This window comes from Bos indicus x Bos taurus, chromosome 13 (assembly GCF_003369695.1).
Source record: "Bos indicus x Bos taurus breed Angus x Brahman F1 hybrid chromosome 13, Bos_hybrid_MaternalHap_v2.0, whole genome shotgun sequence".
NCBI classification, from domain to species: domain Eukaryota; kingdom Metazoa; phylum Chordata; class Mammalia; order Artiodactyla; family Bovidae; genus Bos; species Bos indicus x Bos taurus.
The window spans coordinates 4,716,304-5,001,570 of NC_040088.1; the positions used below are offsets into that span (position 1 = coordinate 4,716,304).

The 285,267-nt window shown below is 50.1% G+C and overlaps 3 protein-coding genes and 1 long non-coding RNA gene across 8 annotated transcripts; 1 reads left to right on the forward strand and 3 right to left on the reverse strand.

Moving 5' to 3' along the window:
• Positions 1-19,949: 19,949 nt before the first annotated feature.
• Positions 19,950-36,867, reverse strand: PARD6B (par-6 family cell polarity regulator beta). Its single transcript, XM_027558269.1, has 3 exons — positions 36,578-36,867; positions 31,720-31,942; positions 19,950-23,134 (listed from the first exon to the last, which is right to left on the reverse strand). The coding sequence occupies exons 1-3, from the start codon at positions 36,641-36,643 to the stop codon at positions 22,302-22,304; spliced, it is 1,122 nt and encodes a 373-aa protein (XP_027414070.1). The 5' UTR covers positions 36,644-36,867; the 3' UTR covers positions 19,950-22,301.
• Positions 36,868-69,071: 32,204 nt separating this feature from the next.
• On the forward strand, positions 69,072-157,995 carry RIPOR3 (RIPOR family member 3). 5 transcript variants are annotated; one of them, XM_027558270.1, is made up of 22 exons: positions 69,081-69,692; positions 130,452-130,570; positions 138,372-138,518; positions 140,076-140,154; positions 141,895-141,918; positions 142,224-142,277; positions 142,846-142,995; positions 143,152-143,215; positions 143,563-143,606; positions 143,784-143,909; positions 143,992-144,137; positions 145,645-145,774; positions 147,214-147,786; positions 149,090-149,220; positions 150,015-150,138; positions 150,644-150,779; positions 151,412-151,573; positions 152,269-152,430; positions 152,895-153,097; positions 154,290-154,373; positions 156,150-156,240; positions 156,688-157,995. In XM_027558270.1, exons 2-22 carry the CDS (start codon positions 130,461-130,463, stop codon positions 156,789-156,791), a joined length of 2,844 nt encoding a protein of 947 aa, XP_027414071.1. In that variant the 5' UTR covers positions 69,081-69,692; positions 130,452-130,460; the 3' UTR covers positions 156,792-157,995. The 5 variants fall into 5 exon arrangements, with proteins under 5 accessions (XP_027414075.1, XP_027414071.1, XP_027414072.1 ...); XM_027558271.1 differs by having other exon boundaries at positions 138,387-138,518; XM_027558273.1 differs by lacking the exon at positions 130,452-130,570 and having other exon boundaries at positions 69,082-69,692.
• Positions 157,996-159,023: 1,028 nt separating this feature from the next.
• Positions 159,024-222,586, reverse strand: PTPN1 (protein tyrosine phosphatase, non-receptor type 1). The gene is made up of 9 exons (XM_027558275.1): positions 222,343-222,586; positions 179,348-179,438; positions 176,382-176,482; positions 174,033-174,131; positions 168,432-168,569; positions 165,142-165,351; positions 164,671-164,832; positions 164,073-164,299; positions 159,024-162,400 (listed from the first exon to the last, which is right to left on the reverse strand). The coding sequence occupies exons 1-9, from the start codon at positions 222,403-222,405 to the stop codon at positions 162,214-162,216; spliced, it is 1,278 nt and encodes a 425-aa protein (XP_027414076.1). The 5' UTR covers positions 222,406-222,586; the 3' UTR covers positions 159,024-162,213.
• Positions 222,587-227,112: 4,526 nt separating this feature from the next.
• On the reverse strand, positions 227,113-235,395 carry LOC113902902. Its single transcript, XR_003513937.1, has 4 exons — positions 235,010-235,395; positions 233,959-234,095; positions 229,574-229,739; positions 227,113-227,773 (listed from the first exon to the last, which is right to left on the reverse strand). It is a non-coding gene; the product is annotated as an uncharacterized LOC113902902 (long non-coding RNA).
• Between the last annotated feature and the right edge of the window lie 49,872 nt (positions 235,396-285,267).

Consider the following 285,267-nt stretch of genomic DNA (forward strand, 5'->3'; position numbering starts at 1 on the left):
TGTGTGACCCCATAGACGGCAGCCCACCAGGCTTCCCCGTCCCTGGGATTCTCCAGGCAAGAACACTGGAGTGGGTTGCCATTTCCTTCTCCAATGCATGAAAGTGAAAAGAGAAAGTGAAGTCGCTCAGTCGTGTCCGACTCTTAGCAACCCCATGGACTGCAGCCTACCAGGCTCCTACATCCATGGGATTTTCCAGGCAAGAGTACTGGAGTAGGGTGCCATTGTCTTCTCCGTCCCTGGACTTTAAAAGTATCAAAAAAAAAAAAAAGAATTGTGGACTTGATTTTCTGTTTTGCAGCTGGGAAAACTGAGGCTCAGGAAACTGTGGCCCAGGCCCATGCATATAACTAAGTGGGGTTGGGTTTCAAGCCCATGGCTCTTTCTCTTGTATCACATTGAGATAGATCTGAAGTTAGAAAATGAAGTGCCCTGGTAAAACAATATTCGTCAGACTATTTGGGACATGGGAGTATATTTGTTTTTCTGCTTTAGGAGCCTGTGTCTCTTTTCACTAGGGTTCAGAGGCCCTTTGCTGTCCTTGGCATTACATGGTACAGCATTGTCTACACAGTAGGCTCTCGGTAAATGAGATTCTGCTCTATGTGAAGCCTGCAGGCATACCAGCAGTGGACAATGAGCCAAGAGGGGCCTCTGGCTGTAACAATGAAGTTTAGCAAAGAATGAAGAAGAAGCATTTACTTTTTTGAAGATTATTGAGGACATGAGAAACCTCATCTATAGCGTGACAGAGAGAATTTTTTTTAGACTTCTTAAAAAATAATAATTTTGTTTGTTTACTTTTGGCTCTGCTGGGTCTTCACCGCGAGGGCTTTTCTCTGGTTGCATGAGGAGGCGCCACTCTCGTGGTGCAAGCGGTTCTCATTCGGCGGCTTCTCTTGTAGCGGAGCAGCGGCTCGAGGTGTGTGGGCCCCAGAAGTTGCGGTTCCTGGGCTCTAGAGCACAGGCTGAGCAGTTGTGGCGCACGGGCTTAGCTGCTCCGCAGCATGTGGGATCTTCCCAGACCAGGGATCGAACCGGTGTCCCTTGCATTGCAAGGTGGATTCTTAACCACTGGACCACCAGGGAAGCCCAAAAGATAGGTTTTTAATCTCTCTTGATCAGGGATCAAACCCTTGTCTCCTGTATTGGCAGGCAGATTCTTTACCACTGTGCCACCAGGGAAGCCCGACAGAATTTTTTAATTGATTTTAAATATAACTTAAACACAGTGAAATAACACAGTTGCTGTAAAGGCAATGAGAATGAGGAGGCTTTAATTAAAACATACAGAATGCAGGACAAGGAGTGAGACGTGGACAGTCTTCTGGCTCCTGAAGGGCCCCTGCCAGGTTCAGAGTGAACCTCTGGGACAGTGACTAACAGCACAGCCTCTAGAGTCAGGCTGTCTGCGTGCCAGCCTCCAAAAGCTGTGTGATCTCGGTGGAGTTACGTAACTTCTCTGTGCCTGAATTTCCTCATCAATAAAGTGACATGATACAACTTCATGGTGCTGCTGACATGATTCAATGAGACAATCTACGTCAACTGCTTTAAGCACTGGCTGGCGTAGAGTAATTGCTCAATAAATCCTACATTATAAGTGGAATATTGACAAACTAGAGTGTTTTCCAGGGAGGACAGAGAAAATGGCCAGATAGGTAACATAGCTGATGGTGACAAGGATTTGGTCACCAAGAACGCATTTAATAAATGTCTGTCCAGGCCAGGGCTTCCCGGTAGGTCAGTGGTAACGAACGTACCTGCAGTGCAGGAGACCCAGGTTCGATCCCTGGTCAGGAAGATCCCGCAGAAGGAAATGGCAGCCCACTCCAGTATTCTTGCCTGGAAAATCCCATGGACAGAGGAGCCTGGCGGGCTACAGTCCATGGGGTCGCAAAAGAGTCAGACACAACTTAGCGACTAAACAACAACTGTTGAGACAAACTGAACATAAAGTCAGTTTATGACCGATGTGATGTTCATGGGACTTCTCAGCTGGCACTAGTAGTAAAGAACCCGCCTGCCAATGCAGGAGATGTAAGAGATGTGGGCTCAATCCCTGGGTCGGAAAGATGCCCTGGAGGAGGAAATGGCAACCTACTCCAGTATTCTTGCCCAGAGAATCCCATAGACAGAGGAACCTGTGGCCTACTGTTTATCAGGTCATTTTCAAGACCAGAGTGCTGGAGTGGGTTGCCATTTCCTTCTCCAGGGAATCTTTCCGACCCAGGGATTGAGTCCAGGTCTCTCGCATTGTAGACAGACACTTTACCGTCTGAGCCACCAGGGAAGTCCCATCGGGTCATCACTTCACGGCAAATAGATGGGGAAACAGTGGAAACAGTGACAGACTTTATTTTCTTGGGCTCTAAAATCAGTGCAGATGGTGACTGCAGCCATGAAATTAAAAGACACTTGCTCTTTGGAAGAAAAGCTATGACAAGCCTAGACAGCATATTGAAAAGCAGAGACATTACTTTGCGACAAAGGTCTGTCTAGTCAAAGCTATGGTTTTTCCAGTAGTCATGCATGGATATGAGACTTGCACCGTAAAGAAAGCTGAGCACCAAAAAAATTGATGCTTTTGAACTGTGGTGTTTGAGAAGACTCTTGAGAGTCCCTTGGACTGCAAGGAGATCCAACCAGTCCATCCTAAAGGAAATCAGTCCTGAATATTCATTGGAAGGACTGATGCTGAAGCTCAATACTTTGGCCACCTAATGTGCAGAACTGACTCATTAAAAAAGACCCTGATGTTGGGAAAGATTGAAGGCAGGAAGAGAAGGGGGCAACAGAGGATGAGATGGTTGGATGGCATCACTGACTCGATGGACATGAGTTTGAGCAAGCTCCAGGAGTAGGTAATGGACAGGGAAGCCTAGCGTGCTGCAGTCCATGAGGTCGCAGAGAGTCGGACACGACTGAGCAACTGAACTGAACTGATATCATGTGATGGTCATGTGACTTTATGACATGTGATGACAGTTTGAAGGGGCTGGAGCTGTTTTGCCGGGAGAAAGTTTGGATTATCTAAAGGAATATTGCCAGGAAGGCATCAAGGAGTTCTGTGGGGCTTCTGAGAAAAGAACAACTGGGCCAGGAACACGAAAATTCAGAGCACTCCCACCTGCCTGGCTGTGCAGGCTGGTCATTGCAAAACTCCAGGACGCCACTCACAGACGATAGCGTGCATGGCACGCTCTGGAGTTGTGTGGAATTCCAGCCCACCGGTGGACCGCACCTCATCCCCACGTATGGGTGGAACCAGAGGAGATAGTGGGCTAGCCTTCCCGTGATGAGGTTACTGGTTAGTTGACTTGCTAAAGAAGTAGGTGAAAGTCATTCAGTCATGTCCCACTCTTTGTGACTGCACGGACTGTAGCCTTCCAGGCTCCTCTGTCCATGGGATTTCCCAGACAAGAATACTGGAGTGGGCTGCCCTTTCCTACTCCAGGAGAATGGACCTGGGTCTCTGGCATTGCAGGCAGATTCTTTGCCATCTGAGCCACCAGGGAAGCCCTGTTCTTTAAGGTGTCTTGGTAGTTAATCAAAAAGGAACTTATCTTGGGTGGACCTCACCTAATCAGAGGCGCCCTTAAAGCGGCTTTAGAGGTCAGAGCTGGAACGACTCAGGGAGGCATTCTCCCGCTGGCCTGGAGGAAGGTGAGCGGCCATGTTGTGCTCCATGCCCTGGGGGCCACGGGCAGGAAAGGCTGGTGCCTCCAGAGTCCAGGGCCTCAGTCCTACAGATGCAGAAAATGAATATTCTACCCACAAGTGACCTGGATGTGTAACTGTACCTAGACTTCTGACCCCCCGAAACTCAGGTGACACGTGTGTGTGGACTGAAGGCCTCTGAGCTCGTGGGAATGTTTTACACAGCGGGGGGGGAAGCGCGCACAAAGCTGTTACTAAGGGGGGGAAGCGCGCACAAAGTTGTTACTAAGGGGGGGAAGCGCACACAAAGGTGTTACTAAGGGGGGGGGGAAACGCGCACAAAGGTGTTACTAGGGGGGGGAAGCGCGCACAAAGGTGTTACTAAGGGGGGGAAGCGCGCACAAAGGTGTTACTAGGGGAGGGAAACGCGCACAAAGTTGTTACTAAGGGGGGAAGCGCACACAAAGGTGTTACTAAGGGGGGGAAACGCGCACAAAGGTGTTACTAGGGGGGAAGCGCGCACAAAGGTGTTACTAAGGGGGGGAAGCGCACACAAAGGTGTTACTAAGGGGGGGAAACGCGCACAAAGGTGTTACTAAGGGGGGGAAGCGCGCACAAAGGTGTTACTAAGGGGGGGAAACGCGCACAAAGGTGTTACTAAGGGGGGGAGTTTCATCTCAAAGTGGGGGACGCGTCTCAAGTTGAGCTGCATGTGAATCAGCAGATAGGCTCCAGGAGTGTGGGGGCACTTCAAGCAGAGCTGGGCACCACCTCCCAGACTGTACCCCAGTACTCAGGGACAGTACAGATGGGGTTTCTGCTCTGGCTGAAGCTCACCTCTAGATCACTAGAGGCTGCTGAACCTCTAGATCACTGCTTCCTAAACTTCAGTGTATCAGGTGAATGATGCATCTCCTGGGGATTTTGGTGAAATGCAGATTCTGGTTCAGCCAATCTGTCCAATGACTTGGAACCACTATTCCTCAAGAAATGTGAATTAGAAGCCAGAAGAATCTCTTTCTTTTTTATTTTTTAAAAAATGTTTTTGGCCACACCACGCAGCATGTGGGATCTTAGTTCCCCAAACCAGGGTTCAAAACATGAATGGAGATTAAATGCAGTATGGTATCCTGGACTAGATCCTGGAACAGAAAGGAGATATTATTGGGAAAATGGTGAAATTCAAATAAAGTCTAAAGTTCAGTGAGTAGGAATGTCCTGGTATAGACTGAATAGTTGATCCTCTTCCCCTTTCTCAAGTTCATATATTGAAGCTCTAACCCCTAGTGTGGGTATATCTGGAGACGGGGCCTCTAAGGAAATAACCGCCATGAAATTAAACGATGCTTACTCCTTGGAAGGAAAGTTATGACCAACCTAGATAGCATATTCAAAAGCAGAGACATTACTTTGCCAACAAAGGTCCGTCTAGTCAAGGCGATGGTTTTTCCTGTGGTCATGTATGGATGTGAGAGTTAGACTGTGAAGAAGGCTGAGCGCCGAAGAATTGATGCTTTTGAACTCAGACACATGACTGAGCGGCTGAACTGAACTGAACTGAACTAAGATCGTAAGGGTGTGGCCCTGATCCTATAAGATCTGTGCCTTTAGGTCTTTATGAGAAGACATGCACTCGAGCTCGAGCCCCCTCTCTCTTGCACAGAGGAGAGGCCACGTGAGGGCACAGAGAGAAGCAGCCCTCCTGAAGTAAGCCACGCCAGCACCTTGATCTTGGACTTCCAAACTCCACAACTGTGAGGCAGTACACTTCTATTGTTCAAGCCACCCAGCCTGTGGTATTTTGTTATGGCAACCTCAGCAGATGAAGACACGTACCAATGTTAATTTCTAGTTTTGACAAATGTACCGTGGTGGTGTAACATGTTTGCATCAGAGGGAGCTGGGTGATGCTGTGAAACCTTCCTGTGACTCTAAGATAACGCCACAATTTAAAGTTTGTCTTTAGAAAAAAGAATAGAGATAAAATGAATGGGGAAGATTTTTATCTAGTGATGTGGGAAGATTACCAAAATACATTAAATGAGAGAAGCAAAGGGTGGAAAATGCTATTTTTATATAATAAGAAGAGGAAACATAATGCATTTCCGTACTGTGTGGTTTATCTTAAAAACGTCTATGGAGAGATAAGCAAGAAACAAATCATAAGTGTTACCTGAGGGAATGGACACTGTTGGGTAAACTGGGAACCAAAGGAGGTGCAAGTGTTTTCACCGTGTACTTTTTTTTTTTTTTAAGCAAAAAAGAAATTTACTGGAAGGATTTCTGGGACCTCACAGAACTGAGAAGAAAGCTGAAGCACCAGGCATGAAAGATGTGCAAGAGTGAAGAGGTCAGGCAGCTGAGAGCATAGCCCAGGGTCAGGCTGCAGGAGTGGCATGAATGGGAAACCTCCTGGTTCTGCTGCTGCCGCCATAAACATCTCCAAATGTTGCAGGTTCTTTCGGTCACCTTCAGGTGGCAGGTGGGGGCACCAGTTGGCTAAACTTAAAACATCCCCACAGCCAGGGAGGAGGAGAGAGAAGACATCCTCTATTTAGCTTTCAATTGTTTTTATTGGGCAGTAGTGAACTGTGGTGTTGCAGAAGACTCTTGAGAGTCCCTTGGACTGCAGGGAGATCCAGCCAGTCCCTCCTAAAGGAGATCAGTCCTGAATATTCACTGGAAGGACTGATGCTGAAGCTGAAGCTCCAATAGCTTGACCACCTGATGTGAAGAGCTGACTCATTGGAAAAGACCCTGATGCTGGGAAAGATTGAAGGCAGGAGGAGAAGGGGACAACAGAGGATGAGATGGTTGGATGGCATCCCTGACTCGATGGACATGGGTTTGGGGGGACTCTGGGAGTTGGTGATGGACAGGGAGGCCTGGCGTGCTGCGGTTCATGGGGTCGCAAAGAGTCAGACACGACTGAGCGACTGACTGAACTGGGTGTCCTTCCATTCACTTCATGGGTGACTCATTTCAAGTAGCAGAAGTGTTTCTATGCCAGGTAATCCCCCCCCATTTTGGAATAGTAGACTAGTGTCCACTTGGTAATGAGGATCAACTATGCCAGCTCACACCGCAATTCCTTCCTTTGCCTGTTGTTCCAGAGGCATGAGGAATCTGATTTTTTAAATAATTTAATATTTATTCGTTTATTTTTGGCCGTACTGGGTCCTCCCTGCTGCGAGCCGGCTTTCTCTAGCTGGGTGAGCAGGGCTACTCTCTAGCTGGGGTACACGGGCCTCTCACTGCGGCGGCGTCTCTTACAGCACAGCACAGGCTCTAGAGCGGGCGGGCTCCATGGTTTCGGCTCCCGGGGCCTAGATTGCAGCTGCGGTGGCCGGTACAGGGGTGCAGTTGCTGTGTGGCGTGTGGGATCTTCTCGGATCGGGCTGGAGCTTGTGCCCCCTGCATCGGCAGGTGGATTCTTACTCACTGAGCCACCAGGAAAGCCCCGAATCTGAAGCGCTTGAGTGGCAGCTCTAACTCCCCGTTCAGTGGAATCACGGCTGTATCACCCCCTGATACCGGGGGGTCTCCTGCAGAGGCTGGGTGGGGAGGCGCAGCTGGGGCTCGCCGCGTGGACAGATGCGGGCAGCAGCAGCTCTGGGCAGTTCTCGCTGGTGGGAGCCCTTTGGAGGCTGCCGTTTTCTTTAGACCATATACTTTTAAAAACTTTTTTGGTTGTTTGAGTCATGTGCATTTATTTTTCATCCGAATAACTGATTTTGTAAAAAGTAAATTCTTGAGGAGGAAGAAGAGGATTTGCTCTGTAGACGCTAAAATGTATTTTGAAGCTTCAGTAATCAAAACAGCATGAAACAGCCCCAAAGAAGACAGAGAAACAAGTCAGTGATTTGGCTAAAACAAACCCAAGGACATCTAAGAAATCAGCAAATGATTAAAGTGGAATTACAGTTCAGTGAAAAGCAGCGTCTCATTCAGCACATTATGTGAGAATAATCAATGGAGCATTAAAAAAAAAAAACTCAGATCCTTACTTTTGCCTGATGGCCAGATAATTATCAGATGGATTAAATATTTAAAGGTAAGAACAGTCATAGAAGGATAGAACTTAGGATAAAAGTTGGGTAAACATTTATATAATTTGTGAGGGAAACTACTAGAGAAACGAATAAAGGATTTTACCATGGAAAATAATAAATTCCTACAGGATAAATACAAAAACCAATGATAAACATGCCGCTACTGTTTAGTCCTAAGTCATGTCCATCTCTTTGCGACCCCGTGGACTGCAGCCCACCAGGCTCCTCTGTCCACGGATTTCTCCAGGCAAGATTACTGGAGTGGGCTGTCACGCCTTCCTCCAGGGATTCTTCCTGACCCAGGGACAGAACCTCCATCTCCTGCTTGGCAGGCGATTCTTACTATGATAAACATAGTAAGGAGCAAATGACTAGTTAGGAAAAAATGATGACCAAAAGGTTTACTTCCTTAATCTATAAAACATGTTAAGGAAAGACCAATAACTCATTTTTAACTAAAAAAAATATTTTATTTATTTATTTGGTTGCACTGGGTCTTAGTCATGGCACGCAGGATCTTTAGTGGCAGCTCTTATTTGTGGCATGTGGGTTCTTATTTCCCCAACCAGGGATCAAACCTAGGTCCCCTGCATTGGGAGCATGGAGTCTTATCCTACCTTACCTAGACTACCAAAAAAATTCCCTGATATCTCAGTTTTTAAAATGTTTTGTAAATGACCCAAATAGAGAAGCTAATAAAAGAAGAAATACCAATAAACAATTTTTTAAAAGTCCTTCAGATTAATAGCCAAAGATATTTAAAGTAAAATAAAGACATGCTTTTCCCCCCTACTAAGTTAGGAAAGAAAGGCAATGCCAAAGAATGCTCAAACTACCACACAATTGCATTCATCTCACATGCTAGTAAAGTAATGCTCAAAATTCTCCAAGCCAGGTTTCAGCAATACGTGAACCGTGAACTTCCGGAGGTTCAAGCTGGTTTTAGAAAAGGCAGAGGAACCAGAGATCAAATTGCCAACATCCACTGGATCATGGAAAAAGCAAGAGAGTTCCAGAAAAACATCTATTTCTGCTTTATTGACTATGCCAAAGCCTTTGACTATGTGGATCACAATAAACTGTGGAAAATTCTTCAAAAGATGGAATACCAGACCACTTGACCTGCCTCTTGAGAAATCTGTATGCAGGTCAGGAAGCAACAGTTAGAACTGGACATGGAACAACAAACTGGTTCCAAATAGGAAAAAGAGTACGTCAAGGCTGTATATTGTCACCCTGCTTATTTCACTTCTATGCAGAGTACATCATGAGAAACGCTGGACTGGAAGAAACACAAGCTGGAATCAAGATTGCCGGGAAAAATATCAATAACCTCAGATATGCAGATGACACCACCCTTATGGCAGAAAGTGAAGAGGAACTAAAAAGCCTCTTGATGAAAGTGAAAGTGGAGAGTGAAAAAGTTGGCTTAAAGCTCAACATTCAGAAAATGAAGATCATGGCATCCGGTCCCATCACTTCATGGGAAATAGATGGGGAAACAGTGGAAACAGTGTCAGGCTTTATTTTTGGGGGCTCCAAAATCACTGCAGATGGTGACTGCAGCCATGAAATTAAAAGACGCTTACTCCTTGGAAGGAAAGTTATGACCAACCTAGATAGCATATTCAAAAGCAGAGACACTACTTTGCCAACAAAGGTTCGTCTAGTCAAGGCTATGGTTTTTCCTGTGGTCATGTATGGATGTGAGAGTTGGACTGTGAAGAAGGTTGAGCACCGAAGAATTGATGCTTTTGAACTGTGGTGTTGGAGAAGACTCTTGAGAGTCCCTTGGACTGCAAGGAGATCCAACCAGTCCATTCTGAAGGAGATCAGCCCTGGGATTTCTTTGGAGGGATTGATGCTCAAGCTGAAACTCCAGTACTTTGGCCACCTCATGTGAAGAGTTGACTCATTGGAAAAGTCTCTGATTCTGGGAGGGAATTAGGGGCAGGAGGAGAAGGGGATGACAGAGGATGAGATGGCTGGATGGCATCACTGACTCGATGGACGTGAGTCTGAGTGAACTCCAGGAGTTTGTGATGGACAGGGAGGCCTGGTGTGCTGTGATTCACGGGGTCGCAAAGAGTTGGACACGACTGAGCAACTAAACTGAACTGAAGTGAAGTTAGGAAGAGCATAAAAGTAATAAATCAGGTGTTTTGGAGTGGGAAAACAACTCACGCATATCTCTGGTGAGGATGTAAATTAGAACAACCTTCCCAGAAGGGAATTGGATATATTCAGGAACCAATGGCCCCCACCTCCAAAAACAAAAAATACATACATATTGATCTAATGATTCCTCTTCTAGAAATCTATCCTAAGGAACTAATTGAACGTAGAATAAAAAGATGTATTTACAAAGCTGTTTACCACAACACTGTTTATAATTGTGAAAAAAATAGAAGCAGCAAATGATAGGGAATTGGGTTTTATAAAATGAAAGTTCATCTATATAACAAAGAACGAGGAAGCCATTATAAGTGATGCAGAGCTGTACTGACAGAACAAAGACATTCAAATACATTGTCCTCTGAAGAAAGCAAACTGCAGATAATTTATATGTGTGCAACATCCTATTTCCATCGAAACACACATTAGGTAATAAGCATATATTGATGTGCATACATGCCAAAAAACTTGAGTGGTTATTTCTGAATAGTGCTTTTTTTAGGGAGAGGGGACAGATTTTTTTTTTATATGCCTTTTTCCCTAAAATTTCTTCTGAAGTCATATATTACTTCACTGGACACACAGCTTCCTTAGCCGGTCTTGCGTACATAATTTCATTCCCTGATAGCTCAGACAGTAAAGAATCCATCTGCAATGCAGGAGACCTGGGTTCGATCCCTGGGTTGGGAAGATCCCCTGGAGCAGGGAATGGCTACCCACTCCGGTATTCTTGCCTGGAGAATCCCAGAGTCAGAGGAGCCTGGTGGGCTACAGTCCACTGGGTCTCAGAGTCGGACACAGCTGAGCTGCTAAGCACACAGAAGAGGCAGTTATATATGCAAGTATACTTCTGTCTTTCCCAGATTGTCTCTGAAGCTCTGAGTAAGCTGAGTAAGACCCAGGAATAAATATTAAAAAAAAAAAAAAAAAAAACTTTGCCTCCAGTTTTGATTTTTGTTATTGATAAAAAGAACATCTAGGAATGAGTACTTCAACAACCACAACACAGATTAAAAACAATTAGCTTTAGGAAGAAAAGAGTGAAAATAAGCCTAATGTCAGTTTGTCAAGGAGACACGGCGGTTCTGAGAAGTCCTAATTGAGAGCGAACTATTCAGCTGGAAATAAGCAACAACTCAGGAATAAATTATGCATGGTCACTGTTAAATATTTTATCCATCCTTAACCATTATTTGTCTTTGCAAGGCTAAAAGAGGAGAGGGAAAGAAAACCCCCCAGTCCGATCTTAAGCATCATCAGTCTTGTATCTTGCCTCCCTCCTAAAGTCTTCGACATTCAAGCGTAAATCCTGCAAAAGAGGAAAAACGCTAACCATGATTAAAACAAGAAGTTGGCAGGCTGAACTTGAACTTCACAACTTGATTAAGAGACGTCAAGGTGACCTCACCTTCTGTCTCTAGCTTTTCGTCCTTCAAAATCATGAACATTTTGCTCTGCTAAACGTGCTGTTTTAAAAAGCAACATTTATGAATTCTCGGTGACGACCAGGCAGAGGGGTTTTGTGTTCCCCTGGCATTCAGGCAGCAGCGGGACAGGACATCGGGGATATCTGAGGCGCTGTCAGAAGCTGATGTAGCCCATTCAGCCCTCTGCCATTTGGCCAGCTTCCCGGCCACTCGGCCTCCTCTCCTGGCTCTCTCCCTTCCCTGTTTACTTCCTCTCCCTCCCCTGTCGGCTTGGCTGATGGAGGCACACGCCAGCCCCACTGGGCACGGGCCCTGGGAGCACCAGCCAGGCCCTACGGGGGCAGAGGGAGGCCGTGGAGGCCAGCTCGCTAGAAGAACCTTCATGGGCAGCAATGAAACTGTGACGATTTTATTGCAAAGGTTTTACTCTTGTTTTCCACAGGGGACTGGAAAATTATTACAATGGCCATTTCGGGGTGAGATTTGTTTGAAGTTACTTTTCAAGTATTGCGTAGCATTTTGTGGGCTTCCCTGGTGGCTCAGATGGTAAAGAATTACCCTGCCAATGCAGGAGACCCGGGTTTGATCCCTGGCTTGGGAAGATCCCCCGGAGAAGGGAATGGCAACCCACTCCAGCATGCTTGCCTGCAGAATTCTGTGGACAGAGGAGACTGGGGGCTACAGTCCATGGGGTCACAGAGTCGGACATAACTGAGCAACTAACATTTCTACTTCTGGCATTTTGTATGGCATTTTGTGCCAGAAGTGTACATTATGTTAATGTTATAGACTTTTAAATTTTTTTTATTTAGGGCCACACCAGGTGGGCTGCAAGATCCTAGTTCCCCAACCCAACCAGGGATTGAAACTGTGCCCCTTGCAGTGGAAATGCAGAGTCTTATCTACTGGACTCCCAGGAAGTCCCTTTTAATCTTTTTTTTTCAGTACGTTAATGTTAATTCCACGTGCCAGCAGACTAGATGTGTGTGTGTGTGTAAATGCATGTACTCAGGTTAAAAATCAACTAGTTAAAAGCTGTCTGTGTGTGTCTGACAGACTCGCTCGGTATATCTCAAGTCTGAAGTCAAGGGGAGATTCTGTCAGCAGCCAAGGACTTCTGTTCAGGCCTGAATGGTGGGTTTTCCATTTAATGCCAGGGCTCTTCCCTGTACCTGTGCTCCTAAGTGTATGGTTATGTCACCCCACGATTGTCCAGTTGGTTAATACATGTTGTGCAGTGTTCAACATATCGCACCGTTAAAGCTGTTCGTCCATTTTATCTTCATTTCAAATATCTGAATAATAAGCCTAGCATCCACTTGAATTCCTGGTGAGGGTTTTAAATGCTAATAAAACAGTAGACTTGCCTCCACCCAGCAAAAGTTACCTGTGTGTGTGTTTCTAAACCAGGAATCCTTTCCCACGCTTTCCTGCTTTACCAGATAGAGATTCACACAGATGAAATCTGCTTTCTTGGTAAGATACCTGGTGCGGATTGTTCCTCCTGAGAGTGACTGACTGGAGCTTCTTTCTGATTCCAAATGATTCTGGGGTGAGTCACCGGTCCGCCCAGGAAGCAACACTGACCAGGACTGCTGTTCCCATGCTGTCACCATCACGGCATTATTGGAAGGCCCACATTCTAAAGCCCTCTTTTTCAAGGTCCCTTTACCCAGGCTCGGCAGGTAACATTTCACCAAGTTAATGATTTCGTTTCTGAGTCACTAAGCATACAGAGTTTTACCTGAGTCACCCGGGGCACATACCTGAGACACCAGCTGCAGGCTTCTGGGAATGTTGGGGAAAACCTGATTTGCAACTGACTACCCAGCACAGATTTAAAGCTAGTACAGGACAGAGAGCCTGGGAACAGGACTCTTATGTTCCATAAGAAGAGCTCCTTGTTCTTTCATCGAGTGGAACCTGCTCCAGGTCGGCGTGGAACAATGCCGTGAATGCTATTCAACTGTCGTCTCAGGCATTGCTGGGGGATGGGACGGGAAAGGAATGCTATACTGATACCATCTGTGGGTGGGACTGTTCATCAGATTCTAGCCTTTTTTGTCTTCCCTTTTGCTGGATAGCCCGACACAAAAATCCAGCCCGGAGTTTTCCAAGGCTTGTTTCTGCACGCCTCTAATGATTTCTATGGGGAGTTACTATACTTGATCAACACTGCAATTCTGGAAAGTCAGATTATACTAATTTAAGGAAGTGGGATCCCTTGCACAAGGGGCTGGAGACCGAAGCTTGCTTTTGCCAAGTTAACAGCACGGTATACGCCCAATGAGAAAACGAAGGTTTCTGTACATCTTTATGAATTTTAGAGGCGTTTATAAGCCGTGTTCCTTAATGCAGTTCTGCCAAGACTGACACAGATGGATTTCAGAACTTTTCAGACTGTCGTGTACACAGGAAGCACCTGGGGAGAGCTTGTTAAAATGTAGACTCCGGGCCCCACCAGCAGAGAGTCTGTTCTGCAGAACAGAGGTGGGGCCTGAGCGTGGGCAGCTCTAACTTGCATCCTAGTGAAGCTGGAGCTGCTGTCTGGGGGCCACGCTGGAGTCACATTGCTGGAGGACCGCTCTGGGCTGGTCACCGAATCCCTCTGGGCCTCAGCCATCTCCCTGAGAACGGACGGAACCGCTGACATCCAGTGGCAGCTTATTAATCCCTGGGCACTGTCCTCAACCCTCTGCACACACTACCTCACTCAGTCCTCAGGAGACGGTTTCACGGTGAAGGAATGAGAGCCGTCGATGGTCTACGGTTCCGAGCCTCTGAGACGGCACTGGCCACGGGCAGCCTGCAGGCATCTGGGGCCGGCTGGTCTGTGTGGTCTCTCTCACGAGTTGTTTTAAAAATCAGGATGTCTCATGGGACATTCTGGATTTCTGATATCGTCTTTTTAAAAATATCTATTTTTGTTTATCCAGTTGTGCCGGGTCTTAGTTGCAGCATGCAGGATCTTCAGTTGCTGCATGTGAGATCTAGTTCCCTGACCAGGGATCAAACCTGGGTCCCCTGCACTGGGAGCGTGCAGTCTTGGCCACTGGACCACCAGGGAAGTCCTCTGGTATCTCCTTAAAAGTTTGAAGAGCTGGCAACAGTGGGCGTATATGTGCCCGAGTGGTAACGTGGTAACAACGCCACGGCGTGGCTGTGTGTCTGTGTCTAAAGGGAGACTCTGGTTTACCAGCCCCACCCACCCTACCCCACACCAGCCCCTTGGGCATTCCATTTACCCATTGCTACACTCAATATGCCAGCAAATTTGGAAAACTCAGCAGTGGCCACAGGACTGGAAAAGGTCAGTTTTCATTCCAATCCCAAAGAAAGGCAATGCCGAAGAATGCTCAAACTACCACACAATTGCACCCATCTCACACGCTAGTAAACTAATGCTCAAAATTCTCCAAGCCAGGCTTCAGCAATACGTGAACTGTGAACTTCCTGATGTTCAAGCTGGTTTTAGAAAAGGTAGAGGAACCAGAGATCAAATTGCCAACATCCGCTGGATCATGGAAAAAGCAAGAGAGTTCCAGAAAAACATCTATTTCTGCTTTATTGACTATGCCAAAGCCTTTGACTGTGTGGATCACAATAAACTGTGGAAAATTCTGAAAGAGACGGGAATACCAGACCACCTGATCTGCCTCTTCAGAAATCTGTATGCAGGTCAGGAAGCAACAGTTAGAACTGGACATGGAACAACAGACTGGTTCCAAATAGGAAGAGGAGTTCGTCAAGGCTCTATATTGTCACCCTGCTTATTTCACTTCTATGCAGAGTCCATCATGAGAAACGCTGGACTGGAAGAAACACAAGCTGGAATCAAGATTGCTGGGAGAAATATCAATAACCTCAGATATGCAGATGACACCACCCTTATGGCAGAAAGTGAAGAGGAACTCAAAAGCCTCTCAATGAAAGTAAAAGTGGAGAGTGAAAAAGTTGGCTTAAAGCTCAACATTCAGAAAATGAAGATCATGGCATCTGGTCCCATCACTTCATGGGAAATAGATGGGGAAACAGTGGAAACAGTGTCAGACTTTATTTTTTGGGGCTCCAAAATCACTGCAGATGGTGACTGCAGCCATGAAATTAAAAGACGCTTACTCCTTGGAAGAAAAGTTATGACCAACCTAGATAGCATATTCAAAAGCAGAGACATTACTTTGCCAACAAAGGTCTGTCTGGTCAAGGCTATGGTTTTTCCTGTGGTCATGTATGGATGTGAGAGTTGGACTGTGAAGAAGGCTGAGCACCGAAGAATTGATGCTTTTGAACTGTGGTGTTGGAGAAGACTCCTGAGAGTCCCTTGGACTGCAAGGAGATCCAACCAGTCCATTCTGAAGGAGATCAGCCCTGGGATTTCTTTGGAGGGATTGATGCTCAAGCTGAAACTCCAGTACTTTGGCCACCTCATGCGAAGAGTTGACTCATTGGAAAAGACTCTGATACTAGGAGGGATTGGGGGCAGGAGGAGAAGGGGACGACAGAGGATGAGATGGCTGGATGGCATCAGTGACTCGATGGACGTGAATCTGGGTGAACTCCGGGAGTTGGTAATGGAGGCCTGGCATGCTGCGATTCATGGAGTCGCAAAGAGTTAAGACACGACTGAGTGACTGAACAGAGCTAAGACCACCATTCTGTCCTGGTGTTATATTTCAAAAGTAGTAAACTTTGAACTTTCTGCCGTTTCTTTCTTTTCTCCTGCTGTGCCATGGGCCTTGCATGATCTTAGTTCCCTGAGCAAGGCTGGAAACCCAGGGTCCCAACAGTGAGAGCACTGATTCCTAAACCCTGGACTTCCAGGGGCCCTGAAGTCCCTCTGCCACGTCAGACTGAAGCTTCTATTGGGTTCATGTCCTCTTTATACATTAGATTTGTATCCGATTTCGTTATGGTAAATGCAGGCCAAATAAACAATAATACCTGAAACCCCCCCCCAAATGTTGTCACTATTATGAGATTTAAACCTTCCTTTCAAATTCAGAACACCCCACTGGACCCCCAAACTTCGTTTCTGCTTTTACCATGTTCCTTGGTGAGGGCTGCTGTCTGTCCCCATGCACCTTTTGCACAGCAGCTTATGCTTTTAACTCTCCCCTTTATGAGAAAGGTGCGCCCAAACACTCGTGAACAAAGCTGCAAGTGACGCACCGCGCTCACTGTCCTTTCATAGGCTCCTTCTGTCGAGACTTCCCTGGTGGCTCAGACGGGAAAGAATCCGCCTGCAACGCAGGAGACCCAGCTCGATCCCTGGGTCGTAAGATCCCCTGGAGAAGGGAATGGGCTTCAGTGAATGGGGTTGCAAAAGCCAGACACGACTGCGTGCCTAACAGTATTCTTCCGTGAGCCGGACACGACTGCGTGACCAACAGTATTCTTCCGTGAGGTGACAGAACCCTGACTCCCTGACTACTGGAGGTACCGCCGCTCACCGAGCCCGCCCAGACGTGGGTCTGGAACTGGACGGGACCACGGAGAGTGGGCTTTGAGGCCTCGACTGCCATTCGTGGGAAGGGGAGGCTCCCTTCCGGGTGGGTAGTTAATGGCAGAAGGTATGCTAGAGTTGCTGCAGAACATTTTTGTCACCACAAAGGGGTCATTTGCCTGAGAAAAGTAGCAAACAGGATAGCAAAACCAGAAACAGAGATTCTAATAAGTCATCTATATGCCAATAAAAATTAATTTAAAAAGAAAAAAAATGGAGATTCTAGCCTGAGTTGTAACATATAGCAGCCACTCGCTCCATGTGGCTACTTTAAGTAAATTAATTAAAACTACACAGAGTTAAGGGCTTCCCAGGTTGCACTAGTGGTGAAGACCCGGGCTGCAAAGACCCGGAGACTTTGAGACGTGGGTTCGATCCCTGGGTCAGGAACCCACTCCAGGATTCTTGCCTGGAGAGTCCCGTGGACAGAGGAGCCTGGCGGGCTGCAGTCCTCGAGCAGAGCTGGACACGACTGAGCGGCTAACACACGTGCGCATCATTAAACATTTAGTTTCTCGGTTGCACCAGCCACAGCTCAGACACCTGTGGCTTCGCGGCTCCCGTTTGGATCAAGCAAATACAGGCTGTTCCCCTCACTGTATTAGGTTCTCCCAGCCGCACTGTTAACATATCTGTGCTGAAGTTCTAGCCCTGACTGTTCAGCTCTGTGAACCAATAAATCTTTTTTTTAGTGAAGCAATTGGAGCTGGGTTTACGGTATTCATAATCAGAAGACTCCAAACGTGGGAGTCTCCCGTTAGCTCTCTGGAGAACATGACCACAGGATTTCAGTTTCACTGGGGTGGTTTCTTTCCACTCAGGTCAGTGCCAGAAAAAATAATCACTGGGTCCACAAAAGTGCTTAAACAAATGGCACTGAAGAACATCCATGCCATTTCATCATTTTTCTATTGTTTCCCCAATTAGAAAACAATTAAGAACGTGGATTGAATGGATCTGAAAACAGATGCCTTTCCTAAGTCCCGTGGGTGTTTATCAGCCTAAGAGTAATTAGAATAATGGAAACACACAAGAATAGAAGTTTTTTAAGTGTTTTAACGTCAATAATATTGAAATAAAATGACACGATGTGCCTCCTGGCATGGTAATATGAGGCTATAACATCGCATTCGTAGTGTTCTTGCCAGATACTTGAATCTAATTATGAGGAAACAGACAAACTCGAATTGAGGGACAGTCTACAAAACAATTTGTCTCTACTTTTTGAAAAAGGTCAGAAAGCTGAGCAACTATTTCAGACTAAAGGAGACCAGAGATGTGACATGTGAATGCGACGCCTGGTTCGGGTTAGATGCTGGATGGAGGGAGGAGTTCTCTGTAGAGGACGTTATGGGGGCAACCGTTGAGACTCTAGTACGGCTTTTGTGTAATCCATATGACTGTCTCAGTTAGATCTTTTGAATTTGATAACCAAACTGCAATTGTATAAAGGAATGCGTGGGAGAACATCCTTGTTCTCTCATGCTTGTCTTCAGGGGCTCAGGGGCTCTGATCTCTGCAACCAGTTCTCAGATGTTTCAGGAAAAACAGAGATAAAACAAGTGTGGTATGATCTGGGTGGAGGGTATAGGCTGTACTTTTCATGCAGCTCTGTTCTACGTTTGAAATTATTTCAAAATAGGAAAGCAAGCAAGCCATCAATGCAGTGCTTTTTTCCCCACCTGGAAAAAAATAGCCTAGTATTTTCCATGGCAAATTTCTCAACTGGAAAACAAAGTGCTTCACAAGTGTTTGTCAAAGCCATTATACTACAGTATCTTTAATACAGAGACTCACATTACACTTAACATAGTTTGTGTCTGCTCTTCTGGCATAATTAATAGCAAATCCGTTCACTCTCAAAAATGTCCCAATGTCAATTATAGTCACTCTTACTTTCAGCCACTTTCTTTTTTGTAACGAAGTGTCGTATGAGTCAGTATGCTTCATGGAAAAAAAGAACTTTAGCATTTTTTAAAAAATGAATTTACGTATTATTTGTATAATGGAAAAAATGTTACCTTTACTAATAATATCTTAAATAACGTTGCTATCCATCCCTGGGGATTACAGCAAACTAGATAATTATAATGAACTAGAAAAAAAGATTTCCTATTACACGAACTGAGAGCTTTTTAAAACGGGAAGGCACCTAAATACAGCTTGTAAATAAAATACAAACTCGTAACATGAATTTATAAAATACACATCAAATGTTGTAAAGCAGCTAGATGAAGACATTAGCTTTTAAACGTCAAGACTTTCCACGTCTTCTAAGGTTCTCCCCAAACTGTTGAGACCTCAGCCACCAAAGTCACTGACACACACACGTAACTCTTAAAGTTTGGTCACCCATAATTAAACCTTTCATCAGTCTAAAAGATGGGAAAACCAGAGCAAATGCCATCACTAGCTGCTGCTGACCGTTAATTCAAGCATGTTACGGCACATGACCAGAAATGGGTTGGCTTTTCCTTGCACGTTTTTCTTCCTGGTCCCCACCAATGGATGATGTGTGGGGTCTACGTACATGATGTTGAATTTTTACCTAGCGGATTTGCTGTTTTTAAACTGGGGGAAGGAATTGGTTGTCATCCTGCATGCTGCCTGGCAGAGAAGTTAGTGCAGAGATCAAGCTAGCCAATTACAGGGTGACTAATTCGGAATTAGAAATGGCTCAGGAAGAGGGTGTGTTTTATTTCGGGCCTTTTATGATGTTTAGTATAAGTTGAATCCAATCCATATAGGCAATACCTATACCTAGGGTGGTGATAAAAAGTGTAACTAAGTGAATTTGAATTTGAAAGAGAAACTGTCACTTTAGAAACAACTTTTGTCTAATTTCAAACAATCAAACATCTAAGTGATAATTCTGGGATGGGTATCATGTATAACCTCTTACATTCTCTGAATTTAACCACACTTTAAATGCCCTAACCCTAAGCTGGGCATCGGCAATTACAGTGAGGAGTCCTAACCAGTGAAATTCTAGGTGTTGAGCTTTTAAAAGTTAAGAAAGCTAGGATCTTGTTATAACGTAGCAATTTTCTCCCTTTTCATTTTCTATTTCAGGTGCTTGCTAAATACTCGTTGGGCGACTTTTCATGTATTTTTGCAAACAAGAAAGCAGCCTTTATACAAGTCTATCTTTATTTGTAAAAAATAATATACAACTAAAGCTAATTTGATTTTTAAAATCAAAGTTCATTTAGTGATAATGTACATTTTATAATAAAATTGTAGTAAAATACTGACATTTGATAGTTTAAACAAAGTATCATTCATGTAAAAATCATGTTGCATGTAAAATTTAATTAGAAAATTCATAGTTCACAAAAGTACATATATTTTGTTGATAGCTCATGAGGACATTATCATAAACTTACTTAAGATACAGAACAAAATTCACAGTTAGCTTGACATTTAGTACTATAAAATTTTAAGGTGAATCCACGGATATTTTTGTTAATAAGGTACACTTGAAACAATTCAGACTACCAATGAATTGACGTTTTATTGTATAACCAAGATCTGTTGGTTTTACAATATGTCTAGTAATCAATCACTTCACCAATAATTTCAATGAGACATCCAGTTGAAAAGACCACTGACATATACTTCTGGGGGGACAGTTAAAATAAGAAGCACTAGCAGCTTTGATTTCCATTTTCATGAATACATACAAGACAGATCTATATTTTTACAGTTAAAAGTTGTTCAAAAAGTCAAGCCCTGAAGTATTTCTTCCCCTAAGAGAACAGTTCTGATGTTAAAACTTTGTTAAAAAAAAGAGAGAGAGAGAGAAAGAGAGGTAGTATGTGAAAGTATTTTTACTTAAAATGTTGAACCCCTGCACCGCTCATAATATAAATGAAATGTAACCTTCTACTTACTAACATTTTGCCATTCAAGAGTTAAGTTTGTAAAACTCAACAGAATGTTAAACCTGGAATGCCATTAAAAAATAGTGGTTAAATAAGTGGAAGAATTTCTATGAATTCAACAAAAAGTACACGGTGTTACCTAACATTGTGCAGTTAATGGTTTAGTGATAATGTTTAGTGGTACGATGTGAACAAAATACGTTGAAGTATTCTGAGTCCAGTGATCTTCATTTAATCAACTTTACTTCGTATACTTTTACCATAGAAAACATCCTTCAAAACGGAGTCATTCGATTCTTCATTGTTTTACTAGCACACAATTGTTATAAGGTATCCATTCTAGCCCTACCATAAAATTAATCAATAAATAACTCTGAGCGCAACATCCGTAAGCCAGGGAACTCGCGTAGTTCATACTATTCTCAGTCTTTATATACAAGCTACGTAGTGCCTGTGCACCTCATAGAACGAAACCAGGCAAGGAACGAAAAGTTAGCAGCCTTACTCTTACCTTGTTCTAAGTGGATGCATCACAAAGTAATAAATAGCCTCTTAACATTAATCGAGATACACTCTACCTGTCAAAGGTGAATACTACATGCTTTCCATAAAGTGTAGGCAGTGTTCCTACAAACCCCACTAAGGAAAACCCAAAACTTTCATATAAAAAGTGCACAAGGCTGTCCTGTGTATAAAAATCTCTTAGTTTGGGTGTTTTTTTTTTTTTAATGAAAATCATTCACACTACTCAAACACATTAAAAGGGTATAAAAGCAGACCAACAAAATACACAAACAAGAAAGGAATGATTTCCAATGAGATTCAGAATGAGGACAAGAAGACATGGGAGAGAGTCTCCCACATCAGCAGGGGCGATGGAACTGCCTTTCATGACATCTAAGGGATGCCTGAATGGAATGAGTTTGTAAATGTGGAAGTCACAGGAGGGACAAACGCAGATCTGATCGATTGTTAACAGTTTCTTAATTCAGGAACATTGCTTCAGCGCTTTGTAAGTTGAAGCAGCCCCTAAAAAACAGTTGGTTTGATTTCTTAGAAAATGAGGCGAGGCGGGGAAGCATTTGGAAAAACTGTTACAATTAGCAACAGAGGAACAACATTTAAAAAGTCAAAATAAAATATGGGCATATAGGAGCCAAGGTCCCCAAACTACCGAATTGACAGACTTCTTCACATTAGAAATTAAAAAATATAGTTAAGGGAAAAATTAACCAGGCTCTGCACAGCAGGTTAAATATGCAACCACTTCAAACGGAAATGATCTAGTCCTTAGGGTGTTTAGTTCTGGGAAATGTGCTAACATCCAGTTCTCTATAGACAAAATAGCAAAAGCACATCATTTCAGTAGCAAAGGCCCCTTTGTTTTAGACTTGAATTTACCTCTAACCCACCAAAGTTTATATGAATTATCAAACTACTATTTCAATAACATTTTAAGCTTGCGAGATATATATATTTATTTATTTTTCATGCCTATCCCAGATCACTTGTTCAGAGGTATATAATGCTTGCAACTAGCCAAATTTACAGAGAGTCTCCGTGGCATCCTCGTTCAGAAGACATTCAAGCCGTGATGGTCTCATAGTGTGATGACCGTTCCATCTTCCTCTAAGAGTTTCTGATCTGGAGCACGCGTTTCGAACTCGGTGCCGGCGCCACTCGCTACTGGTGGTAAGCTCACTTCGTTGGCAGGGATGAAACCGTTCTGCCCAGATTCGAAACTGAGCTCTACCTGCGTGAGCGACTGCAGGCTCTCGGCGCTGGGCGCTGCCCTGGGGATCTGCCGCGGCTCCCCGCTGTCCTCGATGACGATGTCCTCGTCGTCGTCGCTGTCATCCTCCCCCGGCTCCAGGCTGGGCTCCGGCGGCGGCGCGCAGCTGGGGAGGCTGGTGTCGGTCGACTGGCCAGAGCTGCCCGAAGTCCGACTGTTCCGGACGACGTTGTTCCTCTGGTTGGCCGGCCGCACGGTGATGATGAGGTTGCGGCTGTTGGCGATCATCATGTCGGTGACCTGGTCGAGGCTCTTCCCGGAGACTTCGATGCCGTTCACCTCCAGGACTTCGTCATTGACAGCCAGCAGCCCCGTGCTCTGAGCCAGGCCCCCCGGCACGAGTCTGGAGATGAAGATGCCCGGGACCTTCTCCAGGCCGTGCGGGGTCACCCGGACGCTGGCCCCGTCCCGGATGTAGAAGCCCAGCGGTTTCTCTGTGCCGTACTTGTAGAGACGCACCCGGCGGTGCGTTTCCGGGAGAATGTCCACGTCGATGATGGAAGACACAGGTCGGAAGTCCTGCGGCAGGCTAATGACGATGTGCGGCTTTTTTCTGTGGTTGTCGGGCCGCAACACGTTGGTTAGAACATTCTTCTTCTTGATTAGTGTGTCTGTACCAAAGGCACTGTAGTCTGCTTCTTCTGTTCAAACAAATAAAATAAAATAATTATAGGAATGCTGTGAAAGTACACGTTTATCTATGGTGGAATCTGTACAGAAAGGGCAACTCAAAACATATTTGGTACAGAAACAAAACTCGTTAAATATTAGCCCGTTGAGTGAACTCCGGAGTTGGTGATGGACGGGAGGCCTGGCGGGCTGCAATTCACGGGGTCGCAGAGAGTCCGACACGACTGAGCGACTGATCTGACCTGATCTGATCAGATAAAAAACGGAGTGCAGTAGGAAGACACGCTGTGCCAGGAAAAACCACTAGGGGGCCCTCTCAAATAGTCCCCGTGAAATTACCAGAAGTTGACGTTAGGTTTTATGAAGCTCAAGGACTGAAACATTAAATACGGCAAATGAATCTCTGATAAGCCTCACACACACATTCTCGACACCATTTATAACAAGTTACTTACACTGTATTTTCCCTACATTTGTTCAAAACCCTCCAATTTGCATGTTTATATTTGACTTAATGACATGAAATTGGACACTTCTGAAGCTCAAGTACCTGTTTTAGAGGTTGGGCAGACTGTACAGGCAGATCTCTTTTATGGTGCCTCACAGATAATTTTTTTTTTAAACAAACAAGGTCTGTGGCAACCCTGCATCAAGCAAGTCTATCAATGCCATTTTTTTTCAACAGCATTTGTTCATTTCGTGTCTCTGGGTCACAGTTTGTTAACTCTCTCGGTATTTCAAACTTGTGATCGTTGATGTCACTACCACAAAAAGATGATGACTCACTGAAGGCTCAGGTTACGTTTTTTTTTTAAGCAAAAAGGTATTTTAAAATGAAGGGTTTTTTTAGACATAATGCACTTATTTGAGCCAACATTCATGTGACTCACTCCATTGAGATAATCGCTTTATTGAACCCACAATATATCCAAGGTCCGCCTGTAATTAAGTGTAATGGATAATACACATAAAATCATAATGAAATTAAATGAACGTGTATCAAACACAGAATTCTGGTCTTCTGCAAGTACACTCTCCCTCAGTTTTCTGGGCAAGTTCTTAATCTTTCATTTTCCCACTTTTCAAAGAGGCTGAGCCGAGACAGACACAACAGGTAGGGGGCTCTGGCAAAGCTGAGCGCGCCTGACCCGATAACGGGTGTGGCTTCTCTTGCTCCAGGCAGCTTCTCTTCAAGGACTGTAGGAATCTGTGTGGCCAGTCCAGCTTGTCAGAGAGTCTTGTATTTTTACGTTTAAAAAAATCTTCCCATTTTAAAATGCTGCACCCAATTAAATAACAACAATAACCTGTTTAAGCTAAGTAACACCTGGGAGTGGGGAGTGACTTACTCTTCAAGTCAGCCATTGATTATTTCTGAGGTCAAACAGGGAGAACGGGGCACTAAAACGCGATCTTCTTAAATCGCGCAGCTGGAGGCAGACAGCCTACAAACCACACGCCTCGTCAGAGGACGAGGAAACAGAACTAACAGCAGGCACAGAAGGGGAAACCATGCTTCAAAAATTACTAGAGTGAGGGTAAACTAAAAAGAATCTCCAAGGATTAAAAAAATTAATACGAATTTAAAAAGACAAAAGTACCCCCAAGATCCCAAGAACTAAAGTCCTAGTCTCCACCAACGCTACAGAATGACAGGAACATCACCAGCCTGTGTCTGCAACACGGCTTCCATCTCCAGTTTCTTGTCCCCTGACTCTCAGCCTCCTTCTTGATGACTATTATTACCTTTACTTCATAGGAAATTAAGGGTACAAATAGGAGTACAAGTTGGAGAAGACTCTTGAGAGTCCCTTGGACTGCAAGGAGATCAAACCAGTCAATCCTAAAGGAAATCAGTCCTGAATATTCATTGGAAGGACTGATGCTGAAGCTGAAGCTCCAATACTCTGGCCACCTGATGCGAAGAGCTGATTCATTTGAAAAGACCCTGATGCTGGGAAAGACTGAAGGCAGGAGGAGAAGGGGATGACAGAGGATGAGATGGCTGGATGGCATCACCAACTCGATGGACATGAGTTTGAGTAAACTCTGGGACTTGATGATGGACAGGGAGGCCTGGCGTGCTGCAGTCCATGGGGTCGCAAAGAGTCGGACACGACTTGAGTGAACTGAACTGAAGGGTACAAAGTACGTTACAGGCAGAAGATGGGCCCAGTTTTCTGACTAGACGGCAGTGTGCACATTCACGTCATACAGTGAATGCTCAGTGCACACTGAGAACTTCAGCGACATTTTCTCGGGGCGCCGGAACACGCCTCAAAAGCTAGTTTCAGAGAAATGTACAAGACCAGGGGAACTTAATTTGGGGGCACTTTTACCACCGGGGATAATTGTGCTTCATTTATGGAGAAAGTACTTACACTGTGTTCTTACAAAGACAGAAATTTACTTATAATTTGGCTTGGGAAATAAATCCACTGACAAAACAATCTTTTGGGCAAAATGTGGCCAAAAATCTATCAACAATCTTCTCCTGACTGTGTTCATTCAGAACTGGATGTGTCATTTTATAATCAGTTAAGAAAGCTCACACAATTTTTATGTGGGAAATTTCAGACGATACAGAGAACAAAACCAAGTTGCCTACATACCTACTCATGGGAAACCTGACCAAAAGCCCCCCCCAATCTGCATAATTTGGCATCGCCTCCAGACTCTGTTTGAATGCTCTCTGCTAAATTCTCAAAAGCAATATGCCCCAGTACAAAGGCACCTTTGTTCCCCCATCTAGCTAATCAGTTTCCAGCCACTGGGAAAAGAAATATTTTGGCGGAAAGCCAGGGTGCAGGGTGTCGGTTTAAAGTGTAAAGGTGAACATGTACAGGGACCAGGGCTGACGCTCCACCTGAGCACGTCTGTCAAAGTACAAAACTGGGAACGGGACCGGGAGTTGGAAACCTGGCTCATGGCAACCTTTCACTTGCATAAACCCAGGCTGACGCAACAGCGCGTGATACAGGCTCGTGCAGCAACACCTCACCTATCCCGAGCCCAACAAGCTCAGCTCACCGAGATGGATGAGGGCCTCCACCTGGAATGCCGCCGAACAGCCGGGCTGGATGTCTCACTTCTTACACACAGAAAGCTCCTGTGCTTCAGTCACCGAGAGGGAGCCCTGTGGGCCCTCCCTCTGAGCCTCTTATTATTTAAACATTAATCCCCAAACCCCTGGCTATGTCATTCCTCAGCTGAGTCATGAGTCAGGACTGAGGGTCCACTAGTGAGTGGCAGGCACAGATAAAAAACAGAAGCCTACAGCGAATATAAAGCAAACCTCAAAACGAACAAAGTATTTCTATAAATCCCAGAAACGTCCCTGCACAGTTAGCAAAACAGCGACCATTCCTGGGAGAGTCATCAAGAAAGTTTAAGACTATGATCCGTTTCAAGTTCTGCTGGAAGACAAGGAAGAATGAAATAGTTTGGGGAACTGTTCTAGTTAAGGGGTGGCCAACCTTTTTCTACAAAGAGTTGTACCATAAATATTTCAGGGTCCTGTAAGTCACATGATCTCTGGTGTAAAAGCAGCTGCAGGCAATACAGAGGGGACTGAGCATGGGTGTTTCCATGAAAACTGTTACAAGACAGCCAGCAAGCCCGAGTTTGCCAGCGTTTGTTCTCATCCAAAATGATTAAAATGAAATACATGTGGCAGCTTTTTAAAAGGATTAAACGTCACTCAAAGCAGTATTCACGTTCTGCAGATCCCTTCAGTTTCTAATACAAGGAAAATCAACCACCAGCTACTTAAGAAGCACCTACTGCCTCGTGGCCAAGCCTTGCGCTCTGTGCCACAGATCCGACACAAGCTGTGCGGAGGCCCTTTGCTTTCCAGGCGTTTACAGACTAACAGAGGAGCCGGCAATTAACCGAGAACCGGAAACCACCATGATTACAGAGATGCCAGGAGCTGTGAAGTACCCTGGGTTGAGGGAGCCTGTCAGTGGGTGTACAAGGGCAACGCCCACCTTGCTCAAGGAAGTGAGGCTTACGCTGAGACTGGAAAAGAAACAGCAGCTCACCGGGTGGGAGGGAGGGAAGAACCTGCAGGCGCAGCCAGCCTCCGGAGAAGGTAGGCTGGGAGGGGAGCGGGGAGGAGCTAGAACCAAGTCAGCAGACAGGGCCCTGCAGACACCGGCCCCCCGGGGAAGAGGGGAGGGTTCCAGACTTCAGCCTAAGGCCAAAGGGAAGAAACCCCAAGGATTTTCTGGCTGCAAGCTGGAGAAGGGACCTGCGGGGCAAGGTAGGAGGTTACTGCGGGTGATTCAGGATGGCACCTGGCCTGGAGCAGAGGCAATGGGGATGGGAGATAAGCCTGAAAAATAATTAGAGCACAGTTTCAATAGGCTTGGTGACAAACTGATTGAAAGAAAAAAAAAGTATGTGTCAAAGGTGACAGCCAGGTTTCTGACATAAGCAACTGGTGTCATACTGTGAGATGTTTCTCTACAGTTTCTTTTTATTTTACTTAATTTTATTTCTTTTATTTTTTTTTACAACTATTAAAATTATTTTCCTTAGGCCATTTCTGAATTAAACCCAACTCATTAAAAGATAACCTTAAAACACATCTCCCAAGTCACATCTACTGCACGGCACAGTTCTAAGAGATGGCTGAAGGGCCACCCGGTTCCAGGTATCTGGGCCATAAGGCCATGTCCTGAGGCAGATGAGGCTTAAAGCAAGACCGGCAGTGTCCCCAGCATGCTCCTCTGATGAAACCTGCAGTACACCCATGTTTGTCTGATGGCATACAAAAACAGTCGGCAGCAGTGCGGCAAGGAGCTGTGATGTAGGTATCCTGATCGGATCTGGCGAGGAGTCCACGCCTGTCAGTGGGGCTCAGACCTGGCTGATCATCATCAGGACGGGATGGGAGGCTTTTGAAAAAATACACATTTCCCTGGCCGTCCTCCAAACCTACAGGGATGACCTGAGTACTTTTACTGTATTTTTTTTTAAATTGGAATACAGTTGTTTTTCTTTTAAAGGTGTAACCTTTAAATATTGTCTAAGATTGTTTTCCATACAACCACCTGTACAAAAGAAGGAAAACTCTTTTTCCCTCAAATAAATGAGGAAATTCTAAACTCCAACAGGGCAAAGGGGGCTGGCAAAAGACCTGGGAATCCTCTCTGAAAATAACTTTTAAGATATCAGGTTTTTCTGTTTTGATTCTTGCTTCCACGATAACAGCCCTAGAAACAGTGCCTAGGGTTTTTCGCCTCTAATGATAAACTACTGTAAAACATAAAACTTTTCAAGATATGCAACAATGTGACCTCCAAAATCATGCTATGAAGTGGTTTATGCCTTCAATTGTGAGCTTTCACTTCAAAGAAACCTTATTTGATAGAGTGTACCAAATTTTAACAGGTCACATGGTTTCAAATTTTAAAATTGTGTTTCTGTCTGTCTTTTTGGTGCCATATCAAGTGCAACCCACTGCCCTGATGATTCCTAAACTGGAGGCCACAGACCAGAAAAACAGAAAACATGTTATCATTAAGCAATAAAATGTAACCATACTTAATATCATGTTTTATATTAGCTTCCTAAATTTAATGTTCATTAAAGATTATGCAGAATCAGCGTTCTACTTAAGCATCTGTCCAGCTTTGTTTAGAAGAAAAAAAGTATCGCCACGAACTATAGGGCACTGCTTAACTCTGTAAGACCACAAATACCTTAACGCTGCCTAAGTAAGGTGATCACAGGTCTCCGGGGGGCAATCTGGTAAACGTGGGCGGTGGGGGCCCTAGTTGGGGTGGCCGGAAGAGGCCCCTCTGAGACAGTCACCCGCACCGAGGCCTGAGGGCAAGGAGGCAGCCTCCGGCGGAGCTGCAGGAAAGCGTTCCTTACAGAAGGAACAGCACGCGCAGAAGCACGGAGGCCGAGGCAAGCTCACCCGGCCGGTGGGGTTGGAAATCAAGGGGGCTGTCGTGGTTCTGGAGAGGAGGAAGGGGGAAGAGGAGGCAGTGGGGCGGGGCTGTCGTGGTTCTGGAGAGGAGGACGGAGGAAGGGGAGGCTGTGGGCCCAGATCAGGAAGGTTCTTGCTCTGCGTGCGATGGGAGCTACTGGAGGGTTTTAAGTGGGAATGAATTGACTGACTGACTTCTCATTTTTTGCTTAAGTCATATCTGTATTAAACGTAACACTTTTAAAAACAAAACTCTTCTGCTGAACACACCGCATTTTTCTAAATCCAACTCTAAGGGCTATGAATCCTACTGACATTTGCCTCTACTGCACAGAAAACTTCTGTTGACTGTGTTTACTTCAAAAGTCCCTTTTTGAAGAAGGGACGAGCAGAAGATAACCACCCTTAAAAGAGGTTAGGATTAATCCTATGAGTGTTACAATGCCAGTAACATAAACATGTGATCGTATAATCCACAGCCTATAATCTTTCTAACAAAGGGGATAATCCAACAAGTTTGTCAGATGGCAGTAGTTTAAAAATAGTCATTCTACATTTAAATACACTTCCAAATAGCAAGTAAATTTTAATGAAAATTACAACCGCTAACAAGGAAGGCCTTTTATTCAACAATAATGATTTAAATCATTCTGTTTAAAATGACGAGTTCCACCCACATGTGCCGTCTTTCCTTCTCCAACATTCTACGCATAGCTGTCTAATAACCAGCCCTGGTCTTCGTCTCTGCTAGCTTTTCTGTCTACTCCCAAAACTTTCAACTATCGCTTTCTGCAGACTTTCAACTCTTTGCCCACCATTTCTGATTTTGCGCGTTGACAAGGCTGAAACTCACTGGCCAGATAAGCTTTTTTTCTGGCCTAAGAGAAAACCAGTTTTCTTTCCAAGTCAATCTCTCTTCCAAACTATGCCTGTTTTATGGCCCTGTCCCAGCGATCAGGCTCCAGTCCAGGAAGCTATCTTCTGCTGGACTCCTCCTCAACTCTCTGACATCTGGTGAGGAGCGTGGTGCCTCTCAAGTCCTCCCCTTTATCTATCTCACCTCGTCTCCCGCTGGGGTGGAAGCAGGCAGCATCTCTCAGCTGCCTGCTCCTCACTCAGATTCATTCAGAGTCTTCCAGAAGTAACATCCTAACTGTACCAGGCTCCTGTCACTTACTGAGGAAACGTATCTCAGGTGTCTCTGGGAAAACGAATTTGTGTGATTCTATTTGGTAAACAGTCAAGTGGTACAGACATAAGTTACCCTACCTACCCTCGGAGGTTTATTCTGTTGGTGGACTTGAGTTCCTCCAAACCCAGAAGCAAAGATACACAATCAGTGGAATTTCAGAGCCCTGGGAGTGGTCCACCGCTTATCAACTGGTTTGCAATAAAGTTTCGCCTTCAAGGGTAATCTCGGCCCACTCTCTCACACTGCTGGCTGGGTCGGTTTCCAAGCACAGCCAGGCCTGAATCACCCACCAGGACTGGGCTGGAGGCTGTCAAGCTGCCTTTCCAAACCTCCTCATTTTCCAAAGACAAAAGCAGCAGCAGCATGCATGGCGCCCAGCTACAGGCAGACACAGATACTCACACATGCAAGAGGCCACAAAGTTAAAAAAAATTTTTAGGACTTTTTAAAGTCAAAATACACTGCAGTGCTTGCCATATACAGTGGTTATTTTTTTTTTTTTTTTTACAGTGGTTATTTAAAACGTTCTTCTGCAAGACCAATTATCAATGTTTACATTCCTCCAAAATAATGACTTACTAATTTTCCAGATAATTAACTGATTTTATTTTCTGTGAGAAACACCTTAGAGGAAAGTGAACATTTAGTGGAGGCCTAGTGCATGCCATGGCACTGCACTGAGCTCTATTAAACCCCCGAGCAATGCTATGAGATGGTATGTTCATTCTACAGATAAAGACATTGCAACCCAGAAGAGTAAACAGCTTTCCTTCAAGTACCTAGTAAGGCCAGTCCTCTTGCCTGGAAAATCCCATGGACAGAGGAGCCTGGTAGGCTGCAGTCCATGGGGTCGTAAAGAGTCGGACACGACTGAGGGACTTCCCTTTCACTTTCATTTTCAAGTACTAAACACAGCATTTCAAAGTCGTGACCGACTCCCTGTGGCCCATGAATTGCAGCCCTCCAGGCTCCTCTGTCCACGGGATTTTCCAGGCAAGAATACTGGAGTGGGTTGCCATTTCCTCCTCCAGGGGATCTTCCCAACCCAGGGATCCAATTCATGTCTGTTGCATCGGCAGGTGGGTTCTTTACCACCAGAGTCACCTTAGTTGCCACCAAAAAGGGAGAATGTTTCTCTGACTCCAAAGCCACACTCTTCCTACCACATCTTTCTGAATGGACAAAATCACATTCAATGTAAAGATTCAATATGCTCCTAATTTCCATTAAGAAAAAGAATCTAAGGGTTTACAAAGTAATCAAAACTTTCTAAAGTGCACTTAATTAAGTGTAAAGATGTTAATAAACCAATAATACCACAGATGTCTTAACTCGTTAATTTGGTAACAAGATTCACACAAAATGTCTAATTCCTTAAATTTGTGGCAAACTCTGTATATCCTATCAATGAGGAATTAACAACTTCTAATTCTCAAACAATGTCTCTGGATGTTGGTACTTACCCTTTTTCTGTATAAAGATCCTAAGCAGTGGGTTGGCCGTTGAAACAGCTTTGTGATAATTGTCGTCATTATTTATAGGTAGTAAATCGCCATGGATGTCTGCATAGCCTACTAAAACGTCAACATTGGGTATTTTATGAACATGTTGCAGTAATCCATAAAACTCCTCAAACTTTCCAGGTTTTGACCTTTCCAGCGAAAACCGACGAAATTCAGCTCCAAACTACAAACAAACATATTAATTTTAAAAAAGGTAACAGGATCCAATCTTATAATGCATGACATAGAAAAATTCACAGATGCAAGTTTCCTTTAATAAAGAAGACAGCCACAGTTCATAGTCAGAAACCTCACTGAAAGTGGAGGTCTCAGTCGTGTCTGACTCTTTGCGACCCCATGGACTATACAGTCCAGAGTATAGTCCAAGGACTATACTCTCCAGGCCAGAATACTGGAGTGGGTAGCCTTTCTCTTTTCCAGGGGATCTTCCCAACCCAGGGATCGAACCAGGTCTCCAGCATTGCAGGCGGATTCGTTACCAGCTGAGCCACCAGGGAAGCCCCTAGAAACCTCATTATCTGGAGATAAAACAGCCTAGGGAAGACACAGAAATGTGCCTCCTCACTGCTGCATCTCTGAAGGGCATTCCCTTCAAGAGACACAGGCTCAACTGAATCCCCGGGGTACCCAGGCCTCACTGGGGACTGTCCTGCAGAGTGAGTCAGCTCAAACAAGTCCTGTCTGGAGTCCAGATGCTGACAACAGTCTTCCCTCCTCACTCAGGCCACAGGGTAACAAGGATGTGCCTAAGTCTCTATTCTGACTGTCAGCAAAAAGCATCTAGGTTTCCTCCTCCATAAAAGGAGTAACAACTTCACAGGAAGTGGCAGGAATTAACTGCAGCATACCCAAGTAGGACTTTGAACTTCTTGGCATTAAGGTACCATATGAATGGAGGCATATTATATAGAAGAAATAAATCTAAAGATAAGAAGTGTCTTCCCTATGTTAATCTTAAAAAAAAGGCAGTTTTATTAATACATTAAATATATGTCATACAACTATCCAATTAGTGCAGAAGTGTTTAGTGCTTGGCACAGTGCTAGGCCCTAGAGAATGAAAGGCTCGGGCCTGCACCCGAGCTCAGCAATTAGTGGGTAAAGAGAATAATTACATGAGCGGTATTAAGGAACCACACAAACAGGGAGGCCGGCACTTCCATCATACCCAGTATTTATCTTCACAATTCTGATACTCACGTCTGCTTCCCTACTCTAGAATCCAGATGCCACGTGATTTCAGTGGTTCTTATCTGACATGAAGGACTGGCTTCATCCAGTCCATAATGAACAGGATCTGTGACTTACTCTGAAACTAGCACGGCATTTCCTCAAATGTGGAAACCTAAGAAAGATTCATCAGCCTTCCTCAAAAAGTGCCCCAGTCACACAAGTTTGGGAAATGCTATATAACTATAATCACGCTCTTGGGAATCACTGGGCAGACCAGTTATTAAAGACGAGGTGAAGCCCTGGGGTTGATGAAAACAGAAAAAAAATTTTAAACTGTTTGCCAAATGTGTTTGACCACTGAATTCCTTTTTCCTCTAAGTATCTATTATTGGATAGTAACACTAGTTGTACTACCAACAGGGCCTTAAACATCATGCAGAGAAAGTCCTACTGGAATCATTTGGTTACAAATGTGTCCATTCCCTTCCCCAAGGATCCCATGGGCTCCCTGGATTCACCACTTCTGTTGCGGCAAAGAAGTTTATCCGCCTTGCTTATACCCATACTATTTGCTCGTTTTCAATTAAAATGAAAACTCAGTAAAACCACCTCTTACTTCTAATACATTAAAAGTTTCCAAAACACATTCCTCAAACGTAAACACTAACATTTGTCAAGAAAATAAGGTGACTCACACCTAAAGCGCTCAAAAAGTTTAGTCACACCTTCACGTTTCAAAGTAAATAAAAACTGGGGAACACCCTTCATATCAGAGTCAGTCTTATGATGTTATCAAAAGTCATAGTTTCTCCTCCGTTTTCTTTATCCTGGTATCGCAACATCCCAGTGCTTCTGACTCATCCCCAGGTTTCCCACTGCCCCTGGTGAACGGGGGTAACAGCTGATAATTGGGTATTTTAGGGCTGCAATGCTTTTGCTAAAGCTTGTGAATAAAAATTCTTTGCTCGACTTTTTCTCTTGCTTAAATGTTATGATAAAAACAATGGGAAATTGTAAGGCTTCACAGTAGATGTGCCCTTTTGCAAAGTTAGCAGAAAAAAAAAAGAGAAATTGTTATGCTTCTTGCAGCAGAACAACAGGATTAAGAGAACTTTTTACTACATGAAGAAAAATACAAAAATAGAGATAAAATTAAGACCCAATCAACAACTATTAAAACTTTTTTTAGCCTGGTCTAGTTTGGCCTGGTCATGGGGATGGACACCAGCCACCCAGCATCTTTTGGTACAACACTCTAGAAATGTAAACTTGATTTTAGGACTGGTTCCCCATGAATAATAACCAGGAAATGTACAGCTCCATGACTATTCCAGGTCTTTGATATCTAAGACTGTTGAAGGACATCACCTTGATTAAGAGCTCTCTCAACTCTACAGATATAGGAAGATAAATGTTACCAAAATGTTACCATAAAGAAAAGTCACATGGTAACTGGTATCACAACTTAACTATACTTATATTTGCACGATCCATTACTTTATTTGTACCATTTTCCCCTTTCCAGGAGCAAAGATATGACATTGACAACTTGCTTTTAATGCAGAAGAAAAAGAAATCCTGAAATGTGGATCTGCATACCACAGAGTTGGGGTCACAACCTTGTCATTATCAACTTTGTAAAAAGCTGTAATATCACCACCAAAGCAGTGAAAATGGATGTATTGTTTCACCCATCTGTCCAAATATTGTTTAAATGGTGAAGGTGTCAAGTGCTTTTCTTTAGCCCCTTAAAAATAAGTGTGCAGTTAAAACACAAGGTGTCAGAGACACACTAGAAACCGCACCTCCCCTGGGCCTGTTGATCAGCGGCTAGAACACGAGTGGGACCCTTGACTCTGTTTAAGAGATACGGTTCACCAGAAGCGCAGCAGAGCAGGCCAAATATATAATGGGCAGTGTGGGAAAGATTCACAAGCCAGTTGACAGAAGAGACGCACGGAAAGCCTGAAATTCTAGTCCCTACACGCTTGAGGTTTCCTAATCTGAAAGATAAATTACCATTTGACTGTATTCATCAGAGCACCTAGAATCCCTACTCATTTTTTTCCTATGATAAAAAGTAAAAGACCTGCTACCAAGATTAGGACCATGAACTGAATTTTAAGATTACGCAATATCGTGTTTTTCTTTTCTTAACCTCAACTCCCACAAACCCAAACTAGATTTATAACAGAAATGCTGTGAGAAGGTTCAACCATTGGGCACGGAACCACTACTGCCACTATATGCTAGAGGAAAAACTCTCTCTATTTTGTTATCTTAACTCTTAGTTCAAGCACGTCACTTCAATTCGCTATGGCAATTCCATGGAGGACACAGCAGACAGTGTATTCCTGAACCTGCTATATTTCTGTTCTTATTAAGCAGAAGGGCTTTTAAGATTAGTACCTACTGTGATATGAGTTAAGTTGAAAATAATGTTTTAAAATGTTAAAAATGAATGCAGATCTCAGTTATGGCAACTTACAGGACTTCGCTTATCAACTTCAGATAATAAAAACCCTTTTACCCCAGAGAGCCTTCCTTACTCTACTTCACTGAAAATCACTCCTTGATTTTGCATTCTCCCTTCTACCCCATCCCCGTAATCTTATACTCGGTAAGATTTATTTTTGAAGTTGATACGCTTTTCCTTTTTTCCTATTCTTCCCTGTGTTTTGATCTTCCCAACTCTTATTTTAAATGTTCACGGGCTCAGCTCCATGTGCTCTCTTTGGTATTCCAGAAGGCCTAAAACTTATCTTGTAAAAAGGGCTTTAAGGTTTTGTCACAAAAAGCAGAGCTTGTTGAAGTCAAAACCTTTCTGAGCCCCTGTCTTCTCCGAGAATCAGACTAGATTATCTAAGTCCCTTCTGGCTCTTCAATTCATGAAATGCTTGCTTGAGAATGTTCTTGGGGCTGCCGATCATCTTCAAATTCCAGCTTAAAACCTCCTTTAGAAAGCATTCCCTCACTAATCCAGATACACTGTCCTGTTCAGGGAGCCTTGCAATTTAGGAATTCAGAGGATACCCACACGTTGTCATCAGCAGATGGGCATACCGTTGGTCAAGAGGGAAAACACTTGACTTGAAAGAGTAGCAGGATGGAATGAGAAGGGTATCCAAACTCAAAACTGTGAAGTGCCACTCACACGAAAGGTGACAGCGTTCATTTTACAAGATTCAATGCATACCAAAGTTCGCGCTAGAAAAATCCCTACAGGAAGCAAAAGCTAACTTTTACATTTGGGTGAGTACGGGTGTTTCACTCTTCCCTCACATGCCAGAAGGCAGAATTCCTCCAAACCTTTCGTACCACGCTGCGCTCGCTCAAATGCCCCCCCATCCTCGGGTATGCCTTGGGCCTGACTCTCATCCTTGAAGGGGAATGATTTCTTACGGAAGGGGATTAATCGCTCGGCGGGGCTCCTGCCTTACCTGGGGGCGGGAGCGGACACAAGGCCCCCCATCCTCGGCAAGTTCATTCCCCACCGTCTCCAGCCCCCAAGTCCCCCCAGAGCGGCCCCGGCGGTCCCAGACACCCGGCCAGCCCCTGGGGGCCCCAGGCGCAGTCACTGCGGCCCCCCGCCCCCGGGCTCCCCCAGCTTGCCCGGGCCCGCGCACCTTGCTCTTCACTTCCATGGTGCCCAGGCAGCCGCTGCCCGCCCCGTGCCGGTGGCCGCGGTTCATCCTGAGGCCGGGCCCGCGGCGGCCTCCTCCAGCCGGGCCGCCCCTCGGGGGCGCGCGGGGCGAGTGCGCGGCCGGCGGGCTCGGGGCGCGGCGGCGGCGGCGGCCCGGGCTCCTCCTCACAGGCACCTGCAGAGGCGCGGCCGCGGCTCGCGTCTCCGCGCCGGGCCCCGCTCGGCTGGCTCCTCACGCAGCGGGACCGAGGGTCGGACTGGCGGCGCGGCGGGCGGGGACGCGGAGCCCGCCCTCCCGGCCTCAGCGGCGGCCGCGACGGCGGAGGCGGCGAAGGGGGCGGAGCGGCGGGGACACGCGCCGCAGCCTCGCTCTCGGCCGCCGGCCCCGCGCGCGCGCGCTCCCTCACCTCGGGCCGGGCCGCCGCCGCGGCGCGTGCGCGCGCTCACCTGCAGCCTCCGCCGAAGCTTCGGCGGCCCGCGCTCCGCCCCCACCCAATGGGAAGCGCGCACCTGCGCCCGCGGAGCCAACCAATCGGTACCCGCCTCGCGCCGCGCGGGGGCGGGGCCTCCTGCTCGAAAAGCCCGCCTGCCGCCGTTCGATTGGTCCCGCGCGGCGAGGGAGGGGTGGGATCACCTGAAGCCGAGAGGGGCCCTCCGGACCCCGCAGGCGAGCTCCAAAGCGCATGCGCAGGCCCTGTAGTTTCCGCCCAGCGAAGGCCGGCCGGAAGCGCGAGCGCACCTGGAGACGCGCTGGGATGGGTGGGCCTTTTGCGCGCGCGCGGGTGCGCGCCTGGTTGCTCTGGACCCGGCCTGAGCTCGCGCTCCGCCGGGGCGTGGAGCACGCTTCCCAGTTGGTTGCCGAGCGCCGCGGAGCTGCCGGCTTTCTGCACCCTCTTCCGCCCCTTCCACTTTGGGATGCTGCAGCCTCCAACAACGCCCCTCCATCACCCATTTGCGTCCTTTAGTCGTCTGGCTTCAACTCGGTTGCAAAATTCCAGTTTTCGCTCCTCTGCAACAGTAACTGGAGAAAAATCTCAGGGCTCTACCGGCTTACTGTCGTTGGTAGAGACTTTCTGCAGTCCAGTCAGGTCCCGTGGGGTCGAGTGGGCGCTGGGAGGGAGGGGAAGTGGGCAAAGGCCAGGAATGGCTCCTCGAAGGTCTGTACTTCTAGATCGGCCCTCCAGGGATTCCCCGCCCCCTTTGTCTTTTAAATTTACTTTTAACCTTTGAGGATCTTTCCCTCCCTCCAGCCATTTCTGTGCTATTCGCTGTGTCTACCAGTGACAGCCGCCAGATTGTGTTTGTCTCTGTCCCTCCAGTCGAATGACCAAGCTATGTTCTTGATAACAAGACTGAATCCTTCTCTTTAAATGCCCAGAGCCGGGTTTCTCCTCTCAAGGGATCCTTTGCAGCACTGCCAGTGCTGGGGTGGTGAGGAGGAGACCCCCCGGACCCCCCACCCACCTGCAGAGGGGCTCATCACAGAGCTGTGGAACTCTCCTGTGAGCTGGACCTGGGCCTGCGGGGGGCAGTTCTAACCTGAAATGGCCAAGAACAGCTGGCTAGGGTGCCGCATTCCGCCGGAGTGCCCTGGGCCTTCCTCACCCTGTCTCTACCTTCATCCGTCCTCACGCGGGCACCCCTCCTTCCCAGCACTTTTGTCTAGATCCAGGTTCCCCATGTATTCCGGAGAAGGACGGCTGTGAAAGGCAGCGACCCCTCTGCTTTGCTCACTATGACTCCGAGTAGTAGCATCTGCCTGAGTGCCCGCAGGTACTCAGATCTGTCTCTGCCGGGTGCTGGACCTGGGGAGGATAGTTTCTCCATATTTACATAGCCTCACCTGAGTTCAAAGGTGGGCTTCTCATCTTCCCCCTCTGAAGGGTTCAGTTCACCAAGTATTCGTGGGGGAATTCAAAGTTGTTCTGGCCATTTTTGGTGGAAGTCCAGAGGGAAGGGGCACCATCCCACGCCGAATCATTGTAAAATCTGCCTTTTCTGCCTCCTGTTCAAAAGCACCTGCTGTGTGACTCAGGCTACACTGGACATGAAGTGTGGTGCTGTGATGGGGCAGCATGGCAGTTTGGTCTCAAGGCCTCTTAATACTCTTAAAAATTATGCAGGGCCTCCAGGTATTGTGTTTATGCGTAGATTTGTCTTTCAACAGTCATTGTATTAAAATGAAAACTGTTGGGACTTCTCTGGCAGTTAAGTGGTTAAGACGCCTGGCTTCCAACACAGGGAATGTGGGTTCAATCCTTGGTTGGGAAACTGTTTAATAAGATCCCATATGCTGCACGAGCGTCCAAAAAAAATACAGTTACATTTAGAAAACAAAGTTAAGTTAAACTGAGAAATGTTTAAAACACAAGGGCGCACAAGCACGGGGACGTCCCTGGTGGTCCAGTGGCTAAGACTCCGGGTTCCCAGTGCGGGGGCTCTGGGTTCAACCTCTGGTCAGGGAACTAGATTCCACGTGCTGCAATTAAGACCCTGGTGCAGCCAAATAAGTAAATAAAAAGAAATACTAAGAAAAATACACAAGCACACATTCCAGTAGTCATCAGGGAGATGACATGGTCACAGGTCCCGTCCCTTCTGGAAAATTCCATCATATACCTGTGTGACAAGGCGAGTGAGAAGAGCAAGTGACATCTTAGTGTTGTGAAAATAGTTTTGGCTTTGAGAATCCCCTGAAAAGTTCTCAGGGACTCGAAGGGACCACTGGGATGTCTGTACTCGGCTGTTACCCCCTCTCCCCAGCTCCCAGGGCCAGGTGCTGGGCCTGTTGCTGTGGGAGGGAGTGCTGGGTGGCTGAGCTTTATCACTGTTATCGGTAGTGATTTATCAAGCCCTTTTAAAAAGGAAGTTCGTGGGTGCCAACACACCTGCGCGGGCCCTGCATTCCTGGAGGTGTCGCACGTCCTCTCTGCCCTCCCCCGGGTGTGGCATCCCTGTTGGACTTTCCTTTCTAGAAGGAAGCATCGGGCCTGAGATTTCTGGATCTCCTAAGCGGAATTTGCTCTGAGGCCTGCGTCACACACACGCCCGGGCTGTGTAAGGAAGGAATGTGGAAAAGAGTTTGATTTTGATAAAGGTGTCATGGAGGAGGGGAGCCCTCTCATTCCGAGAGCGCTGTTCCGGGCACAAGTTTGTTTGCAGGGCCTGAAATTCAGCTTATCTCCAGAAGCATGAAGCCCAGAGAAACAGCAGAAATGGAGAAGGGTTTATATTCCTGTTCCTTTGGTTTGAAGAACTGAACTCTAATCTCATTTCCCGCCATCCCTCCCTCCCCACCCCCAAATCCTCAAGCTAAAGCTGATCAAGACCTACCTGGGGAATGAAAAGCTAGTCCCACACCTGGGAGAATTACTACTCAGTGAGCTGGGGAGATAAGCAAGGTGAGTGGATGGCACGAACTCTTTAAATTACAGGTTCACAAAGGCGTTATTCAGGAATGGCGACCACACCCGTGTGCTGTCATCTCTCCAGCCCACCTCCGCCGCCTGGAAGAAGCTTGTGAGGGCTCCATTTCTGCTTCAGCCCTCTTTCCAACACTGTCTGTCTTTAATTCTACAACTTCACACGACTGCTGTCTGTTTAAATGTACCTTGTGAGGTGGGAAGAGTTTGTAATTTTCCACAATTCATTTTATTGATTTACATCTTGCATAACGGGGCTTTTTTGTTTCCTTCCTCCTCTTAGGAAAAAAAAAATTTTTTTAAAGAGGTGACAAGAAGTCACATATAAGGGTGGTGAGATTTCTTTTCAAGCAGTTTCTCTTGCCAGTTCTTTTTCTCCTTGATTGCTCAAGTGCCAGTTTTGATGGAGCTGGTTAATAATTCTTTGAGAGAGAGGTGAAGTGTACACTTATGAGTCTCAGACGACTCACCAAAGCATTTTAAGCCCTTTAGCAGAGGTGGAATTAAGTCACGTGATCTATTTTCTGGTTAATAGCTTATAACTCTCAGAAACGAATTAATTATTTTCCTGTAATGTAAGAAACATTACTGTCTTAGGTAAAAACCCGTCTTCGTGGGAGGCAGGCTGTGCCAGGCACAGTGCATGGTCCCCGCCCTCGAGGAGCTTGCTTTCTGACCCTTTCCCTCGGTGGGACTCAGTTTCTTTATCTGCAAATGCAGGCATCAGATGAGATCATCTTCACAGTCCCTTCCAGCTCTCAACATTCTGTGGTACCTAGAGGATAATGGAGACTCATCATTATTTCAACATCACCAGGGATGAACTAGGAATGAAAAGAGCAAACTTTCCATCAGGGTCAACAGGCAGGCAGCAGTCATCAGCTAAACTATTCCACTTCCTGGGAGGTGTTGATGAAGATGATGATAACTAACATTTATGAGGGTCCACTCTAGGGGCTTCCCTGGTGGCTTCGACGGTAAAGAATCTGCCTGCAATGCAGGAGGCCTGGGTTTGATCCCTGGGTCAGGAAGATCCCCTGGAGAAGGGACTGGCTACCCACTCCAGTATTCTTGCCTGGAGAATCCCACGGCAGAAGAAGCCTGGTGGGCTACAGTCCATGGGATCCCAAAGAGCTGGACATGACTGAGCAACTAACACTTCCACTCTGGTGCCAGGAACAGTGCTAAGTGCCTTCCCTATGAATTATCTTACTTTTTAAAAAAAACATGCATGTATTCATGTATTTGACTGCGCTTGGTCTTGGCTGTGACACGTGAGACCTTCAGGCTTCACGGTGGCATGCAGATTCGTAGTTGTGTCATGTGGGATCTCGATCCCTGACCAGGGATAGAACCTGGGCCCCCCGCGTTGGGAGGGTGGAGTCTTAGGCACTGAGCCACCAGGCAAGTCCCTATCTCATTTACTCTGAAGGTACAGGAAGAGCTTTATACTTGGAGGCACTGAGATCTTAACTTTCCATAAGTGGTAGCTGTTAACTTGAGCCCTTGCTCTGCCCCTTGCTGGCTGGGTGACCTTGATCCTGTCCATCCAACTTACTCAGAGCCTCAGAGTCTCTCCTCAGATGAGAAACTAAATGGGAAACTGCTCTGCAAACCTCAGGTTTGGTGAGAACTCTAGTGGTTATTATTTAACACATAATATTACCTACCAAAGCCTTTGCTAGAATTTCAAGAAATTCTTAGAAATAAAATATAAATATGTAATAAACCATTCTTCTTGTTTTCACACAAGAAGAAAGAAACAAGAAAACAAGAAGTTTTAGTGGCCATCTCTTAGAGAGGCCAAGAGGCAGCCTGGAGGAGTCATTAAGGATGTGACTCCCGGACGCCTGCGTTCTGTGCTGCCTCAGCCGTTTCCTACTGTGCGACCCCGGTCGAGTTCTTGAGCTCTCTGAACCTCGGTATCCTCACCTGTAAAATGAGGATAGTTCAGTCGCTCAGTCGTGTCCGACTCTTTGCGATCCCATGAATCGCACCACACCAGGCCTCTCTGTTCATCACCAACTCCCGGAGTTCACTCAGACTCATGTCCATCGAGTCAGTGATGCCATCCAGCCATCTCATCCTCTGTCGTCCCCTTCTCCTCCTGCCCCCAGTCCCTCCCAGCATCAGAGTCTTTTCCAATGAGTCAACTCTTCACATGAGGTGGCCAAAGTACTGGAGTTTCAGCTTCAGCATCATTCCTTCCAAAGAAATCCCAGGGCTGATCTCCTTCAGAATGGACTGGTTGGATCTCCTTGCAGTCCAAGGGACTCTCAAGAGTCTTCTCCAACACCACAGTTCAAAAGCATCAATTCTTCGGCACTCAGCCTTCTTCACAGTCCAACTCTCACATCCATACATGACCACAGGAAAAACCATAGCCTTGACCAGACAGACCTTTGTTGGCAAAGTAGTGTCTCTGCTTTTGAATATGCTATCTAGGTTGGTCATAACTTTCCTTCCAAGGAGTAAGCGTCTTTTAATTTCATGGCTGCAGTCACCATCTGCAGTGATTTTGGAGCCCCCAAAAATAAAGTCTGACACTGTTTCCACTGTTTCTCCATCTATCCCCATGAAGTGAGGATAAGAGGAGTGTTATTTGCCTTCACTACAGAGCATTTAGGCTACAACCCAGCACAGAGTAAGGACTCCTGAAGTGTTATTGATTATTGTCTTTATTGCTGTCGAATTATTGTTACCTACTGTCATAATAGAATTCATTGATGTAATTAAGTATTAAGTCTCAACTGTGTATACAATATGGTCCTTGACATGAGATAAAGAAGAAGAATAATAAAAAGGATGAAGATATGATTTCTACCAGGGGCTTCCCTGGTGGCTCAGACAGTAAAGAATCTGCCTGCAATTCAGGGGACCTGGGTTCGATCCCTGGGTCTAGAAGATCCCCTGAAGGAGGGCGTGGCAACCCACTCCAGTATTCTTGCCTGGACAATCCCCATGGACAGAGAGGAGCCTGGTGGGCTACCATCCGTAGGGTCGCAAAGAGTCGGACATGACTGAGCAACTAAGCACGTGATTTCTACCATCTAGAACTTCACAGTTCACATATACATTGGCTCAGCAAATATCCTTGGATGCCTACTGAGGATCAGGCACGAAGACAGTAGTATGAATCGATCGAATTCTTGTCTCCAAGGAACATGTGTCTAGCTGAGATGTCACACCCTCGGAGAGATATCTTCTGGAAGTGATGTGTGGAGTAGTTAAGGCAGGGAGGTTTGTTGGAGTTGACATCCTGGAGCTCACATCTGGCTCCATCACTCACCAGCTGTGGAACAGTCGGCACACACCTCGGTCTCCCTAAAGACCACCTGTCTCTGGAGTGAAATGAAGAGAGTGATAATATCTACCTTCTTTGAACTAGTAAATATTTATTGAGCATCTATGATGTGGCAGGCACTTTTCTAGATGGTTAAGGATACAGGAGTAGAAAAGACAGGACGCAATCCCTGCCCTCCTGGGGCTGACATTCCAAGGGAGGAGAGACGCAGATAGATAGGCAAATTAAATACTTAGAAGATATCATGTTAAGTGATGAAAGCTATGGAGGGAAAAAGCGGGGAAAGAGGATGGGGAGGCCTAGGGAGCTTGGGGGTGGGGTGAGGGCTAGAAGGGAAGAGAAAATTCCAAATAGGGTGGCAAGGGGGCCCGTCTGGGAAACTGCAGAGGAGAAAGCCATCCTGGGAGCTTCTCGGGCTGGTGGGGGCAGGGTGGCAGGTTGAGGATGGGGGAAGCCTTCCAGGCGGGGGCTCAGCGTGGGCTTGATGATCCGAGGAGATAAAGCTCTCGGTGCCTGGCACACAGCTACGGCTCAGAAGACACCAGCTGCTATTTTGAGCCATTACTCAGCGCAAAGGCCAGGGTAGGAAAGAGGAGGTGGGAGTAGAGAAGTGAGAATGACTAAGTCAGCCTCGGGGGTGGGGGGTCTGGAGTGTTTCACGGATGAAGAGGCTTCGCTTGCAGTCAGGGCAGAGGAATGAGTAGGAGTTTGCTAGGGTGGGGGGGGGGGGGCGGTGGGGGCGGGGGGGGGGGGCGGAGTGGGGCCGGCGGGGGAGGAGGCATTCCAGCCCGAGTGAGCTTGGCGACGGGGGCTGGCGGAGTAGGTGGCGAGCAGATGCAATGGGTCTCAAAGGCCGTGGTGGGGAGTGTCTGCTATCTCCAGTTGCTGCCGGGAGACTCCTAACATCTTTAAAACTGGGCACTGGAAGGAACAGATTTGTGTTTTAATAAGCTCTCCGGAGGAGGCAGGCACTGGGGCAGCGAGTTAATGAGTCTTACAGGGACCAGTGTAATTAAATGGCAAAGCGAGTGGCGCAGCCTGTGGGACTTCGGGAGGAGGCAGGCCGTCCAGCCGTCAGTTACTCATTCATTCAGCACATTTTTATTGAGGCCCCGCTACGTGCCAGGCACCGCCCGCCTGGATGTTACGACTGCGGCAGGGGTGGGGGGTGGGGAATAAGACCATCTCTTCCCGAGAGAGACAGATGAGGAGCAATGAACGCGATTTGGGGGTGGGGGCACAAACAGGATTGCTTTATAGCCCAGGCAGGAGGCGGGGAGGGCAGGGCTTGCAGAAGAGGGAGCCGCCCCCAAATCAAGGGCTCACCCAGCCCCTGGGTCTGTATGAAGGTGGGCTGCGTAGGAGCAGGTCTCCTGGTTCTTTAAGAGAGGCTGAACATTTTTTTTTGTTGTTGTTTTAATTTCCCTGGTGGTTCAGTGGTAAAGAACCCACCTGCCAATGCAGGAGATGCGGGTTCAGTCCCGGGGTGGGGAAGATCCCCTGGAGAAGGAAATGGCAGCCCACTCTAGTATTCTTGCCTGGGAAATCTGGTGGACAGAGGAGCCTGGCAGACTTCAGTCCCTGGGGTCGCAAAGAGTTGGATAGGACTTAGTGACTAAAACAGCAGTTAACAGTCCTTCCTTTACGGCGTGGTGTTAGTTTCTGCTGTACAGCCAAGTGAATCAGCCACACATATACATATATCCCCTCGTCCCTGAGTTTCCTTCCCATTTAGGTCCCCACTGGGCACTGAGTAGGTGTCCCTGTGCTGGACAGTGGGTTCTCATCACTTATGTATTTTATACAGAGCGGCGTGTATATCGCAACTCCAGTCTCCAATCCGTCCCGCCCTCCCTTCCCCGCTCGATGTCCATATATTTGTTCTCTGCATCCATGTCTCTGTTTCTACTTTGCAACTAAATTCATCTATACCATTTTTCTAGGTGCCACATAAATGAGTTAATAGTAGTACACAACTGTTTTTCTCTCTCTGACTTACTTCACTCTATAGGACAATCTCTAGGTCTGTCCACATTTGCAAAAGGCTCAGTTCAAGAGAGGCTGGGCATTTTCATGTGAGATTCCTGATTCCAGTAATTATTGGCAACTGATCAGAAAGAATGGAGTGACTGAAGGTAAGAGGAGTGTGTGTGTGTGTGGGTGGGTGGGTGGTGTGCACGAATTCTGCTTAGGATGGGTTGTGAGAAGAGCTCTGAGGAGGTGGCACTTCTGGGGTGAGAGGGGAGAGCCTGTGCCGAGGATGCAGGGGAAAAGCTTGATGTGTTCGAGGAGCTCAAAGGAAGCCGTGCCTGGAGCTTGAGGAGCGAAGGAGAACGGCGGGGAAAGGAGGGCAGGGCAGGTCATGCCGGTCCTGTGATGACTTCAGGTTTTCTTCTGTGTGTGTATGCTAAGTCACTTCAGTCATGTCTGACTCTTTGAGACTCTGCGAACCGAAGCCTGCCAGGCTCCTTTCCCAGGTCCTTTGAAAAGATGTCTCTGAACCTTGAGAATTCCAGAAAACCCCTCAGTCCCCGGCAAGCCCTCATTCATCTTCACAAACATATATGGATTTAGGTACTGTTATCACTTTAATTTTGCAGATGAGGAAACCGAGGAACAGAAAAGTTAAGTAATTCACCCGGTGTCACACAGATAAGCATCAGAGCTGGGGCTCAAATCCCAACTGTTGGATTCCAGAGGCTTCTAGGTTGCCCTTCATAGGGTCGAGTGAGTTTCAGAGATGGGTTTAAACGTCTTTCTTCCTTGATGAAATACATCATTTTATCTGGAAACAGAAAGTCCTGCCTGTGTCCTTTACCCCTTCCCCGAGACAATCCTACGGGTGAAAAGTCAGCTAAGAGTCAGGTTGCGAGACTTGTTGCCTCCTAGGAGCCTTCTAGAAACCCAATAGCCTCCAGGGGATCGGCCCCACGGCCCCAGCATCTGATCAGAATTCCCCATGAGATTTTTTTTCAGGGGGAGGGAGAGTGTGGTTCATTATGGAGAGGAGTTTCCAAAATGAAAATAAACCAGCAAACAACCCAACTTGTTACCGGAGATCCAGTGACTTAGCCTTATTAAGTTCAGTGTTAAGGAAAAGAGAACGAAATCGTTTATAGAAACCCTCTTCTCCCTCAGGAGATATTTAAGAACTGAATGTATTTTAAAAAAAATTTTTAAGGCATGCCAAGTTTATGTAAAATTATACCAATGATGAAAGAGGCTAGAGAACAACAACAACAAGGCCAGCCAGAGTCGTGCCCACGTCTTAGGCTCTTAGGAAACACAGAGGCAAACCAGAACAAGGAAACTGGGAGCGTGAGAACAGAGCGAGCCGGGGGACGGCTGGGGAGCCCAGTGCGACGGGCAGCTGCCGCGCCCGAGCTGGCACCTCACCCCCCGAGCCTCATCTTTTCAAAGGTGATCCAGAGTAGCTGCCTCAGACGGCTAAGAATTCCACCAGATGACAAATATGTCTCTGAACACTCTTTCCGGCATGTGTCAAGTATTGAATCCATAGTACCAGTCACTGTTCCAAGACCCTTTGGGGTTGTCCTTTTGGTTTGTGAGCAAGAACCCCCAAGCTAGGGTTTGAAGGCTCAGGCTGGGTCAAGCCTGAGCTGAGTGCGCTGCACACGTGGTGGCATTTATTTATTTAAATATTTGGTTTTATTTTATGTGTTTGTTTGGCTGTGCCATCTCTTACTTGCAGCACATGAGATCTTTGGTTGTAGCATGTGGGATGTTGGTTCCCCAACCAGGGGTCTGAACGTGGACCTCTAGGTAGTCTCCATCCTGTGATACTTAACCCTCACCTTAACTCAGGTACGGGGCTTCTCAGGCGACACTATTGGTAAAGAATCCGCCTGCCACTGCAGAAGACCTCAGGCAGGAGGGGTTCGATCCCTGGGTTGGGAAGACCCCCTGGAGGAGGAAATGGCAACCCATGGCAGTATCCTTGCCTGGAAAATCCCACGGACCGAGGAGCCTGGCTGGGGTCGCAAGAGTCACACTGAGCGACTAAGCCACCAGCACCTGACTTAGGGACTGTTGTTATTATTCTCTTTGCAGATGGGAGATAGGTGGAGGTGGGGAGGAGAAATGGTTTGCCTGTAAGCTTTACACAGAGAGGCAGGCATTAGGACCCAGGTCTCTTCTGACTCTGCTGTCTGCTATAACTCTACAGGGAAACGTACCAAAAAAAAAAAAAGTAGATACCATTTTTCAAGTTCCAGGTCTTCTTAAGTATAAAGAAGATCTAAGTATTTCAGGAAAGTGCCAGTGGGGCATTTTTAAATGGAACAAGGTATACCCTGCAGCCTTCCAGATTGGGGGTGGGGTTTGCTTATGTTCAGAGGTGAAATTTTCAGGCTCTGGGTGTTTCCCTCACAGTTGAAGAGCTCCAGGCAGACTTAACCCCATGCTCCAGGGCAGATCCCTGCCTACCATGCAATTCATCACCCCGGAGGTGAATGTGCCCTAAAGCGTCTACTCAGATCCTTAAAATAGAATCCTGTGCGCCCGGCCTGCGTTTCCTATTACTGGGTTCAGGATGATGAGGAGGTGGTTATCTGGGTTACTAACCTCTGACTTTTGTAGTTACGAACAGTAAATGTTACTTCTTATTTGTATATGAGCCTCATTGGTGAGTCAGTCCCATGACCTGGGAGGAAAGGTCTCCCAGCTCCATCTTTAAAGTCAAGAGGATGAACGCTTCAGTTCAGTCGCTCAGTCGTGTCCTACTCTTTGCAACCCCATGAATCACAGTACACCAGGCCTCCCTGTCCATCACCAACTCCCAGAGTTCACTCAGACTCACGTCCATCGAGTCAGTGATGCCATCCAGCCATCTCATCCTCTGTCGTCTCCTTCTCCTCCTGCCCCCAATCCCTCCCAGCATCAGAGTCTTTTCCAATGAGTCAACTCTTCGCATGAGGTGGCCAAAGTACTGGAGTTTCAGCTTCAGCATCATTCCTTCCAAAGAACACCCAGGGCTGATCTTCAGAATGGACTGGTTGGATCTCCTTGCAGTCCAAGGGACTCTCAGGAGTCTTCTCCAACACCACAGTTCAAAAGCATCAATTCTTCGGCGCTCAGCCTTCTTCACAGTCCAACTCTCACATCCATACATGACCACAGGAAAAACCATAGCCTTGACTAGACGGACCTTTGCTGGCAAAGTAATGTCTCTGCTTTTGAATATGCTATCTAGGTTGGTCATAACTTTCCTTCCAAGGAGTAAGCGTCTTTGAATTTCATGGCTGTAGTCACCATCTGCAGTGATTTTGGAGCCCAAAAAAATAAAGTCTGACACTGTTTCCCCATCTATTTCCCATGAAGTGATGGGACCAGATGCCATGATCTTCGTTTTCTGAATATTGAGCTTTAAGCCAACTTTTTCACTCTCCACTTTCACTTTCATCAAGAGGCTTTTTAGTTCCTCTTCACTTTCTGCCATAAGGGTGGTGTCATCTGCATATCTGAGGTTATTGATATTTCTCCCGGCAATCTTGATTCCAGCTTGTGTTTCTTCCAGCCCAGCGTTTCTCATGATGGACTCTGCATAGAAGTTAAATAAGCAGGGTGACAATATACAGCCTTGACATACTCCTTTTCCTATTTGGAACCAGTCTGTTGTTCCATGTCCAGTTCTAACTGTTGCTTCCTGACCTGCATACAGATTTCTCAACAGGCAGGTCAGGTGGTCTGGTATTCCCATCTCTTGAAGAATTTTCCACAGTTTATTGTGATCCACACAGTCAAAGGCTTTGGCATAGTCAATAAAGCAGAAATAGATGTTTTTCTGGAACTCTCTTGCTTTTTCCATGATCCAGCGGATGTTGGCAATTTGATCTCTGGTTCCTATGCCTTTTCTAAAACTAGCTTGAACATCAGGAAGTTCACGGTTCACATATTGCTGAAGCCTGGCTTGGAGAATTTTGAGCATTACTTTACTAGCATGTGAGATGAGTGCAATTGTGCAGTAGTTTGAGCATTCTTCGGCATTGCCTTTCTTTGGGATTGGAATGAAAACTGACCTTTTCCAGTCCTGTGGCCACTGCTGAGTTTTCCAAATTTGCTGGCATATTGAGTGCAACAATTTCACAGCATCATCTTTCAGGATTTGGAATAGCTCATCTGGAATTCCATCACCTCCACTAGCTTTGTTCATAGTGATGCTTTCTAAGGCCCACTTGACTTCACATTCCAGGATGTCTGGCTCTAGATGAGTGATCACACCATCATGATTGTCTGGGTCACAAAGATCTTTTTTGTACAGTTCTTCTGTGTATTCTTGCCACCTCTTCTTAATATCTTCTGCTTCTGTTAGGTCCATACCATTTCTGTCCTTTATCGAGCCCATCTTTGCATGAAATGTTCCCTTTGTATCTCTAATTTTCTTGAAGACATCTCTAGTCTTTCCCTTTCTGTTGTTTTCCTCTATTTCTTTGCATTGATTGCTGAGGAAGGCTTTCTTATCTCTTCTTGCTATTCTTTGGAACTCTGCATTCAGATGCTTATACCTTTCCTTTTCTCCTTTGCTTTTCACTTCTCTTCTTTTCACAGCTATTTGTAAGGCCTCCCCAGACAGCCATTTTGCTTTTTTGCATTTCTTTTCCATGGGGATGGTCTTGATCCATCTCCTGTACAATGTCACAAACCTCATTCCATAGTTCATCAGGCACTCTATCAGATCTAGTGGCCAGGAACTTGGAAGTCCTAAGCACCCGCCCTAAATGAGGAACCTGCATCCCGGGCACTTCCTGTGGCTTCCTCTTCGTCCCTCCTACCATCCGTCACTCGATGATGCGCTCATTCATACAGCGAACTGGAAGAGCCTGCTGTCCTTTAGACAACTGCCTTCTCTCCGGGGACCCCGTGCTTTTCAAACAGGAGTGCCGAAGGGTCTGTTTTTCAAAGATTTCCCCATTGTCACGGATGGGCCCTTTTGTAAAAATAGGGTAAGAATGATCTACGTGAAAATAAATGAACTCTAAAAATACCAGCGACATGTGAAGAACAAGCCCCAGTTTTTTAAGCCCTGGTTTTTTTATTTAATTAATTTATTTTTATATTTATTTATCTGGCTGTGCCAGATCTTAGTATGTGGCACATGACTTCTTGAGTTGTAGGATCTAGTTCCCTCACCAGGGATTGAACCCAGGCCCCCGGCATGATGAGCGCAAAGTCTTAGCCACTGAACCACCAGGGAAGTCCCTACAGCCCAGTTTTTTAGGGTAAGATTCAATAGCCCACGTTTTCAGTAGACTTGTGCTTGAGGGCAGACTCACAATCCGGGGTGACAAATGTCTTCATGGGTCTGCGATTCCCCGAAGAGAGGGACATAAATCATTTTGCAGGAACCCAGAGGGTTCAATCATACGACTAACAGAAGCAGTCTTGAGAACCGGGATCTCCAGCTTGAATGTCCCCACGCGTCCCGTTGTCTGCGGCTTCAGATTGTGGGGTGGAGCTGGAGCACAAAGTGCTAGATGCAGCCACATCTTAGGAATAGTGGACGAAAAAAAAAGTGCAACAAACCGGTGGCCATAGCATAACAAGCCGACTCAGGATGTAGACGACAAAGCAGCGGGTGCAGTGGAGCGGGCAGTGTGGGGGAGAGTGGGGGCACCAGCTACGGGTGTCAGGGAGGCTCAAGCACGTGCCGTGCAACACGGGAAATAGAGCCAGTATTTTGTAATCACTGTAAATGGAGAATCACCTTTAAAAATCGTATAAAAATAATTTTTTTGAGATGCGCCACGGCTTCGGTAGCAACCGCCTCTCTACGCGGGTGTGAGCTTCGCCAGCCCCTCCCCCAGGAGACCGTTGCAAAAAAAAAAAATAATAATTTTTTTATAGTCAAGCCTTTTGGAGGGGGAAAATGTCTCCCTTTTACCTTGCCTTTTCGCTCTTTCATTGTTCACACATACATTTAAGAATGGGCCCAGTTGCTGTTGTTTAGTCACTAAGTCGTATCTGATTCTCTGTGACCCCATGGGCTGTAGCCCGCCAGGCTCCTCTGTCCATGGGATTTCCCAGGCAAGAGTGCTGGAGTGAGTTGCCATTTCCTTCTCCAGGGGATCTCCTAACCCAGGTATCAAACCCAGGGCTCCTGCGTTGGCAGGCTGATTCTTTACTCCTGAGCCATCAGGGATTATATATATATATATATATACACACACATTATACATATTTTTACAAGTCTTGCTTGTTTCACTCAACAACATATCTCGTTGTTGATACTTCCACTTACCACTTTCGTGCCTTCCCCATTCTTTTCCCCTGACTGTGCTTTAGCTCCGTGTGGGTACGTCATGCCTTATTTAGGGAGTCTTGTGATGGCCGACCCTTAGGTCATGCTTACTCAGTTGCAGTGAACTTTCTGTGCTTGTGTCCTGTGCACTGAGGCGTGTGCTCTTCTAGGATAGATTCCAGCAGGTCTATCAGTGGGTGTGCACACTTGAAATGTTGTAGGTACTGCCAAGTTCATCCTCCTGAAAGATAGTACGCGTCATCAACAGATTTTAGAGTTGAAAGAAGTGCGGCTGGACTCATCCCTCTTTATGCGGATCAAGGGGCTGAAACGATGGGCAGAGCCTGGTCGAGGTCACATGTGACTGAAGACAGCCTCCTGCTTCTCTTTCCAGGGAGGCTGCAGAGTTTTCATCAACCTTTGACCACCCCCGATGGCCATTTACCTTCACTGGAGGTGTGTCCTGCACAGAACCAGGAATAAAAGCTTTGAATACTTAAGTTCATGTCAAATTTGAACCTCGATCCTTAAGACTGAGTCTTAAGACCCTTAAGAAAGGGATTGTGACTTGAGGTACCTTTGCAGCCTCTCTCGGAGGAATATCTGATTTCTGTGGCACCAAATCACCCTTACTGTGTACAGGGACAGCTGAGTAGAGTGGGCGAGGGACTGAACCTGGCCTCCAAACTCAGCTGTGCTCTGACTTTGTGATTTGGGGCACGGTACCAGCCTCTCCCGGCCTCTCTGTACCCGTTTCCCCACCTTGGAAGAGGTAACCCTCTTGCAGAGTAATGATGATGACAAAGTCAGAATAATGTATGGGAAACGCTTGGGATGCTCCCAGGAAATGTTGGTTTCCTCCTCTTATCCTTCTCTTGAGGAATTTAATAAAAGGATCAGGATTTGCGTCCAACAGAGGGCACTGTCTGAGCTGGAGTGGGAGTCTTCTCAGCACAGAGAGGAGCTTAGTGAGATGCTCCCATGGTGCTAATTTACTCCTGGAGTTTAGATTTCATTAAGGTCAGAGTCATTTTCACTTTCCACCAGCGCAGAGCTGCTCTGAAGAGGTTATTTAAGGACGGGAAGCGGCCACATCCCCAAATTCCACGGACACTCCCTTCCATCTAATCCCTCTCTGAACCTTCAGCCTCCTGAGTATCATCGTCTGTCTTCACTTCCCCATCTTCCGTGTAATCCGTCTCTGTTAATGGCATCACAAGCTCTCGGGCCATCTAGGACCGTAACCTCATTTTAGACCCTCTGTCTCTCTCACTCCCTGCTTCCAGGTAGTTGCCTGATTCAGAATATCTAACACATTGGTCCTTCCCTGTTGCCGCACAGCAGCGCCTGGGGGCAGACCCTCACGACCTCCTGCCAGGACTAGTCTCCGCATCCAGACAGGTCTGGGAAACCCCAATCAGAGCGTCACAGCCAGAGCCATCTGACCTGTGTCTCTGGAGCCCAGTGGGTGGGTGACCCCTCTCCCCTCTGTTAGCAAAGCGCTCAGGGCTCAGCAGGGCCTGGTGGCCCCAGCCCTCCCCTTTGGCTGCCATATCCGGAGACCTGACTGTGTAAAGCTAAGGCCATGGGCCTGGTATCATTTACCCTCAGGAGATAGGAAATATTATTGTCCCCTGGTTTTTTTTTTTTGGCTGCGTCACACGTGGGATCTTAGTTCCTTGACCAGGGATGAAACCCACGTCCCATACATTAGAAGAGCAAAGTGTTAGCCACTGGACTGCCAGAGAAGTCCCACATTATCCTGTTTGGGACAGGGAAAGTTGGAGTCGGCGGAGTATAGAGACTTGCTTAAGGTCACATAGCCGGAAAGTGGTGATGCCAATCTTTCAAGCCCTTTGTGTCTTAACTGTGCTTCCCAACGGTGGTGGTCCTCATACCCCAGGGGTGTGTCAAGAGGGTCCCTTGAAATGTCAAGAACGGCAGTGGTGCCTGGCTAACGTCCAACTTTAAAAAGATGAGTGGAGTCATTATTTTTAAATTTCTCTTAAAACACCAGGCAGTATAGGACTTTGTTCCCCACTCCACCCCCTGCAAAAAAAAAGGAATAAGCCTGAGGCTCAGTCACTTGATCGGTTTTAGTGACACTCCTTGAGGACCGTGCAGTCACTTGGTAGTAAATTGCTTTAATTCTTAGACTACATTTTGTCATTTATACCGTAGTGGAACACTCGCTGCTGTTTTCATCTGATAAATTAACGAAAAGCCCATATTACTGAAAAATTAACATTACAAAGAAAAATACATACAAAATAGCTATTTGGGTATATGTATAAGTATATTGTGTCTGCATTGTGTGTATTTATGAATAAAGTTACATGATTAAGGGGAAAAAAAGAAAAATTACATAGCAATGATTCTATACACACCTGTACTTTCTTAGGGAAGGCAGTGATAATTAAAATCTGAAACGATCTCTCCTCACCTCTTAGAAACAAATACAAAAATTAAAAAACAATAATAAACTTTTCAGAACACAAAAATGCAAGGATTCCAAGAGAAGTAAGATTCAACAACAGGTGGCTGTTATGATCATGCCCTTTGACCAGAAAAGAAGCTTTGTGAAGTCAGGGACTGTGTCTTTTGTTGCTGGGTGACCAATTCCTGGCACATAGGAGACTGTCAGGGACTGTTTGTTGAGTGAATGAACAGCCATGATATGCTTGCGCCAGCCCAGGACGAAATGAGAATTTCTGCACTTGGGCCATTTAGGGAGAACTGAAGAGTGACCGGGGTTTTCTGCACTTTACAGTTTGTGGCGCTCTCGTCATCGTCTCATCTGATCCTTACAGTCGCCTGTGCAGCAGTGTTTCCACGTTTTCAGAAGTGGTTGGGAGAAGTGACGTGCTGAGTTCGAGGTCCACGGTAAGGAAGAGGGGCCAGGTCTTTTGAATCTAAATTCGGTTCTCTTTCCACTGTCCTCCCACCCTAACTGGGCTGAAGGAGACCAGAGATGGGTGACTAAATTAATCAAGGTCTATATTTCTCATTTTTAGAGTGGAAGTTCTTTTTTAAATGTAATTTGCAGCCTGTATTCCTATTAATCCTTGACCATCTTCTTTTTAATATTTGTTTGTTTATTTTTGGCTGCATCAGGTCTTACTTGCGGGCTTCTCTCTAGTTGTGGCTTGCGGGCTTGGCTGCCTATGGTATGCGGGACTAGTTCTCTGACCAGGGATTGAACCCAGTCCTCTGCATTGGAAGGTGGATTCTTCACCACTGGACCACGAGGGAAGTCCCAGAAAGGAAGTTTCGATGGTCATTCGTGTCTGCTCTGTTCTTGGACCTCTCTTTTCTATGACTTTTCCCCAGGTGATCGCTAACATCTCCTGCGTTAACAAGTGAGATCTTTACCACTAGGACCACCTGGAAAGCCCAAGAGCTAATGCAGGAGACATAAGAGACGCAGGTTCAATCTCTGAGTTGAGAAGATTCCGTGGAGGAGGGCAGGGCAACCCACTTCAGTATTCTTGCCTGGAGAATCCCATGGACAGAGGAGCTGGTGGGCTACAGTCCGTGGGGTTGCAAAGAGTTGGACACAACTCAGCAACTAAGCACAGCACAGCACAGGCATCCCAAGGGGCGCAGTGGTAAAGAGTCCACCTGCCGATGCAAGAGACTCAGGTTGGATCCCTGAATGGTTAGAGCCCCTGGGAGGAGGAAATGGCAACCTGCTCCAGTATTCTTCCCTGGAAAATTCCATGGACAGTGAAGCCTGGCGGGTTACAGTCTATGAGGTCTCAAAGAGCCAGAAACAACTGAGCGACCGAGCACACACGCAGGCAGGCATCTCAGATTGACATGGTCCAAACTGATCCCTTGATGTCTCCATCCCCTTCTCATCAAACAGTTTCTTCCATCTCAGCAGATGCAACCCCATCCTTGATCTTGTGTTTTCCAAACGGCCATTGGTATTATCCTTGACTGCTCTGCTTCTCTCATACCCCACATCCAGTCCTACTGGCTTGGTCTCCAAAGTATATCCAGTTACCAACCGCTTCTCATCACCTGCATACCTCCTACCCTGGGCCACGTCACCATCATCTCTCGCTTGGACTATTGCAGTAGCCTCCAGTCTGATTTCTCTGCTTCTGCCCTTGCACCTATGCAATCTGTTTTCCATACCACATCAGAAGGATCTCAGAAGTCCGAGGTACACCGTTGCCCTTCAGACAAGCGCCCTCTGCTTATCACAGGTTGCATACACACTCAGGTGGAAAGCAAGCTGGTGGCTGCACCATCCCCCTTTTATTTTCCGCCTTTTCAGAATTCCTATCTGTCACCAGCTAGGTTTGTTTGCACTGGGTCTTAAATTCTGACAATTGTATCTTACATCCCTCCCTCCTGCCCCACCTCTTTCTCTTTAAAAATATTTTAAGGCTTTTTCCATGGCTGCTAAAAACCATAAGGTAAAGATTCAAGTATATACTTTAAAAATCCATTACATAAAAGAACTGATTATATCTCAACAGTCGGAATCCAAATAGAATTCAACAAAAATTCAGCAAATATGCATTTATTTTTGTTACTTTTTGCTCAGAGCAAAGCCAGGGAGTTTAAGTGGCAGAAAGAACACACGTCTGCTATTTGATATTAGACAGCTGTCATCACTCCCGATACAGCGTTCACAGGTTATGGTTCGTCTGGCACTGAAATATACACACCCTACCTCCCTGCACAGAGGTGTCAGGAGTCTTCAGTCATCTCCTATGCTATGGTGGATTACATTTTCCAAACAACAACCACAATCTCTCCCTTAAGGAAACGTTATCGAAAGATGTGAGGAATTGGAATGTGTAATACAAAGCAGACACACAGAGAAGAGTGAGTTTCATGGCGCAGGAAGAGAAGGACTGACTTTACTGCCTATAAAATAAAGTCCACGTGCTACAAGTTGGCCTGACCCACCTGGTGCATCTTTTTTTTTTTTTTTCTCCAAATCAACCTGAGGTTAGAAAGCCCTTTCTTAGCTGGAGGACTTTAGGGAGAAGCCCCTTCGAGCTCTTTCAATCTCAGTCTCCTATGAAGAGGGGTTAATGCCTCCCAGGGAAGTTCTGAGAAACAGGGGGACACACTCTGCTGGCCCCTATCAGTGTACTCTGGGTTAGAGGCAGGAGAGTTGTATTGTGTTGGACAGAGTTAACCTAGTTGTCGTCTCCATGAGGACATGAAGAATGGTTCTGGGGAGATGCATGTGGGCGATGGGAGATACAGGCTGACAAAGGAGTGGACTCCTGGTGAATCAATGTGATGGACTAATGGATTCCCAGATAACTGGCCAAACATTATCTAGGGGATATTTCTGGAAGAGATTACCATCTGAATCAGTCCTCTGAGTAAAGATAAAGATGATCACCCTCACCAATGCTAATGGGCATCATCCAATCTTTTGAGGCCTGAATAGAATAATATGGCGAAGGAAGGGTGAATTTGTCCCCCTGGTTTGAGCTGGAACACCCATCTTCCTTTGTCCTTGGTCACAGGTGCTCCTGGTCCTCTGGCCTTCAGACTCAGGTTGAGATGAGCCCCGCCAGCTCGCCTGTCCTCAGGCCTTTGGTATGTAAATGTACATGTTAGTCACTCACTCATGTCTGACTCTTTGTGACCCCATGGATTGTAGCCCGCCAGGCTCCTCTGTCCATGGGATTCTCCAGGCAAGAATATGGAGTGGGTTGCCATTTCCTTGTCCAGGGGATCTTTCTAACCCAGGGATTGAACCATTCTTTACCACTGAGCCCCTTGGGAAGCCCCCAGTCTTTGGACTCAGGCAGAATTATATCACCAGCTTTCCTGGTTCTCCAGCTTATAGAGGACAGATCAAGGGACTTCCTGGTCTCCATAGTCACATAAACCAATTTCTGCCATAAATCTCCTCTTGTATATCTATCATCTATCTATCTATCTCCTACTGGTTCTATTTCTCTGGAGACCCCTGACTAATACATTACCATAATTTTTGTTCTTCTGATTGAGCTAAACAGAACTCTGTCAAACCTGGGCACTGCTGGGATCCATACCTTTGCTTATATGAGCCCTTCTTCTTAGAAGACTCTTAGAACCTTCAGTTCAGTTCAGTTCAGTCGCTCAGTCGTGTCTGACTCTTTGCAACCCCATGAATTGCAGCACACCAGGCCTCCCTGTCCATCACCAACTCCCGGAGTTCACTCAGAATCACGTCCATCGAGTCAGTGATGCTATCCAGCCATCTCATCCTCTGTCGTCCCCTTCTCCTCCTCTGTCGTCCCCTTCTCCTCCTGCCCCCAATCCCTCCCAGCATCAGACTCTTTTCCAATGAGTCAACTCTTCGCATGAGGTGGCCAAAGTACTGGAGTTTCAGCTTTAGCATCAGTCCTTCCAAAGAACACCCAGGACTGATCTCCTTCAGAATGGACTGATTGGATCTCCTTGCAGTCCAAGGAACTCTCAAGAGTCTTCTCCAACACCACAGTTCAAAAGCATCAATTCTTCGGCGCTCAGCTTTCTTCACAGTCCAACTCTCACATCCATACATGACCAGAGGAAAAACCATAGCCTTGACTAGACGGACCTTTGTTGGCAAAGTAGTGTCTCTGCTTTTGAATATGCTGTCTAGGTTGGTCATAACTTTCCTTCCAAGGAGTAAGCATCTTTTAATTTCATGGCTTAGCCTGCCCTAAACCAACTGCAATGTTCTGCTCAAAGACCACCTCTTCCAAAACGCCTTCCCAGATGCCACCAGTCAGACGCAATTTCTCCTAGCTCTTGTCTCCTCAAGCATGATTTTGCCTCTGTGACGGCCATTCTAGAAAACGGCTGTCAACAGGGCAGATTCCAGCACCCCCAAGAGGGGTTCCGACTCCTCAGTTTGCTCAGGTCCCAAGCCAGGTGTGACTCCAGATACCCGACTCCTCCTCAGCTCCAAAACCATTCGTCTTTGAACATCCCTGGTGGTCTAGTGGTGAAGAATCTGCCTGCCAATGCAGGGAGCACAGCTCTGATCCCTGGTCCGGGAGGATCCCGTGTGCCTCAGAACAACTAAGCCCCTGCATCGCAACTACCGAGCCCACGCCCCTAGAGCCCATGCGTCCCAACAGGAGAAGCCACCTCGACGAGACGCTCACGAGCTGCAACTAGAGGGTAGCCCCTGTTCTCACAACTAGAGAAAGCCCACACGCGCCACAAAGACCCCACATAGCCAAAAGTAAACCAAATAAATAAATCTTGAAAAAGAAAGGCCATCCACCTTTGCCCATCTCCCGTCCACTCTTCACCAGATATCGTTCTTAAATGCACACCTATACTGTCATTTTTTCGTTGCTCGTTCGCTAAGTCACGTCCAACTCTTTGTGACCCCGTGGACTGTAGCTTGCCAGGCTCCTCTGTCCTCTACTGTCTCCCAGAGTTTGCTCCAATTCCTGTCCATTGAGTTGGTGATGCCGTCTAACCATCTTATCGGACTTGACTTTCACCATCAGACACATCAACTGAGCTGACGTTGTTTCCACTTTGGCCCGGCCACCTCCTTCTTCCTGGAGCTCCTAGTAATTGCCCTTCTCCTCCCCAGGAGCATATTGGACATCCTATGACCTGGGGAGGGGTGCTCATCCTTGGGCATCATATCTTTCTGCTTTTCACACGTCCACGGGGTTCTCCAGGCAAGAATACAGGAAAGTGTTAGTCAGTCCGTCGTGCCCGACTCCTTTGCGACCCCATGAACTGTAGCCCTACCAGGCTCCTCTGTCCATGGGATTTCTCAGGCAGGAATACTGGAGTGGGTTGCCATTTCCTTCTCCAGGGGATCTTCCCGACCCAGGGATTGAACCCGCATCTCTTGCAGGAGATCCTGCATTGGCAGGCAGGTTCTTTACCACTGAGCCACTTGGGAAGCCAAGAGTACAGGAGTGGGTTGCCATTTCCTTCTCCAGGGGACCACGTTTTGTCAGAACTCTTCGCGATGACCCATCTGTCTTGGGTGGCCCTGCATGACATGGCTCATAGCTTCAGCGATTTACACAAGCCCCTTCGCCACAACGAGGCCGTGATCCATGTAGTAGTTAGTGCTGCCTAAAACCCTCAGTGACAGACTGTGGTGCCTTGAATGGGGCAACCCTGTCTATCTCTGAAGCTTGTCCTTTTGTTTTATTTGAGATGTAATTCAAACACCATAAAACTCACCCCTTTAAAGTATACAATTCAGTATATTTTTTTGTTTTTATTATATTAACAGAGTTGTACAATTGTCACCACTATTTAATTCCAGAATATTTGCATCAATATTTCAGGTGTTTGGCTGACCTTATATTTTGTAGAGCATATGCCTGGGAGTAGAATGCTCATTCGGATGACTTTCCAAGTTTCACCTTCGAGGGACTGCTGGACTCTACCATCTCCCATCCTCCCAGCGGTGTCTGAGGATTCTTATCTCCCCACATCCTACCCTAGTCTCATCTGGTACCACTCTGCTCCTGGGTCTCCAGGCTCTAACCTCTGACGCCTGTAGGATTTTCCCGGACCAGGGATCAAACCCATGTCCCCTGCATTGACAGGCAGATTCCTTACCAGTGAGCCACCAAGACCACCAAATGGAAGATCTTAAAGGTGCCTGTGATTCTAACCTTAATCAGACCCAGTGTCTCATTGTCTATCCTGAAATGAAATTCACAAATAGTATAACCTGCTTATAGAGTGAAAACACATAGAGGTAATTCTCAAACTCTAAAACAGAGGAGAATAAGTGAAAAGTAATTTATAAGAAAGTTATATGTATTATAGTGCTGGAAGTCCCAGTGAAGTAGCCAGGGGCTTGAACTGAACAGGTGGACGCTCTGTGAAGGTGACGGCTGCACACGCAGGTAGAGCGAGGTGTGGGGTGTTGACCCCTCGTGTGCCACCAGCACGGTGAGTGGAGATGCTGCCAGTACTGATGCTCCAGAAGAATGACCAATGGGAGCGCCCACGCAGAGTCCAGCTCAGTCTTCTCTCAGTTTACACGGTCGCTGCGTTTCAGGAAAGTACAGTGTGTGTTTAAACCAAGCAAAAACCAGTCTGTGTTTAAATGTAAAATAGAGTTGTTTTCTAGGTTGACCGAACTGTTCCTGGGAAGAACCACCAGGATATACTCTTGCCTCGGGCTGAAACGTTCTTCCTCCACCCTTTGACCACGTGCTTCACCTATTCTTGTTTTAAAAAATATTTATTTATGTATTTGGCTGTGTTAGGTCTTAGCTGAGGCACACAAGATCTTCGCTGCAACCTGCTGGATCTTTTGTTGCGGTGCACGGACTCGCTAGCTGTGGCACGTGGACTTAGCTGCTCTGTAGCACGTGGGATCCTAGTTCCCTGACCAGGGACTGAACCTGAGTCCCCCACATTGCAAAGCAAATTCTTAACCACCAGACCACCAGGGAAGTCCCTCAAGTCCAACTTGGAAGGTGCTTCCTCAAGAGAACCTTTCTAGCTTCTGCTACTTCTTCACTGTATTTAACATATTTAAGACCATTTGCAAGTGTACATTTATCCGTTCTCTTTCTGTTCATGTCCGCCTCTCAGCTGGACTCGAACTCCATGAGGTCTGGACTTGAGACTTTCCTATCATTGTATCCCCAGCCCTTAACTCGTGCCTGGTATGCAAATATTTGCTGCACGAATACAATAGTGCTCCTGTCTGCCTCCTTTGTTGTCCTGGGACTTCTTAGAAGACATTATTGTGCCAAATTTATCTGTGTCCTCAGTGCTAAAGATAGTTCTTCCTTTTATGTGGAAAACAGTGGTCAAATATTTAATGAGCAAATAAAAGCAAAAGCACAATTGGGCTTCCAACGTCCTAATGAATGAGCTGAGGACACAGTACAAGGTGTTTTGGTAAATCCTCCAGAAAGTGCCGTCATCCCGGGTCATGCTGAAGTCCTCTTTATAGCTGTGGTTTCAATAGGGAACCTTCGTTTTAACTGTGTTAATAATTATTTGAGCTCTAGCGGTTGTATAACAAACCACCCCAAACCTTCGTGGCTGCGTGTAACGGAGAGCTGGTTGTGTCTTATGATTCTGTGGGTTGGCAATCTGGTGGCTGTACTGGCCTCTCGTGACCACAGTCATCTGACAGTTTGATGAGGACTTGAGGGTCCAGGTGGCCACACTCAGGCACCCGGTAGTGATCTGGTGTTAGCTTGGGTGCCGTGGTTCTCGTTCACATGGACATCCATCTTCTAGGAGGCTAACCCGGGCCTCTTCACCATTCGAGGGTCCAAGAAGGTGAAGGCAAAGACAGAAGGTGCGAGGCGAAGGCTGCTTCCCAAGCTGCGCAGCCATCACCTCTGCCGTGATCTGTTGGTCAAAGCAGGTCACGGATTCATGTGGCTACAGCAGTTCATCACAGGGGCTCTGGATCCAGGGGGCACGTTCACCGGGATGCATAATGTAGCAATCCACCACGGCAATCTCTCTGGAGGAAAACTCTTCCAGTTCCTTGTTCTGGAATCTACAGGGCAGCTCTGGGTCTTTCTTGTTGATGGAGGGTCCTCAGGGACCCTGAGTCTCCCCTCCAAATGTGGCATCTCCCTGTCTGGTCCTGGAGACAGAGTTGGAAAAGATGGAGGAGATTATGTTGAATCTGTTCTTTTCCAGACTTTTTTTGGTTTCATCTGGGGAGCAGGATCTCAATTTTGCTTTGGTGAAGTCATGATCTCATTTTATTTTCCTGCCATTTGCCTTGTTTCTCTTCCAACTCAACTGCAATAAAAAGTCAAGTTAATGGAGCATTCTGGCTAGTTCTGCAGATTGTACTGCAAAAGGACCTCAGGGTGGAGAGCACTGATTCTGGACCAAGACTCCGTGAGTTAGAATCCTGGCTTTGTCACTTGCCTGCTATGTGACCTCGGGAAGCGACTTCACCTTCCTGTGCCTCAGTTTCCACTTCTTAACACGGGGATCGTGATGCCCGGAAGAGTGTGGTGAGGATGGAGTAAGGAAAGCATTGCAAAGCACTCAGAGTGGGCATGGGACAGTCACCACCCCAGACAGCTGGGGAGGAGCCAGGTCAGGCAGATGTTCTACGGCTCCTACTAAAGATGTGTCTCGGGGTGGGGGAGGGGGAGGGGATGGGGATGGAAAAGGAGAGGTGGCTTCACTAAAAAGCAGCGTGCGATCTCTCTTAATGTATCTGTGAGACAGCAAAGCCTCCTTGTGTGGTTACTTTTGTTCATAACCGCCTCTCACTGCGGCCCTATTACGAGGTATTTGTGCTTTCAGTATAAATTATAAATCTAAACACATGCAGGGTTTGTTTTCCCCCCAAAGCAGATTCCAACCAGCACGAAACCAGCCAATCCAAATAAATTGTGCGCTTAAGCCCATTGTTTCCAGCACCATGTAAACTGCTGGGCTGTAAAGAATTGCTTTGAAGAAGGCACCCCCTTAGTCCCCCAAGCATCAGGGTTCAATTTAGGCTGCGTGTTTCTTGTGAAGAGTTTACTAGAAATCTGTGGCAAAGAAAGACACGCATTGGGGTGGGGGGTGCGGTGGGGAAGGTTTTCTTATCAAATTATACAAGACGCATTTACAGGATGTTGTCATAAAAGTGCAAACTAAAGCTACAACCCTGAACTCCAGGAGAAACGCAGAATTCCGCAGCTGGGGAAGTCATTCGGGGAATGCGAAGGCTGCTTCCAAGGTTGTGTTTGTAAGGAAATGACAGTCACCAAGTGGAGAATGTCAGGTCCTCCGAGAAGCCCCGTGGGCACTCACGTGCGGAGAAGTATTTACTTAACTGGAGTTGGTTCGGAAAATATTTGACTCCGGAGGGTCCCTCAGGGAGTGTGGAGGGTGTCCGGGATTTTCCTTCAGGTCAGGACAAGGCCTTTGCTAATCCCCTCAACTGATAAGGCGCCCGGATTTTTAGGGTGGATTCATTCCTCCGCTGAAGCAAGCTTTATGGCCTGGCCAAGGCCAGAGGGGGAACCTGTCATTTCAGAGCCTTGCCCAGCTCTAGAGAGCCAGCCTCTAGCTGATGAATCCATTGAGCCTGTCACTGTGGTCCGGAGGTGCCAGGACCTGGACTCTGAGTCAAGATGGGAGAGGAGAAGACACTTGCACAATGACAGATCGGAATATTTACCTCCAGGAAGAATCAGCAATTGGATGTTCTCTTTGGTGCCAAAGGCTTGATAAAAGAGGAGAGCTGTGATCCTACGACCTGCAGGAAAATGACGGGTTTTACCAAGTGGGACGAATTTCCTCCCGTCCAGCTCACCCCCATGCCTTTCCGAACGGGAGACCCTTTCACCATCCCAGACTCCGTTCCCTGTGTCTGCAAAGGAAAGGGGTGAGTTCAAAAAAGCTCAGCTAGGAGTGAGGCTCCTGGGTTCCAGGCGGGCTTTTCCATGAAAATTAGACAAAAGAACTTGATCCAGCCATCATTCATAAAGTCCCTTCTCTGCTCTGGCCTCTGAGTGTGCAATGGTGTGCGAGGCAGCCAGGGAAGAAGGAGATGCTATTGACAACGACAACCACGTCTATGCAACAGGAGCCGGCTGCACGCCCGGCAGGGCCTACACACTTTACAGATAATGTTTCAGTGCGTCTCAGTATTAAAGTGCGTGTGAATCACTTTGGGATCCTGTGACTCTGGTTCAGAGGGTTGGGGGTGAGGCCTGGGGCTCTGTACTAACAGGCTCCCAGGTGATGCCCCATCCTCTGGCCCATAAGACTGAGCAACAAGATTTTGTCTCGTCTAATCCTACAACAACCCATGAGGCTCTGTAGAGTTATTCCCATTTTACAGATGAGGAAACAGAGACGTCAGGTGACTTGCCCGAGGTCACTCACGTGCGAAGGAGAGGAGCCAGGACCGGACACCGGGGCCTGTGTGCTCACCCGGCTCTGCCGTGATGAGGCAGCGGGGCTGCCGGGCAGAGGGACTCCCCGACAGACTAGGGCTTCAGAGAACGTTTTGGAGAATGTGGCTCCTTAGGGGGTTCCAGCAGGTTAACGGTTAAGGTATCAACCAGGTAAAATCCAGGAGGGCAGGGGGAGATGGCCCAGGGGTGAGAGTTCTGCTGGGGGAACCACAGGAGAGGGACGGGGCGGGGTTGCTGAGGAGGAGAGGGGTAGAGTCCCAGGCGCTGCAGGGCCTCCAGGGCACAGCTCTGACGTTCCCCCAGGGCTGGAAAACAGGTTCTCTAGAAGGATCGGTAACCTTTCCGTTGACTCATCCTGCCCTGGTGACACTTCCCTGGGCGTCCCCTTCATTCTCAAGGAGGGCGGCGGGCTAGGAAGGGCCCTGCCTCGATGCCCTGCCCACCTGGTACTTGCTACCCGGGCTGAAATTAGCACTTGGCAGTATAGGTTTCCATTTGCATGTCTGTCTCCCACTGGAACGTTTCCTCCTTCTTCATCTCTGTCCCTGAAAGCCTCAGCCTGGCATGTGGGGTGAGAGCACCTGCCCTGCTGACTCAGAGGGGTTGGGACTTTGGAGAAATGGTTTGACACCCTGGAAGGTGGGTGCCTGTGGGGGGATGCAGAGGGGATTCTGGGGCAACGGGGAGGAGTGTGGTCACTCAGTGACTTGGGAGGGTCCTTTAGAGTCATCATAGGTCTCCCTGCCAGACTACCTCTGAGCCCAGGGTCTCCTAAATGCCAGTAACTCAGCACCACCTTGGCAACCTGGTCATATCCATTTGCCACCTGGGCCCTTGTGTACTAAATATTTTCCTTTCCATCGATTTACTTTATCACCTAACACTTTTTTTCTGAGTTCATAGTGTTAGTCACTCAGTCAGGTCCAACTCTTTGCAACCCCATGGACTGTAGCCCATGGACTGTAGCCCACCAGGCTCCTCTGTCCATAGAATGCTCCTGGCAAGAATACTGGAGCGGGTGACCATTTCCTTCTCCAGGGGCTCTTCCTGACCCAACGATCGAACCCGGGTCTCCTGCCTTGCAGGCAGATTCTTTACCAGCTAAGCCACCAGGGAAGCCCTTGGGTTCATAAAACATATTTAAATGAACTTTCAATTTTATTTACTTGTTTGTCTTTCAGTTTTATTGAGATGTAATTTACACATAGCATCGTCTAAGTTTAAGGTACACAGCATAAGATTTGACCTACATACATCATTAAATAATGACGCAATAACTCCAGTGAGCATTCACCACCTCATATAAATACAAAATAAAGAAAAATTTAAAAAAAATACTTTTTTGCTTGTGATGAGAACTCCGAGGATTCACTCTCTTAACAACCTTCCCAGGAACGTACAGCAGTGGTGATTATATTAATTGTGTTCTACGTCACATCCCTAGGACTTATTTATCTTTTTTTTTTAAGGGTCTCTAGTTGAGGAGCACCGGCTCTAGGGCTCGTGGGCGTCTATAGTCGCGTCTCCCGGGCTCCAGAGCCTGTGCTCTGGAGGACACGTGAACTTAGGTGCTGCACAGCATGGGGGATCTTCCGGGATCAGAGATCGAACCTGTGTCTTCTGCCTTGACAGATGGATTCTTTACCACTGAGCCACCAGGGGAGCCCCCTTATTTATCTTACAACTGGAAGCTTGTACCTCTTGACCACCTTCATCCAATTCCTCCCTCCCCCAAACCCCTACCTCTGGTATCCACAAACCGGACCTTTTTTCTATGACTTTGTCCGTTTCTTGAAGTGTAATTGACTTACAACGTCATGTTAGTTCCTGTTATACGACACAATGCTTCGGTATTTCTACACATTACAGTATGATCACCACTCAACTCTCAATCGTAGGCTAGTTTGAAATTCTCAGAAAAGTTGCGAAGATGGTACAGAGACTTACATAGTTTGCACCCAATTTCTAGCTGTCCCCCTTGTTGCTGTCTTACACTGCTGTGTTCATTTGTCATAACTAACGAGCCAGTGTTGATGCAGCATTGTTAACTGACATCTGTGTCTTATTAAGGTTTTGTTAGCTTTTCCCTTATCTGATGGACTCCCTTTTAAACTTAAAAAAGTTAAAAATAGGAAAATGAAAGACAGTGGAAAACCACGCTCAGTTGGCAAACAGGATTCTAGCTGGACGCTGTTGGCTCGTGACTGGCTTACGCTCGAGGCAGCTTTCTCTTGGTCCAAAAGGGGATGTTAGCAGAGGGCAGAGGTGTTAAAGATGGGTGAGCACGAAGCGGAGACTCTCCCAGGCCAAATGGGACGCCAAGAGAATTGCCTCGGAAGTGAAATGACATCGGCACTGTAGAGTCAGTGGGACTGCTCCATGCCCACTCTGGGTGCCGCCCGGAGTCATCTCGGTCACTGCCCCGTGTGAGCCTCCCCTTGGGAACTGCCACCCTCACGTGGTTAGAAACTCCAAGTCTGAGGCTGCAGGCTTCCCAACCTGGGGGCTCCTTTCTACCCTGGAGGACAAGGCGGAGGGGCTGGAGCCTCCACTGGCCCAGGGCTGTGGGGACATCATCTGTCTTCTTCATAGTAATGCCCCAGCTGAATCCCCAAAGCCTGCAGGCCCTGGACAAGGGGGGCATAGAGAGCTTTCTGGAGGATTCCATCGTGTCACAGCCCATGGGAAGGAAACCCCTTGCGTGGCCTCAGGCCTGCTTGCCCGTCGTGTGTGAGACGGCTGGTGTGAGTGGACGGTGAGCTGGAGGGCTGAACCGAAACTGGGCTTCTCAGCAGCCCTTGTCTCGGTGAAACGTCTGAACTCATTCACGCTCATTCCTTTAGAAGGCTTCACACTGGTTTTAGTGTTTCATGACTTAGAGTAGGTGACATTGTTTCCTGAACCCAAGTCATCACTTTCCAATCCAGCACTTTGCTTTCAGATAGAGATCTGCTGGCCTCCTTTCTGGGAGACCAAAGCCCGCTCCGGAGTAATTCGGACAGCTCCCTGGCTCTTAAGGAATTTTACTCGGTGGAAAGTCACTTTCAGCTCTGGGTCCCAACACCTGACTGCGTGAGTGTATGCTAAGTTGCCGCAGTCGTGTCTGACTCTGTGACCACGTGGACTGTGGCCCACCAGGCTCCTCTCCGCGGGATTCTCCAGGCAAGCATACTGGAGTGGGTTGCCATGCCCTCCTCCAGGGGGTCTACCTGACCCAGGGATTGAACCCGCATCTCTTACATCTCCCGCGTTGGCAGGCGGATTCTTTACCACTAGTGCCACCTGGGAGAGGTGATCAAAGCAGACCGTTTGCAGAATCTCTGGGTTCACTCCTCAGGGCTGACATTTAGTTCTTGGCTGACAGATTGCAGAATTCTTTGAGTTAGTCCAAGGAAGCCAATGGATGGATGAAATTTTCTCCGAGTATGGGGTGCCGTGTTGCTGGGCACCCCATATCTCTGGTTGGGACAGAGATAATTGATAAATCCATCTCACTTTTTGAAATGAAGCTACTACAGGTATGAGCACCACCCTTAAAATTTGCCTCTCCCCTTTCCCAGAGGTAATGACTCAGTGAAGTGTATATTCTTCCAGACTATTTTCCTGGCTTTATATGTGTTTCCATAGCGTTTCATTTTATGTGTGTGTAAGGGCGGAGGGTTGCACAACCAAGATTATATTTATTGACTGTACCATTCTGATCCCCTTTTCACTCACTAATACGTCTTGAAGACCTATCTCCATTGTAACATACAGATGCAGCTCACCCTTTAAATCCCTGCCTTGGATTCTTGCACATTCCATTTAATCAGTCTTTTTTTTGGATGGATATTTCTGATGTTTCTTATGATAAACGTTTTTTTTTCTTTTTTAAGCAGACGTCAATGTGCACGCCTCCTTATGGATGTGCATTAAGTGATGTTCTGGCTGGCAGTCTATGCTTATTTCTGGTTTTCGAAGTTATCGCCAAATTACCCGTCAGACTATCTGTGTGTGGAGAGGGGTGTCAGTTTCTCTTCTTTGAGGTTGTTTATTCCCGGTATCTTGTCTGCAGTGGCTGCAGGGTTGCAGGGAGCAAAGGGGTGCAGAGAGAAATTCATCTCTAGGTGTTACAGGCTGGGAGGCACCACAGGGGTGGGGACGGTGTGAGGGGGCGGTCTCCGTGGTAGCGTCAGTGGGGGCTTTGTTCCCAGGTCCATCCCTGAGCAGGATCCCAAACCGAGGCACCCAGGTGACCAAACCAGCCGTGGATCGTGTCTGGACCCCACTCTTGACTGTCAGACACTGCCAAGTTCATAGGAATTCCACATACATGTAACGGTGGGGTGGGGGGCAAACCCTGAAATCATTAGGTTGTAAATAAGGAAAAGAGGAAGGAAAAGAGGCTGACCACTAAGTGCAAAGACGTGAAGGGAAAAGGCCAAGCTAATTCCCACCCCGGGGGAAGTGGGAGGTGTGAAGGGGGATGAGGCTTGAGGCGGGAAGCTGGACCCGGGGATGGGGAGTGCGCAGGGTCGGATCCAGGACAGAGGCGGGGGAGGGGGACTGACGGGAAAGAGGGGAGAAAGGAGAGAGACTGGGTGGGGGGACCGAAAGTGGCAAGGTGAGGGGGACGAGGAGAGAGCGGGAGGGGGAGCCTGCGTCGGGTCTGTTTGCGATTAGCACCGAAGCTGGTGCCGAATGAGTAAGCAGAAACTTCCAGGCATCCCCACACCCCCCTCCGAGGCCAAGCAGAAATCAGATGCTCCGGTGATTAATCGTGGAGAGTTCAGGACACGACCACAAACGCCGTGCAGACTTGAAATTAGCTGCCTTCCCCCGGCCCCCTTGCCAAGATGGGAGTGAGGGCCGGGCCGTGAGGGGTGGGGGCCCCGCCTGCTGGGGGCCAGCATGGGACTCTCCCCGGCGGAGCTCAGAGTGACACCGACGGGCGATCGGCCGCGGCCAGAGCCGCAGGCGGCATCCGGGGGGGACCGGGCCGGCCGGGGGGCCCCAGGCGGGCTTCCTGGAACCCCGCTCCGCGGCCGCCTGCACCCTGACCGGGCCCGATAAGAGCCCGGTCGCTCTATCCGAGCCCGGGGAGCGCCGGCCCCGCGAGGGAGGCCGGGCCGAGGGGTCCTCCAAGGCCATGTTCCGAGCGCACTGCCTCCTCTCCTGAGCCCCGCGCCGGTGGGAGCCGCCGCTCGTCTCAGCGATAAAGAAAGTCGAGCTTCCTCCAGGGGGACGGGGCGACTCTGGCAGAGAATGTTCGGACCTGCCGGGTGGTGAGTGTGGACCAGACTCTGGGGTGGGAGAGCGGCGTGTCCAGTACATCCCACCTGGAGCTCCGCGAGCCCTGAGACTGAGATGGGATCGTAGGAGGACCTCGCTGTGTGGCCTTGGGCAAGTTCTTTCCCCCACTCCGGGCCTCCCTTTGTCCATCCCTAGAATGGGTGGTTGAAGGAAGTCGTCTTTAAGGGGGTCTTACTATGACTACTATTTTTATTATTCTTGTTTTTGACTGTGCGGCAGGCTTGCAGGATCTTAGTTCCCCGTCCAGAGATTGAACCCTGGGCCCTTTCAGTGGAAGTACAGAGTCCTAACCGCTGGATGCCAGGGAATTCCCTATGACTTCTATGTTTTGTGGGTCTGCTGCGCCAGGCGCTGCGCCAAGCATTGATGAAGCTTCAGCTTGGACAATCCCCTCCAGCCCCGGGGCGGGATAGAGATTCTTATTACTATTAGCCTCATCGTACACTGACAAAGGGAGACTCAGAGAAATGAAGTGACTTGCCCGAGGTCACGCAGCTGGTTGGCAGCAGAGATGGGAATCAGATCTCGATCTTTCTAACTTGCCTCTTGCTAAGCTCTGCACTTCCAGGAGTAGTTGGGACTTGTGTCCTCTGTATTCTCTGAGTCTGTGATGATCCCAGAAAGCAGAAGTGAAGGAGGAGAGGAAGTGTTGTGTATAGGAGGCAGGCAGAGGGACTGGACAGGCGAAGCCATAGGCCGAGCAGCCTTTGACTCTTGGGAGGGTCTGTCAGCCCGGGGATGGGCAGGGACTCCTGGCTTGAATGCAGAGGGCCTGATGCCCCTTGCGGTATTTGCTGTCCTATTACAGGAGGCTCCTGGGGCCGTGAGAGAAGAGGGTTAATGTCAGGCAGGGGTGGAGAGAGCTGGGGGTGGGGACGGTGGCACATGTCTGTATGAGGTTGTGTTCCAATTTTGTTTTGCCTTTTCAAAAATCTGTTTCGAATCATTCTGGGCTCCCACTGCTCCTCTGGCCCAAACAGAATTGTGAAACACATACAGTGCTTTCCACATGCCTCCCTTGGGGGAATCACGTATTCACATCATCGAGGCTATTTGCATATGCATCCCTGCAGCTGTGATAGCAGCAGCCAAGAGATAAGATGCAGATAAAGCCAGCGAGTGTCTCTCTGGCACCTACAAGGAGGAAGCATATTACATCAACGAGGGCTGGGAAATCCACGGCCAGGCCGTGGCAGGTGGGAAGTCCCTTGGGTGTCCGGCATCTGGGCAGAGCTGGAAGTCCCAGCACCCAGTTGTGGCCTCCTCTTTATTCTTCTCTTGGAAAATTCCACCCCATCGCAGCTGTGTACTCACTCCTTTCTCTCTGGGTCTGGCCCAAGCCCTCTGTCCTGGGCTTGACTGGAGACCTGACTGGCGGTCCTTGCTCAAGAGTGACCAGCTTGTCCCAGGAGATTCCCCTCAGTCCTGGGCAAACCCAGATGGTTGGCCACCCTATGCAGTTCTGCCCTTGATTTCTTCTTTTTTTTTTCCTTTGCAACTTTGAGCTAGTGACTCGCTTTCTCCCATCTGTAAAACAAAAGGATTATTTTAGGAAATCTTTACAATCTCTTTGCAACTCTAAAATGCTGTGACTCTGGCTGGAGAGAGTCAGAGCACTCAAGTTCTAAATGCGGGTGAGACACAAGCTTACAGAGGAGGAAAACCTCCCTGTGAATCCCCCAGCGCATCAGGGAATGCGCTGGAGGAGGCTGGAATTCGGATGAGCTTGAAGAAGTGAATGCTGTCAGTGAGAACAGCCCTGGGTATCCACAAGCTTCAGAAAGGTGTGCGTTCAGTTGCTCAATCGTGTCTGACTTTTTGCAACCCCATGGAGTGTAGCCCGCCACGCTTCTCTGTCCATGGGACTCTTGAGGCAAGAATACCAGTGGGTTGCAATTTCCTGCCATTCCCAGGAGTATGGGAATCTTTCAGACCCAGAGATTGAACCCTCAACTCTTGCATCTCCTGCAGGCAGAGTCTTTACCAGTAACACCACCTGGGCAACTCTGTTGCCAACACCCATCTGGTGGGGCCAGACTCCACTGCTTAGTGCCTGACCTGCTGTGGGTTCCTGCCCTGCCAGGGACGTTCTCAGCTGTGTGGCCCTTGCACGTGGTGTGCTGGAGCCAGCTTGGACCTACTCGTGAAAACCAGTTGTCAGATTTTTAGGAACTTGGTGAACTCATTGGTAAACAGAACCATTATTAAAAATTAAACTATGTAGATTTATAATTAAATACATGATATTAAAAACAAAGGGCGTAGGTACTCAAAACTCATCACTTTCCATTTTTAAAAAAGCTACCTGGTTACTGATACTGGTGTTCCTGGGGATATTTACATCCTGTGTGTCTGTCTGGTGGAAATATCCAGTGCACTATTGCAGATCTCTTCCTGATTCCAATTTTTTTGCGACTTCAGGTTGGTAGCCTGAAGTCAGCCATGGGTGGGAGGAATGACACCAAGAGAAATCGCAAACAGTACAACTCAGGGCTTGATTTATTGTTTTGTTGATTATCTAGCTCAACAGACAAAGTGACCTAGACAAAGGAAAGGAGAAAAGGTTGATGCAGATTGAACACAGACGTGTGTTGTCTCTCTGCTTGGTGCAGTGGGAATAGCACCCAAAACCGAGGAAGTTGCTCACTTTGTGGACAAGCCAGGAAAGCGCCGACCTGCTCTCTGCTGTATCCTTTTTTCTCACTCCTTAGCGTGAAAGCAGATATCAGCCTGCGTTCTGGAAGGAACTACAGTCGCTCGTCAATTATAACCATAGGTTGACAATAGATACAAGAGTTGAGGGGCAAAAATCGATAACAACATCCTGTGTGAATCACTTGAGGAAATGAAATTTACGGAAAGGGGGTCATCGTACATTTTATGTTTATCTGTAAGTTGTCTGTTACACAGCCTTTGTGTCAATACAATCTACAGCAAACCTGGGTATATATGTGTTCGAGAGTGTGTGTAAATGCATAGATTTTACACACGTGTGCATGTGCTTACACACATACACTTTCCCCCGGAAAACTGGTTGTTAAAACCTTTACCCACACACCGCTGGCCCCACCACAGCTTGTGCCCAGGGTCTTAGAAATCTTATGGACCGTCCTGAGAGACTGTGCTCAGCTCTCACCCAGAGGGATTCAAACTCCAGGCAGCGGGCCTTGGATACAGTTCCTCTGCTTCTTCCTCTGGCCTCAAGCAAACCACCAGCCAAACTCCTCTCTCCTGCCCTAAGCGCTGGAATGGATGCAGAGACTGGGAGGGGCAGAGGGTGTCGCTGGCACCAGCTGCCTCCAGGGGCCCAGCTCCGGCAGCAGGAAGGCCCCGCTCCCCGTGTCCCTTGGTTCCCTCATTCATGCCCTCCCACGTCTGTGGGGTGTTTCCAGGTCGCCTCGGGGGCAGCTCCGTGGAAATCCCACCCATTTCAGGTCTCACTCCTTCCATCCTTGTTGTTAATGCACAATACACGATTCTCTAATCAAAACGGCGTCTTGGATCGCGGAGGAGGAACAGCTAAGCCAAACCTGTAGGGAAGTTCAGACCACCTTCTATTTTTAGAAAGCCTCGGAGCCAGGTGGGCTCTTTCCAGTCTCCCAGGCCAGCAAGCACGAGAGGAAAATATTTCTCATTCCCCTGCTCCGCCTTCTTAGAGTCCCGGCCAAGGAGGAGGCCCAGGTGGGGACACTGGCCGCCTCAGAGAAGCGAGGCTCGGATGGCAGGAAGTGAGCCCTGCCCGCAGCAATTTTAAAAAGAGCTAAAACCAGTTTGTTTGTTTTTTTTTTAATTTTAATTTTGCATGTAGGAACAGCAATCCTGAGTTTAAATCTCAGTGGGTCCCACTCCAGGCAACCTTTTCCAGACCGTTCATTTACTCACATGCGTGTGTGTGTGTGTGTGTGTTAGTTGCTCAGTCGTGTCCGACTCTTTGTGACCCCCATGGATTGTAGCCCCCAGGCTCCTCTGTCCATGGGGATTCTCCAGGCAAGAATACTGGAGTGGGTTTGCCATTTCCTCCTCCCAGGGACCTTCCTGACCCAGGGATTGAACCCGAGTTCCCTGCATTGCAGGTGGATTCTTTACCACTGCACCTCCTGGGAAGCCTATATTCACTCACATATGTAATTTTAATTTTCAAAAATGAGATCATTCTTACATTTTATTCTGCATCGTTCTTTTTTCACTTGATGATACACCTTGGGTGTTTTTCCCTGTGAGCACAGGAAGACCTAAAGCTTTCCACGCCTGCCCCCAGGAGGACTGTGAGAGGGGAGCTATGGTGACAACCATATCTCTGTTTTCACATCAGGTCTCAGATTTTCTATTAAAATTTTTTTTATATATTTTTATTATTTATCTGGTTGTGTGGGTCTCAGCTGCAGCCTACAGCTTGCAGGGTCTTCAGTCTTTGCTGGGGCATGCAGAACTCTTTTTTAAACTAGTTAATTTGGCTGCGTTGGGTCTTGGCTGCTTTTGTTGTGGCTCGTGGGCGCTGCATGTGGGATCTTAGCTCCCCAACCAGGCACTGAACCTGTGTCCCCTGCCCCGCAAGGCACGGTCTTAAGCACCGGACCACCAGAGAAGCCCCTGGAACTTTCTTGACCGCCGAACACACAAATAGAGCCCAGCCGCCTCCATTTCTCAGTTTAAGGACATTCTTGGCCCCACCGTCTGCCTGTCTCTGGAAGCTGACCGTTCCCCTCTGCCCCCGCGGCCATGGTCACCTCCTCCCTGATGTCTCTGCCGCTCCACCTGCCTCTCTGACGGTCTGTTCTGCACCTGCAGCCAGCGGGGTCTTGTTCAAAGGAGATCGGATCCCGCCCCTCCTCTGCTCAGGGCACCTCCTCCCCGCGGCCTGGCAGTCCTAACCACAGCCGCCAGGCCCCACAGAACCTGGACCTCATCTCCCCTGCCCGCCCCGTCACTGAACTCGCTGCCGAGTACAGTCCTGAGCACAGTGTGGCCTCAGGACCTTTGCCCTTTGCCCTTGCTGCCCCCTCTGCCTGGGACACTCATTCTCCAGATCGCCACATGGCTCCCTCCGTACCTCTTGCCATCATCTAACACATGATACATTATTTTTCTTTTTCAAAATATCTTCTGCTGGAGGGGCTTCCCTGGTGGCTCCGCAGTAAAGAATTCACCTGCCAATGCAGGAGACACAGGTTTGCTCCCTGATCCGGGAAGATCCCACGTGCCGCGGAGCAACTAAGCCCGTGCGCCATGACTCCTGAACCTGTGCCCTCGAGCCGGGCAGCCTCGACTACCAAAGCTCAGCAACAAGAGAAGCCGCAGCAACGAGAAGGCCGCACGCCGCAACTAGAGGGTAACCCCTGCTCGCTGCAACTGGAGAAAGCTGGAGCGCAGCAACAAAGACCCAGCACCGCCAAACAGACACGATTATTTTTTAAAATAAAAATGTGAGTTTCCTGAGGGCAGGATTCTCTCTCTCTTTTTGTTCCTGTTTTGTTCAGTGCTGTATCTATCCCATAGCACGCACTCGGTTAAGTCTTATGGAAATATTTGCTTGCTTCTGCGTTGACCAGCAGAGTCTTTACCACTGAGCCCCCAGGGAAGGCCTCAGTCCTCCAGATTTGGGTTCAAATCCTGGATCCCTTGTCAATGTGCTGTGTGACTCTGGGCAAATTACTCCACCTCTCTGCACCTCTAGAATGCAAGAGCGCTCTCTTCCAGAAGCCGCGTGAAGCCTTCCATGGTTCTTCTCCTGCCGTGGTGTTTCCTGTTGGGTTGTGTGCTCATTCCTGAAGCATCCCTGGAATCCTCTCATTGGTGTAAGGAACCGACAAGGCTCATCCTTGGAGCTGAGTGGGAATCAATTCCACCCAAACCAGTGTCGGTGAATCTGGACATGAGGTGGCCCCCCAAATGGAAGTCACTCAGTCGTGTCCTGCTCTTTGTGACCCCATGGACTATATAGTCCATGGAATTCTCCAGGCCAGAATACTGGAGTGGGTAGCCTTTCCCTTCTCCAGGGGATCTTCCCAACCCAGGGATCGAACCCAGGTCTCCCGCATTGCAGGCAGATTCTTTACCAGCTGAGCCACCGGGGAAGCCCTGAGGGGCCCCAAAGCCAGTGGCAACTCTTGGGGGAGCAAGCAGGGGCTGGGCCACAGGAGGGCAGGTGTCCACTCCAGGCTGGGCTGGTTTGGCCATTGACCTTGGTGACCATCTTACGGCCAGAGAGACTGTCCGGGACGAGTGGTGACCAGCACTGGTCTCTGGCCTCATCCACATGAGGCTGACGGCTGTGCTTGGGCCGTTGCACACACACGTCTGGAATACCTATTCCAAAGGGTAATTCCCAGGGAGAAAGTGTGTTTATACTTTTCTTGGGGGAAAAATTCCATTTCTGTTGCCAATCAGTTCCGCTTGAGAACAGCTTTTCTCAACACCAGCATGTTGGCCGCCCAGGCTCGTGTTCTGTGGATGAGCTCAAAGTGGGGGGGAAAAAGTGACTTTTCTTTCCTTCTTGCACCCCCCAACCGTGATACCCGGCTGCTAGTGTTGAAAGTGTAGCTCACTTAGTTTTCCTTGTCATGCTGACTCCAGGAAAGGCTATAAAAACCATCAGCGGGCCCCACTGGCCGTAACTGGCTGGAATGGAAGTTAGCTACCCCAGCGGCCGAGTTATCAGAAGCCGGTTGAGACGAAGATGCTTGAGTCAAGTCTCTTCTCCTTGCACCCGGGCCCCAGGCCGGCGCAGGGCGGGGGCTGCTGAAGGGAGTTTGTCTGTCTGTCTTCCTTCCCGGCTCCCAAGAGCTGCAGGGCTCTTGGCAAGATGGAGCAGCTGGGAGGCCGTGCAGTAGGCTGGTCCCCTGAGGGCCTCTGACGCCCCCTGCCCACATCAGAGCCCAGCTCTGCTGTAGCCACGAGCCGTGGACTGAGGTCCTGTGGCCTCAGTTTCCTCATTTTTAAAGTGATGGTCGTGGTCCTTCCTCCTGAGATTGCTGTCAGGACCACGGGAGTGGATCCACTTGGAGGAGCCCCTGACTGCACGTAAAGTCCTTCCTAAACGTCAGCTTTAAAGTTTAAACTGTATTTACCTGAGGCCGCACGGGGCCTTTGCTGTGGCGCACGGGGCTCTTTGTTGCTGCACACGGGCTTTCTCGAGTTGCGCTCTAGCTGCAGTGTGTGGACTTCTCATGGTGGTGGCTTCTCTATTTGTGGAGCTCGAGCTCTAGGGAGCGAGGGCTTCGTGGGTGCCGTGCACAGGTTCAGCTGCCTCGAGGCACGTGGGATCTTAGTCCCTGGACCGGGGATCAATCCAGCAGCCCCTGTATTGGCAGGTGGATGCTTAACCACTGGACTGCCAGGGAAGTCCCTAAACGTCAGTTTTTATTACTGACTCAGGACCCTCCTACTCCTACTCCGCTGACACTAGAGGCGTGTGTGGTTGTGCCACTGCATCTTAACCCAGCCCCCTGTTGATAGACCTGTGATCGGTTCCAGTCTTTTGTGATTTCAAATCATGCGGCATCGAATCACCTGTATTGAATCTACCGCTCCCCTAAGATATGTGAACCCCACGATAACCTTGTCTCCGCACTTTCCTTCCCAGGGCCTGTAGAACGAGGAGAGGTGTGTGGATGAAGGGCCAGCCCCGGCCTGGCATGCAGACAGGCCTGTGGGACAGGGCAGGGTCAGGCCCTTCTGAGCCATCCAGCCCCCGTGATCCTGGCCAATGCCCAAGGTGGCCTGGAGAGAAGAAAGCTGTGCCATGCAGCTCTGCCCATCTTTTGCGATTCTTTTCCTCCAGGAAGCCTCCTGGGATCTGTGTTCTGACACTCGTGACTGTCTCTGCATGGATTTAGTACCGTGGTGTCCTGCTCCCTTTTGAGGAGGGCAAGGCCTTAAGATGAGGAGTCAGGAAGGCCTGACTTCTTAGTCCTCCACCCACGTAACCCCCGGGGCCTCCATGTCCTCTTCTGTGTGAACCAGATAATAACAATAATGATAGCAACTCCTCAGAAAGGTCTTGGGAGGTCTCAGCAATATAACATTGGTGGAATGTTTGACCCTGCGTTGGTCCTGAGAAACACAAGCTTGGACTAGGAATGTCGCCTGTGGGAGGGTCCAGCTGCCTGCCCGCTGGGCTGTGGGCACTTGCAGGCAGCGGTGTCCCGTCTGGAATCGAATATAAACGGAGCCCAACCTAACGGTGTGGCCTTGGGCTAGTCGTTCTCTTTCTGGACTGAGTTTTCTCTCGAAAATGGGGGTCCTGATGATACCTATCTAACGGGTTTGTTTGGGGAATTCAGTGAGGCCAGAGCAAATAATGCTTTGGACCTGGCAGATGCTCAATAAACGCTGGCTATTGCTGGTATCATGCATGTTGTGTTACTAATTGTAAAACATCCTCCCAGAACCTGGCACAGCTTTGTACATGCCCTGGGTACTTTGCGAATCAAACGCACTGACTGTCAGGGCCAAGTGCGCTGGTTATAAGGTAGGGTCTGCGGGAGGCATTGATAGAAGGCTCCATTTCTCCTGTGGTTGATCCCCTTAGAGAGAAGACGACCTGACCTGTGGTTCATGCCATCTGCCAGTGCCTAGCTCTGTGGGATGCTGGAGCCGGCGTCAGCACCCCCATTTTACAGATGAGGAAAAGGGGCTCAAGACGGGAGAGCCTCTCACCATGTTCCACAGCCAGCTCACAGCGCAGCAGGGGCCGACCCACTTTTCCTGACCCTCAGAGCAGTGGTCCTCACCCCGCCTCGCACAGGAAATGGACCGCGGGGGTGAGATATAGAGTCCCTCGTTGAGCATGGCCCTTGCACATTTCTGTCATTTTTGCATCTGGGGACACGGGGTGAAGAAACTCAGATGAACCGTTCTGGTTTCCTGGTGGACAAACACTGCTGACCCGGGGTGAGGGATGTTTGTTGCTGGACTGGGTCCGTCAGAAGCATGGTTTTATCTGGGTTTTTCCCTTCTCCCCTGCACCCGACTGCAGAAGATCCAGAGAGGGCGAATGTGCTGAAAACCTCAGGAGCTGTTCCAGGGTATCTGAAGGGCAGGAGGCCCCTGAACTGTGGATGCTGGAGGCCCCAGTCCCACCCAACCTGCTGTGGGACCTTCCTTGAACGAGAGAGCCCAGGAAGGAGCAGGGGGTCACTGCCCTCCCCTGGCCCGCATCCGTGTGCCCTCTCCTCTCGTGAGGACACCAGCCACGGGATTCAGGGCCCCCCTGATCCAGTGTGACCTCAGTGGAACTAATTACATCTGTGATACACCATTTCTAAGTCAGGTTGTGTCCTGTGTCCCTGTGTAGACACGACTTTTGGGGGGACACCGTCCAACTCACGACAGCAGCTGATAGTCACCATTGTTATCACTTCCTCCACTGCCCACCGAAGCAGGACACACAAGTGTCGGCGCTTCTCTGAGCGCCTTCTTTTTTTCATTTTTAAAAAAGGTTTTTATTTTGTAAAGGAGTATAGCCAATTAGGGCTTCCCAGGTGGCACCCATGGTAAAGAATCCGCCTGCCAGTGCAGGAGACATAAGAAACACGGGTTTGATCCCTGGGTCGGGAAGATTCCCCTGGAGAAGGACATGGCAACCCACTCCAGTATTCTTTCCTGGAGAATCCCATGGACAGAGGAGCCTTGTGGGTTACAGTCCATAGGATTGCACAGTTGGACACGACTGAAGTGACTTAGCACGAGTGAAGATTAACAATGCTGATAGTTCCAGGTGGACAGCAAAGGGCCTCAGTCATACATGTACATGTATCCATTCTTCCCCCGAAGCCCCCTTCCATCCATGCCGCCACGCGACACTGAGCAGAGTTCCCTGTGCTATACGTAGGTCCATTTTAAATACAGCAGTGTGTCCATGTCCATCCCAAACTCCCTAACTATCCCTTCCCCCCTGAGCTTCTTGCATTCCTTCTCTCTTTGTTCCTCTGGCCCCCTCCGAAGCTGTGCAAAGTGGTTTCATGGTTATCTATGAGACTCAGAGGGGTGGACTGACTTGCCCCAGCTCACACAGCTGGTAAACAACAAACCTGGCTTTCGGACCCTTTTCTCTCTAACTGCAAAGCTGACAAGGTTTCGAGCCTCTCAGATCCCACCCCAAGAGCTTGGGGCCACCGTACTTTTCCTCCCAGGATCCCGCCGTCTGAGACAGGCTCGCTCCTGGCCCACATGTCTCTCCAGAAACATCTCCCCCAGAGAGGCTATAAAAGGGCAGGGGGTAGGATTCTTTATTCGGGAAACATGAGGTTGTGCTCTGCCGCGGGTCGCTGGTGCCCGGGTCTCCTGTGGGCAGGAAGCTGGCGTGCCCCCCGTGTGTGTGAGAGCGTACCAGAGGCGCTCACGTCATCCCTCACATCTGGGAACGTTTTCGGAGTCTTGACTGGGGGCTACAAATTGCAAAGGGGTCCTTTAAGGTGTGATTTATTCATCATCGAGACCGTGCTGTTAAATGCTCGCGCAGAGTCCATTCACTCTGTCGGGCCCACGGCCCTGACTTCTCAGGCCGGGCCCGGCCATGGCCTGGCAGCAACAGTGGGGCTGGTTTTTTGATGTCAGCAGAGAGGGGAGAGTAGGGCCCGGGGGCCGGGATGGGCCTGACGGAGACAAATGAGCGCCAGCCAGATGGTGCCCTGCAGGTCAGCTTTCATCATGCTTGCCGAGGAAAGAACATGCTTTGGCTGATGGGAGGTGTGGGCAATTAGGAGTCGGGAAAGAAAAATTGTCATTTCCAACAACTGGGGCTTTGGGGCCAGGAAATATTGGCTCTGTCCGCCCGGAGAAAGTGAATGGATTGGACATCCCTGGGAGATCGGGGTCCCCAAAGGTCCCAGCTGGCCTGCAGCACTTGGTGGGGCACAGGACAGAGAGCTCAGCAGGCTGTCTGGGTCCAGGTCCTGCCTCCTTCCGAACACCCTGGTCAGCCCGCTGTTGGACAGGGATTATCGCAGAGCCTCCCCCGGGGGCTGCGGAAAGCCCTGAGCTAACAGCATAGGTCGAGTTCTCACTAACCCCAGCCAGTGTCCTCAGGACCCGGGTCCAGTGCGGGGCTGCCTGCAGACGCAGAGGAGCCGAGGCCGCGGACTTCTCGCTGTGGCTCCAGGGCCAGACCCCTAAGCCGCCCGTCGAAGCCGGGCAGGAGCTTCCTCCCTCAGGGTAACTGGGAGACGAGTGTCGAGGTGGTCTCACCCGGCCTGGGTGGTCCGTGTGCTCAGCATCTAAGAAGCCAGGCCTGCGGATGTCAAGGGTCTGATTCACATTCCCAGCTTAGGGCCAGTGGGAGGGCAGACGGCGGCCACGTGGTCCCTGCGGTCCTCCTCAGGTGGCTCCAACCCCAGAGGAGAGGCGGGGAAGGACCATGTCTTTATGGGCAGCCAGCCTGGGGTGGGGGGTGGGCCGCATGGCAGGTCAGCTCAGGGGTGGGGATCACACAGACCTGGGGCGGGGAGCGCCTGACATCAGAGTCATCAAGGTGCCCAGGTCCTGTGAGCTGCATCTGGGCTACAAGTCTGTTCTCCAGACCTGGAGTCAGGTATCTGTCAGCATGTGAAGGCTGAGGCCTGACCCTTCCCTGACGTCCCCATCACCTCCAGGTCTGACTGCCTGGGGGTCATGGCTAGGCCGTGCCAGCCAGCTACAACTCTCCCATGAAGGCCAGTTTCTGGAGCTCTCAGATGTGTGGCTCTTGGCTTGTTTATCTCCACGGCTCCAAGCCCGGCCAGCTTTTGGGCAACAGGAGCCCCAAAGTCTGTGAAGAAGGGACCGTAGAGCCCACCATGGGGGTAGCCGGGGGGGAGGCACAGGATTCTGGGTGCCCCGGCTGCAGGCAGCTCTGAGCATGGTCCTTTGGAGCCCAGGAGGCCAGCAAAGTGAGGATGGAGGGGAGGCTACTCCAGGGCGGGGGACCATCCCTGGAGGGCCGCTGGACCCTGACCTTGTGACAGTTGCTCAGTGAGGGACCTTCCTGGCTTCATTCCTATTTACATATGTATTTAACTTCATTTGGGGGTTGCCCTGGGTCTTGATCGCTATGCATGGGCTTTCCCTAGTTGTGGCAAGTGGGAGACACTTCCTGTTGCAATGCTCAGGCTTCCTGCTGTAGTGGTTTGGTGGTTTCCCCTGTCGCGGGGCACACGGCCGCGCGTGGGCCCTAGTGCACACGGCTCAGTAGTTGTGGCTCATGGGCTTAGCTGCTCTATGCCATGAGGAATCTTCCCGGACCAGGGGTCCAACCCGTGTCCCCCGTAGATTCTCATCCACTGTACCACCAGGGAAGTCCCACGGCTCCATTCCGATGTACTTTATTTCCTGATTCTAATTCCTGATTCTTCATTTCACTGCTCCAGCCAGAGGTCCCATTCATTCATTTTCTTAGTCTTCACAACGAACCCATAAGGCAGGGAGGTGCTATTATTTTACGTGCATTTTTAGATGGGGGAATGCACGTAGAGCTTAAGTGACTAGTCCTGGGCACAGAGCTAAGGAGGGGCTGGATTAGTTGTGTGTAGCTCCGTGACACACGACTCCAAAGTTTAGCGGCTTAGAACGCTGCGTGTTTGTAATCTCATCGCTTCTGCGGACTGGAGGACCCGGCCTGGCTCAGCTAGGTCCTCTGCTTCAGGGTCTCTCACAGGCGACAGTCAAGGGGTGAGAGGCTCCAGTCACTTCAGGGTCTGACGGGGGCAGGATCCTTTCCCATATTCTCGCGGCTGTGCCGGCAGGGTGCAGTTCCTCCACAGCTGTTGGTGGGAAGCCCTTGGTTTCCTGGCCCCGTGGCCCTCTCCAGCACAGCAGCTTGCTCTGTCAAAGTGGGCAAGCCAGGAAGGGGTGTGTGTGTGTGTGTGTGTGTGTGTGTGTGTACTTGAGTCACTGTCTTTTATAACCTAATCTTGGAGATGACATCCATCCCTTTCACTTTTGCCATATTCCATTCATTAGAAGCAAGTCACTGGGCCAACTCATACTTGAGAGCAGAGGGTGGGCGCCCGCAGGGGTGGGTCGTTGCGGGCCACTTTGGAAGCTGCCCAGCCTCAGAATGTTAACCCAGTTGGGTCTGACTCCAAAGCCTGCTCCCCCAACCCCCTGCCCTGCCAAAGAAAGCTGAGCAAAGAGTTCTTTCCTCCCCAGTCCTAGAGACTGGCCACCTGTCTGCTACCCGCCAGGTCAGAGTTGGGCCGCCCATTCACGTGCTCAGGGAGCATTTACTGAGCACCCACTATGTTTCAGGCCCTGCACAGGACAGCTGTGGTTCACACCCACGGGAATGTCCATCCCAGGGACTGACCTTGGGTAGCTAGCTGCACATCCCCTCCCACTGTCACGTGTGTGTGGCGAGAAACGTGTCCTGTGACTCATCTGAGATTTCTCAGAAGCCCCGGTCATAGGGCAACATGGGAAAGCGCTCGACTTAGTCTAAGCTGGCAAGCGTAATCTGACGGAGGCCTGAGGTAAGGCTCCCGCCCCCCCTGAGCCTCTCTCTAAGCGCGTCTGAGTCTGCGCACCGGGCAGGGATGCCGCAGACTCCCCGCCGAGGGGAGGAGGCGGGTCTGCAGCCACGTCCGATGCCTGGATCACCGCTCGCCTCTCTGGCACTTGTGGCTGCAGCTGGCGGCTGGAAGAACTCACGCTCTGGGCCCGGAGCCCTGCCTGGCTGGTTTGTCTCTACCTTGGCTCACACCCCCCTCCATCACCCCTGCATTTGGCCCCCTGCCTCAGCTGTCCACCGCCAGCCTCTGCTGCAGTCACTTGGTCCCTGCCCCGAAAATGTGTCCCCCCCCAACCCCAGAAGGGATGTGTTGAGCCCCATCTTGGTCATGGGGGGACCCTGTGTAGCCGGGGAGAGTGGACCGTGGGGCTTCTTTCTCTTCAACCTGCTGCATGTCTGGGTTCCCCAACCCCAAGTGGTGGGCAGTGGTTTCAAGGCAGCTAATTCCTTGAGGCTCCGGAAGATGAAGTTGCCTTTGGAGCTGACCCTGAGTGTATGAAAACACCAATAAATAGAAGTAGCTGACACACAGGGTGCCTGTTATCCACCGGGGTCTCTTCTCAGCACTTCACGCATGAGCTCACTTAATACAGCAACTCTGTGAAGAAGTACTGTTAGTCCCATTTTACAGATGGGGACACTGAGGCACAGAGGAGGGAAATGGCTTGCTTGTGGTCACAGAGCCAGTAAGTGGTGGAGCTGGGATGTGGGCCCAGGTGCCCCAGAGTCCACGCTCTTCACCACTGGCATTCTCCATCTGTGTCCTCTCTGGGCTGAGGCAGAGGGGGGCAGCAGGGTCCTCACTTCCTCTGCATATGTTCCTTTGCGGGTAGTTGGCCAGCCCGGGGTCATGGCTGAAGGGAGGCCTTACTTTCTTGGTAATTTGGGAATTGCTATGTTCATGGAGAGCTAAGGGCCTTTCAAAGAATGTTTTCTCACAGTGGAGGCTTTTAAGAGGCTTTTAAGTCTCCTGTCTCGCGGCAGAATCTATTTGGATTGTCGGGAACTGAGCCTGGCCATGGTCCTGCTCTTTCTGCCTTTGTAGGAATCTCCCTCTACCCGGGCAAGTCGAGGATTGAGTTCAGGAGGGGAGGGCGGTTCCCCACAAAGCAGAGAGGAAAGTGCGCAATACTTTTCCAACCTGTTACAGAAGTGGCCATACACTTCATCAGTCACAGTCGTGACGAATGTGCTGAAGGAGAAACACACAGAGCAAGGCGGCTGTGCTGCAATCGTCTGAGCCCATTTAGGCCACGGGGGCAAAGCACCAGAGACCCGGCGGTCAGAGCCGCCATCTCAGCTTCAGTTCTGGGACCCAGCAGAGGCCCAGCTTCAGTCTCCCCACCTGGGAACAAGGAGGTCAGCCCGTCACCCTGAAAAGGTGGAGCAGCTTTCCTGGGAGTGGCCTGGGATGCTGAAACCAGGGTGACCAGGGAGAGCAGGTCGGGACCGCCCAGGGCAGAAGGATACAGGAGTCCCGTGGGCATCCCAGACCCTCCCCTCTCTCAGTTGCCTCCATCTTCTGTCCTCCCTGCCCCCACCTAGGCCAATCTAAATGAGAAGGCCCCTGTGTCAACCACTGGGCAAGCGTTATAACCACGAATTCTCAGAGACAACCCTGTGCAGAGAGTAGTGTCATCATCCCCATTTTATGTGAAGGAAAACTGAGACTCAGCCAGCTCGAGCAACTCGCCTTTCGAGAACGTGGCAGGCTGGGATTTGTCCCCCAGGGCTGTCTGACTCCACACCCTTCACTGTCCTCCCATGCCTGCGGGGCCATTCAGGTCCCTGGATGGGGGACAGAGTGGAGGAGAGAAGAATTTGCCCAGGGGGAAAAAAAAACTTCAAGTGCCAGACTCCAGAAATGCCCAGAGCTGTGAGCTGTGTTGTGGCATGCCTTCCCCTCACTGTGAAGAGCCGAGCTTTGGGAGCAGATGTCAGGAACTTTGAGCAGAAACCCAGTTCTGAAATGTTCTAGGACGAGGCAGGGAAGGGTCTTCTGGGGAAGGGGTGGAGGTTCCAGTCCATGTCACTGGAGGAGACGGGATGGGGGCGCGGTGGGGGGACACTGATTTTGCTGGTTGATGGTTAATGTTCCCTCCCAAGGATATGCATGATTTATGCCGGTGTTTTGAAACAAAATTCAACCAAGCTAGACTCAGTGCCCCAGGAAGCTAAGGAGATAGCCGTCCTGGAAACTGTTCAGGGTGGGGGAATAAAAGGATATACCAGACAATTTGCCTCCTTTCTGACTCTACCCATCCAAAGCAGAGGCCCCCCCCTTATCACTGAGACCCCTCGGGAGGCACCTTCCAGGCACCAACAGCCGAAGAAAGTGGTGTCCCCTGTCTGCATGCCTTTTGTCTTGGCTGGATCGAAGAGTAAAAACAAAAACAACCCCCTAGACATATTCGCTAAACCTGCTTTGGTCTCCATTCTGAGGCCTTCCTGGGAAAAATAACCTCTGCGTTAGGAGTCTGAGTTACATGTGATGAAACCCCAAGTCATACTGGCTCAAGCTGAAAAGAGAGTGGGGATTTCTCTGGTGGCCCCGTGGCCAAGATTCTGTGCTCCCAAAGCAGGGGGCCTGGGTTCAGTCCCTGGTCAGGGAACTAGATCCTATGTGCCGAAACTAAGAGCTTAAGTAAACAAATAAATACATTTAAAAATAAATAAATCCGTTGATGAACGTTTTTTTTTTTAAATAAAAAGAGAATGTATTGGCTCACATTTAAGTCTAGGATTAGGTACAGCTTCAGGTGTGGCTGGATCCAGTGGAGCAGTTAGGGGTGGAGGATCTTAAGGTTGATTTTCAGTGGCCTAGACCAGAAGCGATTTCTTTGGCTGAACCAATCGTGGCAGCTGTGAGAGTGCGATGGTCTGAATGGGTGTCAGTGCTGTGCACTGGGAAGCGGTGACGAGGTGAGAGTGCGATGGTCTGAATGGGTGTCAGTGCTGTGCACTGGGAAGCGGTGACGAGGTGAGAGTGCGATGGTCTGAATGGGTGTCAGTGCTGTGCACTGGGAAGCGGTGACGAGGTGAGAGTGCGATGGTCTGAATGGGTGTCAGTGCTGTGCACTGGGAAGCGGTGACGAGGTGAGAGTGCGATGGTCTGAATGGGTGTCAGTGCTGTGCACTGGGAAGCGGTGACGAGGTGAGAGTGCGATGGTCTGAATGGGTGTCAGTGCTGTGCACTGGGAAGCGGTGACGAGGTGAGAGTGCGATGGTCTGAATGGGTGTCAGTGCTGTGCACTGGGAAGCGGTGACGAGGTGAGAGTGCGATGGTCTGAATGGGTGTCAGTGCTGTGCACTGGGAAGCGGTGACGAGGTGAGAGTGCGATGGTCTGAATGGGTGTCAGTGCTGTGCACTGGGAAGCGGTGACGAGGTGAGAGTGCGATGGTCTGAATGGGCGTCAGTGCTGTGCACTGGGAAGCGGTGACGAGGTGAGAGTGCGATGGTCTGAATGGGCGTCAGTGCTGTGCACTGGGAAGCGGTGACGAGGTGAGAGTGCGATGGTCTGAATGGGTGTCAGTGCTGTGCACTGGGAAGCGGTGACGAGGTGAGAGTGCGATGGTCTGAATGGGTGTCAGTGCTGTGCACTGGGAAGCGGTGACGAGGTGAGAGTGCGATGGTCTGAATGGGTGTCAGTGCTGTGCACTGGGAAGCGGTGACGAGGTGAGAGTGCGATGGTCTGAATGGGTGTCAGTGCTGTGCACTGGGAAGCAGTGACGAGGTGAGAGTGCGATGGTCTGAATGGGTGTCAGTGCTGTGCACTGGGAAGCGGTGACGAGGTGAGAGTGCGATGGTCTGAATGGGTGTCAGTGGTGTGCACTGGGAAGCGGTGACGAGGTGAGAGTGCGATGGTCTGAATGGGCGTCAGTGCTGTGCACTGGGAAGCGGTGACGAGGTGAGAGTGCGATGGTCTGAATGGGTGTCAGTGCTGTGCACTGGGAAGCGGTGACGAGGTGAGAGTGCGATGGTCTGAATGGGCGTCAGTGCTGTGCACTGGGAAGCGGTGACGAGGTGAGAGTGCGATGGTCTGAATGGGCGTCAGTGCTGTGCACTGGGAAGCGGTGACGAGGTGAGAGTGCGATGGTCTGAATGGGTGTCAGTGCTGTGCACTGGGAAGCGGTGACGAGGTGAGAGTGCGATGGTCTGAATGGGCGTCAGTGCTGTGCACTGGGAAGCGGTGACGAGGTGAGAGTGCGATGGTCTGAATGGGTGTCAGTGCTGTGCACTGGGAAGCGGTGACGAGGTGAGAGTGCGATGGTCTGAATGGGTGTCAGTGCTGTGCACTGGGAAGCGGTGACGAGGTGAGAGTGCGATGGTCTGAATGGGTGTCAGTGCTGTGCACTGGGAAGCGGTGACGAGGTGAGAGTGCGATGGTCTGAATGGGTGTCAGTGCTGTGCACTGGGAAGCGGTGACGAGGTGAGAGTGCGATGGTCTGAATGGGTGTCAGTGCTGTGCACTGGGAAGCGGTGACGAGGTGAGAGTGCGATGGTCTGAATGGGCGTCAGTGCTGTGCACTGGGAAGCGGTGACGAGGTGAGAGTGCGATGGTCTGAATGGGCGTCAGTGCTGTGCACTGGGAAGCGGTGACGAGGTGAGAGTGCGATGGTCTGAATGGGTGTCAGTGCTGTGCACTGGGAAGCGGTGACGAGGTGAGAGTGCGATGGTCTGAATGGGTGTCAGTGCTGTGCACTGGGAAGCGGTGACGAGGTGAGAGTGCGATGGTCTGAATGGGTGTCAGTGCTGTGCACTGGGAAGCGGTGACGAGGTGAGAGTGCGATGGTCTGAATGGGCGTCAGTGCTGTGCACTGGGAAGCGGTGACGAGGTGAGAGTGCGATGGTCTGAATGGGCGTCAGTGCTGTGCACTGGGAAGCGGTGACGAGGTGAGAGTGCGATGGTCTGAATGGGTGTCAGTGCTGTGCACTGGGAAGCGGTGACGAGGTGAGAGTGCGATGGTCTGAATGGGTGTCAGTGCTGTGCACTGGGAAGCGGTGACGAGGTGAGAGTGCGATGGTCTGAATGGGTGTCAGTGCTGTGCACTGGGAAGCGGTGACGAGGTGAGAGTGCGATGGTCTGAATGGGCGTCAGTGCTGTGCACTGGGAAGCGGTGACGAGGTGAGAGTGCGATGGTCTGAATGGGTGTCAGTGCTGTGCACTGGGAAGCGGTGACGAGGTGAGAGTGCGATGGTCTGAATGGGCGTCAGTGGTGTGCACTGGGAAGCGGTGACGAGGTGAGAGTGCGATGGTCTGAATGGGCGTCAGTGCTGTGCACTGGGAAGCGGTGACGAGGTGAGAGTGCGATGGTCTGAATGGGCGTCAGTGCTGTGCACTGGGAAGCGGTGACGAGGTGAGAGTGCGATGGTCTGAATGGGCGTCAGTGCTGTGCACTGGGAAGCGGTGACGAGGTGAGAGTGCGATGGTCTGAATGGGCGTCAGTGCTGTGCACTGGGAAGCGGTGACGAGGTGAGAGTGCGATGGTCTGAATGGGTGTCAGTGCTGTGCACTGGGAAGCGGTGACGAGGTGAGAGTGCGATGGTCTGAATGGGCGTCAGTGCTGTGCACTGGGAAGCGGTGACGAGGTGAGAGTGCGATGGTCTGAATGGGTGTCAGTGCTGTGCACTGGGAAGCGGTGACGAGGTGAGAGTGCGATGGTCTGAATGGGCGTCAGTGCTGTGCACTGGGAAGCGGTGACGAGGTGAGAGTGCGATGGTCTGAATGGGTGTCACTGGTGTGCACTGGGAAGCGGTGACGAGGTGAGAGTGCGATGGTCTGAATGGGTGTCAGTGGTGTGCACTGGGAAGCGGTGACGAGGTGAGAGTGCGATGGTCTGAATGGGTGTCAGTGGTGTGCACTGGGAAGTGGTGACGAGGTGAGAGTGCGATGGTCTGAATGGGCGTCAGTGCTGTGCACTGGGAAGCGGTGACGAGGTGAGAGTGCGATGGTCTGAATGGGTGTCAGTGGTGTGCACTGGGAAGCGGTGACGAGGTGAGAGTGCGATGGTCTGAATGGGTGTCAGTGCTGTGCACTGGGAAGCGGTGACGAGGTGAGAGTGCGATGGTCTGAATGGGTGTCAGTGCTGTGCACTGGGAAGCGGTGACGAGGTGAGAGTGCGATGGTCTGAATGGGCGTCAGTGCTGTGCACTGGAAGCGGTGACGAGGTGAGAGTGCGATGGTCTGAATGGGCGTCAGTGCTGTGCACTGGGAAGCGGTGACGAGGTGAGAGTGCGATGGTCTGAATGGGCGTCAGTGCTGTGCACTGGGAAGCGGTGACGAGGTGAGAGTGCGATGGTCTGAATGGGCGTCAGTGCTGTGCACTGGGAAGCGGTGACGAGGTGAGAGTGCGATGGTCTGAATGGGCGTCAGTGCTGTGCACTGGGAAGCGGTGACGAGGTGAGAGTGCGATGGTCTGAATGGGCGTCAGTGCTGTGCACTGGGAAGCGGTGACGAGGTGAGAGTGCGATGGTCTGAATGGGTGTCAGTGCTGTGCACTGGGAAGCGGTGACGAGGTGAGAGTGCGATGGTCTGAATGGGCGTCAGTGCTGTGCACTGGGAAGCGGTGACGAGGTGAGAGTGCGATGGTCTGAATGGGCGTCAGTGCTGTGCACTGGGAAGCGGTGACGAGGTGAGAGTGCGATGGTCTGAATGGGCGTCAGTGCTGTGCACTGGGAAGCGGTGACGAGGTGAGAGTGCGATGGTCTGAATGGGCGTCAGTGCTGTGCACTGGGAAGCGGTGACGAGGTGAGAGTGCGATGGTCTGAATGGGCGTCAGTGCTGTGCACTGGGAAGCGGTGACGAGGTGAGAGTGCGATGGTCTGAATGGGCGTCAGTGCTGTGCACTGGGAAGCGGTGACGAGGTGAGAGTGCGATGGTCTGAATGGGCGTCAGTGCTGTGCACTGGGAAGCGGTGACGAGGTGAGAGTGCGATGGTCTGAATGGGCGTCAGTGCTGTGCACTGGGAAGCGGTGACGAGGTGAGAGTGCGATGGTCTGAATGGGTGTCAGTGCTGTGCACTGGGAAGCGGTGACGAGGTGAGAGTGCGATGGTCTGAATGGGCGTCAGTGCTGTGCACTGGGAAGCGGTGACGAGGTGAGAGTGCGATGGTCTGAATGGGTGTCAGTGGTGTGCACTGGGAAGCGGTGACGAGGTGAGAGTGCGATGGTCTGAATGGGCGTCAGTGCTGTGCACTGGGAAGCGGTGACGAGGTGAGAGTGCGATGGTCTGAATGGGTGTCAGTGCTGTGCACTGGGAAGCGGTGACGAGGTGAGAGTGCGATGGTCTGAATGGGTGTCAGTGGTGTGCACTGGGAAGCGGTGACGAGGTGAGAGTGCGATGGTCTGAATGGGCGTCAGTGCTGTGCACTGGGAAGCGGTGACGAGGTGAGAGTGCGATGGTCTGAATGGGTGTCAGTGCTGTGCACTGGGAAGCGGTGACGAGGTGAGAGTGCGATGGTCTGAATGGGCGTCAGTGCTGTGCACTGGGAAGCGGTGACGAGGTGAGAGTGCGATGGTCTGAATGGGCGTCAGTGCTGTGCACTGGGAAGCGGTGACGAGGTGAGAGTGCGATGGTCTGAATGGGTGTCAGTGCTGTGCACTGGGAAGCGGTGACGAGGTGAGAGTGCGATGGTCTGAATGGGCGTCAGTGCTGTGCACTGGGAAGCGGTGACGAGGTGAGAGTGCGATGGTCTGAATGGGCGTCAGTGCTGTGCACTGGGAAGCGGTGACGAGGTGAGAGTGCGATGGTCTGAATGGGCGTCAGTGCTGTGCACTGGGAAGCGGTGACGAGGTGAGAGTGCGATGGTCTGAATGGGTGTCAGTGCTGTGCACTGGGAAGCGGTGACGAGGTGAGAGTGCGATGGTCTGAATGGGCGTCAGTGCTGTGCACTGGGAAGCGGTGACGAGGTGAGAGTGCGATGGTCTGAATGGGCGTCAGTGCTGTGCACTGGGAAGCGGTGACGAGGTGAGAGTGCGATGGTCTGAATGGGCGTCAGTGCTGTGCACTGGGAAGCGTGACGAGGTGAGAGTGCGATGGTCTGAATGGGCGTCAGTGCTGTGCACTGGGAAGCGGTGACGAGGTGAGAGTGCGATGGTCTGAATGGGCGTCAGTGCTGTGCACTGGGAAGCGGTGACGAGGTGAGAGTGCGATGGTCTGAATGGGCGTCAGTGCTGTGCACTGGGAAGCGGTGACGAGGTGAGAGTGCGATGGTCTGAATGGGCGTCAGTGCTGTGCACTGGGAAGCGGTGACGAGGTGAGAGTGCGATGGTCTGAATGGGCGTCAGTGCTGTGCACTGGGAAGCGGTGACGAGGTGAGAGTGCGATGGTCTGAATGGGTGTCAGTGCTGTGCACTGGGAAGCGGTGACGAGGTGAGAGTGCGATGGTCTGAATGGGCGTCAGTGCTGTGCACTGGGAAGCGGTGACGAGGTGAGAGTGCGATGGTCTGAATGGGTGTCAGTGGTGTGCACTGGGAAGCGGTGACGAGGTGAGAGTGCGATGGTCTGAATGGGCGTCAGTGCTGTGCACTGGGAAGCGGTGACGAGGTGAGAGTGCGATGGTCTGAATGGGTGTCAGTGCTGTGCACTGGGAAGCGGTGACGAGGTGAGAGTGCGATGGTCTGAATGGGTGTCAGTGGTGTGCACTGGGAAGCGGTGACGAGGTGAGAGTGCGATGGTCTGAATGGGCGTCAGTGCTGTGCACTGGGAAGCGGTGACGAGGTGAGAGTGCGATGGTCTGAATGGGTGTCAGTGCTGTGCACTGGGAAGCGGTGACGAGGTGAGAGTGCGATGGTCTGAATGGGCGTCAGTGCTGTGCACTGGGAAGCGGTGACGAGGTGAGAGTGCGATGGTCTGAATGGGCGTCAGTGCTGTGCACTGGGAAGCGGTGACGAGGTGAGAGTGCGATGGTCTGAATGGGTGTCAGTGCTGTGCACTGGGAAGCGGTGACGAGGTGAGAGTGCGATGGTCTGAATGGGCGTCAGTGCTGTGCACTGGGAAGCGGTGACGAGGTGAGAGTGCGATGGTCTGAATGGGTGTCAGTGCTGTGCACTGGGAAGCGGTGACGAGGTGAGAGTGCGATGGTCTGAATGGGTGTCAGTGCTGTGCACTGGGAAGCGGTGACGAGGTGAGAGTGCGATGGTCTGAATGGGTGTCAGTGCTGTGCACTGGGAAGCGGTGACGAGGTGAGAGTGCGATGGTCTGAATGGGTGTCAGTGCTGTGCACTGGGAAGCGGTGACGAGGTGAGAGTGCGATGGTCTGAATGGGTGTCAGTGCTGTGCACTGGGAAGCGGTGACGAGGTGAGAGTGCGATGGTCTGAATGGGCGTCAGTGCTGTGCACTGGGAAGCGGTGACGAGGTGAGAGTGCGATGGTCTGAATGGGCGTCAGTGCTGTGCACTGGGAAGCGGTGACGAGGTGAGAGTGCGATGGTCTGAATGGGTGTCAGTGCTGTGCACTGGGAAGCGGTGACGAGGTGAGAGTGCGATGGTCTGAATGGGTGTCAGTGCTGTGCACTGGGAAGCGGTGACGAGGTGAGAGTGCGATGGTCTGAATGGGTGTCAGTGCTGTGCACTGGGAAGCGGTGACGAGGTGAGAGTGCGATGGTCTGAATGGGTGTCAGTGCTGTGCACTGGGAAGCGGTGACGAGGTGAGAGTGCGATGGTCTGAATGGGCGTCAGTGCTGTGCACTGGGAAGCGGTGACGAGGTGAGAGTGCGATGGTCTGAATGGGTGTCAGTGCTGTGCACTGGGAAGCGGTGACGAGGTGAGAGTGCGATGGTCTGAATGGGTGTCAGTGCTGTGCACTGGGAAGCGGTGACGAGGTGAGAGTGCGATGGTCTGAATGGGCGTCAGTGCTGTGCACTGGGAAGCGGTGACGAGGTGAGAGTGCGATGGTCTGAATGGGCGTCAGTGCTGTGCACTGGGAAGCGGTGACGAGGTGAGAGTGCGATGGTCTGAATGGGCGTCAGTGCTGTGCACTGGGAAGCGGTGACGAGGTGAGAGTGCGATGGTCTGAATGGGCGTCAGTGGTGTGCACTGGGAAGCGGTGACGAGGTGAGAGTGCGATGGTCTGAATGGGCGTCAGTGCTGTGCACTGGGAAGCGGTGACGAGGTGAGAGTGCGATGGTCTGAATGGGCGTCAGTGCTGTGCACTGGGAAGCGGTGACGAGGTGAGAGTGCGATGGTCTGAATGGGCGTCAGTGCTGTGCACTGGGAAGCGGTGACGAGGTGAGAGTGCGATGGTCTGAATGGGCGTCAGTGCTGTGCACTGGGAAGCGGTGACGAGGTGAGAGTGCGATGGTCTGAATGGGTGTCAGTGCTGTGCACTGGGAAGCGGTGACGAGGTGAGAGTGCGATGGTCTGAATGGGCGTCAGTGCTGTGCACTGGGAAGCGGTGACGAGGTGAGAGTGCGATGGTCTGAATGGGTGTCAGTGCTGTGCACTGGGAAGCGGTGACGAGGTGAGAGTGCGATGGTCTGAATGGGCGTCAGTGCTGTGCACTGGGAAGCGGTGACGAGGTGAGAGTGCGATGGTCTGAATGGGTGTCACTGGTGTGCACTGGGAAGCGGTGACGAGGTGAGAGTGCGATGGTCTGAATGGGTGTCAGTGGTGTGCACTGGGAAGCGGTGACGAGGTGAGAGTGCGATGGTCTGAATGGGTGTCAGTGGTGTGCACTGGGAAGTGGTGACGAGGTGAGAGTGCGATGGTCTGAATGGGCGTCAGTGGTGTGCACTGGGAAGCGGTGACGAGGTGAGAGTGCGATGGTCTGAATGGGTGTCAGTGGTGTGCACTGGGAAGCGGTGACGAGGTGAGAGTGCGATGGTCTGAATGGGCGTCAGTGCTGTGCACTGGGAAGCGGTGACGAGGTGAGAGTGCGATGGTCTGAATGGGTGTCAGTGCTGTGCACTGGGAAGCGGTGACGAGGTGAGAGTGCGATGGTCTGAATGGGCGTCAGTGGTGTGCACTGGGAAGCGGTGACGAGGTGAGAGTGCGATGGTCTGAATGGGCGTCAGTGCTGTGCACTGGGAAGCGGTGACGAGGTGAGAGTGCGATGGTCTGAATGGGTGTCAGTGCTGTGCACTGGGAAGCGGTGACGAGGTGAGAGTGCGATGGTCTGAATGGGCGTCAGTGCTGTGCACTGGGAAGCGGTGACGAGGTGAGAGTGCGATGGTCTGAATGGGCGTCAGTGCTGTGCACTGGGAAGCGGTGACGAGGTGAGAGTGCGATGGTCTGAATGGGCGTCAGTGCTGTGCACTGGGAAGCGGTGACGAGGTGAGAGTGCGATGGTCTGAATGGGTGTCAGTGCTGTGCACTGGGAAGCGGTGACGAGGTGAGAGTGCGATGGTCTGAATGGGCGTCAGTGCTGTGCACTGGGAAGCGGTGACGAGGTGAGAGTGCGATGGTCTGAATGGGTGTCAGTGCTGTGCACTGGGAAGCGGTGACGAGGTGAGAGTGCGATGGTCTGAATGGGCGTCAGTGCTGTGCACTGGGAAGCGGTGACGAGGTGAGAGTGCGATGGTCTGAATGGGCGTCAGTGCTGTGCACTGGGAAGCGGTGACGAGGTGAGAGTGCGATGGTCTGAATGGGCGTCAGTGGTGTGCACTGGGAAGCGGTGACGAGGTGAGAGTGCGATGGTCTGAATGGGCGTCAGTGCTGTGCACTGGGAAGCGGTGACGAGGTGAGAGTGCGATGGTCTGAATGGGCGTCAGTGCTGTGCACTGGGAAGCGGTGACGAGGTGAGAGTGCGATGGTCTGAATGGGCGTCAGTGCTGTGCACTGGGAAGCGGTGACGAGGTGAGAGTGCGATGGTCTGAATGGGCGTCAGTGCTGTGCACTGGGAAGCGGTGACGAGGTGAGAGTGCGATGGTCTGAATGGGTGTCAGTGCTGTGCACTGGGAAGCGGTGACGAGGTGAGAGTGCGATGGTCTGAATGGGCGTCAGTGCTGTGCACTGGGAAGCGGTGACGAGGTGAGAGTGCGATGGTCTGAATGGGTGTCAGTGCTGTGCACTGGGAAGCGGTGACGAGGTGAGAGTGCGATGGTCTGAATGGGCGTCAGTGCTGTGCACTGGGAAGCGGTGACGAGGTGAGAGTGCGATGGTCTGAATGGGTGTCACTGGTGTGCACTGGGAAGCGGTGACGAGGTGAGAGTGCGATGGTCTGAATGGGTGTCAGTGGTGTGCACTGGGAAGCGGTGACGAGGTGAGAGTGCGATGGTCTGAATGGGTGTCAGTGGTGTGCACTGGGAAGTGGTGACGAGGTGAGAGTGCGATGGTCTGAATGGGCGTCAGTGGTGTGCACTGGGAAGCGGTGACGAGGTGAGAGTGCGATGGTCTGAATGGGTGTCAGTGGTGTGCACTGGGAAGCGGTGACGAGGTGAGAGTGCGATGGTCTGAATGGGCGTCAGTGCTGTGCACTGGGAAGCGGTGACGAGGTGAGAGTGCGATGGTCTGAATGGGTGTCAGTGCTGTGCACTGGGAAGCGGTGACGAGGTGAGAGTGCGATGGTCTGAATGGGCGTCAGTGGTGTGCACTGGGAAGCGGTGACGAGGTGAGAGTGCGATGGTCTGAATGGGCGTCAGTGCTGTGCACTGGGAAGCGGTGACGAGGTGAGAGTGCGATGGTCTGAATGGGTGTCAGTGCTGTGCACTGGGAAGCGGTGACGAGGTGAGAGTGCGATGGTCTGAATGGGCGTCAGTGCTGTGCACTGGGAAGCGGTGACGAGGTGAGAGTGCGATGGTCTGAATGGGCGTCAGTGCTGTGCACTGGGAAGCGGTGACGAGGTGAGAGTGCGATGGTCTGAATGGGCGTCAGTGCTGTGCACTGGGAAGCGGTGACGAGGTGAGAGTGCGATGGTCTGAATGGGTGTCAGTGCTGTGCACTGGGAAGCGGTGACGAGGTGAGAGTGCGATGGTCTGAATGGGCGTCAGTGCTGTGCACTGGGAAGCGGTGACGAGGTGAGAGTGCGATGGTCTGAATGGGCGTCAGTGCTGTGCACTGGGAAGCGGTGACGAGGTGAGAGTGCGATGGTCTGAATGGGCGTCAGTGCTGTGCACTGGGAAGCGGTGACGAGGTGAGGAGTGCGATGGTCTGAATGGGCGTCAGTGCTGTGCACTGGGAAGCGGTGACGAGGTGAGAGTGCGATGGTCTGAATGGGCGTCAGTGCTGTGCACTGGGAAGCGGTGACGAGGTGAGAGTGCGATGGTCTGAATGGGCGTCAGTGCTGTGCACTGGGAAGCGGTGACGAGGTGAGAGTGCGATGGTCTGAATGGGCGTCAGTGCTGTGCACTGGGAAGCGGTGACGAGGTGAGAGTGCGATGGTCTGAATGGGCGTCAGTGCTGTGCACTGGGAAGCGGTGACGAGGTGAGAGTGCGATGGTCTGAATGGGTGTCAGTGCTGTGCACTGGGAAGCGGTGACGAGGTGAGAGTGCGATGGTCTGAATGGGCGTCAGTGCTGTGCACTGGGAAGCGGTGACGAGGTGAGAGTGCGATGGTCTGAATGGGTGTCAGTGGTGTGCACTGGGAAGCGGTGACGAGGTGAGAGTGCGATGGTCTGAATGGGCGTCAGTGCTGTGCACTGGGAAGCGGTGACGAGGTGAGAGTGCGATGGTCTGAATGGGTGTCAGTGGTGTGTACTGGGAAGCGGTGACGAGGTGAGAGTGCGATGGTCTGAATGGGTGTCAGTGCTGTGCACTGGGAAGCGGTGACGAGGTGAGAGTGCGATGGTCTGAATGGGTGTCAGTGCTGTGCACTGGGAAGCGGTGACGAGGTGAGAGTGCGATGGTCTGAATGGGCGTCAGTGGTGTGCACTGGGAAGCGGTGACGAGGTGAGAGTGCGATGGTCTGAATGGGCGTCAGTGCTGTGCACTGGGAAGCGGTGACGAGGTGAGAGTGCGATGGTCTGAATGGGCGTCAGTGCTGTGCACTGGGAAGCGGTGACGAGGTGAGAGTGCGATGGTCTGAATGGGCGTCAGTGCTGTGCACTGGGAAGCGGTGACGAGGTGAGAGTGCGATGGTCTGAATGGGCGTCAGTGCTGTGCACTGGGAAGCGGTGACGAGGTGAGAGTGCGATGGTCTGAATGGGCGTCAGTGCTGTGCACTGGGAAGCGGTGACGAGGTGAGAGTGCGATGGTCTGAATGGGCGTCAGTGCTGTGCACTGGGAAGCGGTGACGAGGTGAGAGTGCGATGGTCTGAATGGGCGTCAGTGCTGTGCACTGGGAAGCGGTGACGAGGTGAGAGTGCGATGGTCTGAATGGGCGTCAGTGCTGTGCACTGGGAAGCGGTGACGAGGTGAGAGTGCGATGGTCTGAATGGGCGTCAGTGCTGTGCACTGGGAAGCGGTGACGAGGTGAGAGTGCGATGGTCTGAATGGGCGTCAGTGCTGTGCACTGGGAAGCGGTGACGAGGTGAGAGTGCGATGGTCTGAATGGGCGTCAGTGCTGTGCACTGGGAAGCGGTGACGAGGTGAGAGTGCGATGGTCTGAATGGGCGTCAGTGCTGTGCACTGGGAAGCGGTGACGAGGTGAGAGTGCGGTGGTCTGAATGGGCGTCAGTGCTGTGCACTGGGAAGCGGTGACGAGGTGAGAGTGCGGTGGTCTGAATGGGCGTCAGTGCTGTGCACTGGGAAGCGGTGACGAGGTGAGAGTGCGATGGTCTGAATGGGCGTCAGTGCTGTGCACTGGGAAGCGGTGACGAGGTGAGAGTGCGATGGTCTGAATGGGCGTCAGTGCTGTGCACTGGGAAGCGGTGACGAGGTGAGAGTGCGATGGTCTGAATGGGCGTCAGTGCTGTGCACTGGGAAGCGGTGACGAGGTGAGAGTGCGATGGTCTGAATGGGCGTCAGTGCTGTGCACTGGGAAGCGGTGACGAGGTGAGAGTGCGATGGTCTGAATGGGTGTCAGTGCTGTGCACTGGGAAGCGGTGACGAGGTGAGAGTGCGATGGTCTGAATGGGTGTCAGTGCTGTGCACTGGGAAGTGGTGACGAGGTGAGAGTGCGATGGTCTGAATGGGCGTCAGTGCTGTGCACTGGGAAGCGGTGACGAGGTGAGAGTGCGATGGTCTGAATGGGTGTCAGTGCTGTGCACTGGGAAGCGGTGACGAGGTGAGAGTGCGATGGTCTGAATGGGTGTCAGTGCTGTGCACTGGGAAGCGGTGACGAGGTGAGAGTGCGATGGTCTGAATGGGTGTCAGTGCTGTGCACTGGGAAGCGGTGACGAGGTGAGAGTGCGATGGTCTGAATGGGCGTCAGTGCTGTGCACTGGGAAGCGGTGACGAGGTGAGAGTGCGATGGTCTGAATGGGCGTCAGTGCTGTGCACTGGGAAGCGGTGACGAGGTGAGAGTGCGATGGTCTGAATGGGTGTCAGTGCTGTGCACTGGGAAGCGGTGACGAGGTGAGAGTGCGATGGTCTGAATGGGTGTCAGTGGTGTGCACTGGGAAGCGGTGACGAGGTGAGAGTGCGATGGTCTGAATGGGTGTCAGTGGTGTGCACTGGGAAGCGGTGACGAGGTGAGAGTGCGATGGTCTGAATGGGCGTCAGTGCTGTGCACTGGGAAGCGGTGACGAGGTGAGAGTGCGATGGTCTGAATGGGCGTCAGTGCTGTGCACTGGGAAGCGGTGACGAGGTGAGAGTGCGATGGTCTGAATGGGCGTCAGTGCTGTGCACTGGGAAGCGGTGACGAGGTGAGAGTGCGATGGTCTGAATGGGTGTCAGTGCTGTGCACTGGGAAGCGGTGACGAGGTGAGAGTGCGATGGTCTGAATGGGTGTCAGTGCTGTGCACTGGGAAGCGGTGACGAGGTGAGAGTGCGATGGTCTGAATGGGCGTCAGTGCTGTGCACTGGGAAGCGGTAACGAGGTGAGAGTGCGATGGTCTGAATGGGCGTCAGTGCTGTGCACTGGGAAGCGGTGACGAGGTGAGAGTGCGATGGTCTGAATGGGTGTCAGTGCTGTGCACTGGGAAGCGGTGACGAGGTGAGAGTGCGATGGTCTGAATGGGCGTCAGTGGTGTGCACTGGGAAGCGGTGACGAGGTGAGAGTGCGATGGTCTGAATGGGCGTCAGTGCTGTGCACTGGGAAGCGGTGACGAGGTGAGAGTGCGATGGTCTGAATGGGTGTCAGTGCTGTGCACTGGGAAGCGGTGACGAGGTGAGAGTGCGATGGTCTGAATGGGTGTCAGTGCTGTGCACTGGGAAGCGGTGACGAGGTGAGAGTGCGATGGTCTGAATGGGTGTCAGTGGTGTGCACTGGGAAGCGGTGACGAGGTGAGAGTGCGATGGTCTGAATGGGTGTCAGTGCTGTGCACTGGGAAGCGGTGACGAGGTGAGAGTGCGATGGTCTGAATGGGTGTCAGTGCTGTGCACTGGGAAGCGGTGACGAGGTGAGAGTGCGGTGGTCTGAATGGGCGTCAGTGCTGTGCACTGGGAAGCGGTGACGAGGTGAGAGTGCGATGGTCTGAATGGGTGTCAGTGCTGTGCACTGGGAAGCGGTGACGAGGTGAGAGTGCGATGGTCTGAATGGGTGTCAGTGCTGTGCACTGGGAAGCGGTGACGAGGTGAGAGTGCGATGGTCTGAATGGGTGTCAGTGCTGTGCACTGGGAAGCGGTGACGAGGTGAGAGTGCGATGGTCTGAATGGGTGTCAGTGCTGTGCACTGGGAAGCGGTGACGAGGTGAGAGTGCGATGGTCTGAATGGGTGTCAGTGCTGTGCACTGGGAAGCGGTGACGAGGTGAGAGTGCGATGGTCTGAATGGGCGTCAGTGCTGTGCACTGGGAAGCGGTGACGAGGTGAGAGTGCGATGGTCTGAATGGGCGTCAGTGCTGTGCACTGGGAAGCGGTGACGAGGTGAGAGTGCGATGGTCTGAATGGGCGTCACTGGTGTGCACTGGGAAGCGGTGACGAGGTGAGAGTGCGATGGTCTGAATGGGCGTCAGTGCTGTGCACTGGGAAGCGGTGACGAGGTGAGAGTGCGGTGGTCTGAATGGGCGTCAGTGCTGTGCACTGGGAAGCGGTGACGAGGTGAGAGTGCGATGGTCTGAATGGGCGTCAGTGCTGTGCACTGGGAAGCGGTGACGAGGTGAGAGTGCGATGGTCTGAATGGGCGTCACTGGTGTGCACTGGGAAGCGGTGACGAGGTGAGAGTGCGATGGTCTGAATGGGTGTCAGTGCTGTGCACTGGGAAGCGGTGACGAGGTGAGAGTGCGATGGTCTGAATGGGCGTCAGTGCTGTGCACTGGGAAGCGGTGACGAGGTGAGAGTGCGATGGTCTGAATGGGCGTCAGTGCTGTGCACTGGGAAGCGGTGACGAGGTGAGAGTGCGATGGTCTGAATGGGTGTCAGTGCTGTGCACTGGGAAGCGGTGACGAGGTGAGAGTGCGATGGTCTGAATGGGTGTCAGTGGTGTGCACTGGGAAGCGGTGACGAGGTGAGAGTGCGATGGTCTGAATGGGTGTCAGTGGTGTGCACTGGGAAGCGGTGACGAGGTGAGAGTGCGATGGTCTGAATGGGTGTCAGTGCTGTGCACTGGGAAGCGGTGACGAGGTGAGAGTGCGATGGTCTGAATGGGCGTCAGTGCTGTGCACTGGGAAGCGGTGACGAGGTGAGAGTGCGATGGTCTGAATGGGCGTCAGTGCTGTGCACTGGGAAGCGGTGACGAGGTGAGAGTGCGATGGTCTGAATGGGTGTCAGTGCTGTGCACTGGGAAGCGGTGACGAGGTGAGAGTGCGATGGTCTGAATGGGTGTCAGTGCTGTGCACTGGGAAGCGGTGACGAGGTGAGAGTGCGATGGTCTGAATGGGCGTCAGTGCTGTGCACTGGGAAGCGGTAACGAGGTGAGAGTGCGATGGTCTGAATGGGCGTCAGTGCTGTGCACTGGGAAGCGGTGACGAGGTGAGAGTGCGATGGTCTGAATGGGTGTCAGTGCTGTGCACTGGGAAGCGGTGACGAGGTGAGAGTGCGATGGTCTGAATGGGCGTCAGTGGTGTGCACTGGGAAGCGGTGACGAGGTGAGAGTGCGATGGTCTGAATGGGCGTCAGTGCTGTGCACTGGGAAGCGGTGACGAGGTGAGAGTGCGATGGTCTGAATGGGTGTCAGTGCTGTGCACTGGGAAGCGGTGACGAGGTGAGAGTGCGATGGTCTGAATGGGTGTCAGTGCTGTGCACTGGGAAGCGGTGACGAGGTGAGAGTGCGATGGTCTGAATGGGTGTCAGTGGTGTGCACTGGGAAGCGGTGACGAGGTGAGAGTGCGATGGTCTGAATGGGTGTCAGTGCTGTGCACTGGGAAGCGGTGACGAGGTGAGAGTGCGATGGTCTGAATGGGTGTCAGTGCTGTGCACTGGGAAGCGGTGACGAGGTGAGAGTGCGGTGGTCTGAATGGGCGTCAGTGCTGTGCACTGGGAAGCGGTGACGAGGTGAGAGTGCGATGGTCTGAATGGGTGTCAGTGCTGTGCACTGGGAAGCGGTGACGAGGTGAGAGTGCGGTGGTCTGAATGGGTGTCACTGCTGTGCACTGGGAAGCGGTGACGAGGTGAGAGTGCGATGGTCTGAATGGGCGTCAGTGCTGTGCACTGGGAAGCGGTGACGAGGTGAGAGTGCGATGGTCTGAATGGGTGTCAGTGGTGTGCACTGGGAAGCGGTGACGAGGTGAGAGTGCGATGGTCTGAATGGGCGTCAGTGCTGTGCACTGGGAAGCGGTGACGAGGTGAGAGTGCGATGGTCTGAATGGGCGTCACTGGTGTGCACTGGGAAGCGGTGACGAGGTGAGAGTGCGATGGTCTGAATGGGCGTCAGTGCTGTGCACTGGGAAGCGGTGACGAGGTGAGAGTGCGATGGTCTGAATGGGTGTCAGTGGTGTGCACTGGGAAGTGGTGACGAGGTGAGAGTGCGATGGTCTGAATGGGCGTCAGTGCTGTGCACTGGGAAGCGGTGACGAGGCCACTGGTTGGGAGAAAGCTTTGGTGCCGTTGGAAGAAAAGTCACATCGACAGAGAGATCTTCTTAAGTTCCTGTGTGGTCAAATGAGATCTGAAGTCTCTGAGCCATTCCAAGCTCTGAGGACCTTATAGAGCAGCTGGAGTGGCATGGCAAGCATGCGCCACGTAAATACCCCTCTTTCCCCTCCTTCAGTTCATGGCAGGCATGAATGTTAATGGATCACAGCTCCCTTTCGCAGTGAGCTGCAGACTCCAACTCAGTACTGACTTGGAAGCACCCCGTATCCATCAGTTGGTGTTAGAACAGGGGCCGAAACGATATGCAATTTCTGTTCTAAGCCGGTGGAGTAAAGGAAACCAAAGTTCTGAGAGTTACGTGATTTGCCGAGTTCACGCAGGAACTCGGACTGAACCCGCATGACTCTGGCTGGCTGCCTTTCCTGTGGGATTCTGCCTGATTTGAGCCTTGAGAGGAGGTCTGTCCCTCAGTGGAGATTTCCACTCCGGACAACTGCTGCGCGAGGTAAAGAAACAGACTTGGGGTCAGAGGAAAGCCAGAAAGCCAGCTCAGGCTGAGAGCATTCCCTGGGGCTGAGTGTGATTCCGCGGGCAGGGCAACTCATGTGGGAACCACCAGTCAAACCATTCGCGCACCCACAGAGCTCTCAATGGGCATTTGCGTGCCCTACCTTAAATATAATAAAACCCGGCCGCTCTACCTCAAATATAATAAGACATGCTCTACTAGACACACTCTATTCACGGGAGATGATGCTGAATTTACCTCCTCCTGGGGACTGGGGTCAGAGTTGTCTTAGAGGGAAGGAGAAAGGGCTGGGAAGCCAGAAAGCAGAGACTGAGTCCAAACATAGCCTTTATGTTAGCCTTTATCCCAGCTCAGCCTCACCCAGTCTGAGGAAGAAAGTGCGTGCCGAACGACCAGCTGGTTATCTGGCCATAGGAAGGTACCGGAGGGGATCCTGACCTTACGGAGCCTACGTCAAATATGCGACATGAATTTACTAATAACTTTGGAGGACTGACATCGGGCTCACCATGTGCCCTCACAAAGGCAAGAGGTTTGTCTGTATCCCCTTAGGGGACTTCCCTGGTGGCTCAGTGTTTAAGACTATGCCTTCCAATATCTGGGATGCGGGTTGAATCCCCAGCTAGGGGGCTAAGATCCCACATGCTGTATGGCCAAAAAATCAAAAAATATAGAACAGAAGCAACATTGTAACAAATTCAATAAAGACTTTTAAAATGGTCCCCATGGACAAAAACAAAATCTTAAAAAAAAAAAAAGGAAGTGTGGGGGCTTTGCTTGCACTGCTTGCTAAATCACATCCGACTCTTTGCAACCCTATGGACTGTAGCCCACCAGGCTCCTCTGTCCATGGGATTCTCCAGGCAAGTATACTGGAGTGGGTTGCCATGCCCTCCTCCAGGGATTTTCTCAATGCAGGGATTGAACCTGCGTCTCTTACACCTCCTGCGTTAGCAGGCAGGTGTGTTCTTTACCACTAGGGCCACCTGAGAAGCCCTTTGCCTGCATTGTGAATCCCTGGGATCCTGCAGGCAAGAATACTAGAGTGGGTTGCCAGTTGCTTCTCTGGGGGGATCTTCCTGACTCAGGCAGGGATCGAATCTGGGGCTCCCGCATTGCAGGCAGATTCCTCCCCATCTGAGCTAGCAGGGAAGCCCTGCATTATCTTAAATCAAATTCACACAACCCTAAAGAGGAGGTGGAGTTTGCCCCTATGAACAGAGGCTGAACTGGAGGCTTAGAGAGAAGAAGCCACACTGCCCCTGGCCACCCGTGAGAGAGGGCAGAGCTGGGCTCCCAGTCGGACCTGCCCGACCCTGGTCCTGACCGAGCGCCAAGCCATGGGCTGGCAGACATGGTGAAGAGGGGCAGAAGGGAACGTGTGAGCCCCTGGAGAGCCATTCAGTCGTCACCCCCCGCAGCAGGTTGCAAGCTGCTGCTGGGCTCAGAGAAACACATGGTCGGTCCCAGAAAGCACAGGGTGTGCCTTTGGGACGAACATCTCTGGGGACGCTAATAATGTAATAAGTGCCCTCTGTGACATTTAAGCTCGTGGCCCACAGAGAGACACAATCAGTTTGAAAGCTTCTGGTCTAGAACGAGTCCCCCTCCCCGCCCATTGTACAGGTGAGAAAACTGAGGTTCAAGAAGGCGAACTGACTTCCCCCAAGTTGCACAGCGGCGAGCCGTGGGGCCAGGACTCGAATCCGTATCGGGGTCCCAGTTCAGCTGACTCTGTTGGAGACCCATGAGAAATGATAGGGACCAAACCGTGGCGGGGCAGTGCTGGAGCATCCAAGTGGAGGGTACTGGGGGTGCCCCAGACGGAGAAACACCCAAGGGTGCTGTGCGCGGCGGGCGTGGGACGGCCGTGACACGGCCGTGACGACGGCAGCGCCCGTGACGACGGCAGCGCCCGTGACGTCGGCAGCGCCCGTGACGTCCACCGCCTGGGCTCAAACCCAGGCCCGGGACCTGGCACTTAACAAGCAGCCGATTTCACAGATGTGGCCAATTATTTCTGCTTCTTGATTTCCTTTGGAAATTCACTTCTAATACGTTTTGGCTCTCCCCGTCCTCAGGGGGGCCTGGCCCTAATCAAGGCAGCCTGACTGATGACAAAAGCAGAGGCTCCCAGGTAGGCTGGATACGCCCGCGCCTCCGGTGGGTCTGGCAGCCGCCGGAGGGAGAGCAGAGTTTGCAGCTGATCCTCTGCTCATGCGCAGTCAGCCCCTCGGAGCCTCTGGAGGGGCTGCTGATGGCGGAAGCAGCCGGAAGGGAAGTGCGAGGGCAGATGTGGCTACAGCCAAAGGCCCACGGTCAGCAGGGCTTCGCTGCAGCTTTTTTGGAAAAGACTCCACTCCTGGAGCCCACGAGATGCAGGTTCGCGTCCCAGAACCACACGGACCGCTGATGAGACTGGGTTCACCCCCAGGAGTGCCCGCCGAGTGCTGGGGCGCGGCCCGCGGAGTGCCTGCGATCGTCCCTGCGATCGTCCCTGTGGTCCACTAGACTCCCCGTGCACAGCAGCTGTGCTGCGGGGGCCCTAGCGAAACGGAAGGCCTATTTCTGTCCCTTCTCTCCCAGGCCCCTGACCTGCCCTTTGGCCTCAGGAGGTCCTGGCTTCACCCTTTGTCCAGGACCTCCAGAGCAACGCTGATAACAGCAGTGCTGAGGCTGAGAAGGGGTCGCCGTGAGGACAGCGTGTTCCTGCAGCAAAGCCCCAACCTCCTGCTGCCTCCTCCAAGTGCTTCAGCACAGAGCAAGGGAGCTTGTCCTTAGGGACATGCAAGGACAGGGCTTTGAATCCTACTCTCTCAAAGGGCTTCTCCCCACTTTGGCGTGGTGTGTTAGGGTTCAGGGGGTCATAAATCTGCTCTAACAATTGCAGGTAAAAGGAGGGTGCCTTGAAAGATTACAGAGATGTTCTTTTTGATTATACAAAACTAACAAACAAACACCAAATCCTAGAAAACCCAGTAAAACCAATTTGAAGAAAGCTTTGTTGATTCAGGTAATGGAAATTTCCAGCAGTAGGGTGGGTTTCAGGTGAGGTTTGATCCAGCCACTCAGCAACATTGTGCGGATTCAGACTGCCACAGCCCCTGTCCCTCTTCCATATGTATCTGTTTGCATGTGTTCCCAGAATGGCTGTTCCAACTTCAAACATGCATGACCCTTCAGTTCAAGGACCTAAAACAACCACAGTGTCCTTCTGCGTCTCTTCATTTATATTCCTGAGGGAGGGAATCAGATGTTTAGACTCATTCTCTCAGGCCAAGCACCGGAAGTTGTGTGTTTCAGGCCAGTGAGTGGATGGTCTCTCCTGGGTTCGGTCACGAATGGCCAGACCACAAAGTTCACGTGGTTGCTGAGGAGGCAGGATGTCTGAGAAGTGGTCACGGACCAGTCAGTCACCCTGATACCTTCCCAGAGAAGTGGGGATCCACAGGCTGGGGGGCCACGAGTCCCCAGGGACTCTGCAAGTCCTCCCTGGCCTGAAGACTATCTGAAGAGTCCTCATTTGTTCTAATTAGTAATTTTAGGGAAATTTTAAGATTGGTTCTGGTTACTTCCCCCACCCTGCATAGCTATTTCTCTAGGCTCTGTTTCTGGTTCATTCAGGAGAAGAAATTCAGACATAGTTCAGGAGATGGTGTTGATCACCGTTCCTGAGAAACTGATCAGTAACTGCGTGTGTCCACCGTGAACAAGCCCAGGGTTATCCTCAGGTGGCTTTTGACAGGCAGCCTGGCTGCCTCGTCAAACACATTCTGCCTTATTTTCTTACTTTCATACCAGGAAAAAGGTTTGATCTTCAAAACAAAGCACAGACATCATCAATTAGACTGGAAGAACTTGTTTGGTCAAATTTAGAAGCCACAAGAAGGTCAGAGAATAAATTTAGAACTGACCTCTGATCCCTGAGGACCAGCAGTTCTGTCTGGCCCTGGCTGCCTGCTAACTCCACCCGCTGCCTTGAGTTTGGTTGACTTTTCACCTCTGACTCTGCATCTATTCTCGCAGGATAACGTGGTCTTTAAGAGCATGACCTGGCGTCTAAAATGCCTGTCTCTACTACTTCATAGGCTGTGTGACTCTGGGAATGTGCATCATCATCTGGGCCTTAGTTTCATCATATGGGTTTTTTTTTTTTTTTACTCTTTATTGAATTTGTTACAATATGGCTTCTGTTTTATGTTTGTTTGTTTGTTTGTTTTTGACCACAAGGCATGTGAGATCTCAGCTCCCTGACCAGGAATCAAACCCACATCCCCTGCGTTGGAAGGTGAATCTTAATTACTGGACCGCCAGGGAAAGCCCTCGTCATTTTTAAAGAAGAGGGGAGGGTAATAATAGCATCTACCTCATCGGGTGTGGGGCTTCCCTGGTAGCTCAGCTGGTAAAGAATCTGCCTGCAATGCAGAAGACCCGGGTTTGATTCCTGGGTCAGGAAGATCCCCTGGAGGAGGGTATGGCAACGCATGCCAGTATTCTTGCTTGGAGAATCCCCGTGGACAGAGGAGCCTGGTGGGTTACAGTTCATGGGGTCACAGAGTCAGACACGACTTCATGGGGTCACAGAGTCAGACACGACTGAGCAGCTCAGCACAGCGCATTGGTTGTTATGAGAATTGATTAAGCCATTTCTGTGTGCTAAAATATATATCACACAAAATTTACCGTTTTGATCATATTTAAGTGCACAGTTCTGTGGGATCACGTACATTCACACTGTTGTGTGTAGTCATCACGGCCGTTCATCTTCAGAATCATTTCATCTTCGCCCCCTGAAACCCTGCATCCATTAAACAATAGGTCCTCATCCCCTCTCCCCCAGCCCTTGGTAACCACCATTCTCATTTCTGTCTCTGTGAATCCGATTACTTTAGGAACCTCGTATAAGTGGAATCAAACCAGACTTGTCCTTTTTGACTGGTTTATTTCACTCAGCACAATGTCTTCAGCGTTCACCCATCCTGTAGCATGTGTCAGAATTTCTTACATTTTTAAAGCTGAAGAATATTCTATTGTTTGGATAGACAGCATTTTGTTTATCCATTCATCTGTCAATAGACACTGGAGTTGCTTCTACCTTTTGGGAATTGTGAATAAATGCTGCTGTGAACACAGGTGTATAAACATCTGATCAAGCCCCAGTTTCCACTTCTTACCCAGAGTGTGATTGAGATAATTTAAAAAGAGCCCTTAGCCCATGTTTGGTGTATAGTAAGCACTCAACATATTGTAGCTGATTTTAAAAAATCAGTATTAGAAAAATAGTGGGTAAAATTTTAAAAAATGCAAATGAAAGAATGAGATGACATTTTCCCCTGCCATCTTAGCAACAGTGAAAAAATAATGCAGTTGCGACATGGTGAGATGGATTCTCTCATAGACATCCGTGGGTAATCTTTCTGGAAATGACTTGCAGTGCTAAATATGATGTGTCGAGGTTCTTGGAAGTGTTCATACCATTTGACTCAATAATTCCACTTCTGAGAACTCATCCTAAAGAACATCAATTGCAGACTGATATTTGACTCTGGAGAAGTCTGTCACAGCTATCTTTGTAATATTGTGGGTGCGTCCTCTATTTCTATCCATTGGGGACAGTGAAAAAAATAAGGCTGGTGTAGTCCTGTCATGGCCTGGAGGAAGAAATGGCAACCCACTCCAGTTATTCTTGCCTAGGAAATCCCATGGACTGAGGAGCCTGGCAGGATACACTTCATAGGGGTTGCAAAGGAGTCAGACACGACTGAACAACAAGTCCTGTAATGGATCATTTTGTCGTCAGTAAAAATGCTGATGAGAATAGTGAAATGAGAAACTGTATGTGCTCCACCCTTTCATGCAAAAGAAGGTATAAATTTTGACTATATTGATCCTATAAAAATATGTAACATTTATTGCGCGTTTAGTCTGTGCCAGAAACTCTGCTAAGTTCTTTCTTACTTACTCCTCCCAACAACCTGAAGAGGTGGGTACTATTATTACTTCATTTTACAGATGAGGAAACAGGATCCAAGTGGTGACTTTCAGTGTCACACAGCCACAAAGTGGCAGATCTGAGATTCTAACCCAGGCCCCTGGGCTCCAAAGAGTAGAAAAGGAATGGAAAGAACACGGTGCACTAGAAAATAACCATGCTCCTTGGAAGAGCAAGAGGGAGTTAATTTTATTTTCTTCCCTATGCTTGTCTGTATTTTTCCCTCCAAAGCTGGGGGTGGGGAGAGCGCATATCAGATAAACAGGAAAAGAAACAGGCAGTTGCCTGTTGCAAGCAGGCATCTTTGAAGATAAAACCTCCAGGTCTTGTGTCTCCTGCCACGAACTCAGTTTGTGTTCATTTTTTTTCTCTGGTTAAAGTAGAGCAGAGTGTCCTAGCTGTGCGTTCTGGCTGATTGCTTAATAATCATGGACACACGCACACACATACAACAGAAGAGAAGACAAAAGCCAGCAGTAGCCAAGACTCTGCTAGATCGATGCAGACTGTTACAGGCGCAGCTTCCAAAAAGCAGAGCTCAGTGAAATAAATATTTTTCCTGTGAGGAGAGGCTTAAATCGGTGATCTTAACAACCCCCCAATTCATTCCAGATCCTCTCCAAGTGGCTCGCATCAATGCACCCATCTTGATGTACTTAGGATCACTTAGTAACTGCAGCGTGCCTGAATGTCTGGCTGGCTTCTCCAGCTCGGCAGGGTGCCAGGGGCACTGGGCAGAGGGGCATGGAGGGCTTTGGCTCTGGGGAAGGCTCTCCAGATCTCCCCACAACTTCTTGGGGTCCCCAACTTTCTTTTCCCAGTAAACCATCTCTATTTAATCTAAACTGGAGGCCTGAGAATTCAAATTCTGTTCTTGGCAAAGCCGCCCCATTCCTTGAGTCCTGGAGACAATCTGCAGGAAGAATTTAGAATCAGGGACTTTGAAAACATATACACACAAAGAAGTCTGGATTATCTCAAAAACTGAGAGCTTCACTCTCCAGGCAAAAATGTGTCAATTGATGAATTCATTCATTCACTGGCTCACTCAACAATTGTTTACTGGGCCATCTCCTGTGTGTAAGATTTGATACAAAGCTAGTGTTAAGATAGTAGAAAGCCACTAGGGATACCAGATCCATCTATCTGGCAGATTCTTACTAAAGCCTCCTAGGAGCCAGGCACCTTCTGGGGAGGCTGGGCTGTTAGCAGGAAACTGCTTCTTAGGGCCTGGATTCTAGCTGGGGTGACAGAGAAGGAAGATGAAGCATGTAGGAATATCAGATGGTGTTAAATGCTAAGCAGATGAAGTAAAGCTGGTATGGGTGGTTGGGAAAAGGGGGGCAGGGGTGGTCCCACTTAGATGAGGGGCCAGGAAAGGAGATGTTAAGTAACAGCTTGCAGGAGATGAGTGGAGATGGTTCAAGAGGCACAGAAATTCAGTAACAGTGACTCATGGATCATGCCTAAGTCCCCTTTCAGTTATCTTTCAGTTCTGATAATGCCAATCAGAAAGTCTCTACTTAATGTCAATATGTCTTTGATGCCTCCCTAAACCCTGAAATCTTCCCTGCTTCCCCTTGAAAGCTCAGAGGCTTGGTAGGCAAGCGTGCCTATCAGTGCTTGAACTTGACATTGTGTTTAGTATGACTGTTTTGCAGTTCCTGTTTAATATTACTATTGATGGCAAAGGATACTAACTCTTCATTTACAGTTATGAAAAGCATCTTTATAATTTTTTCTAGTTTTTGAAAAGGGAGTTGATTTGAAAAAGTATTAAGGAACTTGAAATACAGGCGGTCCTCAAACATGGGGGAAATTGTAAAGGTGATCAATGAATGAAATTTGGGATATGCGAAAATCAGACATGACCCTTCACCTAGAGTTGCCCAGAGCCTGACTCGGGAGATGAAAGCTCATCCGTGTGACTCAGTCTGCGCTCATCCGTTCCCTTTAAGGGCTTCCGGAAGGGGGCACCGTTTTCCGAGGCTCTGATGGGTCAGGGGGATCTGGTCGGAGGGGAGGCTGCTGGTCAGGGCACCACTGACGGCAGGGGCGAGTCTGGACCTGCCGAGCGTGGCCAAGCAGGACATTCCGGGCAGCGGGAACAGGGAGCCGGGCAGCGGGGGTGGAAAGGCGGGGACGGCCACCAGGCAGCACGTGTGTCAGGGGCTGCGTTGCTGGGGGAGGCGGCCCCTTGGGAGACCACCCCAAGTGTGCGCTTGTCCCAGGACTCGTCCTAACACGAGTTCCATTCATCTTGAGCACAGCCTGCCGGCCTTTTCTTCTGGGATGTCAGTGGACCCACAAGGCTGCGCTGTGGTTAGTCCCGTTTCACAGATGGGGACTTGCAGGCTTGGCCAGGTCACCCAGGCAAGGTGACGCATGGTAGGCTGCTCTCAGGACCTTAAAAAAAACCTCTGTTAAAAAAAACCTCTGTTAAAAAAAGTCATAATTCACATACCATAAAGCGCACCGTTTAAAGTGTACATTCAGGGGCTTTTAGCCTTTTCACGAAGTCCTCCAACCATTGCGCAGATGTGTTGCTCAGTCGTGTCCACTCTTTGTGACTCCCTAGACTGTAACCCAACAGGCTCCCCTGTCCAGGGGATTCCCCAGGCAAGAATACTGGTGTGGGTTGCCATTTCCTACCCCTGGGGGATCTTCCAGTTGAGCTATTTCAAATCCTGAAAGATGATGCTGTGAAAGTGCTGCACTCAATATGCCAGCAAATTTGGAAAACTCAACAGTGGCTACAGGACTGGAAAAGGTCAGTTTTCATTCTGATCCCAAAGAAAGGCAATGCCAAAGAATGCTCAAACTACCACACAATTGCACTCATCTCACATGCTAGTAAAGTAATGCTCAAAATTCTCCAAGCCAGGCTTCAGCAATACGTGAACCGTGAACTTCCTGATGTTCAAGCTAGTTTTAGAAAAGGCAGAGGAACCAGAGATCAAATTGCCAACATCCGCTGGATCATGGAAAAAGCAAGAGAGTTCCAGAAAAACATCTATTTCTACTTTCTTGACTATGCCAAAGCCTTTGACTGTGTGGATCACAATAAAGTTTGGAAAATTCTGAAAGAGATGGGAATACCAGACCTCCTGACCTGCCTCTTGAGAAATCTGTATGCAGGACAACAAGCAAGTTAGAACTGAACATGGAACAACAGACTGGTTCCAAATAGGAAAAGGAGTACGTCAAGGCTGTATATTATCACCCTGCTTATTTAACTTATATGCAGAGTACATCATGAGAAACGCTGGGCTGGAAGAAACACAAGCTGGAATCAAGATTGCCGGGAGAAGTATCAATAACCTCAGATATGCAGATGACACCACCCTTATAGCAGAAAGTGAAGAGGAACTAAAAAGCCTTTTGATGAAAGTGAAAGTGGAGAGTGAAAAAGTTGGCTTAAAGCTCAACATTCAGAAAATGAAGATCATGGCATCCGGTCCCATCACTTCATGGCAAATAGATGGGGAAACAGTGGAAAAGTGTCAGACTTTATTTTTTTGGGCTCCAAAATCACTGCAGATGGTGACTACAGCCATGAAATTAAAAGACGCTTACTCCTTGGAAGGAAAGTTACGTCCAACCTAGATAGCATATTCAAAAGCAGAGACATCACAAAGGTCCGTCTAGTCAAGGCTGTGGTTTTTCCTGTGGTCATGTATGGATGTGAGAGTTGGACTGTGAAGAAGGCTGAGCGCCGAAGAATTGATGCTTTTGAACTGTGGTGTTGGAGAAGACTCCTGAGAGTTCCTTGGACTGCAAGGAGATCCAACCAGTCCATTCTGAAGGAGATCAGCCCTGGGATTTCTTTGGAGGGAATGATGCTCAAGCTGAAACTCCAGTACTTTGGCCACCTCATGCGAAGAGTTGACTCATTGGAAAAGACTCTGATGCTGGGAGGGATTGGGGGCAGGAGGAGAAGGGGTCGACAGAGGATGAGATGGCTGGATGGCATCACTGACTCGATGGACGTGAGTCTGAGTGAACTCCGGGAGTTGGTGATGGACAGGGAGGCCTGGCGTGCTGCAATTCATGGGGTTGCAAAGAGTCAGACACGACTGAGCGACTGAACTGAACTGAACTGGGGGATCTTCCCAAACATTGCCACCATCCAACTCCAGAACAGTGTTTATTTTTTTTTTTAAATCAAAGATTCTTTGTTTTTCCCCGGTGTGGACCATTTTTAAAGTCTTTATTGAATTTGTTACTACTTCTGCAAAATGTTTTGGTTTTTTGCCCAAGAGGCATGTGAGTTGACCAGGGATCCAACCCACACTCCCTGCATTGGAAAGGTGAAGTCTTAACCACTGGACTGGCAAGGAAGTCCGCAGGATAGTTTCAACGTCCCCAGAAGACACCCTGGACAAGTGAGCAGTCATGCCCACTCTCCTCTGGTTCCGACTGTAGCAACCACTAGTTTATAGTTTCTGTCTCCCTGGATTTGCCTGTTCTGGACTCTTCATATAAATGGAATCGTATAATACGTTGCCTTTTGTGTCTGGCTTCTTTTTGTCACCATAATGTCTTCTGGATTCATCTGTGTTGTAACATATATCTGTGCTGCATTCCTTTAGATGGCTGGAAAATATCCCATTGTGTCAACGTACCACACTCTGTTTATCTTTCATCAGTTGATGAACATTTGGATAGGTTTTACTTCTTGGCTCTTAGGAATAACGCCACTGCGAACATTTGCGTACAGGCTTTGTGAGGACATATGTTTTCGTTCCTTTGGGAATATATCTGGGAGTGGGATTGCTGGGTCATGTGTTAAGTCTGTGTTTAACTCTTTGGGGGGAACTGCCAGGCGGTCTTCCTAGGCGGCTGCGCCATCCTGCCTGCTCACTAGCAGTGTCCGAGGGTTCCGGGGTCTCCACTCTTGCTATTTTCCATCTCTTGGGTTATGGCCATCTTAGTGGATGTCAGATGGTGCCTCACTATGATCCACTGGCATCCATAGCAGGCAAATGATGATTGTTTATTTTTCATCTAAAGCCATGATGGGAAGGAGGGGCTAAGTTAGCAGTCCTTCTCCTTGACTGCCTTCTTTTTTTCAAATTTTATTTGTTCATTTATTGGCTGTGCTGGGTCGCCGTTGCCGCTCGCAGCCTTCCCTAGTTGCGGCAAGTCGGGGCTGCTCTCAGCTGCCGTGGCTTCTCTCGTTGTGGGGTACAGGCTCTGGGCATATCGTGGCCCTCGGGCTTCGTTGCCCCGAGGCCCCGTGGGATCTTCCCGGACCAGGAATCGAACCGCTGTCCCCTGCCTTGGCAGACAAATTCTTAACCATTGGACCACCAAGGAAGTCCGCAGCTGTGATTAATTGGAAACTTACCGTCTCCACAGCCCAAGCCTCAACCTGGTGTGGCTGGAACTGGGGTCAGTGGGCACAGAAGAGGGAGGGCTGATGGAGGCTGGGGTGGGGATGGCTGGGCTTCATGGCCACTCTGAGGACCGCAGGGAGCTGGAAGGGCCGTCAGAGGGTCCCTGGGGTCTGGAGGCTGGAGAATTGGAGGGTGTGATGGGGCTGGCGAGGACTCGTGCCAGGAACAGAGCTGGGAGACGGCACCCACCTCTCCTCCGGGGCCCAGGGTGAGCTTCATCCTCACAAGCACGGGCCTTGGACTTCAGCTTCCCTGAGACCGAGGGGGCCAGAGTGAGGCCACAGACTCCACTCAGGGAAGCTGGAGCCAAGGGGGTCTTGAGGCGGGCAGCAGCCCCGGTGTGCGCCATGCTCTGAGCGGGGCTCAGAGCTCCAGGCCTGGCCTGCAGCCCAGTAAGAACACTGGGCACCTACCACCCTCTGTCTCCAAGGTTGTGGCCTTCAGTCCTGCCCCCAGGACCTGGCTGGGGCTCATTCCTGTGCCCGTGGGGTGGGGGCAGGGCTCTCACGACCCCAGACTCAACGCTCTTTGTCAGCGGCCGGCTGATTTCTTTTGGGGGGGCGGGTAGAGTAGAAAATAATACCTTTATTGCTTTGCCAAAATGGGCCACAGTAGGCCAAGGCTTTCAGGACAGCGTGTCCCCACTGGCTGATGTCTAACATGTACAGTGTTCGTGTTTCTTGGGCATCTGCTATGTGTCCTCATGACCTGCTCTGCTCTGATGCTTTCCATTCCCTACATGCTCCTGCTCCGTCATGTCCCACTCTCTGTGACCCCCTGGACTGTAGCCCACTAGGGCCTCTGTCCATGGGATCTTCCCAGGCACGAACACTGGAGTGGGTTGCCATTTCTTCCTCCAGGGGATCTTCCCAACCCAGGGATGGAACCTGCATCTCCTGTGTCTCCTGCATCGCAGGTGGATTCTTTACCCACTGAGCCACCAGGGGAGCTCTGATGTTTTACTTGCATTTAATTTCCATCCCCATTCCAGAGATGAGCCAACTGAGGTCCCGAGCCCTGAGGGAGGTCTTGCAGCCCACCCTACACAGCTGATGAGAAGTCTAGTCGGGAGTCCAACCTCGTCTCTACCGACTAGGCCACACTAGGAGGGAGATGGTGTAGGAGCCTTCCGCTTTAAGGCCTCCTTTGCAAGGGGAAGGGGGCCTCAGTCCATGGGGTCGCAAAGAGATGGACGTGACTGAGCAACTAACACTCACTTTCACGGGGGGCAGACGGGTTTCTATTGCCATGGAATGAATTGCCAGAAACCCAGCCGCGCAACGCAGTCCCCGTGACGGGCTCCCAGCTCTGGAGAACAGAAGTTGGTATTGGAGATAGTGGGTAGACCGAGTTCTTGTTTGGACGGTCTAAGGACAAATTTGCTTCCAAGACTGTTTTTGTTGACATCATGCAATTCCATGTGGTCATAGGACTATGGGCTTCCCCAGTGGATCAGTGGTAAAGAATCGACCTGCAATGCAGGAGACCCAGATTCGATCCCTGGGTAGGGAAAATCCCCTGGAAAAGGGAATGGCAACCCACTCTAGTACTCTTGCCTGGAGAATCCCACAGACAGAGGAGCCTGGTGGGCTACAGTCCACCGGGTCACAAAGAGTCGGACACGACTGAGCGACTGAGCAGGCACGCACACTCATGGAGGACTAAGGTTCTGCTTCCTCCCAGCTGTCAGCCGGCAGCTTCCGGAGGCCTCTGGTGTCCTTGCCACGTCTTCAAACCCATCAATAGAGACTCTCTCACACCGAATCCCTCTCTCGCTTTAAACCTCTTCTGGCTGGAAGGGCCAGTCCTGCCTCAGGGCTCCCCTGAGAAGGCCAGGCCTGCCCAGGATAACCCCCTCTTTGTCACAGACAGTGACACACTCACAGGAGTAGTGTCTCCTGGTATTCCCAGGTTCTGCCCATGCTCAAAGGGCAGAGGATTTCATTCAAGCTCAAGGTCCCCTGGGATCGTCCGTCATGGACGATCTTAGGTTTGGGGGTGTTTTTTTTAAGATTTTTTGGTGTGGACCATTTTTAAAATCTTTGCTAAATTGGTTACAGCATCGCTTTGGTTTTATGTTTTGGTTTTTTGGCCGCAAGGCATGTAGGATCTAGTTTCTTGACCGGGGGTCGAACCCACATCCACTGCAGTGGAAGGCAAGGTCTGAACCACTGGACCACCAGGGAAGTCCCCTTAGGTTCTAATAATAACCAAATTATAGCCACAGGAACAGTGGTACTTCCTGTTACTCACTCAGAGCGTCGTGGTTTTCAGACTGACTACATCTGTGATCCGGTTGGAGCCTGACAGTGATGCTGTGAGGTGCATGCATTATCTCCGTTTTATCCAGGAGAGAGATGGATGCCTCGTTAGCGTGTCTGGGGCTGGAGCCCAGATCTTCTGACCCCAAGCCAGCTGGGGGCCCTTGGCACCCACAGCTCCCCCGCCTGCCATCAGAACCCTCAGACCTCATTACTGTCCTTGGAAAGGATGAAGCATCTGTTTCCAGCCAGCCCAGCCCTCGGGGAGCGCTTCCCTGCACACTCACCCCGTTGGGTCATCGAAGCTGCGTTTACAGGAACTGCCCCTGGGCTGGGTGAAGCTCACCTCATTAGGCAGGAAAGCTAGGCAAGACTGAGGGGGCGCAGAATCAAAACAGCATGTGTACAGGAAGGGACCCGCGGCGGGGGTGGGCGTCCGCCCAGGCCGCGATGCTCTGGCTGAAAGAGGGGGCCATGCAGTCCAGAGGGCTCTGTGTCAAGGAGCGGTCGTCACTGACCCTCATCTGCACACACCACGCCCAGGACTCGTGGATGCCCTGGGTGCCCACATCCTCCAGGTGCTCCACCCCTTAATACTAACCAGAGCCTGAGACCCCAGCGAGCAATCCCTGCTCCCCACCCCCATGCACTATCCCCAAGGATTCTCAAGGGTCTTAACATTTCTTCTAGACACATTTGTGCTGATAGATCAAGTTTTTTAAAATTTCCGTTCTTCTCCTAAAATTGCTGTCTTGTCCCCTTTCATCCCATGCTGGATACTGCTCCAGTTCTTTCCTTTTTCCCAGTTTTGCTGACACAAGTCTGCTGGGAGAGCAGACTTTGGCCATCTCTGTTATGAGCTGGTGCAAAAGAATCTGGTTAATTTAAGCTGAGGGGGGTCTCCTGGAAGGCCATATGGGGTGGGGTGGGGCGGGGGGCTCCCTGAATGGATCCAGAAAAGCAGGCCTGGAAATGGCCTGAACCACAGGCTCAGGAACCCGAGGTGAGCTCGTGACAGACCTCGAAGTTGGGGGCTCTCCGCAGCCCGAGTGAACGACTCCTGCGTGTTGTCTCCGGTCCCTCTACTTGAGTTTCCTTCCCCGGGGAAGCCGTGTCTGCTTAGCCTGTGCTTCTCTCCTTAGTGAGGGGTGGTGAGGCTGGAAAAGCAGACCGATGGAAACCGGTGTGCCGTAGGGAAGAGCGGAAGTCCACAGAATCGGGGGTGATGGGAACCCGGGGGGATCCTGCGCGCTGCCCTCCCCTCCCCCACAGCCCCCCCAGCTCCAGCTGTCAATCATCAACACTCGCAGGCCTGCGCTTTCTTACTGGGAAAGATCAGCATCTCTCCTCCCACCGCCCCCGCAATGCTCAGAGCCCAGCTTAGCGTGTTCCAAACCTGAATACACCCCCCGGCTAAACAATGTATTTTTGACCTGTTATGGATTGAATGTGCATTCTCCCTGCAAAATATATGCCAAATTCCTACCCCCTCATACCTGCGAACATGACCTTGTTCAGAAATAGGGTCTTGGCAAGACTTCCCTGGTGGTCCAGTTGGGAATCCTCCTGCCAATGCAGGCGACAGGGGTTTGATTCCTGGTCCCGGAAGATCCCACGTGCCACGGAGCAACTGAGCCCATGAGCCCTAGAGCCGGCGCTCCACAGCAGGAGAAGCCGCTGCAATGAGAAGCCCCCGCTCACCACAACTAGAGGAAGCTGGCGTGTAGCAACGAAGACCTAGTGCAGCCAAAAATGAATAAATCGAAAAAAAGAAGTGGGGTCTTTGTGGATGAAGCAAGTTCAGGTGAGGCCTTTGGGGCGGGCCTCGGCCTAGTGATGGCATGCTTGCTTATAACTAGAGGGAAATGCTTGTGAAGACAGAACACAGGAGAAGAGGCCATGTCGCCCTCGAGGCAGGACTGAAGGGTGCGGCTGAAAACCAAGGAAGGTGGGGGACTGGTGGCCACCAACAGAAGCTGGACTCGGCAAGCAAGGACTCTTTCCTAGAGGCTTTAGAGGGGACAGGGCCCTGCTGACGCCTTGACTGGACTACGGCCTCCAGAACTGTGAGACGATACATTCTACCCTGTTGTTTAATAATAGGAAGAGCCACTTCATGTTTTGGGTTTTTTTGGCCCAACTGCAAGGCATGTGGGATGTTAGTTCCCCAACCAGGGATCGAACCTGAGCCCCCTGCACTGGAAGCATGGAGTCCTGGCCACTGGGCCACCCGGCAAGTCCCACATTTCTGTTGTGTTAATGGTACTGTGTTAACAGCAGCCACAGAAAACTAAGATACTACCTCAGGTCTCTGACCTCAGCAGCACAAAGCAGTAGGAAAAGCCATAAATGATGGTTTGGTTTTTCCTTTTAATGAGGAGATTAAAAAAAAAAAGAAAAGCACCTCCTGGAAACTGTACAGAAAAGGAACTAATTTTAACAGTTTCTGTTTTACAGATGAGGAAACTGAGGCTCAGAGTGTGTGACTTGTCCAAGTCATGTAGTTAGAAGGAGGCAGAGGCTGGACTTGAACACAAGTTTTTTTGACCCCAAGGCTTGTACTCACCACCCTCCCTGAGAATGTGTGGACATTGCTCTCACGGGTCATTGCAGAGTCCCCAGATCCTAGTTCCCAGATGTCCTTTTTCTTTATTGCGAAACTTGGTGCTAGCTTTGTCCTTAAGGGAACTACCTGTTCCGACCACATTTTCGGGAATCCAAGCCTCTGCAGATCGAGCCCTCTTTCCCGGGTGATTTTCATTACAAAACGGGAGATGCATTCCCACCAAAATCATCTCCCAATAGACCCAAGTAAGAATGTTTGGCAAAGAAGGAATTAATTAGTAAACAGCTTGTAGTATCCCAACTCCAGTGTCTGCCTGGAATGTTTTGCAACACTTTCGGATTCTGATTTCAGCACAATTTGTTTATTTCAGGCTATTAAACCACACGCATATTCTTCATGCTTGGGAATCCACTGGCCACACGCTGAATGGCAAGAATGGAGACCCTCTCTCACTTCCCAAGGGCATTTGTAGTGGTTAGTAGAGCAGGGCTGCAATCCCTGGGGAGACCAGTAGGGCTTTTCCTCCAACAGGAAGTAAATTTAGGGCTGAAGATTCTTGCCCGTCAAGGCTTTGGGTGCTAGAAAATAAGGCTGTTCCTTCGGGAGCAAATCCTCGCAATGTGAGTTAACCAGCTGGCATGAAGTCACCCAGTCCTGAGAACTGGGCAAGAAAAAGTGTGAACAAAATCTGACTTTTCCTGCCTTCTTGCCTACCCCCACCCCCCACCCCCAGGGGGCACTGGAGCTGAAGCCAGGGTGCCTGGAACATTCTCTGTCTACTCACACTGTCGAAAGAAAAACCAGAAGAACAGGCTGGTTTGACTTTTCTCTTGTAAATGGTTTACCTCGGGACAACCAGATGGCTCCTCTCTTGCTGACCCCTTGACCATTTCTCGTGCTGTTAACAGAGTCTATTAGCAAACAGTCCTGCTCCACCAGCCCACGTGCAGGAGTCCCAGGCCTGCGGGCTGGGGAAGCCTCTGGTATTCCAAGGAGGCTGACTCAGCACCCGTGGGCTAAGGAGCTTCATGGGGCGCAGGGTCCAGGCACTTGGGCTCTAAGCGGGGTGAGGGGCTGCCTCACAGTGTGGGAACAGAATGGGTGATGTAAAGACTGCAGTCCCTGCCCCCTCCCAGCCCCTCCCCCTTCACCCCCACCCCGCCCCCGCCTTTACCATGAGAACACCCGGTTGTGATTAATGTTTGAAGGGTAGGTAGGTAGGAAGGAGACTCTTGGGGTTTCCCTGGTCCCTCAGAAGGTAAAGAATCTGCCTGCAATGCAGGCGACCTGGGTTCAATCCCAGGGTCGGGAAGATCCCCTGGAGAAGAAATGGCAAGCCACTCCAGGATTCTGGCCTGGGAAATCCCATGGACAGCGGAGCCTAGTAGGCTACAGTCTATGGGGCTGCAAGAGTCAGACATGACTGAGTGGCTGAGCACCAAGGGGGCTCTTGAACTCCTGGGTGGTCAGCAGGGAGCTCTCTGCCACCCCTGCCTGGGTTCCATCCTTAGGCACCGCCTCCTTTGGGGCTTTGTGGGTGCAGTAAGGGGTGACATTTTTAATCCTTAGAGTTTCCAGAAGCCCCGAACTTGCGGTGGGGTATAAGAAGCTGATAGACATTTTTAAAGGCTTGCTCTGGTTTTCAGGTGGGGGCAGAGGGCAAGTGGAGGCGGAGAAACCAGTGGAGACCAGCGAGGGGATGGGGGCTTGTCCGTGGGGTCCAGGGTGGGAAGAGGGGACAGACTGAGGGTGTTTCTGAGAAGCGGGGCGTGGGGTGACCAAGAAGGAGGAAAGAGATGCCCCGGGGGTCTTCCAGCCTGGCTGCCAGGAAGACAAAACTCTCTCCCAGGGACCTAGACTTCGGTGGTCAACAGTTCTGAAACAATTTCAGAGGTGGAAAAGTAGGTTCTTAACTCGGAAACACAGAAGGAATGTTCACAGAGCCAGTCACATAAATATTTGAAGCTTCTGTTACACACGCACACACATGCACGCACACCCCGTTACGTAGAAAGTAAGTGAGGGGCTGGAAGAAAATCAAGAAAAGATCACCATCCAGGATTTATAAACAGCCCCTGGAAATCAAGGAGATCAAGCTAGATAACTGTGCAAGGGAGGATGAATCTGTGAGTCCCAGAAGAAGAGACTCTAAGGACAAGGCACGAATGGAAATACACGTGTTCTCACTAGGAATCAGGTCCATGCGTGACTTCTGTCGAAGGGCACACCAGCCCATTTTAGAGACCTGGCAGGTAAGACCTCGGTTGAGAGAAGGCTGGAAGCCTGTGCTTGCCTTCCTCAAACTCAAAAGCCAGAATCAGATGAGATGAAACACCCACCTCCAGGTTTTGCTGAAATTCCCAGGTGGCTCAGTGGTAAAGCATCCACCCATCAATGCAGAAGACACAGGAAACTCGGGTTTGACCCCTAGGTCGGGAAGATCCCTGGAGGAGTGCGTGGCAACCCATTCCGATATTCTTGCCTGGAGAATCCCATGGACCTCCATGGGACAGTCCATGGAGTCGCAAGAGAGTCCGACACGCTTTCAAATGAGCTGATTTGGGTCAAGTGCAAGGTCTGATGTGGCTGTCTTAGCTCTTGCATCTTGGGGGTCCAGGCCTAGAGGAACTGGGAGGAGGGAGGAGGGAGATAAAACTTAGCAGGAAGGATGAATCCGATTTGCATAATAAAGGCTTGGTGGGAGGGAGCTGGAGAGGGGGCCCTGGGCTGGAGGAGGAAGGGTTGGTCTGCAGGCTGACAGATTGGAGTAGGGACTAGGAGGGGGCCAAGGACACAGCCACGTGGAGGCTTTCATCCCCCCCCCACCCCCACCGCAAAAAATATTAAATAGTACAGTATTTTACGACTGGTATAAAGAGGAATGTATTATGTGATAAAATACATCCTATTAGTAAGTAATGTAATTTTATAATTTTATAGTAAAGCATTCCCTTTGACCTGAAAGTTCATTTTCAGTCTTCTGATTGTAAAAATAATCCTCTCATTTTTGTGGAGCCTCTGCCCTGTGACCCCATCCCTGGTGGAGAAATTGGCCCTAAATGTTCTTCACAGACCGCAGCCAGGAACAGAATTCTTTCCCAGACCTTTGGGCTGGTTTGGAGAGAGACTCCTGGGCGCTGATGTCCGGCTGTCTGGTGAGGGGATGCTCTGTGTCTCCAGGATACCAAGAATTCCGGTCGGTTTCATCCAGGGCAGAGTGGTTGGCCCATGAGGCCGTCAGAGCTCTGCCCACCTGGCTTTGAATCCAAACCTGGCCTGGGTTGGGCTGCCCAGACCAGGCTGTGCGTTCGTCAGCAGTCAGGTTCCTCGGGATTAAAAAGCTGTGTAGCCTCTGGGTCTCTCCTGGCTCCAGGTGGGGGTTTACAGTGAAGGGAGACCTCCTGCAGAGCTCGGATACCACAGCCAGCACCCCCGAGGAGGTTCTCATCCATGCCCGGGTGTGTGTACACGTGTGCATGTGAGTGTGAAGGGTGGCGGTGGCCCAGGCCCAGTGGGGGCCGTAGGCCCAGGGCCCCTGAAGACGTCAGGATGCAAGGACCCCCTGCGTCCCCCTCCCTTTTCAGGTCAGGAGAAGAAGCCTGAACAACACGTGTCGCCCACAGAACACTGCATCTCCTCCACCACTCCTCTCGCCCGTGAGAACTCATTCCTGACCCCCAGCACGCCAATCCCGGCCTCGCCGTGCAGATCTGGCCGGCAGCCTCTACCCTGGCTGTTCCCCTCAGGCACCATGGTCACCATTCTGCCCCCCACTCGCCCCAAGGAACAGTGCAGTGCCTGCAGACAATCTTGGTTATCGCAACCGGAGGGTGGAGAGCTCCTGGTGTGTGTGTGTGGGATACTGTAAATACAGAGGACAATGCTCATGGTGAAGATGAGCCTGCCCCAGATGGCAGCCGTGCTGAGCTAGAGACCCTCCCATGGCTGCTTCCGGATGGTACCCTAATTAGCACCTGACACCCAGGGGATACCTATTCACCCCTAGGATGAGGGTTAGGTCTACGCACAGCTGGGCCGTGCCCACCCACCTGCAAGCATTTTACAGTGAATTTTTTTTTTTAATTTGGTCGTGCCAAGGGGCATGTAGGATCTTAGTTCCCTGACCAGGGATTGAACCCTCGCTCCGGGATTGGAAACATGGAGTCTTAGCCACTGGACCACCAGGGAAGTGCCTGAAGGTGAACTATTGAAGACCTACCGCTGCCACGTGTTAGTTCAGGCCATTTCCGTTCTACCAGCCTCAGTTTCTGCAAAATGGGGGTGGTCACAGTACCCAGCTCAGACGGGTGCTGTGGCGAGATGCCCCGTTCCTTTTGCCTGGCGCCATGTTTATTCCTGGTCCTAAGCGGACCAGGGTGGTGGTGATGTTCCCAGAGGCCCAGCTTCATCACCCCTACCTCCCTGGGTACCCGAGCCCCCTGCCCTGCGCACCTCCGCAGCCACACACACTCCCCTCCACGGACCTCAGGAGGCTGCTTCCGCTAAGACTTGCTGGCTCTTCCGGAAGACCCCTGGTTGACCTGCCGATGGAGTGTGTCAGTGGTGATCGGGGCCCATTTAAATTAAAACACCCTCTGAATATTTCACAGAAATTCATGAATCATCTTTGCCTCGTAAAACCCCAGTGGAGTTAGCTGGGCATGTAGATGATATCTGTGGACCTTTGGAAAAAAAATTGTTTTTTAAAGAGGGAAGTCTCTGCTTAGACCCCAGATTCACCCTGAAAAGCAGGGTTCTCTAGGTTGGCGGACATACAGTCAGCTTGGCCGCTTGATTACTGCCTGACCAAGGGCAGCTTAATCAACCTCTTGATTTTCTTCAAATTAATACTTTTTTCCAATTACGTTAAGGAAATGGCAACCCACTCCAGTGCTCTTGCCTGGAAAATCCCATAGACAGAGGAGCGTGGTAGGCTACAGCCCATGGGGTCACAAAGAGTTGGACACGACTGAGTGACTTCACTTCACTTCATTGTTTCACAAGTAAAACGTGCTATATATAGTTTACATCTTGCTCTGATTTTTTTGTTCAATAGCTTCAGTCGAGTCCAACTCTTTGCAACCCCATGGACTGCAGCACGCCAGGCTCCTCTGTCCTCCACTATCCCCCAGAGTTTGCTCAAACTCATGTCCATTGAGTCAATGATGCCTTTCAACCGTCTTGTCCTCTGATGCCCCCTTCTCCTCTTGCCTTCAATCTTCCCCAGCATCAGGGTCTTTTCCAATGAGTTGGCTCTTCAATTCAGGCGGCCAAAGTATTAGAGTTTTAGCTTCAGTCCTTCCAATGAATATTCAGGGTTGATTGCCTTTAGGAAAATTTACTTACATCTTATTTTTAAAATTTCTCATGTCATTCTTCCTCAAAATCATATTCCTAACAGCCACACAAATGGGTTATTGACCCTGGGTCTTGCACTTGGCCATTTGTAGCCGTACCCCAGTGTTCCCATCTGTGAAATGGGCACGGGTGTGCTGTGAAGTCCAATGAGAGGGCCTGCCTGCTCTGTCCTGTGATGAGTCCTTGACAGGCTACAGGCTGGAGTTGGAGCAGGACAGGAACTCCTCCAGGCCTGCCCTGGGCAGGAAGGACACAGGAGGGCATGGACCACGTGATACACGGTGGCAAGGGGCCCTCTTGCAGCAGGGATCCTGACACCAGCGTCTGGTCGTGAACCGTCAGGAAGTTTCTGTTTGCCCTGCAGCTGTGGGACAGTGAACTATGAGGTCCAGCTGGGCTCCCCAAGAGCTACTTGCTCTTGTCTTACAGCAGAAGCCGGAATTGTCAGCTGATCTGTCCCCGTGAGGCTGTCTGTCTGCAGAGACACACCCAGGGTGTCCCCTCCTGGCTCCGGGTGCCCCTTCCACGATGGCCCTTGAGAGCTGGTGGGGACTCAGGAATGTGACCTGCTGGGCAGGGGGGTTTCTACTTGTTGTCTTTAAACCAGGTGTCCTTCAAGTCCATACTCTCTTCATTTAAACACAGCATTAAAAAAAAAAAACCCACTTTAAATCATACAGAAGACGTCGGCTCTAAATGGACGGTTACCTTAAATGAAATTCAGCAAAAACAAAACAACTGACTGCATTCCAGCTCCTCCTCTGCTGCCCCTGGCTCTGTCCCGGGGCCAGCTCTGTGCTCTGTTGAACGGGAAGGGTGACAAGTATCAGGGAGTCAGGGAGCCGGGATGAAAAGGGGACTGAAGACTGAGATAACCCTTCAGTGGAGAGGCCCGGGCCGCGGTGCGTCCCTCATTGGCCCAGAGTGTGCCTGCGTTCTAGCCCAGTCCTCCCTGTTTACAGACCGTGAGACAGAGGTTTAGAGGGCAGCGAACTTGTTCAAGATCGCGTGCAGCTGGAACCACCTTCTCCTGTTTCCCTGGCCACGTCTCCCCAGTCCCAGGCAACCTGGCTTGGGAGGGGCTCAGCGGAGACTGGGGGAGCCCGAGTTGGCGGCTCCGATCCTGGGCAGGGGTCAGCAACTGGACTTTACGGGGTGGGGGGAGGCGCGAAGTTGGGGGTGGGTTTGGGCAGGGAGGGGGAGTTTTGGCTCTTCTCGCCCCTCCATTCCCCTGAGGGTGATCTGGGCAGGTCGTCTGACCCCTCTGGGCTGGGTCTGGCCATCGAGAAGACGAGGGAGCTGGACTGTGTCTGGCACAGACGGTCTGGTTCCCAGGCAGCCCTTCCCTCTTTGGTATAAACTCACACCCCTCATCCTGGGCTATTTTGCCATTTCCTTTCCTGCTAAACCAAGGGCTATTTTGGAAACTCCTATAAGCAAACTAATCCCTGGCTGGCATTTGAGTGGATCTAAAAGAGCCCTAAGTGAGGGACACAGGCATAAACGCTGCCCAGCCCAGAGAGCCCACGCCGTTAAATTTAGAAGCATCACCTCCAAATGAGGTGAAATTGCAGGTTCCCGCGGCCGGCGGGCAGCTTTGGGCAGCACTGAACGGGACAGATTTAGCGGGGGCAGGGGCCGGCCCCCCGGCTGCACCTGGCGGGGAAGGCCCAGGACGGTCCCTTCAGTGTCTGGGGAGCTGCTGCTGGGTGAGGAGCCCCTTCAGCCGCCCCGCCGGCCCCGCGCTCCCCAAGCCTCTGGCGCCCGGGCGGCAGAGAGGCAGCGAGGGACACGTCCTGTCTGCCAACGGAGGTTTGGTGTCTGCATGACTTCTGTGTCTCTCTCCTCTGCCCAGGGGCCCCCACGAGATCCCTGGCCAGTTTCTCAAGCCCTGCAGAGTGCCAGCGGCAGCCGACCTGCCCACAGCCCAGCCGCTAAAGGATCACGCTGGCGGGGGAAGAGGGCGGAGGAGGGGGACGGTCTTGCGGGGAAGAGAGGGGGCTCCAGGGTGCCTGGGGTCAGTTCTGCTGTTGTGTCGACCGTGGAGCATCGTTACGAGGATGACCCTTGGTTAAAGGTGACAGACATCCGTTGGGGCCCGTCGGGAGCCCACTGGGGGCTCCTGGGAACCCAGGGGTCTCAGCTCGGCCAGCTCACGGCCAGTCCACCAGATGGGGGCGGTCCTGCAGTCCGCTAGGTGCGATCCCAAGGGTCCGCGACCAAGGATCGGCCCTACCAGGGGCCGGTCAGGAGGGGGCGCTGCTGAGACCAGGCGCTGGTCCGAAGGGACCTGGGCTCCACATCCCCCTGAAGCCTATCGGGGATGGCGCTGGGTTTCTCAGCCACCTCCAGTGCCGCATTCTAGCCTGGCAGGTCTCGATCATGAGCTTGCTTCCCTTCTGGGCCCCCGGTCCCCGCTTCAGGCTCATGTTGGGTGTGGGGGGTGGTTGTGTTATGTCAGCGCAGACCCCATAGAAGCAGGTGCAGCCTAGCATGAAGTAGCCAGGCTTTGAAGCCTGTCAGGTTCACGTTCAACCCAGCTCTAAAGGTTCCGCCCTGTGTGACCTTGGATGACTTATTTTTCCTCGGTTTCTTTATATGCAAAATGGGAACGATAATAATGATACTTGACTCCTATAGCAATGAAAGAGTGAAATGAGATTTTAAGCTTTTGGAGCAGGTAGCAGGCACAGAGCTGGCCAGGGGTCATCTGTCAAAAGCTGCTGCATTTGTAAGTAAAGTTTAGGCGGAATTTAGCCAGGCTCATTTATTTGCATATTGTCGGTGACTGCTTTTTTCTAAAACGATAGAGCTGCGTAGCTGTGACAAAGACTACAAGGCCTGCCTGCAGAGCCAAGAACTTTCACTATCTGGCCCTGACAGCAGACGCTTGTCCCCCACTCCCTGGAGTCCAGCACACAGTCGAAGTTCTTATCTTTATCCTGTTCTTCCATGGCCTCCATCTTGAGCTGCACAGCCCGGTGAAGTCGGGGAAGCACGTGGCCTCTGGTCCCAGAAAGATGTGCCATGAATCCTCCAGGCCCCAGAGAACATCCCTGGCCCTGCTTGCTGGCAACTGTCTAGTGGAGGAGACAAAAAAACTCACCTTTCACAGTTCACCGTAATTGGAGTTGGGGACTAGGGGAGGTCCAGGAAGGCTTCCTGGGGCAGGTGGCATCTGGGCTGGAGGCAGAGGGCGGAGGTATCAGTCAGGGGATCAGCCCCCACGTAGCAGCCAGACCTCAAATCGTTGTTCAGTCACTCAGTCGTGTCCGACTCTTTCGACCCCGTGGACTGCAGCACGCCAGGCTCCCCTGTCCATCACCATCTTCCGGAGCTTGCTCAAACTCATGTCCATTGAGTCGGTGATGCCATCCAACCATCTCATCCTCTGTCCTCACATGGAAAACACAGAAATCTGAGCCAGCCTCTTCACCTCTTAGAGCCTCTTTCCTCATACGAAAAGTGGGGTCATTGGCCCTCACGGCCCTGCCGTGAACTGTTAGTCCACAGTCAGGGGCTGATACCTCGTGTGCGTCTGCACCGAACCTTAGATCTCCTCCTCCTTGGCCCTCCTTTCCTAGCTCTGGGCAGGAAGATGGTGGGTTTGTTCTAGCGAACTGCATGCAGAGGAACTGTTGAGCGGTTGAGCAATTGTCTTTCTCTTTTATCCTGAAGCGGAGGACTAGAGTGAGGCTGGAGGAAGGCCCCAGAAGGCCAGGGAGGGAGGGTGGTGGGAGGCGGAAGGGAAGGGTGGCAGGAAGGCGTTCCGGTCCCAACCCTCAGGGTGGGCATGCCCCAGCTGCTGACCTTGGGGGTCCCCTTGCCTGCTCCCTCCTGTTCCCTCACCCAGCTTGGTTGAGGTGGAGGGAGGGGGTGTTTGGCAGTTTGAGGAGGTTCCAGTGCCACCCAGAGCCTGTGCTGATAGGGGTGGGGGCAGCGGCGTGAAGATAAAAGTTTAACAACTAGCAAGGGGAAAAAAAAACCCTCAAAACCTAATTTGTAGCACTTGCCCAGTTCCACGCTGCACTTAATTCTATCGCGGCTGATTTCAAGCTACCAACATTCTTGACAATTTAACCTTCGACTCTTGTGAGCTGGTCCAGGCTGGCAGCCGTGCAGTCCAGGTAGGGACTGTGGGGGTCACGGGGGTCCCCCCGTGGGGCTGGGGTGAGCCCCCAGAGTAGGGGATGCCTGACCGCGTGCCTGAGAGGCGCTGGCATCCGCGTCCGTGTCTGAGAACTCTTGGGTCCTCAGCCTGGCTCTGCTGCTTCCTAGCTGGGTCCCTGGGCTCCCTTGTTGTCTTTCTGAGCCTCAGTTTCCTCATCTACTGAGCTAGGTAGCTCCTATGCAAAGGGGGTTGTGTGGAGCTAATAAGATAATTCACTTAGGCACTTCAGTGCACTTATGAGCACTCAATAAATTGCCTCCGCCTCCAGATTGCATCCACCTCCCCGTCCGTACACCTGGCTGCAGGTCATGGGTCTATAGGGTGGGACAGCCCCGGGCACTGGGGCTCGCCATGCAGTGGGTGCTCAGCAAACCGTCGCTGCTTCCCCCGTCAGGGCCAGGGGTTGTTCCTTGGCTCACCTGCCCAGCATCAGGGTCTCCAGGCTGGGGTCTCAGTCAGCTGACCGCCGCACAAGCAACCAGCTCTTTCCGGTGTCTACTTCACATTATGTGCTGTTCAGTCCGTTGTCTCCTTGATCCTTTCCTGAATTCCCATTTTACAGATGTGATCACTGAGGCCCAGAGCCAGGGAGTGGCCCAGCTGCAGCTGGGATTTGAGCCCAGGTCTGGCTTTTTGGTTTCCAGCGCTCACCTAAGCACAGTGGGTGTGGGGCTGAGGGGTGTGAGGGGTGTTGGAGGAGGAGGAAGATTGTGGGGCTACACTGATCTTCCAGGGGGTTCAGAGTGAGGGCTCTGGAGCCTCTGTCAGGGGCTACAAACAAAGTGCAGGGCTAGACACTGGACAGACGTGGCCCCAAGGAGACTGTTATTCCAGCCAGAGGCCCCAGGGTGGGCAGAGGCGTGGAGTCTGGACTCAGCCTCTGGGTTGGGGGACTGTGGGAAGCAGGGGCCTCACCGAGGGGGAGCAGGAAGGAGATGACATGGTGGGGCAGACCCCCCCGCAGGCCAGTGGGGTCTCTGAAATCCTAGCACTGACTCCACCCTGATCGAGGAGTGAGGTATGAAACTGTAGCAGCAGAGATTTAGGTTAGATATGCAGGAGAACTTTCCGATTGCTGGAAGACAGTTGGCGTTATTCCCAAGGGATGTAGTGGCATTTTTTTTCCAGTCTCAAGATGGTTTGGAAAAAGGAAAAGACAGTCAGGGTTCTAGGCCGGCCTCGCTGCAGCTGGGTCAGAGATGAGACAGTGGACCAGGAGCTTCTGGGAGCCTCCGATGCCAGTGGCCCGGCATCCTGTGAACTGGGCTTCGTCACCTCCTGGTCAAAACCTCACATGGCTCCCAGCTACCCTCAGCCAACTGCAAGGCTAGAGCCCTCCCTGGGGCCGCTGAGGCCCCCCTGGCCTGTGCTCTGCTGGCCTCTCCAGCCTCACCTGGGGCCACACCCCCACCCACTGAGCTGCCCGTCCCTGGGTTGTACCTGGTCCTCTGCGCCTCCAGGCCTTTGCCTGTGCTGTTCCCCTGCCTCAGATGCCCTTCCCCCCCTCCCTTTGTCCTTCTTCCCTCCTCAGCCTTGCCTTCTCAGCTCTTGGTTGCCTTTTCCATGGGTGGGTCTGGTACCCCCATCACTCTGCTAGGGACACCCTCCTGTCCCTGGTGGCTCTTAGCCTCCAGCTGGACCAGGAGCCCCAGAGGGCGAGGGCTTGGCCCATCTTGCTCGGTGTCTGGCTCACAGGAGATGCTCTATATGAGTTTGTGGAGGGGTCGGGATTCCTGGCAGAGGGGCGGTGAGAAGAGCTGGCTCAGGACTTGCTGGACCTCCCTGCACGAGGACTCAGCGTTGCATAGGTGCTGAGAACCCAAGCGCAGAGTGCAGAGAGAGACCCGGTTCCCATCTTGCTCCTGCTCCCGCAACCTCACCGAGCCTCAGTGTCCTCATCTGTGAGCTGGGCACAGCATGGCCGTCCCCCCGGTCCGTTGGGCGCCCCGGTGGAGGGTGGTCGGCCTGCAGTCAGCACTTGCCAGGTGCCACTGCGAGGCTGACTGTCCCGCCCTCTCCCCGCAGGTGACCACCATGTCGGTGAGGCTGCGGTTCCTGTCCTCCGGGGACACGGGGACTGTGGGGGTCATGGGCCGGAGCGCCTCCTTCGCGGGCTTCAGCAGCGCCCAGAGCCGGAGGATCGCGTAAGTTCTGCCCACGCCGCGTGGGGGAGGCTTGTCTGAAGGCCAAGGACTGGGGAGGAGGGTGGTGAGGGCGTTCTTCTCTGCTGCCGGTGGCCCTGAGGCTCTCACTCCTGCCAGCCCCGCAGCCCAGGGCAGTGTGTGTGTGTGTGTGTGTGTGTGTGTGTGTGTGTGTGTGTGTGTATGCGCGCGTGCATGAGACTCAGTGCTAGGAGAGACCTCTAATTTGCTTCGGATCCAAACAGGTGTCATCTCACATATTCCTGGCTGTTGATCCTGTAAGCTGATCTGCCTGAGTTTATCAGGCCCACTTGGCAGATCAGAAAACTGAGGCTCAGAGAGGTGGAGCCACTTACCCAAGGCCACACAGCAAGACAGATTCAGAGTTGGAACTTAGTCTCCTGGAGGTGGGATTGGGATAGAATGTCCTTCCTGGTTGATGGAACAGGAAATAGGGCCACCTGTGACCTGGGGCAAGTGACTTCACCTCCCTGAGCCTGGCTTCCCTCATGTGCCCAGTGGGGAGGCCCAGTGTCCTTCCCTCGCGGGCTTGCCATGTGGGTACAGGGAGGCGACATGTGGTGACTGCTGGGGCATGCTGGCACACAGTAGGGGCTTGTGGGAGGTTTCCAGGGAGGCGGAGCGGCCTCTGCAGAGACAGACCTGGTCGGCACTCACGCCCGGAACTGGGTTCACGACGGCTCCGTGATGTCTCCTCTAACCTCAGGGAGTGCCCGGGAGCAAGCTGCGTTCCCGCTCCTGGGGCCACGGCCCTGCCGGCCCTGGCATCCTGAGGGGCCCGCCAGCTGCCGGCCAAGCGACTGTGACAGCAGCTGAGCAGGGCGCAGGGCCTGGTGGGCCGGTGACCCCGTCAGCGACCTGAGCTCACCACGGCACTCCCCTCCTGAGACCCTCCATGGGCTCCCGTCCCACTCAGAGTCCAGTCCTGCCCCCCAGGCCTGGCCGGCTGCTGCACTGTGAGCCCCCACTGGTGTCTCTGCCTGCTCCGGGCCTTTGTTCAGCCCCACGCCCACCTCCACCCAGAACTCTCCCCACCCTCCTTCACCTGGCCCGGTCCTGCTGAGTCTCAGGGGCCTGAGCTTCACTGCCGTATCCTGGGGTGGGGAAGGGGGCCCCTGCCGCCATGAGGCTGGGCCCCTCATTCAGGCCCTCCCATCTCCCTCACCCCGCTCAGCTCCTCAGTTCCGAGGTGCGCCAGCTTTGAAATCCTGGAAGCACCCTTGGGAAAGCTGTTCAGTTAGTGTCCGACTCTTTGCGACCCCGTGGACTGTAGCCCGCCCGACTCCTCTGTCCGTGGAATTCTCCAGGCCAGAAAGCTGGAGCGGGTAGCCATTCCCTTCTCCAGAGGATCTTCCCGACCCAGGAATCACACTGGGGTCTCCTACATTGCAGGCAGATTCTTTTACCAGCCGAGGTCTGGTGAAACCCTAAGGAACCTGTAATTCATTCCCTACGTATTTCTGGACACCGACTCTGGTCAGGCCCTGTTCCAGGCTGCACCCTCTAAGCCAATGACACTTGGGTTGGGTGCAGCTGGAGGCAGGCGTCATGACGGAGTTAGAGCAGGGCAGGCAAGCAGGCAACAGGGGCTACAGGGAGGAGGGACCCAGTTCAGTGAAGCTGGAGGGGAGAGGAGTCGAGTACTGCAGAGAGGGCGTGAGGGTGGGGAGGCCTTCCAGGCAGCGGGACAGCAGTGCAAAGGCCCTGGGGTGGGAATGAGCTTTGAGGGGCAGAAAGTGCGGCCGGCCGGGGAGAGAGTGCTCAGGAAGGGAGAGGACCCGATGGGGGCTCTTGGGACATGCACAGCATGAGGGGAGCCACGGACAGGCTGGCACAGAGGAAACTGAGGCCCCGAGATGGGGAGAAATTTGGCCAAAGCCTCAGAGTTAGCACCAGCACCCCTGATACTAAGCCTCTGAGGAGGGACCATGTGGGTGCCCCTATGAGGAAGGCACACAGTGGGCACTCCATAAATGCTGCAGAGAGGGGCTGGGGCGATGAGGGAGGCACACAGTGGGCGCTCCGTAAATGCTGCAGAGAGGGTCTAGGGATGATGAGGAAAGCACACAGTGGGCGCTCCGTAAATGCTGCAGAGAGGGGCTGGGGCGATGAGGGAGGCACACAGTGGGCGCTCCATAAATGCTGTGGAGAGGGGCTGGGGCGATGAGGGAGGTGCACAGTGGGCGCTCCGTAAATGCTGCGGAGAGGGGCTACGTCCAAACTGGCCAGGGAACGACGTTGTTTCTGCATCCAGTCATTTCTGAGCTGCGTCTTCTTGGGCTTCACCGGGCCCCCACCCCATCGGGTCTGTACAGGGCTGCCAAGGACAGCTGTGCCTGTCCCCAGGGGCCTCCCGCCCGTGGGACCTGCCCTGGCTGAATGTGCGTGGAGCCGAGAGTGCGGCTGGGCCTCTGGGAGGGCGCCTTCCTCTGACTTCTACGGAAGAACTTCGGGCTCTGTCCCTGGGCTCTGCGGCAGGGAGGGGTCTGTGGACCCTGCCCGTGCTCACAGTCCACACTCTGCTGTCACAATCCCAAAATCCTTAGCAAGTGTTGACCAAAGGGTCCTGCGCTTTCTCTTGCCCTGCCTCATCACCGATTCTGCCTCCCGTCCTGCCGGCAGCTCTCCTCCTGCGAGGCTTCTGGGGGCCTCCGGACTCCCTGTATACATGGCAAATGTCCCCACTGGGAGCTCTGCACAAAGAGTGTGCCAAGGGGGATCCCCAGGCTCTTGCTGGCCTCTCCTGGATTCCTGGGGTCTCTGGGCAGAAAGAGAACTGAGCAGATCTGACCTGTTGACCCTAGAGCTCAGTGGTCATCAGCAAGGCTGTCTTGACCAGATGCCTGCAGAGTCTGTATCCCAGTCTGAGACAGATGGCCTCGGTGGCTGTAAATGTCCCGGGCCCCTCCTGGGGGTCCTCGTCCAACCCCTCTCAACCCCACAGGGAGTTCTAGAGGAGATGTACCCTGGATGAGGTCTGAGGTTCCTGAGTGGCCGCCATCGGGCCTCACCCTCTGCAGTCCCCTCGCCAGGGGTGGGGGAGACGCTGCCCGCAACCGCAGGAAGCAGCAGGTCTATTTTTAACTTCCTGTCCCTGTCCCGCGCCCAGGGGTCCGGACCCTTGGTTCTGGGGATTGGGTTTCAGGCCTCACCTTCTGGCTTAATGGCCCAGGTAATCCAACCAGGCTGAAACAGAGCCGCTCGCCAAGGCGCTCGGCAGTGGGGGCGGGTCAGGCAAAAATAACCTTAGACGGGACAACAGGAGAGCCGGGCTCCACTTAGGTGTCCCCAGCCCACATTCCTGCTCTGGCACCCTTTGACTCTGGACATTTTTTCTTTTTAATTGCATAATCAAAGAATTTACTTGGGGAAGTAATCTGGAAATTTTCCACTAAGGCATGAAGGACTGTTATTAATATAACCAGGCCATGTGTAATAAATATTGATACATAATAATATATTATAACATAAGGCATATATACTAAGGTGGGGAGGTGAAGAAGAAGGCCAGGTCTTGACACTGTCCCCTTTCTGCCCTGATTGACAGGCAGGGCTGCTCTTAACCCCTTCCTGCCGTTCCTCAGCCAGGTCTCCCCTCCCCCAGGCTGTGGCGCAGGGACACTCCCGAGCCAGGATCTGCTGCGATGTCCCCTTCGCCTTGGGAATTCCTCCGCTGACATGCCTGGGAAATGTCAGTGTGAAAACTAAGCATCAGCCCTTGATTTCCAAGGAGAGGAGACTAGAGAAAGGACAGATGGGGGCTAGAGCTCAGAGATGTCAGGAGGCACGTGCTGGCACCCAGGGAGCCCCCAGAGCAGACCCGACCGTGGCAGGTGTGTGGGTGTCTGTCCTCATCCCGGGCATTGAACCACCGACACAGGAGGAAAGGTGAGCTTGCAGCGAACTCTGAGTCTTCACCCGAAACACGTCCGGTCGATACTATTATTTACTGCCCCATCGCCAGCCCCGCCCGCCTCCGGATCCCGCACCTGCGGCTGTCATGCACCCGGGGCCGCCAATGTTTCTCAACGACCCCGGGCAGACCGACCGGCTTGGCAGCCTCCTGTGAGGGATGGGTCCAGTGGGTCGCACGTGCCCATCTGGAAGCTTGTCTGGCATGCCGAGGGTGTTTAATATTTACTGAGTCCTAGTGTAACATCCGCCCCTGGAGGGTGCTCCCTGCCCTGGCGGTTGTGACACTGGGCCAGACATGCAACCTGATTTCACCATCTGGAGGCTGCATTGCTGACCCTGGAGTGGCCACCACGCCGGCTCCGAGTGGCCGCCACACCTGCTCCGTGGGACCTCAGACAGGCGCACAGGGCACAGAGCTTCCCCGGGAGACCATGCTTTCAGGCACAGCTGGAGACCAAGGGCAGGGAAGCCTCCAGGTAGATGGAAGTGGGGCTGGCCAGGGTGCGCACCCGCTGGGGACCGTGGGGCCCCGGGAGCTGGCAGGTGAGCGGGGCTCCTGAAGCCCCACCTCCTAGTGGCGTGCCCACTGCACCTGCCTCCCTGCCCACCTGCTGGGGGCCCTGCTGCTGCTGCTAAGTCTCGTCAGTCGTGTCCGACTGTGCGCGACCCCCATAGACGGCAGCCCAACAGGCTCCTCTGTCCCTGGGATTCTCCAGGCAAGCGTACTGGAGTGGGTTGCTATTGCCTTCTCCCGCCGGGGGCCCTAGCCTGTCTGAAACCTGCTTCTCTTGAGGCTACAATCCTGCCTGTCCCTGCCGGCCTGGAGATACCAACTTTGCGGAGGCTGTGTGCTAAGAGGTGGGTGACAGGGCATCCGGGAGGGTGGGAGAGCGAGGCACAGAGCCCCTTCCTGGGCTGTGCAAAGTGTCACTGGACGTACAGTGTGTGGATAACAGCGACAGCAGGTGCAGGGGTGAGCGCTACTGATGTGACAGGCTTATGCCAGGGCTCCATGCACGTTACCTGGTCAAGCACGGCCTGAATGGAGGAGGCTTCCCTGGTCGACCTATTGAAATTCATTATCCGGCCTTTGTTTTTTCTGGGCTCTAGGTACTATCCGATTATAACTTTTCAATTGGAGTATAGTTGTTGTGGGCTTTCCAGGTGGCTCAATGATAAAGAATCCCCTGCCAATGCAGGAGACGCAGGTTCCATCCCTGGGTCGGAAGGACCTTCTGCAGCAGGAAATGGCAACCCACTCCAGTGTTCTTGCCTGGGAAATCCCATGGACAGAGGAGCCTGGAGGCAAAAGAGTCCGCTGGGCTAAGTCGTGCTAAGACATGACCTAGCAACTAAACAACGAAAATAAATAGTTGCTGTATGATATAAATGATGTATGCACTTTAAAAAATCACCGTATTAACTCCAGCATATATACAGCACTTACTCTTTCCTGGGAGCTGCTTGAATCTCTTTACATTTACTCACTCTCACAGCAACCCTTCCTCTGGTCCTCATTTTACAGATGGCAGGGCAGCTCACAGGGTGGAGGTTTTGTCACTGTTTTGGTCACTGTGCTAGTCCCGGCTCCTGGAATGGCATCTGTGCGTAATAGGAGCTCAGTAAATATTTCCCGAGTGAATGACTATCTCATGACAACTCTGTGGGACGTGCCGTCTCATCATCCCTCTTTTACAGATGGCAAAACTGAGGCTCCAGCAGATTAAGTACCCGTGATCTCTGGGGTTAGGATTTGGACATGGGCAGCTGACCAGGAGCTGTGTCCCAAGAGATGATATGAGTTTCTAGCTTGGCGAGGCCCCGAGGTTTCCAGGGTGGGGTTCCAGATCCTTCTTTCCCACACCATCCTTGGGACGGAGTTCTCAGCATGCCTGGGCAAGGCTTGGATCTGAACCTCTGGCACGCTGGTTTGTGATGTGGCATCCACGCTGGGGAAGCACGGGGCTCGGGGCTTGGTCCCCGTCAGCAGGGGGGCAGGACAGCGCTCCTGAGTCGACCGCAGGTCTCTGTGACCGTCCATGGAGCGGGCAGCGTCCTGACTAGACTGGAAAGGCAGCCCAGCACCCTGCCAGCCCTTGCGGGGACCACGGCTCATTGGTGGCCCAGTGGCCTGCTCCCAGGCCTGGTGAAGGAGCTGGAGCTCTGTCCTGCTGGCCTCCTGCCTGCTCTCCGGACCCCAAGTCCCGAACCCATTCTCTGAGGACCTTGAGCCTCCAAGATTAGGCCTCTGGCCCCTTGGCTCCCATCAAGGTGCCTGGCTCAGAGAAAGCCCCACTTAGGGTGGCTGTGCACGTCACTATTTATTCAAAGCCTTTAGCAAGCGCCGGGCAACAGCGGATGCTCAGCGTGTACCCTTCTGCTGCGTCTTATCACTCGGCTCCCTGGGCCGTCGGGGGGATGGTGTCGGTGAATCCAGCGGCCCAGGAGCTGCGGGCTAGGGCTTCATTTTCTCTGCTCTGTGGAAATCTTAGTTGTCACTGTTAAGGTCTTTGAAGCTGGAACTTTGCTAGGACCTGACGCTCTCCTCCCCACACCCGTCCCGGGGTCCCCAAGGCAGGTAGGGCCCAAGATGCAGCACCTCCCAGCATCTTCCCGCCTCTGCTTCAGTCAAGCCTCGCCCTGCGGGACCACCGCCCCCATCACACACGACTCCGCCGGCTCCTCTCCACCCTTGCTCAGTCTGTCCGCTCACCTGGAACACCCTTCTTGGGGGTGGAGGTACCTGTGTTCCTGCTCTTCCTTCAGGGTCCAGCCAAGGGCCCTTGACATGTGGCATTTCCCTTGTTCAGCTTAGTTCAGTATTTACAGAGCCCCTGCTGTCTTCCAGGCTGTGTTACAGGGAAGGATACAGATAGGATACCATTACTTTAACAGTAATGGACATTTATTAAGCACCTACTAACTGACCCCACCCTGCCAAACCTTTGACTTGGTATCTGGGAGAATTCTTAGCATTACCCTCTGATTCAGGTTCTGCTGTATTCCCCATTTTACAGATGAAAAAAACTGAGGCTCGGGTAGTGTATTAGTGTAGAAGTGAAGTTGCTTTGACACAGAAACCTCCCAAGATACAGAGTCTTAGATGAGACCAGTTGCTCCTCCCTCCTTCTCCTGAGCGCGTGGAGCCGATGGATGGTCTGCTCCAGGGGCAGCCTCTCCCAGCTCTTGTTGCTCAGCGGTCCCCTGAGTGGGTCCCAGTGCACGGGGCTGGAGCCTGCTGCTCAGCACACCGAGAAAGCCCAGGAAGGGGGAGAAGTTCTCTTTCGGGAGGAGGGATGTGTTGGCTAATCCAGGCTTGGGAAAGCGTTATGCCTCAGAATGCCTGTGGATGCATGTGTGTGCGTGTTCATGCGTGCGGCGATTTGTCACTCCAGCTCTCGCCAGACTACATGAATAAAGAGCAGGGCTGGGGAGACACCCCAGAGGAAAACTGAGGCACTGTTAACAGAGGGAGGGGGGTGGATGCTGGGCCGCCAAAGCCAACAGGTGCCCGGCCTGGGAACGCCACTGGACTACGGTTTGGTCTTCATGCTGCTTTGCCTGCACAGAGCTTGCTGAAGAGCGCAGACAGACAGACAGCATTGGCATTCAGGCTGCTGGATTGTATTGCCCACTCTAGGCTAATTTCTCATATCAGGTTCATCTTCAAATTCAAGCGCTCATTTTGCAGATGAGGAAGCTGAGTCCCAGGGAGTCTTGACAACCTTCTTGAGACCATGCAGCTTGGGGGCAGGACTCAGCGAGGTCTCCTGACTGCCTGGGGCTCTGGCCACCATTCCCGAAGGGCTTGTCTCCGAGAAGGGCCATGCCCAGACCCCCACCCTGATCCCCCCCATCCTTCTCACAGAAAGTCCGTCCACAGGAACTCAGTGAGATCTCGGATGCCTGCGAAATCCTCCAAGACATACGGCACGCTGAGGAAGGGGTGCGTCTGTTCAGACCCCAAGCCCCAGCAAGTGAAGAAGATCTTCGAAGCACTGAAGAGGGGGCTCAAGTAAGGAGGCAGCATGCTGCCCGTTGCATCCTTTGGCCTCGTCCGCTCGCTCCTCTCTGCCTCTCCCTAGGCGTCGGGGGTGGGTCTTGTCTGTGCGCGGCCACAGAGTGAGCTCCTGGTTATCCGTTTAGTCAACAAGCATGTCCTGGGTGCAGCCACATGCTCGGCCCCTTCCTTGGGCGCCGGGATGAGGGAATAATGGCAGGGGCCCTGTTGCCATGGAGAACACCCACGGCGGGCAGGGCCGATGGCCATAAAGGAGTAATGTGTTCAACACCGTAACTTCCACGCACCCTGAGGGCAGTGAGGAGTGGGCGTGGTGGAGAGGCAGCACCTGGAGGGCCTGCACGCAGGGTGGTCCGGAGGCCTCCCTGAGGATGTCCTGGCTGTTTCTGAGAAGGACCCATGACGCTGGCCTCTGGGGGACAAACATCCCGGGCAGAGGGAAAGCACGTGCAAAGGCCCTGTGGTAGGAGCTTGCAGAGGAGCCAGAGGTCAGGGCCAGGGCGGCTGGGCTTGAGTGAAGGAGAGAATGACTGATTGACTGAGCAGAGGCTGGGACAGAGGAGTCAGTCACTTATTCCCCATATTTTTATTGGAGGCTTATCAAGTGCCAGCCGCAGAGTTCAGTTCAGTTCAGCCGCTCAGTCGTGTCTGACTCTTTGCGACCCCAGGGCCTGCAGCACACCAGGCCTCCCTGTCCATCACCATCTCCTGGAGTTTGCTCAAACTCATGTCCATTGAGTCGGTGATGCCATCCAACCATCTCATCTCTGTCGACCCCTTTTCCTCCTGCCTTCAGTCTTTCCCAGCCTCAGAGTCTTTTCAAATGAGTCAGTTCTTCGCATCAGGTGGCCAAAGTATTGGAGCTTCAGCCTCAGCATCAGTCCTTCCAGTGAATATTCAGGGCTGATTTCCTTTAGGATGGGCTGGTTTGGTCTCCTTGCAGTCCAAGGGACTCTCAAGAGTCTCATTGGCTGCAAAACACAATGTGAAAAGTCTCCCTCGGACCCATGGCTTTTTCTGTGTTTTCCAAAATAGGGGTTTGCTAAGACCCATTCTGGTCCCGGCCATCCAGACAGCAAGACAGCCAGCCTTTGTCTGTGAGGAAGGCGTGTACTCCCCTCTCCCTGCCCCCCACAGCTCCCATGGCTTGGGGGAGGATATTGGCCTCTGGAAGCCATCACCTGTTTTCAGATCTGGGTTCAGACTCTTCCCTGCCTTGTGGACCCTGTACTGGGTGGCTTCCGAGTCAGTTTGCCCATCTCTAAAATGGGTATAATAACAGCAGCTCCCTCCTGTTGGCAAGGCTGTTTGGGGAATTCCCGCTTGGCACAGTGCAGGGCACACAGTGTGTGGGATGCGGAGGCAGAGCGGGCGGGGGGCCGGGTTCTCGGTGGGGGGTCTGGCTCTGCCCTCTGACCCTTGAGCCTGCTGAGCACCCCACTTCTCCCCAGGCCCGGCCGTGGCTGCCTCCTCCGTGGAGCACCGCGCCCCTGCCCATTTCGTTCCTTCCTCTTCTCCTTCCCAAACTCCTCTCCCTCGCCCTCCCCTCAGGGAGCATCTGTGCGCCCAGCAGGCCGAGCTGGATTACCTGACGGGACGCCACAAGGACACTCGCAGGAATTCCAGGCTGGTGAGACCCCTCCCCAGCCCCTCCCAGCCGAGTGCCCGGGTTCACCCCCTTGCCTGCCTCGTGGGTGTGAACCTCAGTCTTGGGAACGCAGAGGCTGACAGAGTAGGCTTTATTTTTAATGAATGAACCTCACTTGGACCCAAAACAAAAAACAAAACTCCAGAAAAGCCCAATACCAAAAACAAACCAAAAGAAAAACGATGCCCCGTTAAATTTGATTTTCAGATAAATAACAAATCATTTTTCAGTGTAACTATGTCCCCTGCCATCTTCAGGACATAGTTACACTAAAAAAGAAACTTTATCCATCGTTCATTTGAAATTTAAATGGAACTGGCTGTCTTGTCATTTATCTGCTGGCATTTCCAGGACCCCCCCACGGGGGACCTGTGTCTCTCCAGCACTCAGGTTTTTTCCAGTCCTGGGGAGTCCCTCTCGGCCCCCTCGTCTCTATCTGGCTGCACTTGTCACACCTCCCTCTCCAACAGCTGCGGCTGTTCAGCTGTCTCTGTCTCTCCCTTTTAGAAGTAACTCTGAGGAAGGCGAGGCTTATGTAGAGGTCTGTATGTTTTAGCTGCTCCCATTTCATAGGTGGGTACACTGAGGCTGCGAAGGGGCCACCCAGAGGGATGAAGCACGTGGGGCCGGGTTCCCAGTCTCTGAGAAATTGCTGTACAGTTACTGTTCTTTCCAAAGCCTTGGGAACTTCCCCATTTCTTAATTTCTTACATAGGGTTTTCATCTCATAATCCCACATATACGATGTCACAGATGCACACCTAGGAAAGCAGATGCCCCTCTGGGGGGTGGTCAACCATCTTTTCCCTATTGCTTGACTGACCCCCCTCCCCGATCTTCTCTGTCCCATCCTGTTTAACCCTTGAGGATCATCTAGTATTTATCTTTCCATATTTTCCTCCCTCGCCACCTTACTGCAAGTACGCAGACTGTGTATATATAGAGGGATCTGTAAGGGTCACCTTACAAAGTGAAGTCACAACCTGCAAACTCTCCCGTCTTACTTCTTTTCGTTGGTGGTCGCCAACTTTGTGGAAATTTGTCCAGGCTCAGATACAGTGACCCTAACCCACGTGGGCAAGGCAGGGCCTGTTTTGGAAATAACTTTTACGTGATCACAGGCACACCCATCGTGGGCACACTGTTTGTGGCTGCTTTTCACGCTCCAGAGGCAGGAACCATGTGGCAGGCCCAAGCTGCGCTATGTACTCTCTGGCCCTTTGCACAGAGACCCCCTCACCCTGACAATAGATTCTTTTCACTGGCTGTACCATGGCGCCTGGCGGGGATGGCCCAGGCTCCTTCCATCTGAACTCCTGGTGCTGCCGGCTGCCTCTTCCGAGTCTCTGGTCGTGGCTGACGTCGCCCCTTAAATAAGCAAATCACAGTGGTTCCCCTCTCGTTGAGTTTGCACCGTCCTAACAACGCTGTGGGGTAGGCGCGATGGTGTCTCCTCTTTCAAAAGGAGATGGAGGCTCAGAGAGGCAGAGAAGCTTGCCTGGGACACACAGCTGGCACGTAGAGTCAGGCCTTAGCTGGCTCCCCCAAAGCCCATGTGTTCGCTCATTCTTCCTGCCCGGCCTGGACCGCAGCTTGCTGACTGCAGGCCTTGGAGGACGGAGCGGCCGCTGGCTTTTTGTCCTCTGAGCTCGGGCGCCCCTGGGATGGAGGCTCACGGGTCTTGGAGGAACGCTGGAGCCCTGACACCTCCCCCTCCAACAGGCTTTCTATTACGATCTGGACAAGGTGAGGGAAACTTCTCTCCGCATGGGGTAAGCAAGGCGGGCCGCGGCTAGGCTTGGCTGGATGGGAATAATGTCTTCGTGGGTCTTCCATCCCCCGGCCATCCTATGGGAGGAATACTTGGGTTTCCTCCCCACTTGACAGATGGGGAAACTGAGGCTCGGCGATGAGCCTTCCTTAGGGATTGTGAGGGGCTGGCCTGACTTCGAGCCCAGCTCTGTGTCAGGACCTGCAGGAGAGTGGTGTGGGCTTGGGGTGGGGGGTGGCCCAGGCTCCTTTTAAAGCACCTTCTCTTCTTCTGGGAGAAGCAAACACGCTCAGTGGAGAGGCACATTCGGAAGATGGAGTTTCACATCAGCAAGGTCAGCCTGGTTTCGGGGGCGCCTCTCTGCTTGAGGGGGGGACCTCTGTGCCGTCAGTGGAGGAAGGCTCTCTGGGTGCCAGGTGGCTGCAGAAAGCCAAGGGGGTGCAGAGACCGTGGGGGCTGAGCCCAGAGGTGGGGATCAGGGGATGGGGTTAGAGGGCCGAGTGATGAGTCCAACCACCCGGTTGTACGGACGGGGCTGTAGAGGCCCGGAGAGGGACGCGATGGGCTCAAGGTCACACAGCAAGTCCCTCAAGCTTTATGTGGGCAAACCCCTCCATGAACTCGCTCTGCTCCCTGGGAGCCCCGCGGGTGGACGGAACATCACACACGCAGCTTCCCTGTTTGACCGCTGAAAACCGCATCCACCCATCCCGCTCACTAGTTTTTATCGTGCCTGAGCTGTGCGCCAGCCGCTGCCAGGTGCTGGGGATGCGGAGTGCATGGGACAGACGCGGTCCCTGCCCGCGAGGGCGCACGTGCGCTGGGGGCGGGGCCAGCACGACGTGGGGTGTGGCCTCCTGAGGGGCTGGGTGGGGAGACAGTCCCGGTGCGTGCGCCCGCAGGTGGACGAGCTCTATGAGGGCTACTGCATCCAGTGCCGCCTGCGCGACGGCGCCTCCAGCATGCAGCGGGCCTTCTCCCGGCGCCCGCCCAGCCGCGCCTCCAGGGAGAGCCTGCAGGAGCTGGGCCGCAGCCTGCAGGAATGCGCCGAGGTGGGTGGCGGAGGGCCGGTGTGGGGGCTCACGGGGCTCTGAGGCAGCCTCTGCCTCTGCCCCCGGGGGTGGGGGGTCTCTGTCTGGCAGGGTCCGTGCCTGCCCCGTGGTCCATCCCAGGGCAGGCGGTGAGCCGCCTCCTGTGGGGCTTTGCAGGACATGTGGCTTATCGAGGGGGCCCTGGAGGTTCACCTGGGCGAGTTCCGCGTCAGGATGAAAGGTGACAGGGCTGGGCTGGGGTGGGGGCAGTCTAGGTGGAGCCTCGGGCCTTCTCCGGGACCTGGGGCTTGTGCTGAGGGTGGGGGGTGATGGTCAGAACCCCAGGGTTCCAGGCCCAGCCCGGGTTTCCACTCCTGTGACTTGTGACCTCGGGCAAGTCCCGCCCGCTCTCTGAGTTGAAAGTGAGGGCCCTGGTCTGCCCCTTGTCATCCTGATGGCTTAGCTCACTGCCCATCCCCCCGAAGCTGATGACCCCCAGTGTGGCGGGGGGCTCCCCGCTTGAGGGCCTGTGACCCACGGGGTAAGGACAGTGGACAGCGGAGAGACGAGCCCGTCTCTGTGTTCCAGGCTTGGTGGGCTACGCACGTCTTTGTCCTGGAGACCAGTACGAGGTACGCCCGCCCTCTGGGATCCGTCCTCAGGGCTCCCCGCCAGGCCTTCGGAAGTGGGGTTTCTGGGAACCAGGGTCTCCGCTGGGTTCCTGTCCCCCGCCCCAGTTGGCAGGGAGGGCCCCCAGGGGGTGGCAAAGGGGCGCGGCTGACCGCTCCTTTCTCGGCCCTGGCGCACAGGTGCTCCTGCGTCTGGGCCGCCAACGCTGGAAGCTGCGGGGCCGCATCGAGTCGGACGACAGCCAGACCTGGGACGAGGAGGAGAAGGCCTTCATCCCCACCCTGCACGAGAACTTCGAGATCAAGGTGGGTGGGGCCGGGGGGCGGAGGGCGGAGCGGGAGGGAGTGGGGGCGCGGCGCCCACACCCACCGCTTCGCCCTCCCCCAGGTGACGGAGCTGCGCGGCCTGAGCTCGCTGGCGGTGGGCGCGGTGACCTGCGACATTACCGACTTCTTCACCACCCGGCCGCAGGTCATCGTGGTGGACATCACAGAGCTGGGCACCATCAAGCTGCAGCTGGAGGTGCTGTGGAAGTGAGTGCGGGCGGCCGCTTCCCCGCTGCCCCTCCGGAGGGGTGGGGGGTGGGCGGGGGTGGTGGGGGCAGGGGCCTAGGGAGAGTGGGGTCGGCCCCAAACCCGCCCCATCCAGGACCGCGGAGAGACCTCTCCGGCTCCCCCTGGTGGCCTGACCTCACCCCAGCATCCGCCCGGGGCGGCCCGCCCTCAGGCTGCCACCTAGACAAGCAGGGGCTCAGACCAGACCCCTTTCTGCAGCCCTGTCCATGCTGCGGCCTGACCCCCGCCCCGCGTTTAAATTCTCTTTTTTTTCACTTTTGAATTAGTGGCTATTAAAGACCGGGGCCGGCCAGGACCCTTTATGGCAGCCTCCTGGGCTGGATTCCCAGGAGAAACCCACCTCTGCCTTCCTACACCCACCATCTCCTTACCTGCTGACCCCAGCGCCCACCAGGCACAGGGGTGAGCGGTCACCCTGCGGTCCCCCTGGGCCACCGCCACGGATGGGGGACGCTCGTGGGAAGCACCCCGGCCTAGTGTGGGGCTTTCCACTGAGCATCCCATCCTGGTGGTTTCCACAGGTTTTGGTTTTTGGTAGCAGAGATCTTTTTTTTTAATCACCAAATGAAACCTTGTGTTTCGAGGAAATTCCCTTCTCCTGACTCCCCAGAGCAGGTGCTGCAGGAGCAGAGGGGCAGACACACGCTTCCTCTACTCTGGTGCCCGTTCTGACCAGTTGGGGCCAGTCTGTCTTTTCTCCCTGGGGGTGAACTGGGTGGACTTGGAGGAATGACACCCCCGCTTCAGTGCCTGCATTTGTCTAGTGGGGGTGAGCACACCGCTCAAGCGGTCAGGGCAGGGGGTGGCCCTGCAGCGCCCTGCAACCCCAGGTCGGGAAGGTCCAAGGACCCAGGCGTCCAGCTGGCCCATAAGTGCCCTGGGCGGGCAGGACAGGCATCCAGGCAGGGCCCCTGGGCTGTGGGCCCTCGTGGCTGAGCTGGGCTCTAGACGCTGTGAGCAGGGCCAGCGTGCAGACAGGCAAGCCGGTGTCCACGAGGCAGGGAGGGCTGACCCAGCCCTGGCAGCTCCAAGGACAGGCAAGGGCCTGGCTGGAGCGTCGCTTCGCGTGCTTCCCCCGCAGGTCTGTACCTTCCCCCGGGACTGTGACGGGAGCCCCCTGACCCGGGAGGAACCTGTGGGGGGCGGTGATGTGGTTTACGCAGAAGATGGCAGCTCTGAGTGTCCGCTGCTGCTCTGCTGAGCTTCTCAAAGGGCCTCCAAAGGGGGGTCATTCATCAGCCCCTCCAAAGGGGCCAATCGCTGCCCCTCCCCATTTGGCTAAGGACCCTCGGGGCAATGGATATCTGAGACGTTTCAGGGAGGCTTCAGAGGGGGGACCTGGAGTCCCTCCACTGTGCCTGTCCACGCCCTCCCACACTGAGCCTCTGTCTCAAGTCCCCTGGTCCTGTCTGTGGTCCGATGTCCTCCGGCCGTCGATGACACCCTGGCCTCTGCTCTCCTCCAGCCCATTTGATACCGAGAGCTTCCTGGTGTCACCCAGCCCCCCGGGCAAGTTCTCCATAGGCAGCAGGAAGGGCTCCTTGTACAACTGGACACCCCCAAACACCCCCAGCTTCCGGGAGAGATACTACCTGGTGAGTGAGCCTCCCTGGGTGGGGATGTGGTGGGCGGGCTGGGATTGGGGGTGGGGGGTGTGACTCCCCAGGGGTCAGCACATGGTCAGCACGTGCACCTCCAGCTGCAGCAAGCTTTGGGCTCAGCCTTCCTTGTTTGGGGGTGTTTTGGGGTACCTTTTCTTTTTCACTGCCTGCCCTCTGTTCTGCGGCCTCTGGATTCGGTTCTGGCCTTGACTGGGTGGGGTTCTCCAGATGGTTCTGCCACCCCGGCCACAGCCTCGGGCTCGTTTGTTTCGCACTTGGAACGTGTTTCCAGTAGGTAATAGATTGACTTCGTTTGTGGTGAGATAGATACCTCTTTCCTGTGACCTCCAGGGGCCTGGGTCCCCTCCTTAGCGCCCCTACTCTTCTCAGCTTCCTCCGTGGTCCTCCAGAGAGGCTCTGGGCCATCTGGGAGCAGATGCAGCCTCTCTAGCCTGTGTCCCTCAGCAGCCCTTGCCCTGGTGACGCCCTGGAGACCTTCTCTGTCATGTTGGCGCCATGCAGCATCTCGTACTTGGCTAAAAACTGCACTTAACAAGATACTGAGGCTCAGTTTTTGCTGTTACCAACAAGCGGGCAGTAAACGACCTGGTACACACGTCACCCTGTGTGTGTCGATGCCCAGGGAGGGTCCAGGCATGCGGAGCGGGACCACCCTGTCGCCCTCCTCTGGACCTTAGGTGGGGAAGGCAGCTTTAGATGAGCCAGGCAGCTTGTGCATTTAAAGGAAACTGGTTGTCCAGCCAGGGTGGTCCCAGCGTACTTTGCTTACAAAGTCATTTACGGTCAAGAGCATGGACTCTGAAGCCAGATGGCCTGGGCTCCAAATTCTATCTATCTCTGCCTTTCATCTGCCGTGTGACCTTGAGCAAGTCACTCAACCTCTCTGAACTTCTGTTTCTGTATCGGAGAAATGAAACTAACAGCTCTGCCCCTACGGGGCTTTTTGAGGGTTAAATAAGTGACTTTGTAAATGAGGAATGCTCTCTGGAATGCCTGGCAGTTACAGGTGGTGCTGTAGGAACGTCAGCCATTGGTCTGGTTGATGAGGGGGAGGGCACAGCAGAGGGGGTCAGAGTTCGTGTATGCTGGCCTGGATTAAAATGCCCGCACATCCATCCTTCCTCGCGCGCACCTCGCTTCTCCGGGGGCAGAAGTGTGCCACCCTCAGGGAGGTGTGGTGAGGCTTCACTGCGAGCTGACTCGGGAGCTGGGGCTGGAAAGGAGCGAGTGAGCGGGGTACGGGGGGCCTGGCTCTCACCGGCGCTTCCGGGTGCTAGGCGCCTTGGCGGACCCCGGTCATCCTGCGGCTGTGGGTATACAGAGCAGACGTCTGGGGCCACCCTCGGGGGTCTGACTCTGATCCCCAGGGCAGCTGCTGAGGCTGGCCGGCCTGTCTGTCTGTCTGTCTCCAGTCTGTCCTGCAGCCGCGGGCACAGCAGGCCTTGCTGCTGGACAGGCCGAGGGCCCCCTCTGTCCTCAGCTGCCTGTCCGACGGCGACCTTCGGGGCCCCGGCCTGCGGAGCCGCAGTCAGGAGCTGCCCGAGATGGACTCCTTCAGCTCCGAGGACCCCCGAGACACGGAGACCAGCACATCGGCATCCACTTCAGACGTGGGCTTCCTACCCTCGGCCATGGGCCCCAATACCTCCATCGAAGAGGAGGCCCAAGAGGAACCCCCGCCCCTGGGCCTCCTGCCGGACATGCTGCACCTGGCGGAGGGTTCGTTCGTGGAGCAGCCGGGCTGGAGAGACTTGGGGGTGGGAACCCCCGACCTGTCACGGGGCTCCCCCTTCCACAACGACGCGCTCCCGGGGAGCCAGGGAGGCCCCGACGAAGGAGACCCCAAGGACACGGCAAGTGGGCCTGGGCTGCCCCTCGAGAGGCCTCTGCAGGAGGTGCTGGACCTACTGAGGTCTGTGGACCCTGCCCCGCCGCAGCTCCGGGAGCTGGAGTACCAGATCCTTGCCTTCAGGGACCGGCTGAAGGTATGTGGGCTCTCTGCAGGGGGCACGCCCTGATGGTGCCCTGACTGGCAGTGGGACAGGGAGCCTGGCATGTTAGGGAAAAACTGAAATAAACTTTTGGCCCACACAGTACTTAGGTTTGGTGAATTTGCTGTTTGAAACAGCCCCCGAGGGCTGGGCTGAGATGCTGGTCAGTGTTGCTGATGCACCTTGTGGAGGAAGTCTGTGTGCTGGATAAGTCTTGTTCAGCCTTGGCTGAGCAGCCTTTGAGCTCGGTGTTAAGTCAGTGATCAGCCTTTGCTGAGCAGGCTTTGAGCTCGGTGTTAAGTCAGCGGTGTGTCTATTAAGTGAGACGCCTTTAAGCAGACACAGGCACCCCAGGGGGCACCGTGGGAAAGGATCTGCCTGCCAGCACAGGAGACACAAGAGACGCGGGTTCCATCCCTGGGTTGGGAGGATTCCCTGGAGAAGGAAACGGCAGCCCACACGAGTATTCTTGCCTGGAAAATTCCATGGACAGAGGAATCTGGCAGGCCACAGCCCTTGGGGTCACAGAGTCAAACACGACTGAGCACACGCGCGCACACACAGACACAGACAACAAGGTTCTGTGCTGACGGGCAGATAAAAAGCGTTGACCCGAGGCTCATGGCCTCTGCATTTCCCGTGCAAGCAGACTGGTTCAGTTTCAAATCCCAGGGGTCACGGTGACTTTATGCGCCGTAATTGCTGTGAATAACGGGGCCGTGTGTGTGTGTGCGCCTGTGCGTGTGTGCATACATACATGTGCACATGTTTTTTCCCCATCAAGCAAGGAAACATCTGCAAGCAGCCTTATTCTTATCTTGTTGCTCAAGATGTTCTCCCTGGGTCAACCTTCAGGAGCCCAGTTCTGACTCGTGGCGTCTGAGCCAGCCCCGTGCACTCTGTGGGACTCAGCCACAGGGGAGCGGCCCCTGCGAGGCTTTGATGACTTGACCCTTCCCGTCCCGCAGGCAAGGGCTGCCTCCAAAGTCCTCCCCTTCCACGCTTCCCTGGGAGAGGAGACATCTGCAATCCAGAGGCTTACCTGGTGGCCTTTGGCCCGAGTTGTTGGGCCTGACCCACGCTGTCTTAACAAAATAATTTATAATTAGTTGTCGATAGTTGAAAACTGGGCGGCTCCCCACAAAGTCGAGGTTTCTGGTTTTTCTTGGAAACGTTAACGGTCCGCCTCAGGCCCCACACCCCGGGTGGCAGGGCCCCTTGGGGAGGGCCCTGGGGACATGCCCCCCGGCCCGGGCGCCCCTGAGGTCTGGCTGTCAGTCCGTCCGTCTGCCCGCAGCCCCGCAGAGCTCGCCGGGAGCACGCATCCACTGAGAGCCTGATGGAGTGCATCCTGGAGAGCTTCTCCTTCCTCAACGCCCACATCGCCCCCCACGAGCTGGCCCTGTTTGGGGGCTCCCAGGGCCTGCGGTGAGTGCGCCCCTCCCAGCACTGACCTGGAGTCCAGCCTCGGGCCCAGCGGCCTGCCGGCCCCTCAGCCCCGACTCTGTGTTGGTTTCTTTATTATGGCCCTGGCCCTGCCTGGCATGTGACCAGCGGAGCAAACAAGGATCACTCAGCTAGCCTTGAGCGTCTGCTCTGAGCAGTGGGCTTTCTTTTTAAATCTTATAAAACGACGCCGGCACACGCAGTAGAACCTCAGACCTCTGCGGAGCAATCTCGCAGCCCCGCCCCCACGAGCATGGCAGGCACCCACAGCTCAGCAGCACAGAAGTACACGAATGGGTTACATTTCTCCCCACCTCTCGGGACCCCCCGGGGAGGGGGTGCCACGTCCACCCGCTCAGGGCTCGGGCTCAGCCCGTCATGGAGCAGACACGGTGCCGGGTGTGCTGGTGTCTTACTCAACCCCCCGGTGGCCCAAGCTTGGGGTTCCTGCCCCCACTTTCCGGACGAGTAAACTGAGGCTCTGGGAGGCAGACTCATCCAGAGTCCCAGAGCTAGGGATTCGTCTGAGCCCCAGGCTTCTGCACGCCCCGGAAAGTGGGCGGGGCGGGGCGGCCTTCCCAGCCCTGCTTTGTGAGAGCTGTCACTCCCATTTGCCGCGTCTCCGTTTCTTAGTTTTCTCCCCAGTTTACCTTCATCTTCCTGGGACCTGGAGTCGGCCCCCGTGATCAGAGCTCTCCAGGGAGGGAGGGTTTCCTCTGTCCTTGGAGGCAGCTGAATGCTAACGGACCAGTCACCCAGTTCTCACTTCCACTCAGAAAGGACAAGAGCCCACCTCCAACACCGCAGCTGAAAGCGCCGTCCAGGGAGCTCACGGCTGGCGCCCCAGAGCTCGACGTGCTGCTCACGGTTCACCTCCAGGTCTGCACAGCGCTGCTGCAGGTGGGCGAGGACCTGGGGGGGCGGGGCGGGGTGGAAGATTCAAGATGGGAGGGGTAAATAGTCCTGTGGTCCTCAGGCAGCCCAGGCCATAAACCGAAGGCAGTGGTGGTGACTCTTTAGGTGGCAGATGCTGGAGCTCCAATCCAAACTGGTTCAGAAGGAAATGATTTGGTTCACAGACTTGAAAGGCCCAGAGGTGGGCTTCAGGTCCAGCTGGATCCAGGGTTGCAAACAACATCACGATTGGGTCTCACCCTCTCTCGGCTCTGCTTGCCTGTGCTGGTTGGCCTCATGCTCTGGCAGGCTCCTGGCAGCTCCAGCCTGCATCCTGTCCTCTCAGCTGCTCTGGCGAGGAGGAATCCCCAGACGACAGGGCGCTACCGTGGGGATAGGAGGGACGGGGAAGGGGCAGATGGGGAAAGGGCGGGTGGGGGTCACGGGCATGGTAGCTGACCTCAGAGGGCATGTTCTGGGCTAACCTGGCACACCGTGGGCTGCTTCCCAGAAACTGGGCTCCCCTAACCTGTCGAGGATGGTCCAGGAGTGCCTTCTGGAAGAAGCTGCGCAGCAGAAGCAGGTTCTGGAGACGCTTTCCGTGCTTGACTTTGAGAAGGTCAGCAAAGCAATGTCCATTGAGGAGAGTAAGTACCTGCTGTCCGGCCGTGTGAATGGCAGGAAGTGATGAGGATGAAAGCCCGTGGCGGGTGGGGGGCTCCTCTCCCTTCCCGACACTTGTCAGTCAATGGCACCCAGGGGACGCGAGTGGGGAGTGTCTGGGCTGGGACCAGACCCACACCGTGGGGGCGGGAAGGGAGGCCAGCTAGCCTCGGTCAGCCGGGTGACCCTGGACGAGGGTCACTGCTCTGAGCAAACGAGTCGCTGCTCCGAGCCTCAGCTTCCCCATCTGTATAATGGGGAGGCCCCCGGGTAGGTGTCAATGAAGGAATCCCCAGCACACATTCAAGGCACACACGGCATGCTGCCCAACAGGGGCAGGGACCCCAGCCCCGTGGGACCTGCCCTTGTCCGTCAGGGGAGACTGGGAGCAGCAGTCCCGGGGGTGTCGTGGGGCCGGCAGGCGGTTACCAGATGAGGCTCAGGGCCAAAGCTGTTCGTCTCTGCAGGTGACGCCTGCGGGTGGGGAAGGGGCCTGCCTTAGGCCAGGCCGCGCCCCCCTCCCCAAGCCCTTGGGTCCCAGGGGCAGGGACCCCCGGGCCTCCTAGTTGCTCACTCTTCCCCCATGCCGGACGGCTCTCTGAGCCCAGCCTTTCAGTCCTCCCACAGGCCACGCGGAGGAAGGGCTGCCTGAAGCTCTGGAGGGGCTGCACGGGGCCCGGTGCCACCCTGTCCTGCCCGGGGACGGCGCTGCTGGACCAGCTCAAGAAGACGTTCCTGCACAGAGTCAGGGGGAAATACCCGGGACAGCTAGAGACAGGTAGCCCCTCCCCTCCCCATGCTCCCTGGGCAACGCTGTGTGGAGCCCCTAGAGATAGGTAGCCCCTCCCCTCCCCATGCTCCCTGGGCAACGCTGTGTGGAGCCCCAGGGTCTGGAGCATCACTACCACAGGCCTCCCTCTTGCCCCTTCCGTACCCGCCTCTGCTACAGATGCCCCCGCGGCATCGAAGGGAGGTGTCGCTCACTTGACCACCAAGCACCTCCTCTTCCCAGGGGAGGAGGGCGGAGCCAGTGAACCCCGGGAGCGGCCTGCGTCTGTCCGTGGGCTGGTGCTTCTGGGGACCGGTTGATTGCATAGCTTCCACCAGAACCTTAGAGAAGGGCCCCCGGGGAAGGTAGGCAGGACCCTATCTGCTCGACAGCAGCATCATGAATCTTGGCTGGACTCTTCCCTGGAACGTAGAGCTGTGGCACCTTTGTGTTGACCACTGAAGGGTGGCACGCGTACTCCGGGCAGTGGCTCTGGACCTCAAGCAGTTCTAACCACCCGCCCTGCCGCTGGGATTCAGACTGAGGGGCCTCAGCTGGAGTGTGTCCTCGTGGGAATGGGGGGTGCCCCAGAGATCCCGTGCGCAGCCGTCACGGAGCCTCCAGACCGACCTGGCTGGGCTCCCGGGGTGTCGCCCAGGGGTTGAGACCCCCGTCTCCCCCTCACCCTCTCTCTGTGTCGCCAGCCTGTCACAGGCTCCTGGAGCAGGTGGTCAGCTGCGGCGGGCTGCTGCCTGGAGCCGGGCTCCCTGAGGAACAGACCATCACCTGGTTCCAGTTTCACAGCTACCTGCGGAGGCAGAGCGTCTCTGACCTGGAGAAGCACTTCGCCCAGCTCACCAAGGAAGGTAGGGGCTGGGGCGGCGGGCCGGCGCCCCGTGTTGGGGACAGCCCATCGCGGAGCCCTCTGTCTCAGCTCTGCGAAGCCAGTTTTTCAGAATGCCTTTCCCCTCCAGCTGTTCTTTTGAGAACTAGATTTAATTACATTGCCTGTTGACTCCACATAGAAATGAGCTCCAAGGGCAGGAGGTTGTATGAAGCACAGCAGAGGTCGCAAGTGGACAGGAGGGTGTGCTGGGCTGGCCCGAGTCCCTGAAATAGGGACTGGCGTTGATTCATCTTCAGGGTGTATTTGACCCCTAGCTAGAACGCCTTCCTGGAGATTCCAGGAGGCCCCTTCGGGACTGGTTTGGGCGGGGCCTCGGTGGACCCGTCTTGGGATTTGCTCCTCCATAGCTGATGTTCAGCCTGCAGCTTCCTGGACCGGCCGCAGTCAGAGGGGACCCCAGCTGCCCCCTTCTGTCTCTTCCAGTAACGCTCGCGGAGGAGCTGCAGTGCAGGGCCCAGACCAGGACAGTCAGGAAGCTGCAGGGGAAGCGGCTGGGCCAGCTCCAGCCCTTGCCACAGACGCTGAGGGCCTGGGCGCTGCTCCAGCTGGATGGACCCCCCCGGGCCTGCAGAGCGGCCAGCGCCCGCCTGGCTGGCGCAGCCAGAAACAAGAGCTTTCGGGAAAAGGTGCGTGGGGCTGCCGGCGGCCTCTGTGGGCCTGCCGGCGGCCTCTGTGGGCCTGTGAGCCGGGGGCAGGTGGGCTTCATCTCGGAGAAGCGCAAGGCGGGTGATGGGGGTGCTGCGTTGGTGAGATGGTCCCGACAAGACCACAGTCTCATCCGTGGCCATCCTCACCACGGGCGGCCCCAGTCCCGGGGGCGGGGCCAGGGTTGCCATGGTCCCGACATGACCACAGTCTCATGCGTGGCCATCCTCATCACGGGCGGCCCCAGTCCCGGGGGCGGGGCCGGGGTTGCCAAGCTGTCATGACTGCGTGTCCCATGCGTACCAGCTCACTCAGCTCAGTGTTTCTACAGCCACGTTGTCTATTCGGTCTCTGAGCTGTCACCTGCGTGTAGGGTGTTCCTTCTTCAGAATTCTGACAGTTGCCCTCCTTTACTTTCGACTAACAAATGTGGCTGGCTGGCTCGTTGTTTGGTTCACTAGAAAAACCAAGAGACGGGACCCCTCCGCCTTTTAGGTTCCTGGCCCTGTGACTATTCTAGATTTAGGGGACCAGCCCACCAGGGTCGGAGAAGGACAATACTGGGCAATACTTACCGTAGTCTTGGGCGCACCCAAGTGCCAGGCACATCCCCCATCCCCCCTGCTTCCTATGAGCCCCTAAAGCAATACTGCAAAGGAAGCACCAGCTTATTTTCCAGCTGGATGGACATGGCCATGGTCACGTGACCGATGGGGCGGGGTCAGAGCTATGACCGGAAGGAGTGATGAGATGCTTTTCCTTCCGGTGGCCTCACCAAAGCTCCCTGTGTTCAGTTCTTCTGCTGTCCCCCGTGGACAGCGGGTCTCTCTGATGTCGCATTTTATCTAGATGGTAGTTTCAGAATGCATTTTGTAAACATTAGATGAGTTTTCAAAAAAATATGTATTTGGCTGCACTGGGTCTTAGCTGTGGCATGTGGCATCCAGTTCCCTGATGGGGGATGGAACCCAGGCTCCCCGCATTGTGAGTGGAGTCGTAGCCACTGGACCCCCAGAGAAGTCCTAAGACCAGTGCTTGCAGATGAACCGAGTACCACAGCCTCCAACTCCATGCTGTGTACACAGGCTGTGAGCATACCGGAAGGCGGGCGGTGGGTGGTACCAAGGGTTATGCTCTCACCAGCCCCCCGTTCACAGCCACCTCATTTTCTAGGCCTTGCTCTTCTACACCAATGCCCTGACCGAAAATGATGCAAAACTCCAGCAAGCTGCGTGCGTGGCGCTAAGACATCTCCGGGTGAGTCTAAGCTGCCCTTGCTGGTGATGGAGAGAATCCTGGTTGTGATTAATGCTGAAGTTAGTGCATTTCAAAATGATTCCACTGGGACAAAAAAAAAAAAAAAAATCACTGCAGTGGAAAAGCACCGGAAAGAGCTGGCTGTAGAGAAACAGCCTCAGCTCTGCCAGCAGCCCTGTGGGCAGAGGCCCCTCAGCAGTGGCCTGGGGCACGTCCGCTCTGGCTCTGTGTGAGCAAGCAGGTAGCCCCAAGAGACTCACTTCTGTGCTCTTGGATTATATGGTTGAATAACCTCAGTTTTGTAGAAAAACAGCGGAGAGCTTCTCTGGTGGCTCAGGAGCAAAGAATCCACCTGCTAATGCAGGAGACATGGGGTTTGATCCCTGGTCCGGGAAGATCCCACATACCTCGAAGCAAGCAATTCTGTGCGCCGTAACTATCGAGGCTGTGCTCTAGAGCCCTGGACTCCCACCAGCGAGCCCACGTGCCACGTCTGCAGACGTCCACGTGCTCCAGAGCCCAGACTCCGCAGCAAGTCATTGCAGCGAGAGGCCCAGCACCACAGCCAAAGCGGCCCCGGCTCGTCGCAACTGGAGAAAAGCCTGTGCGGCAAGGAAGAGCCGGAACAGCCAAAATAAACGAAAAAAGTGTCAAACGCAGAAATGCAAGTTACTCATCCTTTTTTTTTGGTCACACCTCGAGGCACATGGGATTTTAGTTCCCCAACGAGGTTTCGAACCAGTGCCCCCTTAAGTGGAAGTGTGGAGCCCTGACCACCGACCCACAGGGAATTCCCCCAGTTATCCCTCTCTGTGCATAAAGTTTTAAAATTTATATGGAGTTCTGAATTACTTCCTTACGTTAGACTTAGCGCTCAGTGTTATCGCAGGGCCACAAAATATAAATAAAAAACAACAGCATATGTTTGGTTGCCCTGGGTCTCTGTGGCTGTGCCCGGGCTTTCTCTAGTTGTGACAAGTGCGGGCTCCTCTTTGTTGCAGAGCGTGGGCTTCTCCTCTCGTGCAGCAAAGGCTCTAGGCGCACAGGCTTCGGCTGTCGCAGCATGCTGGCTCAGTGGCTGTGGCCCACGGGGTGAGCTGCTCCGCAGCATGTGGGATCCTCCCGGACCAGGAATTGAACCCAGGTCCTCTGCATTGACAGGTGGATTCTTATCCAGTGAACCACCAGGGAAGCCCCTAAATGCTTTTGAGACTCTTGAGACAACACACCACTTTACACTCATTTGCGCAAAGATACAGATACGAGGGGGTGCTGGTTTTACTATTTGTAACTCTTATTTTAAAAAACTCATTGCCATTTTGCTAGATGAAAAATGCTCCGAACAGTCTAAATTATTTCTGGAAGGAACCAACAGGAAATTCTATGAGGTCCATCTGGTTATGATCAAATAACCAGGGAGTGGCCAGGAGGTCAGCGGGTGGGCAGCCGTGCCTGGACCAGGACACTGGTCACTCCTCTCCTGGTCTGACCTGGAGGGTGGGGTTGGGCGAGGCAGAGGAGGTAGAAAGGTTCAGAAGAAAGCAGGTCTTATTCCAACATGGGCCTTTCAGAAGGCGTCAGGGTGGAAAAGATGATGTTTGCCAAGGGCACTTCAGTGAACCCGAGGCCTCATGAGAAGCATGGAAGCCTTCAGAGAAGGAAGGGGCTGAGGTTGCAGAAGCCATGCTAGGGCTGGTCGTGCAGGGGTTTATGAAAGCGGACACTTGTTCCTTAAAATGTCCCCTGAGGGGTCTGTTTTCCCCCAACCTCGAACAGGGCGTGGAAAGCATCGATCAGATCGCCAGCCTGTGCCAGTCTGATGTGGAGGCCGTGCGTGCAGCCGCCCGGGAAACCACGCTGTCATTTGGTGAGGTCCAGCGTCCCGTACTCCCGACTGCGGGCAGGGGCTGGGGGGTGCCGGGGTCCATGGAGAGGTTGTGCTGGGGAGGCCACGGTCAGCTCCCCAGAGACGCAAACCCGCACACAGCACGGGCACCGCCAGCGACCCACTTCACCGTGCCTGGCGGGGGCAGGTTTCCTTCACGGTTGAGGAGGCAAGAGGCGCTCTGTTAACGTCTCAACCTGCCCCGTTTATGATCCGTGGGGACAAAGGCCAGATGTAAGGTGGGACTAAGGTTTGGCAGACCGTGCTGGACACAGGGGCGGGTCATAGGGTCCACGTGAGCCAGGCCCTCGGGCTCCAGTGGCCCCGGAGGCCCGGATGTCTGGAAGCACTGAGGCCACCATGGCTCACCAGAGTAGATGAGAGCGAGGTGGGGGGACAGTCCCCTGACAGACAACCTTGATATTTCAGGAGAGAAAGGTCGCTTGGCTTTTGAGAAGATGGACAGACTCTGCTCAGAACAGAGAGATGCGGCCTTTGGCCAGGAGGCAGATGTTGAAATCACAATCTTTTAAGAAGTCTCAGCTGATGGGCTCACATCCGGCGTCCCTGTCTGTGCTGTAGCCTGGCCCCAACACAGGGAGGGTTTTGGGAGGGTGCGGCGGGGGGGCAGGCTGAGCGCCCCCCGAAAAGCATCAACTGGCCGAGCTGCTTCCTGACCGTCCAGGCAGTTACGAAGCCCCGGGGCATACGTGGGACTTCCGTCCCGGGGCAGAGCAAGCACGGCACTTTGAGGGCTGCACTCCGGTCCGCCTTTGGCTTTGAGCATCTGCCTGACTTTCCGCAGGTTGCAGAGCCGGTCAGTGCCGGCTGGTCCTGCTATGGGGAGGCTGAGGCTGGGAGTCAGCAGGGCAGCTAGCTCGGCGCCATCTGGTTCCCTCAAGCCCGGGACTGAGGCGGCGAGTGGGCTGGCTGACCCTGCTAAGAAGGCGGTGTGGGTCGTGGGGCATGCGGGAGGGCCCAGCCAGGGTGTCCACTGTTCACTTCAGCCAGACACACAGCCCAGATGCCCGTGGAGCCGGGCGGCGGCCTGCCAACCACGGACCTTGATCTGTGGTTCTACGACACGAGTAAACAAGGACGTGGCCTCCGCCGAGAAGTCTGAGTGTCCTTTGCCTTGACCTTCACCAGTCAGAACAGAGGGGCTTCCCCGATGGCTCACTGGTAATGAATCTGCCTGCACTGCGGGAGACTCGGGGTTTGATCCCTGGGTCGGGAACATCCCCGGGAGGAGGAGATGGCAACCCGACTCCAGTGTTCTTGCCTGGAGAATTCCATGGACAGAGGAGCCTGGCGGGCTGCCGTCCATGGGGTCGCACAAGTGTGACGACCGAGCGCAATGAAGCACCAATCACAATGGGGTCTGAAGCAAGTCCACTCAGGGCTTGTTAAATACACTGCTGCAGAGGCCACGCGCTGGTCTGAAGAAAGATTTCAATGAACATCACATTTAAAGGAAGAAAACTAGTTTCCTATTTAAGTCTTAAGAAAACCCCAGAGTGTCCTGGGATGTTTCTGGGTTAATACAGAGGCACCCTGGGTTCTGGATGTGGAATCCACAGTGGAATTGGAAAGCTCTATAATTTAAACATGCTCATTTGCATTTCATGTATATATTTTGTGCTCTTTGGTTTAATTCAGTATTTATTGCCTTGCCGATATGTTGTTTTCTGAAATTTCAATAAAAATAACTTTTTATTGGTGTTTCACTCTACCTGAGACACGAGGAAGGCAGTGGTGGTTTTCTCAAATATCCTGAAGGAAGAAGCCACCCTCACCCCCCACCCCATTCCCCAGGGCCCTTTCCAACGTGACTTTCTGTGAAGTGGCTGCTCCCATACACGCGGCGGCAGCGGAGGGTGGTGGTGGGGCAGGGCGCCCCTTGGAGTCTCCCCAGGCACCCTGAGTCCTCTCTCCTTGGACACCAGGAAGCCATCCTTCTTGGGCCCTGGGCCCTGTCTAATTTCTGCTCAAGGTTACAAATTTGTTTTTCACACTGGCATCCCACCTTCTCAGGAAAGCTCAGCTGCCTTTGTTTGTACCTGAGACGACGGTGACGGTCCCCACTGTCCTTGCTGGGCGCGCGGGGGCCCCGTGACCACAGGCTGTCTGCCCTGCTAGGCTCCACGCTCTCACTGGGAGGCCACAGCACCCGCAGCTTACTCAGCAGCCAGCTTTGAAACAACCGTAAAACCTTAAAGGACGTAAGGGAACTCTCTGTACTATTTCCTCAACATTCTGCAAATCTGAAATTACTCCAGAAGAAGAAGTTAAAAGAAAAAACAACACCTTAGGGGAGAGTCCCGTTTGACTTCAGACTACATGAACCCATTCCCTGTGACGGCTCCATCAGTCCCATGGCAAATGCGACTCGGGAAGGGGCTGAGAGGCGGTCCCCCAGCGAGGGCGCGCGTCAGGCTGAGCCGCTCTCCAAACAACTCGTGTAAACTCGTCAAGTTATCCAAGGGCCCTAATACGCTGAAATGGTGAGTTCTGTTACCGCTACTGAGGGATAAGAGTAAGAAGAGGCCCCGAAGCTCCAAGTAAACGCACCAGGCGGGGAACGTTCTCGCAGGCCAAAGACACCCACAACCCCAGCAGGCTGTCGTAATCCTCAGACGTGGAAAAGCTGCAGCCCCTCCTGAAGGACAGCATCTGCTTCGCAGCAGCAGGCATGGAAAGAGACACGAGTTGCCCAGCTTGGTTTAGGCCCATTAAGTGAAGAAATGGGAAGCACCCCAAATCCATGTTCTTTAGAAAAAAAGATTTTTATTGTTGCAACTAAAATGCAAACCATCATTTATATGGCAAATTGGAAAACTGTACAGTTTGACAGTTCTGTGAGGTCACAGAAGACCCTGAGACGCGCCCCCCCGCCCCCATCATGCATCCACGTATACACACACCTGGAAAGGTATTATACCAAAACACCTGGCTTTTTTGTTTTGTTTTTATTTTTGTAAAAATGGTTTATTCTATGGCCATTGTAAAAAATAATGACCTGATGAGTAAATGTTGGCTTAAGGCATATAGCACAGCAGCTCACTACTTCTCTAACATACGGGCGACAGGACGCAGAGCCATCTGTTTTCCAAGGACAGGAGGTTGAACCAGTATATCCACTTTGAAATGCTACTGTATATACACACCCAAACTACTACATGCACATACAGGACTTAACAGAACAGACGCACAAGCCCAGCTCACACGCTTACAGCCCGGCCCCCAGCCTCATCTGCACCTCACCAAGGCCTGCGGGCAACACCGCAGATGCTCCCCCATGGAAACTTCTTGCAGAGCTTCTAACACGTGAAAGGCAAAAATGTGAAAATGCTGGCAAAAGAGCAGCTCATGAGCCACAGCTGCCTTTTTTTTTCTTGGTAAAAAAAGCCACTGAATGTGGAGGTCATAGGTTCCCCCCACACAGGCGGAGTCCTGAGCACCATCAGTCCCCAGAGTTCGAGGTGGGGGCAGACACCTCGTGCAGCAAGGCCCCCGGACCTAGAGGGCCACAGGCTGACTTGAAGGGACCGTCGTCCAGGATGTTTCAGGAAGGGCAGTTTCCGACAGTTGCCTTGGTTCCAAATCACGGTCCGCTCAAGCTGAGTGTGAACTTGGGCGCAGTGGAGGCTGATCCCAAAGGTGCGTGTGTGGGTGGGTGGGAGGGAGGGAGGACCCTGCTTCTCTCCATGTCCAGAGTGCAGGTGTGACTATGCTTCCCATCCCCTTGGAATGTCTGAGCTGCAGTGGACCCAGCTGGAGCAGGACAGGCTGGGCCTCACTTGAAAGTCACCAGACTGTCGTGCCAGGAATTACGCAACTATCTGTTACTCGAAAACGTCATTCCACTGCTGAATGGCGACTATTTCAGCAACAGTCTTAGGAACCACAGCCACGTAACGATCAGACCGTGCAAAGGGAAACTGGACTTGTACACGGGGCACGCTAGTCAGCAGAGCGCGAAGTATTCCAAGCACGTCATATCTGATGGGGACACAGGAAGATGGGACATGCATCCTAATACACACAGAGGGAGTGGTGGCTGAGATCAAGGTTGAGCAGATAACTGGGGAGGTGAGGAACCGGGACAAAGGAACCTCACACCGTGTCTTAAATAGCCAAGTGTCCATTATCATTATCCCCTTGCTCTATGAACACACGCAGACTTCCTCTCAAGCTCCCCGCAGCATCACGACACGACAGCTCCCAGCCATCCTCCTACTGGGCACTGGTCTATGCAGAGGCTCACGGCAAAGTCCTCCGTTCCCAGCCCGACCTGAGGGTTCACTGCTGTAATTCTGGATGAAGCCCTTGGTGCAAGGCTGACATCAAAAAACTGGAAGCTGTTACTGGTTTAAGACGCTAGTGCACTGTGGATGCCCTCGGGGAAACAATGTAGAAATAAATACGGAGTGGAGAGGGGCTCACTACGGGCAGTCTCCCAGGAGGGCGGAGGGAAGGACTGTGTGCCAGCCACCGAAGGCCCCCATGTGAGGCTCGTCCCGCTGCCCATCCAGGCTGCCCTGCCCCGTGCCACGGGCACAGCACCCTCCTGTGCCCTCTCAGAACCGGGCTGTGGGTCTGGTCGTCCAAGCAGGGGAGGGGGAGGAAGGGGGGACAGTGGAGCCGAGGCCAAGTGCCCAGGAGGGCCGCTTCAGTGCAGACCTGCGGCTCAAGGGCAGCTGCGGCCCTGCCCGCTGCCTCACTCACGGTGGCTGCCTGCCAGGCGGACGAGGCTGGCACTGGGTCAGGCTGTATGTTGCTGCTGAACAGGAACTGAAAAGAAACCAAGTATTTCCAGACGAGCCCGGCACTGCAGAGCTGCAGACGCACGCACACCCTGGCCACCCCCACCTCCCACGAAGAGTTTGATTTTTCACAGGAGCTCTGCCTTCCCAAAAATCACCTCCAAAGAAGAAACTGTTTGCATGCTGCTAAACCGCTGGATGCAAAGACGGTTGCTTAGAAAAGAAGTAAAATGTGAAAAACCAACAAAGAACGAATCACCTTGGGAGGTGATTTCTGTGACCGGAGATTTGAGGCTCCTCCTTGGCCTTTTCCCTAACTTGAACAGCAACACGTTCCAACGGGGGGATTTCTGCTGAGACAGCATTCCTATTCCGGGCCGAGCGGAACCTGCTCCGTCTGGGTCTCGAGGCCTGGGTGGAGGGCCGGCAGCCGCCCTGTGGTGACCTCTGGCCCCAGGGGACCCTGAGTGGGGATGGAGCGAGGCGGGCAGGGCGGGCAGGCCGGCCGAGAGGGGAGGGCTGTATGGGGAAACCGACGGCGGGACACAGCGGGACACCCTGAGCAGAAGCAGAAGCCAGGTTCTGATTCCTAGAGATGGCCTTCGCCGCTCTCCTTCTCCCAGTGGGGAAGTCCGCAGCAGGGGCTGCGCCCAAGCCAGACAGGGTCCGACCCTCAACCCTCTTCTCCAAAGGAATTTACATTCGTACACGTGTGGGAGTCTTTCCCTGGGAAATCAAATAAAAACTGTATCTGGTGACACCACCTAAGGGCACAAGACAGTTTCGTTAAGTGCGCCTGGTCTTTTCTCCCCACCACCCCAGAAATAACAAAAAGCTGCTTTTTATAAAGGTTAAAAACAACAATGTGTTGTAATTCTATTATTTTTTTTTTTCAAAAACAAATGAGCAAAAAAAAGGAAAAAAGAGAGAGAGAGACGTATTTGGCATTTCCTCTGCTTACTCCTGAATAGGTTAAGGCCCTGAGATTAGACTCTTCTACTCCTGGGACCACAGCGCCTCCAGACCCCAGTGCATCAATCCCCAGTCCTCTCTCGTTAGCCCTTCACAGTTCCAGACTCTGAACCCTCTGGCCTGCTTCTTCCGGGACAGGCTCAGCGCCTCCCCTGCACTGAGCGCCGCCGCCAGGCGAAGGCCAGGCTCTCTGTAGGCGGCCCGGCCAGCACGTCCGTCAGTGGAAACAGACCCTGTAGCAGAGGTACGCGCCGGCCGTGAGGACCGTGGCCACACACACGTTGACCAGGAAGGGCTTCCAGTGGCTCAGCGGCTGGTCTCGCTCCTCTGCGGGCAGCGACGGCTCCCCCTGCGCAGGGTCTGCGCCCACGACCCGCCTTCTGACTTCAGTGTCTTGACTCGCGCTGAGGAGTGAGGGGGCAGAGAAGGGTTACTCACCCGGGAAAACAATGGCAAGGACGCTATTACCATGGGAAGAGCTGTAGGGAAGGGGAGCCCCCTGGAAACGGCCTGAAGACGCGGATACTGGCCGGAAGGCTGCCTGTCACCACCTCCTTCCCAGGGCCCGACTGTAGGGCCAGGGCAGGGGTCTGGGGCGAGGCCTGGGTGCATGTGGGCTCCCCCCGGTGCAGGCGCTCAGGGTCTTGGCCCGCTCCATGGTCTCCTGGCATCCTCTGGCTTTCAGCGCCCAGATCCACGCTTCCCTGCTCCTCACTTTCACCCACGGAATGTGGAGGGCACCTCTCCCCACGGTCTTCATGAATACAGAAACAGGACACGTGACACTGACGTGACACAAGCCGCGTGCTGGCACCTCTCTCACCCGTGGCCCACGATGAGCCCTCGGGTGGAGCACACCGGTCCACCCTCGAATGTCAGTGGAGGCCCGGGAAGCCGGGCACAGCCTCCCGCACTCAGGATCTGCTCTGGGAGGCTCCACCGGACAAGTGTCTCTAGAGCCCCAGAACCAGAGGTGCACGAAAAGTCCTGGGAGTAGGTTCATGGGTGGGGACTCAGGTCTGGAAGCCAGCATTTGGCAAAGTAACCAGGGAAGATCTGGGTGGCGAGCTTAGCTGGAGGGCCTGGCGGGGCACACACCATGCGTAACCTGCTCTCTCATGCATGATGTTCCCAAGCCCAGCCACAAGAATACACTCTGATCCCGTCTTTCAACAGCTGCAGAACATTCAGCACAGGGAGAAAGCCCTCCCGATACACTCCCTGGATACAGAATCAACCCACCTCTAGTTTTTCACCATTACAGGTGATGCCAGCATGAACACCTCTGCCTACACACCTCTGCACTCCGCACACCCGCTGAGAACTGCTGCAGGCTGAATCTCAAGGTGCAGACAAACGTGAGGTCAGAGTGGGCGCTAATCTTAAGCTGCCCTCTAAAACAGCAGGCACTGAGGGCACTGCTTTCACGGGCTCAGGCTGACCCCTGTCCATCCTTCGAGCTCCTGCACAATGCCACCTCCTGCAGGCAGCCCTCCTTGACCTCCCAGGCAAGGCTGGGTGACTCTTCTCTAAGGCTGACCACCTCAGAGTGCACCTCCATCAGTCCCGTCCATGGGGCCCCCACCACAACCTACTGTTCCCTTCCCAACAAGGTGGTCCAGAACACAGAGCAGGGGCCCTGGTCTAATTATCTCATTTCTCACAGGCATCAGTAGGTGCTCAATAATCTTTCTCAAACTGTAAGGAAGCAAAACGACAATCAAAGCTGCATGAAAAGGTTAAGTTCTGGGGGCTGAAGGTACGTGGTCAAGCCTGGACATCAGTTTCAGGACCTGCCCAAAGCCCGGCTCCTGTTTTCTGTCGCCGTCAACACTGGGCCACCTGTTGCGCCGGAGCCCCGGTTCCGAGAGGCACCACCAGGTGGCGCCAGACCCCGCTGCAGTCAGTCCCTCTCCCTGCCAACCTGTACTCAGTCCAGAGGCTCCGCCAACCAGCGGCGGCGGAGGCGCAGAGCTGGTCCAGGGCCCGTCTCCCCAAGGACACAGAAGTACCAGTTGCCAAGAGGAGGCTGCCCGCCCCCGCCCCCTCCAGTAAGCCAGGACCCTCTTCCTTTACCTCTCCAGGCTGCAGGGGGCATTTAACGGGGCTCTGGTTGCTTCCTGGACGGGGCCGTCTTCTTTATCCTCCTCCTCAGTGTCATCCTTTACCCACTGATGGTTGGGGAAGAATTCCTTGCACTTCCCGTTGTGTGGCTCCAGGACTCGCTTGGGGGGCCGGGGAGGTGGGGGGACGTGCTCAGGTGGGGGCTCCAGATCCTCATGGGAGAGCTCTTTCCATTGCTCCTTGAAAAAGCAGCAAGAGGAAGATTTCACAGTTGGTAATTTGTCAGGAAATCTGCTCCCTTTCAAGTGAGGAGAGGTGAGGGCTACATGAGGGGCCTTTCAGCTTCTTGGGTCTCCAGCCATGGGCTTGGAAGATGAGATCTTTGGAAAATAAAGTCTATTCTCCCTATTAATGCTCTCTGTGTGAGCACTTCAAAGAAACTGGAACATGGTGACAATTTCCACAACTTTCTAGCTAAACAGACTTAAACATGAAGTCTAGCTATTTCCCCTGACATGTGACATTATTTCAACTTTGACAGTGAACAGCCTCCTTTAGAGACAAAAGTTTAAAACCAGCACACCCGGATTAAAGCAAAAGGAATGCTGACCTGCACCGAAGAGTCTCCCATGATGAACTTGGCGCCCTCGATCACAGCCAGGTAGGAGAAGCGGAGCTGGTCTGCTGTCTGGATCAGTCCCATCCGAAATTTCCGCATTTCTAACAAAACTTTCTTGATATCAACAGAAGAAGGGTCTTTCCTTTTGTCCATCTGAAAGCCAGAGAGGAGACACAGCTGAGTGAGGTCTGGGTGTCAGGTACAACACAACTGTACACGTCCTAGGGGAGCGTGAGCGGGAAAAGTGTGAGGGAAGGGGATTCTCTGGCTTCCACATCAAAATTAAAAGCACTGCTCCAAATGAAGCTGTTTAGGGTAAAGCTCCCTTGATGGGAGGGAAGCTGCTAGAAAGTCAAGACCAAAGCTGGCTGATTGCAGACAGTGACAGAGGGCCGCGGCCAGATCAGCCTGGAGGTCACTGCATGCTCCCTCTGCTTCCTGTGGTCTTGAGGGCCGTCTTACCAGCAAGAGGCAGGTGTCAGCCAGGCAGAAGGTGCCTGACCTGCCGATGCCAGCACTGCAGTGAACCACGATGGGGCCGTGCTCACGGCTGAGCGAGCCCGACTCTCGGACTTTGAAGAGAAAGTTCAGAAACGAGGCCGGCGATTCGGGGACTCCGAAGTCAGGCCACGTGGTGTAGTGGAAATGTAAGATCTCTCGGGTTTCTCGAGACTGAAAGAGAAATACACACGTGACGACTCTCAAAGAATCACCTGAGTGAGAAGCACTGACTTCAAGTAAGCGTGAAGCGCCTTTCGACGTGCCTGCCTCCACGAGGAGTCTTTGTTCCCAGATTCTCTCCTCGGGACCACAGACTCAGCGGACAAGATCCGAGACCCAGGCAGGTGCCAGGCTGCTCCTGCCAGCTGCAACACTTTTGCCTCCAGGAGCCCTCATCTCGACGCCCCTCTCCCTTCTGCCGTCTTCCAGGTCACAATGACTTCTCTCTGTAAGTCAAAGTGATGCTGCACTACCGCCCACAGCAGTCTTGTCATCAGCGCCTCGGGGTTTCACACCAAAGAGTGGAAATGTAACCACAGGTGTGGGGCACCAGCTCTGGGGAACTTGGGGCTTTACGAGGCGATCGGGACGTCTCAGAGGACTGTCATTTTACAGAAAAAGGTTACTGACTCGGTCCCCAAAGACTGGAGGCTGCACGTGTGACCTTCTGAACAGACGGTCAGTGAGGAAGGGGTGTCATAAGACCAGCTGGCCCGGCCCCACAGTGAGAGTCTATGTGCTCCCGCGCTGGGTGCCTGGGCTCCCGGAGCTCTCGCATGCAACCCCACTAGTCCAGTTACTCCCATGCTCCAGATTAGAAGCCTGAGGCTTGGCAGGCACCCCCCTACTAGGTAGGGAGCAGGAGTTTCAATCTGAGTTGCCTGACTCCAGACCCCGCGTTCACAGCCTGCTGCAGGGACCCTTGAAGGTGGACCCTGACACTTGTCCCCGAGTGTTTCTCCTCGTGGCCCCATCAGCTCCCAGAGGAAGTGTGAGGACGGCCTCTGGGGCTGATTCCAGCTCTGCTCCTCTGAGACTCCACTCCCAGGGCAGATAGCGGGCTGCCAGGGGGCGATGGTCAAACCGTGGTTCTCAATGAGGAGAGCCCTCACGCTAAGAGCCCACAGTCATGGGAGCCAGTCACGGGGCAAGTAAGGCCTGAGACAGGAATCCCACCAGCAGCATGGAGCCAAGGGCCACGCCGGCACCCAGGTCGCCTGCAGAACAGCTGATGGAGAAACACTGGGCCAGAGACCTGGTGGCCGACAGTGCCCCTCCCCTCATTTGGCAAATGTCTACCATGTGCCTCCTGGGTGCCAGGTGCCACGAGGGAGCGACTCGGCCCTGCCCTCTTCCCCGAGCTCATGCCTCCGGTACAACCACCCTCCCTGACCTGAGGGTGACAGAAACGTGGGAAAGGACCCACAACAAACAGCAAGGACCTGACACCCGCAGAGAACACACACGGGTCACCCCGCACCAGCCATGACACATGCTGGTATCTTCCTGCAGAACTGGAACCAATCTGCTGATCACATCAGGATAACTTCGAGAACCACGCAGACAGCTCCACGCCTTCCTCCCTAGAAAACGACCTCCTTACATACTTTAATGGTTTAAAAAACAAACGTGTCTTCCTTTTTTTTGGGGGGGGGTGGGTAAGAAAAGCACTTAAAAACAGATTTTTAAAAAATGGAATAAGAAAACAGGCCCAAAGCAAGTTCCTTCCTTAAATTCTTGAAAAGGTGTGGGTCATCTGTTTACTCCCTCCCTCATGCCTGCCCACTTCTTTCTCAAGGAATTCATTCCAGACGTACGCGCGAACAGATCCACAAGGCTCAGAACAGATTTTTTTTTGAAAACCACATTCTGTTAGAGCAAACAGATCTCCCCCAAACCTCTCTGCTCTGACGCCCAGACAGCGCGAGCCTCTTCTGCTCTGGTTGAATTCCATTCTCTTCAACGAGCGAAAGAAATTTTCTCAAGAGTTTATCAGAAGTCATTCGTAACGCCAAGCTCGCAAGTGCTTAAAAGCATTAAAAAAAAAAAGTCTACCACACAATCCTCCAGGCACATTCCAACCCTCTGCCAAGATTACTCCTGAAAACTGCCTGTCTCAGCCCCTCCATCGGTCAGCGCGGGAGCCTGTGTGCGCCCCCCAACCCTCCCCCTGCCGCCACTCCCCACCCCCACCCCCCAGCTGCAGTGCCCAGCAGGGCGGGGCCTGGCCCGGCACAGTTCCCCGGAGCCGCAGGGTTTCCACCTCTCCTCCACGCCCAGGCACCTGTGCGGAGCTCTCCATCTCACTCTCACTATGAACCCACCCAGGAGCCACAGCGACCACAGAGCAGAAGTCGAAAGTTAAGCTGCGAATGAAGACAAGGCCGGAGCAGACCCTGCCCATCAGCCCGCCCGCAGCCCTGGGGGTCCGTGCTCCTTCGGCCCCGCTGGAGCCCGCGAGCCCCTCACGGTGTGTTCTGGGCCTGCATTGCTCACACCACACACAGACCGCTGCGAGAAGCCTTCCAAAAGCCCGGGCTGCGGGCAGACTGACACGCGGGGAGACACGGTGCCCTTGGCTCAGGGCCGACAGTTTGAGGAGGTGGGCCGTGGGACTGCACAAGGCTGGGGTGCCCACGTCTGAGGGAGCCCCCTGGAGCTCCCCTCCGTGGTCTCCGTCACCGGTGGGGGCGCAGGCGAGCTCTGCAGCCTCCCAGTGAACGGGTCCTCAGCGGGGCTGCTTCCAGCAGACCCAAGAGGTGGCCCAAGGCCATCATTTAATGAGAGCCGGCCCCTGGTGTTATAAACTCCCCGCCACCCCTGCCAGAAGCCCAGGACTTCATCTAGAAACTTTACACTGACCACAAACTGGGCCTTTCTTCTGTCACTGCCGACTAGTGACTGTGGATGAGAAGCCCGCGTGCTCTGCTCGTGTTAACTCCCAGGCTATCATGTTAGACCTTCTGTAGTTGGTCTGAGGTAAAAACCTACCCTTTCCCCTAAGAACTGGTGTTAGCTGGGACTGAGAGTTCGTTCTGTGGAAAGGGAGGTACTAAGACTTGTCCGCCCCCCAGACACTGCTGGTCACCTGGCAGGTAAGCAGGTAGGCGCTGCTCACCATGGTGTGAAAACCGCATCTTGCTCAGAGCTCAGAAAACCACTGGTGCTAAGTAAGTCGCAACTGAAACAACACCTCAAGGAGATGTCACCAACGGGCCCGCGCCGGGTACTCAGGCGTGGGTCGTACTCACCATGAGGTTCTCCAATTCCAGCTGTCGTACTGTGTAATAGGACTTAATGTCTTCCGAGATCAATGTCAATTTCAAATTTGTGTCTTCAAAGACCATTTCTCTCTCTTCTTTCTGTGGCCAGTACTGTGCACATTTTAACTAGGACAGAAAACAGCGCCCAGTTACTGTGAGCAATGGACTGTCTATCTATGGAGTGTGGAGTACTGTCCATGAGCTTTATGGTAACCACCAAACCGAGGGTTTTCTGACCTTGGAAGCTGACATCAGTGTAAGCTGCCTGCCTCCTGGGGAGATGGGGCCAGGGCGAGGCGGGCAGACAGGACATGCACTCCACACCCAGCCGCCCCGGTTATCCGCACAGAGATGTGCTCCAGGTGTTGCATCCCCTCCCTGTCACCCAGGAGAGGAGCCAGCCTGCATACAAGGTTCAGTCTCTCAGGAATGACTTCATGTAGCCATTTCAAAGATTATCAAGAACCTGACTGGTGCCCTTGGCACAGCGCCGACTCCTTACCTTGGGGACGATAACAAGACTAGACTGTGAAAAGCTTGAGGGGTTGTGCATGCTAATTTGCTTCAGTGGTGTCCGCAAACTTTGGCGACCCCATGACTGCAGCCCACCAAGCTCCTCTGTTCATGCGATTCTCCAGGCAAGGATACTGGAGTGGGTTGCCATGCCCTCCTCCAGGGGATCTTCCCGACCAGGGATGGAACCCACGCCTCCTGAGGCTCCTGCACTGCAGGCGGATTCCTTACTGCTGAGCCACCAGGGAGCCCCTTGAAGGCTGTAATCAAATGCAAACCAGGATCTAGAAGGCTTGAGAGGGGTCCTCCAAGGCTGGGGATCACCTCCTGCCCCATCCCACCCTTTTATTCTGGTCTGGTTCAATTCAGAAAAGTCCTTTTGATGTTCAAGTTTAAAAATCCCAGGAACTACTTGATAGTCTTGATTTAAATGTAGCTCATTAACATTTTCCTTAAAGCAAGCAAGCTCCCAAAGACTTGGGTTTCATTTAGAGGTCAAGAAGGAAAATTTGGGTCAAATTCAGTGCCAATGCTTTGTGTGAGCCAAGCTGTTACACCAGACATTTCTGGTTGCTGATGACTATTCTGGACAAAACCAGCAGGTAGATGGGGAGAAGCTGCTGGGTCCATAAGCCAGAAGAACTGACACATCCCCAGACAGGGGCCCTCAGAGGCAGTATGACTTCCATCAAATGAAGTATCAGTGCATGTCAACAGCTCTTTGGGAAACAGTACAAGTTCAAGACACTTACAATTCAACACGCACTGACTCAGAGGAGCCAGGAGGCTCTTGAAGAGGCTGAAGACAGAACAACAAATGCCCATTGATCCTGCTTTAATGAAAACCAAAGCCACAGAAAAAAGGAGGGAAACAAATTAAGAAACACCACATTGTGAAGCCACCAAAGCATCCAACTTTATGATCCCCAAACAGAAGGCCAGTAAGGTTTTCTAAAGAGCCCAGACATGGAAGTTTTGGACAGTTTCACCCATGTCATCTCCCTGCACCGATGTGCACGTGTGCATGCTAAGTCGCTTCAGTCGTGTCTGACTCTTTGACATCCTATGGACTGTAGCCCTCCAGGCTCCTCTGTCCATGGGGTTCTCCAGGCAAGAACACTGGAGTGGGCTGCCATGCCCTCCTCCAGGGATCTTCCCGACCTAGGGATCAAACTTGCGCCTCTTAAGTCTCCTGCACGGGCAGGCAGTTTCTTCATAACTAGCGCCACCTGGGAAGCCCAACTATCAGCATCGAAGTGATCCTGCCACTCAGGACACAGAAGCATTGGTGGCATCGCACGATCACGAATGCATGCTTAGCCACAGTGGGCAAGGCAGGTGAGAGCAAGACTTTAGAGGATGTTTAAAGGAGGCATTTATTCCTACACTTTGAATAATCAGATCTGTGTAATGCCTTGAGACACCAGAAACAAAGAAACCACCTTGGTAGGCCCAGAGCCACGAGTGCTGAAGTGGGCACCCAAGGCAGTGAGCAGACAAGAGTGAAGCCAAGCAGCAGAAATGCAGAACGGCCAGCTGCTCTCAGAGAAAAGACCAGTGTTTTCATGTCTCATGGGCAGGAGAGGCAAGTCTTTTAAATCTCATCTCCACACAGCAAGCACTCACTTTCAAAAGTGAATATAAAGCCTCACAAATCTCTGTTATCTGGATAAAGACCAAGACTCTGAAACTTTATCGCTGAGGAATTTTGGCACACACCGAGTGTCAATCAACCAATACTTATTTAAAAATAGGAGTTCTTCAAAGAACTCTTAGGCATCTCCAGCAACATGCCACAGTCTGCTCTCTGTCATTTCCTGTAGAAGTTTTTTGCTGTAAACACATAAAACAAAACAGAAGCAGCACAAGATCACCATTTCCTACGACCCTATTAAGCTGATCCACAGGGGCTGGAAAAGGGGATTATTTTGTTGGAAAGCAGTCCTTTACTGAGTTAAACTGGAGGCATGTCTTGAGGGGGCAGCAAACAGCCACAGGCCAGGGCCAGTGCTGGCACCTGTTAGAGATGCTGTCACTACCAGGAGGGCGGCGTGAGAGTTCTCGGGTTCTTCTAAAACAGCTAGGGCATGTTGAGAAAAATCCACAAAGTCATCTGAGGTGACCCTCTGATGGGTGGGTGATCTGGCTGAAAGAATGATGAACACAGAGAACTAAAAGTGGAGTGTGAGAGAGACGGACAAAGCCTAAAGCGCCCGTGATATACAACTCAGGGTCCCGAGGCTGAAAGCCCTTGAAATCAAACAGCATCTCTAGTGGGGACTTCAGGACAGAGATTCAGGCGACGCTTCTGGGTGAACATGGCCTGGCTTATTCCCCCTGCCTAGACAACTTGCATTCCCGGCCCCTGCACACATATGCACGCTAGCTTATCATGTCTAAATGCAATGTCTACATGGAATGAATGAGAACTTTGGCCACTTGGACGAACCTGGTCTAACACACACAATCATTTTTTGCACAACTGTCTTGCAGGAAGTATATCAGGTCCCAAAAGGGTAATGGGTAGTTCTGCCAAAACAGACGAGGGGGACCACTGGACACTATTTGGTGAAAGAAACCAGAAAACAAACATGCATTACACGGAGACACTCTGCAAGCTGGTTTTTAACCACAGGCTGTAGTGGAGAAATTATAATTAGATTAGTTGAGCAAACAAGACACTGCAACTTCTTATAATTCCCCCGGTCAGCTCTGATGGGGGTGGTAACTGAGAACGCGGATGCAGAATTTAAAGTGTTTATCCCAAGGAAGGTTCAAGAACCATAAACCATACACTGCTTTCCATGCCAATCTGCATGTCCAAGTGCCCTAGGGTAAAAAGGAGAGCTACAGAGGGAAACAGGGACTGCGCCACACCACCACAGTAACCACTGTAAGAACCACACAGGTGTCTCTCAACGGCCAGCACAGAAGTCCAAGGGGAAGGACGGCACAGTGGATCTGTGGTCTGCTTATGCTCAGCCTGGGTGGGAGGCCACGGAGGGCAGGGCCTGCTGAGGAGCACGCGGCCTGAGTACCTGGATCCCCTTCCTGGTGTCCTCTGACCACAGCAGCTGGAGCAAACCGTGTGCAAACAGTGACGAGGTTTCACCTCAACTTTTAGTGACAAACAAACAAAAGGCAAATGCTACCTTCTCTGATGAGTTTTGAGTAAGTCCGTCTTGATTTAAAATTCTCAACCCTCCACACCACGATAGAGTGAGTCGCAACCGTGGGCAAGTCTGCCTCCCTGGGGACACCGGACAGTGTCTGGGGACGCTTTTACAGGCTTCGGCCGCGGGCAAGGTGCTCCCAGCAGCTGGTGGGTGGAGACCATGATGCCCCAAGGCACAGGCTGGGTGTCCCTGCCCCTCGGCAGAGCGCGACCCGGAGCGGCAGCAGCATTGGGGCTGGGAGACCCCGACGCTCCTCTGTGCTCAGCACCCGCGCCGGCCACCACGGTTCGCTTTCCCTTGCGGAGCACGTGCGTGGCAGGAACCTGATGTTTTGTTTCTTTATTCAAAGTTGCTGACAAGAAGGTGGTGGAGACGGCTTACTTCATGTTCGCAACTTTGTGTTTTACTAATCAAGCCACTGCAGAGAAAATTAAAAAACCACTTTCACTGAAGACTTTTTTTTTTCCTCAGACAAAACACACTGCTGCAGCACTTGAATATTCAGGTAAGCGCTTTATCTGTTTCTGTAGAACAAATGAATCCTTTCTTCTCAGAGAAAGAGGCAGAGGCAAAAAGACGACTCTAAACAGGAAATGTCCTAAGAGGGCCGTTTGCTGTCGCCAAGCCCCGTCCCTTCTGGGGAGAGACGGACGAGTCCGTGAGGCGGGTGCGTTACCCCTTCAGGTTTTCACTGCTCAAGTTTCCTTTGACACATTACTGCTTCACACTTTCACTTTTCCCGAGGGCCACGATGGTCCTTTCTCTGGAGGCAGGCTTCTCTGGAGCGGTCACGTCCTTCTGGAAGCCGGGACAGCGGCATCCCCGCTGAGTCCGAGCACGGAGCCAGTGCCGGCCCTGCCTGGGCCCCTCTTCCCACTGGCCTCCACGCTCCTCGGCTCTCTTCCCCTGGGGCCTCCACCTTGGAGGCTGCGGAGCCCCCCGGCTGGCAATGGGCATCAGGGAGAGGACAGGAGCCTGGGGGGACATGACACTACACCCTGCGGTGAAGACCACACTGTACTCTCAGGCGTGAGGGAGGTCAGAGGCCACGCGGCGCTGAGGGCAGCCACGCGCGCCTGGAGGGGCTGAGTGCGATTTGGGTCACTAGTCCAGAGAAGGGGCAGAAGACTAAAAAAAAAAAAGTTTTTTTAATAAAATACAAGTCTGTTCTGGCTGGAATTGGCTGATGAAGGGAGAGAGCGGGGCCTAGCTGTACCCGGTCCAGCAGTCACACGGCGTATGTCCTGGGAGGCAGTAGGAGCCCCAGAAAGGTTTCAGCTAGCAAGAGGTGTGGGAGACCTGGTTTAGAAAGAGCGCTGGATGTAGAGGCAGAAGAGACTGAGGAGAGGCAGGAGTGGCCTGAACAAACAGGCTCACGTTGCCGAGTACTCGGAAGGGAGGCTCACACTCCTGAAGGGAAGTGCAAGCGGACACTGTCCCTGTGAAAGGAGTGGCCAGGGGCCCAGCGTCTGTGGGTCTGACAGGGCTGAATCTGCGTCCAGCTGCTCCCACCGTTTGGCTGTGCAAAGGGACACTTTACCAGAGAAAGCAGGCTCGATCAAGGCACAGTAGGAACTTGCTTTTCAAAGTGAAACTCTGCTCGCACCACTCCACGAGGCCAACAGAGCAGCACCAGAGGCACCGGGGAGAGGAAAGTGGGGCTCACTCACCAGTGCTGGGAGGCCGGCTGACAGGGTGGGGTGGACACCAGGGCAAGGGCTGTCTGACCTTTCTCTCCTTTAAATTCACCTGTTTATCTGACTTGTTTACAATAAACATGTTATTATGTACTGCTTCTTTGTATTTTTCTAACAGAAATCTAAAGCAACCTGAGGAGAGGAACAGACAGACGTCGCCCTTACGGACTGGCGCCGCGGGAGGCGGCATGAGGTTCACTCACCGATCCTTTCTCCATCACTCTGTTGAGCATGACAACGCCCCTGCTCTTCTGCTCCCACACCATCTCCCAGAAGTGGCCGCAGGTGTTGGGTAGAGGGCCCTGCAAACAGAATCCACAGTGTGTGCATCTTACGTACAAACCCGCCCGGCGCGAGGCGCCCTCAGGCAGCGTGGAAGCCGTGGCTGCGGCCAGGGCCCGCCTCTCCCTGCCTGGTGGTCAGTAACCACAGTTCTATTTTCTACCACGTAGCGAAAGGTCATTTCCGTATTTCAGAGCTGGTTCAGAGCCGAATGACAGAGGAGAGAAAACACTGATTCTGCTCTCTGGTTTGGGCTGGCCGGAGCAAGGGCGCCAGAGATCTCCACGTCAGGGCGGGGGGCCAGCGAGCAGCACCGCTGGCTGCAGGTGAGCAGCGGCTCGGGGAGGGGCCCCACCCGCACGGCCTGGGACGAGCCACCCACCTCTATTCCTGCAGCTTCTCCACCAGCTCGCTACCCGTTAGAGCGCCTGAAGTTCACAGGGCTGTGAAGGTAGGCAGACTTACTACGCCTTTCCACAGGACCCGGGACACAGTGAATACCCAACACAGTGTGAGCTCTCATCATTACTATTAATGGCTAACCTGACCGTGGACTCCCCTCATCCTCGGAGCATGGAACCTAAAACATGAGGGCACACAGACAGGGTGGGCAAGGGCTGCGGTGCCACTGGCCCACAGCCGGAGTTCTCATCACGGCCCCAAACACCACTCCAGTCCAGAACGGGTCTGAGGGACTAAAGTCATGGAAGATCTGAAAGGGCACACACCAAACAGCCAATACTTGAAGGTGGGCGTGAAGGCCAGTATCCGTGACATTACTCTCCCTACAGGTTTAAAAAGTGAGACGAGAGCCTTGCATTATTTGCTTAATGAACACATTTTAAAAATGGGCACCGTGTTCTTGGCTTTGTGGCATGGAGATGAGCTCAGTCCCACCGTCCAGCAGTGCGACTTTGGGCCAGGCTGCTCGAACCCCTTACATAAACCTCAGGGCAGAGGGAGACCACGTCAGCAAGCAGCTGGGTACATCTGGGGTGTGATCTGACAGACAGACAGAACTTCACATGTGCCAAGCAACCGCGAGGGTGTGAGTGCGGTGAGGACAGCGGGGTAAGTTTTCACGGTGATTTCCTAATGCCTGTTTGACTTTATATACCCTATCTTTGCTTTGGGCTTGCTGACCCCAGACCAAAGTTGAATGGCTGAAATCAGAAAGTAAGAAACTTGACTACTTCTAAAAGAGAAGTTCCCAAGAAGCCACTTTGCCACAACCTCTTCCCACCAGCTTGCCACCAAGGTCTCCCTGCCCCTCACCCCAACCCCAGAAGGGCTGGGAGGATCACGGGCTGAGGGCCTGGGGACTGATGTTCCGTACAATGACTGGGGGGGTGTTGGGCCGACTCTGGTCATGTGCGGAGAGGAACCCGGACAGAACAAAAGGGACAGTCAAGAAGGGCCACCAGGAAGACACCCGCCCCAAAGCAGACTTTGGTCATCGTGCTTCCTAGCTTCACTGTCATTTTAGCCTCCAAATATTAGACAGGGTGATGATGTTCAGTCACCCTAGGACCCAAACCTAATGTAAAACTGAAAAACTGACATGCAAAGAGAAAAGAGGAAATCAGGATTTATATATAGAGAGATTTAGACTGTGTATATCAATGTACCAGTAACAGATGAAGACTTGAGAAAATCGGTTAAAAGAGACCCCTTCACTCTTCCCCGGGCTCCTGTGGTCTTTGGGTCATATACCAGTGTTTCACAAAAGGCCAATTATGAAACCACTGTTGTGATTTCTTTTTCCATAAAGATGCCAAAAACCAATGGGAGTTTCAAGTGAGTTTGTATGCTCCTCCACATAACCTAACTCACCCCTCCACCCCCAAGGAATGAGGACCATGCAGAGGAATTCTGAAAGGCCATCTGGATAAAGATTTCTGGTCTATTACTAACCCTCTTACGTGTCCATAAGCAGCCCTGATGCCCTGAGGCAAATGCTTAGGGACTCAACACAGGTACAGTCTTTTCTAGCTACTGCCTCTGTCAACAAACAAGACAACCCTGGCATTTTACTGCTGTTGTCTACAAACCCAGCAACACCATACTTCCCAGAAAAGATTCATGTCATGACCAGACTGAATCTCTGAAGGAAGACTTTTCCCTTCCATGTTGCTTTTTTGGGTTAGAAACCTGATCTTCTAAAAGATGTGGCAGACTTTATCTGAGGCGTGGATAACGGCACTGTCAGACTCTTAGGCTGACATCGAGAGAGGCGAAGCCCACTAGGGAAAAATTCAGACTCTGTTTACCTGGGTGAGAATGTAACTCCTTTGGGCTTCTTCCATTTTTATCAAACTAGCATTGATATAGTCGTTATCTTCTTGATGAAGTTTAATCCGACTGTGATCAACTGAAAGGCAAACCAGAACGCAAGGTTAATCCAGGGGGACTTAAGTGCTTGCACACGCGATGTGCCCTATGGGGAAAGCAGAGAAAGCGAGTGAGGCGCTCAGGGTGTTCACACTGGCTGAGTCCAAACTGTTCTGAGATTAACTTAAGTGTCTCCAATAATGGGAACCGCTAGTACTTTCAGAAGGTTTCTCAAAGTATCTGAAACTTAATACAAAATAGCAACAGAAACAAATTACACTAAAACATAGATTATTAATTCTTGTTTGGGAAATCTGTTTTTAGGCTTTATCGTCTTATTTATTACTGTCCTCATACCTCAGAAGACTGGGGGGGAGGGGATGTCAAGGAATCTGTTCTCTGAGGCCTAAAACATACTTTTATGAGTGAAAAATGCAATGGCTTTGATCTTTAAAAGGGAACAAAATCCACCAATATTCCACCCAGTCCCCAGAGTTCAAGTTGGTACAATGAACCAAGTTGGTAAGATTTACGATCACGTCTCAGCCTCACCTGTGCCTAATGCTTCCAAGATTAAACGGCTGAAGTCTACAACAGGGTGAAAACTCACACCTTGAACTGCCTGATACAAGGTTGTCTTTAGAAAAGCTCAAGTACAACATATATGTCACAATCAGAGACACTTAAAAGAGAGTTTAACAGGAAAACACAGACTCTGAATCCAAAACACAACACCGAAAGTATATTAAAGTAACTTTCAGAATAGCTTTTAGAAATACACTCGCATGTGAAAGGTCCACCCCAGGGGACAGAAGAAGCACAGCCGCTTCTCCTCCTCTCTGCCACGGTCACAAAAGCCCTACTTTCCCGAAGGCAACTCTCCTTATCCTGCCGGGGCCATTAACAAGCGCAGGTGGGTGTTTTATTTCTGGTACAACACAAGGGACGGTAAACTCAGGAGACGGCCCGTAAACAGTTCTCCCCTCGCCCAGAGAGAAAGGAAAACCTAACAGGGTAAGCAGTTAGGGCCTTCTATTCGAAAGCATTCCAAAGAGACGTTTTAGTGAATTAGCCATTGTTTGGAATAACGTTTCTCATCATAGAGGATTATTACACACTGAAATACTCGGGTGATACTGAAATGGGCCATGGAGATAAGCGGTCTCACAGCACTGGGTGGTGACCTTGGACAGACAACTTATCTTCTGAGTGCTGAGTTTTTCACCTGCCAAATGGAAGATAATAGGATCACCTTCTACCTTGAAACATTCTCCCCATTTCCTTCATAATTTTAAAAGCAAATTACCTTCTCTAGTGAAGAGTGGAGGTAGGGGAGAAAAACGCAAGGAGTTAAGACTGGTTAAAAAGTTTGGGAATTGTATCCCTGGAAGAATATTTCAAATGCTGTTTTTTTTCCCTCTGTAAAGCTGGTTTACAACCTTATTTAGATGAATACTGATCGAAATCATAGAAAAGAAATATGAAAGATAATATTGTTGCCTAATTCAGAGCGAGTACAGCAAAGCCTACAGACCAAGGGCTTGGTGGGCACCGTGTGCATGGTGTGAACTGCGACGGTGATTCTAGCGCAGGGCAGCTGGCCAGGGCCTCATGGCAGAATTCCCTGAGAAGAGGCCATTAGTATTATTTTTAAATAAAATCTATGTGCAGCCGTAGCCTGGAAGTGCTAAATCAAGAGAATCAGACACTGGGGCAAAATCCTGTGTCACCCGACCTAGACCCACGTGGTGGACGTGCCTAGCGGGCACTTCAGTTCCTGGCCGTCTCAACCACAGCCGACACTGACAGTGAGACTCGGGGCTAAGCACTGATGTGCCCTGACTTCAGTCTGCGCCCAGTCCTGAGATCCCTGTGACTCCTGTGTGACTGAAGATCAGGGGAGAGGGCAACCCGCCTGAGGCCAGCAGCTCAGAGGGGCAGAGCGCCGCGGCAGCCGTCGGAGGCAGACTGCTTAGCGCCAGCCCAGGTCTGATTCACTCCGCCCCCCCCACAGCCTGGGGCACCGCACCATCCGGCAGGGGGCACAGCCACTCTTCTGTGGAGGGCACCGGGAGCCGCCCCTGCAGCAGGCTTCGGTAGGACGGGCCTGCCCGGGGGCCTGGCGGCATCGTCACGTCCCCGGCAGAGGGCACTGCTATGGAGCTGCTCCAACCACGGCCCTCGCTGCTGGGCGATGCCACGTGGAGGTGAGTCCCAAGGCTCTCTGTGACCCAGAGGAGGTGGTGAAGTTCCTGTCCTTCCCTCCTCTCCAGTTTTTCTCACTTTACACAGATTCTAACACAGTTCATTCACTTTCGAGATATCAGCAGACTGAAAGCCAATTACTTGGAAGGCAGAGGAGGCTGCCAGCGGGCACACTGAGAACTAAGGATAGGAAAGAGCCAGAAAAACAGTGATGGCGGAGGGGGTGGGCTGGGGGAGGTGAGGTCAGCGAGCAGAGCCGACTGCGTCTCTAGCTGAGGCGGCAGGTGAGTGCCTCCCCGACCCTGGCCCATGCCCGCGCAGGGCATCACTACTGGTCAGTACAATGCCTTGGGCCCAACAATACTGTCGCGGAGTCACCCGGAAGGGGTATATTACGCCTGCCATTACACACACTCAGCTGGTAGGAAATGATTCATCATTAAAACAGTCAAAGCTAAGGAAAGCGCTTTGAACTTTGCTGAATTTTCTAGAAACTGAAACCTTATCCCTCCTCCATGGGCGGAAAAGTGAGCCATTACTATAAGCCTCTAATACCTTCATCATAGGAAACAATCAAGTCATAAACCTCAACTGCTATTGATTTATTACCAAACCCCAGGGCTAAAGGAGTCTGAGAGGCCCACAGCCTCGGAGGGGCTGGCTGGATGGGAGCAGGTAACTGTGGTGTGTGAATACTTACAGGGACTGACGTCTCTGTACCTGTTTCGGTTTTTGTTCTTAGGAAGCTTGGCCACTCTGCATGGGAAGTCACTGGCTTCATGTCGGATATCCTACAAAATAAGAGATAAAGAGTTCTCTCTTGAAACTCTGGCACCAGGAACCCAGCTGACTGCGTGCGGGCCATGTGCCAAGCACTGAGGAAGACGCAGCACAGAAACAAACAGCAAAGGGGGCCGGGGAGTGCGGGAAAGGCAAGTGCTAATTCAAGAGGCACGTCCAAGGTCACGGGAGGGAGACAGAAGGATACCCGCATGCCGCAGGCGGGCGGCGGCGGTGTGGGGCCGGGAGCTAGAACGACGAGGAAGAGGGCAAGGAGATGGGAACGGGGCGCAGTACTCAGAACACCCAGCACAGCAGAGGCACAGGGGCTGGGGTTCACACTTTGTGTGGGGACGCTGAGTGGGCTGGTGGAGGAATGACAGGGCTGGAGTACACAGGTGGGTAGAGATCAGATCTTGGAGAGCCTTCTGTGTCAGGCCTGGGAATTCCATCTGCAACCTCCTGTAAAGCTACAGTTTATCAAGAGCAGATAAAAGGCCCCTTTCTGCCAAACAACTATCTAAACACTTTCCCATACATGTGTGTGCGCGTGTGCACACACAAATGCCATCAGTTATGTCCAACTTTTTGTAGCCCCATGAACTATATAGCCTGCCAGGCTCCTCTGTCCACGGAACTTTCCAGGCAAAAATATTGGAGTGGGTTGCCATTTCCTACTTCAGTGGATCTTTCCAACGCAGGGATCAAACCCGCACCTCTGAAGTCTCCTGCACTGACAGGTGGACTCTCCACCACTAGCACCACCTGGGAGCCCCAATGCTTTCCCAGGGGATGGCAAACAAACCCCCTTAAACCAACCGTCAGAAGGAGAGCGAGTGCCTGAGCTCACAGGAGACTGCAGCATGTGTCCTACCAGACAGACCACACACATCTCATTTTGCTCTTCTACATCAACACCACTATAACCCCACTTAGAGATCTTTTCCTTTACGTCTGTATTTTACTAGTACTGTCATGAAAGACAAGCTTGCCCAACAATGTGCATATACTCAATGCCGCTGAACTGTACACCTAAACATGGTTATGACGGTCAATCTTTGTTATGTATGTTTTAACAGAACTTTTTAAAAAAAGGGAAAGGCTGCAGTGAGAGAACAGGAGAGCAGACAACAGCAGCACAGCTTTGGAAGCTGGCAATCAGACTGATGAGCAGCTGGCAGGTGGGAGCAGGCTCAGTCACAAGCCGGTGGCTGGGAGAGCAGAGCACCGGCCTGGTTTCCACCACAGAACCCTCCAGAAGGGCAGGAAGCCTGCTTCTGGAATGAGGGGTGGGATTCACCGCAGGGGGGCAGGGCTGGACCAGAGGAACTGCATCTCCGCCCCTACCTCCCCCTTCCCGCTGCTGGGTGCCTGCTGCCTCACACCTCTGCTGAAATCTGGAGTTTACTTTTTGGAAAATGTGAATCAGGGGGCAGAGTGCCGTCCAGGTGATATGAGCAAACAAGAGGAAAGACCAAAAGGTACCATCATGAGGGTATACAAACAACAGCCCACCTGCACCCAGAGGCCTCGAGGCAGACGTGTGCTGACCAGCCCCGTGCACCTGCTGGGAGCCTGCAGTAGACCCCGGAAGCCCCCCATCTTCATCACGTGCAGACCACTGATTAAGAGACGTCAGAGGAAGGAATGCCTCTAGTACGAAAGAGATCTAAAGGAAAAATAAAATGGGAAAAACAAGCCCCTCGGAACAAAGAGTGCAGAGAAACCAAAGCTTAAAAATATATTTATCATTAATATACTCAGAAAGATAAGAACCATACATTCATGGATTAAGAACAGGATGTTGGATAAAAATGTCTCTTGGAACTTGAAAACAAGAAATGGCAGAAATGATAAGCTTAACAGAAGAGTCAGAAGATAAAGGTAGAAGAAATTCTGCTTTTCCAGAAGGCAAAAATAATTAACAATGGAAAATTAAGCAGAATAAAATGCAAGGAAAGAAAACATTAAAAACTAGTTCAAGGAAATCTACCAGATACATCAGGTGCTCAGCAAAATGATAAAAACAGACCCACACTGGAGCACAGTACCATGCAGGTCGAGGGTCTCGCCAACAAAGAGAAGATTCTGTAAGTTTCCAGGAAGAAAAAATAGTTCACTTTCAAAAGGTAAGGGGATCTGAATGGCTTCAGATTTTGCAAGAACACTGAAAGCTGAATGGCAACAGAGCAATGCCTTCAAAATTCTGAAGAAAAATGATGTCCAACCTAGAATTCTATACACAGCCCCAATAATCGTCAGGCAAGAAGGAACGAGAGAAACCGCTCAGATCTGTAGGGCCTCAGAGACCCCACCACCTCTGCTCCGTTTCTCAGCATCCACTGGCGTTTCCACCTGAGTGAAGGAAAAAACCAAGGAAGAGAAAGATGTAAGGTACCCAGGGGAAAAACAAACAAAAAAGGATCCACCACAAGAGCAAAGGCACAGGAAATTTCCACGCAGGCTGTGGTGGGGGAGGCCCAGGATGACAGCTACGCACCAGCCCCAGGAGGCGAGCACCCAGACCAGACCAGAGTGACTCAAGAGATGGACATGCCAACAGCATGCCTCTGTCCAGCATACCCACCGTGACTGAGCAAGACCACCAGAGGGAAACGAGAATACCTGCAGTCCAGAAAACAGGGATGCCAACTGAGAAGCAAAGCAAAGCGGTCTCAAGATGGATGCCGTGTGGCAGTCTTCAGAGCCAGTGACCCAGACAGAGGGACGGAGGTGTCCAGGAGGGATGCCTCCTCCAAGACCAGGGCTGCTGAGTCACCTGAAGCTGCTCTATCTAACACAGTAGCCATAGGCCACCTGAGATGTGGTGAGTCTGCAAAGAGATGCTGTGCAAATGTGAAAAACACACATCGGGTTTTGATAACTGAGTACTAAGAAAAGAAATTAAAATATCTCAAATACTTGAAACATTGACTATTGGTTGAAATGACACTTTGAACATGCTGGATTAAGCAAACTATGTTGTTACTTTCATCTGCTTCCTTTTACCTTTCTTGCTGCATGCTAAGTCATTTCAGTCGTGTCTGACCCTTTGCGACCCCATGGACTGTAGCTGCCAGGCTCCTCTGCCCATGGGATTCTCCAGGCAAGAATACTGGAGTGGGTTGCCATGCCCTCCTCCAGGGGATCTTCCTGACCCAGGGATCGAACCCAGGTCTCCTATGTCTCTTGCACTGGCAGGCGGGTTCTTTACCACTAGCGCCACCTGGGAAGCCCCTTTCTTACTGCGGCTACTAGAAAAAGCAGAATTACATACATGGCTGGTACTTATTTCTATTGGATGGTGCTAACTGAGCTGGTGGAAAATTGCTGTGAGAGGTTCTCAGAAGGTATGAGAAGAGTTAACAACAGGTAGGGGCTTCCCTGGTGACTCAGGCAGTAAGGAAACTATGCAAATGAAGAAAAGGCAATTATTAACTACAAGAAAATCAATTAAAAAGGAAAGCATGACAGTACAGCACTACCTGTGACTGTGTGCGAGGCAACAATGTAAACAGTGAACACGGCTTTCACCTAGAAGTATCACAGGCTGGGGGAACGGGGCGGGGAAGCACGAGGGACAGCAGAAGGCGGGGGCTTAAGAAAGCCACATCCTGTATCTCCCTGACGAGCTAAACTCATGAATCAAAGGATAGACATTTTCCTTAAAATCTGGGAACAAATGCAAGCTCGAAGCAGGCTCAGAGTTCAAAAGCCATTCATAAAGAGAAAGACTGGGAATGGGGAGATGTGGGCAGCCAATAAAACTTCTTAAACCATGTATACATTCAACTTGGATTTAAAGAGGAAGTCCACATTCTGCTATTTAAAAGAAAAACCTACAAAACGGCAAGGTTTTTGACTCGTACGAGCAAGACAGATAGCACCTGAAAAGTATGATAATATAAACTCACTTGAGATTAAACAAATTAGTCTAGTAGTAATGTATCCATCACATCTTTTATGGATGAGATTAAGCTTTTGGGGAAATGCTACAGAGCACAGAAAAATGACTTCAAGGGGGAAAAAAAAATCTCATTTTTAAATTTCTTACTCTAGTTGTTATTTGGAAGTGTTCACCAACAGGTACAAATCTGCCTTATGACATGAAACAATCTTGATCAGTCCAGCTGGTGTGACTGAAAGAAGATGGAAGAAACAGTTGATATGAATAAACCACTGAAAAAATATTCATTCTGAGGAAATAAGGGCCAAAATAACAACAGTGTGCGACTGATTCTATGTAGCCGAAGGATCTAGTAATCTGTACTTTTTTGGTTGAAGAGAACACACCAAAACAGCTAATAAAAATATTGGGAAAATAGAAGCTATCCACACAATACTTTTAAAAGAAGAGTCTAAAATTAAGGCAGCCTCAAACAGTCAAATGCACAGATCTTAAATACGTAGTTCAGCCAGTTTTTCTAACCAATTTCTTTTTGTTTCCTGATTTATTTTTTCCCCAAATGTCATACTTTTTATTCAGTACTGGGGTATAGCCAATTAACAATGTTGTGACCGTTTCGGGTGAGTGGAGAAGGGACTCAGCCACACACAGACCTGTATCCATTCTCCCCCAAACCCCTCTCCCATCCAGGCTGCCACAGAACATTAAGCAGAGTTCCATGCGCTACACAATAGGTCCCTGTTGTCTAATCAATTTTGAGGTATAATTTACAAATAATAAAACAAACCTGGTTTAAGTGTTTCTCTATTTCAGAACTGCACATGAGAAATACATGCAGGCTCTAAATATGAATTTACATTTCACTCAGTAAAACAAAATGCCAGGATTATAGTATTAATATTGAGGAGTGATAAAAGCACCTATAAAATTAAAAGTTAACTACCAATAGTGGTTTAGAAAAATAGCAGATGAACCACTGTCCCTCGAAATGTGACAGAACTACAGCAAAACAAGATTTCTGCATTGGATTCATTTTGATATTTGGCAAAACTAATACAATTATGTAAAGTTTAAAAATAAAATAAAATTAGAAGAAAAAAAATAATAAAATAAAAAAATAAATAAATAAAAATAAATAAATAAAAGGGCATCAAAGGTGAGCCGACCTTCCAACAGCTGAAGAAAGCAGACACTGACTAATGATCAAGTTTAAGGGGACTGCCATCACAAGCACATGGCATCCTTAGATCTTTTACTACTTTGACCAAAGATTAAAGAATCTACTGAGGCGTGCAAAACATCCACACAGAGAAAATAAAACAGGATAAAGGTCTTAAAGCTGATGATGAGAAGATGACTGTTGGGAAAATTTAGGAGCCAAGCCAAGAAGGAAATAGTAAACTTGCCATGAAACATATTCTCAGAAGCATCCCCTAAAAAAACCCCATTCAACATTTCAAGCACCATTCAAAGTGCACCTCACCCTTTCAGGGATGAGATCACACTGAATGAGAACTGGGAACAGTGAAATGGCCCACACCAACAAACAGATAAGCTGCCCGTCTCCTTCCCTCGGACGGTGCTTCACTGGCTTTTCTGGAGTCTACTTCCTATTCTTGGTACAGGTTTCTTCAGAAATGTGACAGAGAAAGCAGCACGTGTAACAGCCATCAAACGTTCACGCTCTCCTAGAGAACACATCTGACGGTGTGCGGCCAAGGGAGAGCTCACGTTCAGTCACAGCTTACTGGTGAGTGGTTTAAATTACACCGTGTCATTTTATATAGGCACTGGGTACCCAAAATGATCTGCCTCATTTCTACAGTGAATCATTTTCATGGGAGAGAAAAAAAAAACAAGTTCTTTTAAAATTATGACTGATCTGGGCTAGAAAGTTGGGATAAAGATGCCTGATAAAATTTAAACAAAACATCTGAACTGAAAATCGATCTTAAGAGGCAAGGTAGGGCAGAAACCATCATTACTTGAAAAATTTCTGAGGCTAGTTCTGACTCCCCATCCTTCCACACTCACTTAAGAAGATGACTGATGACCTCCAAGCGAGCACCCACTGAGCTCCTCATAAGGCTCTGGGAACAGAAGGAATCAGGGCCCAGAGTCAGTCAGTCTGTCTACTTACAGGAAAGCTCATTATCCATTATTTAAATACCTCCCAAATCCAATTAGGCAAAAGTCAAACATGGGGTAAAGCTGATAATGCTTTACGTGAGAGCTCTAATTTTTGAAAACACATAGGCATAAAAGCCAGGCTTGCAGAAATATTCTAATGTTTATAGCACTTTGTTAAGTTAAACCTAGCAATTTTGGTTTGAACATCCTTCTCTCTTCAGTCCCACAAGAGGGCGAATGTCTCTGGCTCCACTGTAAAATGCATTATTTCTCTTAAAACTATCCAAGAGTGATGAGGTGGAGCCAGTGTCTCATTAAAGCTGGGAGTCTACTGGGAAGGTCCTAGACTCTCAACCTTCCTAGCACCAGCCTGGGCCCAGAGTGGGCATTCAACCTAATTCTAATGACTGAATTAAGGAATGGTTCTAAAGGTGCTCAAGGAGTCCTTAACTGTGTACCAGTCTGATTCATATTATGCAATAGAAATGTTCTTGAAAGAGAATGCGTTTAAACCAATGTCTGGTCCACTCCTACTTTCCAATAATAACAATAATTATTATTACTACTATTTTGCTTTGCAATTGAGTCACACAGCCTCTCAACAAGATAGTACTAAAAGAGCTACTGAAACACGAATTCAAAGCATAAACGGTTGTTTCAGATGGTTCAGACAGCCATCTGTTTCAAATGAAGGAAGAAAGCACTCCAGCGGCACCCTGTATCTGCCAGAACCGCAGCTCCTCAGTATCTTCACATCTTCTCTACTCCCCACACCTCGTTTTACAAATGGCTGCCTAATTTGACTGTTCTAGCTGCTACCTAGTACTTTAAGGAAACTACTGGCTCTCAGAAATAGAGCTAGATCAAAGGGAAATACAGAAGTACAGTAAAGGCAATAATTTAAAATAAGAAGTGAACATATAGGGCATACATTTCCTGGAACTCTTGCAAGTAGTCACCACTGAATAGGAAGATATATATAGAAGTGGGGAGGGGGGCGGGGATGGCTAGACTAGAATTTTAGGAACCAAATCTTCAAAGTGACATTTGTGTTGAACAACTTTGTTACTCATAAATCTCATTATAAATGACAATATAAAATTACGGTATAGTAAAGCATACTGAGAAATACACAACTTTCAAAATCAGAAATTCAACGTCTTTCACGGTGAAAGCAATGCTGTACTCTGTCTATACTGGTTAATGGAACAATGTAATTGACTACAAAGATCTTTGTTGTGGTTTAGTTGCTAAGTCATCACTAAGTCACGTCCAATTCTTTGCCACCCCATGGACTGCAGCACGCCAGGCTTCCCTGTTCTTCACTATCTCCCAGAGTTTGCTCAAATTCATGTCCAGTGAGTCAATGATGCTACCTAACCATCGCATCCTTTGCCACCCCTTTCTCCTTTTGCCTTCAGTCTTTCCCAGTATAAGGGTCTTTCCCAGGGAGTTGGCTCTTCATATCAGGTGGCCAAAGTATTGGAGCTTCATTCAGCTCTTCCAATAAACCTTAGGAAACGATTATATTTATCCATTTATATAATCAATATGCCAGAAGTCATAGTCAATACTGCTAAACTGTAAGATAATCTACAATGCTTAGATAATAAAAAGTTTAAAATTTAGTTAACGAGTAGCAAGCCTGCTTTGGTTTAAAGTTTAAAATGATTATGTACTGAATAGAAAAAGATGCTGAAAAGTAAACCCAGAGCCTCAGAATCTAATGTGGTAAGCTGAGAGAGAGGAAGGAGAAATGAGCACAACCAGCCTGCGTTCAAAAGACAGCAGACCTGCAGTGATCAGCCTCGCCAGAGCCTATGGAGACGCTGGGTCATCCTGTCCACTGTTCGGGGGGAGGTTCAAAAATAATGGAGTTACAAATCACTACCAGAACAATTACGTGCATTTGGAAAATGACATGGAAAAAAGCAGAATCAAATTGTTTTACAAATTCCCCACAAATCAGAGGATGAGGGCAGGCATGGGAAGTGTGGAGTACCCTCCACAAAGTGGGCAAGGGGAACCGGGGAACCAACCGGTAGAGGTGGTGGGGCTGATTTCAGCTCTGAACTACACCCTCTGCTCTGAACACAAAGTGAGGGTCGATTAAACATAGAGAAGAACACAAAGGCACAGTCAGTTCAGTCGCTCAGTCGTGTCCGACTCTGCGACCCCATGAATCACAGCACGCCAGGCCTCCCCATCCATCACCACAAAGGCACAGCTAGGCTCAGACACAAAACAAGAACAAACGAAAACAACAGCCCCTCACTCAAAATCACCTGTAAGCACAATACCAAAAACAGAAAAACACACACCACCACCAAAGACTCGTTCTGAAAAAGATAATCAACTAGAAAAATAACTATTTCACATGAAATTTACTGTTGGCTTGTCAGGTGCTTTAAAGATAAATGTATTTGAGATCAGGGATAAATAAAGAAATTGTGTATAAAAAAGATGTTACATATACATCTAGGAAGGAATAAATGAAGCCCCAATAAGCAGATAGGAAAGAATAAATGAGAAATCTTGAAATGAAATTGACAACCACTGACATTTAAACAACAGACCTTAACAGATGAAGATAAACTCTGCACTGAACACAAAGGACAGGCACTTTGGAAGCGAGTGCAGAGGGACACAGCGTGGACAACAGGAGACAGGACAGAGCGGCCCCAGCGCGCCTCCAAGACAAAAGTCAGTGCCCGCGTGCTAGCGTCAGAGTGAAGCTGCAGGATACTAGGGTAAAAAAAAATCTGCAAAGTAAATTGTATTATCCTTTGGACGCTTAATATAACGTTAACATTATCATTTATTTTTAACAACTCTATGGTTACACAGTCAAATAGTTAACAAAGAAATATGAAAATTGTGTTTTCAAGGGTCACTGACTTTAAACCTTATTTTTACAATCCTTGAAGTATCTGGTTTTTGTTTTTGTTGCTTTTTAACATCACTTACGTTTTCTGTTAAATGTCATAAATTTCACCTTGGGCAGAAATCAATAGGCAGCAAATGAATCAGACTTACAGTAACTGATGTCAGTGAAGCATATTGGAACAAGTTTTTTTTTTGAATGCTGAGAACCACAAAACCGTTCCTGTAAGAGAACAGTCTAAAAACTGAATCCACTTTCACTTCTGTTTTGTTTACCTTCTGCTTTCCATAAGGACAGTTGGCGTGTTCAGGCCCTGGGTTCTGCCACTTTGCCGAGGACAGCGGCACAGCTGACACAAGCAGCTGGCAGGCATCTGAGAGCGGAAGGTTCACAGCTTGCTTTACAAGGAACCAGACTGCCAACCACCAGCTTCCTCCCTCCACATTTAATTTCCCTACAGGGACCTTAGGAACCCACACAATATGCCTACTTTGAAATAACTGAAAACCATATTTATGAAACTGATGGTATTCTGTGGATAATCTGGGAGTGTGAATGGGAGGGAAACAGAATGTCAAATGAAATCAGCTTTGGTTAAGCATTTAACACTCCAAGAGTAGTACAAGATTTCTTACCATAACCAAAGAAAAGGCTTTTGTATTACTGTTACCAAACAAGTGAGTTTTCTAAATACCTTCTCAATATAAATGTACTTTTCTACACACCATTTGGGGATTAGAGATGATGAAGGAAGATATGCCCATTGCTCAAAAGCATTCTCAAGTGATAGTTCTTTAGTGAAGCCACAAAAGTAAAATGACAATTCGGGGAAGAGAGGAAGCGGTGACCAAGCTCTTCTGCCTGGCTCTGCAAAGAACTCAGCGCATGCGGATCAAGGAAGCAAGGTTTACATTCAATGTTTGAATCTCTTCACTTCATCCAAATATTTACTTAGCACTGACCATGTGGAAACCAAGAAGGACAGGAGGGTGAACAAGGGAGGCAAAGTCCTGCCACCATGGACCTTGTGCTCCAGTGGGGAAGACGGCCAGACAGACAGACACGAGGTTCTGAGCTAGGCGCTGCCACACAGAACTCACACAAACGTGCCCACGATTATTCATCAGGGACTGATGGTAAAACAGAAGGATTAGAGCTCCGAGCAAGCGGATACTCTACCTACACCCCCTCCCACCACCAGGGATCTGATCCCTCCTGGAGGAGCAGAACGAGCAGTTCAGAAGCCCCGACCTCCATCCGCACATGCATTCCTTTCGCTTCCTCCTGGGCTCGAGCGCTGAAGTGCGCCTGAGAACAATGAGGGACACCAGGCACCACGCGTAGAAGCACACGCACCGCACGTTACGGGTTAATGAAGGACAAGCTGATCTACGAGCAGGCCACTTCTGCAGACAACCCAACGTTAACGGTGTCTTTCGACAAAAAGAGTTCTTCATGTCAACACAGCTCAATTTATGGATCTCTTCCTCTATAGTTAGTTTTGTGGGGAGTCTTGCTTAAGAAATGGTTTTCCATCTCAAGTTTATACACACACTCACCTACATTATTTTTGAAAGTGTAAAGAAAAATGTTTCCCATATAGTTTCACTTATATCTTGATTATGACTCAAAACGCTGGAATAAAACAGATGACAAAACGCCATGTCTGTCCCTCCTAACAGCTGTTTTTGTGCACAGTAAGCACTCCTTTAACTTACCAGCAGGCACTCAACGTCTGCTGAATGATGTACAATGGAACGGATGCCTGTCTTTGCCTTGAGAATGTAAGCATTTTTCCTAAGCTCTTTACATATTTTAAAGCCATCAATTCTTTGTCTGTGCTGGAAACCACTTTTCCAATTTATTTGTTTGCACATTTAATTTCCCTTACATAAAAATTTTTTTAAGTGTGGGAGGATGATCGTAAAATGTCATTATAGCAATAGAGCTGCCAATTGGGAGAATGATTGAGGGAATTTTTATTTTCTATTGTTTTCCGATGGTTTTCTAAGCACATATGCATTATCTAAGCAATAAAAAGTTTTAAAGTAGTTCTAAATTTTTAAGTAGTCAAAGCCTATTGACCTTTTCCTCTGCGATTTCCTTTATTGCTTCTAATGGTAGAACGTTGTCATCTTCTTCAGTATGTAGTAACACTTCAATAAAAAAAAAAAAATCTTAATCCATCTGGTTTATTTTCCTTCTACAATTTTCACCTATACCCACTCTACTGTCTCTAAATCTTAAACTAGGCAAAGAATAGGTGATTCTTCTCCTTCTGTCAGCCTAACAGTTACTCTAATCTCTGTGTCCCTTCAGAGTGCTCAACCTCCCTCTCCCTAAACTCAAATAGCAACAAAAATGCAGCTGCATCTGATCATTCAGATTTCAGAAAGAACAAGTCACTATTTTTCAGAGAAAGAAAAACCATTAAAACTAGGTAGAATTAAAAAAAAAAAGATTAATGAAGGCTCGACTCATTCTTTGCAACTATTTAGCAAAGATCAAGAGGAACACTGGAGATTAAAATAGTAGGAAATTTAAAAAACCCATAATAATATTCCTGCACTTACGACGACACTGCTCCTTTGTTCTTCTGTGAGGAGAGGGCAGGCAGCACGGCTCTGGCCCAGAGTTCTGCCCCCGTGTCTATCTGGTGTGTATTATTATGTGTCTGAACTTATAGTGAAATACATGGAAAAAATGAAAACGTTAAATTATTTCTGTTCGCCATGTCAATAAGCAGATTGTTTTGTAAAAAGCATACTTCTCCATGTTACCTGACGTCTAAGTTTTTAACTTCTGTCAAAGCAAATTTTACTTTATTGAGTCAGTCAGTTCAGTCGCTCAGTCGTGTCCGACTCTTTGCAACCCCATGAATTGCAGCACACCAGGCCTCCATGACCAATTCCCGGAGTTCACTCAAACTCATGTCCATCGAGTCGGTGATGCCATCCAGCCATCTCATCCTCTGTCGTCCCCTTCTCCTCCTGCCCCCAATCCCTCCCAGCATCAGGGTCTTTTCCAATGAGTCAACTCTTTGCATGAGGTGGCCGAAGTACTGGAGTTTCAGCTTTAGCATCATTCCTTCCAAAGAAATCCCAGGGTTGACCTCCTTCAGAATGGACTGGTTGGATCTCCTTGCAGTCCAAGAGACTCTCAAGAGTCTTCTCCAACACCACAGTTCAAAAGCATCAATTCTTCGGTGCTCAGCTTTCTTCACAGTCCAACTCTCACATCCGTACACGACCACTGGAAAAACCATAGCCTTGACTAGACAGACCTTTGTTGGCAAAGTAATCTCTGCTTTTGAATATGCTATCTAGGTTGGTCATAACTTTCCTTCCAAGGAGTAAGCATCTTTTAATTTCATGGCTGCAGTCACCATCTGCAGTGATTTTGGAGCCCAGAAAAATTAAGTCTGACACTGTTTCCCCATCTATTTCCCATGAAGTGATGGGACCGGATGCCATGAGCTTCATTTTCTGAATGTTGAGCTTTAAGCCAACTTTTTCACCCTCCTCTTTCACTTTCATCAGGAGGCTTTTTAGTTCCTCTTCATTTTCTGCCATAAGGGTGGTGTCATCTGCATATCTGAGGTTATTGATATTTCTCCCGGCAATCTTGATTCCAGCTTGTGCTTCTTCCAGCCCAGTGTTTCTCATGATGTACTCTGCATAGAAGTTAAATAAGCATGGTGACAATATACAGCCTTGATGTACTCCTTTTCCTATTTGGAACCAGTCTGTTGTTCCATGTCCAGTTCTAACTGTTGCTTCCTGACCTGCATATAGGTTTCTCAAGAGGCAGATCAGGTGGTCTGGTATTCCCATCTCTTGAAGAACTTCCCACAGTCTATTGCAATCCACACAGTCAAAGGCTTTGGCATAGTCAAGAAAGCAGAAATAGATGTTTTTCTGGTACTCTCTTGCTTTTTCGATGATCCAGCGGATGTTGGCAATTTGATCTCTGGTTCCTCTGCCTTTTCTAAAACCAGCTTGAACATCTGCAAGTTCACGGTTCACGTATTGCTGAAGCCTGGCTTGGAGAATTTTGAGCATTACTTTACCAGCGTGTGAGATGAGTGCAACTGTGTGCTAGTTTGAGCATTCTTTGGCATTGCCTTTCTTTGGGATATTTAATTAAAAAGCAACTTTCTGAGTAACTACTTCAAACAAGATCCAGCATAAAATAGCTGGTTGTTGTTGCTCGGTCGCTCAGTCGTGTCCGACTCTTTGCGACCCTGTGGACTGTAGCCCGCCAGGCTCCTCTGTCCATGGAATTTTCCAGGCAAGAATACTGCAGTGGGTTGCCATTTCCTTCTCCAAAAATAGTTGTACCTCAACAAATTAAATCAGAACATCTTTCCACCTCCTTCAACATATTCAGATGCAATTGTTTTAAAGAAGATGCCTGTCAATGCAGTAGCCACAGGTTCAATCCCTGGGTTGGGAAGATGCCCTGGAGAAGGAAATAGCAACCCACTCCCGTATTGTTGCATGGGAAATCCCATGGACAGACAGGTCTGGTGACCTGCAGTCCATGAGGTCGCAAAGAGTCAAATACGACTTAGTGGCTAAACCACCACCACCACCACAAACTGCTTTAAGAGGGTTCTGTGCCTCGTCTTCTCTAGTCATAAGCCATGGCAACAGCTACATGACCTTTTGGTCATCTGCCTTCTTAGAACTGGATACATAAAAAATACATTTTCTATGGGATGGAAGGGGGCAGTAAACCTCTTCTAATAATATATGATCAATTTTTAGAAGCTTTTGAAAGCTGATGCATGCCAAATCTTTCCTCAAGAGGATTTGCTCAATATCTCAAAGCTATAACTAAAACTATATAGGAACTAAAAATCCATATACATATTGCTAGATACAGACTAGGGTCACTATTATTACATAAATAACTGAAGCTACTGCAGAAGCAATATCCCTTAAGATATTACAATAATAGCCAAACACTCTTCTTCCCAAGGCTCACAAAATGAAGACATTTATGCTGGTTTAGCAGGAAAATAAATCCCTAGGACCAAATAAAACAAATATTTTGCAAAAACCAGGATAAATAAAGAACTTTAGAGACACTAAGTCTAGTGACATTTTCATGGAACAAGCCATGCCTACACTTGAAAAAAAGCTCAGCATTAGAACGTTTGCTTTCTTACTGCACTGAAAAGCAATCTTCACAAGATTACTCAGAGCAAACGGTGCATAACTTCAATAAGGTATGTTCATTAGAGAACAGGATAGTTAAAAAGCCAGAGTTGTAACATTCTTAAAAGTATTGGTCTTAACACCCAAGTGTATTTTTTAAAGCAAAGCCTTACATATGATGCCAAAGTCAAGTTTTGAGAATCACTTTCAGAACCCAGAGCACAATATATCATTGTACTTGCAGCCAATTTTTGGCCTTGCATTTCATGCTGCGCCAGTGTTGTGGGGCAGGTGGTCATGATCCCTGTCCTCATTGAGTTCCCACTCAGTGGGGAAGACCAGCTGTGGCCAAACACAGCACTACTGAGTGGAGTCCTGCTCGGAGGGGACATCTGTTCACAGGAAGAAGGGAGAGGCATCGAGAAGAGCCAGTGACAGTGAGAACAGCAAACTCAGGAGCACCTGGGGAGCAGCCACATGGATGCAGAGCAGAGCTCTTCTGGCGCTGCTGACCTGCTGCGTCTCCTTGCCCATGCTGGCTGGCGCTAAGCGCAGAAAAGAAGTCAGACAGCTGATACCCAAGCTGTTTCGCCTAGTCTGTTCTGACACTGTTGATTCAAAGGAAGCCTAGAGCAACGAGGGCTGGGGAGGAGAAAGGATGGCCATCCTTGACTGGAGCAACCCCAGCAGCCTGCCGCCTGGGCCTCTCCAGGCCCATTTCAAAGAGGAGAGAGTGGGCCCGCAACTCATCCAGGCCTGCAACCCGGGTCTGTAACCCCCAGAGGCACACCGGGCACAGCTACCATGTCCTAAACCTGCCTCGGCTCCACAGGCTTCCCCAGAGACTGCGATCTGAGCCTCCTCAGCTCCAAGGAGCAGACACGCCAGGTCGTGTGTTTCCCCGCAGAGCACGACTCCTGCAGACGCGTGGCCCTCATCAAGGATCCCAAGTTGAGTCGGCTAAACAGGACAAACCAAGCCGGGAGGGAGGAACGTGGAGTGAAGAAATCCGAGAAAACGTGAGGATGGCGCTGGAAAACAAACAGTGGCTGTAAGAAGCGAGCACCAGTGACCCCACTATCTCTGAGCACTCTGCTCTCGGACTTCCTCAACAGAAAGGTTGGGGTGATTTTCCAGTGATGAGTAACTTCCTGCCATGATGCCCAGGGAACGGTTGGGTGTGAGAGCAGCATTTCTTGGAAGGATGCGTCGCTTCCTCTCCACTTTTCCTGCAGGCGGTACGGCTCTCTGATGTGCTACCTTCCTGAAGAAGGCTTCACTCTATCTGAGATGGGATCCAGGCTACCTGAACCCCACCCCTACAGACCAGCGGAGGAGCAGGTCAGCAGTTGGAGTATCAAGAAGGCTTTTCTGGAGCCCGGAGCCGGGCTGAGAACTCAGCCTGGTAGAAAGCACACCCCCCCACCCCCGGGGCCCTCTGCAGCAAACAATATTCAGGCAGGAAGGGCAAGTGCTGTCTTCCCAGCTCCCTGCCTAGCAGAGCATGCCATGATGTCCAGCTCCCTAGAGGCCGCACTCCGAATTTCTGTCCATGTATGACCGGGCTGACGGTGCCTCAGCCTGGACATTAACGTCAGCTTTCCCTGACACTTCCCTTTCCTTCCCAAGTCCAAAGGCGATGTGGCTCTGGCTCCTCTGATCCCTGAGTGTTCAATTTTTCTTTTTTAAGTATTTATTATGATGCTAGGACATACTTCAAAATAAATGAGAGCTGGGAGGGGTTAATGGGTAGGGACTACAGAGGAAAAAAGATGAGCCATGAGCTTATAATGACTGAAACTGGGTGACAAATACACAGGGGTTCGTTACACTAATCTGTTTCTATATGTTTGAAAGTTTGCATGAAGGGCTCTCGCAACTCAATTCTTTTAAGCAGGGAGGAACACTACAATCGGACGCATGTTTCTGAGAGACTACTCTGGCTTTACGGTTCTGGGAAGTCAGTGGCAGCAGCACAGGTTTCCCCCCCGAACTCCCCCATAAAAGTAAACAGGATGGCAAAACCGACAGACAACCCTCAGACAACAACGCCAACAAACCCCTTAGGGTTTTGAAAGTGCAAGGAAGTGGGGGACAGCCAGTGATTAAGACCCATGTGGCACTGCACTGTATGGGAGGAGGGAGGATCCAGACATGGGGGATTCTGATGGCTGTGGTCAGGAGAACCCCGAAGCATCAGGCCTCACGGGGAGGTGTGACAGTCCGACCGTGTGTGCAGCCAAACCCGGAGCAGATCCTGCAGGCTCCGATTCACAGGCATCAGCAGGCTCCCCCTCCCCCAGGTACCTGGAGGCCCTCCAGACTCTCCCGACTAAGACCTTCCTAGACAAAGCCTGTACCGAGAGGCTTCTGGGAGTAGACCACATCGAGCACGGTAAGGACAAAAGGGGCAGAGGAGAGAGAAGGTTGAGATAATAGGTAACATCAGGAGGAACAGGGGAAGCAGATCCTGGAGACACAGAAGTCACTTCACAAAGGCAGCTGAAGAGGGAGCCCGAGAGCCCTGAGCTAGGCCGTCCACGAGATCCACCCCTTCTTCCTCAAAACTGCTAGGAAACTGTGTGCTTAAAGATGGCCAACAGACAAGGAACAGCTAAGTTCCACATAACATTACTATACGAGAGAACAAGGGAAAAAAAATACCCCTACGGAAAAGAAGAGCAAGCCAGAAAGAGGCCCACAAAAGATGAAACTAACCCAAGTTGAGAAGACCCTAAGAACATGGTAGAGGCTCAGGAAGAACAGTATGAATGAGGATGAGAACTCACAAACAAAGTGACCGGAAAACAGAAGGGTTCGAAAGGTTAGTGCAAGAAAGCGGGGACGAAGTAAAAAGAAAAGAAGGAAGTATTTTCAGAAATGAAGATAAAACAAGGAGAACCCAAGAGCAAACATACATGTTTAATGCCTTCAAGGAAACAGATATAGTGGAGTTAAAAAAAATTTTTTTCCAAAAAATATAACCAAAGAGAAATAGGTTCTTTGTACTGTTTTAATTGTGTAAGTTTGAAATTGTATTTTTTAAACATGCAATTATATTTAACAATTTTTTTTTACTTTAAAAGCTAATTAGATTTAAAAATTTTTTGAGGAAGTGAAAGAAACAGATGATAGAATAAGAAAATCAAACAAACACACAACAGGCTGAGTCCCTGAGAAGGAAATCAAAACAATGGAACAAAAGAAAATACTGCAACTTTGAATTTAAGACTCTCCTGAAATTAAAAGAAAGAAGATTTGAAACTATATATTAAAAGAACACAGATTTGGGAGGAGAATGACCCAAGATGACCAAGAGCAAGACACAGTTTAATAAATGATAACACTTTGATACAAAAGGTTAAGAAAAAACTCCTCTGCGCATCTAGCAAAAGGACCAAATCACTTAAAAGGCAAAAAAAAAACCAGACCGTCAAACGCCCACAGCAGCGCTCTACACCGTGAGACATACAGTGGGGCAACATTTAAATTACTGAAGGAAATAACATGTGATCCAAAGATTTTTATATAGATAAAATGGTCTTCAAATAGTAAAGCTGCAAACTGTTAGGAATATGCATTGATAATTCACAGAATATTTCTATAAACCATTCCCAAGGAACCTAGTAGAGAAGGAGCATCAGGCAACCGAAATGACAAGAAAGGTTTAAGGAGCAATGACCGTGAGCATTGAGGAGAGTCGGATACGACTTAGTGACTGAACAACAAGAGAGCAGGCCTAAGACAAAAGGACGGCTGTGCGGCGGGCAGCGTGCATACAGGCGGGCAGCGTGCATACAGCGCGGGGACAACCTCCAGAGGGGCCGGGAGGGCGGAACAGGAAGGGCAATTAGCGGCGGATACTAACTGAGGGTCTCTCAGACGCCAACCAGAAATACTTCCCATCGGATGCTGGGGGAGAGGGAAGGCGAGAACGGCTGACTACTACATAACTTCAACAGTGCTCACAGAAGGGAATCGCAGGAACAGTTCCAAACTGAGGGCATCAAGGGTACAGAACAGTGACATGAGTGTCGAAGGAGTCATCAGAAAATGCAAACATCCCTAAATACTCAAAGACTTACTTACAAAATCCCTCCCAGGAATTATACAAACATGTCCAGTGTATACAATATAAAGGTAATGGAAAACTTCACCAGTGTTAACAGTCTAGCACTATCTACTCCTCCAAACACACAAAACAATGAACTCTTAAATAATGAACTCATTATTTTTGAATTGTTACTACTTGTTTTTACATAGACGGGCCCACAATATATGTATTAGTCTATAATATAATCTCCTTATCCAGCCATCTAACCTACCTTCATTTACTCAGGTAATTTTTCTAAAACTGCATTTTCTGGGTTTATCAATCACATTGCAAATAGAAGAAATCAAACTGTCAGCATCCACTGGCTCACAGAAAAAATAAGAGAATTCTAGAAGAATATCTGCTTCACTGATTAGGCTAAAGCCTTTGACTTGGGAATCACAATAGACTGTGGAAAATTCTTAGAGAGATAGGAATATCAGATCACCTTACAAAAAGATGCTTGCTTCTTGGAAGAAAAGCTGTGACAAACCTAGACAACGTATTGAAGAGCAGAGATACTGCTTTGCCGACAAAGGTCCGTCTAGTCAAAGCAGTGGCTTTTTCAGTAGTCTCACATCCATGCACAGATGTGAGAGCTGGACCATAAAGAAGGCGGCTGCTAAGTCACTTCAGTCGTGTCCGACTCTGTGCGACCCCATAGACGGCAGCCCAGCAGGCTCCCCCGTCCCTGGGATTCTCCAGGCAAGAACACTGGAGTGGGTTGCCATTTCCTTCTCCAATGTAAAGAAGGCGGAGCACCAAAGAATTACCACTTTTGAACTGTGGTGCTGGAGAAGACTCTTGAGAGTCCCTTGGACAGCAAGCAGATCAAACCAGTCAATCCTAAAGGAAATCAACCCTGAATATTATTCACCGGAAGGACTGATGCTGAAGCTGAAACTCCAATACTTTGGCCACCTGATGCAAAGAGCTGACCCACTGGAAATGACCCTGATGCTGGGAAAGATTGAAGGTGGGAGGAGATGGGGATGACAGAGGATGAGATGGTTGGATGGCATCACTGACTCAAGGGACATGACTGTGAGCAAACTCCAGAAGTAGTGAAAGACAGGGAAGCCTGGCGTGTTGCAGTTCAGGGCTCGAAGAGAGTCAGACACAACTTAGTGACTCAACAATTAGTTAAAAAAACTTCACCACTTTACCAGGTTTGAGAGACAGATTCTCTTGTTGAAGTACCTTCCACACATTCTTACGTTATTAAATCTTAATTATTAAGAGTTGCTGAACAAGGTTAGCCAGAACCAAACAGTTCTTTTTCATCAGTGGGAGCCTAACGTCCACTGAGATCCTATTCTGGACAAGAAGGCACTCTCTTCTCTCACTCTCCAAACTCTAAACTGACACTCACGCCTCGTGTTCCTTCTGGGGTCCTTTCCATGTGCATGCCCTTGGCAATTACCTCCTTCTGCGAAATTTCTCCAAGCGGTCTGTCTGGTCACCGAGCTTTCAGCGACCTTGTGCAGCTTCATGACTGGCATCAATCATCTTGGCTTCTCTCCCACTCTATTCATGCTTCCTGAACTCAGATACTTTAAACCAATTTCCTTCTTACTTTTCACATGTCTACTGTTTCTTTTTACTCCAAAATTGAAAACTTGGGGGTATTTTCTGATTATTAAGGTAATATATTCCCATTGAGAAAACTCAAACAATACCAAAAACCAGACCACGTATGAAAATCATATGACTAATGAAAAATCAACTGACCACACATGCAGCAAGCAAGTGGTTATTGGCTTAATGAGAAGACTATTCACTCAAGAAATAAGAGCAAAATTCTCAAAGCCTCCTTTGTTACCTGTACTTTCCCTGTATATGTTTATTCTACTTACTCTGCTCTGCTTAAATTACAGGCAACTTGGCATTTACACATCCCTGTCAGGCTTTTTTTCAGACATACTTTGGTCTGTTTTGAATGGCACTAAATGGTTCTCTCTTCATTACAAACCACCCAGAGGATCTTTGAGTAGCAGGGCCAGACACTGTAAACTGGCTGAACTGTCTACAGACAATCAGTAAGCTGGTAAAGTACATTCAGACTGACAATTCTGCTCTCAATCTACTTATTTCCCTTATGGGCAGTTGCTTTTTAAAACAAGTTGCGACAAAGCACATAAGGATATGAGAGGGATATATGATTAGGAGAGGAGATGCTTTTTGAGGGCAAAAAAGAAAAAAACTGGAAGGAAATCACACCACAAAATAGCATTACTAATACAAGAATCTATGGAAAACAGCACACACACAAATGAGCACAAGTAAAGCCGAGGAAACCTGATAAGATGACGAACTGCTATCAATGTCAGTATCCTGGTTGCGACAGTGCCTTACACTTTTGCATAATAGCATCAAGGTGGAGGAAACTGGGCAAAGAGTACAAGGGATATATTATTTCTCACATGAATCTAATTATCTCAATAAAAATTTCAATTAAAAATGATTGGCAGAAAATAGACAAAATGGTTATAGTACCTACACTGTGCAGTGATAGGGATAAAGAAAACTTTCATTCTTTTTTGTTTTCCATAGTAAACATATCACTGTATAATGAAATATAGTATAAATTAGAAAAATAAAGAATTCTTAATAAGGGTTAAAAGGGTAAGATCAATACTTTAGTATTCTCAAAATATTATATAAAATCTCAATGTGAGTACTCTTCAACAAATCACGGGATTCTAGTATAAGACAAATCCGTAATTTTAAAATGTCTATAAACAAAGAGGAGGTCCTACTTTCTGCAAGTGAACAATTAACTTCCGGGAGTCATTCTCTCAGGAGGTGACATACTCTGGAGACCAGTGCTTAGATCATGCATGTCTTCCCTGCTTTCTTGAAAACTGCTAAGCCCCTGCTGTTCAAAAGGCTGTCCCACCCCACCCTGTAAGCCTCGCCGAGGCACTCACTGACCTCTTCACACCAGCTTAAAGCCCTTTCTTCAACACTCTCCTTGCACCTTTTAGTTTTCTTTCATGGCACTTTCCTCCGCAAGTCATAGTCTGCGTGACTGTTCATGTCATCGCTCTGCTGTGACTGTTACAGAGACCACAGGCCGTGCTTCCGATCACCCGCGCCTGTGCACGTGTCACTGCCTAGCGTCCTGCCTGGTATCCACGGGCACCCAATCAAGCTGGAATGAATTAAGTGTCAACATAATTTATATGAATTTATAGATGACCAGCATAATGGTCTGTAGGGAAAATTACAACTCTTCTGTTAGTGAATAATTGTTAGGTAGCTTACACTTACGTGCTGAGTCCTTAATGTGGTTTCTTTAATTTCATAAACATTTCTGAAGGGTGTACAGAGGTATCCATCTTACATGGCAGCTAAATTCTATAATTTGCGATGAGGCAAAAATTACATGCAACTGAGATTAAAACACTGGGGGAGAAGATATTGAATTGTCAACACTGAAGCCTGAGATATTTTAAAGATCTTAACTTCTTTTGTTTCTCTTTCACCTGCAGTCTCCCCTTCCTTGCAGAGGACATCAAGGCGTGGTCAGACAGGACAATGTGGTACTCAGAGGAATTTCTCTTTTTGCTTGTGGCACTATGTACAGTTTAACTAAGTGTGACTAACGCGTGCACGACACAGGTCCACAAGGTGACAGTAAGCCAGACGCCACGATACACTTGGTCCTGAGGATACAAAGGTCTGAAAGGCACGATCCCATATTCTTGGAGGGTTCATGTTCTAGCTAAGAAGAAAATAATATATAAGCAATAGAAGAAAAACACTAATTCACATAAAATGGAATTGTTAAAAAGGAGCAACATGCTGTTAAAAAAAAAAGTGCTATTTGGCATGTTAGAGGCAGAATACATGCTTTCTCAGTGGCTTCCTTCCTGGGACCCAATACTAACTTTCCTCCAGGGAGATGGATTCCTCGGGTGGATAAGGGAAAATTACTGCATTCACAGAGGTAACAGAGAAAGCATACTCATAATATTTGCCATAGTTCTTTTAAAAAAGGGAACTGAACAGGACAGTCAGCTCGGCGTTGGGAGCAGGAGGCATGTGCTCCACGGAGGTGGGGCCTGTGAGCTGAAAGGAGGCTCTCAGCAGACAGGAGATCCAGCACCCACGATGACTCGGTCTGAAGTGCAAAGGGAACAGGGTGAGAGGGGTTTGAGAGGGTGGGGTGGTGGGGGAGGCTAGCCAGCAGAGCAGGCCACACCCTCCGCAGACCGGCTTTAAGCACCTGTGTTAGGTGAGGCCAAGGAATCTGGAGACGCCAGACCCAGCAACAGGGAGCCACTGGAAGTCTTCAAGTAGGACAAGGATATCCCTTCTCGTCCCATGAAAGACAGGCTGGAAGTGAAGGGCCCAAACCAGTTGAAGGGGACCGTACCGGCCAGAGAGGAGGGGGCCTGAATGGAGGCAAGGGGAGAAGATGAGGAAAGAAGAGGGTCAGACGCGCACTTCAAGAAGGAAGCCGGAAGACTTGGCAATCAGCTGGAAGAAAGGGAAAACTAAAGAACTGAAGGTTACTTTAGGTTTTTAGTGCAACTAGGAACACGACTGGAGTGACTTAGCAGCAGCAGCAGGAGGAATAGATACATATATTAACGTGTAAACAAATGTCTGCTGATTTTATAATTACTCAGGGGATTTCACAACATACAAAAAAATGTTTAGTAGTTAAAAAATTTATGAAGCTTATTAAGACAAGATAAAGCAGTGCTTTATGTTACAAAATACATCCTTCAAATAAGAGCATAAGAAAGTCTACAGAAATGTATCTAATATAAAAAGAATGCATTAGAAAATATATAAAATCTTACAGGTAACCCATTTCTGTCTGATCTATTTTAAAAGAATGCAACATATTTGCATAGGTTAAAAAAAGGGCTGTCCTTGAGTGATTTTCTGGCAAAATAATTAGATGTTTTCAGAAAAACTGCCAGTAAATTTGAGAGAGAAAGCCTAAAGTCTCATTTGGATAAAACTTGTTAAAAGCAAAAAGTGCTGTTTAGTATGACAGCTTCCACAGCCAGACAAGCCCACTCCCCCATCCCTTCTGTGCTATGATTATTAAGAGGAATAAGATGCCAGAAGCTTCCATCACACTACGCCACAGCGCACTTGTAGAACAATGCGTAATTCTGGGGAGCAGCCACATTCCACCTCCAGCCCCGCCTGACCCCACCCCCCTCTTGTTTACGATGACGGTAGACCCAATCTTTCAGGAGTGGTACATCACACCTTCCTTTCCGAGTGCGTGGGTAGGCCCAGTGTCCCTTTCTGCTGAGAAGTGAAACAGCAGCCGTCCAGTCAGGGACAATAAGCTGGACGTGAGCTAGCAGGGAACCTGTGCCCTGCAGCTCTCCACAAGCCAGTTCAAAAGCAGCCAGCTGCTAAATGGAAACACCCAGGGCGACTACGCCGTCAGCCTGCAGCCCAAGGCCCCCGCATCTCAGCACTGCTTGGTTGAGCACGAAGATGAAGTGCAAGCTGGCTATTTGTGGGTTCAGGGAGAGGAATGTGACATTTATGGGAGATGACAGCCCCGGAGGCAAACTGTTTCTCCAAGGCAGCAAGGGCCAGGCCTGCGGAGCCGTTCAGACGCTCTCTAGGCCCCGCCTGCTAGGCCTGGCTCGCGCTGCCCGTCCTTGCCCGTGAAGATCTCTGTGCATCAGGTGGGGAGGCCACAGAGGTCACCTGCCTGGAGGTTTACCCAGGTGCCTGCGGGACTCATCTTGGACTCTGTGGACAGTTTCCAAAGGTTTAAGTAGGAAGTGCGTTGTACAGCTTCATGTACTGTCATGAAAAGGTCTTACCTGAAAACAAGTCTTAAAAAAGAAATATAATCAAGGGAAATGTTTCAGTATTAACTATAAAAGCTCTTATTTTCTGCAATGTGATACGCATCAGGGGAGATGAAACTGAAATACAGGTACAGTTTATAAAGTTTAGTCACCTGGGACTCTACAATTTCTCACAGCAAAATTAACAGGTGACAACTCTGCTACAGCATTTAATTGTGAAAACCTCAAAAAGACTATATATTTATTTCAAAAACAGGAGCCTCGGATAGGAAATTCAGGTGCAGATCAGAAGCAAAAATCCTGGTCCAAGCAAAAAAAAAGGTAACCAAGGAAAAAAGGCCAATGTCTGGAGACCCCAGAAGACAATGAAGAGCTGGCTGGCCCGAGAAGTGCTGCGGGAGCTGCCGCTGTTCTCCAGCCCCAGAAGCACCAGCCTCATCAATTCCTCAAGCTCCAGTCTACCCCCCGCATCCCTGAGTCCAGCCTCTCCCCTAAACTCCATGGGAGTCCATCCTTACCTGGAGGGGAGGACAAAACTACTTCCAGTGCCGAGGCCGCATGAGAACAGGACACGTTAACACACCCATTCCACGCTCCCCGAGACACACACACGCTACCTCCCAGATGGAGCCTGGGATGATTTCTATTAAAATCACTATTACGCATAATATTAAATATTATATATAGTAATCATCATATATAATAATTGTCCGGGAAAAGCACATATTAATATGCGCACTTCAGGGATACTGCAGTTAAATAGGTACCAGGGTAAGTCTGGACCTTAACCACCGCATTGATTCCATAGAAACAACGTTCTGTGTCACGAACAACGAACTTTCCACCTTCTGTACTGGACACGTTTACGTATTAGGGACTGTCTGTACTTTCATGCTTGGTTACCGTTCTAGAATCTGCCAGCCGGAAAAGTCCATCTGAACACTGTTCCCGTGAACTGACCCAAGTAAGATTTAAGGGACGCTCCGGACAGTCATAAACTTGGAGCCTCACACCCAGGTACTCCACGACACATGAGACCGCCCACAGCCTTTTATCTGAGGCCTGTCAATTTAAAAAAGACAAAACAGGGAGATTAAAACTCAGACAAAAAACAAAACCTGTGGACACCGAACTTGGCCCCTCGGAGCCTGTTCTGTTACAGGCTGCTGCACCCAGCTTTCCGGCTGTTCATGAACACCTCTCCCAATCTGCTGAAAGTGAAAGTGAAGCCGCTCGGTGGTGCCTGACTCTTTGTGACCCCGTGGACTGTAGCCCGCCAGGCTCCTCCGTCCATGGGATTCTCCAGGCAAGAACACTGGAGTGGGGTGCCATTTCCTTCTCCAGAGTGCTGCAGGCTTGCTTAGGCAAGCCTAACACAGGCTTGCTTCTATCATCCATCCTCTTCAACCGGCCTTAAACACAGAGGCAGAAAACAACTACAGAGTAGACGGTGGAAGTATCATTTGTTGCTAGTTTGCAGCCAGTCAAATGTCCCAAGGCCACAGCGCGAGAACCCGCAGAGCTTGGTTCCGACGCCCACAGCCAACGCCACTGGCCCCGTGTCCTCAGGGAAGCAGCCTTGAGATCCAACATGGGGCTAATTGCTACCGGTGGCTGCAGTGGCCTTGGGGGAAGAGGGTGGTGAGAAGGGGAAGCAAGGAAGGGGGAAACAAGACAAAGAATGTGATGCTGAGTGGGGACTCGGTAACGGAGACCACAACCCGGGACTGTGTTAGTATGCCTGAACCCAACCTACTGGGATAGAAATGCTTCCTGCTTCCCATAACCATCTTCAACACATTTTACAAGACTTCTGCCAACAGCTCTGGCTTTAATGCTATTTCAACTTTGTTCTCAACTGGTCTACCTCTGGCCTTCAAACTTGTTTAAAGGTACTTTCATGTTGAAAAACAACTTCTGTAAGGAGCAATGAGGGTTCAAGGTTAGCAGGTTGAAGGCAGGAAAGTGCAGCAGCCCCAACAGGAGCCCTCTACTCCGCTACTCCGACAGAAGGCATCCCCGGGCTCCGGGAGAGGCGCATCTGGAGGAAAGGCGCTGGACCAGGAAGAAAAGGACTCTCTGGTCACAAGTCTGCTTTACGACCACTTAATCACGCCAGGCCTCGGTTCATTCGAAAAAACAACCCTGCCTCACGCCATTCACCACAATGACTTGTGTTTAATACAGGTAACAGAAATGTGTGACGCCAACTGTGAAACTAAGGGTGTTTATACACGTGTGATTACATTCACATAAAAATTCCAGTTTAAAAGACAAACCTTCAAAAAAAAAAATCAAATCCAACAAGAAGCCAAACCAATCCAAAATACCCCTTCTTCACCAGATTAGACACGTCATTCCGCTCCAAGCCGTAAAGCCAAGCCTGCCTAGGCAAGAATAAGGCTTTTACGTTTATTTTTATTCCTCTCCTCCATTCAAACAATACCACTCCTTTCGAAAGAACCAGAAGATGAGGGAAAAGTTGAAAGTCACAAAAAACAGAATAACCTTCAGGGTTGAACCAAGGATAATATGTTAAGAAAAGAGTTTAAAAAAAAAAAATGATTTCGTTTCACATGCAAATTCTTCACCTGCCCAGAATTTTGTTTTGCTGGAAATTTTCTGGCAAGATCAAAATCTCAGGAAATTCCAAACAAATGAAACTCTAAAGGCAAATTACTTAGGAAAAAGGATCTAACTTTAGAGACCCAAGCACGCTCCTCCCATTTTTGCCCAATTCTTTACTTTTATAGAGGAGCACCAAACCAACCACAAAATCATATGCTAACAGGAGTTCTGCATCCTGCAAGAGGACAACTCTGGCTTTCAACAAATGCCTCTATTTCCTGTCAGCACTGGTCAGTTGCAGCTATCAAACCTAAGGCGTTTCAAAGAGGGAAGACTCCCCCCGGCTGACGACGCTCGTACTTGGCCAGCACGCGGAACACGAGGACTGAGAAGCCACAGGGCAAAGGCCCCTCCCAAGCGGCGAGGGCTGTGCACCGCCAGAGGCAGGACCAGCTGAGGAGGACAAAGGCGGTTTACAGGCGAGACACAGTTCCGGCGGGTGTATTTACGTGTGTCTGTGTCTATCTACCTGAGATGAGGACCACTGGAACGAAGCCCCCCTACATGCAGCGCACTGAAGGACACCAAGAATTCCACGCGGATCCGGCTCAGAAGGGCTTCTCATCTCAGTGGAGCAGGGGGTGGCTCCACACACACTCTCAAAGGTCAGAGAGAAAACAAAGTGTGTGCTAAACTGACGGTGGGTCAGTAACACATGGTCTGCACAACACTTACCAAGTCAGTGCCTCCCTATCAACCAGTCTCCAGTTCACGGACCCAAAGAGCACAGCTCATCGACTCAGGCAGGAGCTACGTATTAGGTTCTTTTATGTGCCCGGCACTATACCGGGTACTAAGGGACAGAAATGACTCAAACAAAAGCAATCCCGCCAGTCCTGCCCTTTTGAAGACTTCTAAGACGGGTTAGCTGGCGATACGTACGCAAACAGGCAATTACAGGACAATGGGTGTCATTGCAGTGTCACCACACAGAGTGCTATGGAAGCGGAAGTACAGGGATGGGGGAGTCGGGGAAGTCTGAGAAAGCCTCCTGAGATGCCCACGCTGGCACTGGAAGGCAGAACAAGACTTGGTGAGGGAGAATGTTCCAGGCAGAGCAAACAGCAGACACAAAGGCCCTGTGGGGGACAGCGAGCTGACATTTCAGGAGTGATGCTCATTCTGGAAGCTGTGCCCGACTCCAAGGCCGTCTGGGAGCCACTCTGAATTCAGGGGCTGTTACAACTTCTGGGTGAACACCTGAAACAGCAAAGAACAGAGAGGCAGATGAAAGCAGCAGTGTGGGGGATGCACAGGGGCTCCCCCAGCAGAGGAGCCCAGGAGCGCAGGAGGGCGGCTGGGACTAACCAGCTGGAAAGGGAGGAGACATCAAGGAAAGGGAGAGGAAAGGAGCGCGGAGACCGCGGTTACAGAATATTCAAGAAGCAAACGGGTCAACCGTGTTAAGTGCTGTTATGATAAGGATGCAAAGAATCCGTTGGATTTAGCAACAAGGAAGCGAACAGTGACCTTGTGAACAATTATTTTCACGGTGTGGTAGGGTGGAGCGTAGCTTCCCTGGGTCGGGGAGTGACCGGGAGGTGAACAATGGACACAGTGACCTATTTATTTCAAACATTTCAACTGGAAAGAGCTGATGGTGGGGGAATTGCTGCCAGAGAAAGTGTGCAAATGTTTAAGTGGTTCAAAAAAGATGGCAAAATAGACAGAGGGCTAAGGACACACACCTAAGTGTCACAAAGCTGTCAGAACAAGATGCCTTGCAGAGGTAGGACGGGAAGGCGTGGAGAGCACAGATATAAGGGCTGTCTTAGGAACAAAGCTCCTTTTTCCCGTCAAGAGAAATAAGGTTTGAAGGATGGCTGGCAAACTTCAGACCTGACAGCCAGGAGCTGGGGGAGACAGATCTGAGGTTACTGACCAGATTCCTAGGGGGTCCATCTGCACAAGTGGAAGATTTTCTCCAGCAGCACTTAGGAGCGGGGGCCCAGGGAAAGACAAGCAGGTGGCTGGCTTGGTCCACGGTGGAGCTGGTCAGGTGTGCTGAGGGCAAGAAGACGGGCAAAAGGGAGAGGTGGGAATACTAGAGAGGCAGCATTCCAGGGGACTGACCACTGCCTAAGGAGGGAAGGGGGCTTGGGCTGGAAACAAGCAGCTGAAAATCTGGCTGAAGGAGTAAACCCAGAGGAGGGAAGTAACTGAGGGAGGGGGTGTGGAGGCACAGGGTGCTATGACCGGAGAGTGGGAGGTCTGAGTCTAACAAGACAGCAAAGACAGAGATGACCCTAAGGGCCACAGCACGCCTATGGGAGTCGGACCGAAAGCAGAGACACGAACCGTACAAGGTGAGGATGGCAGGAGGCCAGCCCTAGCGAATACTGACATGGTCCGCACGGACCGCAGCCGTGGGACAGAGGACACGCTAGGAGCCAGGAAAATTAGGGGAGACGGAGGGATGCAGAGGGGCCTACTTAAAACATAAGCAGCACAATGCAGGCGAGTAATTAAACCAGTCCTCAAAGGTGATTTACTGACTAGGAGATGAATCCCTGCTGGGGTCCTCTCTAAGATATACCCTCCACCTACACCTCCCTTCCAGCCCTAACTGTTCTCACTGTCTTCAGCAAATCTAAAGACACAGCAAAATCAACGAACTGGAGTCTTGTCCAGAGTTTGGACTTCTATTGAAGGTCTATTTTTATGATGCTTTCCTATTCACTTCCATCTTAAAATAGCTGCTCCATCACCCCACGCCTGGCGATATTCTGCCCGTTTAACTGCTGTGCTTAGTGATTCTGCGAAAGGTCTGTGAACTAGTGTTTTTCTACTCCACACATCTACTGCTATGGATGTTCTGTAGTATATCCATTCAGTGACACGTAGGTGACTCCAAAATACAACTGGAAGGAGGACAAACAAAACCAAAAGCACACGTAAACATCCTCCTTCACTATTAAAAGAAAAATGGTCAAAGCCTCCTTTACTCTACTTCATCACCCATTAGTAAGAAAAACTCTTCCCTTTTCAAATCTCTGACAACTAGTAATCAACAATTATTCTTTAAAAAATAAAATCCAGTGTTACTTTGATACATGATCTTCATAGCCAGAATTAGAAAACGGGAAAAATAGATGTTTCACAACCTTAATGGTTTGCAGATATCTAATTCTGACTGTTCCTACACAGCAAGGAATGAGTTTAGTAAGTATGTGAATAGAAAACAGACAACATTCAGCAACTCATTCAGAATTGCTCAAGATGGTAATTTGTATGTTTAAATTTAAGTAATCATAAAGTCTCAGAATCTGTAATCATATCCAAAATGTTAAAATGCCTAAGAATTAAAGCCCATCGCTTAGTCATTTGAATCTAGGATAAATTATCGGCAAACTTATTTTACAAGGTACTAGACATGAAAGAATCACTCAAACAAAGCCATCTATTTATAGAGAACCGCTAACACAGACCACATAGTGGCATGAGCTGGCCAACACCATTAAAAATATTCTTTAAAGTTCACAATGAATAAATGAGACCTTTATTCTTAAAGTATCATCTGCAAATCAGGGGGATAGCCACATATTTTCAATTTGCTCTTAGTGAGTCAAATTTATATTTAAAGAGTCTTTTAAAAACGATTTTACATGTTAAAATGTAACGCTGTTTTCTGTACAGACTGCAGAGTATCTGCAGGGCTTCTTGCCGCGGTGGCTGCTGTTGCTGCGATGCACAGGCTGTAGCGTGCTCAGGCTTCGGAAGGTGCGGTTCCCGGCTCCACAGCGCAGGCTCAGTGGTTGTGGTGTACGGGCTTAGGTGCTCCGGGGCATGGGGGATCCTCCCAGGGATGGGGGATCCTCCCGGATCAGGGATCGAACCCGTGTCTCCAGCACTGGCAGGTGGATTCTTGGCCACTGAGGCGCCAGGGAAGCCCAGATGTGACGCATATAAACTGTTTCTCCTGAGAGCGCCTCTGCCTGCTGTTCCTTCTCCTGAATGCCCCAGGGCCCAGGCCTTTGCCAAGAGCGCGCTCATTACTGAACTGGGATTGTCTCTCTTCGGCCCATGCTAGCTGCACTGCTAAGCTTCTTAAGAGCAAGGACCGACTGTGTCTTTCTCGCACACCACTTATCCTCACTGCCTCCCAGCTCATGTACTTGAATGAGTGAATGGGCTCTGCCTGAGAGGAGTGTGCAACTAGAGAACAGAAGAGGAAATGAAGGGTAGCTAAAAGCTTCAGGGAGAAACTGATCTTCAGTTACTGACTTTAACTGCATGTATACAAAAGGGTATGAAATGAGCAGTGCCATCATGTCACAGATTCAGGGCTGCTGAAACACTGAGTCAGTTCTGTCCTTCTGGGATTCAGCTTTAGGAAGGGAAAAGGTATAAACCCTAGAACAAAGATCCGGATTGTTTTATAATGGTAAAGAATCTGCCCTACCTAGTGCTTGTACTTAAAAAAATGCATTTATTTTTGGCTGCGCCATGCAGCCTGCAAGATCTTAGTTCCCTGACCAGGGACTGAACCCACGTCAGTGGGGGTGAAAGCACAAGTCCTAACCACTGGGCCACCAGGGATTCCCCTCTATTGCTTGTTCTGACTTATTACATAGAACACAGCTCTATGGAAGAACAGATGTTCGAGAGAGATCAAAGAAACAGCATCTCTTACAATAAATATGAACTTCTGTTGCTAACAGATATAGAGACCTCTCACATCTAGTCTTTGTTATATATATATATATATTTTCTTATCATGGCTATCATTTTTTTCATCTCTTGCTAGAGTATACAGGTAGAGAAAGAAACTTCATGACTTGAGACCCACAACAAATGGTATCATTCCTAACCAGGTCACAAAGCAAGTCATTAAAAACCTTACTTCTTAGATTTCTCAGTGCAATACACTTGGGCAAGTCATTCTTCTTATCAAGTCCCACATGGACTATCCAATTTAATTTCCAAGTTGATCATCAAAAATAGTTCATGGAAATAATTGAACATGGGACAAAAATATAGTCACACTCAGTTGCTCGAGGTGGAAAAATGGCGGCAGCTCCCAGCTTCCTCAGAATAGCAGAAGGGGACAGAGGATGAGAGGGAGGGGAAGGGCAGGGAGGAAAGCAGCCCTGCTTAAGGGTCTCATCCCGGCTTTCAGTGTCAAGGGCCTGCCCTCGGGCACTGGGACACCAGCCACCACATCTCAGGCTCGTATTCCCTTGCTCTGATTTCATCTAATGACAGTACTACTTACAAGTGGAAACATCATCTTAAAAATCATCTTAATTCTAATGCTGATAGCAAACTCTAAGGAAAAAACCCAGCCTGGAGTAGACGCTCAAATCTAAGGGTCCAAGGGCTGGGTAGTTCATACAAGAGAGGACAGGCTGACCCACTGGAGAGCTGTGGTAAATGAAGGATACACATTTACTAGCGTTAGATTACTAGTGTGGAGTTAGCGGGAGTGGTGCCCCTGGGCCCACCAGACCACTATCACGCTGGGTTCAGACCGTATGACCTGCAGATGATTTTCAAGAGAAGTCAGAAACCCAGATTTGTATGTGATTCCTCCTGATTTACCAACAATGACAAAAGTTCAAGCCCCTCTTGTTTTTAAAACACTGTGTGGACCAAGTCCAATACAACTGGGCGGTCACCTCGTGGCCGAGGAACAGGCCAGAAATGCGGACAGTGGTCACAGTCTTGGCCTTCTCTTTCCAGGTGCTGATCGCCCAGGAGGCACAGCACAATCCCCTGCCTGCAGTGGTGCGTCGGTGTGAGCACGGCCACCAGGCCGTTGTAAAGCTGATCTAGGACACGGGAGACCTCAGGCAGGGAAGAACATAGAAGCTTTGACACCTAATTGTCCTCCTAAAGCATTTCCTGCTATTAAAGACCAATTTATGGTGTGTAATAAATGGCACTGCATGTAAAGTGCTTTGCCCAGTGCCTGGGGCATACAACAGACTTTAGTAAATGTTAGCTATACCGGGTTTCATTATGAATGAGCACAGAACATGGATCAGACCGTGTGTTTCTCCCTTGAATGGGAGATATTAGTCCAATTACAAAAATCTAATAATCCTCTTTAGACATGAGAAGAATTTCAGAAGAAACTGCATTCGTCAGCGTGGCAGTGGGTCATTTTATAAAATAATCAATTTATGCCTACATAGAGTGCGTTCTTTATTTTTAAAGACATAATGAGGTCTTTGAAGTTTTGATTTGAGCTAATATGAAAATTTAAAGTTCTGTCTCACTGTTAGATAAGGGGGGAGCACGGAACACAGAAGGCTCCTGAATCTAGCAGCCGTAGGACATAAAGCCCCGCTTTTCCCAGCAAAGTTGTCCCACTCTCCTGGCTCTTCATCTGACCACGGAGGTGCAGATTGTTAGATTCCAGTCATGCTGTAAGGTTATCTGGTCTAATCACTACATTTTTTCTGATCCTGAATGTTAACTCCTTTGAGGTCCCACAATAGTTGAAGGCAGACCCAGAATCCAAACCCCGTGATCTCCCTTCCATCACCTCACAAGTCCCTGGGGGTATATCAGGGTGGTTCAGGGTGGTTCCTTAAGGGTGGGGAGCAAGGCAGCTTGGAACTAATGCTTTGAAGCAAAACTCCTGTGTGAACCTAACCAGTACTGGAAAGAGACAAAAGCCCAGTCTTTAGGAGTACAGGCTCCATTAATGAAGGGGACAGGGTGGGAAAGCTTTCCTATGCACAGTTACATCCCAGGATCAGACAGACTCTTTTTAAAAAATACCCTCTTAGCTGCTGTCCTGGAGCAGCAGTTCCACGCCTGGAGGAAAGAATCTAATTTACCTGCTGGAAAAGGACAGACATTACTCAGCAAAGGAATCGATGATTTTAAAAGAAAGCTGCTATGCTTCAAAGTGTCCAGCTACCAAAGTACTGAGAAAAATATGCTTTTGAAATGTAGCCAAGTGCAGAATATAGACTGAGTCCTACATTCAAAATTTGTCTTTCTAAGAAAGCATGTTTTAATGTCAGAGGATACAAAGCAAGCTGTGAACAGGAGACTAAAATTAGCTCAAACCACAAATAACCTAACACACTTATCACTTCCTTATGATCAACCTACAAAAATCAAACATTAAAAGCACTTACAAAACTAAAGGAGTGATGCCAATTTAATCCTTTAACTTCAGCTGTATCCTTTCTTCCTTCTAAAGTGGGCCTGACATGGAAACATTACCAAAGAATGACACTGTATTACTTTGAAGGCAAGTACAGGGGAAACCACTAGAGCCAAGTCTCTCCCTGTAAATAAAATAGCATGTACTGTGCAGCTCTTCAGTGGTTAGAAGGGTAACCACCTCCTCAAACTGAAGATAGGAAATTTTAGATGACGGACCACACCCATCTCCAGCTGCACTTCACACAAAGAGCCATGGACATGCCAGACTCCTACTGCAAACCAAATCTTGCCTCCATCTCCTCCAGCCATTTATTTCTTACGTTCAAAAGGAACATCGTCCTCCAATGAACAAAGTCTGTTGGGAAACAATAACAAGTAGTGGAACATGTTGCAAAAGGAAGCTTAGTTGACAAATATGGGTTCCTGGCTGGAGGAGGTACCAGTTTGTTAAACTTCAACTATTTTTTTTTACAGTTATTCTGAGTGATGACTACATTTTGGTAAGTTTTCTGAGGCAAGTTCAAGCTCAAAAAGGATGGAAACAAGTGGTTAAGAAAAGATGAGCATAAAACTTACCAACTGCTACTGTGCATTCTTCAAAACTACTACTAAAATTATGAAAAGCATTCTTACCAGTAAGTAGGAAAACAAGGCACAGGAGCAGACCTGGATACTATGATGAGGACAGATGCGATAAAACTCTGCTAATGGCACTAAATATTCCTAGGGTGCATTAAGAAAAACTGTCAGCAGGACATGAAGGAGTATTTAAATACACCTAGAAACAGCACCATGACAGGCACATGAAGGGCCCCTGAGAGCACAGCACACATCCTGGGGACGTGGATTCTCAACCAACAGTCAAGAGACATGTGGCCTGGCTGGCCCTACACCACGGCCACCTCACCCCGTGCACTGAGGGTTGCTCCAGAGACAGGCTTTGTGCCTGTCAACCCGATGGGGCTTAATGCAACTTCCTGATCTTGCACCACTCTGCTTCACCCCTTCACCCCACCTCTTAGGATGATGATCTGAAAGACCCTGGCAATAAGGAAGTGGCATCCAGGCAGTAGGGGAAGATCCAAGAAGTGGCATCCAGGCTGGGAAGTTCCCCTGGAGAAGGGACAGTCTACCCACTCTAGTATTCTTGGGCTTCCCTGGTAGCTAAGACAGTGAAGGAGCTGTCTGCAATGTGGGAGACCTGGGTTTGATCCCTAGGTTGGAAAGATCCCCTGGAGGAGGGCATGGCAACCCACTCCAGTATTCTTGCCTGGAGAATCCCCATGGACAGAGGACCCTAGTGGGCTACAGTCCATGGGGTGGAGAAGAGTCGGACACAACTGAGCAACTACACATACACAGCACATCCACACGACAGAGAAGAACACTGGCGACACTCAACTCTAAGATGCTGTCAAGAAACAGTTCAAATTAGGGTAAAAATAAAGCAGAACAAGAACAACAAAAACCAGAAAACTCCCTCCAATACACCTCTGAATATCTTCTGAGAGGCCTCTTCTCTCTGTGCGAAGGCCACACAAATATTGACTAGCCACCGAAGCATACTTCACCTTTATCCCTGCAGAAGCAAACTCAGGCCTGATTCTGAACAGTGAAGCAATACAAGGTCTAAGAGAGATAAATATAACAGCGACAAATGTTTAACCACCAAGGGAATTTAAAGCTAATTTACCCTATTATGACAAATGCAGCTTGCCTATTTGTTCTCCTGAGTGAAGTTATATTCAGAAGTGATTTCATGTGCAGACACTTTTAAGTGACCCCCTGTTCTTCAGAGAACTCCAACTATTTGAAGTGATTACTTGATGTTCACCTTCCTGTAAGCAATTCACAGCAGTGCATAATTTTCTGAGTAATCAGTAGTCATCAGAATAAAAATTAGCTACGCTGTTTCCTGGGACTCAGTGTGGCAATTTTTAAATGTGATTCTTCAAAAGGAAGAGTTGTACCAATAACAAAGCCATTAGGTGGGAAGAAACGAGTCAGGGGGGAGAACATTTAATAACAGAGTAATAGAGCGTATAAGGGAGAGTCTTCCCTCTGCAATCACTAATAAACCAGAAAAGCGCAGTCTTGGAGCCCTAGTTTTGTCGTGCTCATCTTATCTTTGCAAGTCGTGCTGCTGGCCCACAAAAGCCGCAAACACAACCGAGGCTCTTCCTTCTTCATCTGTCAAAGCAAGCATGCCCCACTCAGTCTTTGGGAAGCCTGCTCTGCAAGTAAAAGAGCCCAGGACACAAGGTTACTTGGGCCCAAAGGTTTGCTTCAACAAGTGGTTAACCTTCTTCAATAAGGACTCACAATTTCCTGGCACAGTACTAGATTAAGAGTAGTAGGGAATATGTGTATTTTTCTGAGAAAAATACAATCCTTAAGGGTCCCTTTGCTAATAAGCCATGCTGACTGTGTGATTCTGTGCTGCAGAACTCCTTAAGTATCAAATCTAATTACCATGGGGTATCCATAAAACTTTTGGAGAAAGAAATGGCAACCCACTCCAGTACTCTTGCCTGGAGAATCCCATGGACAGAGGAGCCTGGCGGGCTATGGTCCAGAGTCACAAGGAGTCAGACACGACTTAGCCAGTAAACCACAACAACCACCCGTAAAACTTTACATACAGCCTCGGTAGGAGCATGAGCATTTGGAACTGCAAATTAAATCAGGTCACAAATTGAAAAAGAAGAAAACTGAAAATCATGTATCAGTAGTTATTTTTATCTGCAGTGTGACTTGCACCACAGTCTCAAGACTGATTGATGGGGGCGGGGGGAGTGTCTGTGTGTGCGCTTGATTTTCCTTTGGCTATTTATTTCGGTAAAGAAAAGATCTTACGTGGAAAATGGTCTTATTCCTAGCTTTCAGACATTTAGAATTTACAGACTGTCAGTAAGTCACTTGTGATTACATCAAGCTGCCTTGAGAAAGGGGAGGGCGGCTGTTAGGCAACTCTGAAGCCCAAAGTGAAGCATTCTTTCTCAAATGCTGGAGCCTCAGGTACTTTGTTCCCAAACATGGCAGCTGTGTATACTAACATACTCTTCAAATGAATTTAGACCAGATGTAGGTTTCTTTCTAAAAGTACAACATACAGGGCAGCGACTCTTCGTGTGCCTAGCTGGGGCTGAGTCTTTCGTAAATTCTCAAGAATCAGTTCCTCTATCTTTACAGGAAAAACCACCAATTGCTACTTCGAGAAACACTGCAAGCGTAGCTCACATGTCAGTGCCACTCATTTTCCCACATTACTGAACCAAGGAAGCCCACTTATTAAAAAGGTTTCAATACCTCTTGGGGAAAAAAGCTTCGATTCTTTTGACTCTTGAACTATACTCACAAAACTTTCATGCATTTTTGAGCCTAATTGTATCCACTGACACCCACACACCTTACAAAACTGAGTAACCACTGCAGTGTTTACAAGATTACTTCAAGAACACTAAACTCTCTTTGTGAGTACATTAAAGACTTTTATTACTTGATGAGAACTTAGCGGTCAGTTAGGTCGAGGATTATTTTTACAAAGGAAGGGACTGAAGCTCAAAGCAGGGAAGGGACCCAGTCTGCCTAGTTAAGTGTTAGAACTGACTAGAGAAAAACCAAAAGATTCAACTACTCTCTTGGCCAGAAGTGTGGTCTGATCAAAGGCCAAAAATGTTTGCCTTTAATACTTTGGGGAAAAAAAAGAAAAATCACAGATTTTAAAAGGGTTACTTTACGGAGAACCATATTTTTAATCCCACCATAGTCAAAACATATTTTACAAACCAGGTACATGTGAAGCCCTTCTAGAAGGCATGTGAGAATAAGTCAAGAGTGATGAGAAGAGAGTAATTCAAAAATTTTTAGAGAGACAAATATACTACCTCCAAGTTTCCTATTAAGTTCACCCCAGGCCAAGGACAAATCTGTTGTTAAACTGAAAGTTCCTGTGAAACACACTGGTGGTGTGAACTCCTACTGGGTAAGAACCCAAGCTTTTCTTCCAAGCCAGCACAGTAGGCAGGACCAAACTGCCTCATCAAGCCATGGCTCCCACCGTGCTGGTTTTCTCTGCATGGCCTCTGCTATCAGTACCGACACAGGCTAATCTATTAATGTGTGTGTCTACCATTCCTCCTCCCTGAGAATGTGAGTTGGGAACCATGACTCGTCTATTGTCAGGGCCCAGAGCAAACTGCTGACAATCCATTCAACCCCAACATTTCTTAAGGCACTCTATGGCCGGTGCAAAGCACACCAAGATGAATGAGAAAGATGGAAGAGCTGACTTCCATAGCTTGGACTCTACAGGAGATGAGCCCAGATACGAAGAAACCACTCCAGTGAGAGCACGGGGCTTTGAAAGAGATGGGTGTGAAGGTGTACGGATGCAGACAAATGAGAAGGCCAAAATCTAGCGTGAGGGGCATGTGTCTGAGCCAGAAAGAGTGGGACTGGCAGCCTAAACAGAGTGTTGAGCCAAGGGACAGAGAGAAGGGTGTCAACATATTTTCCTCACAGGATTTAGCTGTTCCTAATGAGAGAGAAGGGTGTCTGAGAAGACTGCACCTTCCAGGGTGGCCAGAATAAAAGGTGTGTGGGAGGGAGGGGAAGGCTGGAGCCTGGCTGCCACGCCAAGGAGTCTGGACCTCACAGATAAACGACAGCGTAGAAGTAAACAGAGGAGGGACAGGCTCAGGTCTGTTTTTAACACAACTACTCTAGAGACAATGTGAAGACTACATCCGGTAGGGCGGGGGAAGATGTGGAGAGATGGTTGAGGGGCCTTATTAGTATGTTTCTGGTTTCACTAGAATTTCTGTCATGTGAAACCAGAAATGGTAGCAGCATAGGCAAAATCTGAGAACTGAGACCACTGGATGGTAGGAAGCATGTCATGGTGATCAGTCAATGAGATGTGGCAGAGGAATCAAGAACCACTGCAAAGTTCCCAGCACTCTTGGATATTCAAAACGTGCACCCAATGACTGGTACCAAACTCCACTGTCTTGGACACAAAGACCCAGCTGGACTTCCCATTGTTCCCAGCACAAGGAAACACGCCCAGCCTCTCTGCAGTCAGTATCAGCTGCTTACCACGAACGAATTAACAGAAACACTGTAGGGAGGGGCGCCAGCTTGTGCAAAACTCACACGCCATCAGGTAAGCTGATGAAAAACGCATGCCATTAAGAGCACAGCATGGGACGAAAACTGCCAAAAGGACTCCGCAATCCAAAGGATCAGAGAACGGACAGCTCAGAAAAAGGAAAAAGGCGGGGCGGGGGAGGCACGGGGCAGACGCAGTTATTTCGCGGTTTAGAGACTGAAAAAACCCTACAGGAAATTTAAAGATTTATCATGAAATTCAATATACATTAATTACGTTACTTAATACCAGAATTAAAAAAAATAGATTTGGGAGAGCTATTTGTGCTAAAATGCAAAATGCACTGGAGAGACCTTGGAGCCCAATGGTAGGTAACTGAAAATCCCTGCATTACTGGCGGGATACAGTCCATGGGGTCGCACAGAGTTGGACACGACTGAGCACACACGTGCGCGTGTGCGCACACACACGTTACCCGCCAGCTGACTTTTTAGAACCATCTGGCATGGTGTATGATGTGCTTCCAAAAGAACCAAAGCATTCCTATAAATACATCAGTGGTGTCAAACAAAGAGTGACGGCGAAACATTCTTCCTTCCACTATTTCTACTTGTGCCCCCTGTTAATCTAAGAGGAGTCCAGACAACTACAAGCGCCTTTGCATGTTTCCAAAGTGGGGATCAGACACCTAAATTTAGTGCACTCAAACCAGGGCTACAAGAGAACATTTAGATCTAATGGGTCACTCAAGATGACGAGGGCTTCCCAAGCTCTCCATGTTATTTCCGTTTGTCTTTTTTTTTTTTTAACTGAAGTGAGTCATAGTACGTAGATCTCTTCCTCTGCACAAAGCACAGTTTTTGTCTGAAGAGCATAGATTTACATAAAAAATTATTAGGAAATTTTAATATTCACCTTAGACTATAATGACACAACAAGTATAGAGCAGTAAGGAATTTTAGTGGACTACTGCTATAACATGGTTTTAACACAGTCAGGCATTAAGTCGTATTTCACAATGAAAGCAGCTATAAAAACAAATGTCAACTGGAAGAGTGGCCCATTTTACAAAGCCTGCCTCTAACACAGAATAAATCTTGCCTTCGAGTCACAAGCTATTGTTGCAATCTCTTTTATCTGAGACAATCAAATCATTCATACTGAAAAGTTGTGAACAGTGTCACAGAATCAAAGAATCAGAGATGAGAGAAATAGTGAAAATACCTGACCCCAGCTTTAAATTACAAGTGCATAGTTTTTCCGATTTTCATTCATTCAAGCCCACTCTTCTCATTCTGGCTCCAAAACCAATCCCTTTCCCGTCTCTTCTCTCTTGAGCACTCAGGGCCCGCTATGTATTACTTCCACTTTTCAACCCAGACATACGACCGTTTAAGTGATAGAAAACAACTTTTAAAGCCACCTGCACATGCTTTCAGAGCTGACTTTTTAGAGACCTAAATGCTTATTAATGTCTATGCTGTTTATTAGCATTAACGACTAAAACCAGTTATACTCACTTTATCAAACTGACAAACAGAATCTTTGCTTGAAACATTTGTTTCCTAAGCCGCCACATTCCTCAGCATGTAAAAGTCTACTTCATCCTTTGTTCTTTTCCCATTGTTTCCGAGTTTCTACATCTTTTTGTTCTAGTTAGAAGTTAGTATAGTGAGAAATAACTGCACTGCTTTGTTTACAAAAATTACGTATTATTTTAAAAATCACAATAGACTAAGCAAGCTCAAAGTGGCTTGGTAGAAAGTTGCCTTCATTGTGACATGCCACAAAATATTTTTAACTTCCATTTTCTACCAACCATAAACACATTTCTTTGAATTTCTGAAAAATAATGGTTTCGGTACATTGACACATACTTTGGAAAATCTGCCACCTTAAACTCAAGGTCATTTGAATTCTACATTGTTTTAAAATGCCACAGTTGGCTGTTAACACTTTTAACGGTAAGAAGGAAAAGAGCTTCTAATTTCGATTTTGTAAAAGAGAAATATCTGTACTGCAAAGGTGAGAAAGCCTGAGTGGATAATTCTCTAAGATAAAAGAAACCACCTCCAGAAATGTGGCAATCCATTATGAGTCTAGAGAAATCTCAACATGTAACTCATGGGACTTCAAGGTGGTAGACAAACTTAAAACAATGAGGGAAATTTAATTGAAGACCATGTCCATGCTAGTGGCTTGCTTAGCACAGTTTTAACAATGTTTGCGTGACAGGTCTCTCACTCTGCCCTAAAACAAATCAAATTCAACCAAAGGCTTTTTACAATATGAATTTGTTGTTGCCAACTGAGTCAGTTTCCATATAAAAGATTTTCCTCCAAAACTCCTGGAGGCCACCCCTACTTGAGACGGGGTACGTCATAATCAACTTCAACACTTCAGACCCAGAGTTTTGTCTTTTAAAATCACTTTAGTGTATTAAATTTGATGCAGAAAACTTGTCTACACATTCTCAGAGTCACTCGTGGAATTCATTCAGCTCAGAGACCAGACATGCAATACAATTTTATATATTGATCGACCGTACTTAGACAAATTAGAGTGGTTATAAACATTAGTCTATCAGAAGCTAATATACATTACAGTGCAAGTAAAAAGAATCCTGTCAAATAAGCTTGATGCAAATCCACATGAAACCAAGCCTGCCAAAAAAAGGCTTCTGTTAGTCGAGCATACCAAAGAACTGCTTAAAGCTTTCTTCCTTTTTAAGTGGAGCTCAAAATAGATTTTAATACTACCAGCTGATGGGTCTCACAATTTGCCTTTTGAGCCTATAAGCCGAAAACAGCCTTCTCCCTTTACACAAGTAACAACATCTCTCTATTCTGTACATCGCTTATTTAAAATACCCAGTGTGGTTTTGGTTAATCCTCACAACCCCCGCAATGACATTTAATCAGGAGCAACATATTTTCCTCACAGGATTTAGCTGTTCCTGAAAGCAGACCTCTTCATCTTTTCTATCTGATGATGCAGACATATGGGAGAAACCCCACCTCCCTAAGTTTTTATTCATGAACCACCATAGCCCACAAGGAGATGAGGACTGGGAAGACATCATCATCTTTACCCTGACCAAAGGGTCGGATGCTCGCCGGAGAAAAAGATGCTGTTTTCGAGAGGGTAAAAACGCTAACCTCCCCCCGCGCTGCCTGCCTGACACGGGGTAACCCTCTGGCCCCAGTGGAGTGGGTGCTACAGACCTCCTGGCTGGAAAGCGCTTGAGTTTGATACTCTCAGGGCTGAGCGCACGGAGCAAATGCCTCTTCCTCTGACAGATCTTCCCTGATCCCCTTCTCTGAGACAGCCCCTCTCCCCTGAAGTCACTCTCGACCCGCTGATATTGTTTTCTTCGTAGCCCCTGTCACCATTTGAAATCATCTGTTCACGTGTTTGACGGCCCCCGTTCGACTCTAAGCTACCGGGGTGGATAGGATCTCGCGGGTCTCGTTCAGCAAACAGTACCTCCAGCGCCTCCGCGGTGCCTAGCACGGTAAGAGGCACGCGGCTGCAAATCCATCAAATGAATGAACAGGAAAGGGGAAAGGACTGTCATCCTTGGGACTCGACGCAGCACGGCGGCGACTAGGGGGAGAGGAAATATAAAAGAGCCCTTCTCCCCCCGGGGAGACAAAGGAAGGCAGTCCGCGGTGGTCCGGTCTAGGAAGGGAAGTGGGGGGCGGGCGGCGTTCTGCCCACCACCCCAAGGGACAAAGAGTGGCCGGGCAGGGGGGCGGGGTCGGGGTGGGAGGCTTCACGCCGAGAGCGGAGGCCGGCGGCTTCCAGGCTCGCGAGGTCGGTCAGCCGGGGCTGGAGGACCTGAGGAAAGTGGGGGGTCAACGGGGGGCTGCGAGGCCCGGGAGAGACGCAGGCCCGCCGGGGGACAAAGACACAGGGCGCCAGCCGCGGCCGCCGTCCGACCGGGTTCTCAAGCAGCGGGAGCCGAGGCGGAGGGCGGGACGCACAAGGAGACCGGGGCCGGGGGCGGTGTGTGTGAGGGGAAGGCTCTCGAGGCCTCAGGAAAGGCCTGCAGCGCTCCGGGGCGCTCCCGCACCTGGTAAATGGCCGCCCAGCTCCCAGCTCTGTCGATCTGCTCGAACTCCTTCTCCATCTCCATGACGGGCAGGGGCGGCTGCCGCGCCTCTCCCTCGGCCCCGCTGCGCCGTCTGCCGCTCTAGGCCGCGTCGCGCTCGCCGCCCCGAGTCCCGCCGCAAACCTCGGCTCCGTCGCTACCGCCGCCTCAGCCGCCGCTGCCGCCGCCGCCGCCGCCGCTTCTTCATGTCAACCCGGCAACCGGAAGTACGCACCGCGCTGCCGCGAGCTCCGCCCTTCAGCCGGGAGAGCCAATCAGCTCTCGTAGGTGTCGGCGAGCACTTCCGCGGGGCGGGGCCGGGGGCGGGGCCGGGACAGACATCTTGCCGCGCGCGTTCCCCCCTCCTTTCCCGGACTCCAGGCTTGGGCGTGGCGCGCGCCCGTTGCCTAGGCGACCCCTGGCGCCCCGCCCACGGCGCATGGGTTTGCAAGCCTCCCCTCCACCCCGCCCACGCGTCTTGAGTGCCCGCCGTGACGCGGTGCGTTGGATTCAAGTGACCTTGAAGCAGTGATGCTTCTTTCCTGCAGCGCCAGGGCCTAAGTCTCAGGGCTCAAAGCTGGAGGAGGCGCGAGGAGCAAGGGAGCGTTACGTGCTCCTACCAGGCTCCCTTTGGCCCGATGTCTGCCCTGGTTTCTTGAAACTTGGCGCTTCATGGTTTACGGGACTGTTGGGAAAGGCCCCGCTATTCTCTGAATGTATTTTCCGTTTTGGAGTCTCCTGGGCGCTGCGGAAATGAATGGATTGGGATCTTGAAATGATTTTCAATATTTCCCAAAATAGCAAGGAAGTCCTGGTCAGACTGGATTCAATGTAGCACACATTCCACGGTGCAATAGTGTTGAATAATGGCAGGTTTCCGGGCCGACCTCCGAAAGATTCGGAAACGGGAATGTGTATTTTTCACCCGCCAACCCAGCTAATTCTGTACCTGTGGTCCTTAAAGCGCACGTGAAAAGAGGTGGTCAAGCTGCCTTCCCGCAGGTTCTGCTTTCAGCCATCCACCTTTGGCTCTAGCACCTTATTTGGATTTTGTGAATTCGTGGGGTCAGAGACCCTACAGGAGGGAATCATCTCTCTTCACTGTTCCCATCTCAAGCCTCCCCAAGAGTTATGTTGAATTCCAGCTCATTCCTTGAGTGCTTACGGTGGGTACTGTGCCAGGCATTTCAAGTACATTTTCTCATTTAATCTCTACAACCACCCTACAATATAGGCACTTTTATTATTCTCATTTTATAGATGAGGAAACTGAGGTGCTGGGAGGCAAAATCACTTGGCCAACGTACCTTTGCATATGGGTATGGAAGCCAGGATTCTAACCTGTCTCCAGGAGAAAACACCCTTTGGAGCCAGGCTGCCTAAGTCCAAATTGCAGCTCTATTAAATATAATACTGGCTGTGCAACCTTGGGCAAATTACCTAACGCCTCTCTGCCTCTGTTCCCTCCTTTGTAAAATGAAGATAATAAAAGTACCCACCTCCTAGGGTGGTGTGAAGGTTGAAAGAATACGTGTAGTCTTTTGGGGTCTTCCCTGGTGCCTCAGCGATAAAGAATCTGCCTGCAATGCAGGAGACACAGGAGAGTGGAGTTCGATCCCTGGGTGGGGAGGATCCCCTGGAGGAGGGCATGGCAACCCACTCCAGTATTCTTGCCTGGAGAATCCCATGGACACAGGAGCCTGGCAGGCTGTGGTCCATGGGGTCGCGAAAAGTCAGACACAGCTGAAGAAACTGAACACACACAGCACAGTGCTTTTAGTCTGGTGGGTGGATCAATAGATACGAGCCCCTGTTATTGTATTCCATCAAATAATAGCAAATGGGAGATAAATTATTATTGGGTAAATGCAGTTGGTTTGCTAGGCAGTGTCTTCAGAAACTCTTTCATGGAGGGGGAAATTAACAAAAGATGTCCCTTCAAGTGAAAAGTTTGGGAACCCCACACTTGGCAGTTGCCTGATTTAAGTCTTAGCTATTTGACTCTCCAGGTCCATGAACTCTTCCTGCCCTTGTTTCTTTAAGTGCTTGTTTGTCTGGAACTCACAGAAGAGCTCCTTGAAGGGGACAGAGAACAAGGCTGGTTCATTCCTCTCACATGGGCTGAGCTAAGTAAGTAAATAAATCAAATGCCCATATGGAGCCCAAGTGGCCCTCCTGCCTTCAGGGAGTGCCACCCAGTGCCTGGCGCGGCTTTGGAGTGGAGCCAGTGCTATGCACAGGGTGTTGGGGAAGGAGTGTGGTGCGGAGCAGGTCTGTGTGTGCCTAGTGGACGTATTAGTTACCTAGGGTGACCCTAGCAAATGACCAGAAATGTGTTGGCTTAAAGCAACAGAAATAAATTTTTTGAACAGTACTGGAGGCCAGACGTCTGAAGTCAACGTGTTGACAGGGCCACACTCCCTCTGAAATCTCTAGGGGAGAATCTTTCTTGGCTTCTTCCAGCTCCTGGTGGCTTCAGTTGTTCCTCAGCTTGTGGCAGCATAAATCCGGTCTCTGTCTTGTCTTTACTCAGTTTTCTTCTCTGTCTCCTCTTCTGGCTGTCTAATCTCCCTCTGCCTTACTCTTTGAAGGGTATCTGTCATTGGGTCTGCTGCTGCTGCTGCTAAGTTGCTTCAGTTGTGTCCGACTCTGTGCGACCCCATAGACGGCAGCCCACCAGGCTCCCCCGTCCCTGGGATTCTCCAGGCAAGAACACTGGAGTGGGTTGCCATTTCCTTCTCCAGTGCATGAAAGTGAAAGTGAAAGAGTCCTGGAGTGGGGTGCCGTTGCCTTCTCCGGTCATTGGGTCTAGGACCTACTCTAATGCAGGGTGACTTTGCATGGCCAGGTGATCCAAGATGATCTCATGTTGAGATCTGTGAATTAATTACATCTGCAAAGACTCTTTTTCTGAATAAGGTTGCATTCTAGGTTCTAGGGGATAGGACTCAGGTATATCTTTTTGAGGCCCCCCACTCAACCTACCACAATGGCCGAGGGTAAAACTTTGTCACAATATTGATCCTGAATGAAACCCCTCGTTTCAGATTTCAGCTAGTCACTATGATATCCATTCTTCACATAGCAGCCAGAAAGTGCTCTTAACTTTTAGATCATGAAAACTTATATGTAAAATCCTCTGGTAGTTACCCATCCTTATTAGAATGAAACCCAAATAAGTCCTAACCTTGGTGTGCACTTCACCAAGCTCTCTCCTTTTTTTGTACTCTAGTCCAATTCTCTAATTCACTGAATGAGTTTCAACCTCAGGACCTTTGCACCGGCTTTTCCTGCTGCCCGGATCTTCTTGCAGTTCTTCTTACCCTTTAAATCCCAGGTAAAATGTCCTCTGCACACAGGTCTCTAACCACTATCTCTAAAATAGACCCCAGTCACTCTCTAACAGTGAGCTTGTATTTTTTCATTTTTTTTGCATCACAGAGTTCATCGCTGTGTTAAATCCCCCTCTGTATTCATGGGCTTGTTTGCTTTTCCTGCCCCCCACCCCCCACTAAAGCATTCCATGAGGGTAGGGACCTTGACCTCTTGGTCCGTGTCCCAAGCCCCTGATATTGGGTTGGGAGGAGAGACTTGAGTTGCTGGAATCCTCTGCAGCTCTCTGAGGCTTGGCTCTTGTCCATAACACTCTGCCAGTTCCCTGCCAAAGCCTGGCCTAGAACTAGCCAAGGCTTGATATCCCCTAGAGATGTGATGGTGATGTTGGGGAATCTTTTAGTGATGACCGGTTAGAAAATAAACAAATAACCATGTGTCATGATAGCTAAAACCTTTTCCTGGCAGGCCTGCCTAAGGGATGGTCTCACGCGATTTCCTAGGTCTTTCCTTCACAGATTTAACTAATGGAGGAAATCAATGACCCATTAAACTTTTAAAAATGTCCTAAAGACTTGTCAGTAGAGAAGGATGGGTATTTACCAAGCCTCGGGCAGATCATTGACTCCTGACTTAGCAGTGTCAGCAAGTTTCCTGGTAAAAATCCATCCCAGTCTTTTTTTCTCGGAGGTAGACCAGTGTTAGGAGCTTGGGATTCAGGGGGAGAGCAAAGTAGTTTCGATGCGATGTCGCTTTCTCAGAGAGGCCCCTTCTAATGCCCCTGAGTAAACAGTGCCCCGAATCCGCCTTTGAGGACATATTTTCTCCCTACTGTTACCACGTGGTGTTATCTCATACATTTTTCTGTGTTCTCGTCTACCACTGCATGTAAACTGCATGAAGAAAAGAGACAAAGTCGATCTGATTTAGTGTTGTCTTCCTTGAGCTACAGGTCATTCCCAGATGGGCCCACCAGACCTTGGAAGGTTCCAGAAATCAAGACAACAGGGCTTTTTTCTACCTCATAGACTCGGACCCCTAGAATCCTTGCGGGCCCCCAACTCCTTCTGTCTGCCAGTGAGGATACACAGCCAAGAAGAGACACGGCCCTTCCCTCTGAGATTCACAGCTGCTCTCCTGAAGAGGTTTGGGCATCTGGACCAGTTGGCTGATTTGGTGACAGCCAAACACATCCCTGAGATGGGATAACTGAGATGAGTTATCTCCATCCCTGAGATGGGATAACTGACTCGGGACAAAACCCAGGCCCGCAGCACGGAAACTGGATGTGTAGAGAGAGCTTCAGCATGGGTTACAGACATGCTAGCTGTGATGTTGCATTTTATTTTTTAAAAATAGTTTATTTTGGCTTTTTCTTAAAAAAAAAAAAAAGAATTGTTTTTTTGGCTGTGTGGCACATAGCATCTTAGTTCTCTGACCAGCGTTTGAGCCTGCACCCCCTGCAGAGGAAGTGCGGAGTCTTAACCACTGACTGCCAGGGGGGTCCTGATCTCGCATTTTGTATTTTCCAACAGTCCTAAAAGTCTGGTGTGATGCCATTTTGTGATGAGAAAACGAGTAAAAAGAGGTGAAATCAGTGAATACCCCAATATAGAATGTTGGTCTGACTGCAGTTGGTTAGAAGCTTCTAAACCCTAGGTCTGCTGCTTGCTGCCTTTCAGGCTTTGGGCAAGTTGCTTAACCTTCTAGTGGCAGCCTGGATGCTTTCCAGCGAGAAAAGCTCAACTGAAAGTAAGCTTTCACAAAGTGGGGAATTCACTGGCGCATGAAGCTGGAAAGTCCAAAAGTGGCTTCAGGCGCAGCCGCGTCCAGGGGCTCAAACCTTGCCGCTGTGACGCTCTTCCACTCCTGCTGTCTCAGTGCTTCCCTCCGTGTTAGCTCCGGTCTCCTCGCCAGGTACCCGGGATGGCCCTGGCAGCTCCAGGCTCACTTCTTGCCGACTCAGCAACCCTGGCAGAAATAGTGCTTTTCTTCCCCTGTGGTCCCAGCTCCAGTCTTGGCCTTGAATCTCATGGGTCCACTTGAGTCTCATATGCCATCTCTAAGCCAATCATTTTGTCTAAGGAAAATATTGGCAAATAAGTAAACTGAGGCCCAGAAAGGTCAATTTCTTACAAGGTCACACAGCTATAAGTATGGAAGTAGAATTTAGATAAGAGGCAATCTGGTTTCAGCACCTGTGCTCTCAGCCACAGTCTCTCCAAGAACTCCCATGATCTCTTAACAAATAATAACCACGTGTGCATGCTAAGTCATGTTTGACCCCATGGGCTGTAGCCCGCCAGTCTCCTTTGTCCAGGGGATTCTCCAGTCAAGAATAATGGAGTGGGTAACCATTCCCTTCTCCGGGGGATCTTCCTGACCTAGGGCTTCACCCCAGGTCTCCTGCATTACAGGAAGATTCTTTACCATCTGAGCCATCAGGGAAGCCTTAATAATAAACCATGGATACATGATAATCGTGAGAATAATTATCCCAACAGCATGGTGTAGCTACTACTATTATTATCCCACATTTGAACTGAAGCACAGAAAGTTTCACAGCTTGCTTGTAGTTACAGGGCTAAGAAATGGTGGTGTCGGGATTTGAACCCAGTTCAGCTCTAGAGGCTGTTTCTAATTCTGAAATTCTATGACTACATTTGAGTTCTGCACTGTTTCAGAACTCACAGGAAGGTTAGCAGCCCAGAAGCTCCTCCCTCACCTCCTCCCAGGACCTTCCCCATCCTTGTGAAGACTCTCCCACCTCCCTCCCACCCCGCCCCACCACCCCCACAAAATATTTCAGACTTGACTCCAAGCCGTTAAAAATAAAAACAAAAATAAATACATAAATCTAATCTGGAGCTGCCTCTCTTGCAAGGGTGAGTTCCCAGGGACTGGAGGGGCAGGCGCTCAGGGGAACTAGGGGAATCACGTGTCTTCTGAGAAAGGAGGGTGTGGGGCGGTGATTGAAGCAGGGAACCTTGGAGCAGGGAAGTTTGACTCAAGGATGGAAACTAGACCTGGCCCCATGCTTTCAGCAAAGGAAGGTTTCCAGAGGCCACCCCGCTACAGTGGTTCTGGGCGTAGATTCTGCAGTCTGGCTGACTTGGGCTTATGTGCCCTTGGACAGGTTACTTACCCTCTCTGATGGTCAGTTTTCTGTCTTTTATGTTAAGACAGGGATGTGATGGTTGGATGAGTTGGTGTCTGAGCCTTGTCTCTGGTTCAAGGACAGGACTTCATAAATATTGCTGTTATTATTGCGACTGCGTAGGTTGCTGAGTGAAAAAAGCTACCACCTGCTTCCAGATGTTTTCATGGTGTATGTTGCCACCTCCTATTTTACATTTCTAATTTTTGGCACGCTGCTGGAGGTGAGAAGGGCTGGCTTTGTGGGTGTGTCTCTCATCTGGTGGCTCAGGGGTAAAGAACCTGCCTGCTAATGCAGGAAACACAAGAGATGCAGGTTCGACTCCTGGGTCAGAAGATCCCCTGGAGGAGGAAACGGCAACCCACTCCGGTATTCTTGTCTGGGAAATCCCTTGGACAGAGGAGCCTGGTGGGCTACAGCCCACAGGGTTGCAAAGAGTCAGACACGACTGAGTGACTGAGCACACACGCACTGTGATCTGTGCAGCTGCACAGGGCCCCAGGCTTAGGTCTTTTTGATTAAGTATTTGCTTCAGCAGTTTTTGTGTTTGAAGATGGAAATAGCTTCCATTTGAGAACTGTCTGTGCAGACAGGGAGGGACTGGCCTGAACGTTCTCTCCTTGTGCTGGAGGGAGACCTGTGGAGAGGTCCCACACTTGGAGTGACTGAGCAGAGGGACCCAGGCTTGGGGAAATGGGTTCACAACTCTTTTGCTATCCTCACCTGAACCATGGGGAACAGTGGGTGGAGCTTTCCTTCGAAGAACCAGGATCTCCCCACTGCCCACATCTGGCGTAGGCAAGGGAGAGTAAGGGTCCACAGTCTAGAGGGAGAGGCAGGAAGGCCCCCTCCGTGGCAAGTAGACTGCCTCCCACAACACGGTCACAGGCTGGAGAGAAATGAGGAAGGAGACCAGCATGAGCGAAAGTAGGATGCAGGTACATGGCCTCTAGAAACTCTGTGCTTGCAATTTCATTTTATGTTTTCCTTTTCTGCGCATAATTCCCACCTGTTACACTCAAGGCTTCACTAAAATGTTGTTCACTGCTACAAGCTCATCTTATGTTGGGGGTTAGATGCTAATCGTTACCAACATCAATTCTCTTTTTCTTTCATAGGAACAGGATTGTACCTTGGCAATGGCTGCCCAACTAAAGACTACATTTCCCATGTTCCCTTGCAGGTAACTATGCCATGTGACTACATACTGGCCAATAGGATGTGGGTGTTAGTGATGTGGTCCACTTCTAAATCGTGCCCTCAAAGGCCTAAGCAGTTCTGGGCAGGGGGACAGGTAAGTTCTTTCTTTTGCTTTTTTACTTCATCCCTCTGCCTGGAGTGTAGGAGCGAGTTCCAACTTGAACTGTGCAGACAAAGGCAACATACAGGGGTGGAAGAGAAAAAGATAGAGCCCGGCCCATCACCCTAGACTGGTCATACATGGATTGTTCTATGAGAGAGACATAAAGGAGGCTGATATTCAGCTGATACATACAGGTCTAGTCATCATGGTTGCTTACAGACATTCTTACTGTTAAAAATAAACTTCTGCTTTGTTTAAGCCACTGTTTGTGGGAGTCTCATTTACAGTAATTGAGTCTGTTTTCTGGTTAACTCAGCCATGTTTTAGGGGGCTGATAAGGAAGAGGGCTGGGTAGTGCCTCCAGATTCAGATGGTGTTGGGGACAGGAGTGGCACCCTGTGGCAGGCAGTTAAGAGAAGGCAGACAAGGGCTGTAGAAGTCCTGGGAGAGACAGCTCACTGTGGTTGCCAAGCAACCACAGGGATGGTCCATGGGACATGTGAACATCCCCCAGAGATTCTGAGTAATATCCGCAGAAAGAACCTGATAAAGTTTAGTCTTGTTCATGTCATGGGGTCTGATCGTTAGTTAGACATTAAAGGGGAAGCTGGAAATTTCGGGGACAGCTGGGGTTAGAAACCATGCTCAGAGAATGTTAATTCCCTTCTGAGGCAGATACTTTTTGGTTGCCTATCTCCCCACCATTCCTTCCCCCACCCTTCTTCTTGGCTGACTGAGCCCACCCAATATAACAGAGGCAAAAAAAAGTGAGCTGTTCTTTTTCCAAGCCGTCTTGGCAGTTAGAGCATGGACATATAACTCAAATGCAGCTAATTCAATGTCAGGCAAAGTCCGCCCAGGAGCTCCTGGGAAAGGTTTCTCCCTCTTGTAAGAGACACGTGGAAGGAATTATGCTTCTTCCTTGACAGGCTAAGGCTGGAGGAGCACAGAGAGAGAGAGCCCTGAGTCCTTGACAAAGTCAGTGAGTTACTGAGCTGTCCCTGGAACCACCTGGCTCTGAACTTCTTTGTAATGACAAGGTTTTTTGTTTTATTGTTGAAGCTGCTTTTTTGTTCCTTGCAGCCAGAAGCATGCTAACTGATACACTGTCTTTGTCTTCTGTCTCAACCTTCCTCCAGCCCTGTGGGTCTCAAGTGTAACCTTTTTCCTTCTGCAGAGCCCTCATTGCTTTGGAAGTCAAGCTCTTCTGGAAACCACCTGCATCGACTTGTCACCGCTTTTCTTCTAAATAAGAATCTCCCTCATCATGTCTTACTTCTTCTTTTCAAACCAAGATCTGTATCTGGGTGGGGTGGGGTGAAAGCAGAACTTCAACCTTTGTGCAACCCTCTCTTTTGGCACAGATCAGTCCTCTTGTATTGGCTTTATCCGTCCGGATGTGTGTCTCTCTCAGCTGACCAGGAGCTTGTCTCATGCATGGGCTGAGGAGTGTTCATCTTGGTATACCTTTGAGTAGCTCAGGGCTGGGCAAAGGAGGTGCTCCCTGAATGCTTGTTGAATGACTATATGAAAGAATGAATCATCTAAACCCAATTTTATCACCTCCCTAAACAGAGCCAATTTCCCTCCCCACTGCCCTCCTACACTACTCTGGGACAAGACAGTTCTTGCAGAGGTAGGGACAGGAAGAAGTTAATTCAGTTCTCAGTTCCAAAGCAGCTTCTAATCCTTCTCTCCTTAAATTACCTTTAATCCACCCACTGTCAGCCTTAGCTCTGGTTCAGCTCAGAGCTGACTCTGACCCAGAGCATCTCAAAAAAAAAAAAAAAAAAGGAAGGAATGAGAGAGAGAAGAAAGGAAACTGTATTTGTATTTAAATCATTTCAAGAAACATGGACGAACTAGAGACAGAAATGATGCGCGGTGGGCATGCTCTCCACTAAGAGTTGTCAGTTTGGGACCTTCTCCGCCCCCTCAGCTCTTCTAGTTACAACAGTGATACACGTTTAGTGAAGAAAGCTTGGAAAGCACATATGAAAGAGAGGAAACTTAGTGTTGTAGTCTGACCGCTTATGATGGTGACTGAACGTTTTGGTATGTGCATTTCCACATTTCTTTGGTTTGTCCCTGTTTCTTCCCCTCTGTCTCCATCTCCCTCTTTCCCTCAGCCCCTCTTGACTCACTCACTCTCTCTTCCAAGTAGCTTTCTTTCCTTCTCAAGTTTAAATACTTCTAGGTTCTTCACCCTCCAGACTGGGTCGTCCTCCGCCCTCCTTAATAAACAACTCAGCTTGATCTAATTCCCGTCTCGTAAGGCAGCAGGAAATTCAGTGCCCTGGCCTCCGCAACACTTTCTGAGAAGTCTGAGTACCTTTTCCTCGAACTCAGCTTATCGCTTGTCTCTTCTCGCTCTCAATGGTTACTTCAGCCTGCTCTCCAGCTTCCCTTGCTCTTCCTGCATCGGTGGGGAATGCTTCGGCCCTAAGTCACACTCCAGCTGAGGCAGGTCAGAGCTTCGTTTCCCCACAGGATGAGAAACCCGGGGACAGGTGTCCCCCGGTCAGGCTCCTGGCCTGCGCATCCCCTCGGCCCCCTGTGTTCACACCCGCAAGCTTCCTCCAGTCACTGGAGTGGGCTCAGTGGCCCTCAGGGTCTGGTCGCGAGTGCCAAGGAGCGCGTGCCTTTGGGAGCAGCCCTCAGCCAAGGATGAGGGGAAGCTGGTGTGCAAACACCTTGACTCCCTGCTCCTCAAAGCAGGGCCTCTCAGGGACTGGTTGTTCCTGGACTCTTGGGAGTCCCCACGGGGGCGAAGTCCTCCTTGCCCACACTGGTGCCTGGCTCCTGAGTGCCCTTCTTGTTCCCTTAACCCTGGACCAGTCCTCCCTAAGATCTCCTCTCAGGTCACTCAGTTGCATTCAGAGCTTTGCCTCCACATTGGCTTCTGGAGGAACTCTGCCCAAGACGGTAGACTTGGGCCTTTCCTTCTAACTAAAGGGCCATGAATAGAAGCATCGTCTTCAACCAGGTGTGATCCACAGCTTTCTGGCATCTTCAAAAGAGCAGAGCATCCCCACTGCTAGTCCTCGAGACATCAAATATATTGGGTTTCATCTAGGCCCCCCCCATTACATATGCTTTGCAGCCACTACTTCATATATATACAATAAAATGATGAGGGGGCCCTCTGGGTTACTCAGTCTAAATTCAGAGCTCATCTAGCAGGTGGGGGCAGTCGCTTCTCTTCTGGGCTCCCTGTGAGGCCATTTCAGCGGGAAAGCACCCGACTTCCTCTCCTACTTCCCCTCCCCTCCGTTTCCAAGCCCCTAAGAGCCAGAAGTCTCACTTGAACTGGGTGATGGAAGTGAGGAAGGTGTAGAAGAACTTTGCATCGAATTCTAATTTTGTTTTCTTCTTTTGACTGCACCATGTGACCTGTGGGATATTTGTTCCCTGACCGGGGATTGAACCTGGGCCCTCAGCACTGGGAGCCCAGAGTCCTAACTACTGCACTGCAAGGGAAGTCCCTTTGCTAATTTTTTTTTTTAAATCGAATTCTAGATTGAAGGTTTTTTTTCGAGCAAATTTTTAGAGAAATATAACATATATACAGAATAAGTACACAGTTTAAAGTACACAGTCTTAAGTACGCAGTTTAAAGAACTTCTCCCAGCTGAACACGCTCATGTAGCCAGCATTCAGATCAAGACACAGAGCCCGACCAGCCCCCCGAGAACCACCTGGTACCCCTTCCAGTCACATCCCTTCCTCAAGGACGACCGCCATCCTGACACCGAACACTCTGAGTTGGTTTTGCCTGTTTTGAACTTTGTGTCAGTGGACTCACTCCGAGTGTGCGCTTTCATGCCTGCCTTGCCTTCTTTCCATCGACATCGTGGCCATGAGATTCATCCGTGCTGGGTCTAGCTGTGGCTCACTGGTTGAGACCAACATTTTAATTTGAGGAGTTTCGAGTTTTAAGAGCTGAAAGGAGATAGTTTCGGTAACTAAGAGTCCCCAAAATTATAGAATTGGAGAGAGGTGGGTTGAGGACACCACATGTCTTGGGGCAAGTGATCAAACTTCTTGTTTCTCTATTTCTGTAACATGGGGCTAATATAAGTTCCTACTTCACAAGGTTCTTGTGAGGACTCACTGAATTAATGTCTGCAAGGTGTGCAGCGGCTTCCCTGGTGGCTCAGACGTTAAAAAATAATCTGCCTGCAATGCAGGAGACCGGGGTTCCATCCCTGGATCGGGAAGATCCCCTGGAGAAGGGAATGGCTACCAGCTCCAGTATTCTTGCCTGGGGGACTCCATGGACAAGACTCACACACAAGGTGTGTAGAGCAGGGCCTGGCCTGTGAGGGGGGCTCCATGGAGGCCTGCTGCTGCCTCCATTCCTGTCTCTGCCATGAATCCTACCTTTACTCTAGATTTTTATTATTACCCAGAGGGAACACGGGGGTTTCAACACAGGATATTTGGTAGTAATTATTATAAAAATGATTTCATAGTAACACTTCAACTAGTTGAGACATATCCCTAGACCGGTTAGGTGTGTGTCTCAGGTAAAGCGCACGTCAAGCCTGAGAAGTTAGTACGGCTCATGCTTGTTTAACAGATGAGGCAACTGAGGCTCAGAGGACGAAGCAACTCCTTCGGGGTCACAGAGGGGGTTGGTGGTGGAGCCGGGGCCTCTCTGACCAGGGAATCCTGTTCTTCTCTTCACCGTTTCACCTCCTTCTCATCTCCTGCTAGATCTAGCAGCCCTCAGGATGCCCTGGGGTGGTCCTGCCTGGCTGCCCCTTGGCCTGACCCCCTCCCGCTCCCCGGCAGCCGGGCGGTCCTGCCTTAGGACTTTCGGAAATGTTTTCTGTCTTGGTTTTCTCACTGACCTGTTCGCATGAGGCTCCACGTTTCTCGCGGGGCTCGTAAGCGGCACTTTGTGAGATACCGGATGAGTCGGTCATCCTCAGCAAACAGGTTCTCAGGTAGCCTCACGGTCGTGCTGCGGTGGCTGCGGATGTCGGTTTCTATGGAGCCGAAATTAGTCAACTGCAGTTATAGAATTCTTCTACTGCCAAATCATGAAATTGGTTCAGGCCAGCAGGCATGGTAAAGGAACTTGTGAGAAGGAGGTAGGCACTTTATAGAAATGGAGAAAATGCCAGAAGCAAGTTCGAAAAAGGCTTGAGAACAGGATGGCCTGAGGGAGCCTTGGTTACACAAGAGGGCAAGTCAGCTCTGATCACGTGTCTCTTAGGGTGCTTTGGCCGCAAGCAACAGAGAGCAGGGCTTCACACTGGCTTAAGCAGTACAGGAGCTGGGAGGCAGGGCAGCTCTCAAGTCGCTTGACTTGGGGGCTCAAGAATGTAACAGAGAACCCAGGCTCGCTCTCTCTTCCCTTTGCCATCCACACGCTGGCTTCAGCTCATAGCTGGTTCCCTCTGTGGCTGCAAAGTCGTGGCCAGTAGTAATCAGGCTAAAAAATAGTCAGCATCCAATGGGGAGAAAAGAAAGAGTGGCTTTCTTGGACTCTCTCTTAAGAGTAAGGAAACATTGCTGCCCGAAGTCCTCAGGACATCTATCCTGGTGTCTTGTGGGCTAAGGTGGGTTGGGGCCGTTCACCCCTGAACCAGTCATCGGCAAGAGGCATATTTGGAGGACATGTTTTGGCAACATTGGTAGACATCTGGAAGTATTAGTGGCATCTCACGGGTAGAAATCAGAAGTTTAGTCACGAAGTTATGTCCCAGTCTTTTGCAACCCGTCAGACTGTAACCTGACAGGCTCCTCTGTCCATGGGATTTCCCAGGCAAGAATACTGGCGTGGATTGCTGTTTCCTTCTCCAGGAGATCTTCCTGACCCAGGAACCAAACCCACATCTCCTACATTGGCAGGCGAATTTTTACCACTGAGCCAACAGGGAAGCCTGTAGAAATCAGAGATGCAGCTAAGTACCCTTCAGTGCCAGGCTGGTGCCTCCCCCGTTCACACACTACAGAGAATTACCTGTCCTGAAACGTCATCACTGCAGAGGTTGAAAATCCCTGGCTTAGACTAGTCAGGCCCTCTCTGCACTGGGTGTAATGGTTGGAGGGGAGTCGCCTACAGTGTCCACTGCAAGCTTTTGTTTCAGGCTTTGTCACTCTGTTAGGGACACTGTGTTAGGGATTCGAGTTTCAGGGAGGCTTTGTTTGGCTTGGCCTGGACCACTTGCCGACTCATAAGCTTATAGAGTGTAAGGCACCGTGGTTGACCAGTAGTTCCCCCACAGGAAGCTCCTGGTACAGGAAGCGGGAAGGGATGTTAAACTAGCAGAACAAAGCAAAAAAAAGCCCACCTCAACTTCTCTAAGAAGCTTAAGCTCTTGATACTGCTGGAGGGGACAAGTTTTAGGTCTTAACTGAGAACTCCCAAAACTGTGATCTCCCCCCAGAGAAGTGACATTCCCCTCAAAGAAGGAGAGGGAGACATCCCAGAATGAAATAGGGAAGTGGGGGAAGCAGGCAACATCCTGGGATGATGTTGGGGAGGAGCGGGGAGGGAAAGAGTACATGTTAACTGGACTTCAGAGATGGCTGCCATTCATTCTTTCCCTTCAGGTATGGGGTCTAACCTTCCACTCCCTTGAATCTGAACTGGCCTAGACTTTGTGTCTCTTTTGACCAGTAGACCATGGTGAAAGTGATCCTGGCCCAGTTCTGGGCTTCCTGCCTCATGGTGCCCTGAGCAACCATGGAAGAAGTCAAGGCTAGTCCAGTGGGAGGGCACTGAGGTGCCATCTTGGACGTCCAGCCCAAGTCAAGATGCATCAAGCCCTGTAGCCATCTGCTTGCAACGGCCTGAGAGAGTCCAAGTGAGAACCACTCAGCCGAGCCCAGTCAACCCATCAACCCACAGAACTGTGAGTGAGAAGAATAAACCGTTGTTTTTAAGCCTCTAAATTTGGAGGTGGTTTGTCATGCATCAATTGATCATGAGAACAATATATATAAAAATAATATATATGTAGTTAAGGTTTTCAATTTTAATATTTACTAATATTTTCATTAAAATATTTTATTATAAAAGTGTTACCAAAAATGGAGAAAAGAAACACCACCCCTAGTTATTCTGATTTAACTCCAATCAGAACCACTACTTGCATTTAAGTGTGCATTCTCCCAGTCGTCTTTCCTATGGAAGGTCTTCATAGGGCAATTTGAGAGCGTATTTTTTCCCCGTTACCAACATGTCATCATCAATATTCTACGTTGCCACAGAGTTCTTGCAGCCAGCAAACTATATTAATAATGCCATTAACAGCCACTCATAGTAGATAGAATGACGGTCCCCTTAAAGATGTCTAGGGGCTTTCCAGGTGGCACAGTCGTAAAGAATCCGCCTTCCCAGTGCAGGAGATGCAGGAGTCATGAATTTGATCCCTGGGTCGGGAGGATCCGCTGGAGAAGGAAATGGCAACCCACTCCAGTATTCTTTTTTTTTTTTTTTTCACTCCAGTATTCTTGCCTGGAAAATTCTGTGGACAGAGGAGCCTGGTGGGCTACAGTCCATGTGGTTGTAAAGAGTCAGCTGAGCACACACACACACCCCCAAAGATGTCTATGCCCTAATCCCCTGAACCTGTAAATGTGTTGCTTTATGTGGCAAAAGGGACTCAGCGGCTGTGCTTTAGGTTGAGGATGTTGAGATGGGAAGATTATCCTGGATTCTTTCAATGGACTCAGTGTAACCACAAGGGTCTTGATAAAAGGGAGGCAGGTGGGTTGAAGTCAGAGAAGATAATGTGGGTCAGGAATCAGGGTCCGAGAGAGTGAGCAGAATATGCAAAGTTGTTTGCTTTGAAGATGGAAGATGTGCTGCAAGCCGAGGGATTCAGCAGCCGTCTAGAAGCTGGAAAAGGCAGGGAAACAGACTCTCCCCTGGAGTTGGTAGAAGGAACACAGCTCTGCCAGCACCTGGTTTTAGCTCCATAAGACCCATTGTTTTGGACTTCTGACCTCAGAACTATAAGATAGTAACTAAGCCACTAAGCTTGTGATCATTTGTTACAGCAGCTATCATAAACCAGTACATCGCCTTATCAATCATTTAACACTCAGTATCTTATTTAATTCCCACAACAGCCTATGAGGCAGGTCCTGTTACCATCTCTGCATTTTAGAAACGAGGAAGCTGGTGCTCAGAGGGACAAAGGGACTTCCTCAGGCCACAGAGTATTAAATGGCAGAGCCCAAGCTGGCCCACCATTTATGGTTATATTTATAAAACCCACTGGTATAGGATTATTTGGACTTGGGTAAACATACAGATGTTGGTTTAAGCCTTTGTCATATTGCCATCTTTTTTTTTCATTGTTTGTTCCTGTATTAAGTTAACATTGTGACTTCTGTGGAAGTCCCCACCAGCCATAAGATGAAAACCACAGTTTTGAAATTGCATGAGCCATTGACTCATTGGCTTTTATTGTTATTGGCACTGAAGTGTCTCATTTGAGAAGACAAAATCCCAATTCACTTTGGGGTTTGGTGGACCAGATGTAATTTTGAAGGTTGCTTAAATCTTAACCACTGTGTCAATCTTTTGCTTTTGAGACTGAGTTTTAATGACCTTTAAAGAAGCTCTGCAGGGTCTCTGAAATGGAGCCTGAATGTATCTATAATCTGAACATAGACAAAAGTTTGTGCAAAGAAGATTCTTTTCTACTCAGCGAAGTTTCCTCATCTTGCAGCAAGGTCGGTCAATCCATGAGCTAAGTTCACATAGAATGGCATGAAATCCAGTAGTGTTCCCCCAGACTGCTTTTGCATTGATCTGTTTGGAACAATCTTTTTTAAAATTTATTTTTAATTGAAGGATAATTACTTTACAATGTTGTGTTGGTTTTAGCCATACATCAACATGAAACCAGCCACAAGTATGCACATGTCCTCTCCCTCTTGAAGCCCCCTCCCACCTCCCCTCCGTCCCACCCCTCTAGGTTGTCACGGAGCCCCAGGCTGAGCTCCCTGCTCTATACAGCAATTTCCCGTTCACACCCTATGTTACACATGGTAATGTATATGTTTCAGTGCTGCTCTCTCACTTTGTCCCACCCTCTCCTGCTGCTGTGTCCATAAGTCTGTTCTCTATCTCTGTGTCTCTATTCCTGCCCTGCAAATAGGTTCATCGGTACCATTTTTCTGGATTCAGTGCAATATTTGTTTTTCTCTTTCTGACTAACTTCACTCTGTATAACAGGCTCTCGGTTCATCCACTTCACTAGAACTGACTCACGGCCGTTCCTTTTTTTGGCTGCATAATATTCCATTGTGTTTATATACCACAACCTCTTTATCCATTCCTCTGTCAACAGATATCTAGGTTGCTTCCATGTCCTGGCTATTGTTCATAGTGCTGCAATGAGCTTTTTAAAAAATTTTTAATGTGTGGAAAACAGTCATTCCCCACATCTAACACCAAATGTCTGCATTTCCATAAAGATCTCCCAGTTTCTTACATGTAGATTGGTTCCAATGATCCTGGGTTCTTACTTCCTCTCACACAGTCCCCCACTGGGGTCAAGATTTGCTTCAGAGTTCTCACCAAGCTTGATTTCCCCCCAGACATCCAACTGATAGTCCTGCGCGCTTTTTTTGGCCACACCCACAACATGTGGGATCTTAACTCCCTGACCAGGGAGTGAACTCTCACCCCTGCATTGGAAGCATGGCATCTTAACCACTGGACTGCCAGGGAAGTCCTGATAGTCCTATTGTAGAGTCTTCTAAATAATTTACTTTTTTTTTTAATTAAGACATTATTTACTGTAAGATTTACCCTATTTAGGGTCAAGTTCTACAAGATGAAACATCCTATAATGCACAGGACAATCCCCAACATTGAAGCAATTCTGCCCAAGGTATCAATAGGCTGAGGTTGACAGCCTGCATCACAGCTGTGATTTCAAGGAATTTCCCTTTACTGTCAGCCTTCCCTTCCTTGTCTCACTTCCCCGCTCTGGGATCCATATTTCTGTTGCTTCTCATCTGTGTATTTATTTGTTTAATGTCTCCTTTCCCGCCTGTAATATAAACTCTAAGGGGCAAGGATTTTGTCTCTTGTTCTCACCAGTTGCTTAATAAATGTGTTGAATGTATGAAAAGTACAAACAAAAACTATATTTCATAAAGCATTTTTAAAATTTGAGGATATGGGTGGTCCAGTAGTTAAGACTCTAGGCTCCCAATTCAGGGGGCCTGGGATGGATCCCTGATCAGGGAACTAGATGCCACCTGCCACAGGTAAGAGTTTGCATGCTGCAACTAAGACCCAGTACAGCCAAATAAATAAGTAAATAAATAAATAGTTAAAAAATAGAAGAATAAATTTTGAGGACGCCAGGAGGCTTCTCTGGACTTCAGTCTTGGTGACTCTCTAAACATCATTCGGGAAAAAAAAATGTATGAGTGAGACAGAGAGAGAGAGAGAGACATTGTCTTCATAGACTCAATCTGAGCTGAAATTCTAGCACTGCCACTTAACTGCCACATTGCCAGAAACAAGTCACATGCCCTCATCTGTAAAATGGGAATTATAAAAAGGAGATTAGATGTGCTCATGGATGGCAGCACCCTGCACTTTGTACATGTTGGCTTTGACCTTCTTCTCTGTTTCCTCCTTCTCTTGGGTTTCCGGGCCAGCACTGGCTTCCACGGTCACCCTCGCCAGCCCGCGCTGGAGGACTGCCCGCAGCGTGGTGGACAGCTCCATCACTGCCCAGGGCCCGTGCGATTGTCATGTTCACAGCAGGTCAACAAGGGAAGTGCCTGGCAGTTGACAGCCCCAGGTGGTACCGTCAACCACTGGGAGATGGGCGTTGTGGATAAATGTCGCAGCTTCCTGACCCCTTCCCGGGACAGTTCTGAAGTGTCCTCTACCTCATCTCCCAGAGGTCCTCCGTGAGGTTGAGCCCCATGTGCCCACAGAGGTAACCAGCTCATTGACACGCCTGCCATTCTCCCTTCCCTGTCTCACCTCCCACTTCCTCATTATCCTTCCCGAGGTTGTTTCCCAGATAAACTACTTGTATCAGGGAGTAGCAGTCGCTATCTGTCGGCCTCAGATTTTATCATTTGCTCAGCTTCGTCTGCCCATCTTCTAGCTGTTAGCATCTTCATCTTTTTGCATGAGTTTGTTTGGTGTCTTTTTTCCTGGCTGTAGGAGTCAAGCAGGCTAGAAGTGCTGAAGAATTAATGCTTTGTCCCTTCTGCCCAGCAGCCGTCAGCCTGTGCGTGGAAGGAAGCGGTGTATAAATGCCCCCAGCTCCCTGGTCCTTCAGGTAGAATAACTCTGAGACACATGTTCTGCCCTAGGGGTGGGACGTGGGGTTAAGCTCCAGTTGCCCAGAGTAGTAAGTGCCTTGATAACTTGCTTAATCCTGGTTGTTCCTCCTTCCCTCCCTCACTTTCCTTTTCCCTATTGGTGTGTCTTTTGCCTTCCAACTAAATTACTTGTCCTTGAATCTTTGTCTCAGGGTCTGCCTCTGGGGAAACCCAAGTGACCATACAAGCTCTACTGTGGGGGGTTTCCAAACTAAGATATCCGTTAGATCAATTGTAGTTTCTCTTTAAATCTCTGAAGAATAGGAGGGAACATGCTATTGTCCCATGAAGCAGCATTCTTCTAATAATCCCACCTGGAGCCGAAGCAGATGACTCCTGTTCACTGAGTGGAAGAACCTCATCTTTCCCGTGGCTTTAACAAGCCTCACAGCCGACCCTTGGGTACATAGCCACCCCCTGTATTTCACACGGATTCCTTTGTCGTCTGAAACACAGAGGATGCTCTGTTGGTAGCCCTGGAAACGTCCCTTGGGTCTCCAGTGGGTGGGGGGGGGGCGTCTCCTGTTCCTATTTATTTAGTTACTTTCTGGGGATAGGCACACATGTTGAATGTTGGCAGCAAACAGTCTGGCTCAATACTTTCATTTGTTTAAAACAAAAAAATGTCAGAGTGGCTGATTGGAAATCCCACAGCAACTAGTCCCCCCACTCCCATGACACTTTGTTATTTTTTAAAAAATTTTCCCCCCTATTTTCTTTCTTTTCATAGTGGTGAGTACAAAGGGTGTTTGCTAATTCAGGGCCCTGCTGCATTGGGGGCCCATCTCTCAATGGTTGACGGTACCGCCTGGGGCTGTCAACTCCCAGGCACTTCCCCTGTTGACCTGCTGTGAACATGCTGAACACACGGGCCCTGGGCGGTGATGCAGCTGCCATGGGCATGTGCAGAGCTGCCCACCACGCTGCAGGCAGTCCTCCAGCGTGGGCTGACGAGGATGGCCATGGGCACCAGGGCTGGCCCAGAAACTCAAGAGAAGGAGGAAACAGAGAAGGTCAAACCAAGTTGCATCCTCTTCTATGCCAAGCACTCTGTGTTTCGGTTGGCACCACCCCTTATGCAAGTTCTCTGTCCAGGAGGTTCCTGTGACACTCCTCCCAACAAAGAACATGTGACTTAGCACCAGCCAATCAGAGCAGCTGAAGTACAAGGACCATCATGACATGTGGTGCAGATTGGTCCAATCAAAGTTCATCTCAGGATTTGTTTGGTAGCAGCCAGGAAGCAGGTCTGTCTTGCAGTCCCTTGGGAGTTTAGTGTGGTTGGGTTGCTGACAAACAACTCGGCTTACTGAACGTCTCAATTCCAGAGGAATTTCAGATGCTAAAAAATATTTTTTTTTTCACCAAACACTGCTCATTATTGTATTATGTTAAATCTCCCTGGAGAGCAGATTCCTTACCAGTATTTTTGAGCAGCATCTGTCACTTTCTAGTCACTTCTGCTTGTTTTAAAAAGCTCAGTCTAAAATAGATCCAAAAAATCTGAGCAAATACCTGATTTAAATCTTGTATTGGTCAGAATATCAGTCCCACTGCAGTAAATAAAAGGTGAAATAATTGGCTTACAAAATGAAAGTTGAATCTTCTCTCATGGAATAGCCCAGCGGTTAGCGTCCAGTTCGCCATGGTGGCTCCACCTCGTCTGGGGTTCAGACTCTGCCTTGTTGCTGGGCACTCTTAATGTGTGACTTCCACTTCCTGGTCTGGGAGGACTGTTTTAGCTCCTACCATATTTCCTCCTGCCAGTGGGAAGAGGGAAAGGGAGGAAGAGGGCCCTCTGTTCCCTCCAAGGGCACAATCCGGAAGCTTGTCGTCACAGGGCTGGGGACGTGAGCCCTGGTCTCCAGCCTCCTCCTCCTTCCCTCCAGTCCTTCCCACTCTGCTCTGTGACCCCTGTGTGCAGCATCAAAGGGCTCTCTTGCCCTCTGGCTTCTGGTTGGGTTTGATCGATGAGAGACACTGGCAGGAGACGGGAGGAGAGGAGCAGCACGGGTCTGGTTATTCCCCCAGCTCTCCTGTTGGGATCCTGGGCCACCGTGTCCCTTGACTGAAGGTCACAGGTCCTTCAGACACCCTCTTCAGAGGTCTTCTCTCCAGATCTGGCAACCGCTTCCATCTTTGCCCTTTGCGCCTCCGCTGTTACTACCTAGGGGTTGGGATGCACCCCCACCCCGCCCCGTTCCAACTGCTTAGTGGTAACACCCTCTCTGTTATTAGCCTGGGGGCGTTGTAGCGTCCATGGGGGCTGCACCCCGCCCAGTGCCTGGTAGACAGTCCATTCATAGCCCTGCCCTCCTGCTGGGTCTCTGACCGGTAGGAATCCTCCTAACAGTCAAAGGCCACAGACGCCTTTATTATCATCCCTGTGGCACAGATGAGAAACGGAGGGACAGAGTGGTTAAGTCAGCTGCCTAAAGTCACAGGGCTAGTAAATGGGGGCACCAGGGTTTGAACCAGGGCGGTCTGGCTCTGGAAACTGCATTCTTTATCACTACACTGGACTTAGCTTCTTGAAATATGAGGCAAGAAGGACAGGGTTGTGGATTATCCTCCAAGTCATCATTAACTTGTTGGGGGCCTCAGTTCCTCATGTTTTTGGTGAAGGAGTGGGCTAGTCCAAGAGTTACGAGTCCCAGTGCCTGTGGAAGCCGAAATCTGACATAAACAAGGGTCGTGGACTGCGTCACTGCCAAAGAAACACGCTTTCTCTTGCTTTCCTGTAACGATCTGGCCCTCCTGTCTATCTTTCCTTCCCCACTAGCATAGAGAACCAGGCACACAGAGAAGCCATTTAGAAATTACACTTGGCTGACAGTAACCGTTATCAATACTTGACCGTAGCAGTTTAAACCAATTAGAGGTTCCTTCCTTTTACTTAAAGCCAGTCTGGAAGTCAGCATTCCAATGGGGTTGCTCCGTGGTGTGGACAGAGATTCCGTTTCCTTCCATCTTTAGTACAGAACCTCTCTCAGGTCACAACATGGCTACTTAAGCTCCAGCCATCACGGTTGCATTGCAAGGAAAACGCAGGAGAATGGCAAGGCACCAAGAAGCATTCTTGGAAGCCCCACCGTCAGCTTTCACTTGCAACGCACAGGCCACTCGGCACAAATGAGGTTTGGACTGAAGGATTCTTGGTGGTGGGATCTGTCCCAGGCGCTGTGCCCACAGGATGTTCAGCAGCATCGCCTCCTCTGCCCACTAGATGTCAGTAGTGCTCCCCGCCTGTAGCTGTGACAACCAGAAACATCTCCGGGGACGAAACTTCCTAGATTGGGAAACATTAGAGCACTCTCACATTCAAGAAAAGCTGGAAAATGTGATTTTTGAATATATCACCACCCCCAGCAGTGTAGTGGTGTAAGTACGAGGGAAATAGAGCTTAGATATGTGGATGCCAAACAGCAGTCCTTGCTCCAGGAGGTCTCATTCAATTTCCTCTTATTTGTACTGAAAGAGAAACAGAGACCTCAGGGCAGTGATGAACATTGTCAGTGTCAAGAGAGATAGAGAACGGTGGGGACTGTGGCAAACTTCAAGCGAAGGCCCCATAGAAGGGGTGATTTCCAGCTGCTTCCCAGTAGGTAAGCCTTTGTGACCCAAAAGGGTTATGTGGGCCTTCCCTGGTGCTCCAGTGGCTAAGGCTTCCTGCTCCCAACGCAGGGGGCCCAGCCTTGATCTCTGATCAGGGTGCTAGATCCCATATGCCGCAACTAAGAGTTCGTATGGCACAACTAGAATGAAAGAGAGAGAGAGAGAGAGAAGAAGAAAGAGAGGGAGGAAGGGAGGAAGGAAGAAGAAAAGATCCTGCATGCTGCATCTAAGAAGATCCCACATGCAGCAACTGGGACTCGGCGCAGCCACATAAATTTATGAATTAAAAAAAGGATCATGGGACTGGAGTTATGAGAGATTCTGATTTTTCAAGAAAAACTAGAAACCAAGCCTTTAATTTGCAATCTGCCATTTCTAAATATTGGCAACTATTCGCTTTTTATAAAGATTTTTATGAATAGTGTTTGACCCATAGGTTGCTAGTTTGCAGTGAGTAGCCAACAAGATTGAAAAACTTTTTATTTTTAAACATATAGAAAAAATAGATAATACTTGGGTATTATCTTTTACTTTACCATCTTCCAACAATTATCCACATTTTGCCAAACTCATTTGGTCATCATCCTTCAAATTACCCTTTCTTTGCCAGAGTTCTTCTAAAAGCAACTGGTTGGCCTCGTGTCATTTCACCAGTGGATACTTGATAACCACTTTAAAAATTAAGTCACCACGCTGTTACCATACCTACCAAAGTTAGCAATGAGACCTTAGACGGAACCAGATGCTTCTTAAGGGGGCAGCTGGCTTTGCCATTCTAAACTTTACTAACTGATTCTCCTTCCTGTCTCCTGATCACCCTCGGTCTCACCTCTGTCCCTCCTTCTACACACCTAGACAGACAGACAGATACATAGATAGATACACACGTGGAAGCAGCAACACTGGAGTACACACAGACACACAAACACACAACTCACAGGACACCCACGACACATTCCGCACACACGAACTCCGCAGCCACCTCTTTAAGAATAAAGCACACGTCCTGAACTTAGACCTGCAAGCTTTTCAAACTGGGACAGAGCCTCTGCCTGCCCCGTCCCCGCCCACATCCTGCGTCTCCCTTATGCTGGCTAGTTTTTGACCCTGGATGGTTCCCTCACCCAGGCCTTCATTTTCCTCTGTGCAAAACAGGGACAACAATTCCAACTCTCCCCCAGCAAGGGGGCAGGGAGGAATGTAATTGCAGGATTGCACCCTCCTTGTCCAAGTATTAAAGTGCTTAATCATTACTGCCACCGCAGCAGCAATGATGAGGTGATCAGAAGCCCCAGCGGAAACAGACAGTAAATGAAGAAGTCCAGAAAGGGCTCTGATGGTCTGAACCTTCCGATTCCAGACAGTTTAAGACCCACGGCCCTTCTGTCCCTGAAGTCTTCCATTCGCCTTCTATCAGTTCATGAAGACTTTTTGGCAGCCTGGCAAGAGAAAAGGTTCAAAATCCAGATTCCCAACTCAAGCCGTTAAGGGAGAAAGATATTTTGCAGCTTGGTTCCTAAATTAGAAGATGATTTCTGGGTGTTTAAATATCTCCCTTTATCTCTGTGCCATGTACACGACTGCTGACACAGCTCTGGGGCCTGGGTGGGGCTTGGGGTCAAGGGGAGGGCGGGTGATGCATTCTTTAGGTGTGTCCTCGGAGGAGATGTCCAAACAGGCCCCTGGTTCCTGCCATGCTCTGCCAAGGACACTCCCAAAATATCCAGGGGACAAATGCTATTTTTGAGGTTCAGCAGCCCAGCTGGTAAAGAATCTGCCTGCAATGCAGGAGCCCGGGTTCGATTCCTGGGTTGGGGAGATCCACTGGAGAACGGATAGGCTACCCACTCCAGTGTTCTTGGGCTTCCCTGGTGGCTCAACTGGTAAAGAATCTGCCTGCAGTGTGGGAGACCTGGATTCAATCCCTGGGTTGGGAAGATCCCCTAGAAAAGGGAACGGCTGCCCACTGCAGTATTCTGGCCCGGAGAATTCCGTAGACTGTATAGTCCATGTGGTCGCAAAGAGTCAGATACAACTGAGCAAGTTTCATTTGCATTTTAAAGGCTACCATGTCCCCCCCACCCACCCCCAGAATCTGATTTCACTCAGAGTTTGCTTTTAAACAGAACCTGCCTTGCCTTTTGATCTTCCAGGAAATTTGGTTTCTCTTGGGGTCGCTGGAGTAAAATGTGAATCAGCCTCAGTGCGTCTAGCCTTCTCATAACTAAACTCTCTTAATGTTTAAAATTTTTTCTCTTAATCTTTTGCTGTTTCTTTCCTATTATCACATAGAGAGAATGCCAGTTAAGTGCCTGATGTTAAAATTTAAGATGCCAGCTCTTTAAATCCAGTTCTTCCTGAAAAGGTACAAATTTATCATTCCTAAGGGCAGTTTCTGGCCTAGTCAACAGAAAATGAGGATTTTTTGGTTCCTGTTGTTCTGCTTTTTAAATACGTATCAGAGGTCAACACCCTTTGAAGATGAATTCAGTTGAAAAATATTATAAAGTTGAGAAGTGGCCATTTTAATTTCTGCAAAATGGTCGAGATGATGATGATGTAACGATCATAGTAGCATAAGAGCTGCTTTAATTTGAGCATCACTGTGTGCCAGGCACTGTGCTAAGCTCGTCACTAGCAGACCTCCTTTATAGTAGATATACAGCATATCTCATGTACAGTAGATATATAGAGAGACACATATATCTCATATATGTGAGATATATAGCATATCTCATGTATAGCGGGTACAGCTATTATTCTTATGATGACTTTTCCACCTCTTCCAGGAAGCCCTCCCTGCCTCTAGCCTCATGCCCTCACCCCAGGCTGAGTGTTCTATCCTTTGGACCATTAGACTTAGTGCTCTTTGAAATTACTTGATTTCATGTCCTTGAGAGCAGAGCTCATGTCTTATTCAGCATTTGTATCCTAAGGGGCCAGAGCATGGTAGGTATGTAGGTATATAGGTAGATAGTTAAGACTTGTTCAGTGAACTGAATACAAAATCTTAGGCAAATTGCCCAGTTTCTCTGAGCTTCCTTTTTCCCCTCTCAAAAACTGGGTTAGCAACAATAATAATAACAGCTGATATTTATTGAGTCCCCATGTGGCAGAGATGACTGGCTGCTCTCCCAATATCTATTCCTTATTAACAGACCCTGATCTGGGCAGCAATGTGCCTCCCATGCAGCTAGGGGAGAAGCTAGCAGAAGTTGCTGGGTGGAGCTGATAGTTATCAAGTACACACCTTTCACCCCTCTTCATGCCCTCCTTCTTTGGGCCTAGAATGTGGACACAATGGCTGGCACTCTGGCAACTATTTTGATCCTTGAGGCAACCTCAAGGATGGTGGAGCAAAATGATAGAAATCTAGGACCCCTGTGATTATCTATTCGTCATTCTAACCCTGGATGTCACACCTTTTGATTTCTTAAGTCCATACAGGGAAAGGAGGAGTTGGCGATGGGAGAAAAAGGGAAAGAGCTCTATCTTAAATCACTTACTTGGGTTTTTTGTTTTATAAAGCCAAATGTAATTCTCACTGACAAGACTTGGCCAGGCCCATGTTCAGTGCTTTTACTATGCACCTCAGTTAATCCTCCCAATAGCACTTTTAAGCAGGCATCATCATTATCACTTCTATTTCACAAGGAGACAGACTCTGAGGGATTAAGTGACTGGGATTTGAAGCAGGCAGTCTGTGTCCAGAGCCAGCACTACATTCTGCTGCCTGCTTTACCAAGATCTTATGGGGGGTGTGGAAGTACACAGATACTGCAAATCACTGGATTCATAGTCACTGTTCATTCACTTATTAATTCATTTATTTAGTCAACAAGCATTTATGGAGAGCCAACTCATAGGCTTTATTAGACTTGGGGCTATGAAAACAACCAAGATGGTTGTCTGCCCTCCAGAAGTCCCCCCACTGGGAGGTTCTTTTGCTGTTACTTCCCAGGGGCAGATAGTGGGTCAGGGTCCCAAATACGGTGATGCACTGTACAGCCCCCGGACACCATCTACATGGACCTCAATATGAAGGGTGCCTCCTAGATTTGGGCAGTCCACAACCCACACAACTGTATGTGGCAGCCCAGCCACAGACAGAATTGCGATGCAAAGCCTAGTCTCCAGTCTCCTACTTGGATGCCTTTCCATCTATTCCCTGTAATGTCTTCATCTGTTCCCAGATGCCTCTTACTGCTTGTCGATTCCAGTCTCTGTCTTTCATGTTAGAAATGTTTCTAAGATGTCGGGGGCTCTTTACCTCCATTCATGTGGGAGAGGGAGGCACAAACAACTCTTTGGAAGCTCCATGTGTTTCTCTGCAGTGTGACTGGGCAGTGAGCCAGCTCTTTCATTCTGGGACCCAAATATCGTTATTATCAGTGTTTTTGCCAAGGAGGTTCACTTCTGCTTCTCTGTGGAGGACTCTCCCAGAGTCCTGCCCAGGAATCCTGCCTGTCAGGCTGCCTGTGTTCTGGAAGCCGAGGCAGGGAAGGGAGCTGGGTCTGACCATTTTGGCTCCTTGTTTCATCCCCAGCCTCTCTGTCTCAGTGTCTCCGGAAAGTAACTCCCAGACCCCTGCCGAGGGGGCGGGGCAGTCACCTGGCTACATCGGCGGGCAGAGGGGATCGAGAACCTTCCACCAGCCTCCAGTCGAGGTTCCTGTGCTCATCCCCTCCTGTTCCTTCACCCTCAGGAGCATCTGGCACCACCATGAAATTTTTTAAAATGGTAGGTGTGACTGATTGAATAGTTAATAAAATTAAGTTTAATTTTACTTAAATTTGGGACTTCTACTCCCCAACCTGATATAAAGTCTGGTGTGACTTTTATCACTATAGGTTAGTTCTGCCGATCAAGGACCCTGTATAAATGGAATTATACAGCATGCATTCTTTGCTGTCTGGCTTCGGTTTTTTGCGGGGTTTTTTTGGCGGTGAGAAAGGCCTGAGTGGTTTATTGCCGCTGATTTCAGGCAGCCACCCCTCATGGCCACCAGCCAGTCATCCTTTCCTGTCCTGGCGACCGAGCTCGTGTCCAGAAACTGCAGAGGCTCCAGTGGGAATCACCGTGCGGAAGGTGGGAGGCTGGCCACACGGGCCCTGCCTCTGGTGGCACGGACTCAGGCCAGATCCCGAAGCAGGAGATGGCAGGCCCCGTGGAGATTCCGGGGAGGCCGGGCTGCATCCCACCTCATGCAGCCGGCATCCCGACAACTCCTGTCTCCGCAGGAACCTCAGCTGGAGCCTCAGGGCGGGGGTAGCCGGCCAGGACTGCGGCCAGCAAGGCCCTCGCTCTGCGGCCCATCCAGGCTTCCGGCGGTGGTGACAGGTAAAGGGGGCCCTGGGTGGACACGCCCCTGGGGGGCCTCGGCCTCCAGCAGTTTCAGGCCAGGGTCCACCCCCAGGTGGACGAGGACCTGAGGTGCCCGGGGCCCTGTCTGGCGTCTTTGATTCAAGGACAATGTCTGTGAGCTTCACTCAGGCTGTTGGGTGTATCCATGCTTCATTCTTTTTCATTACTTTAGCTTGTACCTTCTATCCATCTATCTGTCTGTCATCTAATTTATCACAATTTATTTATCCACCTGCTGTTGAAGAACACTTGAGCCATTTCCAGTAATGAATAAAGCCGCCATGAACGTTCTTGAACGTGACTTTTGGTGGACATGTGAACCCAGCTCTCCAGGGTGGCCTGGGGCTCTAATTTGGAATCCACACGGGACCTGTCCTTGTTATTATGTGTGTGCTGTCTCAGTGCTTACTGGCCTCCTCCACTGCAGGCTCGAGCACCCAGCCGTCTACTTGATGCTGCCACTTGGACGTTTTACCGACCTCTTGACCTTACCATGCCTGACCCTGGAGTGCACCCCATCCCAAGCCAACCCCAGTCTGCTTTCCCCCGTCCCCCCGGCTCAGTCAACACCATCACCGCCCCCACAGTGCCTCCAGAAGCCAGCCCCCAGTCTTCTCTTCATTTGAATCCCTGCTCCTCCTGGTGCCACATCAGCCTGTGGATTCCAAGTTCAAACTCCCCTTTCAAATCCATCTTCTCCTCCCTGTCTCCACTGCCTCCTCCGGGTCTGACCACCTCATCTCTCTCTTAGATAGCTGCCCAGCCTCCTAATGGGCCTCCCTGTTTCCATCTTGCTTTCCTCTAACAGCTTCTCCAAATGGCAGCAAGATGCTCTTAAAATGTGAATCAGATCATATTCTTCTTTTGAATGTCTTCCCACTGCACTTGGACTCAAGACCAGACTCCTAAAGGGCGGTTTACAAGCATCTGGCCACCACCTGTCACATGTCATCTCTCCCAGGCACTCTCCTAGTCCTTGGGATTTACCACCTCCGCCCCCCTTCTTGTTTTAACCTTGGGGACTTTTGAGTTTGCTGTTCCCTCCACCATTGTGTTATTAGTCCCTTGCATAACCTTTAAAATATCTTTTGCATATAAGCAAATATGAAAATATATTCTTTTCCTTTCCACCCCCTGAAAATGTCACAAATGAGTATATGCTGTACACATGGTTCGTTACATTTTTTGTGTGTGTGTTTTGCTTAAGAAGTCCTGGCGTGAACTTTACTTACCTATTCACACAAACCTGCCTCCTTGCTTTTTAAAAATGATTTTTGTTGATTTGCGTGGGTCTGTGCTGGGTCTTTGTCGCTGTGTGGGCGTTTTTCTGTAGTTGCAGTGGGCAGGGGTGCTCTCCAGTTACAGCGCACAGGCTTCTGATTGCAGTGCCTACCCCTGTGGCGCACTGGGGCACGCGGGCTCCAGCAGTTGTGGCTCCCGGGCTGTGGAGCATAGGCTCAATAATTGTGGTGCACGGGCTTAGCTGCTCTGCAGCATGTGGGATCTTCCCAGATCAGGAACTGAACCTATGTCTCCTACATCGGCAGGCAGATTCTTTACTGCTGAGCCACCGGGGAAGCCCCTGCCTCCTTGTTTCGTGTCACTGAATTTTATTCCGCTGTAGGGATGGACTGCCATTTATTCATCCGGTCCTTTGTCAGCAGATACTGTTTTCATTTTTTTTTTTGCTATTATAAACAATGTGATAATGAATAACTCTGTATATGCCATTTAGCATATGTATGAATAAACCTGTAGAATAATTGTCTATTATTTATTCATTGGCCACACCGTGGGCTTGTGGGATCTTAGTTCTCCAAACAGGGATGAATCCTGTACGGTGAATGCCTGGAGTCTTAACCACTGGACTGCTGGGGAATTCTCTGGTCATCAGTTTCTACTCACCAACTCAGTAGATTGTCAGACTGGGATTTCTGTTGATTTGATGGGGAGGTAAATGATATCTCTTATTATGCATGATGTTGATCATTTCTTTACATACTTAAAAGCCATTTGCTTTTCCTCCTCTTAGAACTACCTCTGTTTGCCTGTTTTCCCACTGAATTGTTGATACTTTTCTTCTGATTTGTTGAAACACTTTGTATGTCAGGTAAGTTAGCCTTTTGTGATTAGCCCAGTTTGCTTCTTGGCATTGAATGTGGTAAATCTTTTTAACCATAAAGAGTGTTTTTAACATCTTTATGTTGTCAAACATATTTATGTTTCATTTTAGCATATTTCAGGCTTCTCTGGTGGCTTAGATGGTTTACCACGCAGGAGACCCGGGTTCGATCCCTAGGTCGGGAAGATCCCCTGGAGAAGGGAATGGCAACCCACTCCAGTATTGTTGCCTGGGGAATCCAATTCCATGGACAGAAGTCTGGCGAGCCCCAGTCCATGGGGTCACAAAGAGTCAGACACAACTGAGAGACTTCACTTCGGACATTTCAGTTTTGCTTCATTATTCAAAAGGTCTTTCAGAGTCTGAAGTTATAATAGATTTATACCCATCATATTTTACTACATTTACAATTTCACTGTATACATTTAAACCCATGATCTTTTTGGAATTTGTCCTGGTTTAGGTGTGAAGGAGGTGTCCAACTAGATTTCCCCTCCCAGTGACTACCTGAATTGTTTCTTCTCATGTTCAGTTCAGTTCAGTCGCTCAGTCGTGTCCGACTCTTTGCGACCCCATGAATCACAGCACACCAGGCCTCCCTGTCCATCACCAACTCCCGGAGTTCACTCAGACTCACGTCCATCGAGTCAGTGATGCCATCCAGCCATCTCATCCTCTGTCGTCCCCTTCTCCTCCTGCCCCCAATCCCTCCCAGCATCAGGGTCTCTTCCAGTGAGTCAACTCTTAGCGTGAGGTGGCCAAAGTACTGGAGTTTCAGCTTTAGCGTCAGTCCTTCCAAAGAACACCCAGGGCTGATCTCCTTCAGGATGGACTGGTTGGATCTCCTTGCAGTCCAAGGGACTCTCAAGAGTCTTCTCCAACACCACAGTTCAAAAGCATCAATTCTTCGGCACTCAGCTTTCTTCACAGTCCAACTCTCACATCGTACATGACCACAGGAAAAAATAGCTGTTGACGCTGTTTAAGTGTTGCCTCCTCTCTGACTATCCTGTTCAAAGTATTTCCTATCTCAGTCCATTGTCTGTATCTTTCATAGAACTTAGTGCAATTTGTAGTTCTAAAAGCGTTTGTTAGCTTGCTCTTTTTGGTCTCTCCCACTATGCCAGTTCCTTGAGGGCTGGGAGAGCTCTTTTTCACCATCATATACCCGACAGCGTGCGCAGCGCCTTGTACATAGAAGGTGTTTGTGGAGGACATGTGATGTTGCTTCTGCCTTCTGGCATCTGTTTTTCCTTCTAGTATTTGCATTCCAATTTTCCTTTGACAAAACCACACCTCCATTGCTGCCGGGCCAAGGAATTTGAATAGTGTGGACTCCACCCACTGGCTTCAGGTGTGGGGCGTGACCAATCTGTGGCCCACCCCTGTCAACGGTGATTGGCTGAGATGGGCGCATGACCTAAACTCAACCAATGAGATACGACTTCCCGCCGGAGAGGTGTTACTGAGAGAGGGTGGGGCATTCCCGGTACAGATTTTCCGAGGCCCTTGGCTCTGGGACAGAGGGACCAGCCTTCTCACGTAAAAATGAAAGGAAAACATAAATAAAAAAGGAGTCCTGACAAGGCAACTATGGTCTCTCTCTTGTTGATCTTGAAAACAAAAAGAATATTGTAATTCTGCATCTGGGGTCTTTTGATGATTAAAGAGACGCTTCCATTTCTTTCAACCCAACAAATCCTTCTTGAGCGCTTATAAGCTGTGTGAGACTTGAGCTGAATTCTGGGATTGGGCTCAGATCCTAATGGTGATGCGTTCAGATACAGTTCAGATACAGTGGGCTTCTAAAATATTTTTGAATTAAAACAACATATGTCAGAGTTTATAAAATATATAAAATATAAAAGCAAAAAGGCCAAAAGACCTTTACTGACATAAAAAAAAAAACAACAACAAGTAATACTTGTACGTGGTTAGAAAAGCGAAGTCCTTCAGAAAGGTTCGAAAGGTAGTACACAGGTGTAATAAACCACCCCCACATTCAGGGGTTTAAAAACCGACATTTTTTAAAAAGCTCACAGGCAAAAAAATGGCGCTGAGTCTACTCCCCATTAACAGTTTCTTGTGGTTGCTTTCAGAAAACCTTTATACATACATAAGACTATTTATATGTATATACCAAAATATTGTTCTGCTTTTAATTTACAAAAGTGAATATAATATGCATCCTGTTCTTCCCCTGCATTTTTCATTTAAAAACGTCAGTAGAAAAATAGATGAGGGATATGAACACACAGTTCTCAGAAAAGGAAATACAAACAGCTCATAAATATATGAGAGGATGTTCACCCTTCTTTGTAATAAAAAAAAAGCAAATTAAAAGTCCACACAGAGAGCATTTCTCATCTATCAGATTGGCAAAAATCCAAAGTCTGATAGCACTCGAGTCTGCACGAAAAGACACACTCTCGTACCCTGCTGGTGGAAGTGGAAACCGGCACAGTCCTTCGGAGAGCAATTTGACCACATCTATCACAGTGACGAATGCATATACTCTTTGATGCAACAGCCCTAACTGCTGCAAACGAAACCTTCAGATGGTCTTGCTCAGGCGTAAAATGACATACACCTGGGATCATGTTTCAAGTAGAAGTTTATTATCAGGGAAGCTCTGAGGGCCAGACCTTGTTGGTCTTGCTCACCTCTGGGGCTCCAGGTCCTAGAACAGTCACTTGAACATAGCAGATCTCACAGGGACAATGCTTAATCAGTATCCATTTTCTCTTCTGCCTTCGTCACCTTCTTTTGCAATCAGGTTGTAACTATGCTCATTTCTGCCCAATGGGATGTGCGAAAATCATGGAAACCACTTCCAGCCTAGTCCTTAAAAAAAAATCCATGCGACCTTCTAGCTGTCTCTTTGCCTGCCAAGTCCACCTCCAAGACCACCTATTCCAGACGGCATAGCAACAAGATGCAGAAGGGCTCTCCCTCTGGGTCATAATGTGAAAGTAAGGAACCAACCTTTCCTGTCTTAAGTCACTGCCACTTGGGAGGTTGTTATGCAGCATAGCCTGTCTTATTCTGACTAAAATGTAGGTGCTCAGTGTGTGTGTGTGTGTGTGTGTTAGTCGCTCAGTCGTGTCTGACTCTTTGTCACCCCATGGACTGTAGCCCACCAGGCTCCTCCATCCATGGGATTCTCCAGGCAAGAGTACTGGAGTGGGTTGCCATTTCCTTCTCCAGGTGCTTAGTAAACACTTTCAAAGAACATTATTGCACACGTAGCTGGATGAATGAGGGCAATCTTAGGCAAAGTTTTTCAGCCACCATGTTTCTGGGTCAAGGTGGACATACTGAACATCTTGGTGCGTGCTCACACTCAGTCACTAAGCTGTGTCCGACTCTTTGCAACCCAGTGAACTGTAGCCCGCCAGGCTCCTCTGTCCATGGGATTTCCCAAGCAAGAATACTGGAGTGGGTTGTCATTTCTTTCTATGGGAGATCTTCCCAACCCAGGGACTGAACCAGTGTCTCCTGCATGGGCAGGTGGATTCTTTACCACTGAGGTACCAGGGAAACCCATCATCTTGGTGGATAGTGCAAGTTGTTCTCCTGAGAGTTTGCATTCATTTATAATGGCAACACACTCTAGTACTCTTGCCTGGAGAACCCCATGGACGGAGGAGCCTGGCAGGCTGCAGTCCACGGGGTCGCTAAGAGTTGAGCACAACTGAGCGACTTCACTTTCACTTTTCACTTTCATGCATTAGAGAAGGAAATGGCAACCCACTCCAGTGTTCTTGCCTGGAGAATCCCAGGGCCGGGGGAGCCTAGTGGGCTCCCATCTATGGGGTCACACAGAGTCGGACACGACTGAAGCAACTTAGCAGCAGCAGCAGCAGACCCTTCCCAGGACTTCCCTGGTGGTCCAGTGGTTAAAACCACGCTTCTACTGTGGGGTGTGTGGGTTTGATCCCTGGTTGGGGAACTAAATCTGCATGATGCTCGATGTGGCCAAAAGGAAAAACAAAATTATACTCCCGCCAACAGGTGTGATGAGAACCAACACAGGTCTCACTCTGCCCCAGGCACCGTGCTAGCGTTACATACATGTGGAACCAGCTCACCCTCGCAGCAGCCCTGTCGTGGCTCCTGCTATTACTGTCCTCATTATTTGGAAGAGGGAACGGCAGCACAGGGAAGTGAAGTAACTTGCCCAAGGTCACGCAGCTGGTAAGGCGAGCTTACCAGCTATAATTTACTGTCTAAATTATAAATTCCTCATCTCCTACTTCTTCGAATGAACTGGCCAAGGCCCAGGAATCTGTATTTTAGAACGACTCTACATATGCTACTGAGTCAGCCAGGTTTGGGAACTCAGAGTCTGGGGGACTTCAGTTAAAGGTGCCAGAGTGATTTTGTTACCAACCAGGGTTTTTGGCCTCCTACATCAATAGAAATTGATCCGAGGCCAGACAAGAAATGCAGGCAAAGCTTTATTGGGGTCCCTGCTGCAGCAGGGCGGGGGGAGGTGAGAACAAACAGGTTTCCTTGCTTCCTTGCTTGCTCCCTCGGCTGAGGGGGCAGCAAGCTTGTTTCTTACAGGGGTGAGGGGTAGGGCATGTCCATGGGTCAGGCTGGAGGGGTGGCTTAGGTGTTTTGCCCACCCCTAGGTGGTGGTGTGTGTAGGGGTTTGCTTTTGCTCCTGACACTCTGTTTTTGCTCCAGGATCCTCAAAAATGGCAGGTGGGCTCTTTGGCCTCTTTGTATCTTTGGGGTCCAGAATTTGCCCCAGCTGTGCAGGCACGCAGTTATTTTTAGGCCCATGCAGTTTCTTTGAATTCTGTTGCTGGAGGAGAGGTGTGTCCAGGTTCAAGGATTGCAGCACTGCAGCAAAGTGTCCCAGGTCCCAGCCTGTCTCAGTTTTGTTAAAGCAGCTAAAACATAAGGGCACCCTGGGCAGGGTGTCTTCCCTGACATAGTCTTCAGTATTTGTAGAACAGGAATAAACTGATAAGAGTGCATCAAAACTGTGTACTTCTTTTCTTTTCTTTTTTTTTTTTTTTTAAGGATTTACTCCATGCATACGCTGTACGCAATTTTCCAAGTCAGACCCACTTCTTTAGAAATGTGGGACTGATGTTGAAGCTGCAGCTCCAATACTTTGGCCACCTAATGCGAAGAACTGACTCATTGGAAAAGACCCTGATGCTGGGAAAGATTGAAGGCAGGAGGCGAAGGGGACGACAGAGGACAAGATGGTTGGACAGCACCACCGAGTTGATGGACATGCGTTTGAGCAAGCTCTGGGTGTTGGTGATGGACAGAGAAGCCTGGCGTGCTGCAGTCCATGGGGTCGCAAAGAGTTAGACACGACTGAATGACTGAACAACAATATTTTGAATATAACTTCATCTGTGGGGTTCAGAGACATAAGAGATGAAAATATGATAAAATTTCCCTTTTGCACGGAAGCCTGAGTTGGGATGGTGACTCTCCACCATGAAGTTGTCGGAGGCTCGGGTCCCATTAGCAGCATGTTGTCCCCATCCCGAAACCCAAGGGGCTGACCACCACATTTGCTTCCCCTGTTCACACCCCTTTGTCCATCCCTCAGTCACATGGCCACTTCCCACTGCAAAGGACTCTGGGAAATGTAGTCTTTGTTCCAACCAGCCATAAGCTTTTATGGAGCTTCTATCATTATAGGAAGGGGAAGACTGATATTGGGGGACAACTTTCAGACTTTACCACTGAAGAGTATAGACTTTAGATTCTGGAACAAAATAGGTTACTCATTCCCAATAACAGCACCATACCATATGGTTTCAGAATTTCAGCTGACCGTGACTGCCAATTTCAGGAGGCCCCACTTGGCTGGTCGTTGGGATTTGTGGGCTGCCTTATGGTTGTATCATGCAATAAGCACATGTGGCTCCTCAGACTCATCAACAGTAATAGATTAGAGCCAACAATATTTATTTTTAAATTTCTTCTCAAGGGTGTCATCCTCAGCATCAGAAGAGAGGTTAATATTTTGCTGATTATGTAAGAAGTTGCGTGTAGAAACTGAAGATTTCTTTTGCTTCCCAACTTCTGATTTCTTCCAGCATTGTTAATGCCATGGATACATTGGGGTCTAGGCTCTGCCTGAATCACCTGCTCCTTATTCTAGCTCTATCTCTGGTGTTAGCAGAGTTCCCCCTGCTTCACCTCCCACCTCTATTCAGCTTGATCCCAAATAAGGCTCCTGTTTCATCGAGTGCATGCTAAGTTCCTAGGCACTCAGCTAGGTGAATAATCTACTTTTGGGAGTTTGCCTACCTGACATTTATTTCCTCTTTTTCTGATAAGAGCATCACAGTTTTGTTGCAGAACACCCTGTCTGACTCAGTGCATGTAGCTACCAAGAGCTGAGCCTGCTCCTGTCCTTAGCTATGGGCGTATGATCTCGGCCTGGCCGACCAGTGTTCCATTTCCCCGGCCTGATTGGGTCAGAGAGAGACATGTAATCTGAGGAAGCCAGTGAGATCCAGGTGATCCAAACCATTGGGAATGAGAAGTTCTTTATCAGCTGGACTTAAAGATAGTATGATGTTCAATAAAAAAATAAATAAAATGAAATCTAAAATTAAATGAATAGGTTCAAGAGGGAGGGGACATATGTATACCTATGGCTGATTCATGTTGATGAATGGCAGAAACCAAAACATCAAGCAATTATCCTTCAATTAAAAATAAATAAAATTTTAAAAAGTAACATAGAAGACATAAATAAACAGTGGGGGAAAAAGATACGATTATGTCCTGGGCCTAAAGCTTCTGGGGTTTACCTTTGCCATCTTGTACTCATCCCTTCACTCAGCAAACGCTTCCTGGGCACCTACTGTGTGCCAGGTGCTGTGGTCAGCACGGGGGCCACTGTAGTGAGCAAACAAAAACTTTGCCTTCAGGGAGCTAACATTCTAATGGAGGATTCAGATTATAAACAGATATTTAATGTGGTCAGAGCGTCACAGGTGACGGGGAGCGAAAAACCAGGATAAAAGGGCAGGAGAATAGAGGGCTGCCGTTTTATACAGCGTGGTCTGAGGAGAACTCTTCAAGAAAGTAATATTTAAGCAGAGATCTCAGGGAGTGAGGAACGGCCATGTTCCTACCTTTGGGAGCGGCGTTATGACGGGAGGATTTCAAATTTGAAGCAAAGCTCTGAAGCAAGAGCGTGCTTGCCTTGTTCAAAGAACAACAAAGAAGTCAGTGTGGCTGGAACCGAGAACACAGCGGGGAGACGAGACGGGATGAGGGGACAGCCTGGGAAGGCCTGTGGCCGTGATGAAGACCCCGGCCTTCGTCCTGAGGGTGCAGGGGGGCCCCCAGAGAGGTTAGGGCAGGGGAGAACCTGGTCAAATGTATGCGCTAGGAAACCCACTCTGGCTGCGTGAGGGGGGACAGAGATTGGAGAACTGGAAATGTGAACTGAGAAGTATTTGGGGGGCTCTGAGATGAGCTGTGTGCAACCTAGAGCAACAGTCTCCACATTTAAAACTCGGCACCAGTGTTCGCAGCTCCAGTCACCCAGCCACTGCCTTGGTTATGTCTGTCCCCTACTGCCTACAGTCTGTCGACCTGTAACATGTCCCTGCCTCCTTACTCAGTGTGTGTCTTTAAACAAACACATTTATTTTACTAAGGCAGTATGTTATTTCTACTGTATCAGTCAACTCAGGCCAGATTCTGCTGCAATAACGAACAACCCAAGAATCTCAGTGGGCTGTCGACTACAAAGGTTTGTTTCTCATTCATATTTCATGTTGTTTGCAGGTTGACTGCAGCTCTGGTCCAGGTGTCCTCTTTACTCTGGAATGCAGGTCGAAGCAGCAGCCCACCCCCTGCCTCTGACTCACAGCAGAGAAAGAAGAGCAAGTGGCAGGACCACCAGCTGGCTCTTAAAGCTCCTGCTTGGAAGCTTGACTCAGATGCTATTGGTCAAAGGAAGTCACACTGCCAAGACTGACAGCAGTGGGGAGAGTTACCAGCGAACTGCCAGTAGGAAGGACTGATGAACATCGAAAATAACACGATCCGATACATCTACTGTAAATGGAAAACCAGCACCACTTGCCTTCAACAAAAGGCGATCACAAAAGTGTAAACATGAAAACACTTAAATTTATTAAATTGTGGCCAAATAACTTTGCCTTTTGAAGGCTCTAAGCCTAAGGCCCACTTGCTTTTTGTTCTAAAGGAAGATGGGTGAGCGTTAGAAAGGCATTGAAGACATATCAGTATCAACCTGTTGTTGTTGTTCTGTTGCCCAGTTGTGTCTGACTCTTTGGGACCCAATGAATTTAAGCACACCAGGCCTCCCTGTCCATCACCAACTCCTGGAGTTCACTCAGACTCACGTCCATCGAGTCGGTGATGCCATCCAGCCATCTCATCCTCTGACATCCCCTTCTCCTCCTGCCCCCAATCCCTCCCAGCATCAGAGTCTTTGCCAATGAGTCAACTCTTCACATGAGGTGGCCAAAGTACTGGAGTTTCAGCTTGAGCATCATTCCTTCCAAAGAAATCCCAGGGCTGATCTCCTTCAGAATGCACTGGTTGGATCTCCTTGCAGTCCAAGGGACTCTCAAGAGTCTTCTCCAACACCACAGTTCAAAAGCATCAATTCTTCGGCACTCAGCCTTCTTCACAGTCCAACTCTCACATCCATAAGTGACCACAGGAAAAACCTAGAGCCAGACATCCTGGAATGTGAAGTCAAGTGGGCATCACTACAAACAAAGCTAGTGGAGGTGATGGAATTCCAGTGGAGCTATTCCAAATCCTGAAAGATGATGCTGTGAAAGTGCTGCACTCAATATGCCAGCAAATTTGGAAAACTCAGCAGTGGCCACAGGACTGGAAAAGGTCAGTTTTCATTCCAATGCCAAAGAAAGGCAATGCCAAAGAATGCTCCAACTACCACACAATTGCACTCATCTCACACGCTAGTAAAGTAATGCTCAAAATTCTCCAAGCCAGGCTTCAGCAATATGTGAACCGTGAACTTCCTGAGGTTCAAGCTGGTTTTAGAAAAGGCAGAGGAACCAGAGATCAAATTGCCAACATCTGCTGGATCATGGAAAAAGCAAGAGAGTTCCAGAAAAACATCTATTTCTGCTTTCTTGACTATGCCAAAGCCGTTGACTGTGTGGATCACAATAAACTGTGGAAAATTCTTCAAGAGATGGGAATGCCAGAACACCTGATCTGCCTCTTGAGAAATCTGTATGCAGGTCAGGAAGTAACAGTTAGAACTGGACATGGAACAATAGACTGGTTCCAAATAGGAAAAGGAGTACGTGAAGGCTGTATATTGTCACCCTGTTTATTTAACTTCTATGCAGAGTCCATCATGAGAAACGCTGGACTGGAAGAAACACAAGCTGGAATCAAGATTGCCGGGAGAAATATCAATAACCTCAGATATGCAGATGACACCACCCTTATGGCAGAAAGTGAAGAGGAACTAAAAAGCCTCTTGATGAAAGTGAAAGCGGAGAGTGAAAAAGTTGGCTTAAAGCTCAACATTCAGAAAACGAAGATCATGGCATCTGGTCCCACCACTTCCTGGCAAATAGATGGGGAAACAATGGAAACAGTGTCAGACTTTATTTTTCTGGGCTCCAAAATCACTATAGATGGTGACTGCAGCCATGATATTAAAAGATGCTTACTCCTTGGAAGGAAAGTTATGACCAACCTAGATAACATGCTGAAAAGCAGAGACATTACTTTGGCAACAAAGGTTCGTCTAGTCAAGGCTATGGTTTTTCCTGTGGTCATGTATGGATGTGAGAGTTGGACTGTGAAGAAGGCTGAGTGCCGAAGAATTGATGCTTTTGAACTGTGGTGTTGGAGAAGACTCTTGAGAGTCCCTTGGACTGCAAGGAGATGCAACCAGTGCATTCTGAAGGAGATCAGCCCTGGGATTTCTTTGGAAGGAATGATACTAAAGCTGAAACTCTAGTACTTTGGCCACCTCATGCCAAGAGTTGACTCATTGGCAAAGACTCTGATGCTGGGAGGGATTGGGGGCAGGAGGAGAAGGGGAGGACAGAGGATGAGATGGCTGGATGGCATCACCGACTCGATGGACGTGAGTCTGAGTGAACTCCAGGAGTTGGTGATGGACAGAGAGGCCTGGCGTACTGTGATTCATGGGGTCGAAAAGAGTCAGACATGACTGAGCGACTGATCTGGATCTGATCTGATCTGACTAGACGAACCTTTGTTGGCAAAGTAATGTCTCTGCTTTTGAATATGCTATCTAGGTTGGTCATAACTTTTCTTCCAAGGAGTAAGCGTCTTTTAATTTCATGGCTGCAGTCACCATCTGCAGTGATTTTGGAGCCCAGAAAAATAAAGTCTGACACTGTTTCCATTGTTTCCCCATCTATTTGCCATGAAGTGATGGGACCAGATGCCATGATCTTCGTTTTCTGAATGTTGAGCTTTAAGCCAACTTTTTCACTCTCCTCTTTCACTTTCATCAAGAGGCTTTTTAGTTCCTCTTCACTTTCTGCCATAAGGGTGGTATCATCTGCGTATCTGAGGTTATTGATATTTCTCCCAGCAATCTTGATTCCAGCTTGTGTTTCTTCCAGTCCAGCGTTTCTCATGATGTACTCTGCATAGAAGTTAAATTAACAGGGTGACAACATACAGCCTTGACGAACTCCTTTTCCTATTTGGAACCAGTCTGTTGTTTCATGGCCATTTCTAACTGTTGCTTCCTGACCTGCATACAAATTTCTCAAGAAGCAGATCAGGTGTTCTGGTATTCCCATCTCTTGAAGAATTTTCCACAGTTTATTGTGATCCACACAGTCAATGGCTTAGGCATAGTCAAGAAAGCAGAAATAGATGTTTTTCTGGAACTCTCTTGCTTTTTCCATGATCCAGCAGATGTTGGCAATTTGATCTCTGGTTCCTCTGCCTTTTCTAAAACCAGCTTGAACCTCAGGAAGTTCATGGTTCACATATTGCTGAAGCCTGGCTTGGAGAATTTTGAGCATTCTCAAAGAAATAGAGGAAAACAACAGAATGGGAAAGACTAGAGATCTCTTCAAGAAAATCAGAGATACCAAAGGAACATTTCATGCAAAGGTGGCATCGATAAAGGATAGAAATGGTGTGGATGTTGGCAATTTGATCTCTGGTTCCTCTGCCTTTTCTAAAATCAGCTTGAACATCTGAAAGTTCACGGTTCGCGTATTGCTGAAGCCTGGCTTGGAGAATTTTGAGCATTACTTTACTAGCGTGTGAGATGAGTGCAATTGTGCGGTAGTTTCAGCATTCTTTGGCATTGCCCTCTTCCAGCAACACAAGAGAAGACTCTACACATGGACATCACCAGATGGTCAACACCGAAATCAGATTGATTATATTCTTTGCAGCCAAAGATGGAGAAGCTCTATACAGTCAGCAAAAACAAGACCGGGAGCTGACTGTGGCTCAGATCATGAACTCCTTATTGCCAAATTCAGACTTAAATTGAAGAAAGTAGGGAAAACCACTAGACCATTCAGGTATGACCTAAAACAAACTGTTACCTAGATGTAATAAGAACATTCAAAAGAAAATGGAGTGTTATTGGATGGAGCAGCCCTGTATGTTCCAAAATCTTTCCATGAAGCATCACTGGTATTTGGTCTATACTTTGGGAGATTCTGGTTTAGAATCACTCTGGAGGAGGACGTAGGAGACTAGAAGCTTGAGGGAGTGATCATAATGAGAACTGCGTTCTCCCGGGTGTTTGCCGTATAATAGAGCGGCCTGGAGATGATGTCCCTGGATTACCCTATTTACACCTCAGTTCTGCACTACCACAAAAGCACATTTATCTCCACTTTACAGCTGAGAAAAATGAGATCCGGAGAGGTTCAGCACCTTGCTCAAGACCACTGGTGGAGGGGACGAGGAAACACTCCCAGGTTAGCAATAAGCCTGAGGCCTGAAGGTGTAGTTTCAGTCTTGGCCACTTGGTGTCACTCTTTCCAAGCTGTAGGAAGACTGCCCAGCAGAGATGGGCCAAGCACTGGGGACTCTGGGCAGAGCTATTTACAAACTAATCCTGAAGAAGGCAAAGGGGCCTTATCCTGTCCTTCCTGTGAGTGTGCATAATTCCTGCCTGTTTTGTGTTTCTGAAATAAAAACTAGGTCTCACTGTTTCCACCCTGAGCCAGGAGAGGAACTCCACCGGCATCACCTCAGCCAAGTCCGCTAGCAGCTGCGGTGTTCCCACGTTGCGGATGAGCAAAGTGAGGCCAGGAGAGGTGCACAGCTAATAAGTGACAGATCTGAAGCTGATTCAAGCCCCAGTATGAGTTGGAAGCTTAAGAGTTTTGATGGTACAGAATCCCCCTGCAATGCAGGAGACCCGGGTTTGATCCCTGGGTCGGGAAGATCCCCTGGAGAAGGAAATGGCAACTGCCTCCAGTATTCTTGCCTGGAGAATCCCATGGACAGAGGAGCCTGGTGGGCTACAGCCCACGGGGTCACAAACAGCTGGACGTGACTGAGCGACACACACACACGAGTAGGATGATTCTATTAATCCTCACTTTTCATGGGATGTAACTCCATGATGTTCTTGGTAGTGGAGATAACTGGACTATTTAGGGGCGGGCACATATTCCGTTGCTGCTTTTCAATGTAGAGGTTAGTTTCCCCCTGGCTACCAAAAGGACACGGAGAGTCTACTTTTAAAGAATCTTTGAAGTTATTAATACCAAATATCCTTTGATAATTATTTTTTAAAAATCAGAAAATCCATCTGAGTAAAAATGAGATAATAAAAGTCACTCCAAATCCCCATCAGTCACCCACGGGTAAGTGCTGCAGACATTTTGGAGCATATCCTTGCAGGTATTTCTCCCTCTAATTTAAAGGATGAAAAACTTTAAAAATATTCATAAGAAAACATATTTGCATGAAAAGTAGTTGAAAAGGTACCACGAGATTTACAGTGGATATTCCCTGTCTAATCTGTAACCCCTGTCTTCCCTGGTGGCCCAGTGGTAAAGAATCCACCTGCCAATGATCCCTGGGTTGGGAAAGTTCCTTGGAGGAGGAAATGGTAACCCTCTCCAGTATTCTTGCCTGGGAAATCCCACGGACAGAGGGGCCTGGCGGGGTGGAGTCCATGGGGTTGCAGAGTCGGAGCACAACTTAGCTACTAAACAGCAACAATCCTTTAGCCCTGCTCTCCAGCTCCAAATCTCCAAGCTTCTCTGTCAGGAAGTCATCCTGGCTATCGTTTCTTGGGGATCATTGCACAGATATCCAGAGTGTAGATAAGCAAATATGTACATGGATTCCTGTAGCTGTTTCTCTAAAGAGAAGCATACTGCACACCCTGCTCTGCACTGGTTTCGTTTTTTACTTAATAATGTACCTTGGAGATCTTTCCCAATCAGCACTAGGAGAGCATTCTTCACACATTCCATTGTCTGAATATCATAATTTTTCTAACCAGTCCCCGATGATACCATGTAGCTGATTCCAGTGTTTGACTGCGGCAAACAATGCTGCAATTAGTATTCCTTTCACAGGAGTCTTTCCATGTATGCGGATCTATTTCCATAGGGATGAATTCTTAGCCCCTGAACTGCCCAGTCATAGGGCAGGTGCATTTTTAAATTTTAACACTTATTGTCTAAATGCTTTCTGAGGTCATGCCTACCAACTGACATTCAGGGCAATGACTGACGTGAGCCCTGGTTTCCCCACACTCCAGCCAACACCAACTATTATCTGACCGCTCCATCTTGGCCTTGCCGATAGGGGAAAAGTGTGTTCACCGTGGTTGTAATCCCCATAGTCTTCCTTTACGTTGGGAATTAAAACACATATCTAAAGGCCATTTGTGTCTCTTTTCTGGTAGTAAAGCATTCCCATCCTTTGCCTATATTTCTATCGGATAATTGTCTCTTCATCTGCAAGAGCTCTTTATATACTAAGAAAATTAGGTCTTTGTTTCTCACAGATGTTACACATGTATGTATTCTGAAATCCAGGTATGTCACCAGAAATCCCCTTCTGCACCATGTTTTTCAGGCCTGAGATTATTTGACAATATGTTGTGGATCCCGTTCCATATAGTAAATGTGCCTGTGAAGCAAAATTATTTTTTAAATTTATTTTTAATTGGAAGACAATTCCTTTATAACGTTGAGCTGATTTCTGTTAACGACAGTGTGAATCGGCATAAGTATACATGTCTCCCTTCCCTCTTGAAGCTCCCACCCCGCATCACATCCCACCCCTCTAGCAAAACTATTTGAGAATTATTTAAAAATCATTCTGGTACATTGGAAGCTCATCCCCATGGCTCTGGATGTAGGTGAACACCCGTGTCAGAGAGGAGGATTATGAAGCATCCAGTAGGCGCCATCTGTCTATGCATGTTACGTAATATAATCCTACCCACAACACTGGCGTAACATCATACCCATTTTACAGCTGAGGAAACTGAGGTCCAGAGGGGTCAAGGATTTGTTCAAGGTCTCCCTGCTGCTCTGTGGGAGAGCTGGGATCCAAACCCATGTCATTTTGTCTCCTAAGCCTTTGCTACCATCTTTCACGACCTTAAATCTCCACATTCCCACTGAGTCTGGATGAAGACGGCCCTGGGGTCAGTCCCTATTCCCCACTCCCACTCCAGGCTGCAGAGCTTCGTGCAGTTTCGGTATGAAGCCACTGGGAGGCGCTAGGGACACACCCTTGTCTAACTAGCCACAGCCTGGAAGGGACGCACTGTGGCAGCCTGAGTCGTTAGGCATTGCCGAATGGCCCGGGTCTAGAACCCCTGTTGCACAGGTCACACAAAGCAACCAAAGTCAGTCCTGGCTCACACACAGAGAGTTTCACACGTGGGAACTCATTAATACCCGGAGGTGGGAACTGACTCCATCTCTGCCTTAGAGACGGGGAGACTGAGGCACAGAGAGGCTCGGTGACTTGCCCAAGGCCGCGCAGCCAGCAGCCCCGGGGCCGGGACCCGGTCCTCAGGCCCCAGCACCTGTGCCCTCAAGCACTGTATTCTGCGGTCCCTCAGGAAAGCACGCACTGTGTACGCCTCAGATCCATAGGGACATTCTCTCCTTCCACAAACAAGTAACGTCTCTCCCAGTTTTCCTTCTATGTGTTTTCATTTCCCCACTTTTGATGGCAACTCGGGTACACGAGATTTTTCATTTTCATTGCAATTATACTATGAGAAGAACACCAGCCTGAAGTGCCGTAATAAATGGCAGCCGACGCCCGCCCTCAACACCAGAGATGCGCTGGGGAGCAGTGGAGACTGCGGTCCCAGGTGGCTCAGCTCTGTCAGTCCTGGCACGTTGCTTCCTGGCACATGAGCTGGCCCAATTTTGCAAGGATGGTATCCTTGCTCAGGTGTGTCCGACTCTTGGCAACTCCATGGACTATAGCCCTCCAGGCTCCTCTATCCACGGGATTCTCCAGGCAAGAATACTGGAGTGTGTTGCCATGCCCTCCTCCAAGGGATCTTCCCAACTCAGGAATTGAACCCAGGTCTCCTGTATTTGCAGGCAGATTCTTTGCCATTATTACGGCACCTCAGGCAAGTGTTCATCTGAGCCACCAGGGAAGCCCGAGCATACTGCAGTAGGTAGCCGGTCCCTTCTCCAGGGGATCTTCCTATTCCAGGAATTGAACAGGGGTCTCCTGCATTGCAGGCAGATTCTTTACCAGCTGAGCTGTCAGGGAAACCAGAGATCCAGATTTCTAATGTGAAATTTCCTAATTTTAAAATAGTGAAAGTGAAAGTCGCCCAGTCGTTGCTGACTCTTTGCAACCCCATGGACTATAGTCCATGGAGTTCTCCAGGCCAGAATACTGGAGTGGGTAGCCTTTCCCTTTACTAGAATTTTAAAATAATGACAATTAATTAAAAAATTAAAAACCCTGAGATGGCCAAAACAAAACATGTCTGAAGCCTGATTTGGCTTGAGAGCGGCCGGTCTTCAAGCTTCCTGAAGGGTGCATTCAAGGACCAGGAACAAACAGGCATCCTCTTAGCGCCCTTGGCCTCTCATGATCATTTAATTAATTCTTTTACCTATTCAGCCATACATTCATTCCTGCATGCATTCCACCCACCCATTCACCCATCGATATCCATGCATCCATCATCCATCCTTTTATTCATTCGTTTCGCCCACCTACTCACCCATCCATTCATCCATCCATCCATCTATTCGTCCTCCATAGGTTAATTCATTTATCCAACCATCATTATTGTCCTAGACCTCATGTGCTAGACTCTGGCCAAGCCCTGGGGACACAGTGAAGCCTGCGAACCCATCCTTTTCTTCTAGAAACTCATCATTTGGTTTCGTAAAAGTGAGAAGAAGGAGGCCGTTCATAGACAAGGATGGAACCAAGTGGTGATAAATTTAGACGCCGCCATTTTCCAGCTCGGCAACCTTGGGCAAATCACCACATCTTTCAAGCCTTGGTTTCCTTCTCTGTGAAGTGAGGCTGACACAGTTGCCCCCAGCTGGCTCACAGGCAGGCTGTCCAGACCAGGTTAAGCTAGGTAACGCATGTTACCTACGCAGGAACACGGTGGGGCGACCCCCGTTAGGCCGTAGGGACACGTGGGGCTGCGGTGTGAGGCGGGGTCGCCAGCCCAGGCTGGGGTCTGCGGAGGCTCTGGGGCAGGCCCCACGCTGGGAGAGGGCGTGCTGGGTCATTGGCCGCACAACTTCCCCCTGGTCGGCTGACACCTTCCGCCGGCCCAGAGTGCGCCGGGGTTCCCACTCTTGCTTCACTTCTAAAGGGCAGTTCTTTCTCTGACCACGCCGCCCCGCCCCACCCTGCCCCAGTTTGTGGGAAAACGCTATGGAACAGAAAGGGCTTGCGGGCTCCCCCTTTGCTAGATTCGTTGTTATTTTTTTCCCTTTTAAATTGAAACCATGCTTATTAAAGAAGATTAGAAAAAAACACATCAAACAAGAAAGAAGAAAAATTATTCTTTGTCCCATTCTTCTAATGCAACCACACCAAACAGTCTAGTTTTCTTTTTTCTTTTTCCTCTTTCTCCTAACCTAAGGTATGTCCGTGTCCGTGTGTGTGTGTGCACGCGCGCATGTGTGTCTGTGTGTTTGCAGGGTTATAAATCATACTGCTCAACTATTTAGTGTTGTGCTTTAGAAAGCTTTCCCATTATATCACAAGCATTTCCCCCACTGCTCATCTTCACGAACACATTTGAAGGGCTGCATGAATTTATCCAGCAAATGTTAAGTGAGCACCTACCAAAGCCTTTGACTGTGTGGATCACAATAAACTGTGGAAAATTCTTCAAGAGATGGGAATACCAGACCACCTGACCTGCCTCTTGAGAAATCTGTATGTAGGTCAGGAAGCAACAGTTAGAACTGGACATGGAACAACAGATTGGTTCCAAATAGGAAAAGGAGTACGTCAAGGCTGTATATTGTCACCCTGCTTATTTAACTTCTATGCAGAGTACATCATGTGAAACGCTGGACTGGAAGAAACACAAGCTGGAATCAGATTGCCGGGAGAAATATCAATAACCTCAGATATGCAGATGACACCAGTCTTATGGCAGAAAGTGAAGAGGAACTAAAAAGCCTCTTGATGAAGGTGAAAGAGGAGAGTGAAAAAGTTGGCTTAAAGCTCAACATTCAGAAAACGAAGATCATGGCATCCGGTCCCGTCACTTCATGGCAAATAGATGGGGAAACAGTGGAAACAGTGTCAGACTTTATTTTTCTGGGCTCCAAAATCACTGCAGATGGTGACTGCAGCCATGAAATTAAAAGACGCTTACTCCTTGAAAGGAAAGTTATGACCAACCTAGATAGCATATTCAAAAGCAGAGACATTACTTTGCCAACAAAGGTCCGTCTAGTCAAGGCTATGGTTTTTCCTGTGGTCATGTATGGATGTGAGAGTTGGACTGTGAAGAAGGCTGAGTGCCGAAGAATTGATGCTTTTGAACTGTGGTGTTGGAGAAGACTCTTGAGAGTCCCTTGGACTGCAAGGAGATCCAACCAGTCCATCCTGAAGGAGATCAGCCCTGGGATTTCTTTGGAAGGACTGATGCTAAAGCTGAAACTCCAGTACTTTGGCCACGTCATGCGAAGAGTTGACTCATTGGAAAAGCCTCTGATGCTGGGAGGAATTGGAGGCAGGAGGAGAAGGGGACGATAGAGGCTGAGATGGCTGGATGGCATCACTGACTCGATGGACATGAGTCTGAGTGAACTCCGGGAGTTGGTGATGGACAGGGAGGCCTGGCGTGCTGCGAATAATGGGGTCGCAAAGAGTCGGACACGACTGAGCGACTGATCTGATCTGATCTGATGGTCTGTAGGAGAGAAATGATGGAATAATGCTGAGCAACATTCTGTGCCAGACACTGCTCTTAGCCCTTCAATTAAACCGCTTCTTCCTTGCAACCATCCTGTGAGGTGGTGCCATCATAATGCCCACTTTCTAGAGGAGAAAACTGAGGCCCAAGGTTGTACAGCTAATAGCGGAGCCAGCACATGAATGCCAGCGGGTCAGAGGCACAGCCTGGACTCTGGCCGTGCTGGGTACTTCATGTTTAGTTGCTCAGTCGTGTTTGGCTCTGCAACCCCATGGACTGCAGCCTGCCAGTCTCCTTTGTCCATGGGGATTCTCCAGGCAAGAATACTGGAGTGGGTTGCCATGCCCTCCTCCAGGGGATCTTCCTAATCCAGGGATTGAACCCAGGTTTCCTGCATTCTTTGCCATCTGAGCTACCAGGGAAGCCCTATGGCCACCCACAAATGGTGACCTGAATCCAGAGGAGTTAGAGCTGAGACAGAGAATATATAGGAACATGTGACAGCCCTGAGGGAGCTCCAGACCCACCCTGGGCCTCATGGAAGGCTTCCTGGAGGAGGAGGTATCTTCTTGGCTGAGGAAGTGGAAGGTGAGAGTGCTGCAGACAGAGGAGCGGCACTTATGAGGCTCTGAGGTAGGAGCAGCGTGGGGTGTTGACAAGCTGACAACGAATCTGGCTGAGGTTGGGGAGGCGGGTGGGGCCAGATCGTGCAGGGGCTGTAGGTCCTGGGAATCTTGGGGAGTCCCGGGGAGCCCCAGAGAGTCGCCCAGCTGGGACGTGTCGTGACTGGGGAGGCTTTCCCTGCCCTGGCCTGGTAGGGCCCCTGCTCGGTCCCCACAGGGCGTCTGAGGCCCGCTGGGAGCTCCCGGACAGTTTGCCACCTCCCTGTTATTCTAGATGGAAGAAGGTTCTGGAAGGTGGGATCTGGACGGATTCGTTCACTTCTGTGGCCTGGCACCTAGATGGGTGCAGGCAGGTAAGACTCCTGGAATGAGGTAACAGCTGCCAGCCTGGGGAGATTCTGTGTCGGGACCGTGCCACGGCCGGGGAGACTGGGCCCCTCCGTGGCCCCTCGGGCCCCTCAGGGTGCACGGCCGCTGGAGGTGGGCCCGAGGCCGGAGCTTCGCCAGGACTCTGCTCTCACTTGCCCGTGGTGTCTTGTTTGGTTTCCGAGAGGCCCCGGTAAACAGGTCGACCCTGGTGGGGGCCCTCTCAGAGCTGATCCGAAGGTCGCAAGGAGTCGTGAGGAGCAGCGCGCGTGCAGCCGCCCCCGAACCCATCCCCCCCCCCCCGCTTCCTGGCCTGGCTGGGACCCAGCACGGAGTCCCCCTCCTCTGCTCGGCCGAGGGCCTCCAAGGTAACTATTTGCTCCCGCCCCCTCCACCAAGCCCACTATCTTATCAGCTCAAACACTTCAGGGTTCAGGCCAAGAAGCCAAAGTCAACTTTGAAAAAGTCTTTAAAAGGCCAAAACACAAACACCAGGGAGGGCATTTGGAGGGGGTTGGAGAGGAGGGCGGGGAGGGAAGAGTGCTTGGCTTCCTCCAACAGACTGGAGACGACGCTCGTGACTCTCTGGGCCCGCAGAGGTACGTTGGAGGAGAGTCACTGTTTTCAGTAGCAAACGACTGAATTCACCCACATCCATCGATTGGGGAATGGATAAGTCATGATGTGCTCTACAGTCTCTAAAAAGAGCAAAGCCAATTCCCATGTAGTGATAGGGAAATAGATTATAAAGTGGAAAAAAGGAAAAGCAGAAATACAAAGCTGGTTTGTGAATAATCAATCAGATCCTTTCTGTGTAAATAGAAAAGGTGGGGGTATATCTCCCTACATGCCTGTTGATGTGTAGAAATTTTCTAGAATCATTGCCTGGTGTCTGGAACTGTTAGCTGCTTCTGGGTCAGGAGTCAGGGGCAGACAGGTTTCTCATTATCCTCATGGTACCTTCCAAATGACTTCATGTCATGTTAAAGTATTATTCTAGAAATAAATAAGCTAAATAAGAACATCAATGATTTTGTTCCAGGCAAATGGCTGTAAAAGGTAAAGTGACTTTTAGCACAGGTCAGATTATTGAAGGTCTAGCTTAAGGGGAAAACCTAAGCCTAACTAGAGAGTCCTCCTAGTAACTGACCATATTTGACCAGGGTTTTCAAAGTTCTCTTGTGTTTTATAAACCTGGATGCTTAAAATGCACTTTCAAGACATCATCTCCTTGAACCTCTTGAATATTCTATACAGTAGGATCAGATCACTGGGTAGATTGATTCATTCCTACAACAAATAGTTACTGTTTTAGGTGGTGAGGTTAGCAATCAACAAGACTGGCAAGATCCCTGATTTCAAGATCTTCCCCTGATGGTCCAGTGGCCAAGACTCTGTGCTTCCAATGCAGGGGGACTGGGTTCAATGGTCAGGGAACTAAGATCTTATATATTGCAACTAAAGATCTTGCATGCTGCAGCAAAGATGAAAGTTCCCGCTGCTGCGACTATGACCCAGCAAAGCCAAACAAATAAATATTAAAAAAAATATATCCCTGATTTCATGGAGCCCATGGGACCAGAGGGAGTGCTGAACAAATAACAAGCAAACAACAGCAATGCAAAAAGCAAGTATGGTCATTGCAGGTGGAAGGGCCGGGAGGGGAATGAGACCAGGGAATAGGACTGATGATGGGTGGTGTGGGGTGGTGTGGGTAGTGGTCAGCAAAGGGGCCTCCAGGAGGTGATACTTGAACTGAGAAAAGCACCGATCACAAGAAAATCAGGGAGAGGAAAGTAGCAGGAGTAGCTAGTTCAAAGGCCCTGTGGCTATGCTAAGCTTTGCTTGCGGGAGAAACAGAGCAGTGGCCAGCATGGCTGGCGCTTAGACAGAGAGCCAAAGAGGGCTGGTAGGCCCACCCTGGACAGGGTGGCAGGGGCTGATCCTGGGGGCCTTGTGAACTTGGAATCCGGATGAGGAAACTGAGGCTCAGAAAGGTTATTTGCCCAAGTGAGAGTGAAAGTGTTAGTCACTCGGTTGTGTCTGACTCTTTGCGACCCCATGGACTACAGCCTCCCAGGCTCCTGTTTATGGAATTCTCCAGGCAAGAACACTGGAGCGGGCAGCCATTCCTTTCTCCACAGGATCTTTCCAACCCAGGGATTGAACCTGCCTCTCCTGTATTGCAGGCAGATTCTTTACCGTCTGAGCCACCAGGGAAGCCCAGTCTGCCCAAGGAGACACAGGTATCAGTGGCCAAGCCAGGATTCAGGCCCAGGTTTCCTGCTTCACATCCAATCCTTTAAAGAGTCGTGTACATCTACATGTAGCAAGAACATGAAGCATGTATTTCCATATGGCACAGCCCATGTTCTGAAAACACTGGTGTTTTTTGTTATCTTTTGCACAGAAAAGTGTGCACATCCTACAGAGGCTTCTCGCCAAGGGACAAACTCATCGAGTCAGCAACCAGATGAATGTTCCAGAATGAAACAGAACATCCCCAAAGCCCCCTGTGTGTCTCCTCCCAGTAAATCCCCCCATGGTTAACGAACCCCTGTGCAGAGTTCTAACCCCAGAGCTTAATTTTACTGCTTCTGGACTTTATATAAACGGAATCACACAGCATGGGCTCTTCCTTGTCTGGTTTCTTTCACTCAGCATTACGACTGGAAGATTCATGGTGTTTCAGTAGACTTTTACTGTGTTACTGCCCAGACCAAGATATCACATGAAGCACGCAAAAGTTTCCCTCCTCCAAAAAAAAGGCCATGAGGAAGGAGCTTACATGGGAAACCGTTCAAGGCATGTCATTCCGTGAAAAAGGCAGGGACAAAACAATATGTGTAAAGCAATCCCTGTTTTGCTGGGGGAAAGAGTTTTCCTTTTATGTGGAGCCAAAATGATTCTAGAAAATAAGTTATATTTTCTCTCGGCCACAGTGTACTATGCTGCTGCTAAGTCGCTTCAGTCGTGTCCGACTCTGTGCGACCCCATAGATGGCAGCCCACCAGGCTCCCCCGTCCCTGGGATTCTCCAGGCAAGAACACTGGAGTGGGTTGCCATTTCCTTCTCCAATGCATGAAAGTGAAAGTGAAAGTGAAGTCACTCAGTCGTGTCCGACTCTTCGCGACCCCATGGACTGCAGCCCACCAGGCTCCTCCATCCATGGGATTTTCCAGGCAAGAGTACTGGAGTGGGGTGCCATTGCCTTCTCCGAGTGTACTATGAACTCTCTGTAAATCGAAATAGCCATTGGATGGAGGGACTTGCCTTGTATTTGAGGATGTGCTGAAGAAAAGATAGGATCTGCCCACTGGGCTCACCTGAGCTATTTAGGTCACGTCTCTCTCCCTCCTATCCCCACTTTGGCCCTGTGCTCATGGCGAACTTAAATACCTGTATCATGTGACTCAACCCTGGAGTCAAGGTTTCATGGAGAGTCTCCCTGCATGCTGGGGATGACAGGTGGATTTTATTTTTCCTTATTTGTTTATTCTAATTTGTGTAGAAAGAATAAGAAGTCTTGTGTGTTAGATAATAGCCGTGGCAGTGGCAACAATCTGACAGACAGAAAGGAAGCCTTTTCCATCCATAGTTGATGCTGCTGGTCAGGCTGAGAAAAGGGATGTCAGCTGAGTCAAATGGGACCGGGGACGGAGCCTCGATCCCCCTCGTCACGGCCGGAGGTGTGGTGGAGCAGCACTCATGGGGTCATAACGGAATGACTGTCACCAGACAGACTAGGATTTGAATTCTGACCTTGCCCCTTGCTAGCTGGGGAGTTTGGCTGCTACTGCTGCGTAACGAGCACCCCCAAACTTAGTGGCAGAAGACAGCCATTATATTCTTTTGGATTTATATCCCTTAGATCCTGTGGGTCAGGAATTCAGACAAGACACAGAGAGATGTATTTCTCCATTCTATGATGTTGGCTGTCTCAGCTGGGATGACTTGAAGACGGGGGGGGGGGGGTGACTTGGTGCCTAGAGAGCACTGGTATCACGGGAAGTCTTCACTTGTGCAGTTGGCAGCTGGTTCCTCTTCAGGGCTGGCGGGAGGACACCCTGTGTATGACTTCTCCATGGAGTCTCTTCACTTGGGCTGGTTGGGCTTCCATATAACATGGATGGCGGTGGGGCTCCCAGAGCAAGCGTTCCAGGAGATCACGCTGGAAGCGCAGGGCGTTTCAATGATCTGGGCTCAGACGTCACCAGGGATCATTTGTGTTTTGTCCGTTGATGCAGTCATAAAGGTCATCCGAGATTCAAGGGAAAGGGACAGGAGAGGTGGCGAGACCTCCCTACTCAATGGGAGGGGAGTCAAAGTCAGTTTGTAAGAAGAGCCTGAGGAGGATATCCGGAACCTGGAACCTCACACATGGCTGGGCGGAGTTTAGCATGAGGCAGACATTTTGGAAAACAGTTTGGAAAAGCACTTCCTCAAAAGGTTAAACATGGAGTTTCACCAGTCATTCTTCTCCTGCGTAAAATATATACTCAAGAGAAGTGGAAAGAGAAGTCTGTCAGCAGATGCACGGATAAACGAAGTGTGCCGTACCCATTCAGTGGAGTATTGTTCAGCCCTGAAGAGGGACACAGTACTGACACAGGCTGCATCCTGGGGAAACCACAGAGACATGCCAGGTGGAAGAAGCCAGGCACCAAACCCCACAGACCGTACGATTCCATTCATCCGAAACATCCAGAAGAGGCATGTTCACAGAGACAGAAAGTGGGTTACTGACGCCAGAGTCTGGGGAGGGGTGAACGGGGAGTGTGCTAACGGACAGGGTTTCTTCCGGGGGCAAGAACCATGTTCTAAATTAGTAGTGATTTTTGTACAACTCTCTGAATATGCCAAAATCCACTGGTTTGTACACTTTAAAAGGATTCTGTGGTGTACGAAGTATATCTCAGTAAAGCTGTTTCTCAAAGAAAAAGCAAGAAAAGTCATGAGGGTGGGCGACGCGGCTGTGAACCTCTCTAGACGATACACTGGGTGAACAGGAGCTCATATTCCAGTGCCTCATCTGTAAAATGGGGCTATTTGACAATCAAATGGGCTCCTAAGGTCTTTGGGGGATTAAAGATACAGCCCTGAGGCTGCATTGTGCAAGGACAATGCGGCTGGGTCAGGGTGAGTGAGGAAACTTTCTCATACGTGCCAAAAAGAGCCTGGACACACAGTGATTGTGACCCGAACCCCAGCTCTTCCCGCACCTCCGTGCCAGCGCCCTCGTCTGGCCCCCTTACCTTGTGCCTGGACTACTGCAGTGGGTCTTCACTGCCTCCACGCCTGGTCCCCACCCCGCCCTCTACACACGCACACATGTACACAGTCCCTTCATGCAGCCACCTAGAGAGGGGCGTCCCCGATGACTCTAAGTCCAACCATGTCCCTCTTCTGCCCAGAACCTTCCATGGCTCCCACCTCAGGCAGAGGAAAAGCCACAGATCCTAGAAAGCCCTCAAGATCTGTACCCTGACGCCCCCCTGACCTCACCTCCTCACTGGCCCCCTCACCCTGCAGATGCACCGGCCCCTCACCGTTTCTCAGGCACACAAGGAACGGTCCTGCCTCGGGGCCTTTGCACTCGCTGCTCTTTCTGGCTGGAGCATTCTTTCCACAGATACCTTCAAGGTTTGTTCCTCACCTGCTTCAGGTACTTTCTCAAATACCACCTTTTCAGTGGGGCCTGCCTCAACCACAGCCTCACAGTCCGTACCCACTTTGGCTGCATTGTTTTTCTCTGGCATTTCATATATTTTTAACTTCCTTTTTTGTTCATCATCTGTGTTCCCAGCTGGAACATAAGTTCTACGAAGTGGGGGATGTTCTTCTGTTTTGTTCACAGCTATGGTCCCAGGGCCTGGCGCACGGTAAGCGCTCAGTAAACACTGCTTGCGCGAATAAAGTGTGAAAACAAGCAGCGAATGAAGCAGTGCCGACGGAGGGCAGCAGGGAGTGGTGGAGACTGGCACGCCGGTAACCCCGGTCCCATCTGCAAGGTGCAGCCAGCACTCGGCTCTACACAGCCTGACGTTTCCACGTGGGGACATGGACCCAGTATGGCCAAGTGCCGAGTGTTTCGAGGGAAGCCAGAAACTTCTATATTTATGTGAAATGTTTTGATTTTGAAACCACTGAACGACTGCTGATCAAAAATCCACACCGGCCGCCTATATGGATGTGTGCACGCAAGTGCGCTTACTCGCTCGGTCATGTCTAACTCTTTGCGACCCCTCGGACTATAGCCACCAGGCTCCTCTGTCCCTGGGATTTTCCAGGCAAGAATACTGGAGTCGGTTGCCATTTCTTCCTCCAGGGGATCTTCCTGACTCAGGGACTGAACTCACATCTCCTGTGTCTCCTGCCTTGCAGGTGGATTCTTTACCGCTGAGTCATCGGGGACGCCCCTCTCTAGGTGGGAAGCTGCCATCTGTGACCTCTGACTTAAGTCACAAATGCTTCCAAAGGGGTTTCACAGAACCCCAGATTTCCGGGAAAGCTGACAGGACTTCTGAGAGCGGCAGCTGAAGAAGTAAACGTGGCCTTTGAGTGTTTCTGTGAAACGAATGGCATTTTCTTATTTAGGTTCTTGAGACGATTTTATTTTAGGGTGAGTTCCTTTCTCTTCTCATAACTCTCAATTCCACCCTCACATTTATGCCGTGCCCGGGCATCTTTCCGCCACGCTGGAGCAAAGATCAAAAGTAAATATTGGCAGAACATTGGTTTTACTGTGACCCAGATAAGGAACAGCCTAAAACGGAAATAGCGAGATTTTATTGTTCCTCCCACAACTTCCCTCCTCACCGGGCTCCCTCAATATTTAATTATGAACTTCACTTCATACAAAGTCTTGGTGTTAATTTGGTTGCCAACAGGGCGGGGCCTGAACAACTCCAGGAGCTCCAGGCTATAAATAACCCCATGAACAGCGCCCCCTGGAGTTGTGCCATGGCTGCGTACACGTGTCGATTCATATCATCATCTCATTCTCATTGACGGGGCAGAGGAATCTTTTTTGCTTCAGCAAATGTTTCCTGCTTTGTGAAAGAAACATGAGCACACAGAAAAATTCAGACAGGGTAAGAGGGTTGTGGGGCAAACTGTCTTCCTTCTGGCTTCACCTGATCTTTCCCAGTTCCTGTCTCCAGAAGCTCCAACTGTTGCTCGTTTTTTGTGTGTGCTTTTAACTGTGCGTACGAACCTCTCTCACTGTCTCCCTCTTTCCAGCTATATAGCATATCACACACATACACATCCATCCATATATGTACTGTGGTGTCTCTTTCTCCGTTTCCCACGTTTGCCTAACATCTCTCTTTGTACCAATGGTTTATACAAGGCATCGGCCAAAGACAGTTTTCTCAGGACAGATCTATTCTGCTGCATGTTTTTGTACAGCCTGCAAGCTAAGAATGGTTTCTATATTCTCTTACATTTTTAAATGGTTGAAAACAAATCAAAAGAAAGATAATACTTTATGGCCCATGAAAATGATATGAAACTCAAAGCATCCGCGAGTAAAGCTGTGCTGGGACACTGTCCTGTGTGTTTGCTTTCACGCTCAGACGGCGTCCTTGAGGACTTGCAGCAAGGGCTATGTTGCCCAAGAGCCCCGAGTGTTTACTGCGTGGCCCTCTACAGAAACTCTGTTCACCCGGCTCACGTTGCACACGTTCTGCTTTTTTCACGTAACCAGAGCTCCTGGAAGTCTTCTGCTCTTAGCACATGCAGATGGTTCCTGACTTTGTTTAACTTATGGCTTTTTGATTTTCAGTTGAGTTCAGTTCAGTCGCTAAGTCGTGTCCGACTCTTTGCGACCCCATGATTCGCAGCACACCAGGCCTCCCTGTCCATCACCAACTCCGGAGTTCACTCAGACTCACGTCCATTGAGTCAGTGATGCCATCCAGCCATCTCATCCTCTGTCGTCCCCTTCTCCTCCTGCCCCCAATCCCTCCCAGCATCAGACTCTTTTCCAATGAATCAACTCTTCGCATCAGGTGGCCAAAGTACTGGAGTTTCAGCTTGAGCATCATTCCTTCCAAAGAAATCCCAGGGCTGATCTCCTTCAGAATGGACTAGTTGGATCTCCTTGCAGTCCAAGGGACTCTCAACAGTCTTCTCCAACACCACAGTTCAAAAGCATCAATTCTTCGGCGCTCAGCCTTCTTCACAGTCCAACTCTCGCATCCGTACATGACCACAGGAAAAACCATAGCCTTGACTAGACGGACCTTTGTTGGCAAAGTAATGTCTCTGCTTTTAAATATGCTATCTAGGTTGGTCATAACTTTCCTTTCAAGGAGTAAGCGTCTTTTAATTTCATGGCTGCAGTCACCATCTGCAGTGATTTTGGAGCCCCCAAAATAAAGTCTGACACTGTTTCCACTGTTTCCCCATCTATTTCCCATAAAGTGATGGGACCAGATGCCATGATCTTCGTTTTCTGAATGTTGAGGTTTAAGCCAACTTTTTCACTCTCCACTTTCACTTTCATCAAGAGGCTTTTTAGTTCCTCTTCATTTTCTGCCATAAGGGTAATGTCATCTGCATATCTGAAGTTATTGATATTTCTCCCAGCAATCTTGATTCCAGCTTGTGCTTCATCTAGCCCAGCGTTTCTCATGATGTACTCTGCATATAAGTGAAATAAGCAGGGTGACAATATACAGCCTTGACATACTCCTTTTCCTATTTGGAACCAGTCTGTTGTTCCATGTCCAGTTCTGACTGTTGCTTACTGACCTACATATAGGTTTCTCAAGAGGCAGGTCAGGCCTTCATGATAGTGTGAAAGTGATATGTGTTCAGTCGAAACTGTAATTCTGCTTTTGAATTTTGATCTTTTTCCAGGCTCATGATATGCTGTCCAGTCCTCTCTCTCATGGTGCCCGGCAGGGCAGTGAGCCATAGCTCCCAGTCGGCGCCACGGTCACTAGAGTGAAGAGCTGATACACAGACAGCCGTCCTGGACCCAGACGTCCATCCTGTTCTTCCCCGTCAGCACCGTATCAATAGGTGACACAAGACATTCAGCATTCTATTATTAAATAGGCTTTGTGTTCATTGAGTTTGCCCAACTCTAGGCTAATGTAAGTGTTCTGAGCATGCTTAAGGTAGGCAAGGTTAAGCTGTGATAATAGGTTAGGTGCATCAAATGTATTTTCTTCTTCTTCTTTTTTTCAAGGCTGACTACATGGCTTATGGGATGTGACCAGGGGCTGAATCCTAGCCACTGGAGGGAATTTCCTTCAGTGCACTTTTAACCTAATGTTTTCAACTTACGATGCGTTCACTGGGACGTAACCTTATTGTAAGTCGGGGAGGATCTGCGTTGATCGACCTCATTCCTTTTAACAAAGACTCTAGTGTCTCTCATTGCATCGCTGGGCCGTCATTGATCCAGTTCTTAGGACAGACCCCTGAAATTCTTGTCTAAATGAAAAAAGTTCATGTCTCAGGACAGTTTGAAAATTCCTGACAAGTACAAGAAATCCCAAGTTGTCTCTCTGTTTATAATTTGTATCTTGTTCTTTGAGAAATGGAATTTGCGACAGCTTACAACAGGAGGGGCATGCCCAGTAAAACTGTAAAACTCCTAAGACGGAGGTGAAATGCCAGGAAAGGACTGGAGCCGAGATGCCTGCTCCCCCTAGCTTAGGGAGCCTGGATTATATTTGAGCTCGAGGCTTTATTTGAATCATATTTGCAGATGATGCAGAAAGCTTTGTGGGTGTTTATTTTCTTCAAGAAGGAGGTTGAAGGCAGAGGCCTCTGAGAAGCTGGAAAAAATGCCAGTCAGAGTAACTGAAAACAGTGTTTCCTACCCTTACAATCGCCAAATCTTGAAGTAAATGAATTATTATTAACAATATTTTTCTTTAACTTACATAATTTTGTAAAAACCTTAAACGTGGTTGTTTCATCTGGAGGAAAAATACCCATGAATTCATGGTTCTGATGAGTTAGTAATATGTGTGCTTTTTTAAATGCGTGTAAATATGTAATAAATACTAAAAGTTCTTTGAAAGCACGACTTTATCCACGTACCACCTACAATAATCTTGAAAACCTACGTGGTGGTTGTGCTAAACATTTAAAATGCTGGGGTGTCAGACACTGGGGGTTACCACGCCAGTCGCCATCTCTCCCTTCCTTTCTGCTGATGGAACCCTGCCTTTGTTCTGCTGGTCATGTACCCAGGCCTGGGAAATAAACCACATTTGATTTAAAGCAATTATCGCCATCCGATTCTCCTGGACCTGTGATTGGTCTAGAGGTAGTCATTTGCCCCAGTTCTGGCCAAAGGGAAGCTCTGCTGGGGGCTTCTGGGAAGGGATTTCCTCTCTGATAAGAAAGAAGCATATGAGGAGAGATCTGTTGGCCTCTTTTCTTCCTTTCCTGATTTGGCTGTAATTGTGTGAAGAGGTGATGAGTGAGCTGTGGCAACCATCTCGTGACTTTAGGTGAACAGCCTAAGGACGAGTTGCTGACTTGCAGTTGAAGGCAAGGAGCATTGGTCCTTTATGATCTCCCTGAGATTCCAAATACACCCTAGGGTCTCCAGTCTCCAGAAGTCTTTTAAAAAACAATAAATGCTATTATTATCTAAACTGCTATTGTGAAGCCTCTGAAAACTATCTTAAAGGATCCAGTTGGCTTTGTCCTTTAGAGCTGGCCTCCAAGAGCCAACAGATTCAGGGCCATAATCCAGCTCCACCAAGTACTCTGCTATCCTGGCAAGTGGCTGAACTTTGCTAAGCCCTAGCTTTTCTGATCATAAAATATTTATCTTTTGCAGTGACTTTTGAGGAAAAAAATTAAAATTCATTTAAAGCACTGGGAATATGAAAGTACTGTTAGTATTAGCATCAATATTATGTCTTTAGTATTCATATTCTCCTCTAAGGAGGTGGGGCAGAGACAGGAGGTTCACAGCACCTAACTAAAGACCACCAGCCTAGCACAAGCAGAGAAGAAGTTGATCTGAGTGTCAGAACTGACCACAAGCTGCAGATGAGTCAGTGCTTCATGGGACAAGCTTAGTGGAAGCCTTGGGGTCTAGACTACCAGAGTGATAGGCAGATTCCTGGCTGTGAACTTTCTGGTTCAGGATTCATGACTCACACTTTCCAGGAGCACAGATCCTACGTTTGGTCATCTCATCTTTTTAAAGGATGTGGGAAGCTGTCCTGGGTCCAACGGCTTGGAGGCAGTGGCCTGGGGGCCATTTACGTAAGAGACTGGAAAGATTCAGGGGCAAGGTCGTCACTGCCTTACGTTTGGTTTAGAGCAGCTGTTGGCCGTGTCTATAGCAGCCTGAATGAAAGGAAATAGACCGGGAGGTATAGCATGAGCTGAAGGAGCCTTAGATGGTGAGTCAGTAAACTCGTGACTCCAGCGTGTGGCCCAAGGAAGTTTCTTCTCAGTTCCAGACCTCAGTATCTCCCTATGTTTAGTGGGGCTCCAGAGCAACCTAAGATCTTATGACAGATAGAAATGCATTTGGCAGCAAGGAGGTGGGAATGCAAGTGACTGATGTTCAAACAAGCAAGGGTTTATTTTTCCCCATAATAAGAAGTTCAGAGGGAGACTGTTGTTGGTCTTGACTTAGTGGCTGAAGAAAATTGGGCTCTTGCTAGCACCTCTGCAGTTCTCTCAGCTTCCCCATCATGGTTTCAGGATAGATGCTCAGTCCTTCTAATGATAAGAGGAAGAGAGGCAGCACCGTCCACTCTGTCCCCTTTGCCCCAAAGTGAAAAATTTCCCTGCATGCCAGCAACTCCCCTTATGTTTCTTTTGGCAGATCTGGTCACGTGATGGATCACATGCCTGAGCCAGCTGCCAAGGACGCTGGGAAAGTGAGGGCCTGGTCACTGTTGTGAAGGTGAGAAGGAGAAGGGAACGCACATGGGTTTGCCGAGCACAGGGTCTCAGGGCTGCAAACCCCTGATCCTGGCCCCCGAGGTCTCGGGCGTCCAGAGACACTGTTGTCCTCCTACGGCCCTTCCAGCGACAGTGGAAGCTGAGGGAACAAGACCTGGGTTTGAAGCCCGCCTCCGACACTGGCTCTTAGTAGGACTGTGCGAACGGCCCTGCATGTCTGAGACTTCACGTCTCCAACAGGATGGAATATAAAATCCAGCTCCTCCGCAGGGCTTCAGGGCCCTCTGCAGTCACACAGCACCCCATACACCAAAGGGCTCCGCCTTCGGACCCAAACCGGGTTTACAGCTCTGCAGCTGCCATTTTGAAGTCCTTACTGATTTCAGAACAAGCGCCCTGCATTTTCATTTTACGTCTGGTCCGGATAATCCCATAGCAGGGTCTGTGCGGTTTGGCAGAGCCTGGGTGGATTACCCGTTTACCCACTGGTGTATAGTCCAGGTTTTTGGGTTGAAAATGACAGAAACAAACCCAGCTCAAGAGAGTTTAAGAAAAAAGTGAGTGAGTGTGTGTGTGAGAACGTGTAGGTTTATGCAAATGGGACTTCCCTCATGGCTCAGACGATACAATGTCTGCCTACAATGCTGGAGATCTGGGTTTGATCCCTGGGTCGGGAAGATTCCCTGGAGAAGGAAATGGCAACCCACTCCAGTACTCTTGTCTGGAAAATCCCATGGACAGAGAAGCCTGGTAGGCTACAATCCATAGGGTTGCAAAGACTGACACGACTGAGCAACTTCATTTTCACTTTATGCAAATTGAAATTCTTGAGATGGGTTCAGCTTCAGGAGTGGCTGGATCCAGATGCGTACCTGCTCTTTAGGAGCCATGCCCCTTCCAGCTCTCAGCTCTCTTTCCTTCTGTGTCAGTTATGGTCACCCTGTAGCCCCAGGAATGCAGGCTGCCACTCTGCCAGGTCAGCAAGCCAAGTGGATAAAAGCTGAATTTCCTATGTTTTCCCAGCATCAGTCTGGGGTTGACTCGGGTTGGCCTGACTTGGGTCCCATGCCCATCCCAGAACCAATCCCTAGGAATGGGGGTGGAATATACTCATTGCCCAGGCCTAATACACCTGTTGCTCTTGTTGGGGAGACAGCCCACTTCCTCTTGAGCCACATGGAGTGACAACGGGGAAGGAGTGGTTCCCAGAAGAGGGGAGGGGGATGGACAGTGGTCAGGTACAAACAACAGTTGGCTATTGAACACCCTCCCCCCACCCCAACTATCCCTGTTCCAAGGCCTCCTTTGTATGTGCTTGCTGCTGCTGCTAAGTCACTTCAGTTGTGTCTGACTCTGTGAGACCCCATAGATGGCAGCCCATCAGGGTCCCCCGTCCCTGGGATTCTCCAGGCA

What these genes read in the sequence shown, in the direction of transcription:
- RIPOR3 (XM_027558270.1), top strand. Translation starts at nt 130,461, where the DNA reads ATGTCGGTGAGGCTGCGGTTCCTGTCCTCCGGGGACACGGGGACTGTG. An exon ending in TGGAGTTTCACATCAGCAAG is followed by an intron (nt 142,278 to 142,845) that starts GTCAGCCTGGTT and finishes GTGCGCCCGCAG; the next exon opens with GTGGACGAGCTCTATGAGGG. An exon ending in TCTGCACAGCGCTGCTGCAG is followed by an intron (nt 150,139 to 150,643) that starts GTGGGCGAGGAC and finishes GCTGCTTCCCAG; the next exon opens with AAACTGGGCTCCCCTAACCT.
- PARD6B (XM_027558269.1), bottom strand. Translation starts at nt 36,643, where the DNA reads ATGAACCGCGGCCACCGGCACGGGGCGGGCAGCGGCTGCCTGGGCACC. An exon ending in CCATGGAAGTGAAGAGCAAG is followed by an intron (nt 31,943 to 36,577) that starts GTGCGCGGGCCC and finishes GTTTGTTTGTAG; the next exon opens with TTTGGAGCTGAATTTCGTCG. An exon ending in GATCTTTATACAGAAAAAGG is followed by an intron (nt 23,135 to 31,719) that starts GTAAGTACCAAC and finishes TTGTTTGAACAG; the next exon opens with AAGAAGCAGACTACAGTGCC.
- PTPN1 (XM_027558275.1), bottom strand. Translation starts at nt 222,405, where the DNA reads ATGGAGATGGAGAAGGAGTTCGAGCAGATCGACAGAGCTGGGAGCTGG. An exon ending in CTGACACCTGCCTCTTGCTG is followed by an intron (nt 164,833 to 165,141) that starts GTAAGACGGCCC and finishes TCTGGCTTTCAG; the next exon opens with ATGGACAAAAGGAAAGACCC. An exon ending in TGGGAGACTCTTCGGTGCAG is followed by an intron (nt 164,300 to 164,670) that starts GTCAGCATTCCT and finishes TGCTTTTTCAAG; the next exon opens with GAGCAATGGAAAGAGCTCTC.